The following is a 288,358-nucleotide window of genomic DNA, read 5'->3' as shown; positions in this document are numbered from 1 at the left end:
GACCCAAGTTTGATTCCAGGCTTGGATTTCTGATTGTGTGGAGTCTGCACGTTCTCCCCATGCCTATGTGCGTTTCCTCCTGGTGCTCCGTTTTCCTCCCACAGTCCGAAAGATGTGCTGGAGAGGTGTATTGACCATGCTAAATTCTCCCTCAGTGCACCCGAACAGGCGCTGGAGTGTGGCAACTGGGGGATTTGCACAGTAACTCCGTCACTGTGTTAATGTAAGTGTACTTGTGACACTAATAAATAAACTTTACTCTTCATTGAAATCAGAAGAGAATAAATATCGGAAACAGTGCAAGACCCCAGTATTTCCCCTCCCAATTCCATTGCTTTTCTGTCCACTGAGGTAGATCAAGACTATCCCAATAGAAGGTGATGCTTTGTTAAAATGCACTGGTCACTGAGATGGCCACAGAATTGATTTGTGTCATGACTAATCTTTCAAAGCACTTCATAACGATGGATGTTAGAGCACCGGATGATTGTCATTAAGGCACACTGCTTGGTTTTTCTTTGGTACAGGGATGACTGTTGTCTTGGAATGGTTTGATAGAGCAGACGCAGCACAGATTCATTAAGAGGAAGTCGTGTTTGACGAATTTATTGGATTTCTATGAGGATATGACTAGTGCGGTAGACAGAGGGGAACCAGTGGATGTGGTGTTTCTAGATTTTCAAAAGGTGTTTGATAAGGTGCCTCACAAAAGGTTGCTTCAGAAGGTTAGGGGGCACGGAGTTGGGGGTAAGGTGTTAGCGTGGATAGAGGATTGGTTGTCTAATAGGAAGCAGAGAGTTGGTATCAATGGGTGCTATTCTGATTGGCAGTTGGTGACTAGTGGAGTGCTGCAGGGATCGGTGCTGGGGCCTCAGCTATTTACCATTTATATAGATGATCTGGAGGAGGGGGCCAAGTGTAAGGTGACGAAATTTGCTGATGACACAAAGATGAGTGGAAAAGCAAATTGTGCGGAGGGTGTGGAAAGTCTGCAGAGGGATCTGGATAGGCTGAGTGAGTGGGCGAGGGCCTGGCAGATGGAGAATAATGTTAGCAAGTGTGAGGTTATCCACTTTGGCAGAAATAATAGTGGGAGCAATTACTATTTAAAGGGCGAAAAGCTGCAGTATGCTACAGTGCAGAGGGACCTGGGGGTCCTTGTGCCTGAGTCGCAAAAACCCAGTCTGCAGGTGCAGCAGGTGATCAAGAAGGCGAATGGGATGCTGGCTTTTATAGCGAGGGGGATAGAATATAAAAGCAGGGAGGTCTTGCTGCAACTGTACAGGGCACTGGTGAGGCCGCAGCTGGAGTACTGCGTTCAGTTTTGGTCGCCGCACTTGCGCAAGGATATTTTGGCCTTGGAGGGAGTGCAGAGGAGGTTCACTAGGCTGACATCAGAGATGAGGGGGTTGGACTATGAAGAGAGACTAAATAGACTGGGTCTGTACTCGTTGGAGTTTAGAAGGATGAGGGGGGATCTTATAGAGACGCATAAGGTAATAAACGGGATGGATGGGGTAGAGATAGAGAGATTCTTCCTGCTTAGAAAGGATAGCAGGACTAGAGGGCACAGCGTCAAGATAAGGGGGGGGTGCAGTTTAGATCGGAGTTGAGGAGGAACTTCTTCACTCAAAGGGTGGTGAATCTTTGGAATTCTCTGCCCATTGAAGTGGTGGAAGCTACCTCGCTGAATATATTTAAGTCACGGGTAGATAGGTTTTTGATAGACAAGGGAATTAAGGGTTATGGGGAGTAAGCGGGAAAGTGGAACTGATCCACTTCAGATCAGCCATGATCTTATTGAATGGCGGGGCAGGCTCAAAGGGCTAGATGGCCTACTCCTGCTCCTATTCCTTATGTTCTTATGTTCGCAGAGCGAGAATCACATTGGTGCACACGGAAAATTAATTGATTCCTTGATTCTTCCTGTTAACTCTTGAATCATCTTTCTCTTCTTATTTTGCATTGTTAACTGCTGTAGTAGAAGACAAATGCCTTACAGACTAATCTCCTTGCTGGGATTAGCCTCAACAGCAATCTGAATTGGAGGAAGACAGTGGAAGACTGGACTTTACTGTACAAATGATTGTCCTTTGTTTGATGGGTTAGTGATGATATTAATCCAGCTAAAATTAATTGTTCTGTGAAAAATAGTCTGCAGGAGAATGTCACACGACCAAATGAGGAGTTGTCCACCACCAAACAATAAACTTTCATATAGATACCACTATATTTATGTACAATCTTCAGATATCTAAAAGTGCCTATAAATAAACATAAGCACTATTTGCTTTGCAGGTAATATGTGTCAGCCCATTTGCACACAGTAAGGACCATTAAAACAACATTGTTGGTTGAGACACTGATTGTTGACCAGAATTTTAGGAAAAACTCCTTCCTGTCTTTGCAAGGTCAGAGAGATACTCTATATCCACACAGACAGACAGACATCATTTCCATGTAATGAGTAATTCAAAAGAAGATGGCCTGAATGTTACCACTGTTCACTGTGGTATGGGCGGCACAGTAGTTAGCACTGCTGCTCACAGCACCAGGGATCCGGGTTCAATTTCAGCCTATGTGGAATTTGCACATTCTCCCAGTGTGTTTATGAGTTTCCTTTCTGGTTTTCTCCCACAATGCAAAAGATGTGTGGATTAGGCGGCTTGGCCATGCTAGTTTGCCCCTTAATGTCAGGGGAATTAGCAGGGTAAATAAATGCAGTTCCAGAGTTTGGGTGGCATTGTTGTCGGTGTAGGCTTAGTGGGCTGAATGGCCTTCTTCTGCACTGTAAGGATTCTATGATTTACGTTAACGGGATTTTCCTATCCTGCTGCAGTGAACGGAGATTTGGCTGGGTGCCAAATTCTCTGACCTCACTGCAGCAGGATTATGGCGTGAACGGCTGGTAAGATCACATCCAGCATCTCTGACAGCAATAAAAGCAATAAAGGATGCTGGAAACCTGAACTAAGAAAAGAAAGTGCTGGAAATGCTCAGCAGGTCTGGAAGCATCTGTGGAGACAGAAACAGAGTGAACCTTGTGAGTTCAATATCATTCATCTTGCTCTGAAGAAGAATCAAACTTGACTCAAAATATTAACATCACATCTCTGACAGTGCAACACTACTTCAGCACTGCACTGCAATGTTATTCTTTGCATTCAAGTTTGGAGCCACAATGTTTTGATGCAGGTATTAACTGAGTGTCATTTGTTTCATTAATATTCATTTCTAATCTATTGTAACCCAGTTGCAGATTAATACTTAAAATTCTTGAACTTTTTTTCAGACATTTGAATTATTTTGATCTGTCCAGGATTTAATGGGTGTACAGAAAGATCAACTTAATATGAAGTAGGTCCTTTCAAAAGTTGATGGCAGCAGGGAAGAAACTGTTCTTGTGTTGGTCAGTACGTGACCTCAGACTTTTGTATCTTTTTCCCAACGGAAGAAGGCGGAAAAGAAAATGTCTGGAGAGCCTGGGGTCCTTAATTATGCTGCCTGCTTTTCTGAGGCAGCGCGAAGTGTAGTCAGTGTCAATGGATGGGAGGCTGGTTTGAGGGATGGACCGATCTTCATTCACGATCCTTTCAATGTCCATTCAAGTCCCAGCTTAAATGGAAAGAATCTGGAAATAAAGAGGTAATTTCAAAAGAAGAGAGCAGAAAACAGTTAGACTGTTGCATGCAACTCAACCGGTTCACTCCTATTCTTTATGGAATGAGACCAAGGACCTGACTCAGGCTGGCTTATATATGATGATTGAAGTGGTTTCTGAAGTGGTCTAGTAAGTTGTTTATTTGTACTATGTGTGGGCAATAAACACTACCAGCCATGCCTACATCCTAAGAGTGAATAACTTTGTTTATATAAAAGCAAAACCGGGATTCATAGCTTAATAGATGACTGGGAGTGCATTACTGGTATGGGGTCCTGGGCTTCTGATAGCTGGATAAATTACCTCAGCTTAGCCCTTCACTGTTAACAAGATCAGAGATCCTCGATTGTGTTACAGCTAATTAAAACGTTCCCAGGCATCTGCTATTTCAATATTAAGATCTCCAGTGCAAAGGCACAAGCCACAAATTACAGAGCGCTGTGCTCACAAAGAAAAACACTTGTTCTTTTGCTGCAGGTTTCCACTGTAATGGACAAAGTTATAATCCAAAGCAAAATCTCTTCTGACTTTCAAGGAAAACATGTTCTGCTCCTGATCGGTGTCAAAATCTTATAAACTAACCAAACTGGAAAGCAGACAATATGGCTGCCAATCATGTACCTGCCCCATTTCCCAATCCGAAAGAGCTTCTGATTCCATTGTCAAGAATTAAAACATCACCTTTACTGTTTGCTATCATGACTATTTATCACAAAAATTCTGTAGATTGCCAAATGGAAATAATCAGTCAATTTGCTTTGTATTTTGTTTTCTCTGCCAATTTGTAGACTCCTAATTGTAGGTGTCAGCTGTCTGTCAGTACTTCACCTTAGCTCACAACAACACAAGCTAAGATTCTGAGTGTTGACAAGAACATCTTATCATAGGGTGCCTTCACAGCCTAGCTCCAACCCATTCTCTCCTCTTGAAGACCCTGTGTACATTTTCTAGCAGGGCTAGGGAGCAAAAACGCTGGGCGATGGTTGCTTCACTACTCCAGAGGCTATTTTTTAGCACAGTCACCCTGCTTGCGCTCAGCTAACTCTGGAATTAAAACTAGGAAATTGTGGTCTCAATGGCTCATCGACTTATTCACTTACAAGCAACGATAATGACCTTCGAGTCCACAGGCCCCAAACAAATTCAATGAGGGACATTTTTTTATATTAGAAACAATTCACTGATCTGTACAATGGTATTGATGCATTTAAGAAGAAGCTGGATATGCGCATAATATTAAAATGATATTTTGTGGTTAGTTGAAGAATGATGGAAGGACCATAAGATATAGAAGCATAATTAGGCCATTCAGCCCATCAAATCAGCTCTGTCATTCAATTATGGTTGATATGATTCTCATCCCTATTCTCCTGCCTTCTTCCCATCGGCCTTGATCTACATATTGTTCAAGAACCTATCTATCTCTGTCATAAACACACTTAATGACCTGGCCTCCAAACCCCTCTGTGGCAATGAGTTCCACCCTCTGACTGAAGAAATTCCTCCTCATCTCAATTTTAAAGGAGAGTCCCTTCACTCTGAGGTTGTGACCTTGAGTTCTAGTCTCTCCCACTAGTGGAAACATTCTCTCCACATCTATTCTATCTAGGCCTCTCAGTATTTTGTAAGTATCAATTAGATCCCCGCTTGTCCTTCTAAACTTCATTGAGTATAAACCACTCCTCATATGACAAACCCTTCATTCCTGGGATCAATCTTGTGAATCTCCTCTGGACCCCCTCCAAGACCAGCACATCCTTCATTAGGTATGGGGTTCAAAACTGCTCAAATGTTCCAAATGGTCCTAGGAGGCTTGGGAAGAGTAAACATGATGACATGGACTTGTTGAATCAAATGGCCTCTTTCTTTACTTTAAGTACTTAGGCTTGAATTTTCAGGAGGGTGGGGAAGAGTCAGCAAGGAACACATTCCTGTTGACTCTCGCAAGCTGATGCTCTAAGAAGCATTGACTAGCAGACCCATCTTGGAGAGCTGATCGGCGACCCACCAGTCATTCCACCAACAGGCCAGAAGAGGCACTACAGCTAGCTGCTGGGACTTAAATGCCAGGAACTGAAGGAAAGGTTAGTATCCGGTGTCAACTGGGTGGCATGGGGGGCTGTTGATGTAAGGTGGTGGTATTGTAATATTGTCTTTGGACTAGTAATCTAGAGATTGACAGAAATGTCCTGGGGATCCAGATTTGAATCCCACCATGGCAGATGGTGAAATTTGAATTTAATAAAAGTCTGGAATTTAAAATCTAATGATGACCATGAAACCATTGTTCACTCTTATAAAAACCCAGCTAGTTCATTAATGTACTTTAGGGAAGGAAATCGGCCATCCTTACCTGGTCTGATAGACCTGATAGAAGTTCATGAGATTATGAGAAGCATGGACAGAGTGGATAATCAGAAGTTTTTTCCCAGAGTGGAAGAGTCAATTACTAGGGGGCATAGGTTCAAGGTGCGAGGGGCAAGGTTTAAAAGAGATGTATGAGGCAGATTTTTTTACACAGAGTGGTGGGTGCCTGAACTCATTGCTGGGGAGGTAGTGGAAGCGGATACGGTAGTGACTTTTAAGGGGCGTCTTGACAAGTACATGAATGAGATGGGACTAGAGGGATATGGTGCCCGGAAGCATAGGGGGTTTTAGTTAAGTCAGGCAGCATAGTCAGTTGCAGACTTGGAGGGCCGAAGGGCCCGTTCCTGTGCTGTAACTTTCTTTGTTCTTTGTCTGACCTACATGTGACTAAATAGCCTCTGAAATGGCCTAGCAAGCCATTCATTTCAAGGACAATTATGTATGGCCAATAAATGCTGGCCCAGTCAGTGACGCTTACATCTCATGAAATAATTTTTTTAAAAATCCCTTCAGTGCATCTGTACCCTCATTCTTCTTTCATGCATTTTTCTTATATAGCCAGTGCATTGGACACTACAGCCCCATGGATATCTAAAGTTAAAATTAATTTGTTTGTCACAAGTATGCTTACATTAACACTGTAATGTAATGACTGTGATAATCCCCTAGTTGCCACACTCCTGCACCTGTTTGGGTACACTGAGGAGAATTTAACATGGCCAATGCACCACATCTTTTGGTCTGTAGGAGGGAACTGGATCACAAAGGAAACCCACGCAGACACAGGGAGAACTTGCAGACTCCACACAGACAGTGACCGAAGGCAGGAATCGAACCCAGTTCCCAGGCGCTGTGAGGCAGCAGCGCTAACCACTGTGCCACCATGCCACCAACTTTGATGCTTCAGTGATGCTCTGTGAGTTGCAGAGAGGCCATATTTCCTGTAAGAGGAGGAAGTAATAAATTTAAAGTGTCTCAGATTGGTTCACAGTTACATTTTCTACAAAAGGTGCAGCCTTGCCTGATCCACTCACCCCTCAAATTCCCCTATCCTCAACAATGAAACAGAACATCAGCAGTAACCATTATTAGTTCTTTTTGTGTATGATAGCTTGGGAAGGAAGTTATGCACATTTTGAACATACTCTTTGTTCCTTCCAAATTGGTTGAATTGAATCATTTCTGATTATTGTGCAGCAATTTACTTTAGTCCAGGGAAAGGCCCAATTTTTGCTTGCAGGATTTTGACTCAAATCAATGATAGACCAAAGCTCCAATGAGCAGAATGGCTCATGTTCATCTCAATCAATAGCAGAATCTCTGATTATCATTTATTTCTCAAGTCAACATCCAAGTTCCTTCTTATCTGTTCCTATATCTCTCGGAGATGACTACAGCAGCCCCTCGTGGACTCAACACCAATTACTGCTTTCAATTTGAAAATAAACAACCTTTCTTTTCATAATGGCCTGCTGATGTATTGTGCACACAAATATTTTATAGTGGATCTTTGTTGAGACTTTGTAGTGATTGTTATAACTAGTGGCTTGCTAGACCATTTCAGAGGGCAGTTGACAGTCAACAGAGTTGTGGCTCTGGAAACACATGCCGGGCAGATCAGTTAAGGATGGGCAGATTTCCTTCCCTAAAAGACATTAGTGAACAAGACAGATTTTTACAACAATTTCATGGTCATCAATAGACTCTTAATTCCAGATATTTTTTATTGAATTCAAATTCCACCATCTGCCATGGCAGGATTCGCACCCAGGTCCCCAGAATATTATCTGGGTTTCTAGATTAATAGTCAAGCGACAATACCACTAGGCCATCGCCTCCCAATCTGGGGTGACATGAAAAGGGGGGAGGGGGATTAATTAAGTGGTTGTGAGGCATTGCACTTGGTTATCATATCTGCCACAGCTGAACAGATATCGATGTGCAGAGGCAGGGAGAACACTGTGTGATGCTGTTAGCTTTAAAAGATGTGGGCGTGCTTAACAATGGAAATGTTGGGCAAGAGGGGATTACTGCTGGGTGGGTAATGGTGCTTTGATTTTTTGAGCGCAGAATGAGGTTGTTGGTATGGTGGGTATGCAATCTACCATGAGGATGCATTCACTCACAGGGGAAGCAGTGGCACAGTGGTAATAACACTAGACAAATAATTCAGAGCCCAAACTAATGTTATAAAGAACAAAGAACGAAGAACAACACAGTACGGGAAACAGGCCCTTCGGCCCAATGAGCCCGCGCTGCCATCTTAACAAAGCATTTTCCTCCACCTACCTTGACCCGTGTATATGCATATGGTACCCCCATTGGAAACCAGATTCAGGGGAGAATAATTTAGGGATAATTTGTTACACCAATCAGCCTAAGAGCACATCTTTGGGGTGTGGGAGGAAACTGGAGCACCCGGAGGAAACCCACGCACCACAGGGAGAATGCGCAAACTCCCACAGACACTGGCCCAAATCCATGTATCTGCACAGCTAGCAGTGATAGTCACTGAGCTGTTGTGGTGCCCAACTGCTGGTCCACTTTTAAGCACACACACAACGCGAAGTACTAGGCCACTCTCGAAACATCCAAGAGCAGCCCACGCACGACCCACCGTGTGCATGTCCCTCGTTAGACAACAAGGTGGACCGACACCTGTGGATTAAAAGAGACAAAACATCAACGCATGTAGCATTAGATTTCCAGTAACGTCCCGAGGCTCTGACCCTTATTTAAAACTGTCTCCTATAACCCTCCATCCCTGTTTCGCTCATGTATCTATCTAAGTAAACCTTAAACAAGTCCAGCATGCCTGCTTCCATCATCTTACTTGGTAGCGCATTCCATACCCCCACGACCCTCTGTGTGAAAAACCTCCCTCTAGTATCCAAATTATACTTCTCCCCCCTCACCCTTAGCTCATGACCCCTCGTGATATTTGTCTCCAATCTAGGAAAAAGCCTGCCACTGTTTACTCTATCTATACCCTTCATTATTTTATACACCTCTATCAGATCCCCCCTTAATCTCCGTCTTTCTAAGGAAAAGAGCCCCAGTTTACCCAATCTTTCCTCATAACCCAGTCCTTCCATACCAGGCAACATCCTACTGAACCTCCTCTGCACTCTCTCCACTGTCTCCGTGTCCTTCCGGTAGTAAGGTGACCAGAACTGGACACAGTACTCCAAATGCGGTCTAACCAACGTTCTGTACAACTCCTTATGGCAACATGAGTTCAAATCCCACCACAGCAGCTGGTGGGACTTGAATTCAGTTAGCAAATCTGGAACATAAAGTGACCATGGAAAATGATTGATTATTGTAAAAATTCATCTGGTTCACTTTGGGGAGAAAGATATGCCGTACTTACCTGGTCTGACCTGCATGTGACCCTAAACCCACTGTGATGTGGTTGGTTGACTTGTAACTGTCTTCAGAAATGGGACCGGAGTTCAAGGGCAATTATCTTTGGGCAACAATGCAGGCCTTGCCAGTGACACTTACAGTCCATGAAAAAATTTCAAAAAAGTCACCTCAAGCATGAATGTGAGGTGATTGTATATTTTCCTACATTGTTCAGCTGCCATGTTCAGCTTCCATGGGTGGGAGACGCCAGTGGGGCCTGTAGCCTGACTGGTGTCCAATCGGTTGCGAATCTCCCAGGCACATTTTTTTAGTGCAATCAGCTCTGCACTGGAAATCACGGAGCTGATTCTCAGGTGGAAATGAACATTTTAATATGATTAGTGGGTCCAAGATGGTAGTCTCCAGGCCTGCTAGAGACTCCCCCACACCCTGTTGCCACTACTACCAGGAGTTGTTCCCTCCAGTGGAGTTTATGACTGGTCCTCATTAATGGAGAACAGGCATCTTGATCCTGCTGGTGGCGACAGAGGCCATGGAGGCCTCCCAGGGAGGTCGGAGGCAAACTGGCACTGCCCACTGGGCACGTTGGCACTGCCCATCGGGCACCAGGCAGAACCAAGATGGCAGGGCCAGAGGGGGCAGGCACACGGAGGGATGGGGCCTATGGGAGGGTCAGAGAAAGCTGAGAATTGTGGGGGAGATCAGGGCAGGCCTGGAGTTGTCTGGTAGGCCAGCCATCGGGGGAGGGGCTGTCGTGGGGACCTGAAAGGCCAGTGTTCAGAGAGAGGTTATAGGGCAGGCCAGTGATCAGGGGGGTTGCGGGGCAGGCCAGCGATCTAATGCAAGATCCCTTGGGGATCAGCTGAGGCTGGTGATGTGGGGCCAGTGCACACGTGCCAATCTCCATTCTGACAGATTGGTGCATACCCGCTCAGCACTGTGCTGCCGGTCTCTCAGGTGGGAATAGGCCCTGCCCCCTATTTACCAGAGGAAATCACGCTGAGGCAGATAAGTATTCCCAAAGAACAGGCAGGAAATACTCCCGATTTCCCACCCGTTGGGCACTTAGTTTTGTTTTGGGAAAATCCCGGCCCATGTATTCAACTCCTTGGAAATGAGTTCCAATTTTCTCTTCTAGCTGTTATTTGGGGCTTTCTTTCCTATCAGGGGAAAATTGCCACCCTCCTGTTGTTTGATGGGAACTCCAAGCCTCCAATGCAGCCTGACTAAAGAAGGAGGCCCTCTCCCTTCCTGCTATGACATCCTTCCGATGCTCCTTTTTCCAGGAGCCAAGATTCCAGAGATGCAGCCTTCCTAAAAGTTTTTTTAAATTTAAGTTCATTTAATAGCATCACAAGTAGGTTTACATTAACACTGCAATGAAGTTACTATGAACATCCCCTAGTTGCCACACTCGGCACCTGTTTGGGTACATGAGGGAAAATTTAGCATGACTAATGCACCTAACCAGCACATCTTTCGGACTGTGGGAGGAAACCCACACAGACTCAGGGAGAATGTGCAAACTCCACACAAACAGTGAGCCAAGCCGGGAATTGAACCTAAGTTCCTGGCACTGTGAGGCAGTAGTGCTAACCATTGTGTCTGCATGTCGCCCATAAGAGTCTGAGGATCTTTAAGAGGAGGAGACTGGCTGAACAACGTTGCCAGGACCTTCTGCTGCGCTGCAGGCAACACAGAGAGAAAAGGAACCACAGTGGAACCACTTGCTCCAATGCTGCTCCCCATCAAATGAGATGGGTAGACAAAATTTGTGTTCTACCCACCTTGATGTGAACAGGCTTTGGAAGGTCATGAATCATGACCCCTATGCCCCAAGCCTTGGGCAAGCATAGTTTTATTCATTTTGACTTCATTGTCTTTTTCCCCCTTCACCCAAAGTCACTGAAATAGATTATCTGGTCACTAATCTCATTGCGCTTTATCAAATCTTTCTGTGTGCAATTTGGCTGGAGTGCTTCCTACAATGTAACTGTTCTTGTACGCTGAAAAGATAACGCATTAGCTGTGAAACATTTTGAGATGCCTCGAGGTTGTGAATGGCAAAATCAAAATGAAAGTCTTTTTTAGGTTTCTGGATTGTGACTACTTGTACCTTCTGGTGATCATGGAGGAGGAAGTAGCAACAGTAGGATGGAATACAAAACCAGCCAGTGCAAAATCCAGAATGATTCCCGTCTGAAATCTCTTACACAATCTCATTTGCAAAGGGATGTTGCCACTGACCAGGTGAGGAAGAGACACCCCAGTGATCAAACACCCTTGTATTTTCTATGAACGTGCAGTATGCATGCATGCTGTGATTGCTTGTGTTTTGAATTTGTTTTTTTACTTGTTGCATGGCAGCAATATGGATTAGTGTCATGCCCAGAACAGGCATGTCATATTGTGAACTTTAGGCCAATTCTTTTATAAACTGGACACAAGCTGTGGTGGCATGGTGGCACAGTGGTCAGCATTGCTGCCTCACAGCTCCAGGGACCCACATTTGATTTGTGGCTTAGCTCACTGTCTGTGCAGAGTCTTCATGTTCTCCCTGTGTCTGCGTGGGTTTCCTCCTCGGTTTCCTCTGGTTTCCTCCCATAGTCCAAAAGACATGCTGGTTAGGTGCATTGGCCATTCCTTCAGTCTACCCAAACAGGGGCCAGAGTGTGGTGACTCGGGAATTTTCACAGTAACTTCATTGCAGTGTTAATGTAAACCTACTTGTGACAATAATAAATGAACTTTAAACTGGTGCCCCTTCACCAAATCTAATTTATTTACAATGATTTGCACATACTTCCCAGTATAGAGTATTCATTCCGAGTGCTGGTGACCTGGACATTCCACACTATATGTCTCTGTAGAGCTGTCTGACTGGGCAGTCTTAACAGGCCTCAGTTAGGGAGCTCATATTCTCGTAGGTCCAACAAATGGATCTCATTGAAGTAATTACAGAGACGTTAAGCCCACTGCTTAAAACTGGTGCTTCTAGACTCAGAACTTCACACGTCTCTTTTTAAGGTGCTGCTGCAGATCTTTCAAAATCTTCCACCCTCTGAATTTTCTGACCCACATTGGCAACTACCCCCAGGGAGTGTCTTTCATGTCGGCAACTCACAAGATGAATGGAAATGAATACCTGACCGCAAAAATGGCACAGACCCACAACTGCTCCTTTGGGCAAGTGCAGCACAGGCCCTGTTCACCAGCCACCTAATATATTCCCAAACCAAAAACCGCCTCCAGTGAATCTGGAGATAGCATGAAAGCAGCTACATATTAAACTGGAGATACATAATACTGCAGACATCTCCACCTTGCTCTACTATTGTGAAATATGAACTTATTAATGAGACCATGTCCAAAAACTAAATACACTTCACCTGTGGCACCTTTTTAACATTGTAAACACAAGACGGCGAGACAGAATCTCAGACACCAAGTTCGTGATATTGTGAAGAAGGTAAATATTAAATGTACTAGCAGTTAATGAGGATGGATGAAGATACATTAATGAAACCCAGTTCCCTGTGAAGCAGAGCTCTTGAACTAAGAACCAACAAAATGGTTACTGCACAAAATGAGGCCATTTGGCCCATTGAGTCTGTGCTGGCTTGCTGAAAGAATAATCTCACTAGTCCACTTCCCACCCTTTTCCCCCAGGACCTTGAAAATACATTCCATTCAGGTGCTTATCTGAATTACTTTTAAATGCCATGATCGAGTCTGCTGCCATCAGATTCTTAAGCACCGCATTCCAGACCCCAACCACTTGCTGTGTCAAAACAAAATCTTCATATCACTGCAGCTTCTTTTGATGATCACTTTAAACCTCTGATCTCTGGAATTTGACGCTTCTGCCGATGGGAGCTTTATTTCCACACCTCTTTGGCCTGGATTTTGAACATGTCTATCAAATCTCCTCTTAGCTTTCTCTTGTCCAAAAAGAAAACCCCCAGGATCCTTCAGTGATTTAATTGAAGTTGCTCATCCCTGGAATTATTCTGTATCCTCTCCAATGTCTTCACCTCCTTCCGATGAAGTGGGCTGAGCAGAATTTTACACAACGTTGCTTTATAAAGATTATTCATAACATCCCTGCTTTTGTTTACTAGGCCTCTGTTTATGAATCCCATATTCCATACACCTTTCTAACCATTTTCTTAATCTGCCCTGTCACCCTCAGAGATTTGTACACAAATATACCCAGGTCTCACTGTTTCTGCACCTGCTTTAGAATTGTACTGGAAGAGTTTATATTAGCTAGAATGCTCCAGCCTCCCATCAGTGGGTTTCTCAGCAGCAAGGGACAGCACACCATTTGCTAGTGGCGGGATCTTCTGGTCCCGCTACTGTCAGAGGGATTTCCCATTGGAGCCATCCCACACTGCCAAGATACAAACAGACAGGGATGGACTGCCAATGGGACCAGAGAATCTGCCACTAGCGAATGGCTGGAGAATTCTGGCTGTTGCCTCTCTTCGTTCTTCATTTATTGCTTCACACTGTGCATGAAATGTCATCTGCCATGTGACCACCCATTCCACTAACCTATCTATGTCCTCTTGAGATCTGTGGAGGGTCCAGGAGTGGGGGGATTTTATAAAGCCTTCAAGAGCAGGAAACCAGACATGAGAGGTTGACTAAATTTGAGTTGGAGCTAAAATTCCAATTTTGCAATAGTGGGTTGAGATGCAGCAATTAAGACTGGAACTCACAGTGAGGGGAAATTCAGCGGGACAGAAAGACCCCACCGGTAAGAAAGACCAGAAAATTCCACCCTAAATCATTGGTTTGTTTATGGCGTGTCAAGTCTCACGCTACTTTGTAGCAGAATCCCACTTGTAATACATTTGCATGCAATCATAGAAATCATAGAAACCCTACAGTACAGAGAGAGGCCATTCGGCCCATCGAGTCTGCACCGACCACAATCCCACTCAGGCACTACCCCCATATCCCGACATATTTACCCACTAATCACTCTAACCTACACATCTCAGGATACTAAGGGGCAATTTTAACATGGCCAGTCAACCAAACCCGCACATCTTTGGACTGTGGGAGGAAACTGGAGCACCCAGAGAAAACGCATGCAGACACAGGGAGAACGTGCAAACAGACAGTGACCCAAGCCAGGAATCAAACTGAAGTCCCTGGAGCTGTGAAGCGGCAATGCTAACCACTGTGCTACCGTACCGCCTACAATGAATAATTATTTGTGTAAAAATCAAGATAAAGTCTGTGGAGTATGAGAATCTCATGGCACTCAGTTCATGTTTGTTTAAAGGTGCTGCGCGTCAGTCAGCTTTGCGTCTGAGGGCAGTAGTGTTCTTTGCTGAACTCTATGGCACAAGGGAAGGGAGGAGAAAAGTGGCAGCTTGAATGGAGGCTCAAGACTGGCATGAGTGAGTCAGTGGTGTAGGGTGGGGACAGTGTGGACTATGGTCAGGGGCTTGGAGGAGTGGAAGAGATATCTACGGGAGGACAGGACGTTGAAATCAATAATACTACATGGTGAAGGAATAATAAAGCATCTTGGCTTTTATCTTCAGCAAGTTTATGCTTCACCCAGCTCAGTAGCTCTGTTTGTGAACTCCTTATGGTTTCTCCAATTGTTCCAGCTGTGTCCATTTAAACTCTTTTGGAGGTTGAGTCAATGATCACCATCTATCTTAACAACGCAAATAGCTTTTTTTTAAAAAATTCATTTGTTGGACAGGGACATTGCTGGCTGGCCAGCATATATTGCCCATCCCCAGTTGCCCAGAGGGCAGTTGAGAGTCAACATACATTGCTATGACTCTGGAGTAACATGTAGACCAGACCAGGTAAGGATGGCAGATTTCTTTCCCTAAAGGACATGGGTTTTTCTGACAATCAGCAATTGTTTTATGGTCATCAGTAGATTTTTAATTCCAGATTTATTTTATTGAATTCCAATTCCTCCAGCTGCCATGACAGGATTCGAACCCAGGTCCCCAGAACATTAACTGAGTTTCTGGATTAATAGTCTAGCGGTAATACCACTAGGCCACCACCCTCCCTCCCCCTGTCCCCCCACCCACCCACCCTGAGTCTTAATTGTGTAATTGCGAAAGCGTGCAATTACTGATACATTGACACAGAGGGTGAGGCCAGAAGGTGGAAGAGATAAGGGCCTGTCATGCTGAGTGTGATGAGTGTTGGTGGGAACAGTTAGTCAAGCTCAGGACATGAGGGGCCCAAAGGATGATGTCGGTACTGTCCACATAGAATCATAGAGTCATAGAGGTTCACAGTGTGGAATCAGGCCCTTCAGCCCAATTTATCCATGCCGCCCTTTCTTTTTAAACCCTTAAGCTAGTTCCAATTGCCTGCATTTGGCACACAGCCCTCTATACCCATCTTACCCATGTAACTGTCTAAATGCTCTTTAAAAGACAAAATTGAACCCACCTCTACTCCTACCTCTGGCAATTAGTTCCAGACACTCACCATCCTCTATGTGAAAAATTGTCCCTCTGGATACTTTTGTATCTCTCCCCTCTCATCTTAAACCCCAGTCCTCTAGTTTTAGACTCCCCTATTTTTGGGAAAAGATATTGACTATCTAGCTGATCTATGCCTCTCATTATTTTATAGACCCCTGTAAGATCACCCGTCAGCTTTCTATGATCCAGAGAAAAAAATCCTAGTCTATCCAGCCTCTTCTTATAACTCAAGCCATCAAGACCTGGTAGCGTCCAAGTAAATCTTTTCTGCACTCTTTCTAGTTTAATAATATCCTTTCTATAATAGGGTGACCAGACTGTACACAGTATTCCAAGTGTGGCCTTACCAATATCTTGTACAACTTCAACAAGATGTCCCAACTCCTGCATTCAATGTTCTGACCAATGAAGTGGAGATGCAGATGTTGGATGGGGGTGGAGACAGTAAGAAGTCTGACAACACCAGGTTAAAGTCCAACAGGTTTATTTGGCAGCACAAGTTTTCGGAGTACTGCTCCTTCATCAGGTGAGTGAGAACCTGTGTTCACAAACAAAGCATATACAGACAATTGACAAGGTAATGAATAATAATTATCTTGTAAATTGAATCGCGATGGAGCTGGGTTGGAAAGGCAAGGCTGTGATAAAGAGCCTGCCTGTTTGCCCAGGTGGCTCTACTCTAGCCTGCCTGCAGCTCCTGCATTATCGCTACTGAACAGCTTTCCCCGGTGTGCAATCACTCGTGTTTCCCATGTACACCATCAGCATTTAAAATTTTAATTGTAATCACATCTTAATCAGCAAGAGAGCAGAATTGGCACCCACTTCCTGTTTTACTGTTGGGAATCATAGAATTCCTACAGTGCAAAAAGAGGCCATTCAGCCCATCAAGCTTGCACCGACAACAATCCAATCCAGGCCTATTCCCCTAACCTCACATATTTCCCCTGCCAATCCCCTTGCCACTAAGGGGCAATTTAACATGGTTGATCAACCTGTACATATCTTTGGAGTAAGGGAGGAAACCGGAGCATCTGGGGGAAACCCACACAGACAAAAACCTGGGTCCCTGGTGCAGTGCTGCTAACCATTGTGTCATTGTGCCAGTATAAAGTGAAGACATTTGAGCAGCATCACACTTAACAGTTAGGAGGAAAGGGCAACAACTGCAACTAGTGATAATCCAGCAAATGCAAAAGATGTTCACATGAGGAATACAGTAGGATATGTTTACATCTGATTGGTCTTTGGAGTTCGTATCAAAGCACCTCCAAGGAACAAGAAAAACTCTTGTGTTTGCAGTCAACTTTGAAAACAGGACTACTGACTTACTTGCTCCTCAAACTGACCAATGTAATCTAATTGTGCATGTCTATAATGTACCAAATACCAAGTCAGCTTTCAAGCGACATTAGCTGAATTCATGGAAGTCTAATAATCAGGTGTCTACCACAGCTGGAGCGCAGCATTCAAAAAGTTCTCGCTTTAGGCTTTCTCAAATTATATTCTTCTATAGCAATTGGGTTTAAAATTCTTTCTTGGTAAAAAGTGAGGTGACAATACTGTGGCTTAAGACGTGTTTGTCATGATTCTTGTGCAAGATCTGTTTAGCAGCTTTTTTCAAGCTTAGTTGTTGTTTAGATGCTACTTGGAGTTGAGGGAGCAATGCCTCTCTTTTCCATTCTCTGAAGCTGGAGACTGGAATCTTCCGATAAGTGTCTTTCTCAGGAGATTGCTGTGTGAGAGTGGATCTTTCGCAAAGAGTTGCTGTTTTGGAAGGTGCAGAAAGTGAGAGGTATCCTTTTCTGTCTTTGAAGTCCAGAAACTGGGAGCTGCCAGAGATTAGGTTTACTTCTCCAAAGTTTTGCTGTTTTGAGGATATTCCTTTTCTGGAAACTGCTGTCTGGATCTCTGTCTAGAAGTGTTAAAAGGTTGGAAACCTAGCACCATGTGAGCATACTTGATTTTTATGCCAACTAATTCAGAAGAAGGGTGTATGTCCATCAGGATATAGCTTTGAATTGGAACAATAGAGATAGCTAGCTGTTAAGAATTATACTTCGTCATGTTTAAATATTTTGATTGATAAAAGTTATGCTAGTTCATTTTGTTATATTCTAACTGTGTTTTTAAATAAAATTTGTTTTGATAAAAGCTTCTGAGTGGGTCAATTGCATTATACCTGGAGTGAAACACGTTATGCTCACTCAAATGCCAAAATGCAAAGTTGGAGTCCAGGCTAACTGCTTCATATATCTTGGAATTTCCAGCCTGGTCATTTACATTGGTAAAAAGCAACGGAAGTGTCAATAAAAACATTCATGACTTTGGTGAAACTGTAGGCTTTTGTTTATTCATTCAAGGGGCATGGAGTTTGCTGGCTAGGCCACCATTTCTTGCTCATCCATAATTGCCCTTCAGAAGGAGCTGGCAAACTGCCCTTGTCCTCCTAGTTGGGTTTTGTCAATGCTTTTGAGGGAAACTTGGTGAGTTCTAATAGTGCATCTTGTAAATGCTAGCTACTGCTGCTACTGAGAGCATTGGTACTGCAGGGTATGTATGTTGAAGGTGGTGGATGAGGTGCCAATCAAACGGGTTGCTTTGTCTTAGATGTTTTTGGAGCTGTACCCATCCAGGCAAGTGGAGAGTGTTCCATCACTCTCCTGACTTGTGCCCTTTAGATAGTAGACAGCTTTGGCAAGTCATGAGGTGAGTTATTCACTGCAGAATTCCCAGTCTCTGAATTGCCCTTGTAGCCATAGTTTTATCTGGTTTGTTCAGTCCAGTTTCTAGTCAAGAGTGACCCCCAGAATGTTGATAGTGGGGATTCAGTGTTAGTAATGCCATTGAATGTCAAGGGAAGATCATTTGATTCTCTCATGTTTGAGTAGGTTGTATCTGGCATTTGTGTGCCACAAACACTACTTATCACTTAGCAGCCTGAGCCTGACTGTTGTCCAGGTCTGACTGCATATGGAGATGGACTGCTACAGGATCTGAGGAATTGTAAACGGTCATGCCGTTTGTGAAATCATCCCCTGACCTTATGATGGAAGGAAGGCAATTGATGAAGCAACTAAAAATGGTTAGGCCTAGGGCTCTACCCTGAGGAACTTCTGCAGTGATGTCCTGGGGCTGAGGTGATTAACTTCCAACTACTACAACCATCTTCCTTTGTGCTAGGTAAGACTCCAACCAGTGGAGAGTTTCCCCTCTGATTCCCATTGACTCCAGTTTTGCTAAGGCTCTTTGATGCCACATGCAGTCAATTGCTGACTTGATGTTGAGGGCAGCCACTCTCATCTCTGGAGATCAGCTATCTCGTCCATGTTGGGGCCAAGGTTGTAATGAAGTCAGGAGCAAAGATGGAGCCCAAACTGAGTGTCAATGAGCAGATCACTGGTGAGTAAGTGCTGCTTAATAGCAGTGTCAGTGACACATTCTATCATTTTGCTGATAATTGGGGGTAGACTGATGGGGCGGTAATTGACTGGATTGGAGTTGTCCTGATTTTTGTCGATAGGACATACCTTGGCAATTTTCCACATTTCTAGGTAAATGCCAATGTTGTAGCCGTACTGGAGGAGCTTGGCAAATTCTGGAGAACAGGTCTTCAGTACTATTGCCAGAATGTTGTCAGGGCCCATAGCTTTTGCAGTATCCAGTGTCTTCAGCCTTTTGATAGCGATATTACATGGAGTGAATCGAATTGGCTGAAGACCGGATTCTGAGATGCTGGGGACCTCCAGGCGAGGTCGAGATGGATTATCCACTTGGCAGTTCTGGCTGAAGATTGCTGTGGGTGCTTTGGCCTTATCTTTAGCACTGATGTGCTGGGCTCCTCCATCATTGAAGGTGGGGATATTTGTGGATCCTCCTCATCCAGTTAATTGATTAATTATGAAGAGTGTCAGCTTGTTGCTTGACCATAAGAGGCAGCATTGCCAAGCTCAATTTTCTTCTCAACATGGTATTCACCCAACAAAGATTGCTTGACAGACATGAAGAACTGGGAAAACAGGCTGAATTTACGTACCTTCATCTGATGGCATCAAGCCCAACTGTTGCGCCGATAACAAACCTTGAATGTGGTTAGGTAACATAACAGGAAAGAACACATTGCAGAATAAGACCAGAAAACACTGGCAATCATCCAGGCCAGACAACATTAATGGATGATCAGAAGTCGAGATTTCAGCTGTTGCCTGAAGTATCAACATCTGTTTTTCATGGGTCCCAATACAGAACAGAAAGCGAAGCAGGCTGTGCCAGTCAGGGAGGGCAACAAGTGAATTTAGATAGTATGAAATATGTATATTGGGGATTTGGGGTGCATACTATCCCTTTAAGAATGTGAGCCATGTGACCGTCAGTGGGGCCAGTTCCTCCCAGGGCGGAACCTCATTAAGCAGTCTAGGATCTGACTGTGGGACAGTGCACACTGTAATAAAGAGTTCCCCAGTGTTTAAGTTACAAGGCCTATTGTATTCTGGTCCTGCAGCTGTCAATGCGATCTCCCATAGACATCACCCCCCCCCCCCGACTGCTGTGAAGCCCACTGGAAGGGGTGAGCTGTGAGTGGAACTGGAAAGTCCTACTGGCGTGGACGGCCAGAGAGTTCCCACATGCCTCAAAACTGAATGGAAAACTGCAAAACTGAATCAATAAGAGAGCTGAGCAGCCTCAAGGGGAGGCAGTGGCGTAGTGGTATTTATTATTATTCATTAGTGTCACAAATAGGCTTACATTATGACTGCAATGAAGTTACTGTGAAAATCCCCAAGTCACCACACCCCAGTGGCTATTCGGGTACACTGAGGAAGAATTTAGCATGGCCAATACACCTAACTAGCACGTCTTTCAGACTGTAGGAGGAAGCTGGAGCACCCGGAGGAAACCCATGCAGTCATGCAGGAAGAATGTACAAACAGACAGTGACCCAAGCTGGGAGTCAAACCTGGGTCCCTGGTGCTGTGAGTTTGCAGTGCTAACCATGTATATTGTCACTGAATTAGGAAGCCAGATACCCAGAGTAATGCTCTGGGGTTTAAATCCCACCACGGCAGATGGTGAAATTTGAATTCACTAAAAATCCTAATTAAAAGTCTAATGATGATCATTGTTGTGAAAACCCATCTAGTTCACTAATGTCTTTTAGGGAAGGAAATACGTCTTCCTTACCTGGTCTGGTCTACATGTGACCCAGACCCACAGCAATGTGGTTGACTCTCAACTGCCCTCTGAATTGGCCTAACCAGGGCAGTCAGGGGTGGGCAATAAATCCTGACCCGTGTCATAAAACAATCTTTAAGAAGTCAGAATTCAATAAAACTTTCGTGAAAAGGAAGCGTTCCCAACATATGATACACCTTACACTGACTTTAAGCTAATATGAATGAGATGCCTGTGGAATAAGTATTCCTCCACACTCACACTTGCATGAGCATGCACTGTCATAGATATATATTCAGAGTGATTTTATCCCTTAATCTCAGTTAATCTTGTATATTTAAATGATACCATTATTTTTACATGTTAGCTTGGCTATCAGTATTTCTAGTTGCCATGTTGGTTATATTGGTATTTGTTTTGATCTGTGTGCCAATGTATTTGCCTTATCTTTGCTGATAGTGGGGGGCAATTTGTCTACTGGAACAATGGTTGATAATGAATTGGAAATATTAGTAAAAGGAGCAGTAGTGTTAAGAAAGAATAGTGTAATCCTGAGACAGTCAGAGGCACTTAAAGGTCATTTATCTGAAGATTCAAAGAAAATGTATCTTTCAAACCATTGCCAACTTTTAGTAATGGTAATGAGTAATTGAGTAGAATGCTTGGTATAAGTAAGTGAATGGCAGCTTTCTCAATTCTGAACTTTGTTTGCCAATAGCTCAAGCTTTCCTGATCTCACCCACATTGCATTAAGTTGATCTTTCCCTACATGCTAGCTATGACTGTAACACTACATTCTGCACTCTCTTGTTTCCTTCTCTATGAACGGTATGTTTTGTCTGTATAGTGCGCAAGAAACAATATTTTTCACTATATGCTAATACATGAGACAATAATAAATCAAATCAAATCAAAATGAAATCACATCTTGTTATCTCCACAATTAAACATTCCGTCCTTCTATCATATTCCCATCCATGCTCTGTTGTCTGCTCTCCCTCGAGATTTTCCTCCCCTATTTCATTTACTTTTATATTTATGTTATGCTCCCTTATTCTAGTGACATGTTTGTGAGTTTATGATTTGACTGTCTAGATAATGGTTTTATTTCTCCTTTGGGTTTAGGGAGTTGGTGCACAGATATCCCTGCTCCACACTGTGAGCTACAATAATGCCAAGTCTTTACTTGGGACATGGGTACCCATGGGCCATGTACAGGTATTAATGTTTAACCAGACTACATCTTGAGCAGCCACAACTAATTGAACTTGGTTTTCGAATGTAGGACTCAGTCACCAAGTGGGAGGCAGAGAGAAATGAACACAAATATCAACTGAGCTGTTGGGAAGTGACCGTGGTCACTGGATACAGATCCTGAGCTCGAGGTTGTACTTTTAAATGGATTTACCATATATAAAGCTGACCTATCGCTAAACCCTATTTGTAACTGTAAAACTATATTCTGCACTCTCTCCTTTCCTTATCCCCCACGGCGGCATGGTGGTACAATGGTTAGCAGTGCTGCCTCACAGGGCCAGCGATCCGGATTCAATTCTGACCTCAGGTCACTGTCTGTGTGGAGTTTGCACATTCTCCCCATGTCAGTGTGGGTTTCCTCTGGGTGCTCCAGTTTCCTCCCATAGTCCAAAGATGTGCTGGTTAGTTGGTTGGCCATACCAAATTGACCCTAGTGTCAGGGGATTAGCAGGGTAAATATGTGGAGTTACAGGAGTGAAGCCTAGGTGGGATTGTGGTCGGTGTAGGCTGGATGGACTGAATGGCCTTCTTGTGCACTGTAGGGATTCTATGATTCTACTCTATGAATGGTATGCTTTGTCTGTTTAATGTGCAAGAAGCAATACTTTTCACTGTATCCCATTGCATGTGACATTAATAAATCAAATGAAATCAAATCATTGGATACAGATCATGATCTTGAGGTTGCACTGGATAAACAGTGAGGGTTGAAGGGCTGTACACGATACAGAGCGAATGTCTGAGGTCTGCACTAGATCCACAGTGAGGGCTCCAGTGGTGCATCAAGTACAGGGCGGTTCAGGGTGTGCTCGCGAGCTTCAGTTTATACAGAATGAAGGCTCATGGGCCGCACTGGATATAGAGCAACTTCAATAGCCGCACTGGGGAAGCTGTGCTGGATACAGTGAGGAATCAAGGGATGCATTGAACGCAGAGTTTGGTCATTACACTGGACACAGAGTGAGGACATCAAGGCTGCACATGCCCCATTATCAGAGGTGGAACTGAAGTGCAATATTTCAGCAGCTTATTCCCACCTTGTTGAGATACTTTGGTTTTTTTGCTGTGATAGATGGTCACTAGTGGGTGATTAGAAGGCAACCAGCAGGCCAAAGGCTACCTTGTATCTGTGAAGGCCTTGCACCTTTTAAAATAACTGGTTGAAAGGGAAAATTAAAAAAAAAACTTGCTGTCACCAGCAACTCAATCCCATGTACGATTAATGGAAAAAGCCACATGTGGAATGTTCCATTATTCCCACATCAGAAGTGCATTTGACTTACTGGAATCAATGCTGATAAATACTCAAATACTCTCTTCCCTCAGTCCTGCCTATTGTAGGAAGTGCTATCATCCCTTATCTGGAATGACCATATGGAAAATGTCAGGCTAATTACAATCACAGTACTTATTAAAAGGATGATTCAGTGATGAGAAGAGCAATTGCTTGTGATGTTTATTTGTGGTACTCTTAACGGGTGCAAAGTATTTTAGGAATTTCTCATGCAGAAGCACTGTTAGACACGCTGATATTCGCGACATGAACTTGGCACCGGCTCACGTTGAGTGAGTGACCTTTAGAGACAACAGCCAGCTGAGTTTATCTTTCTGGCTCTTTCATTTTTGGCACCATTAAACATCTACAACCGTATTTTTGTTATAATGTTCTACTAAGCATTTCTGGCCACTCGGTGCACATATACAGGAGAATCGCTCACACGACCATACATACACGTGCACAAGTTAGGAGCAGGAGCCCTTTGAGCCTGCTCCATCATTCCAAAAGATTATGTCTAACCTGACTATGACCTCTCAGTAATCTTTCGCCCCCTTGTTTCTAAGGAATCTATCTATCTCTGCCTCAAAAACTGTCAAAGAGTTTGCTTCCACTGTATCCCACCAATCAGAAAAGAGTCATTTATGGCTACTCTCTGATTTTTGTTGGCTAGCCAGTTTTGAATCCATGCAAATGTTACCCCTATACCATGTGCTTTTATTTTCCACAATGATCTTTGATGTGGCACCTTATCAAGTGCCTTCTAGAAATCTTAAATACAGTATATCCATCCTTAATGTACAACACATGTGACTTCTTCAAAGAACTCCAATAAATTTGAATAACATGATTGCCCTTTCACAGAAACATGTTGATTGCTTCATTGCCTTGAAATTTTCCAAGTGCCAGCGTTAACATCTTGTATAATAACATCCAACATTTTCCCTGTGAACACACAGATGAAGAGGCAGCACTCCGAAAGCTAGTGGCTTGCCCTACCAAATAAACTTGTTGGACTTTAACCTGGTATTGTGAGACTTCTTACTATGAACTCACAGAAAGACAAAGACTATTTAGCAGAAAATGATGACTAGCATTTCTTTTCTGATTTTGATTTATTATTGTCACATGTATTAGTATACAGTGAAAAGTATTGTTTCTAGTGCACTATACAGACAAAGCATACTATTCATAGAGAAGGAAAGGAGAGAGTGGAGAATGTAGTGTTACAGTCATAGCTAGGGTGTAGAGAAAGATCAACTGAATGCGAGATAGGTCCATTCAAAAGTCTGATGGCAGCAGGGAAGAAACTGTTCTTGAGTCAGTTGGTACTTGTCGTCAGACTTTTGTATCACTTTTCCAAAGGTGGAAGAGAGTATGTTCAGGATGTGTGAACTCCTTAATTATATTGGCTGCACTTCCGAGGCAATGCGATGTGTAAACGGTGTCAATGGATGGAAGGCTGGTTTGAGTGATGAGACTGGGCTTCGTTCGTGACCCTCTTGCAGACTTGGGGAGAGCAGGAGCCAAACCAAGCTGTGATACAACCAGAAAGGCTGCTTTCTGTGGTGTATCTGTAAAGGTTGGTGACAGTCGTAGTGAACATATCAAATTTCCTTAGTCTTCTGAGAAAGTAGAAGTGTTGGTGGGCTTTCATTACTATAGTATCAGCATGGGGGGACCAGAACAAGTTGTTGGTGAGCTGGACATCTAAAATCTTGAAGTTCTTGACCACTTCTACTTTGTCGCCATTGATGCAGACAGGGGCATGTCTTCCAGTACACTTCCTAAAGTATTCATCATAACTGAAGTTTCAGTTGTGTATTTCATAAGTTCAGAATGTCCCAAAGCATTTTATAACCAATGAAGTACTTTTGAAATTATTGTTTTAACGTAGGGACAGTAATATCCAAGATTCCCTGAGATGAATGACCTGCAAGCGCAAGTCCCTGTTTGTAAAAGCACGTTGTCAGACACATTAACTGAGAATTCAGATAATCAGGAAGTGTGTGACAACTGGCTTCTGTGCCCTTCAAATAATAGAAGCGAGGTGGGAGGAATACCCCTCTGCTGATCATTATCCAGTGATTCTAACAGTGAAAATATCAGGTGAGAACCACAATCGGGTCAGCTATGGCATCCCTACAGTCAAATATCTATCAAGGGAAGAATGGCCCCTTGGTTGAGGCACTGGAGGGAGACTGGCACCAGTGAATTTCAGCCCAAAGTGATTCAACACCTTTAGGGCTGGAGGAGAAAGAAATTTAAAGACAATTATTTTAAAAATTAAAAAAGATTAAAATGCCTTTGTTTTTCGATAATACCCACATAGAACTCTGTTATTTTATTGGGAGTGTTAATGCTGTTAAAATTGAACAATAATAATGCCTCTGTAGAAAGAGCATTTGGTGTTCATCCAGAAACACCCCTCGCAGTTATTTTTGGGACTGTGGTTTTATCTACACAGATGCAAATGAAACTGGATTTTATTGTACCAATTACCCAGTGCCAGTCCACCTTCTCCCAGCAAGTAGGGGAGGTGAAAATTCCAAACATGTTAGTATATATAAATAGGTTTCACTGTGAAAATACAGAGCTCCTCACATTTAAAGCCAGACTGCGTGTCTAAGAATGGGCTGACTACATTGTTATTGGCACAGCAGTCAGTAGCTGGCCTGCATTTATAAGCTTGGTGTTGATGTATAGCTAGAAAACCACGTATGGAGAAAATAGGGGGTATTGTATTCTCGACTGAATCAAAATGGCAAAGTTGCGTTAGCTCAGAAAATAAACTCAATTTGATTCATTCAAAAAACCTTCCTCATTCTTAACGTGAATTGTTTATCAATGTCGCGGCATTGAGTCTGGAACGTTCCGTGTGTCCGTAGAATTGTAAATTATGTGCTACAGCTTGGTTCTTTGCTTAAGGAAGGGAGGAACTTGTAATTGTATCACATCATGGAATCTGCAATCATTTCATTGCCAGTGAAACCCTTTTTTACCTATAGTGGTTGTAAGGTAGGGAAAAGCTTTTCAAAGTAACTATTCTCTGTTTAATTAATTGTGGTTATATGCTGAAATATCTGAGCTCTCCAAGGTTTTAAGTATATTTGTTTTGAATGTAAAGGCCTTCTTATGGTATAACTGATGGTGATGAATCGGTCATTCATTTTACATTTGGCATGGACAGGGTGGATAGGGAGAAGCTGTTCCCCTTTGTTGACGGTCAGTTAGGAGAGGGCACATTAAAATTGAGGGGTGGGAGGTTTGGAGGGATTTAAGGAAAATCTTCTTTTACGCAGAGGGTGGTGACAGTCTGGAGTGCACTTCCTGGGAGGGTGATGGAGGCGGGATGCCTCATACCCTTTAGAAAGTACCTAGATGAGTACTTGGCACACCATACCACTCAAAATTATGGGCCAAGTACTGGCAAGTGGGATTAGGTGGGCAGGTCAGGGGCTTTCATGCACCGGTGCAGACGTGATGGACTGAAGGGCCTCTTCTGCACTGTAGTATTCTGTGATCCTGTGATTTGTTCTGATTCTTATTTTCAATGGAGCCTGTGGGAATAAAAGAGAATTGTAAAGAAGGCAGCCAGCTCACTATCACCTGTTTGATGCCATCATGCAAAGTCGAACTTATCACCATAAATCCTTTGATAAAATCAAGAATAATGGGTCTCCTTTGGTTTGGTCATTGCAGTTGATGGGCCTGATTCACCCTAAGGATTCAGAGTGTTGTCGCCAGCAGGAAAACCGAAATGTTTCCCATTGGCATTGGCAGTGCCTGTCAGGTGGGATTCACTAACCCATAGCATGAAACATGCCAGCCAGCCTGCCTGCACAGAGATCAGACCGTCGTTACTAAGAGGTAGCCCTATCTCAGCGCTGAGAGACCAGCCCCAGCCTCCCACCCACTATGGAAATGCACCCAAATCCCTCAGCACAGAGTGGCCTCCTTCCCCCCTCCACTCCCCATGAATAAAAGAATGGCTCATCACACCCGCCCCCATGCAGTATGAGGGTGACTGATTACCTCCCCCCAACTCCCAGCCGCCAGCCAGAGGCCTCACCACCCACACAAGAGATACACTCCAAGAAGAGGGCCTCCTCAGCCACCCCTCCTCTCCTTCAGACCTTGCTCCTTGGCAACACCAATCTTTCCCTATCCCCTGACAGCCTGACACTGACACTCTGGCAGTGTTACCCTGACCTTGAGTCTAAGGGTTGGGGCTGGGGGGGAGGGCAAGGAGTTCAGTGCTATGCTCAGGCGCCTCTTTACCACCACTAAGGGACCTGTGGGTAGGGTGGGCTTGGGCTGGGGAGAAGGGGTTGACCCCAGATAGGGGATATCATGGCAGGACTGCTTCTTCTAGTCTGGGAAAAGTGGAAATCACTCTTAGCATGATGATTTCAAGCAGCTTTCAGTTGAAATCTTGTCTACGTACTATGAAACCTTTGAAGTGGCCTGGTCACTTTACTATCCATGCCCCATGGACATCTGGAAGCATTCAAATTCATGGCAGAACTTCATTCTGTAGAAGGGATTGCCCTCTCTCTCTCTCAGAAGCCCCAGATGTGAGAAGATCCCTTTGAAGTCCTCAGAATGCCAGGAGGTGTCAGTTTCAGTAGGGGCATTCCCTTTTATAGCCTGAAAAAGCAGCAGGAGCAGCCTGGCCACTTCAGTCTGCTCTGATTGATAGCTGTACAGCAGATCAAACAGTTCATTGTTGACACAATCCAGTAAGCCTCATGAATCTCCTCACTCCACAAGATCTACTCACTCATTATTTTACACTACATTTGTTTCAGGTTTCTGAGCAATTCTGGAAAGCTCTCAAGCCTCACAAGGCTTGTGTTCACTCAGCTTAATGCTCCATTATCTTCAACTAACCTTTAATTGACAGGTTGGATCAATTATCCACTAGCCAGGAGTTTCACTTCCTCTTTTCTAACCGCAAACATTTAGAAAGTATTTGAGATGCATTTAACAGCGAAGGGTAAGAAAAACTAACACCTTTTTTCCCTTGTAGCTGCTCTCTGTGCTCCTCTATCCTGCTATATCTACTGAAGCTCCTCCTTGCCACTCAATCCAACGTTAGGGTGGACTGCTCACATTTCTCTTCCTTTAGCTGGCAACCATCAGTTGACTAGTTCTTTCTCTGCCAACCCATTACCCAGATAATGCCAGCAGTCTTACCCCACTCTCAGGATACCTACCTCTGACTATTGATAAAGTAAATCTCTAGGCATTGGCAACAGCAGTTCTATGCCACCCATGGACGAGTCAAGCTATGCTCTCCTTCTTTCTGCCAGTGTATCCATTAACCCTGGCAGCTTCTCACTGCATGCAGGCCAGCTACACCCTGATGTGTCACAGACAATGGGTGATATTCCTGTCTGAGAATTAAAAGTTCAAAACTCATCCTTTGATGCCTCTTAACGAGCTCATCAATAAGCTTAAATAGCAATTAATTGGAGGCATGCAGGTTTCAGATAATCTTCCCTCTGTCTTCCCTTTGAAAATAACATCATATTCCAGAGGCAACTGGACCCAGTGCTGCCCTCTGTGAATCCGATTTCCAAATTCTCATTCCCGGCACCTCTGACAACTGAAAACCAGCCCCATCGTTCTTCCTAGCAGGTTGAGAGAATTTTCTACGTCTGAAACATGGATTGAGGAAAGGGCCAATATGGGTGTCTTTGTTTGTGTGCCAGAGTCTTAGAACCAGCTGCTGCTCTTACCACAAAGCACCCAACATTTCGGAAAAACGCCGCAGAACTTATTATCTCACTCGAGAAACCTTCAGGAGTGACTGGAGGTGAAGCAGCTGCAGTTTTTTGTGAGGCTGGGTACAGGACTGCAATTTACTACAACTGAACAAGAGATGGAATCATAGAATCCCTACAGTGCAGAAAAAGGCCATTTGGCCCATCAAGCCTGCACCGACAACAATCCCAACCAGACCCTATCCCTGTAACCCCATGTATTTACTCTGACATTAAGAAGCATGGCCAAGTAACCTAGCCTGCACATCTTTGAACGGTGGGAGGAAACCAGAGCACCCGGAGGAAATCCATGCAGATATGGGGAGAATGTGCAAACGCCATGCAGTCAGTCACCTGAAGCCAGAATTGAACCCAGGACCCTGGCACTGTGAGACAGCAGTGCTAACCACTGTGCCACTGTGCCACCCACTTAATGCAGAAAATGCTGGAGAGACCAGCAGGTCTGGCAGCAATAGGGAGAGAAACAGAGTTAACATTTCAAGTCTAATTTCATTCTTCTTCTGAGCTGTAAAGAACAGTCATACTGGATTTGAAACACTGGGGGTGATTCTCCCAAAAATGCTGAATTGGCAGGAAAACTGTTCTAAATCCTGACTATTTTGTCAGTTCAGCTTCTCACTTGAATCTCTGCACTCTGCAGAGGTCTCAATCATGAATCTCATTAAAAATCCAGGGGGATGGGGCCTATTCGTGCCAGAGTTTGACTGCTCTGGAACCCTGCGCATGTGCAATGGTCCTGATCTGGCAATCTCCCTGTTTGCTGGCTAGCTCAATCACTGGCCAGCCCGGGATCCCCGCAGTGCTGTCCCTGCAGGCCCTCCCCACGGCCCAATCACGGCCCCCACCACAGCAATTGCCAGGCCAGTTCTGACCCTCCTATCCTGGTGTGCCCCAATGAACAACCCACCCCCTGCAGTGGCGATCCCCCCGCCCTCCTCACCCCAGCAAACCCTCTCCCCCACCCCCCACTGACCTCCCCCCCTGGAGTCGGACACCCCCAGGAGGCAGGACACATTCCCCCCCCCTCACACCTCCAGGCAGACTCCGCCCCCCCCCACCCCTCGCAGCCCGCCCTAATCGCTGCCCTCCCTCCACCCCCAGACCAATCCTGTCTGCAGAGTGGTAGCAGGACACCCCAACCGTACCAATTGTCCCAAAAGCCGCACCCACAGTACACCCCACTCCCTTGGCACTGCCCAATGTTCGGTGGGCAATACCAAGGTGCCCTCTGGACATGGGCATTTTGTCCAATGGGCAGAGCCAGGGGGCACAGGTTGGCACTGCCAGGGTGCCCATGTCCAGGGAGCACCCCAACGCCACCTGATCCCCTGGGAGGCCCCAATTGCGCCCCGTTCATTTGGGCGGAATCTCCTGCTAGTTCCCCGAATGTGGGGAGCTAGTCGGAACCTCTCCAGAATGAAGTACTGCTAGCTGGGTGGGAGATTCAATCGGGATCTGAAAATTCCCGATAATGAACTGCTAAGCATATTTAAAACATATTAAAAAAAATTCAAATTACCACCCTTCCCGCCGGTTTCCAGCGTGCTCTGACCGGTGACTGTTTTCCGGCTCTGGGAGATGCGCATGCGTTCCCGGCGCATGCACAAATCCCTGTTCAACGCTGGCGACGCGCACCTCCCACTGCGACCCAACAGAAAAGTTGCAGGTCGCGATGGGAGAATCGTGGCAATTAATTCTGCTTTTCTCCAACCACTGATTCTACCAGACATACTGAGCTTTTTCCAGCATATTTTGTTTGAATTTTAGATTTCCAGCACCCACAGTATTTTGCTCCTATATGAGAGGTTTTAATTTTTTTCCAACAGTATTACTCAGACTCTCTGCCACCTAGATGGACAAAAACCAGCAGACGTTTAGGAACACTACCTTCTGCAAGTCCCCCTCCAACACTCGTACCATCCTGAGTTGAGTATGCATTACCATACCTTCACTGATTCTGGGTCAATATCCTGGAACTCCCCACCTAACTGCCGGGGCACCTTCACCACTGCAGCCATTCTAGAAGGAAGTGTACTACCACCTTCTGAAGGGCATTGTTGGCAATGCCCATATTCCCAGAATGAATTTTTAAAACAACCTTCCATTTCAGGAATTTATTTTCTTTAATGTGAAGGTCAAGTAGACATTTGATTTTCTTTTATTAATCTTGCTTCTTTCACTGGCTGAAAACTTAATTGCAAATGTTTCCAACCATTCTCATCTTGTCCTAATCAACGGGGTGAGGGATTGTCAGAATGTGAGATTGCTGTATATTTTAAAATGTACTGTCCCTTGCAGTGCTGTGGCCTTTATACTGTTTATAAAGGAAAAGTCAATATATGACCAACATTATTACTCATTGTGTAACAAACAGATAAGATAGTTTACATAGTAATAAAGTATTGCACTGTGCTTTTGAAGCTAAGATATATTAATGACCACAATGTACAACAAATGTGCAAGATGGTCCTGTAGAGGCTGTGGTTCTGACCTTGAATACATTTGAGTACATGTTCAATTTATTAGTTTTAACAAAAATTGTGGATTTGTGTATAAAAATCACCGCATTATACTTGGTAATGTTCCTTTTGACAATGATTGGTAAGTGGAGCAAACGAATATGCCATTATTGGGTCTGGAAGTGGCAGTGGAAGATTTGAAAGGCCGAGCATTCTGGGCATTAACATGAGTGTAACATCCAACATATCAGCAATGTTGCTTTAAGACTGCTCTGGGATTATTCTATCAAATCTATACGTTACTGAACTTTCAGCTTAACTGAAATCAGCACATAATCAGCATGAACGTAATCAAATTTTTTTAAAAGTTTATTTATTAGGTTCACAAGTGGGCTTACATTCACACTGTAATGAAGTTACTGTGAAAATTCCCTTGTTGCCACACTCTAGGGAATTATAAGCCTGTTTGGGTACACTGAGGGAGAACTTAGCATGATCAATGCATCTAACCAGCATGTCTTTCATACTATGGGAGGAAACTGGAGTGCCCAGAGGAAACCCATGCAGACACGGGGGGACTGTGCAGACTCCACACAGATAGTGACCCAAGCCGGGAATTGAACCTAGGTCCCAGGCACTGTGAGGCAGCAAGCTAACCATGTTGTGAAGGGCATGCTGAACAGGATGCAGTTAAAACATTCAAGATGGAATTTCCCTTCCTGCCCGCCAATGGAATTGTCGCAAGTGGGACATGAACCAGGAAAGGTCCATTTACCTCAGGTGGGAATTTCCAGTCTTGGGTGAATGCAGCTGGAAGATCCTGCTTGGAATCTTTTTTTTTCAAACAGAAACAGAAAATGCTGGAAAATCTCAGCAGGTCTGACAGCATCTGTAGAGAGAGAACAGAGTCAATGTTTCAAGTCAGTATCACCCTTCAACTCAAAATGTTAACTCTATTTTCTCTCCACAGATGCTGTCAGACCTGCTGAAATATTCCAGCATTTTCTGCTTTTGTTTCAGATTCCAGCATCAACAGCATTCTCTCAGTCTTTCTCTCTTATCTATGAAAAATACATGTCTATAGAGAAACTACACCGTCCAAAGATATTCAGCAAGAGCATAAAGAATGTTGACACTGTTTATAGAACTCTCAGTTCTGAGTCTAAAGATTGTGAATTCCAGAACCACTGCTGAGGCCTCAGCACATGATCTAGGCTGACACACCATTGCATTACTGAGGGAGTGCTGCACTGTCAGAGTTTCTTTGGCGATGAGGCATTAAGTAGAGGCCTCATCGACCCTCTCATGCGAGCAAAAGATCCAATGGCATGAGTTTGCAGAAGAACAGGGTTTCATCCCTCAACCCAACCTAAGAGAAAACATGTAAAATATTTACATATCTCATTAATGTGTCTAGTTGGCTGCCATGTTTCCTGTATTAAAACAGTGACAACACTTCAAATGCATTTTATCAATGAAGTGACTTGGGACATCATGAAGGTGCTATATAAATGAAAATTCTTTCTTCTAACACAGCTTGTGTGTTTACTAATTTAAGCAGCTTAGGTCATTGGTTATTGTTCGTTCCTTCTTTCACTTGACATTGTTTGCCATCAGGATCATGTGGGCAAACACATTATGATACTGATAATGTCCTAAATAGGAACCAAACCAACAGATTTTCATACAGCTTATCAGCAATGTGACCTCGCCTTCCTTCTTGTGCATTAACAATGTCTGTGTTCATTGTTCAAGGTGCCTCATTCAAACTTTTGGAACCCATGCACTTCTGTCAATCTCTAAATGGAAAACAAAAAAATCAACATTCAACTATTAAACTGAAGAACCACTTGGATTCCCTGCTCTGATTCTTTGTTATACAACAGCAAAGTGGTTAACTTTCAACTGCCCTCTGAAATGGCCCAGCAAGCCACTCAGTTCAAGGGCAACTAAGGAAGGACAATAAATGCTGGCCTGCCAGCGATGCCCATATCCCATGAATGAATAAAAAGATCATTACATTTAAGATCTGAATCCAAATACAGCTCTGGTATAAGGCACACTTCATAAACTCAATATTTTTCTGCGTAAGTGCCTGGAGTGCCTGAGAGACAGGCAAATTCCCACAATCCCAAGATGTGATGGGTCACACACTCAATGACCCACTCTGTGGAATCTCTGGCCTCAGCTATGGACATATGAAGGCTTAGCTGCCTTCTTGCCGACCAAAGCTGTATGAACCAGAAGGAGAAAGATTTGATTTGGTTTGATTTCGTATTGTCACATGTATTGGGATGCAGTGAAAAGTATTTTTTCTTATGAGCTATAGAGACAAATCACCGTTCATAAAGTACATGGGGGAGAAGGAAAGATGATGGTACAGAATATAGTCACAGCTAGGCGTAGAGAAAGATCAGCTTAATATAAGGTCCATTTAATAGTCTGATGGCAACAGGGAAGAAGCTGTTTTTGAGTCAGTTGGTGTGGCATCTCAGACTTTTGAGTTTTTTTCCCAACGAAAGAAGATCTAAGACTTTTGTATATTTTTCCCAACAAAAGAAGGTGGAAGAGAGAATGTCCAGAGTGTATGGGATCCTTGATTATGTTGGCCTCTTTTCCGAAGCAGTGGGAAATGTAGACAGATTGAATGCATGGGAGGCTGGTTTTCGTGGTGGACTGGGCTTCATTGTCAATCCTTTGTAGGTTCTTGTGGTCTTGGTCAGAGCAGAAGCCATACCAGGCTGTGATATATCCAGAAAGGATGCTTTTTATGGCGCATCTGTAAAAATTGGTGAGAGTCGCAGTGGACATGCTGAATTTCCTTAGCCTCCTGAGAAAGTAGAGGCATTGGTGGGCTTTCTTAATTATAGTGTCAGTGTGCAGGGACCAGGACAGGTTGTTGGTGATGTGAACACCTAGAAACTGGAAGCTGTGGGAAAATGTATTGTTTATAATTTGATTGATCATTAATTGACAAAGGGAAAGGGAAAATATTTAGGATCCCCATACTAATTCAAAAAGAGTAATCCTTACCTGCTAAAAAGAAACATGAACTTCACACTAGTAGAAAAATAATCCTTACCATGCAAAAGAAACAGAAATGTTCTACACATACATTCTTACAGCAGAATTTCCCAAACTGGGTTCTCTGGGACTCTGGGGTTCTGCAGGAGGGATTTGAAGTTCAGCGGTAGGTCAGGCCATTGTATATCATTTGAAAAAGGCTGTCCTTCCAGCTTGTCCAATCAGAGGTGGTTTTAACGTTGCTTTAAAGTTTAAAGTTTCTTTATTAGTGACACAAGTAGGCTTATATTCACACTGCAATGTCACTCTATAATTACATAGATACAATGGGTATAGAGGGATATGGGCCAAATGCAGGCAACTGGGATTAGTTTAGGGGCTTAAAAAAAAAGGGTGGCACAGACAAGTTGGGCCGAAGGGCCTGTTTCCATGCTGTAAACTTCTATGACTCAATGATTCTATGATGTCACACTCTGGCGCTTGTTTGGGTACATTGAGAGAGAATTTAGTGTGACTATTGCACCGAGCCAGCTCGTCTTTCGGACTGTGGGAGGAAACTGGAGCACCCGGAGGAAACCCACACAGACGTGGGGAGAACATGCAGACCCCACACAGACAGTGACCCGGATCCCTGACGCTGTGAGGCAGCAGTGCTAACCACTGTGCTGCCCCTTTGGCTTTGATAGGTGCATTAGTCTGCTTATCAGCAGCCAATGAACTGAGAAATCAGCCTCTGATTGGACAAGCTGGAAATAGCAGAAAAGTGAATATTCAAAATCCTAGGTAAGGATGAGAGTGAAGGCAAGCAGGCTGAAGAGCAAAGTAGCCAGTGGCCAGGGGGCAGGAGAAGGAAAGAGCCATAGTGCAGGAGAAGGAGTGCCCATAGAGGAAGGGAGAGAGGGGTGAGAGAGTGTGTGTAAAAGAGAGAGAGGGGTGCATGTGAAAGAGAGAGAGTGTGTAAATGGGTATGAGGGCAAGAGTGTCTGTGTGAGAGAACATGTGAGAGTGTGTGTATGCGTGTGAAATTGAGAGAGGGTGTTTGTGTGTGTGTGTGTGTGTGTGTGAAAGAGAGGTGTATGTATGAAAAAGAGGTGTGTATGCTAGATTGTGTATGAGAGCCTGATTGTGTGAGAGAGAGTGTATGTGTGTTTGAGAGAGAGCATGTGAGAAAAGAGATGTGCTTGAGAGAGGGTGTCTGTAGAAGAGAATGTGTGTAAGAGAGAGATGTGTGTGTGTGAGAGAGAAGTGTGTTATGTGAAAGAGAATTGTGAGAGGGAGAGTGTGTGCATGTTTGAGAAAGGTTGTGTGTATGGTTAAGAGTATGTGTGAGAGAGAGTATGGATGTGCGAGAGAGGATGTGTGAGAAAGAAAGAGTGTGTGTAAGTCTATGAGAGAGTATGTTGTGTGTGTAAGAGTGTGAGGGTGCGAGTGTGTGTCAGAGTGCATGTCTGTGAGAGTGTGTGAGAAAGTATGTGTGTGCGTGAGAGAGGGTGTGTGTGAGAAAGAGGGTGTGTGTCTGAGAGAGTCTGTGTGTCTGTGAGAGTGTATGTGTGTGTGTGTGAGAGAGGGAGAGTGTGCATGAGAGACCATGTGTGTATGTGTGAGAGTGTGTGTGTGTGTGTGAAAGAGAGTGTGTCTGTGTGAGAGTGTGTGAGTGTGTATGTCTGTGAATGTGTGTGTGAGTCAGTGAGAGAGGGGGTGTGTGTGTGTGTGTGTGAGAGAGAGAGAGAGAGAGTGTATATGTGTGTGGCAGAGTGCATGTGTGTGTGTATGTGTGTATGTCTGTGAGAGTGTGTGTGAGAGAGGGTGTGTATGTGTGAGAGTGTATATGTGTATGTGTGTGTCAGAATGCATGTGTATATGAATGTGTGTGCATGTATGTATTTGTGTGAGAGAGAGATGAGAGTGTGAGTGACAGAGGTGAGTATGTGATGTGTGTATGTGTATACTTTGTGTGTTGTGTGTGAGAAAAAGAGGTGTGTGTGTGGTATATGTGTGTGTGCTGAATGTGTGCGTGTTTGTGTGAGAGAGAGTCTGTGTGTGTGTGTGTGTCTGTGTGTGTCTGATATGAGAATCCAGCTCTCTGGCACTCCTAATACTGTACAAAGTCTGACAACACCAGGTTTTAGTCCAACCGATTTATTTGATAATACTCACAAGTTTTCGAGGTTTCCCTCTTCGTCAGGTGAATGGAGAGTTCTGGCCTCAGACAGAGCATATAAAGCACAGACAGTTTAGAGATTACTGATTAGAACGCGAATCCTTACACCTAACCTGCTGTTCAAGACCTGAAGTGGCTGACAATGTGAGTGGAAGGAGCACTGATCACAGGTTACAGAGATGTGTATTGTCTCCAGACAGTACAGTAAGTGAGGTTTTGCAAACCCAGGCAAGTCATGGGGGTTACAGATAGTGCGACATGAACCCAAGATCCCTGTTGAGGCCGTCCTCATGTGTGCGGAACTTGGCTATCAGTCTCTGTTCAGCGACTCTGCGCTGTCGTGTGTCGTGAAGGCCGCCTTGGAGAATGCTTACCCGAAGGTCAGAGGCTGAATGCCCGTGACCACTGAAGTGTTCGCCAACAGGAAGGGAACAGTCTTGCCTGGTGATTGTCGAGCGATGTTCATTCATCCGTTGTCGTAGCGTCTGCATGGTCTCCCCAATGTACCATGCTTCGGGACATCCTTTCTTGCAACGTATCAGGTAGACAATGTTGGCTGAGTTGCAAGAATATTTACCATGTACCTGGTGGATGGTATTCTCAGGTGTGATGATGGTATCCACGTCGATGATCCGGCATGTCTTGCAGAGGTTGCTGTGGCAGGGTTGTGTGGAATTGTGGTCACTGTTCTCCTGAAGACTGGGTAGTTTGCTGCGAACAATGGTCTGTTTGAGGTTGTGTGGTTGTCTGAAGGCAAGAAGTGGGGGTGTGGGGATAGCCCTGGCGAGATGTTCGTCTTCATCAATGATATGTTGAAGACTACGGAGAAGATGTCGTAGCTTCTCCGCTCCGGGGAAGTACTGGACGACGAAGGGTACTCTGTCCGCTGTGTCCCGTGTTTGCCTTCTGAGGAGATCGGTGCGGTTTTTCGCTGTGGCGCATCGGAACTGTCGATCTATGAGTCGAGCACCATATCCTGTTCTTATGAGGGCATCTTTCAGGGTCTGGAGGTGTCTGTCACGATCCTCCTCATCTGAGCAAATCCTGTGTATACGGAGGGCTTGTCCATAGGGAATGTCTTCTTTAACATGTTTAGGGTGGAAACTGGAGAAGTGGAGCATTGTGAGATTGTCTGTGGGCTTGCGGTACAGTGAGGTGAATGAACATCGCTCGACAATCACCAGGCAAGACTGTTCCCTTCCTGTTGACGAACACTTCAGTGGTCACGGGCATTCAGCCTCTGACCTTCGGGTAAGCATTCTCCAAGGCGGCCTTCACGACACACGACAGCGCAGAGTCGCTGAACAGAGACTGATAGCCAAGTTCCGCACACATGAGGACGGCCTCAACAGGGATCTTGGGTTCATGTCGCACTATCTGTAACCCCCGTGACTTGCCTGGGTTTGCAAAACCTCACTTACTGTACTGTCTGGAGACAATACACATCTCTGTAACCTGTGATCAGTGCTCCTTCCACTCACATTGTCAGCCACTTCAGGTCTTGAACAGCAGGTTAGGTGTAAGGATTTGCATTCTAATCAGTAATCTCTAAACTGTCTGTGCTTTATATGCTCTGTCTGAGGCCAGAACTCTCCATTCACCTGACGAAGAGGGAAACCTCAAAAACTTGTGAGTATTATCAAATAAATCGGTTGGACTAAAACCTGGTGTTGTCAGACTTTGTACTGTGTTTACGCCAGTCCAACGCCAGCATACCCACATCATGACTCCTAATACTGAACAGATTTATGAGCAAAAGAAGCAGCATAACTCCTCCCATTAAAAATACTTAAATATTTGTTGGATAAAATAACTTTTAATTATAATGAATGTATACATACAAGAAATTGAAGAATTTCCTGAATTTATTTTTGTATGTTTATATCTATTTTGCAAACACTATAATTTTGGAGGGGGGGTTAATTCTTTTACATAATAAGGATGTTTCTCAGAAGTCCCATCAGTACTCTTGGGAGGTCAAAACGATTCCGTGGCTGGAAATGTTTGTGAAACCAGGGCTTATAGCATCCCACAGGAGCTATGGTATTTTCTTATTCGCTCATGGGATATGGGCCTTGCTGGCAAGATAAGCATCTCACTAAATACCTTTAAGAAGGTAGTGATAAGCTACCTTCTTAAAGTACGGCAGTCTGTGCGCTATTGACTGAACAAGAACATTTTTCCATATCAAGACGGTGCATGGTTTGGAGGGGAGCTTGCAAGTGGTTGGTGTTCCGATACATCTGCTGTTCTTGTCTTTCTAGGTGTTGCAGGTCACAGGTTTGAGAGGCACTCTCAAAGAAGCCTTTCTGAGTTGGTATAGTACATCTTGTAGACAGGGCTGGATTTTGACATGTTAAAGTCCTTCACTATGTTAAGTTTAAAAGGCCTCATACAATTATTATTTTCACAGAAAGGACACTGAAGATATGAAAGTGAATTTACATATACACAAAAACGAAGGCACAAAGGAAAAATGATAATCTATCCATTTTGCAAAATACTTGTTTACATTATATCATACTTTCAAATTAAAATACTTCTACGATTTCTTAATTATTATGAAATCTATTTATCAACACCAACAGAAAAGCTGCTCCACAAATCGGCAACTTATTGAATGAAAGCAGTGATTCAAATTGGGTCTGTATGTACAGCACATTGAAGTTAAACATTTAAAACATTTCCCTGTGTGATTTCTGGACAGCAAAATCATCGACATCCTTGAATGCTAAGCTCTGAAGTTTATTACTTTTGATGTACATAATGCTTAGGGCAGATTGCCTTCCTTGTTCGCCACACTTCCTTCTTGATGTTTCTCAGTTGTGGAAATGACCTTTCTTCTGGGCAGTTTGTTCATTAGATTCAAAAATAGCCGCAATGTTGTTTCTACCTCAGAGAATGCCAACTGGATCTTACCTTTGATGATGACTTGATACAGGTCCAGGTGCTTAAATCTCCTTTTGACTGGAACATTTTCCTTAGTATAAGTATGGAATTCCTTTAATTCCCCAACACAGTAAACACAAACATCTTCAAGATAGTCTCTCATCAGAAATTTTACACTTTCCCACATTTTGCCAAGGCATCTAAATTCATCAAGACAAAAACCCTTATATATGATTGCTTTTCTCTTCAGGTTGTTTTCCAGTGGATCCATCATAAGGATAAAAGATCTCACTTCAAATTTGTTTCTTGGAGAAGACATTCTGTCAGTATTCGGTGCTTCACCATTACAAACTTATTTTTTTAATCTAATCCTTTTCCATTTGTTTATACATTTGGTGTCTACATTAAGCAGATTTTCTTTTGGGGCTTGCCCCAATACAATCCCACCCCTCCCCCACATGGGCACCTATCAAGTGTTGTTCCATTTTGCTCCCTCTGAGCACTGACCTTTCTTCTCCTATTAAGACATTCTGCTATCTTTTGCCACTATTAGCACTCTTCAATCCTTAATGGGACCATTAACACTCCTCTTGTCTTATGTCCATGACACCTTTGTCAATCTCTCTTCCAATCTGTTCCTGTTCTTCTGTTCTGCCCCCAACTCCTCCACCTGCCTCTCCCAACTGTATAATTCTTTACATTCCTAACCCTCTTCAGTTCTGTAGAAGGATCATTTGGACTTGAAACGTTAGGTGGAATTGACCCTTCCATTGCCAAGAAACACATGGCTGGGGGGGCTGGCGAATCTCAATCATCACTTTTGCCATGTCCAATGTGCTCAGCCCTTCTTTTGTTATCATGCAGAGTGATTTGAATTGGCCAAGAACTGACCTCTGTGATCATCAGCATCTCAGGAGGAGGCTGAGAGGGAGTTGCTGTGTCAGTAAATGATATGGGTCAGATTTATAGACTCTCTGCACATCCTGTTCATATCACAGTGAGATCCAAATCTCAGCCTTGCTGCGATGGGGGGCATGATAATAGAAAGTATTCAGGTACATTCTACAACAGTTACAAATGAGACACAATTGGAATCTGGCAATAAATCACAATCCCATTTGCTGAATGGCAGTCAGAATACAGGACTGAATCTGCAATGGGAAAAAGAAAAAATCGAAGATTGGTTCATTATGAAGCATTTAGCATTTGTAAAGCAGGAGAAAATAGGTGCAATGCTGAGCACATCAAACATACATCTTTGTGTCCTGTTGCTACCCTTAAATAATACATTGAGTAACACTGACTAGATTATTGAGCCCTCACACATACATAATAGGCTTCTCAGATTACAGGAACTAATTTAAATCACACTATTACTCTGTAACCCTTAAGGAAAATTCCTAGCGTGAATGAACTTCATAATTACTGGGTGAATGAGAGAGTTCAATCCAGAAGGCCATATGGCAAAACTGGTGGAACTGGTAAAATACCATCTTGAGGCACTTAAGTCTTAAACATGTATTACATGTTTTATTGTGATAACTCCAATATCCTTGTGCTAACCTTTCAATTTGCATGAACAGTCCTGGAGTGTATCACATTATCATTGTTTCATCAACCCTTCTTAAAGGGATATTTGCCTCCCTGTACATCACCATAATGACCCAGTCATCCTGTCTGAATTTTCTCAGTGAGTTTAACACTCAACTTTTGGGGCATGATAGTCGGGCATGGGGGCAGCACGGTGGCACAGTGGTTAGCATTGCTGCCTCACTTTGCTGTGGCATAAGGACTGCAGAATTTACCATGGCCAATAAACCTAACCCACACCTCTGGAGCATGGGAGGAAACCAGTCATGGTCACCATTACAGAGCCTAGTTTTCAATTCCCGATTCATTAATTGAATTAATATTGCACCAGTTGCCGCGGTGGGATTTGAACCCAAAGCCTGGGCTTCTAGGTTAATAATCCAGTGACACTCCCCAGTATGCTACCATCTCCCCTATCACCTCCAGCTCTCCCACTGCAGGAGATGTGGGAGAACTTGCGTGGAAATTCACCCCTCTGCTTTTCAGCATCATCATTTTATCTCTGCAGTTATAGGCGGCTCGGTGGCACAGTGGTTAGCCCTGCTGCCTCACAGCGACAGGGACCCAGGTTCAATTCCAGCCTTAGGTGACTGTCCGTGTGGAGTCTACATGTTCTCCCTGTGTCTGCGTGGTTTTCTCCAGGTGCTCCAATTTCCTCCCACAGTCCAGGTTAGGTGGAATGGCCATGTAAAAATGTCCCTTAGTGTCCCAAGATGTATAAGTTATGGGAATTAGTGGGGTAAATATGTGGGTTTACAGGAATAATGCTCTGTTGGAGAGTTGGTGTAAACGCGATGGGCTGAATGGCCTTCTTCTGCACTGGAGGGATGCTATGATTCTATGATCACCAATGACACACGTATGCAGTTTCACATGGGTTAGTAAAGTTCAAAGAATTTGCCAGACAATCACAAGATTCTGTCTATGATACAGCAAGGTGAGGTTAACACTCGGTTAAGAAATCAAGCTCCGAACAAGCTAAAATCTCACCATGACACAGGCCATTTTTTTTAATGTGGTTCTCTTGTGCCCCCCTCAGGAATCAATTGGGATTGCAATCAGCTGCAATTAAACTCATCCAGCAGACCGAAACAAGGTTTCCTCAATAGATTTTCACATTTTGTTCAGAATTATAATCTTAAAAAGATCTGAACAAGTTGTTTGCCTCAGGCAAGCACACACACATATCTATGAAAGTATCTGAAAAATGTTTAAGAGCCACAAGTCAGGCAACAACAAAGCACTATTAAACCCTGGCATATTATTTGCTTCTTATTGTAGTGGCGCAAAACTTTCCAAGATAAAGATTGCTTCTATTTAGTAAACAGTTCTGTTTCATAACTCAGGAATTCATATGACCAACTATAAATAGCACTGCAGATGTAGATTCTAATCCTCATAGCTACTGAAAATTCCCCAATGTATGGGTGCAAGAACGTGGGGGAGTCCTTTGTAAGCAGGGAGCTCCCCGTGGTTTGCATTAAAGCTCTGGGCTACCTGGATCCCTCCTGATTCCTGTAAATCCCTCACGCGTGCCTTGTCATCATTAAAGGCTCAAATGATCTACACAGATCTGGGAAAAGCAGTTTAACAAGCAGGGTCATAAAACGTTTGTGGTTAGCACTGCTGCCTCACAGTGCCAGGGACCTGGGTTCGATTCCCGGCTCGGGTCACTGTCTGTGTGGAGTTTTGTGTTATATACCATATTCTCCTCATATCTGGGAGGGTTTTCTTTGGGTACTTTGGTTTCCTTCCGCAGTCCAAAGATGTGCAGATTAGGTGGATTGGCCAAGCTAAATTTCCACCTAGAGTCAAGGGGAGTAGCAGGGTAAATATATGGGGCTATGGGGATAGGTTTAACATTTATTTATTAGTGTCACAAGCATGCTTACATTAACATTGCAATGAAGTTACTGTGAAAATCCCCAAAGGACTGGGTGAGATTGTGGTCAGTGCAGACTTGATGGGCCAAATGGCCTCCTTCGGCACTATAGGGATTCTATGAAATATTTTTGCCAGAGTTTTACTGTCTTGCCCGCCACAGGAATCAGAGTGGGCATGGGGCAATGGGAAGGTCCGTTGACCTCGGTCTTGAGTTCTAATAATCCCACAGGTATTCAGGGCTGAATTTTACTGCAGGCTTTGGAATCCCCCTGCCACGATGGAAAGCAGATTCACATTCACCACCAGAGAGATTTTCTCAAAGCCACTTGCCCAGAGGTGCCCGATGCTGCTGACCCAATATGGGGGCTGCCAGCTCTGAACGGTGCCATTGACTGGGAGAGATAGTTGTTGCTGATGGAGGCCTCAAATCTCTGTCAACTAAATGAAGAAAAGAAAAGTTCAGGCCAAGGGGGTGAGGGGCTGTGAGGGGGGAGGGGGGACAAAGGATTGGAGGGGAGATGTCTCCAAGAAGACAGTGGCAATCAGAGAGGTCTGAATGTTGGAATGGTATGTTTGATGGGCCAAATGGCCTACCCTTACTCCTATGTTTCTAAGCCTTTCTATTCAAAAGCCCCATCTTTGGGCCATGCAGACTCTGATAGCCCCTGGTCTGCCGCAAGGAGGTTACCTGCTGCATTATGTTAGCGGCCTCATGCCCCTGCCACTGGTGAAATGCTGCTGAAAATGGCCCTCAGCAGGATCTTTAGTAGTCCGGTTGACTGCCTGCTTCTTTGGAGGGCTGAACTGCTCTGAATTTGGTTCCACCAGGACTGCGCCATGGAGCGACTCCCTGTTATTGTACCAGCCCCTCCGTGTCCCAACCAATCACCCAGAGATAGCAAACTTCTGTCCTTAGACCCTAGGTAACTGTTCGTGGATATAAACATATAATTAATAAATGTCAAATTTAATATGAATAAATCAATAAACTTCCATCCTGAAGTTTTCAGGAATTGAAGACCTATCCCCAGGACACTGCTGTGTGCAACTCTGAAGAAAAATTATCAGGCCTTAAAAAGGTTTTTTGTCTTTTGCTTGGAACATTTTTCTTTAGTAGATACAAAAATATTTAAAATGAGGGGAAAAGGCTGTTTTGCTCTCAGCCAAGTGTCATCCAATAAGTCTTTTTGCGTCCAATTAGTGTAGAAGGCAGTGCGCCACAAATGTGGATGTGTTGGCCGACTAATGGCAAGAATGGAGGGCAAGTCATGTGATGAAACCTTCAGGAATACATTGGCATCCTAAACTTGATCTTAATTTGATTTAATTTGATCTATTATTGTCACATGTATTGGTATACAGTGAAAAATATTGTTTCTTGCACGCTATACAGACTAAACATACCATTCATAGAGTACCTAGGGGAGAGGAAAAGGAGCAAGGGCAGAATGTAATGTTACAGTCATAGCTGGGGTATAGAGAAAGATAAGCTTAATATGGTTGGTCCATTGAAAAATCTAATGGCAGCAGGGAAGAAGCTGTTCTTGAGTCGATTGGTACGCGAACTCAGACTTTTGTATCTTTTTCCCAACAGAAGAAGGTGGAAGAGAATATGTCTGGAGTGTGTGCAATCCTTGATTATGCTGGCTGCTTCTCTGAGGCAGCGGGAAGTGTAGACTGAGTCAAGGATGGGAGATTGGTTTGTGAGATGGACTGGGCTTCATTTGTAGCTTCTTGTGGTCTTGGTCAGAGCAGCCAAAAGGATGCTTTCTATTGTACGTTTGTAACAGTTATTGAGAGTTGTAGCAGACATGCCAAATTTCCTTAGCCTTTTGAGGAAGTAGAGACATGGGGCTTGAGAAAGTAGAAACTTATACCTTTGATGTAAATCACTATAAAGTAGAGCAAAGCACATTGTACATGGGTCATTCTTGGGTCAAATAAAAACAGAAAATGCTAGAAAAACTCAGCAGGTCAGGCAGCATCTGTGAAGAGAGAAACAGAGTTAACGTTTCGAGTCTGTATGAACCAGGTCCACTGACTTCGTCCAACATTTTCTGTTTTTATCTCAGGTTTCCACCAGCCGCAGTATTTTGTTCTCATTCTTGGCTCATTTAATTTCTGCTCTTAACTAGAAGGTCATGAGTTCATGTGCCATTCCAAAGAGTTAAGCAGATAATCAAAAGTGAAATGAAAATGAAGTACTGACGGAACCCTGCACTGTCAGTGGTGCCATTTTTTGGATGAGTTTTTGGAGTTTGCACGTTCCCTCTGTGTCCATGTGGGTTTCTTCCGGTTTCCTTTCACAGTCCAAAAATGTGCAGGTTAGGTTGATTGGCCATACTAAATTGCCCCTTAGTATTCAAGGATGCATGGTTAGAAGGATCGGTGGGGTAAATGGGATTATGAGGTTGGGCCCTTTGGTGAGGTGCTGACTTAATGGGCAGAATGGCCTCCTTCTGCACTGTAGGGATTCTATGATTCTAAACTGTCTGACTTTTTAGACAGAGAAGAACAACCATGGAGCACTAGCTGCTGAAGACTAGGAGAGTTCTCCCAAAATCCTGCTCAGTATTTGTTAACCCTCAGCCAACAGTCATCAAAAAGTAGATTCATCTCATTGCTGTTTGTGAGACCTCTTTGTATTCAAATTGCCTGCTGCCTTTTCTCCATGCTATAACAATGAGTACACTTTAAAAAACACTTCATTGGCTGCAAAATGCTTTGGGACATCCTGCAGACAGGAAAGACACTATCAGGAATGAGGAATTTTAGCCAGGAGCAGTGGAAACTTTCAGCTATGAGGAAGGATTCAATAGGCTGGGGTTGTTTTCTTTGCAACTGAGGAAGGAAAGGGGAGACTTGGTTAAGGTCCATGAGGGGTTCCGGGAGAGTGGGTATTTCCCTGAGCAAAGAGATCACAAATTAGGGGCTATATATACAAGGAAATTGACATAAGGCAGAAGAAACAAGTACCTTCTATCTTCCACTCAAATCTAAGTTTTATCCTCACAAATCTTCATTGTATACATGGTTCCTGTGAGGAAGCTTGACTATTTTTCTCTCAAATTCAAGGGCTGGCTTTTATGAGGGTGCATGCAGATTGTACTCCCATCCCCCTCTTCCAGAAGAGAAGTACGTCCCTAACCAGCTGAGTTTAAATATGGCTGCCTCACAGTGGGAAAATAATGGGGGTGATCTAAACAAACAGAGAGCGGGACTTCCACTCCCCAGCGGAATGAAGTTCTACCATCAAGAGCTGTTGGCCTCATCAGATTAGCCAGCAGCCCTTGCGGTCTCACAGAACCTCTACAGTGCAGAAGGAGGCCATTCAGCCCATCAAATCTGCACCAACTCTTCAAAGAGCATCTTACCCAGGCCCAAAACCCCTATATTGTAACCCTACTCATTTACCAAGGCTAGTCCATCTAATCTGCACATCTTTGGACACGTGGGAGGAAACTGGAGCACCCAGAGGAAACCCATGCAGAGAGGAGGAGAATGTGCAAACTCTACACAGACCGTCATCCAAGGGTGGAATTGAACCCAGGACCCTGGCGCTGTGAGGCAGCAATGCTAACCACTCTGCCACTATGCCACCCCAGCAGCACCACACTCAGTATTGAGTCTCAGGTATTGCTCCTGATGCACACCCGCCCTTGCGAAAGGAGGTACCCCATCTACTCCTTATCCACTTTTCACCAACTTGGGTGAATAAAAGATCTTGCCATCCCCACCTGCCTTCCACTTCCCAGTAGTATGTAAGTGGAGGTGGATTAAGAGTCTTAAGTGAGCAATAATTAGCTACTTAGGACTTCAGTAGGTCTAAAGGAGGACAGGCTAATGAGCAGTATATCCCATAAATTACAGAGATCAGTTTGGGTGTGGCAGGAAGGCAATTGGCTAACCACCTGACATATTTAACATGCACTCCCTCCAAATACACATGTAAAATACAGTCTCAGGTATTTCTTAAGTATAACATGTAACCCTTGGAGAATAGCAAAATAATTGTTCGTAATAATTTGACCTCCTTGAACAATGCTTCCTTGAGCCTTGTGTAATCCTTTCTACTTAAAGACAGTCTTGAAATGTTTACTTTATGAAAGGCGCCAGTATTTTTGCCGCCACAGATGCATGTGAACAGGCCAAAAATTCCCAAGGTAATACTTCTGGATGTTTTGAATGATTGGAACCATATCTTCCAGTCTTCTGTTACCAACCCACATCCAACCACCGTTGGAAAATGTTCATCACTGCACTGCCTACTTCAGCCCTTGTTTCTTTCAGTGCTGTTTATATGACCCTGATGGTTTTATGGATCACCAAGTCATTCCACTTCTTTATGACAAAGATTTTCTCCAAACATTCTCTGTAACTTTACCATTTCAGTGACCAGGACCTCCCCATGGACATGAATTTCTCTTCATCATTATCATCAGCATGTAATTATTGACATCCAATTAAAATTTCCATCTTTTTTCTTTCATCTAACACAGGTTAATTGCAGTAATAGAGACAGATACATTTTCTTTCCTTAGACAAATTTCCTTCCATATCTTTCCTTACATTTCCTTTTATGATTCTCATGTCCAGCTAAAAACTAGCAAAGGAGTTAGCTCTTCTGTGGAAATTAAGTTGTAATTCCAGCTATGGCCAAATATTTAATTCCCATTGTTCTGCAAGATTAAAGATGCTCACTTCAAATAAAACACCATGGAGTTGCTGGAACTTGTGAAACTATAGTTAAAAGCAATTAAAAACTGCAGATGCTGGTCGGGAAAAGATAAGTTACAACAATTGTGGAAATTAAGTTACGACAAAACAACTCTGACAAGTGATGGAAAATGCTTATTAGCAAACAAAGGCTTCAGTGAGGCCAGCGCTTGTGTAATCAGGATAAGAGACTAATGTAACGTTTCATCAGTTTCATAAACACTGCATTCCAAGCTAGGACACAAGATAAAAACAAAGAAATATTGGCATGACAAATACCAAATAACAAGATATGTTGACATATTACACTAATGAAGGAGATGGTTTTCTATTGGATAAGAAAGAGCAAAAAGCAATGCTATGATTTGTGGACTATGTAGGCAAATAAAGGATTGGAAATTTGCCCATTTCTCATTTGTTGTAATTAACTATAGCTGTCTATAATTACCGTAAGAATCAATAGAACACCATAATGGAATTCACTGTTCACTGTATCTGTTCTCCTTACTAGCAGGTGATAAATAACTTAAAAGATTTGAGTACTCACCGTGCATTGTCTATTTAATCCTCAACATTTCAGCCTATCACATTTCAATCAATAAACGGTGGAACAGTGGATAGCAATGCTGCCTCACAGTGCTTGGGACCTGGGTTCAATTCCAGCCTTGGCGCACATTGTCTGTGTGGATTTCCTTCAGATGCTCCAGTTTCCTCCCATACTCCAAAGCTGTGTAGATCAGGTGGAGTAGCCATGCTAAATTGTCCAAAGATGTGTTGGTTAGAAAGATTAATGGAGTAAATACATGAGGTTATAGGGATAGGGCCTGCAGAAGATGCTCTGTTGGAGAGTTGGTGAAAATTCAATGGGCCAAAATGGCCTCCTTCTTCACTGTAGAGATTTTATTTATATAATTCCAACTGCTCTATTTTTTATTATTTGCTTGATTTTATTTAGTATCATCAGTCCTCAATTGTTGTATGCCACTTTTTAAAGTCTAATTTTTGTTCTGATTTATCCAAAAAGAATTATTTTTTACCCCGTTTGTTCTATTTGTTTGTTTACCCCCGTTTGTTACCCCCTTTGCCCTAACCTCTTTCTGCTTGAAAACCTCCCCTTATCTGTCTTACTTGCTGCTTTAACAGTTTATCTGGGTTCATTTTCTTCTAATTTGTTTGAAAATAGTTTTATTTTCTCAGTCAGATATTTTTATCATGATTTATTCTCTTCACCTAATTATTTTTGATCTCTATTTCAAAGATGCTCCCCAATTGTGACCTTGCCGATTTGCCCCATTGTACTTTCTTCAGAATGAACTTGTTACAGCTAGCCATGCTGTCAAATAGAATTAATTGTTTCTAGCACTAGATTCTTGTTTACCTAAAATGCATTTGTCTTCTGGTACTTATTTGTAAGACCTGCATCAAGTTCACATGATCCATTTTCTTTCTGGTATGCTTGATAGATACATGCCAATAGGCCAAAACATTGTGTGATTTCAAGAAGAAATTAGATGTAGATCAAGAGATTTGGGGCAAGGGGGAATTGGGATATTAAATTTGGTAATCAGCCATGATTAAAATGAATGGGGCAGCAGGCTCAAAGGGCCAAATGGCCTACTCCTGCTTCTATTTTCTATGTTTCTATGTTGTACATCAGCCATTCTTTGTCACTCCTATAAGGTTCTTTGATTTGACACCAAATTGATTGCAAATAATCTTTACCCTAAAGCAGTTAATATTTTGCTTTTGCTCTATTCCAAAAAATGTCAGTCATCTTCCAGGCATTTTCCCAAGTGACCATAATTTTAGGTAGAAACAAAAACTTCTTAATTCATATTTTTGTTTCCTTTTCAATTGCTTATTTAGGAAAAGGCTGTCCACCAATTCAAGTGTTGGGGTGGAGGGAGGGGAAAGGGTGAGATACCCGTACCGAGAAGTACTGTAGAATCATAGGGCATGAGCACAACCAGAAAATCCCACTCATAGAATAGAACGGCATAGAAGGAGTCCATGAGTATGGACCAGTTCTTTTGATGAGTTAGTCCCACTCCCTCACACTTCCCTCATATTCCTGCTTTCTTTTCTTCAAGTATTTTTTCTAATTCCCTTCTGAAAGGCTGCAGTTGAATTTGTATCCACTACCCTATCAGGCAGTGCATTACAAATCCTAACTACTTGCTGACTAAAAATGTTTTATATACATGTATACATAGGAATAGGTAAATTCAACCTTATATGATTAAAGGAGTTGCTTGCTTTACACTTAGGAATAGAGTTGGAACATAGCTGTTCGGTATGGTGGCATGTGATTAGCACTGCTGCCTCACAGTGCCAGGGACCTGTGTTCAATTCCCGGCTGCTTGGAGTCTGCACGTTCTCCTGGGTTTCCTTTGGGTGCTCTGGTTTCCTCCCACAATTCAAAGATGTGTTGGTAAGGTGCACTGGCCATGTTAAATTCTCTCGCACTGTATCCGAACAGGCATCTGAATGTGGCGACTGGGGGATTTTCATAGTAACTTCTTTGCAGTGTTAATATAAACCTACTTGTGACACTAATAAATAAACTTTGCTTTTTACATAGATAAAGGTAATAAAATGGACATTTTGCTCATTCCCAGAATTTGGATGATTTTTTTCACTGGGGAAGAGATTTGCCAGCATGTTGACTTCTTTTGTTCACAATGAGTGCTGAATGGTATCCTGATAGGGGGATAGCCAATATCACAAACTTTAAGGGGGTGACTTTACCCTGTAAAGATCTAAAGTTTCCTTGATAACTTGTCAGAGAAGCAAGAAAAAAAAATTGGTGAAGCTTCTGCTCTTTACCCAGAGTGAAAGCTGGGCAGGATTCTCCGGCCACATTCGCCTCAAAATTGGGGAGTCCTGCCCTAGGTCAATGGGCCTTTGCGTAGTCCGCCCCCCACCTGCTACAGCGGGCAGGATGGGAGAATTCCGGCCAATATTAACTTTGTCAAATCTCAGTCAAACGCAATGAAGACTAGGCTGTATTTAGTGAAGCCACAACTGCAGACAGTGCACTTACTGCCTATGTGCAGTTGAAGTGCCTGCATTAATGACATAGCCCACATAACTTTACATACCAGAAGTATAGGTTTCATCTCCAACATGTCTTTCCAATACTTTTACTATGTTTAAATTTCACTAAGATCTGTATTCCACCAAACCATAATGCATTTTATCATTACAACCTGTCATCAACATATCTATTTCATATTATTTTTCCTCTTCAATTCCCTATTGTAAGTATTACTAGGCAAGCTGGTTAGAAACCTGTATTCCACCATCTCCACACCTCCACTACTTGTTTTCAAACAACTGCACAACCTCAAACAGACCATTGCACACAGCAAACTACCCAGCCTTCAGGAGAACAGTGACCACAACACTACACAACCCTGCCACAGCAACCTCTGCAAGATGTGCTGGATCATCGTCACAGATGCCATCATCTCATGTGAGAATACCATCCACCAGGTACACGGTACACACTCTTACAACTTGGCCAATGTTGTCTATCTAATATGCTGCAGGGAAGAATGTCCCGAGGCATAGTATATTGGGGAGACCACGCAGACGCTACGACAATAGATGAACAGACACTGCTCAACAATCACCAGGCAGCAGTGTTCCCTTCCTGTCAGGGAACACTTCAGCAGTTATGGCCATTCAGCCTCTGATCTTCAGGTAAGCGTTCTCCAAGGCAGCTTTCATGACACTTGACAATGTAGAATCGCTGAGCAGAAACTGATAGCCAAGTTCCACACAGACAGCCTCAACAGGGATCTTGGGTTCATGTCACAATATCTGTAACCCCCACAATTTGCCTGGGTTTGCAAAATCTCACTAACTATCCTGGCTGGAGACAATTCACACCTCTTTAACCTGTTTAACCCTCTCTCCACTCACATTGTCTGCACCTGTAAAGACTTGATTACCTGTTAAGACTGACATTCCAACCATTATCTGCAATTGAGTTTGTGTCTTTATAGGCCCTATTTGTGAACCCAACTCTCCACACGCCTGATGAAGGGGCAATGCTCCGAAAGCTCGTGCTACCAAATAAACCTGTTGGACTTTAATCTGGTAAGTAAGACTACTTACTATGCCTACCCCAGTCCAACACTGGCAACTCCACATCATGACCACCATTTAATGGCATATTCTGCACAGTTTGTAGTATTGTAATTGATTGACTCCCTTAACAATTGATCAAATCTGGCCCCTGATTATTGCATAACATTTCAAAGTTTATTTTCAACCCAGAGCTGATTAAAAACATTGAGGCTAAATTGGTAAACTCGAAAGCCACTTGACACCAATATCATATACCCAACAGATGGAGAAAACAGCACACTTAATGGCAGACGTTATGAGAGGCAAGTGCACATCTGCAAAGATACCTCCAAGTTGACATCAGAGATGCACTGTTTTCTTTTACTGCCTTTAAAAAAATCGCAATTTGCTTAAGGGGAGAGCTACTAAAAGACTTGAATCTACTGAAGTATCTGTGCTGTCTGCCTCCCTCAGTGCCTGGCTTATATTGGAAGGCATGCAAAGGAGTCACATCTGGCTGCAACTTCTGGACTAATCAGGAATGCTGTCTCATTGGGACTATTTTGAAAGTACCAACACAGTGACACTGGGGTTTATCCAATTCCCCCAGTCAAAAATACATTCTGCAAGTGCCCAGGAGGAGGGGACCACAACTATGATGGTCCAAACAACTAAAATTGTTTCATGGTTTTTGATTTGATTTATCATTCTCACACGTATTAACATAGAGTAAAACGTATTGTTTCTTGCACGCTATACAGACAAAGCATACCATTCATAGAGAAGGAAATGAGACAGTGCAGAATGTAGTGCTACAGTCATAACTAGGGTGTAGAGAAAGATCAACTTAATGCAAAGTAAATCCATTCAAAAGTCTGACAGCAGCAGGGAAAAAGTTGTTCTTGAGTTGGTTGGTATATGACCTCAGACTTTTGTATCTTTTTCCCGAAGGAAAAAGATGGAAGAGAGAATGCCCGGAGTGCATGGGCTCCTTAATTATGTGACTGCTTTACCAAGGCAGCAGAAAGTGTGGACAGAGTCAATGGATGGGAGGCTGGTTTGTGTGATGGGCTGGGCTACATTCACGACCTTTTGTAGTTCCTTGTGGTCTTGGGCAGAGCAGGAACCATACCAAGCTGTGATAGAATGAGAAAGAACGGTGTTAAGTTAGAATTGATTCACACCCCCAAAAATACAACCGTATGTAATGGTGCCCACTAATTGCAAAAGGGAAGGTTAGGCTGGCATAAGACCTTGAAAGAGTAACCTTCCCAATGGGTTATCTATGTCCTTGGGGTTTGTCAATGACATGTTTTTGGTCAGGAAGAGGAGGAGGATCCATTTCTAACAGTGTCAATCTGAATAGTGGGATCTGGATCAGTTTACATCCATCAAATGGTCTCTTACACAGCAACAGCACCATCCGGCCCAATCAAACTCACAAAGTCCTTCTCATTAACATCTGGGGACTTGTGCCAAAATTGGGAGTGTTGTCCCACAGACCAGTAAAATAGAGCTAGAAATAATCGTAATCATCGAATCGTACCTAGCAGTCAATGTCCCAGGCTCTTTCATCACCATCCCTACGTCTTATTTCACTCACAGCGGGCAATTGTGACTAGCTTAGCGGTTAAAAGCTGGGCAACACAGATATGTTGGGCCAAAAGACATGTTTCCATGCTTTAAACATCTATGACTCTATGACCTCAACCACACCAACCAACCTGCTGCAGGTGTACATGCTCTGTAAAGTATTGGTGGCAGTAACCTCCACACACTTCTTGTTTACTCCAAGCACCTTCTTCAGTGAGGATACCCCTCATTGTGTTAAGTGGACAGCACTGTGCTCAGTGGGATAGATTGAGAACAGATCAAACAGCTCAAAACTGGGCATATCAGAGGCTGTGTGGGCCAACAGCAGCAGCAGAATGAGATTCCACCACAGTGTGTAGCTTCATAACCTGGCATATCCCTCATTCCACCATTACCATCAATCCAGGTGACCAAACCCAGTGTTCAATGAGGAGTGCTAGCATGTGATGGATAATGCAGGAGATCAAGGAACACCTCAAAACTCAGGCCTAGTAGGCAATGGAAGATCCAATCTAAATTAACCCAATACCTAGTATTGAGATGGTCCCTTTAAGGAAGTGATCTTGCCTTTCTCTAACTCTGTCTAAAAAACAGGTTGAGAATTAAAAGCACTGGGAGGGTTGTTAAAGTTAGGCTGTTGCCATTTGAAAGCTGACCCTGCGATGTTTTACTGGCATTATGAACGAAATCTTTCTGGTATCTTCATGGTGCATGTCGATTTTTTGTAGGGTGGTAGTAGTGATTTCAAAGATATTGTAATCTGTGGGCTGAGGAAGGAATTCAGGATTGGAAGTCAGGTTTCAGGCACTTTCAAATATATTGGGCAGGAGATTGGACGGACTGTGTCAGATGTCTCCTTTACTGAACTACAACTGAGAACTCAAACAAGGGTCACACTGATTGCTTGCGCCTTGAATGCCAGATCGACCTTGTAGCCTTTTGCAGCTAGTGGATGCCACTGGATACAGAGTGACAACTTGAGCACCACAGAGCAATTTGAGTTGTTTGAGCTGTCGTATTAGTTCCTCCTTTCTGAGCACTTGCAGAATGTATTTTTGACTGCAGGAACTGGGCAAACCCCAGTGTCACCATGTTGGCACTTTCAAAATAGTCCCAGTGAGACAGGATCCTTGATTAGTCCAGAAGTTGTAGCCAGATGTGACTCCTCTGCAGGTTTCCTAATATAAATCAGGCACTAAGGGAGACAGACAACTTCAACGGATGCTGAGTTTTTTTAGCCGCTCTCTCTTTCGGCAGCTTGCAACCACCATTAGCAGAAATTTCTCTGCCTTTTGCAGTTTATCTGAGAGGTCAGATGGGACCTCAGCTCAATCATGTGTCCAAAAGACAACACATCCGGCACTGCAGCACTCTCTCAGAACTGCCGTGTGCATCACCTTGGATTCTGCACTGTTGAGATTAGGATCTGACCACCCAGAAATGTATGGAAGCTTATCCACATCTTCTGACTACTGCAAGCTACTATGCTATGAACACACCCTCTAACACAAAGACATCTCAAATGCAACTTATTTCTTAGCAAGCTGCATTGTTTTTGCTGTTGAAGTTATTTATGATATTAGTGGGTCTTTATCCTGTTTCAGGACAACCTGCATCAACAGCGAGGGAATGTTTAAATATTGTTCATTGAATCGAGTCTTTCCTTTATGGCACCAGCATTCTCCAGCTTCCTAAGTAATAGAAATCCTGGTAAATTGGCCATATTTGCTACATTAGAAGAAACAATACTGCCCTCTAGAGGTCCCAGTGAGTGCTGCAGCTTATTAAATACATCCTAATGATGCAAGCACTCACATAAAATATTTTCACACTTCTTCACTGATGCACAATGAACAGTTCATTGTTGAATTTTGTTGGGTATGTATATCAAGGATTATGGAACTTGGAAACTGAAGTAAAGTTCAATCATAATCTGATAATAAATAATTAGTTACAAAAACCCACTAATGCCTCTACTTTCTTAGGAGGCTAAGGAAATTTGACATGTCTGCTATGGCTCTCAACAATTTTTACAGATGCACCATAGAAAGCATCCTTTCTGGTTGTATCATAGCTCGGTATGGTTCCTGCTCTGGCCAAGACCGCAAGAAGCTATGAAGAGTCATGAACAAAGCTCAGTCCATCACTCAAACTTGCCTCCCATCCATTGACACTCCCTGCATTTCCTGCTGCCTCAGAAAAGCAGTCAGCATAATCAAGGATACACACACCCTGGACATTCTTTCTTCCACCTTCTTCAGTCATGAAAAAGATACTAAAGTATCACAGATCAAGAACAGCTTCTTCTCTGCTGCTGTCAGACTTTTGAATGGACCTACTTTATATTAAGTTGATCTTTCTTTACACCCTTTTTGTTTATTTATTAGAGTCACAAGTAGGCTTACATTAACACTGCAAATAAGTTACTGTGAAAATCCGTAGTCGCCACAGTCCGGTGCCTGTTCGGGTATACTGAGGGAGAATTTAGCACAGCCAATGCACCTAACTAACATGTCTTTTGGACTGTGGGAGTTACAGGAAAAACGTACAAACTCCACCCAGACAGTAACCCAAGCCGGGAATCGAACCTGGGTCCTTGGCACTGTGATGCAGCAATGCTAACCAACCTAGACTCTTGTATTGAGATGGACCTTTTAAGGAATGGATCTTGCCTTTCCCCAATCTTGTCTAAAAAACGTGTCATCAACAAGCTGTGGAATTGGAAGGGCTGGGAATGTTGTCAAAGTTAGGCTGTTGCCACTTGAAAGCCGATCCTGCGATATTTTACTGGCACTATGAAGGAAATCCAATATAAATCAGGCACTAAGGGAGACAGACAACTTCAACTGATCCCAAGTTTTTTAGTCGCTCCCTCTTTCATTGTCACCTGCCACCCAACTGAAATATAACCAACTTGAGTTAACTTTGAGTTGTCACAAACAACTCAAAAGTAAACATAAACATATGAAAAGTGATAAGAAACCACCAATTAGATATTGGAACAAAGTATAATGATTAGAATGAACACAGATGTGTTTTTCTTATTGTGATTAAGCTAAATTTTACAGGATAAAGAATTCATTGATCCCATTCTATGAACAGTGCTTTTCATAAATATGAGTCCCATGCAATCCACTATAAATAGCATTGCAGATGCAAATGTACACCTTCACAGCCGCCAGAAATTTCCATATTTATTGGTGAGGGTTCTGATTCTAGCCCTGATATATGTCACAAAAAAATTGAAACCATTATCATAAAGTCCCAAAAGATTCATTACTGCTTTTTAGGGGAGGGAAATCTGCTGCACTTACCTGGTCTGGCCTAAGGTGACTCAAGACCCACAGCAATATAGATAAGTGTCCTCTGAACAAGGGCAATTAGGGATAGGGAATAAATGCAGGCCTAGCCATTGATACTCATTTCCCATGAATGAATAAAAAAAAGTAAACACAAGATGGATCATTTTAAATTGGATCAATGCAGGTCAACAGGGACAGGAGTGATAGGTGAGCAGTATTTGAACATAAGAACATAAGAAATAGGAGCAGGAGTAGGCCATCTGGCCCTTCGAGCCAGCCCCGCCATTCAATAAGATCATGGCTGATCTGTCGTGGCTCAGTTCCACTTTCCGGCCCTCTCCCCTTGGTACAGAGGGAGATTTATTTACCAAAGTTTTGAATGAGTTGAAGTTTACAGAGTGACAGGAGAACATTCGAATAGTTAAGTTTATTTATTATTAGTGTCACAAGTAGGCTTACATTAACACTGCAATGAAGTTATTGTGAAAATCCCCTAGTCACCACACTCTGGCACCTGTTTGGGTGCACTGAAGGAGAATCTAGCATGGCCAATGCACCTAACCAGCATGTCTTTCAGATTGTGGGAGGAAACTGGAGCACCCAGAGGAAACCTACACAGACACAGAGAGAACATGCAAACTCTGCACATACAGTGATCCAAGCCAGGAATTGAACTTGGGTCCTCATACAACCTGCCACCATATTCAATTGTGTTCTCTCCCTAACCTTTCAAAGAAGCTCTGGGACATTTAAACTGTTTACTTACAAGAATACAGCAGCTAGTGCCATAAAAATGAGGAGAGGGTTCTGCAGGGTTTCCCTATCACTGATGTCTCTGAGGTTTACTGTGCTGAGTCACTTTGAAACCATCAAACATTGCAAGAGTGCCCAGAAACTTTGAAAGGAGGTAAGTGTGTATTTTTAACCGCTGTCCTAACACTGGAGGTGACAAACGTACATGGATGAGGCATTCAACAGCAGATGGTCCGAGAGGCAGAATATAAAAAATATGGAATAATTGGCTTTGATATGCGGGTCCCTTAAATAGCTCTTTGGCCAATTAAGGTTTTGTGCCCTTTGGAGCTGATGTCTTCTTTAAGTAGCTTTTACTCGCACAGATGTAACAACAGTCACTTGTTTTGTCCTGTCTTAGCTATGAACTGCAGACTTCAGTGTCTGGAGAGTGTTCTCTGCAGTGAAAGATCTTGCATTTGTAAAGCACAATTCATATCCTCAAGATACCCCAAAGCACTTCACAATAAGTGGAATACTTCCAAACTTCAGTCTGTGTTGCTCTAGGTAACAGTGACATCCAATCGGCACTTAATCAGCAATGAGGCAAACAATCATCTAACGTTTTTCCTGTAACTCCCACAGTCCAAAAGACATGTTAGTTAGGTGCATTGGCTGTGCTAAATTCTCCCTCAGTATACCCGAACAGGCACCGGACTGTGGCGACTACGGATTTTCACAGTAACTTATTTGCAGCGTTAATGTAAGCCTACTTGTGACTCTAATAAATAAACAAAAAGGGTGTAAAGAAAGATCAACTTAATATAAAGTAGGTCCATTCAAAAGTCTGACAGCAGCAGAGAAGAAGCTGTTCTTGATCTGTGATACGTGACCTCAGACTTTAGTATCTTTTTCATGACTGAAGAAGGTGGAAGAAAGAATGTCCAGGGTGTGTGTATCCTTGATTATGCTGACTGCTTTTCTGAGGCAGCAGGAAATGCAGGGAGTGTCAATGGATGGGAGGCAAGTTTGAGTGATGGACTGAGCTTTGTTCATGACTCTTCATAGCTTCTTGCGGTCTTGGCCAGAGCAGGAACCATACCGAGCTATGATACAACCAGAAAGGATGCTTTCTACGGTGCATCTGTAAAAATTGTTGAGAGCCATAGCAGACATGTCAAATTTCCTTAGCCTCCTAAGAAAGTAGAGGCATTAGTGGGTTTTTGTAACTAATTATTTATTATCAGATTATGATTGAATTTTACTTCAGTTTCCAAGTTTTGATGGCATTTTTTGAAGGATAAATGTTGGTCATGACACCAGGAGAACTCTCCTACACTTCAAATGACACAAATCATTTTGTGAGCAGGAAGGTAGAATCTTAGTTGAACATCTCATTTGAAAAATAGTACTTCTGACAGTGCTGCACTCCTTCTGTCTCGAGCATAAATTCTCCCTCAGTGTACCCAAACAGTCAACGGATTGTGGCAATGAGGTGCAGTGTTAATGTAAGCCTATCTGTGACAGTAATAAATAAAATTTTAATATAGAACCTATTTCCAACACTGTAGTGTCAAGAAAAATACACACTTACCTCCTTTCAAAGTTTCTGGGCACTCTTGCAATGTTTGATGGTTTCAAAGTGACTCAGCACAGTAAACCTCAGAGACATCAGTGATGGGGAAATGCTGCAGAACCCTCTCCTCATTTATATGGCACTAGCTGCTGTATTCTGGTAAGTAAACAGTTTAAATGTCCCAGAGCTTCTTTGAAAGGTTAGGGAGAGAAGGCAATTGAATATGGTGGCAGGTTGTGTGAGGTAAGTGGGTAAGGGCGAAGGTTGGGAAAGATGGTCAAGGGGTGGGATGAGAAAGGGGGTGAGGGGGCAGGGTGGGTAAAGGGTTAGGTGGGTAAGAGGTTAGAGAGTAAGGTAAATGGTTAAGGAGGTAGGGTGAGCAAAGGGATAAGGGTACAATGAAGGAGAATTTAACATGGCCAATGCACCTTACCAGTACATCTTTCTGACAGTGGGAGGAATCTGGAGCATCCAGAGGAAACCTACACAGACACACGGAGAATGTGCAGACTCCACATAAACAGCGCCCCAAGCTGGGAATCGAACCCTCTTCCCTGGCGCTGTGAAGTAGCAATGCTAAGGTAAGTCGTTAAGGGATTAGGATAGGTGAAGAGGTGGGGTAAGTAAACGGTTAAGATAAGTGGCTAAGAGTGGATAAGTGAATAGGGTGGGTAAGGTAAGTGGGTAGGGTGGATGAGAAGGTAGGTTGGGTAAGGTAATTGAGTAAGGAAGTCATGTGGGTAAGTAGGAAGGGGGTGGAGTGGGTGAGGTGGTAGGATGGCAGCTATGGGTATGATAGTGAAGTCATGTTATGTTGTTTTGGAGAGGAACCATATGGTCAGGTCAGGTTGGGAGGGGGGGGATGGCATTAGAGGCTCCATGGTGAGGTTGGGTCAAGTGGGTCAAGAGGCATGTGGGGGTTCCGGGTAGTCAACTGGTAGTGTGGGTAAGAGTTAAGGTAAGGAAGTGGCTAAGGGGGTAGAGTGAGTAAAGGTCATATTGGGGAATGTTGGGCAGGGGTCAGGAGAGTCGGGGTTGAAGGGGGAGTCAGGTGATGAGGTCAGATCGGGTTGTAGGGAAGTAGGCGGGGTTGAGGTGGGAGTCGGCATGAGGTCCAGTCAGGTTGGATCGTTTGGGGGGGTAGGGTGGGGTGATGGGGGGGGGGGGGGGGGGGGGCGGAGGGGCGGCAGTGGCAGGGTCAGTCAGGAGGTCAGGAGTGGGTGGGGGGGTGCTTTCAAGAGGAGAATTGGGGATTTAGTTGTATAGTTACCCAAGTATGAAACAAAGTTATAATCTGCATAAGATTTCCTGGGCAATGATCCAGATAAGTAAATCAAAACAGTCTGAAGTGTCTGATCGAACTCAGAATTGGAGACTTTATGCAGAGGAACAGAGGAATTGCCCAACAGAGGTTCCTAACGAAGCCTAACATCGGTAGTAGGGAAAATTCTCAAATCCATTATCAAGGACTTTATAGCAGAGCATTTAGAAAGCAGTGACAGGATTAGACAGTCAGCGTGGATTTATGAAGGGGAAATTATGTTCGACAAATCTGTTGGATCTCTTTGAAGATGTAACTAGTAGTGTTGACAAGGGGGAGCCAGTCGATGTGGTATATTTGGACTTTCAGAAAGCATTTGACAAAGTCCCGCAGAAGAGATTGTCCTGCAAAATTAAAATGCACAGGACTGGGGGAGTTGGATAGAAAACTGGTTGGCAGAGAGAAAACAAAGAGTAGAAATTAATGGATCCTTTTCATATGGGCAGACAGTAACTAGAGGGGTGACACAGGGATTTGTGCTTGGACCTCAGCTATTCACAATATATATTAAAGATTTGAATTAAGGAACAAAATGTAACATCTCAAAGTTTGCAGATAATACCAAATTGGGCGGGAGGGTAAACTCTGACGGGCATGCAGAAATCCTTCAGCATGATCTGGACAGGTTGGGTGAGTGGGCTAATCAATGGCAGATGCAGTATAATTTGGATAAATGTGAGGTTATTCACTTTCGAAGCAAAAACAAGAGGGCAGATTACTATCTGAATGGCTGTAAATTGGGAAATTGGCAGCAGGACCTGGATGTCCTTGTACACCAGTCACTGAAGGTAAGCATGCAGGTGCAGCAAGCGGTAAAGAAGGCAAATGTTATGTTGGCCTTCATTGCGAGAGGTATGGAGCAGGAATGTGTTGTTACAATTATACAGGGCCCTGGTGAGGCCACACCGAGAACATTGTGTGCAATTTTGGCCTTCTTTCCTGAGGAAGGATGTTCTTGCTCTCGAGGGAGTGAAGCAAAGATTTACCAGGCTGATTCCGGGGATGGCGGGAATGATGTATGAGGAAAGATTGATTAGGTTAGGATTATTTTCGCTGGAGTTCAGTTGAATGAGGGGGAATCTCATTGAGACTTATAAAATTCTAAGAGGACTAGACTGGGTAGATGCAGGGAAAATTATCCTGATGGTGGGGGAGTCCAGAACCAGGGGTCACGGACTGAGGAGTTGGGGTAGACCATTTAGGACGGAGATGAAAAGACATTTCTTCACCCAAAGAGTGGTGAGCCTGTTCACAGGAATTCACAGAAAGTAGTTGATGTCAAAACATTGAATGTATTTAAGAGGCGGCTGGATATAGGATTTGGGTGAATGGGATCAAAGATTATGGGGAGAAAGCAGGATTAGGCTATTGAATTGAACGATCAGCCATGATGAGTGGTGGAGCAGGCTCAAAGGGCCAAATGGCCATTTCCTATTCCTACTTTCGATGTTTCTATGTTCAAACTTCCTGGATAATTCCCATGGAGACATTGATTGGGACTTCTCAGGGATCACATAGCACATTTGGAAGATACATCCGATCTCCAACTATCCTGAAGGTGGAAACTCTGGGCCACAGTCAAGAGTTTGAGTGCAACTTGAAATCACCACCTTTTGACTCAGAAATACGTGCTGTACCACTGAATCATGATTGGCACTGAAAGCAAAGGATTTAATCATCTCTCCAAGGGTTGGAGCCTTCAGTGCATAGTATCACGGCGAAAATATCATACTGCTTGATAACAGAGTGCGGTAAGAAATTTGAGTGCAAGTTTGGAGTTTGGTAAGTGGGAAGTGTAAAGTGAGAATCTTGTTCTGAAATTTTGCTCTTAAAATCTAATCTAGTCTGTCATTAGCAGTAACTGGAAGGTACTGTGTAAGTTGTTCTTTCTTTCCAGAAGTTTAGACAGGATAAACTCACTCATAGCTGTGCAGTTAGTTAGCTAACTGGCTTAATCTGCTTACAGTAAGTCCCAATTCAGTTTTCTATGAATTCAAAGCCTAAAGGGCTGGCGTGCAGGAGTATCAGTCTCTGCAATTGTCCAACATGTTCTCCCAGTTTGTTTGACTGAGAGTGGGGGGGCTACAGGGTGGACAAGATGACTGTCCATAGTGCAGGATTCCATTCAAGTGGAAGGAGCACATATGAATATATGCATGAAAGCTTACCCACATCTTTTGACTGCTCCAAGAGATGAGTAACAGAGGGAAGGAGACCAGTGAGTGGGGCTGGCCATCAGGGTGAGTGGTTGGGGTCAACCTGCTGAGATGGTCAGAGCTATGAAGGAGGAGGTCAGTGGGGGAAGTGGGGAGGATGGGAGGATGGGGGGAAATTGGGAGATCGGGGCTATGGGGGACATCGAGGCTGGCCCAGGCATATTTGGGGGCCAACAATTGGGCCTTGGTGGGGGGGCCAGCACTGCTAGGGTTGCTGGCCATGATCGAGCTGCTTAACAATTGAGAGGCTGGCAATGCAAGACCACTGTGCGTGCACCGATCAAAGCAGCGCGTGCGCAGTGTTCCATTCAGTGCAATGCCGATAGCCTCTCCAGCAGGAATATTTTCATTGTGATTTAGGCTCGTGCACTCTGCAATGCACAGAGTGAGGGAGGTTCATTTTGAAACTCCCGCTGAAAAAAATCAACATGATTTGCTCCAATTTTTAAGCAAATTTGACACTTAGAATTATTTTGGGAGAATCACCCCATAATTGCGCAATGGCCAGTGGAAGATTGGAAAAAGGATAAGAACATGAAAAAAATGACAATAACAGGCATAGCTGGCCAGTAATGTAAAGATGGACAGTAAGAGTTTCTATAGGTATTTAAATAATAAAAGAGTTAACGAATTTAGTGTTAGTTCGATAGAAAGTTCATCTAGGGAATAGATAATAGAGAGTTGATATTATCTGTGATAGTGTCTCAAACCCCATACAGTAACTTGAAGACTGATTCTAAGTGGTCTATATTTGTTTGGAATACTGTGACAAACAATGTACAACTCAGTGAGGAACAGGTCCAATTGTTGTATAAACAGTTAATAAAGATTAATATACAGGAAATAAACAGGTAACAAAGGTTATTTATTAAAGCAAAAGAAAAGCACACAAGAAAATCTAATATACACTACGATGCTTAAGTATAATAATAACTAAACACACTTTTTTATCTGAAATAACCTTTTATTTCCAAAATATACCCACCTTCCCTGAACTCACTGAGACATTCCTTTTCCAAAACATCCAATTTTGTACCCTATGAAACAAATCCAGCTTGTAGTTATGACACAATGCAGCTTAAATGACCCAGTCTGGGAAAACATCTTTTGCTGATTCAGCAAAGGTACAATATTGGAATATTGTGAGCAGCTTTGGGTCCCATACCTAAGGAAAAATGTGCTGGCTTTGGAGGGAGTCCAGAGGAGATTCACAAGAATGATCCCAGAAATGAAGGGTTTGTCATATGAGGAGCAAGTGAGGATTCTGAGTCTATATTTGATGGAGTTTAGAAGGATGAGGGGGGATCTAATACTGAGAGACCTAGGTAGAGTTGATATGGAGAGGATGTTCCCACTAGTGGGAGAGACTAGAACTTGAAGGCACAACCTCAGAGTGAGGGGACGCTCCTTTAAAACTGAGCTGAGGAGGAATTTCTTCAGCCAGAGGGTGGTGAGTCATGGAACTCATTGCTATGGACACTGTGGAGGCCAGGTCATTGAGTGTCTTTCAGACAGAGATAGATATGTTTCTGATCAATAAGGGGATCAAGAGTTACAGGGAGAAAGCAGGAGAATGGGGGTAAGAATCATCTCAGCCATGACTGAATGATGGAGCAGACTCAATAGGCCGATGTGGCGATTCAAACCTCAAATTTCTGCTAATCTTATTCCTGGGCAACTCACATCTCATTATTCCTCTAGACACCTGCTAATCTTGTTACTTTTGTTTTCATCTCAAGTTCTACTTCCCAAATTCCTAACATATGCATCTTCTAGATGCTGTCACTGCATGTCGGTAGTGGGGGGTACTGTGGTAGATAGGGTCAAGTGGACAGCTTTACCTTTGATAGTATTGATGTTCCTGAGTGTTGTTGGAGCTGCACTTATCCAGGCGAGTGCAGAGTATTCCATCACATTCCTGACTTGTGCCTTGTAGATGGTGAACAGACTTTGCAGGGGATGGGGGATTCAGGAGGTGAGTTACCCACTGTAGAATTCCTGGCCTCTGACCTTACCACAGTATTTATATGGCTAGTCTAGTTCAGTTTCTGGCCAATGGTAACTCACTGTATGTTACTGATGGGGTGGCTGGGGGAGGGGTGGTTGGGGGGAGGGGTGGGAGAGAATTCAGAGGTGGTAATAGTATTAAATAGCAGTGGCAAGAGAAGTTAGATTCTCTTTCCTATTGCTTTTTGCTTTTACCTATTTTCATTTCCAGCAGCTTATTCTCAAAACAATTGAGTTTTTTTTGTTTGGAGCTTCCTTCTCCATTTAATGAATATTTTTCCTAATTATCTAAATCAAAATTAATTTCTTGCAGTTGTCAATAGACCACATGGATGCTGGAATGGAAAGGATTCAAAGGTTTATACCACTACACGTCTGGAATTATATTGGCATTGCGTCAAGCCTCAAAGGTATATTTTCCAGCCTTATGTGATTATGCAAGGACTATGTTTTGGAGTCATGTCAGAACTAGTATAACTGTCTGGTTGATTTCACATTGCACTGAACAATAGACTAATATAACATTTATATATATTTTGTTAAACACAGGGAGCTGTTGCCAGCAAAATTGCTGCAATGTGATCATTAGTGCAGTGTTTGACAGTCAATTAGGATAATGTTTGTTGCCTCGTTTGACAAGTAGAGCACATCTGGATATGCTTCTTGTGTGAACATTAAAACATTGTCACACCATGACCTTTCCACGGGCTATTAGCAATAAGCAACAAATGTTGGCCTTGTCTAGTGACGCTAATGTCCCACGAACAAAAAAAACCAAAGCTTTAAAGTTTAAAGTTTTAAAGTCTGAGTTAATGACAGTTAAAAGTTAGTGCAAGACTCACGTTTGTGCAGTTTATAATAATGTACATACACACTGTGCCTCTCTCTTTAGTGTGCAAGTACCAGTAGCTTGTTGTTTATAAACAACATTATGACTATACGCCATGGGGTCCATTTCCTCTGAAATCAGACATGATAGAGATGAAAAAAGGGACAAAACAAGACCTTGAGTCCTGCCACATTTGCCTGGTCTCTATCAGAATTGTTGATTGCTGCTCCTTCCCTATCTGCCACTTGCAAAAGCCCCATGATGACAAAGAGTGACTCCTGGGAATGTCTGGCAATTAGCCTAGAGTAGTAGCAGAAGATGGATGGAGAGGATATATTAAAGCCTTCCTAACAGCCCTGATACTTTCCTCCAAAACAATGAAGACTTTTGGGCCTGACTTCTTGGATTCTTCAAAGTTCAGTGATTCCTTAAAATCTTCTTCTGGTTTCTCCTGGTGCGACAGTAAGAAATCTCACAGCAGCAGATTAAAGTTCAACCAGTTTATTTGATAGTTTTTTTTTCTTTTGGGTCGAGTTTATTTGATAGTAATCCCACAAGTTTTCAGGGTTTGCCCCTTTGTCAGTGAGTGGAGAGTTTTGGTCTCAAACAAAGAACATAAAGGCACACACAGCTTACAGAATACTGACTAGAATGCGAGTCTTTACAGCTAACCTGCTATTCAAGTCTTAAAGATGCGGACAATGTGAGTGGAGATAGCATCAGGCATAAGCTAAAGAGATGTGTATTGTCTCCAGACAGGACAGTAAGTGAGATTTTACAACTTCAGGCAAGTCATGGGGGTTACAGATAGTGTGACATGCACATTGCCTGCATCTTTAAGACTTGAATAGCAGGTTAGCTGTAAAGACTTGCATTCTAATCAGTATTCTGTAAACTGTGTGTGCCTTTTATATGCTTTGTTTGAGAACAGAACTCTCCACTCACCTGACGAAGGGGCAAACCCCAAAAGCTTGTGGGATTACTATCAAATAAACTGGTTGGACTTTAACCTGGTGTTGTGAGACTTCTTACTGTGTTTACCCCAATCCAATGCTGACATCTCCACATCATGACTACCATCTTCTCCTGGTGCTGCCAGGATAGTTTCACTGAGCCTTTCTCCACATTTGTAAAAGCTGTGGGTGAGATGATAAGTAACACATTTTCTCAGGATTATGTTTGATGATTGTGACTGTACATTACAATGGACTGTCACTCACCAGCACTGAAATTTCACAGGACAAGAATACAAAAATAATGAAAGACATTTATCTGAAGAGCAAAAATGTACAGGGCTATGGGCAAAAGGTTGGGGGGGGGGTGGTTAGTGGGATTAAGAGAATTATTCTTGCAGAGAGCTAACACAGATAGACACAGGTCCTTCAGTGCTGTAAAAATTCCCTGGGCAAGATTTTCCAACCTTTCCCACAGGTAGGATCTTCCAGTCTTCCAGTCCCACCGATGGTGCTCCCCTCCCCTCCAAGCCCCACAGCAGGGCAGGTGAGCCATGCATACACTGCAGATATTGGCAGGACTGGAAGATACCACCAGCAACCAATCAAAAGCTGCCTCCACCGTCAGAAAACATGCCACACTGGTGGCTTGCGGAGGTTTTGGGGGGGGGGGGGGAAGGTGTGTGGCAGCAGTGGGGGCGGGTGGCAGGAGGTGACGACTGCTAGGGGGCAGAAAATCATGCCCTATGGTTCTATATATATATACATATCAGCAATGAAAACATTCAAATAAACTCAAAAATGTCAGAACATCTTAATAGGCCAAAGACAACAAAATTGAATAATTCTTTTACCAAGTACCTTCAATCCCACAATTAACAATTCTGCCACAGGTTTTTAAATTTCTACATCATTCTAGGCAGATCATCTCTCAGAAAATGTTTATTTTGGGTAAGTTTCTTTGGCCTAGCCTTTTTACATATATGTAAATATTTCACAGTGTGTACACAACTTCATTTGGGAGAGTTAATGGGACGTAATCCAAAGGAAACTCAGTGAGAAAAAAAATACAGAAAATAGAATATGTTCAGACAAAGAGAGTAAAGGTTGCTTCATGTTGCTGGCACTGACATATTTACATATATGTGAATATTCCATGGTGTATACACTGTATTCTATGAAGGAATCAAAGAAGTATAAATAACACAAGTGAGACTCAGAGAACTAAAAATTGAAAGAGAAAGATATAGGCAGAGAGATAAAAGGCACTTTTTTATTGTGTTGATGCATTACGTTTGCTAGCACCCTGGGGGCAGCACAGTGGTTTGCACTGCTGCCTCACAGCTCCAGGGACTGGGTTCGATTCCTGGTTTGGGTCACCGTGTGGAGTTTGCACATTCTCTCCGTGTCTGCATGCGTTTCCTCCAGGTGCTCCGGTTTCCTCCCACAGTCTAAAGATGTGTGGGTTAGTTTGATTGGCCATGCTAAATTGCCCCTTAATGTACTGGGATGCATAGGTTAAAGGGATTAGCGGGGTAAATATGTGGGGTTGCGGGGAGAGGCCTGGTGGGATTGTTGTTGGTGCAGATTTGATGGGCTGAATGGCCTTCTTTGCACTGTTGGGTTGAGCACAGATATGGATGGGCAAATACAAACTGCAGGAGCTTCCGAAGATCACTGGTGCAGAAGACCCACTATAAACATTGAAAACTGCACTTGTCAAACACAGCACTAGCATGGTGCAGCATACATGCACTGACAGTTAATGGAAGTTACGAGTGAACAATAAGAGATCGATTGCAGACATTAATTGGACATTATATACACCAGCTCTGTTTATCTACCTTTTGTATTACCTGCTTTTCTGTTTTCAAGCATTTATACAGCTATGATTTTTTAAGTTACAAAGATAATAATAAATTATAACAGTCTGAACCCAAATTAGAGATTTTATAGAATCCCTACAATATAGCATGAGGTCATTCGGCCCACTGAGTCTGCACCAACTCTCCGAAAGAGCATTTTACATAGGCTCCCATTCCCGTAATCTTGCGCATTTATCATAGCTAATCCACTTAACATAACATACTGTGGGAGGAGACTGGAGCACCCAAAGGAAACCAGACAGACATGAGGAGAAACTGCAAACCCTGCACAGACGATCACCCAAAGTTGCAATTGATCCTGAGTCCCTGGCACTGCAAGACAGCAATGATAACCACTGTGCCACCATGCCACCCCCCTGTGTCAATGTGCCATCCTCTGTTTTAGTGCCATTAAACACTATACTTTCAGCCAATTTTAGATCATTGCATTGAATACTGGATGTTCTAGGAAAACAATCAGATCTGAAAGTGAAGCATTGACAGTACTTTTGAAGACATATCTTACATTAATTTGTTTTTGAGTGATGTTGATTGATGGATAAGAACTGGCCAGAGCACAGGGGAGAACTCCCCAGCTCTTCTCTGAATGTGAGTCCACCTGAGAGGGCAGTCTGTCTTTTTGGCAAATCAAATAAACTAAATCAAATAAACTCAGGGACAAATTAAAAAGGGCAGCCCCCAAAAAGGAGGGAACTGCCCAAAACAAAAAAAAAGCAGAAAGGAAAACTCAAGGGTGGAGTTCCCCGAAGTGTCGAATTGGTGTAAAAACTGGAGTAATTCATGTTGGTTTTTTGAATGGGAGTTCAGAGAAGAATCTCCCACACTCTGTGTACTGTAGAGGCCACCAGCCAGAATATCATTACATTTCAGAGGGCGGAGCCTATTCTGCTAAAAAAGTCTGAAATCAGCAGGCTCATCAAGCTACTGTGCATGTATTGATCTGTCAGTGCCGAGATTGGCACATGTGCAGTGGCCCCCCCACCCCTGATGATGATCAGAGCGGACTGGAGGGGTAGAATAAGCTGGGGAGGTGCGGGCAGCCTGCTGCGGGCGTCAACATTGCAGGGGGTTCAGGAGTTGCTGGAAATTGGTGTGGGCTGCTAGTTCCCCGTTAGTGGGAGCTGGTGTAATCCCTGCTTGAGTGAAACATTCTGGCAGGGCGGGAGACGCGAGCAGACCCAGAGTCTCCAGTTCCATGCCCGCTAATCACATGCAAATGAAACTGAAATGACCATTTAAATGGTCTTTGCATCTCCCCACCGATTTCCGGGTGCAGAGCAGACACCACTGGAAATCCAACGCTGGGAGACGCAAGCAGGGCACGAATGTTTGCGCAAACCCCATGAATCAGCCGCCACGGGATTCTCCCAGCCCCTGCGCTGAAAAATTAGCATAACTGGATGGGAGAATCACAGCCCAAACCAAAATGTGATTAAAGAGGTCAATAATACACCCCAGTCCCTGCGGTGCCCAAAGAATACTGAAGGTCTTGACGATGCCCTCAGACACTGCATGTCCTGTCTCCCACGACACCCCGCTGTGAATGTAGCTGCGGTACAGGAGCAGACAGTCGGGTTGGACAACGCCCTCGGTAGCCCGCCTGGACCTATTGATGGCTCATTTTGCTAGGCCTTGGAGCGGGTTCACAAGGAGGTCCTGTGCCTCCCCCCCAGCCCCCCTCCGCACTGAGGGCCCGTAGATCAGGAGCGAGGGACTGAAGTGCTAACAAAACATCAAGAAGTTTTTAAGATAACTAAAAAGGGAGTGCAATGTATAACATTCAAGGTAGACTGCCCATAGACTCCGCAAGATCACAACGAGAGGGCAGTCAGGGCTTTGGTTTGATTGAGAATTTGAGATCTCTAGCAGGTTAGCACAGCAATATGCTATTTTAAAGATACACTTTAACCCAATTGCTATAATGTCTGTGTATGCACTATTTAGAAGAGCAGTGTAGTGTTCCCTGGTCCATATTAATCCCTCAAGCTACATAATTTTTAAAAAATCATTTTGACTTTGATATGTGTGGGTGCTTGCTGTGCGCCACATTACAACAGCACACTTTTTAGTTCTGACTGTAATTGCAGAAGAATGAATTCAACACCCCGATCACGCCCAGTTTTACCGTTCCCCATTCATTCTCACTATCAGGTAACGAGACTGGGAGGCGTCCAACTTTCCCCACGCAGGAAGCGATATCAAACACCCCCACAGCACACTCGGAAAGGTGCAGTTGCTGGCTTCTCGCTCAGGCTCCAAGGGGACAGCTGCTGAAGTCACTCCAAAAGAAACCTGGCCGTCCTTTAGAACAGGTTTGGGAGAGAATTCGGGATGGCCGACACCGGGGAACTGCAGCAGGTGAGAAACTTCAGCACTCTCCAATTCTGTTTAATTCTTTCAATATGAGAGGCAGGGAAACTGTTACTTTTACTAGCTGGATTGACAAACCAGGATGGCTTTGTATGAGATCCAAGAGTCCGTGACTGTGATACAAGTGAAACCTAAAACTTGTCTGAGAGCGTAACTCAGTTTGCTAGTTATTTATCGTTGTCGCGAATAGGCTTACATTAACACAGCAATGAAGTTACTGTGAAAATCCCCTAGTTGCACACTGTGGCGCCTGTTCAGGTACACCAAGGGAGAATTTAGCATGGCTAATACACCTAACCAGTATGTCTTTCAAACTGTGGGTGGAAATCAGAGTATCTGGAGGAAACCCACGCAGGCATGAGGAGAGCATGCAGACTCCACACGCACAGTGACCCAAGCCGGGAATCAAACCTGGGTCCCTGACGCTGTGAGACAACTGTGCCACCATGCCACCCCTGTAGAGTAAGCACAAAAAAGTATTTGGTGGGCAGCAGCCGCCATTCTGCATTGGGAAACATTTCAGTCATTCTTTCTTGGTCTCTCACTGATGATTTCTGAGTGACTGGTCCACTTAGAATCGTTTATTATAGGAAAGCGATATTATACACACAGATTTTCGTAGGAACTTGAGTGCAGGAGTAGGCCACTTGGCCCTTCAAGCACGCTCCACTGTTCAATAAGATGATGGCTAGAAGACTAAGGGCGGCACAGTGTTTCGCACTGTTGCCTCACAGAGCTAGGGGTCAGTTTTGGCCTTGGGTCACTGTCTGTGGAGTTTACATTTTACCCTGTGTCAGCGTGAGTTTCCTCTGGGTGCTGCAGTTTATTCCCCTGTCCAGTTTAGATTGGCAGTGCTGAATTACCACATAGTGTCTGTGATGTGTAGGTTAGATGGATTATCATTGGTAAATATGTAGGGTTACAACAATAGGGCAGGGGAGAGGGCTTGTGTAAGATGTTCTATTAGAGTCAGTCCAATTCAATAAAATCATAAATTCAACCTTGGCAGCAGGTGACGTTTCAGAGGAGGTGAGAGTTTGACTTTTCATTGGGTTTATTATTGAAACATGTATTATCCTGAGAAATCTTGGCAGGGTGGATGTGGAGAGGATGTTTTCTCCTATGGGAGAATCTAGAACTATGGGTCACTTATTAAAAATATGGGTGCTCCTATTTAAAATGGAGATGAGGGGAGAAATTTATCTCTGGGGTGGTGAGTCTTTGGAACTCTCCTTCCTGAAAAAGGCAGTGGAAGCAGAGTCTTTGAATATTTTTAAGGCAGAGGCAGATAGATTCTTGGTAAAGAAGGGGGTGATAGGTTATCCGGACCAGGCGGAATGCAGACTTGAGGTGATGATTAGATCAGCATTGATTTTATTATTTATATTAATTAGTGCCACAAGTAGGCTTACATTAACACTGCAATGAAGTTACTGTCAAAATCCCCACGTCGTCACACTGTGGAAGAATTTAGCATGGCCAATGCACCTAACCAGCACGTCCTTTGGACTGTAGGAGGAAACCAGAACACCCGGAGGAAATCCACTTAGGGGAGAATGTGCAGACTCCACGCAGACAATAAATCAAGCCAGGAATCGAACCCAGGTCCCTGGCGCTATGAGGAAGTACTGCCACCAATGCCGCTCCAGATATTAAATGGTGCAGTAGGATTAAAGGGCTGAATGGCCTATTCTTGCTCCTTGTTTTTATTAATCTTTGGGTAGATCCAAGCTCCAATATAACAAAGGCACTTAATTATCACGAGAGACTCATTCCCTCTGACCCTGCACTGGTTAAATGCTTTTGTACACAAGTCCATTTGTGAGATATTATAGAACAATCATGTATTTCACAGGGGTTAAAATAGTGTATAAGATAGAGTGCATGGCAATTTCACATGATGGTGTTCCAGGGAACCTTTTCTTTTTGTCATGAGTTACCACATCTGAGTTTTTGACACAAAAGTTTTCTATGAAGGTTGGCATTCCTGAGCCAACCATTTTCTGTTTAGCAGAAATCATTAAGGGCAAAATTTCTCCTTGTTCAACTTTCCAGTAAAATTACCAATAAGCACTATTTCATCTCCCTATCTTACACTGGCCCACAAATTGCTGGAAGAATAAAGACGTCAGTCATTATTAACATCTTAAAAAAAAAAGTGATGAGGAAAGATGTTCACAGATGCCATGACCATCCCTGGACAAACAAAATAAAGTTAGGCTTACAGAAGTATAACTTCAGGTGAAACCATTTTTGGACGTGTCGGGTGGGGTGCAGGGTACTTTCCCTATACTTGAAACGTGAGACCTAAGGCACGACACTACATCACAGAATTGTTACAGCATAGAGACAGGCAATTCTGCGCATTGTGCCTGGACTGGCTGTCTGAATAAGCAATTCACCTTGTGCCATTCCCGACCTTTTCCCCGGACTACTACACATTTTCCCATTTCAAATAACAGTCTAATTCCATTTTGAGTACCTCGATTGAACTAGCTTTCACCACACTCTCAGGCAGCCTATTCCAGAATCTAATCACTCCCTGCATGAAAAATTTTCCTCTTTTGGCCTTTGCTTCTTTTGCCAATTGCTTTAAATCTGACCCCTTTTGTTCTTGATGCTTTCATCCGTGTGAAGAATTTCGTCCTATCTACTCTATACACATCCCTCATGATTTGAATATCTCTTCTCCTCTTGGCCTTTTTTCCAAGAGAAATAATCCCAACTTCTCCAATCTATCTTCATTATTAAATTTCTCATTCCTGGGACCATCCTTGTGAATTTCTTCTCTGTGCTTATTCCAATTCCAGAACTGGACATAATATTCCAGTTGAGGGCCAATTAGTATCCTGTACAAGTTCAACATAACGTCCTTGCTCTTATGCTCTATGCCCAATTAATAAAGATGCTTTATTTACTGCTCTCTCAACCTGTTCTTCCACCTTCAATGACTTATGTACATATGCATCCAGGTCCCTCTATTCTGGCACCCACTTCAGAATTGTACCTTTTACTTCATATTGATTCTCCATTTCCTACATACCAAAATAAATTACTTCCCATTTCTCCACATTGAACTTCATCTGCCACCTGTCTGCCCATTCCATCTAACTGTCTATGTCCCTTTGGTTAGAAGGCTGGCCTAGGATTTCATTCACAATGCTCCCAAGTTGTGTACCATATGAAAATTTTAAATTTATGCCCTGTGTATGAAGGTTTAAGTTATTAATATATATCAGGAAAAGCAAGGGTCCCAACACTGGTCCCTGGGGAACTAGGCTACAAACTTTTTCCAGCCTGAAAAACAACTGTTAAGCACTACTCTCTGTTTCCTGTCACTCACCCAATTTCACATGCATGTCACTACTGCCCCTTTTATTCCATGAGCTATAACTTTGCTCACAAGTCTGTTGTGTGGCACTGTAACAAATGCCTTTTAAAAATCCATGTACACCACGTAAATCACATTGTCCTCATCAACCCTTTCTGTTACCACTTCAAAAAACTCCAGCAAATTAGTTAAACATGAGTTTCCCGTCACAAACTTGTACTGGCTTCCCTTAATTAATTTGCATTTGTTCATGTGATTATTCACTTTGTCCTGAATTATTGCTAGTTTCCACACCACCAAAGTTAAACTAACTGGCCTGTAGTTGCTGGGCTTATCTTTAAAGTTTTTATTTATTGGTGTCAGAAGTAGGTTTACATTAACACTGCAATGAAGTTACTGTGACAATCTTCTAGTCACCACACTTAGGTACATTTAGCACAGTCAATGCATCTAACAAGAATGTCTTTCAGACTGTGGGAGGAAACCAGAGTGCCCAGAGGAAACCCATGCAGATACAGGGAGAACATGCAGATTCCACACAGACAGTGACCGAGGCCGGGAATTGAACCAGAGTCCCTGGTGCTGTGAGGTAGCAGTGCTAACCACTGTGCCAACCTTTTTAAAATCCCTTTTGAAATAGGGTGTAATATCTGCAATTCTCCAGTCTTTTGGAACCACCTCTGAGTCTAAAGAAGATTGGAATATTCTGATCAGTGTTGCCATAATTTCCACTCTCACTTCCCTTAGTATCCTTGGATGTATCTCATCCAGGCTTAGTGCCTTATTAACTTTAAGTACATTCAGTTCATCTAACATTCCTCCCCATCACTTTTAAATCCCTCTAGTGTATTAATTGCTTCCTCTTTCACCATGGCCTGGGGAGCATCTTCTGCCTTGGTGAAGAGTAACGCAAAGTATTCACTTAACACCGAAGCCTTCAACACCCTTGCCTCAATGGGAAAATCCATTTTTGGTCCCTAATTGGTCCTACTCTTCCATTTAGCACCTCTTTATTATTGGTCTACTAATTGAAGATTTTAGCATTCGCTTTATGTTAGATGTCGGTCTCTTTTCATACTCTCTCTTTGTTTCATTTACTTTTTCATTTACACTCTGAACCTTTTGCATTCATCTTACCTCTCGGTTGTATTATCCACTTGACATCTGTCATAGGTACAATGTATCTTATTTATTTTAATTTCTATCTCATTTACTATTAAGGGAGCTCTGGATTTGTTTGCCTTACCGTTCCCGTTCATGGCAACATACTTTGACCGTGCTCTACTCTCTTGTCTTTGAAGATAGCCCATTGTTCAGCTACCATTCTTCCTATCAACCTTTGATTCCAATATTTTTGGAACAGCTTTTTTCTTACTCAATTGAAGTTAGTTTTCCCCTAGATAATTACTCTTCTCTGGATTGTTCTTCTCCATAACCAACCTAAACATTAAAAGTTTAAGTTTATTTATTAGTGTCACAAATAGACTGATATTAATACTGCAATGAAGTTACTATGAAAATCCCCTAGTTGCCACACTCCGGCACCTGTTCAGGTACGCTGAGGGAGAATTTAGCATGGCCAATGCACTAACCAGCACATCTTTCGGACTGTGGGAGGAAACCAGAGCACCCAGAGGAAACCCATGCAGACACAGGGTGAATGTGCAGATTCCGTGCAAACAGTGACCCAAGCAGGGAATTGAACCTGGGTCCCTGGTGCTGCGAGACAGCAGTGCTGACCACTTTGCCACTGTGCTGCCACTGATCACTGTTCCCTAAGCATGCTCCAATTGACATTTGATTCACTTGGTCTTCCTCATTCCCAAGCACTTGGTCTAGCGGTGCTTCCTTATTCATTGGACTGGCAAAATACTGTTGCGGAAAAGTTTCCTGACCACGCTCTTGCCTCTCTCTGCCTTCTTGAACTCATGCTGTCCCGATCTAAATTTAGATAAATTAATTCTTCCCTTTATAGCTACTACATGATCCTCTCAATTTTCTACCATTTTCTTGTAAATTTGTTCCTCTATATCTTTCCCACTAACTGGGAACTTACAGTCCACACCAAGCAAAGTAGTCACATCTTTTTTATTCCTTATCTTGAACCAAATAGATTCTGACCTTGATTTCTTTGGGACATCCTTGCGCAAGCATTTTAATCAAGCTGTTCTCCTTAATCAATCCTACTACCTCTCCTCCTTTTCTTCCTTTCCCTGAACACCTTGAATCTGGGAACATTTAATATCCAGTCCCATCCTCCTTTGTTTCAGATCTCTGTTGCAGCTACAATGTTATATTTCTCAATGTGCATCCGTGACTCATCTATCTTATTTACCATGCTCTATTACCCTGATTTCTCCCTTAATCTGACCCCACCTATAAACTTACTGTTCCCTACGCTAGTGCTATCAATCTCTCCCAGGATTCTGTGTTTCTTGGTATTCCATTTTGATCTTACCTCCTGGTTCCCACACGCCGTTAAGTTAGTTGAAATCTTCCCCAGTCACACCAGCAAATCACCTCGCAAGGAACTCAGTCTATGCCCTGTTAATGTGCAAACCACCCAGCCTCTGGTGGTCACATCTTCCCCTGAGCTGATCCTGATGTCCCAAGAATCTAAAGCCCTCCCTTCTGACCCATGCTTTATCCTCTTTTTATACTCATCTGCACCTGGTATTGGAAGTAAACTGGAAGTTATTGCTTTTGAGGTTCTGCTTGCTAATTTCCTATACAGATCTCTCAACTCCGATTGCAGGACCAGACCTTATTTCTGCCTGTGTTGTTCAAACTAATGTGGACCACAACTGCTGACTGTTCACCCTCCCCCTCTGGATGTTCTGCAGCCACTCAGTGACATTCTTGACCTTGGCACCAGGGAAGCAATAAATTATCCTGGATTCATGCCTGTGGCCACAGATATGGCTGTCTATTCTCCTCACTATTGAATCACCTATCTCTATTGCTCTTCCAATCTTTCTTCTATCCCCTATATTTACCCGTTGAACCACTGTGATGCCATGGATGAAATTCCATCTGTATTGAGGCCTGCAGAAATGCTGCATTACCCACCTGGTGGTCATCCATTCCCTTTCCCCCTGCATACCCATAAACTGCTTGATGACCACATCTATAGAAGTGCTACCCAGAATGATATCAATGGCTCAGTTCAGTGGTAGATAAGCGGCAAATGAAATTCACTCCGGAAAAGTGTGCTGCAATGTAGTTGGGGAAAATCAACAAAGATAGGGAATACTCAATAAACAGAAAGATATTGAGAGTGGTTGAGGAACTGGGTGAGTATTTGGCACACCATAACAATCAAGGCTATGGGCCAAGTACTGGCAATTGGGATTAGGTGGGCAGGTCAGGACCTTTCATGTGCTGGTGCAGACTCAATGGGCCTAAGGGCCTTTTTTGCACTGTAGTATTCTGTGATTCTGAACTGAAAAGCCTTTTGAGTGCATAAATACTTGAAGATAGTTCTGGTGGCAAGGTGGTCAGGAAAGCATATGGGATACTTCCCTTTATTGGATAAGGTATTGAATACAATTGCAGTGTAATGTTGGAACTGTATAAAATACTGATTAGGGCACAACTGGAGTTTTGTGTACATTTCTGGTCATTACATTACATGAAGGACATAATTGGAGAGCGTGCAGAGGAGATGTTTAAGAATGTTGCCAGGGCTTGAAAATTGCAGCTATGAGGTGAGATTGGATAGTCTAGGGTTACTTTCCTTGGAACAGAGGAGGTTAAGGAGTGATCTAATTGAGGTGGACAAACTTCTGAGTTCAGAAATACTTGTTTCCTCGAGTAAGGAGTCAATTACTGAGCGCATAGATTTAAAGTGATTGATAGAAGACTTAAAGGGAACATGAGGGAAAGCCTTTTCATACACAGGTTGGTGGGTGTCTGGAATTCACTGCCTAAGTGGATGGTTGAGCCTTAAATACTCAACTGATTTTTGCGCTGCATCTACATCTGAAGTGCTGTAACCTACAGGCTCTGGATCAGCTGCTAGAAAATAGGATTAAAATGAGCAGCTGGTTTCTTTTTCTTTTATCATAGAATCCCTACAGTGCAGAAGGAGGCCATTCAGCCCATCGAATCTGCACTGACCACAATCCCACCCAGGCCATATCCCCACAACCCCATGCATCTACCCTACCTAGTCCCCCTAACACGAACGGAGAATTTAACATGGCCAATCCACTTTTGGACTGTGGGATGAAACAGGAGCACCCGGAGGAAACCCACACAATCACTGAGAATGTGCAAACTCCACACAGATACTCACCCAAGCTAGAAATTGAACCCGGGTCCCTAGCACTGTAAGGCAGCAGTGCTAGCCACTGTGCCACACTGGTTTGGCTAGCACAAACATTATGGGCTGAATGGCCTGTTTTTGCACTGTAGCTTTTCTATGGATTTATGAAGCGCCCAATCTCTTAGATGCGCTGCAGTGCTGTCAGTCATTACTCAAATTCCGACATGGGAAGCATTCTGGACTTCCCAAATAGCACAGGGCTGTGCACTGAAGAGGCTGGAGCCCCTTACAATGAGGTAATAAACTTTGTTGCTATTAATAAACCTTACCACTGTGAGAGGGATTCAGGGGCAGGGTGGGAGAGGAATGACCTTCCCAATTGATTGGGGCAGGGCGTCGAAGCCCTGTGTCAGGAACATCAGGGTCAAAGGCTTGGATGGAGATGGATGGGTGTGGGAGGAGAAACTTCAAGGGTTGAGGCCGGTGCTGGGTGGGGCAGTGGGGGTGGTGTGTGGTGGTGAGTTCAACAACAATAATGAATTCTCTATAACTGTGAGGTTGGAGGGAGTATCCCTGCTCCTCACATCCCAAGGTATGCATAAAGTTTAAAGTTTAAATCTGTTTGAGTGTCACAAGAAGGCTTACATTAACACTGCAATGAAGTTACTGTGAAAATCCCCTAGAGAGCAGATGGTGCTGGCACCACCTCCTTCAGGGTGAACCCATCTTGTAATGGGGGCCTCAAAAACAGGTGCGGGCCTCTTATTTGCAAATGCAAATATGCTTACAGTCTGATTCAGGGGTGTGACTTCTTTTCTTTCAAAGTGACACGGACATCATTTCCTTCTGGAAAGATGTGTGTGCTTCCTGCCACCATGTTGGAAGCTTAGTAGGCTACACGTGACAAACGGATCCTGTGCAGCCTGGTTTATTAGATTTCTGGGCCTTTGCACTGTTGCTGAATTGCTCTGCTCCTCCCTAGCTCAGGCCAAGCCTTTTGCAAAAGGGTAGAGTACAGATCATTTTATAACCATCAACTCATTCTACCCGATCAATAAGCCACCAAGGCTGTTGATTTTTGCTGAGCTGACCATGCCCTTCCTTTCTAAAATAAAACTTCACCTTGGGGAAAGATAAATGTAACTTAAGATCCAGCCCTTGCTAAAGTGCATTTGCACAATCTCCCTGTTCAGAATCGAGAGGGGCGAGTTGACATTTCATAATCGTGTTAACACAAACATTATAGGATGGATTGAAAAACCATTTAAAGATTACTTTAAGAAGTAAATTATCATTTCCTTTTTAATGAAGGGGAGGGGAAGAAAGGTGGCACAAAGGTCTACACAGGTGCCTCATAGCGCCAGGGACCTGGGTTTAATTCGCCCCATGTCTGCGTGTGTTTCCTCTGGATGCTGTGGTTTCCATTCACAGTCCAAAGATCTGTAGAATTACGTTGATTATGATAAATTGACCCTTAGTGTCAGGGGATTAGCAGAGTAAATGCATGGGGTTATGGTTTGATTTGATTTATTGCTGTCACATGTATTATTATACAGTGAAAAGGGTTCCTTGTGCACTGTACAGATAAAGCATACCATTCATAGAGAAGGAAAGCAGAGGGTGTAGAATGTAGTGTTACAGTCATAGCTAGGGCGTAGAAAAGGATAGACTTAATGTGAGGTGTGTCCATTCAAAAGCCTGATGGCAGCTAGGAAGAAGCTGTTCTTGATTTGGTTGGTACGTGACCGCAGACTTTTGTATCTTTTTCACAACAGAAGAAGGTGGAAGAGAAAATGTACGGGGTGCTTGGGGTCCTTGATTATGCTGGCTGCTTTTCTGAGGCAGCAGGAAGTGTAGACAGAGTCAATGGATGAGAGGCTGGTTTGAGTGATGGGTGGGGCTTCATTCACAACTCCTAGTAGTTCCTTGTGCACTTGGATAGAGCAGGAGCCATACAAAGCTGTGATGCAACCAGAAAGATTGGGCCTGGGTGAGATTGTAGTCAGTGCAGGCTCGATGGGCTTTTGCATTGTAAGGATTCTATGGTATCCATTGAATCCCTACAGTGCAGGAGGAGGCCATTGACCCATTGATTCTGCTTTGACTGTCCAACAAAGCATCTTACTCTAGTCTCATCTCCATAACCCCACACATATACAATGGCTACTCCACATAACCTATACACTTTTTGAATCAAAGGGGCAATTTAGCATGGCCAATCCACGTAACCTGCACATCTTTGGATATGGGGGGAAACCAGAGCACCCGGAGGAAACCGAGGCAGAGGTGAAAAGAATGTGCAAACTCCACATAGACAGTAACCCAAGGCTGAATCAAACCTGGGTCCCTGACACTGAGGTAAGTTTATTTTTGTTCCTTGGTAAGGGAAGTAATAGGGATAGCAGTGCAGGCAGTGCGATGTTCCTCCTGTGGGATGTTTGAGGTGAGGGACACCGGTAGTGTCCCAGCTGATTACACCTGCAGGAGGTGCGTCCATTTGCAGCTCCTTGAGGACCGTGTTAGGGACCTGGAGCTGGAACTGGAGGAACTAAGAATCATTCGGGAAGCAGAGGCAGCTATCGAAAAAAGTTACAGGGAGATAGTAACTCCTAAAAGTGATGCATGAGTGACTGCTAGAAGGAGTAAGAAGTAGTCAGAGCAGCGATCCCCTGAGGCTGTTCCTCTCCAAAATAAGTACTCTGTTTTGGATGCTGTTGGGGAGGAAGACTCAACCAGGGTAAGCCATGGAGTACAGGTCTCAGGAGTAGAGCCTGTCCTTGATGCTTAGGTGGGAAGGGGGAAGAAAAGAACAGGATTAGTGATTGGGGATTCCATAGTTAAGGGGATAGATAGGAGAGTCTGTGGGAACGAGCGAGACTCGTGGTTGGTATGTTGCCTCCCAGGTGCCAGGTTCCATGATATCTCTGAGCGAGTGTTTGAGACCCCTAAGGGGGAGGGGAACCAGCCTCAAGTTGTGGTTCATGTAGGCACCCATGACATAGGTAGGAAAAGGGACGGGGATATGAAACAGAAATTCAGAGAGTTAGGGTGGAAGCTTAGGGCTAAAACAAGCAGAGTGGTTATCTCTGGTTTGTTACCTGTGCCGCGGGATAGCACAGAGAAGAATAGAGAGAGAGAACATTTGAACTCGTGGCTAAAGGGATGGTGCAGGAGGGAAGGGTTCAGATACTTGGACAATTGGGGCTCATTCTGGGGTAGATGGGACCTCTACAAGAGGGATGGTCTGCACCTGAACCAGAGGGGAACTAATTCTTGGGAAAATTTGCCAATGCTATTCGGGGGGGGGTTTAAACTGATTCAGAGGGGGGATGGGAACCTGAATTGTAGCTCCAATGTACAGGAGGATGAGAATAGGGAGGTCATGGATAAGGTTTCTAGGTCACAGCAGTGTATTGGCAGGCGGGACGGTGGTTTGAAGTGTGTATACTTTAATGCGAGGAGCATACCCAATAAGGTGGACGAACTTGCAGCCTGGATTGGTGCCTGGGACTTCGATGTTGTGGCCGTTTTAGAGACATGGATAGAGCAGGAACAGGAATGGTTGTTGCAGGTTCCAGGGATCAGATGTTTCAGTCAGAGCAGAGAAGGTGGTAGAAGAGGGGAAGGCGTGGCATTGTTAGTCAAGGACAGTATTACGGTGGCAGAAAGGACGTTTGATGTGGACCTGTCTCTTGAGGTAGTATGGGCTGAGATTAGTAACAGGAAAGGAGAGATCACACTGTTGGGAGCTTTTTTATAGGCCTCCAAAAAGTTCCAGAGATGTAGAGGAAAGGATTGCAAAGATGATCCTGGATAGGTGCAAAAGTAACAGGGTATTTGTGATGGGGGCCTTTAACTTTACAAATATCGATTGGAAAAGCTATAGTTCAAGCACGTTAGAGGGGTCAGTTTTTGTCCAATGTGTGCAGGAAGGTTTCATGACACAGTATGTAGATAGGCCAACAAGAGGTGAGACTACATTGGATTTGGTACTGGGTAATGAACCAGACCTTAGGACTTGAAAGTAGGTGAGCACTTTGGTGATAGTGACCACAATTTGGTTACGTTTACCTTAGTGATGGAAAGGGATAGGCATATACCGAAGGGCAGAAGTTCTAGCTGGGGGAAAGGTAATTATGAGGCTATTAGGCGAGATTTAGGATACATAGGGTGGAGTAGGAAATTGCAGGGGCTGGGAACATCTGAAATGTGGAGCTTATTCAAGGAGCAGCTACTGCGAGTCCTTGGAAAAATATGTACCTGTCAGGCAGGGAGGAAGTGGTCGAGCGAGGGAACCATAATGTACTAAGGAAGTTGAATCTCTGGTGAAGAGGAAGAAGGAGGCTTATGTAAAGATGAGACGTGAAGGCTCAGTTAGGGCACTGGAGAGTTATAAATTAGCTAGGAAGGAGCTAAAGAGAGAGTTAAGAAGAGCTAGAAGAGGACATGAGAAGACTTTGGCAGACAGGATCAAGGAAAATCCTAAAGCTTTCTTACAGGTATGTTAAGAATAAAAGATTGGTTAGGGCCAGTCAGAGACAGCAGTGGGAAGTTGTGCGTGGAGCCTGAAGAGATAGGACAGGCACTGAATGAATATTTTTCGTCAGTATTCACGCAGGAAAAAGTCAGTATAGCCGAGGAGAATACTGCGATACCAGGTAGTAGACTAGAGGGATTGAGGTACATAAGGAGGAGGTGTTGGCAATTCTTGAGAGTGTGAAAATAGATAAGTCTCCTGGGCCGTATGGGATTTACCCTAGGGTTCTCTGGGAGGCTAGGGAGGAGATTGCAGAGCCTTCGGCTTTGATCTTCATGTCATCATTGGCTTCAGGTATAGTGTCGGAAGACTGGAGAATAGCAAATGTTGTCCCCTTGTTCAAGAAGGGGAGTAGAGACCATCCTGGGAATTATAGACCAGTGAGCCTTACTTCTGTTGTGGGCAAAGTTTTGGAAAGAATTATAAGGGATAGGATTTATAATCATCTAGAGGGAAATAAATTGATTAGGGATAGTCAACACGGTTTTGTGAAGGGTAGCTCATGCCTCACAAACCTTATCGAGTTTTTTGAAAAGGTGACCAAAGAGGTGGATATGGGTAAGGCAGTTGACATGGAGTATATGGATTTTAGCAAAGCATTTGATAAGGTTCCCCATGGTAGGCTATTGCAGAAAATGCAGATGCATGGGATTGAGGGTGATTTAGCAGTTTGGATCAGGAATTGGCTAGCTGATAGAAGACAGAGGGTGGTGGTTGATGGGAAATATTCAACCTGGAGTTCAGTTACAAGTGGTGTACTTCAAGGATCTGTTTTGGGGCTACTGCTGTTTGTCATTTTTATAAATGACCTAGATGAAGGTGTAGAAGGATGGATTAGTAAATTTGCTGACGACACCAAAGTTGGAGGAGTTGTAGACAGTGAAGATGGATGTTACAGTTTGCAGAGGGACATAGATAAGTTGCAGAGCTGGGCCGAGAGGTAGCAGATGGCGTTTAATACGGAAAAGTGTGAGGTGATTCACTTTGGTAAGAGTAACAGGAGTACAGAATATAGGGCTAATGGAAGGACTCTTAGTAGTGTTGATGAGCAGAGAGACCTCAGGGTACATGTGCATAGCTCCCTGAAAGTTGGCACCCAGGTTGATAAGGTTGTTAAGAAGGCGTACGGTGTGTTAGCTTTTATTGGTAGAGGGATTGAATTTCGGAGCCGTGAGGTCATGTTACAACTGCACAAAACTCTGGTGCAGCTGCAGGTGGAGTATTGTGTACAGTTCTGGTCACCACGTTATAAGAAAAATGTGGAGGCATTGGAAAGGGTGCAGAGGAGGTTTACCAGGATGTTGCCTGGTGTGGTGGGAAGGTCTTATGAGGAAAGGCTGAGAGACTTGAGGTTATTTTCATTGAAGAGAAGAAGGTTATGAAGTGACCTGATTGAGGCATACAAGATGATCAAAGGATTGGATAGGGTGGACAGTGAGAGCCTTTTACCTCGGATGGTGATTGCTAACACAAGGGGACATAGCTTTAAATTAAGGGGTGGTAATTATAGGATGGATGTCAGAAGTAGGTTCTTTACTCAGAGGGTAGTAAGGTCGTGGAATGCCCTGTCTGCAGCAGTTGTGGACTCGCCAACTTTAAGGGCGTTCAAATGGTCAGTGGATAGGCATATGGATAACATTGGAATAGTTTAGGTTAGAGGGTCATTAGATTGGTTCCACTGGTCGGCGCAACATCGAGGGCTGAAGGGCCTGTACTGCGCTGTTATGTTCTATGTGACAGAATGCTAACCATTATGCCACTATTCAGCTTACTTTGTCCTGGCAGGATGATAAAATAACTTCTTGAATTCACCAGAAGCAAGAGTCTGAAAGCCTTAGACAGAAAAGGCAGAGAGTGTGACTAGTTAGGTTGTGCTTACACACTGACACAGCAAAGTTTTGTTCTATGCCTGAACCATTCTCGGACTCCCTGAATGTTAGCAGGTGGCAGTTGTGAAGTTGGCAAGGAAAATCGAGTGCGGAGGTGCCAAAGCACAGATGAGGATTTTGACAGTGGTGGGGCTGTGCTAGGGGTGGAGGCAAATAGTACTGCAGAGGTGAATAGAAGCTATCTGTGATAAAGAGGACAAGAGGCTGATGCTCCCCAGAGGAACAAACAAGACGCTAAGATTGAGTGGCCTGATTGAGCCTGAGGGAGAAGCCAGGGAGAATGGAGTTAATAACAAGCTATAGATTCATGCTGATCTGAATTTTCTCCTATTAATTTATTATTACTAATAATTAATTAATCCAGAAACTCAGCTAAAGTTCTGGGGACTCAGGTTTGAATCCAACCATAGCAGACGAAAGAAGTTAAATTCAGTAAAATATATCTGGAATTGACAATCTACTAATGACCATTGTCAATTGTCGGTAAAACCCACTTGGATCACTATTGTCCTTTAGGGAAGGAAATCTGCTGCCCTTACCTGGTCTGGCCTGCATGTGACTCCAGAGCCTCAGCAGTGTGGTTGACTTTCAACTGTCCTCGGGCAACTAGGGGTGGGCAGTAAATGTTAACCAGCCAGTGGCACCCATGTCCCACAAAAGAATATTTTATTTATTAGTGTCGCAAGTAGGCTTACATCAACACTGCAATGAAGTTATTGTGAAAATTTCCTAGTCGCCACATTCCGAGGCCCATTTCGATACACTGAGGGAGAATTCAGCATGGCCAATACTGATTGGCTGTGGGAGGAAACTGGAGCACCCAGAAGAAATCCAAGCAGACATGGGGAGAATGTGCAGACTCTGCACAAACAGTGACCCAAGCTGGGAATCAAACCCGGGTCCCTGGCGCTGTGAGGCAGCAGTGCTAATCAGTGTGCCACCATGCTGCCCCAAGTAGTGGGGTTCGTCAGATTATGTTTTGGAATGAGTTCTTCAACTTGAAATTATTGGGGGTGAGTTATGTGACTTTTTCTGTTGTCTGGGGACAACACACCTGGATGGTTTGATTGCTACAGATCAACAAAAGATTTGGATTGTTTGGCTTTGTTGTGTTTAGGATGTTTAGCTGTTCAGAGTAGTTGTTGTTCAGCATAGCCACACCTAAGAAATCCACAGAACCAGTGACCAGGCACCGAGTACAAAACATACCTGATAATGCAGTCTGTTCGTGTCAGTCAATGCAAATTCAGTTTTACTATTTGCGTAATCAAGAATTATCATAACTAAAACAATAAACATACAGAGCACTGTCAAAGTCGAGAATTAGCATTATTCAAATACAGCAATACTGGAAAGAAATGAAAAGAATAAGTTGGACTGTGGATATTTGAAACCAAATTAGCCAGTTGTACCGTTTAGAGAGACATGTGTACCAAGTACACTGTTTAGAGTGTGTACCATTTAGACAGACATGTTATTAATAGTAAAAGGTGGAATCTATCTAATGTGAATATATAAACAGAAAGGAGAACATCAATGCCATAGCAACTTATGCTACATCGACAAATCTGATCACTGATTGCAGTAACCTCAAACATTAGATTTTAAGTTTCGATGATTTCTATTTTGTATCTGAACCCCAGGTCTTTCAATCACATGGTGTGTGAATAGCGTGGGTTGATGTGGTGTCAACTCTGGTTTCATTTCTGGAAATTTAATCGCACGACCTCCAGCTTCCAACCTCCTTACTTGGTCAAAAACCTTTTTCCTCCCTCCCATCGTCACTATTTGGATAACTAATAAACAAAATTGCTCAGAAAAAATGATTTTTGCTCTTGGACTGCTAATAATAGTGTTGAAGACAATAATCTTAAACAGCATGTTACAGTTATTTCTTTAATGCCCTCCCACTCCGCTGTCCACGCTACTTTTAGATGAAGGGGGAGTTTTGTGCATTTCCCACAGTATACTATATTCACTGCTCATGGTCTCTTCAGTGGAGGTGGGAGGGATCTATTCAATCCAGGCACATGACTCTGAGCTCTCTCTTGTGTGCCTCTTCAATTCTTTTCCTCCTCTGCCTTTGGCCTTCAGTGCTGTTCCAGTGAAGCTCAGTGCAAGCTGGGAGAAGAGTACCTCAGCCTTCTATGAGGCAGTCCTCTGGCCTTAATATTGACTTGAATAAATTCAGATCGTAATTATATATCTCACATTCCCTCTGGAAGGAAATATTGGTGGTGTTGATTGGGTGTGTCCACATTTCTGAAGGAAATGAAGAGTGGGTTGATATTTTGGAGACCCCCATCTGACACTGTGCTGGACAGGGCTATCTAGCTGTCATTTTCCCCTTTTGGGCTCTCGGGCTGATGGAGCCTGCCTATATTGTCAGTAGTTTCTCAGCTCACTGCAACCATTTCAATCATGTCCTGAACACTCAATACTTCATTCTGATTTGTCCTGCTTCTTGGTGAATGTTTGTGTGGGTTTATGTGTATTCATGTCTGTCTGAGAGTGTTTGTATCTATATGGGGATGTACATATCTGTGTGTATACGTAAACCTGTGTATATGTACTTAAGTTTCTGGGTGTGTGTATACTATATTTCTGTTTGTGTGTGTGTATATACCTTTAGTTCTGCATAAGCATGTACCTATGTTTCGTGTGTCTGTGTATACTATATTTCAGTGTCTGTATACCTATCCTCTTGTGTTTGTGCATCTGTATACCTATCCTCTTGTGTTTGTGCATCTGTATACCTATCCTCTTGTGTTTGTGCATCTGTATACCTATCCTCTTGTGTTTGTGCGTCTGTATACCTATCCTCTTGTGTTTGTGTGTCTGTATACCTATCCGTGTGTCTGTATGCCTATCCTTGTGTGAAGGATATACAGCACTTATCAGTCTGTCACTTTGAGCATAGAAGCAAAATGCTGCAAGTGCTGAAAATAGAAACTCCTGGAAACACTTAGGTTAGGTAGCGTCTGTGGAGAGAAACTGAAAATTAATTAATGTTTTGGGCTAATGGTCGTTATTATCAGAACTGGATGGTGTTAGAGATAAACAGCAAGTTGAGAGCCAGGGAGAAAGGGAAAATCAGGGAAGGAACAAAAGGAAAGGTTTAGGATGGGGTCGAGGGCAGGTGTGAATGAACAACAAAATTTAGGGTGGTGGAAGAGATGATGATGGTACAAGGCAACTGTACAGGTAAATTGTGCATTTTAAAGTGATAGTTTATAATGCAATTTATACCTTGAGTTAGTTGAGCCTGTATTGTCCAGCGACGAGCCGTGGAAGAACTCATCTGCTCCTTGAAGAATACAGTGTATTTTGAGCAGTTGAGGCCGTGACTTAACCTCTCATCTGAAATGGCACCTCAGACTGTGAAGTACTCCCTCAGTACCACATTGATATGTCTGTCTGGGTTATTTCTTTACGTCAGTGAAGGGGGGCTCAAATTATTATTTTATTCTCATTTCAGTAGTAATTAGAGGACATGGTCATGAGGATAAATCAAGTGGGAATGAATTAATAGCCAAGAATCTTTTTTTCCCTGGTTCAGCAGCCATTTTGCTGTTGGTTTACTCAAAATAAAAAAAAAATGAGCAATGTGAGGATTAAATTATTCAGGACAGTGGCAAACAAAACAGAACCAGTGGGATAATACGTCAAATCGTCTCAGTCACATAATAAAGAGGAGTCTCACGACACCAGGTTAAGATCCAACAAGTTTATTTGGAATCACAAGCTTTCAGAGCGCTGCTCCTTCATCAGGTGAGTGGAGAGGTGGGTTCACAAACGTGGCACCTCTCCACTCGCTAGATGAAGCAGCAGCACCCCGAAAGCTCATGATTCCAAATAAACCTGTTGGACTTTAACCTGGTGTCGTGAGACTTTTTACTGTGTCCAGCCCAGACCAATCCCAGCATCTCTACATCACAGAGAAGAGCATTGGATGAATAACAAGATAGTGAATAAACAAAGGATCGGTAATTCACAAAGGAAACAAATCGAAGGAAAATGTAGGGTGGTGGAAGAGATGGAAAACAATAAATAAAAATCAGGAAATCTGAAATGTAACTAAAACTCTGGAAACATTCAACAGGTCAATCTAAATTGAATAGCAAATTAATGGCCCAGAATTTTCTAGAGCAGAGATTTTTCTCCCCTCTTTCAGCCTGAAAGGTTTTTTATTACACAAATTGTGTGATGTGAACAGGGCATCAGGAAAAAGAAGTATTCTTATTTCCCCATTTTACTGTTTCTTTTTCCTTCTGGGAGGGGCCTTAGTAACTGATGGAACCAATATCAACTTGTACAGTGCCCTTAATAGAAAATAAATGTCCCAAGGTACTTTGCAGGAGTATTACAAAATGAAATATGACATTAGCGCACAAGGTCACATGACCAAAAGCTTGGTCGAAGAGTATCTCCTTAACCAATTAGATTCACAGATAAAGGACTAAACAGAGGAGGATGAAGTTGAGTCAAATTTGGTTCAGAAGCAAAAACTAAGGGGGGAATTTTAACCCCTGTGATTTGGGCCTTGTGGCATGTTGAGACATTAAAAATCTCAAGCCCAAATCCACTGAAAATTTCTAGTTTGAACTGGTTGCACATTTACATATTTTAATGAGTTTACACGTCTCTGATTTTTGCCTCTATGTTAAATTTTAGGAAGGCTGGACCAGTGTCCTCGGCCTCAGGAAACCTAGTAGCTGAAGGGAGTCAAGAATAGTGAGATCCAGCTGATAAATGTTATTCCAGCACTGCTAGTGAGACAAGAGGAGCAGGAATGCATCCCCTTGTACACAATGCTAATTGACTGTAACCTGAGCAGCTGAACTTGCCATCAGCATTTGATCTCCCTCCCATCAAGATCTCCCCTCTTTCCCTATATTAATCTTTTTGATCCCTCCCTTTATCCTTTACGTCCCTGTTCTCCAGTCTCTGATCTCCTGTGTGATACTTCCAATCTCCCCTGACATTGATCTCTGAGCATACTCTCTACCCCAGCTTTTCCCATCTCCCCACAATCCAGTCTCTGATCTATTCAGACCGTGACCTCTATTCTCCAATCTCCTTGGACACTGGATTCTGATCACCCATCAGCACCTGGCCTTTCTGATCTTTCCCATTCTAGTCTCTGATTTCTACTCCATACACATTTTCTCCCAGCCCTTCCGATCTCCCAGTAATCTGATCTTTGACCTCCCACCAAAACAAATCTTTCAATCTCCCCTGCCATTGCCTTACTGATCTTCCACCAATTGAGTCTCCCATCTCCCCCAATATACCTGGCAACCTCTCGGATTCCACACTGTCTCCTGTCCACTCCCTGGCACCTATCTGATGCCAAAGGTTTACATGCTTGACACTCAGGCAGCCTCTCAAAAAAACAAAACATGGTAATTAGCTCTGGCTGTTAAATAGCAGAATCTTTGGCTTTATTCATGATCAAACGTCTGGAGAAACAGATGTTTGGCCATCTTCTTCTTTTGATACAGTTCACGGATGGTCTCATTATGAATGCTTGGCTGAGATCAAATAGCTAATGGATTAGCTTAGTGGGGGCCAGTTTTAGCAAGAGGAAGGTGACTGGTTGCTTTGATAATTGACATCCTTATGAGTTATTTATTATTTGATTGTTTCTTTTAATGTTTATGTTTATTTGGATAAGATTGAGATATGAAGTGAGGAAAAGCTTCTGTTATTGATACTATATTGCCTGTGTCTGACACTTTTACAGGGTTGTAAGAACAGCAGTTTTATTTCAAAGCAGATTCCGTTCGTAATAACAATGAACTTCTAAGTTGACTGTTATGATATAGCTCATTAGTTCTATGGGGTGAATGGGCATTGAGGATGTAGGGAGTCATAGAAGGGGCATGGGTTACGTGAAGGGGATATGGTTGGAGGATCTGGTGGAGGAAAGGTAAAACCTTTCAAACTTTTCAAAAGGTTCTCAAATTCAGACTATTGTTAACAGCTCCTCTGAGGATGTCCTTATGACACTGGCCTAAATCTGATAATTCCAGTGGGGGTGGGTGGTGGTAGTGGGAGTATGAGATGCCATGCCCCACACTGAACTGGCCAGACTGGAAGCACAAGGGTGTGGATTCTCCGCTTGAACTTTTAATCCTGCACGGTGAAAAGTACCAGAAATGGGGGGGGCCAAATTGTGGGGGTTTGAGTAGAAAAGATAGGCTGCAGATCTTGAAAGTTTAAGCAAAGAGTTTTATTGAAAAGATGTTAACACTACAAGCTGCTAGGATAGACTGCCCATGATGTCACGTGAGATCAGTCTCTTAAAGTGCCCCTGTTCCACTGCAAAGCTGCTAGTCAGGAAACAGTAGAAATAACATGAATACACAACATTTTTCCTCCTCCTCTAAATCAAAGGCTCCTGACACCAATAATAGTATAAAGAAAATGATCCAAATTAGCAATATGAACAGTTAATAAGCAGTGATAGTTAACAGGTCTAACATTCCAGAGGCTGTCACTCCCTATGTGGTTGTCGGTGAATCTCAGGCATCTGATTTTTGCTGTTTATTGTAATCTTTGGTGTTTTTGGCTTTGTTTGGACATTGTCCATAGTGGTCCCAACTGGAGTTAATGTAATGTTCTGAGGTTGATTTGGTGTTGAAGTCTTCTCAACTGAGGTACAGTCTTCCCCAATTGTTCCCTGTAGTGTTAGGTTCTCAGGAAAGTTCAGGTTTTCCCTTGGGGCAGCTCGATGTGGGTTCTCTGTTGGTTCTGACTCTGGCAGATTGGTTCTTGGTGCCAAAGGTTAATCCACATGTCTTCTCTATGTTACATTAACTCAGGTTTGTACAGTGTAGGAGACCAGTCCTATCTGTGCTAAGATGATAGCAGGTAACCACTTCTCACTTGTATAGTTCCTTGCCAAAATTTCTTGATCCTGATGAAAAACTTGACGTTTTACCTTTTCTGTAATTGCATAACCTGATCTTGCTGTTTTTTCTTGGCAATTTCTCTCAATTTGAGTGGTTTAAGCAAATCAAGCATGGTACATAGTTGACATTTAACCATGAGTGATGCCAGAGAACCTTAGGTTGTTTGAGTGTGCAGTATTTCTGTACATCATTAGGAATTGGCTCCATCATTTAGACAATCAACCTTGCTCTCTAGATAGCTTCAATGAATGTTTCATCATCTGTGCAAAGTGTTCTGCCAGCCCATTTGTGGCAGGATGATAAGAAGTGGATTGGATGTTTTGAATCTTACTCTCCTTTAAATAGTTTGTGAATTCTTGTGATATGAACTGTGGCCAATTTATTATTCATGAGTTGTTCAGGGTAATAGAATCTACTGAAAATTTCAATGATCTTTCACAGCACCAGGGACCCGGGTGCGATTCCTGGCTTGAGTCATTGTCTGTGTGGTGTTTGCATGTTCTCCCCGTGTCTTTGTGGGTTTCCTCCCACAGTCCAAAAATGTGCGGGTCAGGTGGAATGGCCATGCTAAATTGTCCCTCAGTGTCAGGGGGACTAGCCAGGGTAAATGTATAGGATTATGGGGATAGGGTGTGCATGGGATTGTGGTCGATGCAGACCCAGTGGGCCGAATGGCCTCCTTTTGCACTATAGGGATCCTATGAAATATTGTTGGCGGATGATAATCCGTTAAGAAAGTAAATGTTCTTTCATATAGGTGTTACTGGAAATGTTTGATTCGAAAAATGATTCCCATAGCTCCTTTCTTATGTTTCTTCAAGATCTTTAATCTCATTCTTTCTGGCCAGTTCTTTCCATTAGGGCTGGATAGTTTCCTTGAACGATGTGCAAGGACAAATCTGAAGACTGTCCATTTAATATTGGACCCTTTGCATTTGTTATTGTGAAACCTGTACAACTCCTCATTAACCTATTTGTCATAATGTTGTGCACTGCATAAGTTTTTGGAACATTCATTGAGCGTCTGGCAGAGTGTGTTCAGAAACGCATTGTAACAGATTGTAACGCTATCTGTAGCAGAAAGGATGCTAATTCAACTCTAACTCTCCACAGATCTGCTTACCTTTAACATTAATGTTGATGCATTTTACTTGCAATTTAAGACACTTAGACATAGATCATTTGTTCCTTGACAATATTGTCAGGCATGTGTCATTAATGTCTCTTGAGAAAGAAAACCCCAAGCCAGATCCTAGTCCTTTTATAACAGAAAGCAAAACGCTGTGGATGCTGGAATCTGAAATCAAAATAGAAAATGCTGGAACTACTCAGCAGGTCTGGCAGTTTCTGTGGAGAAAGAAACAGAGTTAACATTTTGAGTCGAATATGACTCTTCTTCTGAACTGCTGAAGATAGGGCAAGAAGTATCAAAATATTAAAGAGAAGTGGGTGGCACAGTGGTTAGCCCTGCTGCCTCTCAGCGTCAGGGATCCAGGTCCAATTTTTGGCTTGGGTCACTGTCTGTGGAATCTGCACGTTCTCCCTGTGTCTCTGTGGGTTTCATCTGTGTGCTCCAGGTTCCTCCTGCATGCTGGTTAGGTGCACTGGCCATGGTAAATTCTCTCTGTGTAGCCAAACAGCCTCCGCAGTGTGGCATCTAGAGGATTTTCATAGTAACTTAATTGCAGTGTTAATGTAAGCCTACCTGTGACTAATAAATAAACTTAAAATTTCAGTGATTAACATTAACACTTTGCAAGTTCACATGATTTTTAAAATTTTGGTTCCATCAAAACTGGAAGCTAATTAGCCCAGCTGAGGTGACAAGTCCAGTATGTTTAGCTCTCTTCTTGTTGGGTCAATGTGACTGATTGTTGATGTGAAGTTGTTGCTGTGCCACCATTTTTGCTTTCTCTTCACAGAAAACCCGCGTTGGTAATAAAGAAGAGTCCAATATCTGTGGAGAGAGCTTAAGATCACAACTCACTACAAGGTAAGTACAGGACTGTGTTTATTTTAGCACGGCTGTCAACTTATTAACTACAAATTAGGTAAGCAAATACATCATTAAACAGGTGATAGGTATTTATACCACCTAAAAATGGTGGAGTGAGTAGTACTGACTGTGGACAAAGTCAACAAACTCTCTCCAGCAAAGAAAACTATTGTGTCTTTTGTTTTAACCTCACTGGTTGGCATGGGTCCAGTTATTGTAGGCCTACACCAAAAGATATGGAAATTATGCAAAAATGCTATCATTGTTGTGCGTGTTGTTTGTTAGCAATAACTACCATTATACTTCCCTAATCAGTGGAATGGAGTGGCTGAGGACCTCAGGATAAATAAAGCTTAGGGTGAAGTTTAAAGAAAGATGGGGATCATAGAATCCCTACAGTGCAGAAGGAGGCCATTCGGCCCATCGAGCCTGCCCAACAATCCCACCCAGGCCCTATCCAAAAACCCCACGAATTTACCCTGCTAATCCCCCTGACACTAAGGGTCAAGTTACCGTGGCCAATCTACCTAATCCGCACATCTTTGGACTGTGACAGGAGACCGGAGCACTCAGAGAAAACCCACGCAAACATGGGAAGAACGTGCAAACTCCGCACAGATAGTGATCCAAGTCAGGAATCGAACTCGGGTCTCTGGGGCTGTGAAGCAGCAGTGCCAATCGCTGTGCCACCGTGCTGCAACCATTTTGAACGAACACAATAACCTTTCAGGAGAGTCGTAGGAATTCACTGCTCAGCCCACAGCTAGTTTATTCCAACTTTACCTGATATGGGCATGGCCTGCCTGCACTGTTGCTGTTACATAGTCTTTCATCCCCTTTAGTATGGGTGGTTGAAAGGCATTACCCTGGGTGTGACTCTCACCAGTAAAATGAGTCTTCAAAACAGCTGGATTTCCCAGAACAGTACAGATTTTCATTGGGCTTAGAGAAAGCTACATTTAAAATAGTTAACTCGGTCAAAGTTCACCAATGTAAGATTTGTCTTTGTCCAATTCTAAAACCACACGTCAACGTCCTTCACTGAAATGTGCATATTTTCTTCAAAAGCCTATTGGTCTCTTATTGAAATTCAAGCACGTATCAAAAATGACATGACCTTTATTTCCATCAATTCATTAACTGAACCGCTGGACTCAAATGTTTTTAACTAGAAGTTCCTGTATGGAGTCACTCAATGCGAGCCATGCTGACGCTAATGGTAGCACTGTGTTTAGCAATACTTTGGAAAAATCAGTCTACTCCCAGATTAAGGAGACAGTGGTCTATAATTACCTAAGTAACAGCACTGTCAACCTGGGGAAAAACCTGGGGCTCCTGAAAACCCAAATGATTCATTAGTCAAGCACTGTGCAACAGGAAATTGCAGATCTGTGTATCATAGCTGACCCATACCAGGAGAAACGTACAATCAGTTATTTTGGGCAACACATGAACAAGTGTCAAATTCTAATGTTCCCTGGAAAGTTAAATGGAAGATAGGTTCCACCTTACCAAAAGAAAAGGAGGTCCAACTGGATTAGGTCTGGGCTATAGGCAGAAACCCCTTTACAGGGGTTTAATTAAGTTTAATTAAGAGTGGAAATATTATGAAAACCCTGTATGACAGGCAAGTAATCTAATGCTGATCCCTGCTTGAGGAATGTAAATTCATCTAGCTTTGGGTTTGCGTGTAAATCAGCACAGGGTGGGGAGGTGTTATGTTTGTAGTGCATTAATCGCCCTGATTATAACTAATGTGAAAAATAAATAGTGACTCAGCCTTTGTAACTTCAAATTATGTAGCGCTCCTTCACTTTGAGGGTTATATTTGGTGTGAGGGCGAAGGGGAGGTCCAGAATCTTTTGAAATATCATCTTGTAAATGATTCACTTTTAATTCTCTGCATGGTGAGTCACTGGCAAGGCTGATATTTGTCACCAGGTTAATCAAATTGATTGGCTTACTTAGCCACTGACAGGGCAACCATATCGGTCAGACTAGGTAAGGTCAGCGTTAATCAGCTGGATCTCTGAAGCCAACTATTAACCAGGCTTTTTAAAGTTCTATTGTGATGGTGACCCAAACTCCCACTTGGTGGTCATGTTACTTACTCATCATTTGTCTAATGTCAGAGATTTGTCAACCTGTTTATTGAAAGTGGCTGCAAAGTTAGGAAGTGACATTCATTAAAAGCCACCAAGGCGATAATGGGCAGAATTTTACAAGAAAAATACTAAGTGTCTGGCAAGCATGAAAATGAGAGACTTGCAGATCCATTTTTTAGGTGAAATTTTACTTCCATACTTATGCACATAGTGCTTGAAAAAACAATTAGCTAGACTGTTTCTAGCTACTAGAGGCAGTGGGCAGGGCTAACCTCATCAGCCAGCAGAGAGAGTTATTGCGCATGTGCAGATCTTTGCACCTGCACATGCGCAATATCAACAGCAGAGGGCTGACAGAGAGAGAAAAAGAGAGAGAGACAGAGAGGGAGCTGTTGCAGCCAGCCTTGACCCAGCCCTTCCCCAAAAATCGTGGGGGGCCCATGGGCAATCATGAGCCCCACAATGCCCGAAAGTATAGTTCCCACCATCCAGACCGATCATGCCACCCTGTCTTCCCACCAATCACACGCAGAGCAGCAGCAGGTCCCTTCCTCCCTCCCCCTACCAACTGTAGTACACAGCAGGTCACCCTCCCTCCCCGATTAGGCTAAATTCATGTTGGCACTGTTCACTATTTTCCCACCCCTCCCCCACCCTCCCAGTTAACACTGGCACTCCCACAATTAAAGCATATCTCTCAGTTTCTACCTAAGAACATAAGAAGAAGGACTGGAGGGCCTCTTGTGCCTCCTCTGCTATCCAGTTTGATCACAGCTTGTCTTTAGTGAACAGGAAAATGCACACTATTCTTTGATTCCCTGAGAGACCAAAAATCTATCTATCTCAGTCTTCAATATATTCAATAATGGAGCATCTCCCACCTTCTGGGATAGAGAGTTTGCTTTCAGCAAAGAAATTTCTCCCATCTAAATGATAGTGTCCATCGTGTCAAAGCCCTCTTGCATGTTTCAATGAAATCATCTTTCATTTCTCTAAATACCAGAGAATATAGGCCCAATTTTCTCAGCCTTTCATCAGAGGATAAAATTTTCTCATAGCAAGAACCAATCCAGTAAGCCTTCACTCAACCATTTGCAATACATAGCCATCGATCCCTTCACCAAAGTCATTAAATACGTTGTAAATAACATAAGAACATAAGAAATAGGAGCAGGAGTAGGCCATCTAGCCCTTCGAGCCTGCCCCGCCATTCAATAAGATCATGGCTGATCTGTCGTGGCTCAGTTCCACTTTCCCGCCCTCTCCCCATAACCCTTAATCCCCTCTCTTATCAAAAACTGAGGCCCCAGCACTGATCCTTGCAGCAGTCCATTAGACAAAGCCTGCCACTTTGAAATTCCCAACACATCTCTATTCTTAACTTTGTGTCCATTATCCAATCCTCTATCCATCTAATGTATCACCCCACAACTCCATGAGTCCTCTATCTTGTGCATTCCCATCTTATTCAATGTCTTTTGAAATTCCAGGTACACTATATCTTCTGGTTTTCCTTTATCTACCCTACTAGTTACATCCTCAAGAACCTAATAAATTTGTTAAATACTATTTCCCTTTCAAGAAACTACTTTGACTTTGCCTGATCAGACTATGACTGTCTAAGTGCATTGTTAAGACTTACTCAATAATGGATTATTTTCCAATTACTGATATCAGGCTAATTGGCCTGTAGTTCCATTTTTCTCCCTCCCTCCCACCTTTCTTGAATACCAATGTTACATTTCAAAGATTGGGACCATTCTAGAACCCAGGGAATTTCAGAAAAACATAACCAATGCAACTGCTATCATTGCAGCAACGTCTTGTCAAATTCTAGGATTAGGAGATCAGATCTTGAGAATTTTTTGAAATTTAGTTCCTTGAGTTTCTCCAATACTTTCCCTCTGACCTGAATAGCCTCACTCTTATTAGCCCCGTTATCCTCTATATGTAATTTGTACCTTCTATAGTAATGACCGACACAAAGGGTGGGGTTTTATGGCCTTGTTCGACCCAAGACTGGAAAATCCCATCCAAAATCAATGGACCTTCCCATTGTCCTCCCCACACCCACTCTGATATCCGTAGCTGACAGGGTGGTAAAATTCCAGCAAAAATATTTCATACAATCCCTGCAGTGCAGAAGGAGTCCATCCAGCTGATCGAGTTTACACTGACCACAATCCTACCCAGACCCTATTCCCGTAACCCTACACATTTACCCTGCAAATCTCCCTGACACTAGGGTCAATTAACCTAATCTGCACATCTGTGGAGTGTGCGGGAGGAAGTCATAGCACCTGAAGGAAACCCACACAGACACGGGGAGAATGTGCAAATGCTACACAGACAATGATCCAAGGCCAAAACTGAACCTGGGTTCCTGGCACTGTGAGGCAGCAATGCTTGCCACTGTGCCGTCCAATTTGTTCTACTTATCTGCAATGTCCTCATTCCCCATGACTATTTCTATCTCTGCTTCTCAGGAGCAACGCTTACACTAGCTACTTGTAAATACTTTTTTTAAATTGGTAAATTTACTCTCCTTTTCTTTGCTTTTTTATCAACTTTTTGTTTCGTCTTTCACTGCTTCATTTTCCATCTTTCCTAGCCCCTCCATTGCTATCTTTTGCTTGTTGCCCTTTGACACTATTTCCTCTTCCACTTTTGCCCTCTTCCCCTCAGTTCTACCCCTACCCGAGCCCAGTCACTGATGCAGTGGAGGAGAGATCAATCCTGCATTGCATACATGTGGGAATTCCTGCATCCTGCAACTGGGGAATCCTCTCCACTAGCACTAGGAGTAGCATTGAAGAGGAGCGCCTGGTGTATTTGAGATTCTGGGCTTGTAGGACTGGAGACAAGAGGTACAGAGCACACTCTGCATTTGTCAGGAAAAGCTAACACAATCAGCAGAAACTGCCCATAAAATTTTGGACATAAAATGTGTTGCATATATGGATGTAAATCTGCCACTTACACACAGTAAAGGCCTTTTGGCCCATTTTGCCCTGGCCAGCACTTTGAAAAACTTGGTCCCGCCACTCCAATGTTGTTTCTGGCAACGCATTTTATATTTTGCTACTCTGTGGAGAAAAAAATCTTTCCCATTGTCAGGTCTCTCTGATCAGAAAAGAAGTCTACAAAATTATCAGAGGCCGAATAGTCAGAGGCTTTTTCCAAGGCTGGAAGTGTCAATTACAAGGGGACACAGGTTCACGGTGAGGGGGGGAAAGTTTAAGGGAGATGTGCGGAGAGTGTTTTTCACACAGAGTGGTGGATGCCTAGAGCACACTGCTAGGGGAGGTGGTGGAAGCAGGCACATTAGCGACATTTAAGAGGCATCTGAATAAAGAGGGAAAAGAGTGAGTACAGCCTGAGTAAGGGCAAAAGGTTTTCTTTGGTTTTGTGAGGGCGTCATGATTAGCAGGCTTGGAGGGTCGAAAGGCCCTATTCCTGAGCTGTGCTTTTCTTTGTTTTCTTTGTTCTTTACAAAAACATTGTAGGTGCTGAAAATGTGAACATGGGGCTTAGGAGCAGGAGCATGCCATTTGGCCCTTCAAATATGCTCGCCACTTCATAAAATCTGATTTTGATTCAACTGGAAACACTCAGCAGGTTGGGAGCGTGTACGGACAGAGGAATAGAGATATCAGGCGTGATTCTCCGGCCACCCCCACGGCATGTTTCTCGCAGCAGAAGACAGTCCTGGGTGGGATTGTGGTCGGTGCAGTCTCGATAGACCTCCGTCTGCACTGAGATTCTATGATTCTATCTATCAGCCGAGACGTGTACATCTGTTGATATGCAAGTGTGTCTTACACGCAAGGTCAGGACAGATTTTAATATTAAAATGGCAATTATATCCTTTAAAGAAAAGCCGTGCTACAGTCAAACAAGAAGTGTACCCATTAAATTCATCCTCAACTGATTGTAATAATTTAATTTTATGCTTTTGTAGTCTTATTCAACTTGAGAGGCGATCTTGAGCACTCGTTCGCCATCTATCTGAATGCTGGCAGGGTTCAAGATCCACAAGTTCAGTTCTCGCCATTGTTTATGATTTTGGATCTTTCTCATTGGCCAAGTCACCAAGTTCACATCATGACGGATGTGAACTTGCTTTACATGAATTTGAATAGATTTGAATGTTACTAACCCACCCCCTCTCCAGATATTGGGCAAGATTTTCCAGCCTCACTCGTCCTGAAATCATAAAATCCTGTCTGAGATCAATGAGCCCTCCTGTCCGCTACCCCCTTGCCTGCTCCGATTCCTGTGGCGGGCAGGCCAGTAAAACTCCAGCCATTGAACCCCAGCCGTATTTTGACACTGTGCCAACATAATGTCACATTGGCACAGTTTACAACAGGTTCACAGAGCCCTGTCATTGCAGTCTCTCTGGGGGCATAAAGGTAGGTATACCCCCAGGGGAAGAGACATGGCCAGACAGTGGTGTTGCAATCTTGTTACAAGTAGCCCTGCCAGGTTGGCACCATACCAAACTGACAGTGCCAAGGATGGGCCCCAGTGGGAGCCTCATGGGGTGATCCGTTGAGATGCGGTGCTGTCCAGGAGTGGATAGAGGAGCTAGGGATGCGGGTGATGGCCCTTGTGGTGGTCGGATGGGGGGTGGAAGTGGATGCTGGCGCAAATTGTGGGGGGGTGGAGAGGGGAGAAGGGCTGATGATCAGGGATGGGAAAGGGAGCCCCTGAGAACTCTGTGGTGGGCTGTGTGTGTGTGTTTGGGGGGGTGGGGGGAGGAGAGAGAGAGATTCACTTAGGATATGATCAGGGCGCCATATAAAGATGGTGCCCTGATATCTGTGCAGTGAGGTTTTGCCAGTGTTGAGGCCCCAGCCCCACTACACCCCTTGATTTCTTTTGGCAGATTGTTGTATGATTTGGAGTGAAACACATCTGTTTTCTCACCAGAAAAAAACACTGCCAATCTTTGATAAGATTTAGCCCTAAGTTTTAAAGTCTAGATGGTGCAGTGAATGGAAAAATGTTTTCAAAATGCTGAATCCAGCAAACCTCAATGCAATGACCTGTACTGGAAACTATGCAATGGAGGTCAAACTTTATAAAATGATGCAAATTAATTTCCTCTCTCTGTGCTACACCTGTCTGATTTGCCCGACTGTGCAGCTCAATGCAAATCCAATGGTCGTTATTTTGCATCTTTCAACACTGATTCATTTTCTAGATCCTGTGGGGTATTGAGGGATTGTTGCTCTTTGTTGATTGAAGCTACAACAGATGCTGCTAGTTTTCATATTATGTGTGCATGCATGTGTGTGTGAGCGCCAAGGAATGCACGTGTGTGTGTGTGCCGTGGATTCTGCATGTGGGACAAACTAAGTTTGCAATAGCAGTTTGAGAACAGATCCTGAAATAAGGATATTTTAATTTGACTGGCCTTTTACCTTCCATACGCTTTTATGCTCCCTTGCCGGTTGTTTTGAAGATGAGATGGCATGTAAAATTCAGCAGCCGGCCTCCTCACGAAACTGATAGATTGGGCAAGTTAATGGAGCCACAGACAAGTCTCTTGGTCCTGATGGAATGCATCCCAGGGTACTAAAAGAGGTGGCAGGGGAAATAGCAAATACACTAGTGGTAACTTCCCAAAATTCATTGGATTCTGGGATGGTTCCCGCAGATTGGAAAACAGCAAATGTGACGCCACTGTTTAAAAAAGGAGATAGACAAAAGGCAGGCAACTATAGGCCAGTTAGCTCAACTTCTGTAGTAGGGAAAATGCTTGAATCTATCATCAAGGAAGAAATAGCGAGATATTGGATATAAATTGTCCCTATTTATATTAAGGAAGAAGCAGCATGGGTTCATGAAAGGCAGGCCATGTTTGAATAGCTTCATGGAATTATTTGAGAACATTACATGCACAGTGGACATTGGGGAACCTGTGGATGTGGTGTATCTGGATTTCCAGAAGTCATTTGACAAGGTGCTGTACCAAAGGCTGCTGCACAAGATAAAGGTGCACGGTACTACAGGTAATGTATTAGCATGGATAGAGGATTGGTTAACTAAGAGAAAACAAAGTGGTGGGGGCGGGGGTGCATAAATGGGTGTTTTTCTGATTGCCAATCAGTGACTAATGGTATGCCTCAGGGATCAGTATTGGGAACGCAATTGTTTACAATTTACGTAGATGATTTGGAGTTAGGAACCAAGTGTAGTGTGTCAAAATTCGCAGAAGACTCTAAGATGATTGGCAGAGCAAAGTGTGCAGAGGACGCTGAAAGTCTGCAAAGCGATATAGATAGTCTAAGTGAGCGGGTAAAGGTCTGGCAGTTGGAGTACAATCTTGGTAAATGTGAGGTCATCCACTTTGGTAGGAATACAACAAAATGGACTATTATTTAAATGGTAAAATGTTGCAGAATGCTGCTGTGCAGAGGAATTTGGGTATCCTTTTGTATGAATCACAAAAAGCTGGTTTGCAGGTGCAACAGGTAATTAAGAAGGCAAATGGAATTTTGTCCTTCGTTGCTAGAGGGATGGAATTTAAAAACAGCACGAATATATTGCAGCAGTATAAGGTGCTGGGGAGGCCACACCTGTGTGCAGTTTTGGTCTCCTTACTTGAGAAAGGATATACTGGCACTGGAGGGGGTAGAGGATATTCGCTAGGTTGATTCCGGGGTTGAGAGGGTTGGCTTTGAGGAGAGACTGAGTAGACTGGGAGTACACTCATTGGAATTCAGAAGAATGAGGGAGATCTTATAGAAACATATAAGATTATGAAGGGAATAGACAAGATAGAGGCAGGGAAGTTGTTTCCGCTGGAAGATGAAAGGATAACAAGGGGGCATGGCCTCAGAATAATGGGGAGCGGATTTAGGACTGAGTTGAGGAGGAACTTCTTCATCCAAAGGGTTGTGAGTCTGTGGAATTCCCTGCCCAGTGTAGCAGTTGAGGCTACCTCATTGAATGTTTTGATGGGAAAGGTGAGTAAATTTTTGAACAGTAAAGGAAGTAAGAATTATGGTGAGCGGGCGGGTAAGTGGAGCTGAATCCACAAAAAGAACAGTCATGATCTTATTGAATGGCAGAATAGGCTCAAGGGGCAAAATGGCCTACTCCTGTACTTATGTACTTGACTGCCCCTTGCTTATCTGAAATTGTGCAAGGGATGGAGATTTGGGCATGCCCTTGGACCTTTGGCAACCCTTAAGCAGCCAATTAATGGACACTAAAGGAGCTTACTCCATCCCTGCTACTATTTTACAAGTGACATGGGGACCTACGCCATGTGGGAAGTCTTGGACAGAGGGACACATTTTGAGAGGCTACCTGGAAGCAGCATACCTCCAAGGTCCATCCACTGTCATCTTGATTCCTGCCCTCACTCCTCTCCAGGTCAAACTGGTAACCCCTGAGACACCCAGACTTAGCTGGGCTCTGTGGCTGTCGCCCCAGCAGTCATCAGTGTTGGTAGAACTACAGAGCTGCTGGCCAATCGGAATGGCCGTGATGCTAGGAGCATTTAGTATGGCCAATGCATTTAATCTGCACATCTTTTGACTGTGGGAGGAAACCGGAGCACCTGCACGGGGAGAATGTGCAGACTTCACACAGAGACACCCGAGGCTGGAATTGAACCCGGGTCCCTGATGCTGTGAGGCATAGTGCTAACCACTGCCACTGTGCCACCCTAAATATCTTGTCTTTATTCAATGAAAGCTGTCCACAGCTTTAAATTGCTGTGGGGCAACAGTCAAGATAGTGGGTAGGCTTTCTATTGGCTTCTTAATTGGGGAATGGGGCAGGAGTGGCACCCCATTAATATCCAGCCTAATGCTTGGACTACTTAATTGACTAATCTCAAAATAGTGAGTTGAGTTTTAGTGACTCTGCTTTAGGATAGATTGTCTTTGCACAATAGGCTCTTATTGGGACCATGTAAATGAAGAAGCAACTAAGCTTTTCCAATAAATCTCTATGGCAAGCATACTACTCAATCATTTATATTGTTACTGAATGTGTACTTGGTGCAATGGTTATCCTTCATCAGCCAATATTTACACCTCTCTAAACCCTTACTGAACAGCTGCAAAACAGTTAGGATCCAAGGTTTCACTGATAGCAACACCAGAAGCTCCTGTTAATAATCTAAAAAATAGATGGATTTATACGAATCATAGATGTGTTGCTCTTGGATAGGAAGAGATGGCAAACTCTTGCAGAGACTACTGGTGAGGTTGGGGCTGGAAAATGCAGCAAATCATTCAAAATAGACAATTTTGCTGTATTTCTACCAAAATGGATGACCTCCCATTTACCAAGATTGTACTCCAACTGCCAGACCTTAACCCGCCCACTTAGACGATCTATATCGCTTTGGAGATTTTCACTGTCCTCTGCACACTTTGCTCTGCCAACCATCTTAGAGTCATCTGCGAATTTTGGCACACTACACTTGGTCCCCAACTCCAGACACTCATGACATGACATTGACTTCGGCGGAAGCGGAAAATTCCACCCTTCATTCATGATGGATTGATAGGAATGGGTGGGGAGAATTTGAAAAGTGGAAGGGTGGTAGCAAGTCAGTGCACATATTGGTGGTTCACAGGGTAAAGTAAGCAGATCTGCATGACTGGCTTCATGACTTTGCCCAAACTATAGATAGTGCAGTAAATGAATAACTTTGTAGCGCACTTCATTACATCAACAACAACTCCTACTTCCGCTCAAGATGGGGTAAAGACAGCATTGCCACTAATTTTAGAGAACACCACGAGCATAATAAGGAGTTTTGGGAAAGAGATGGGACAAAAAAGATAACAGAGAGATAGCATAGGTCCAGAGAGTGTTAGAGCACAGCATAGACCTGTAGGATGTAAGAGAGGCAACATAGGTCTGGGAGGGGGCTACTGGACAACAAAGGCCCAAGGGAATGTTAGAAAACCAGCACATACCCAAGGGGCTGTTAGTGAACCAGCAGAGGCCCAGGAGGATGTTAGAGAACTACCAAAGGCCCAGGGGATATGAGAGAACCACCGTAGGCCCAGGAGTGTCAGAGAACAGTATAGATCCAGGAGGATGTTACAGAACCAGTACAGGTCTGGAGCGATATTAGTGAACCACCATAGATCCAGGGGGTATTAATGAACCAGCATAGGGCCAGAATAGGAGGGGGCTGTTAGAGAACCGCATAGGCCCAAGGGAGATGTTTTCCATAACTTTTTACGATTCTAATTGCCTTTTCAGCGCAGATAGATGTCCAGATTTTATCGAGCCAAAAATAAACTTCTAGATTTCGAACCATGCCAAACTTCTGACGCTCAGAAGGGTTTTGTGTTGGATTCCAGAGCTCAGTAAATGATTCGGAACCTAAGGAGGTAGACCAGTCATTGAGAGCTGGGTATTATTTCCACTTTACCCCAGATACGCCTTTAAGACAATTTCTTACTGGACAGTCTGTATTTGGCTGAACAAGTGGTGGGAAGGTTTTTCATTAGATATTCTTACACATGTGTTTCAAACACTCATGACCAAAACTACAAACATTAATGTTTCCAGATTAAAAAATAAAAGCATGCTTCAAAATGTCTCTTGTTTAAGGCCTGATTGGTGATGTATAAACTCTCTCTAAACCTCAGCTTCACCATGTGAAAACAATATTTCCAACTGAACATAGGTGATAAAATGAAGAAAACCAACCCAGGTACAAAAGCTAGACCTGGTATCTTTATGAGAAATTTGGTTACCTGTAATAGCGCTGAAGAAGAGTCGTACGGACCTGAAATGCTAACTCTGTTTCTCTCTCTGTAGATGCTGCCAGACTTGCTGGCCAGAATTGTACCATCCCGCCCGCCACAGGAATCGAAGCGGGCAAGGGGCGGACAGTGGCAAGATCCATTAATCGCGGGTGGGATTTTACGGTTTTGGGACAAGTGAGACTGTAAAATCCTGTCCGCTGAGTCTTTCCCCATTTTCTGTTTTTGTTACCTATATTTTATGTTGTCTCTTTTAGTGGAGAAAGTATTTGCCGGTGTCAGCATCCTAGAGAGGACCAAGCAGAGGCCATAGGAGACAAACTGACCAGAGCGAAAATATACAATGGCCGCAATGTTAATGAGCCAATTAAAAGGGAGTCCATTTACAACGTTGGAGAAGTTGAGTTTTTTGGATTTGGCAAGAAACATGGCAAGGTACAAGTCTTCTCATGAAGAGTCATTGACCTGAAACATTAATTGTTTCTCTCTCCAAAGGTGCTGCCTGACCAGCTGAGCGGTCCCAGCACTTTTTTTTGTTTTTATCTCAGTTTCCCAGCATCTGCAGCATTTTGCTTGAATGCAAATCTTCTGCTTTATTCCAAGAAAAATCTGCAATGGAGACCATTCTCCGCATCGTTTAAACTGTGTTAGGCTGCTCATATCAACCAATAACATTTATAACTTAAAGTAAGCAGGCTAATTGCTGCTTAAAAGGGTGCATGGAGGGATATGAGTGTACAAAATGGGAGTAGAAGTAGACCATTTGGCCCCTCAAACCTGCTCACAATTCGTTAAGATCATGGCTGATCTTTTTGTGTTTCTAAATCCACATTTCTATCTCGCCCGATAACCTCTGATTCCTGTGCCTAACAAGAATTTATCTGCCACTTCCTTAAAAATATTTATTGACACTGCTTTCTTAGGCATGGAGCTCCAAAGTTGGAAAGCCTTCTAACAGAAAACATTTCTCCTCATCTCTTTTCTAAAAGGGCAACACCTTATTTTAAAACTGTCCTCCTGAGTTCTGGGCTCACCTACTGGAAAGAGGCTGCCTCAATAATCAGACTGTGCCACACATTCCTACCTGAACTCCACTGTTAAAACCCATCATGTCAAGTGATATCTCAATGCATAATATTTCTTCATGAACTATTTGAGATACGAAAGGAAGGTGAAGGTGTCACATGACCACTTGGTTCTTCCATTTCTTGAAAAGGGACAATGAGATTATTAGGGATAAAGAAACCTTTGTTGCCTGTTTTGATTGGCGGATCAGTTAATAACTGGACAATTGCTTCCCTAAAGTCCACAGGCAGAATTTTATGAAAAAATTCCAAATGCGAAAGTGCATGAAAACGGGAGAGATTTGCACCATTTGGATGAGCTCCCAGCTACAGCACTTAGTTTTAAAAAAAGCCCAGATGTGATTCCCGCCAGTTGGGGGAGGCTGAGATTAATCTTGCCAGTGAGCTGAGTCAGCTGCCTACACAATGGCACCCCAATCCCAGTGCATTGGGAGGTTTCCTGTCACCCTCTACCCCGCACCCCCTGCCCAAAAAGACATCAGGACCCGCTGTTGATCGCTCTGTGTGCCGATTCCTACCCCCACAAGGAACATCCAGGACTCACTGATGACATGCTAAGCATGTCATGCATAATCAAATCAAAGGGTGTGAAGCCCATTTTGCCAGCCAGTAAGTTTAAGATCACGAGAAACAAGAAATCAGACACGATTCTGATTTTTCACCTCTTGCAGTATCTTACCTGCTTCCTTCGCCAACTGACTGACAGGACAAGCCAGTAAGATTGCACTCCATCTGTTTCAAATTGGTTTGAGACCAGAGCCTCCCAAACCATGGGTCTTAACCCGCACCCCCACCACCCCCCCAAACCAAATGGGGTCACGTGGCAAGATTTGGGGTCATGAGCTCCATGGCAGCAATGGATTCCTTGGAGGTTGGACTGATTTCTGTCAGATGCAAGACTTCTTTTAATCCGTTCTGTTAATGGGGGTGGCCTAATAATGCCTGACTGCAGCTGTAAAACAAAGCCTTCCTTAGATAAGGGGCCCAAAGTTGTTCACAATATTCTAAATATTGTTTGCCTTATAAAGTCTCAATAGTACTCCCCTGCTTTTGTATTCTAGCCCTCTCAGAATGAATGCAAACATTACATTTGTTTTCCTAACTACGAATTCAACCTTCAAATTAACTTTGAGGATCCTGAACTAAGACCCCAAAGTCCCTTTGCAATTCTGATTTCTCCTTAAAATAAAGTTTATTTATTAGTCACAAGTAGGGCTGACATTAACACTGCAATGAACTTACTATGAAATTCCCCTAGTAGCCACACTTTGGCTTTTGTTTGGGTATACTGAGGGAGAATTTAGCATGGGCAAACAGCTAACCAGCACATCTTTCAGATTATGGGAGGAAACCAGAGCACCCGGAGGAAACTGCACAGACACGGGGAGAACGTACAAACTCCACACAGACAGTGACCCAAGCCGGGAACTAAAACCAGGTCCCTGGCACTGTGAGGCAGCAGTGCTGACCACTGTGCAATCATGCCACCCATTTCGGATTATGTACATTTGGGATGCTGTACTAATATAACGGTGCTATATCAATGCAAGCCGTGTTGATTTACTTCCCATTTATTTTGGCATTTCTCCTGTTGCAGTTTGTACAAGTGTCCTGTAACACTCCTCCGGCTGCTATATTTGAATTGCTAACAGGAGGCTGGAACTTGCCAGCCCCAAACCTCGTTGTATCCATTGTCGGAGGGGAGGAAAATTTCCTGATGAAATCATGGCTTCGGGACACTATCCGGAAAGGTCTGGTGAAGGCTGCTCAAAGCACAGGTAAACTTACCCCCACATTGCTCAAATGTGCACAGAGTACTTTCTTTCTGAATATGCCCAATGAAGCTGAAAAAGTGCCCAGTGTCATTCTGGGAAATGAAGTCGGGCGAATGGAGTGTGTTAAAGCAGGATAATATCCGGGTAATAGTGATCATAACATTATTTGGTTTAAAGCAGTTCTGGAACTTCTGGAAGGGGACAAAGAAAAATCAATGGTGAAAATACCCAACTGGAAGATGGCCAATTCCAATTATTTGAGAATTGATCAAGTACAGGTGGACTGGGCAAAAAAGAGGGCAAGAAAATGGTCAATGAACACTAGCAGAACTTCTAGACCAAGATAATAGAAAGTATTTATTGGACATCCCGTAAGCGGGTAGGGAAATGGGGAAATTACTTTTATTTATTAGTGTCACGAGTAGACTTACTTATACACTGCAATGATGTTACTATGAAAATTCCCTAGTTGCCCCCACTCTGGCGCCCCAAGGTTCAGGTACATGGAGGAGAATTTAGCATGGCCAATGCATCTAACCAGCACACCTTTGGACTGTGGGAAGAAACCGACGCAGATACGGGGAGAATGTGCGGACTCGGCACCAACAGTGACCCAAGAAGGGAGGCAGATGGTGAAGTGCTTATAACCTTCTTGATGCTAGGGAATTCTAACAGCGATGGGTGGCACAGTGGCGCAGTGGTTAGCACTGCTGCCTCACAGCACCAGGGACCTAGGTTTGATTCCCAACTTAGCTCACTATCTTTGTAAAGTCTGCATGTTCTTTCCTGAGTCTGCATGTGTTTCCCCTGGTTTCCTCCCACAGTTGTACTGGCTAGGTGTTTTAGCTGTGCTAAATTCTCCCTCAGTGTACCTGAACAGCATTGGAGTGTGGCGACAAGGAGATTTTCACTAACTTTATTGCAGTGTTAATGTAAGCCTACTTGTGACGCTAATAAATAAACTTAAACTTACCACCCAGAGGTCAAATGAGGTCCTTAAGAAATTAATAAAGGGCTTCACCTCTGGGCCTCCTTCTGCTTCTGGCATTTTGCCATGTGGTAATGCCACCTAGTAAAATTCGAATAAGATATATATGAGTGAAGAGAAAGTTTGAGGAAAGATTTGCTGACAAAGTAAAATGCATCATCAAACATGTAAAGAGTAAATCTTTGACCATGAGAGGATAACTTGAGAAGGCAGTTAAGAAAATATAAGAAATGGTTGTCTTTATAAAATAAGGGCATTGAATTTGAAGAATGGATATGTGCTAAAGCTATCTGCATCTATGATTAGTCTTCAACTGGAATGTTGCGTACAATTCTGGGCATCACGGTTTAGGATGAATTTCAGGACCCAGGAGAGAGTGCAGAGGAGGTTCCCCAGGATGGGACCAGGAATGAGAGAGTTCAGTCAGTTTCAAGAAGCTGGTTTGTTTGCCATGGAACAGGGTAGGTTAAGGTTTAAGGTATTTGAAATTATGAGGGGTTTTGTTTGATCCAAGTGGGGAGAAATATTTCCCCTTGCATGTGGGCCAATGAATAACCAATAGTCATAGATTAAAACAATTGGCAAGGGAACTAGAGGAAAAGTATAGAGTTATTTCTTCTCACAGAAAGTTGTTAGCATGTGGTATACCCTGTAAGTATGTGGTGGACTCAGATAGCATAGCAAGTTTCAAAATGCGTTTGAACATGCACTTAAGAAGGCCAACTTTGCAAGGCTATGAGGAGGAAGCTTAATTATGGGACTAAGTTGGATAATTCTTGCAAAGAACCAAAACATGCACAATGAGCTGATTAGCCTCTTTGCTGTGAGAATGTATGACTTTCCTAATCCTCTTCTTGGATGGAACCTCATGGTCTTTAGTGGGTACAGCAGATTAAAATGTGAGAACAGGCAGATATGTTTCATAAATCCTACCATTTGTTAGCCTAAAGACTAAGAGAGGCACATATTACATTGAATAGATATAATGAGCACGTTTGTAATTGAAATATTTCATTTCTCCCCCCAATTTCTGTACAGGAGCTTGGATCATTACAAGTGGGCTAAGGGCTGGAATCACCAAACACATAGGGGAAGCAGTTCGTGACCATGCCTTGGCCAACACATCCTCCAAAATCAAAGTCTTTGCAATTGGAATATCACCATTGGAAATTATTTCTAACCGTGAAAGCTTGGCCAATGTTAAGGTTAGTTGTTCAAATAGTTTCTAACTACCTTCCTCTGATATACTCTCTAACTTTAAGAGGAGGCGTGTCTTATTGTGAAAGATTCATACAGTGGTGATTCATTTTCCTTCTTCAACCATAAGTCAGGAGGTGCCCCAGAAGGCCTGGCAAATAGGTTGGGCACCCCATATGCCGGGTCCTGATCCTCGCTACTGCTTGCCAGGGAGTTTTCTTTGCAGGCCGGTGGCTTGGCCTGGTCCAGGCAGAGTGTTCCACACCAGAGGTGACTGCTGCCCAGAGGGTGCGATGGCTCCCATGCTGGGAGTTCAGGTACGGCCCTAGCACTGTGAGGCAGCAGTACTAACCACTGTGCCACCCCTCCCAAATATTCACAAACAGTGCTACCCACTGAGGGAAAATCTATCTAAACCAAGCAATGTTTTTGGTAATGTTATCAATGTTGATTTTAATCATCTGACTTTGCGTCTGTTCACTTTTCCAAATCTTCAATTAGAAACGATCTCCAGCAATATACCAGGTTGAGGAGACCGATCAAGGTCCTCTTTACTCTTTGGACAATAACCATTCCCACTTCATACTGGTGGACGATGAGACTCCTGGCGGCACCACTGAACTTTGGCTGAAACTACTGAAGCATATATCTGAACAGCGGACAGGCTACGCAGGTAAAACTCAATAAAGCTTGGCTCAGAATAGATACCTCCATTGTTACATTGAGCTGATGAATGGGAATCTTCCCTCTGACATGGGATGGCCAGAGGAAGATGTTGGATGTGTGAGTAGCGGTCTGCACACTGAGTGTAAAATTTCCTCCTCTTGTCACCACTTTGGATTTGCTTATAATGTTAGAATGATAACATTTGAGGCAATAGGTTTTGCCTTTTATATGAACTCTAAGTAATATCCTATCATTTATCCAAACTTGAGGACAATGAGGAATGAGCTTCACGATAGCATCTGTAGGTCTGCTTGAAACATAGAACTATAGAAAATAGGAGTCGGAGTAGACCATTTAACCCACTGTGCCTGCTCCATCATTCAATGTCATCAAGGCTGATCCTCAACCTCAACAACATTCTCTCTCTCTCTCTCTCTCTCTCTCTCTCTCTCTCTCTCTCTCTCTCTCTCTCCTGATAACCCTCTGTGTCCAGAAATCATGGCTGGAGTTCTCTGGCTATTCCCACTGGCGGGATTCTTCAGTCCCACTGGCAGCGCACCATGGGTTTCCAGCCGGCATGGGATGACTTCAGTGGGAATTCCCATTGATAGCGGTGAGACCAGAGAATCCAGCCGTTGGCAAACCACATGCCACCTCCCACCAGCGGGGAACATAAAACTGGGAGGGTGGAGAATCTTGTCCCATATCTATTTCTTTCTGAAATACATTCAGTGACTTGGCCTTCACAGCCTTATGTGGTCAAGAATGCACAGGTTCACCATCTTCTGAGGGAAGAAATGTCTCCTCATTTCAGTCCTAAGTGGCCTACCCATATACTGCAACTGTGACTTCTTCTCACACACTCCCCTTGGTGCTGCTGACCGCCTGGCTCGGAGTCCTCCTCACACACTCCCCTTGGTGCTGCTGGTTGCCTGGTGCAGAGTCCTCCTCTCGCACGCTCCTCTTGGTGCTGCTGACTGCATGTCCGAGGGGTCTTCCTTTCACTTGCTGCTCTCTCAGGAAGAGCTCTAGAAATCTCTCTTTTGAAAAAAAACATTTGATGCATTTGTAGCACCCAGTTAACAGCATTGAACCACAAGACTGCAGGGAATGAGCAAGCCCTCATTTATCTGAAAAACTAAAATTAGCTGTCTACAAACTTACTCCAGTGTCTGTTTTTACGCACCAGGAACTTCTAAAGCAAAGTACTGCAGGTACTGGAAATCTGAAATAAACACACAGTGCTGGAAATATTCAGCCGGTCCAAGAGAATCTGTGGCAGGAGAAACTGAGTTAACGTCTCAGGCCAACACCCTTGTGAATCTTTCTTTTCCTTTACTTCTTTCTGGTCCCATCCCTTCTTCCAATCTGACCCTTTCCCGTGTATTCATGATACTTTCTGACGTTCCCCTCTCTGAACAATCTATCCTTATGAAAGGCTCTTTCCCTCATGTTTACCCTCAATAAATTCAGAGCTTGTCATGGTGCTGAGTTTTGACATTACCTTTACCCCCGTGACAGTGTGTCTCACCAAGAGTCTTCTATCCACTCAGCTGACCGTCTCCAGCATGGTCCAACCTACTGGACTCCTCCCTTTAGCCTCTTACCCTCTCTAAATCTTTTCATTGAGAACTGCTGACATCAGCTGCCTCAATGTTTCTGACGCTCTCATTCACTTAAAACTATCTTCCTCTGAATTCTCTTCCTCAGCATTCTTTCATCTCAAATTAAACCCTAACATTATCATCAAACCTGCTGCCACGAGTGGTGCTGCTGTTGCTTGGAGAACTAGCCTCTGTCTATCAGAGGCTGGATGGCTACTCTCTGATACTTCCTCCTGGGAGCATTTACCCACCACCAACCATCAAACCATCATTTCCAAAACTGTCAGTGGCCTCATCTCTGGAGATCTGCCCTCCATGGCCCCCAATCTCAGCATTCCCCAAAGGTAAACAGCCCACTTCTACCTCCATCCCAAAACACACAAACAGGAGTCTCCTGACACATTGCATCAGCCTGATTTTAACCCACAGAATTGGTTTCTTCCTACCTCAACTCTTTTTTCCCCCCCCCCCCTTTTGCTACATTCGCAAGATGCTGAGGTCTTAAGTTATTTCAGCAATTTCCTGTCCACATAACTATGCTCATTGTATCATGGGCATTCAATCCTTCTGCACCTCCCTCCCACTACATGGTCTGAGGACTCTCTGCTTATTCCTTGAATCGAGATCCAACAAGTCTCCATTCACCATGAACCCCCTACATCTGACCTTGTTTTCTACATTAAATAACAGCTGCTTTAACTCTCACTTCTTCCAAATAAACAAGGTTGCTTCAAGTTTACATCCTAGCTGTGCCTACCTTCTTGTGGGATTTTGTGGGATATTCCTAGTTCCAGTCCTACTCTGGCCCTTTCCCTCACCTCTTTATCCAGTATACTAATGACTGTATTGATGCTCTTGCCTGCTCTCACCCTGAACTGGATGGAAAATTTCCTTAACTTTGCTTCCAATTTCCACTCTTCTGTCAATTTCTCATGGTCCACCTTGACCTTTTCCCTTCCTTGACTTCTCTGTCTCCATTACCAGGGACAGGCTCTCGTCCAACATTCATTACAAGCACACAGCCTCCTACAGCTACCTTGGCTCTGTATATGTGAAGTTTGCACATTCTCCCTGTGTCTGCGTGGGTTTCCTATGGTTGCTGCAGTTTCCTCACACCATCCAAAGATGTGTGGGCTGGGTTGATTGGCCATGCTAAATGCCTAGAGCCAGGAGGGAGTTATAGCTGGTGTTACGGGAATAGGGCCTGGGTGGCATTGTTGTCGGTGCAGACTCTATGGGTCTTCCTCACCCCACACATCCTTTAAGCTCTCTATTTCTATTCTTCCAGTTTAATCTTCTCCATTCTATTGGTTTGAATTATGCTATGTTCCATGCCAGTGCTTCTGATACATCTTCCAACAGGAAAGACCATAAACCTGAAATACTGCCATCTTTCCAAGGGCAATTAGGGATAGGCAATAAATGTTGGCCTTGCCAGCAACATCCATACCTTGTGAAAGAATATATATTAAAGAAAATCTCCAATGAATTTTCCGCTCCATCCTGCCAGCATGGCCTCCTGGCCCTGTCGATGGGGACATCCCCTCCAGTGGAGCGGCTGGCAAACGACGCAAATGCCGTTGACAAGGGCGAGACTGGAAGATCCCACCACTAGCCAATGGTGTGCTGCATTCGTTGCCGGGAAATGCATAATGCGAGGGAAAATCTTCTGTTCCTCTTGCCAGACTTACTGAGTATCTCCAGCATTTTATATTTTTAAATTTGGAGGGATTTTAAATGCTGTGGAATGAAGCCCTTGACTAGGTAGATTTTCAGCTAGAGAAACCATTCAATTTTCAATTTCTGTCAGGGGGATGTAAAGTGGTTGGCACTGCTGCCTCACAGTACCAGGGACCTGGGTTCAGTTCTGCCCTTGAGTGACTGTCTGTGTGGAGTTTGCACATTCTCCCCATGTCTGTGTGGGTTTCCTCCAGGTGCATTATGCATTTCCCTCTCGATTTAATGGCACAGGTCCACTCGGTCCTCAGGAAAAGTTCCTTTCAGGCAAGACTCTAACCATGGGCAGAGAACAGACTTTAATCTTTGACCATGTTCTTATCCAGGCATCACGCACACACATATTGCAACACAAAAGAAGCAATACCTGACCTTTGAACTGTTGCCCAGCCTCTAAAGCTGTGTCAACTTAGATGTAAAAAAATACAGAAAGTGGACATTGGATGGAAGGGTGCAGCTATTACTACCTAAAGAGGCATTGTGTCATGAAGCCTATTGAAGATATTTGGTTGTTTTATTATAAATGACTTTCCTGCTGATGAAAACACAGCATTGAGAGTTGTGCAGTATGCTTTAAAGGCTGCTTTTGTCTTTTGCAGGAACGGGCAGTATTGAAATCCCTGTGCTGTGCGTTCTTGTCCATGGCCGTCCCGAGGTGTTGCAGGTAACAACCTATTTGTCTGACTGGGCTGCTGTACAGAATGCTGGTTCTGTAACGCACAAGAATTTCAATTCTCTCCCTGAGGGATATGGCACAAAGAACAGCTTTCATTAAATTAATTTTTAAGTGTATACCAATCAATTCCAGTTGACCATGGTGCAAATTAGATGTTGTGTGATAAGTTTATAATTTATTCATCTACAATAGGCCTCTTGCCCAATGGGAAAATAAACTCAGGTCAATTAACCTTAAAGGTAGAATGTATGTGACCATCATCCATGGTTTTGTATTGGTTAAGATTCTTAACCTGGTAAAAAGTTGACAGATTAAAGGAGAGTTGCACCGGAAGTTCATAGCAGACCTTCTCCTTTATTCAATGTATGGATCTCAAAAATCTGAACCTGTTACTCCCATCCTGGCAAGGGGATTGACTATTTACAGTGGTTAGCACTGCTGCTTCACAGTGCCAGGCACCCGGGTTCGATTCCGGCCTCGGGTGACTTTCTGTTTGGAGTTTGAATACTCTTCCCATGTCTGTGTCAATTTCCTCCCACAGTCCAAAAATGTGCGGGTTGGGTTGATTTGCCATGGTAAGTACTCCCTTACTGTCAGGGGGTAACAGGGTAAATTCGATGAATTATGGGGATAGGGCCTGGGTGGGATTGTTGTCAAAGCATGCTCAATGGACCGAATGGCCTCCTTATGCACTGTAAGGATTCTATTGATTCTAAGTTCTAAACATCTTTGAAGAACATATTGAATGAGCAACTAGCAAAACCTATAGGATCTTCATAAACAGAGGTATTGAGTACAAAAGCAAGGAACCTGATTAGATAAAGCTCTGATTAGATCACAATGAGAGTATTCTATCCAGTTCTGGTCACCACACCTGGGTGGATTGTTGTCGGTGCAGGTTGAATGGGCCAAATGGCCAACTCTTACACTATAGCGATTCTATGGTTCAATGCACTGTAGCTGCAGTGTGTACCATCTACAAAATGCACTTGCAGCAACTTGTCAAAGCTTTTTAGGAAGCAGCTCCCAAATATGTAACCTCTACCACCTAGAAGGTCAAGGACAACAGATACATTGGAACAGTACTGCCTGCAGGTTCCCCTCCAAGCCACACTTGTAATTATATTGCCGTTCCTTCACTGTCGCTGGGTCAAAATCCTGAAATGCCATTTCAGATAACACTGTGAGAATACTTTCACCACATAGCCTGCGGTATTAAAGTAGGCGGTTCACCACCATCTTCTCAATGGGAATTATGGATGGGCAGTATATACTAGTGATGTCCACATCCCAAAAAACGGAAGGCAAGTGGATGTAGAGCACCTGGTGCGTAAGGAACGTATTCCAGTGAACAGACAAATCATTCAGGAAAGGAAGTTTGGAGTACAAAAATTGGTTTAAAAATAATAATAAAACAAGCAGCTGAGCACCAACTTTCTGTTGGACTGAGTTTGTTACACAGTACATCATGCTCTGGTTCACTAGTGTCATTATGGCGGTGGGTAACTGATAATTTTCAGTAGCCTTGGAACTGTTGTTGAAGATGCATATTCTATAACTGCTGTCAATAAATCAAAAAGCAACAAGTCTTGATAAGTGTGCTTGCACTTTTTTACAGAAAGTGCATCAAGGTATAGAAAACTCTGTTCCATGGCTGATCTTGGCAGGATCTGGAGGCATTGCTGATGTTATTGCCTCATTGATGCATGAACCTTTGAATCCAGAGACTGTACAAGAAGAGCTTCAAGAAAAATTCCCCAAAGAAACCTTTTCCATGGAGGACATCCTCAAGTGGACCAAACTGGTAAGATTAGCATTGTCACCATGTGCATTGAACACATATTGAAGAAAAGGTACACATGTTCTTTGCCTGCCTTATAGCAGTTCATATTGAATTATTGTTAGGAACAGCTGGAAGCCATTCCTCAAACATTGTCTGCACTTTTAATGGCTAATGTATATCTGTATGCCCTCTTTTGATCTGTATCATTTGATACCCATACCTAACAAAAAGTCTATTTATTCATCTTGGAAATTCTATTTGACCTAGCAATAACTGCCTTTTTGGTGGAGAAATTCCAGATTTCTACTACCCTTTATGTGACAATTTCTTTCTGATTTCTCTCTTGTATACCTAACCATGGTTATCCTATTATAGAATTCCTACAGCGCAGAAAGAGGCCATTTGGCCCTTTGAGCCTGCACCGACAATCCCAGTCTGGCCCTATCCCTGTAACCACATGTATTTACCCTGCTAATCCCCCAGACACGAAGGGGCAATTTAACATGACCAATCCTCCTAACCCGCTCATCTTTAGACTGTGGGAGGAATCCGGAGCACTCGGAGGAAGCCCACGCAGACACGGGGAGAACATGCAAACACCACACAGTCACCCGAAGCTAGACGTCACTTGGAGTACTGTGAGCAGATCTGGATACTACACCTTAGGAAGAATATATTGGCCTTGGAGGGAATGCACTGTGGGTTATAAGAGTGATACCTGGACTTCGGAGATTTAATTATGAGGAGAGATTATACAAATTAGATCTGCTTGCTGTAGAATTTAGAAGGTCAAGGGATAATCTGATCAAAGTCTTCAAGATATTAACAGGAAAAGACAGAGTAAAGAAAGACTGTTTCCATTATTTATATGGTTAGAGATTTGAGAAATAGGGAGCATTCAGGAGAGATGTCACAAAGCTTTTTAACACACAAAGGGTGGTAGAGATTTGAAACTCTCTTCCACAAACAGCAGTTAATGCTAGATCAGTTGCTAACCTTAAATCTAAGACAGATACATTTTCGTTCAGTAAAAGTATCAAGGGATTTGGGCCAAAGGTAGGTATATGGAATTAGGCCACAGATCAGCCATGATCTCATTAAGTGGCGGAACAGGCTTGATGGGCTAAATGGCCTATTCCTGTTTCTATGTTTGCATGATCTAGTTCTGATTTTAAGATTATAGTCTTTTATTGTTGTAGTTACCCCACCAGAGGCAATAATTTCCCAGTTTCTATCTTAGCAAAGGCTTTGAACGTTTTAAACACCCCAGACAGATCACTGCTTACTCTCTCTCTTACACAGGAATAGAGTTCCTAGATGTCCATCATCTAGATAGACAAGATGAGAAGTCACATGATACCAGGTTATAGCCCAACAGACCGATTTGAAATTGTAAGCTTTTGGAATGCTGCTCCTCCATCAGGACTTCACTTGATGAAAGAGCAGCGCTCCAAAAACTTGTGATTTCAGATAAACCTGTTGGACTATAATGTGGTGTTGTGTGACCTCTCATCTTGTTCACCCCATATATATCCCTTATCCTGACTTTTATTATGTTTTTGTTGAAAAATTTACCGGTATTTCATTGCTTATTAATTTTGTTTTTAGTTGCTCTGTCTCCTAATAGTTTTTAATTCCTATCCTAACCTTTTGTATTCCCTTTTGTTGGTCTCTGCTTTGATATTCATCTATGTATGTCTTTTTCTTAAATTATGAGAGCAAAATTGAAATTAATCAATCATGATGTTTCAATTCTAGTTAGTTGGTTCTTGCTTTTGAACTCTGAGCACTTTTACTTTCCTCTGCTGTTCTATTTCTGTCTGTAAGTAATTTTGTCCAATTTACTTTCCTTAAACCCATTCTCATCCACTTAATGTCAACCTTTTTTGAATGTGTTACTTTGGTCTTTGTCTTACACTTTTATTTCTCACTTATTATCTGAAACTATAATATGTTGGGATCACTGTTGCCTAGATGCTCCCCCTCAGTTATTACCTATTCTTGTTTGTTTCACAATTTAAAATCCATTGTTTACTAAGTTCTTCATCGCCCAATGTTTCATACTTTGGCTAGGCATCCATATTTTTGATTGCACTCATGTGAACCTTAGAATGTTTTTATTGGTATAATTATTAATTAATATACTTTGTTATTGTTAGTTATTGAAATCTCTTGTAGATAAAGAGAAGTTACTGGATAAAAATGAGAATGAGCAAATTACTCCAATTGATCAAGAGTAGATTGTAGTTTATTCTGTCTGTAGGAAACACATGATTCTTGGTGGACAATGTTTGTAAAAGAATTGAAACAATGACAAAAAATGGATAACCTTAGTGGTTATGTTAGTGGACAAGTAATTCAAAGGCCTTGAAGGAGCAACACATGCTGGCCAACCTCACGTGCATCCCATGAAAGTGTAATTTTTAAAAATTAAATTGTAAGATCGAATTGTGATTCACTAATACTCTTTGGGAGGAATCTTACTTGGACTGTGCCTATACATCACACGATCCCACAACATATGATTGCCTCATAACTGTCCTCTGAAGTGGACTAGCAAGCCATTTAGTTCAAGAAGGCAGCTCATCATCATCTTCTCAGTGGCTGGGGATTTTCACAATAACTGGATTGCAGTGTTAGTGTAAGCCTACTTGTGAAACTAATAAATAAACTTTACAATGAGAGTGGCACAGTGGTTAGTGCTGCTGCCTCACAGCACCAGGGACCTGTGTTCAGTTCCAGGCCTTGGGTCACTGTCTGTGTGGAGTTTTCATGCTCTCCCTGTGTCACCATGGATTTCCTCCTGGTTTCCTCCCACAGTCCAAAGAAGGGTAGGTTAGGTGGATTAGCTATGGTAAATGCACAAGATTATGGGGATAGGGCAGGGGGAGGGTAAACCTGGATAAGATGCTTTTTTTGGAGAGTTAGTTCAGATGAGCAATTGGCCTCCTTTTGCACTGTCAGCATTCTACGATTCTAATATGGGGTGGACTGTAAATGGTTGTGACACCCAAATCCTATAAGTAAATGTGCCATTCTTGCAGCATTTCAGCTCTACAGGAATTGTCCTTTTCTTCACCAGCAAAACTTTCTGCTTCACCCTGAATCTTATGATGTCTGCAGTTTAAGAGCTCTGTCTTGTGCAATATCCTCCATTCGTTATGATTTTATTCTATCCTGAATTCAAAGGAGGGATTTATTCATTAATGAACCATTGTATAAACTGCAGAATGTTCATAAATATCAGTCCTCTTTAACGTGAGATATATAAAACTTGATTCACACGATTTAATAATTTTGCGTACCTTAATTTAAATATATATTCCTGCCTGAATCAAAAATGATGGAAAACTTTGGATTATTTTTAGATTCAAAGCATTTTGGCCAAAGATTACATTTTAACAATACACGACTCTGAACAGGAGAGCTCCGAGGAATTAGACACCATTCTCCTGAAAGCCCTTGTCAAAGGTAGGGAGATATTTATTAAGTCTACAGTGACCACATTCTGGCACACACATGAACATGTAAATGTAAAATGTTACATTAAATGCAGATATCATGTGCACAATGATTATCTTTCCCTCCCCCTAGCATGTAAAAGTCAAACTCAAGAAGCCCAGGAGTATCTGGATGAATTGAAACTTGCCGTTGCCTGGAACAGGGTGGATATTGCCAAGAGTGAGATCTTCAATGGTGACGTGGTGTGGACGGTAAGATGTGGAATTGATTTCAGTAGGCCTAGGTGGAAGAGGAAGGAATGAGGGCATGAGATTCTCCTATTCATGTTAGCAGTGAGGTGGATTCCATATCTGTGGCCTTTGACATTTTTCTCTACTCATTCGTGGGACAGGGGCGTCATTGGCTAGCCAGCATTTATTGCCCATCCCTAGTTGCCCTTGAACTGAGAGGCTTGCTTGGTCATTTCAGAGGGCAGTTGAGAGTCAACCACATTGCTGTGGCTCTGCTGTCACATGTAGACCAGACCAGGTAAAATGGCAGATTTATCTCTCAAAAGGACATTAGTGAATCAGATGGGTTTTTCCTATAATCGGCAATGGTTTGATGGCCATCAGTAGATTCTTAATTCCAGATTTTTCTTTAACTGAATTCAGATTTCACCATCTATCAAGGCAGGATTCGAACCCAGGTCCCCAGAGTATTTGCTAAGTGATAACACCACTAGGCCATCGCCTCCCCACTTGGGCAACTTTGTATCAGGTTGCAATTTCCTCCGGGGTCATAACCAAGTGGGGTGCTTCAGAGCAGTTTGATTTAAGGTAGGAAAAGAAAAAAATCTGTCAATCTGAAAAAAACTGCTTGAATGATCAGGAATAAGAGTGAAACAAGTGAATACTTTATTTGGGAAAATACATTTTGACAGTATCAATGTGATTGAAAGGTTTATTGAAATCTTAGTATGTTTCCATAACAACCATAGAGGAGTTACACTACAGAAGGTGGCCATTTGGCCCATCTTGTTCCTGCCAGCCCCAAAGACATCAAGGTGTCCTTCCTAATCCCATTGAATTCCCATTGGTCAAATACTGAATTTATAAAGAAAAAAGAGTAACCTCCAAAAAGTCTGTTCTTCCATTTTTTTTCTGAACAGATTCTTCCAAACATCCTGCTCCCATACTTGTAGCTTCCCTGCTTCACATATCCAGCAGCATGCCTCTTGGTCCAGGATCTTTGAGTCTTACTCAGACTGTGGGCCCGATTTTACCAAAAATTCACGCCCGTTTTTGGGCGCAAAATCGCGGTAAATTCAGACATCGGGCCTTTAACGCGATCTACACCCGAGTCTGAGTTGATCGTGGCTTTACCGACACCTGATTCCACGCCTGAAACGGGCAGCCTGACGATTTAAATACATTAGCATTCATTTAAATCGACTTAATGAACCGCGGGCCCACTTCTACCGCCAAATCCCACTTTAATGTCTTCGGGTCCGTTCTGGATCTGCACTGTAAGCAACCTGCAAAATAAAAATCCGAAGCCAATTCCTATTCTGCAGGGGAACTTCCGGAGCTCATCGTTCGCAGACCCCCCCCAGAGGTAAGTCCCCCCGGCAGACCCACCTTCCCCCGAATCAGACTACCCTGGGAGGCAGATCCCCTCCGGATCAGGCCCCCCTCTGCAGAGCACACTCCCAACTTACCTTGCTTGCTAGTCTCCCTCCACCATCCTTCCCACCTGCAGTCTTTCAAGAGTCTGCAGCACCTTCCTGGCCTTCCACCAGAGGAGGGGGTGGACTCAGATGGATCTCTGGTTGTGGGTGGACTCAGATGGATCTCTGGTTGTGGGGAGGGTGGACTTGGAAGAATCTTGCAAACTGAAAATAATGTAGCATCTTCTTTGTGCTGCCTAATTATCTATGGGAAAATTAACTAAATTACAGTGTCCTAGTGAGCAATTAGTGACTTGTATGTCCCTGTAGCCATGAGCCAGGTGCTCAAATGTTCAGAGTCATGTGGTGAAGTTGGAAGAATTGTCCCCGTGGTGGTACTTAACTGGCAATAAGATTCAAGGAGATTACTAAATCTGGGAAATCAACCATAGTGAAAAGAAGTTTGTATTGGCAACTCTTCTCTCACATTCCATGGCAGATGTGCCCCTACTTATGAATGTAATTTGTACGGGCAATGTTGGGTGCAGCTAATCTGCCTCTCCCCCATCCATATTTTGAAATATTTTCCCAAGTTTTTGACTGTTGGGTTTTTAGTTCCTGCTATTATAATTTTGACATTATCTTCCAAAGGGATTCCTCTAATTCTGTGCAATGCTCAGATGAAACAAGATGAAAGAAAGGATCCAAGGCTGCTCCAGAGGCAGATTAGCTACACCCAATGTTGCCCATACAAATCACGTTAAAAAGTAGGGGCACATCTGCCATGGAATGTGAGAGAAGAGTTGCCAATACAAACTTCTTTTCACTCTGGTTGATTTCCCAGATTTAGTAATCTCCTTGAATCTTATTTCCAGTCAAGTTCCACCACAGGGGACAATTCTTCCAAGTTACCACATGGCTCTGAACATTTGAGCACCTGGCTCATAGGTACAGGGACATCAACAATCCAGTTACAGATCACAAATGTATTATACAGGTCACTAATTGCTCACTAGGACACCGTAGTTTAATTACCTTTCCCATAGATAATTAGGCAGCACAAACCACATAATTTTCAGTTTGCAAGATTCTCCTAAGTCCCATCTCCCCACCCATTTTCTCTGCTGTTTCTCTCTTTCACGCCCGGACGCACTACTTCAGATTTTTTTCTAACTGCACATGCGCAGTTCAGAGCGCTGATCATTCCAGTAGCACTAAGCCCCACCCACAGCGCAGATCTGATTGGAGGCAGCAAGAAGCGTATGGGCGCACTGCACGGAGGATTCCAGGCTGGGATCCGTATTATACCCGGATCTGGCCCTTAGGCTGCAATTGGTAAAATCAGGCCCTGTGTGACCGGAATTTTACCGCCCCTCCTGCCACGGGAATTGGAGTAGGTGAGGGGCCGACCATGGGAAGGTTCGTTGACCACGGGTGAGATATTACAGTTTGGGACGAGCGAGGCCATAAAATCCTGCCCAGAGTCTAAAGCAAGGCCAGCTGCCCCTTCTTCTGTGTTCAGCTGTTAAAGCATATACCTGACTTTGAATGAGTCTTGGTTTGGGTCCCTGAACACATGCCAACCAGATCACATGGGTTTGTCATCTTGTAGGGTTCAGTGCCACCTCACAACATTCCTCCCATTCCATATTTTTTTAAATTCATTCATGGGATGGGGGCATTGCAGACTGGTCAGCATTTATTGCCCATCCCTGATGGCATTTAAGAGTCAACCACATTGCTGTGGGTCTGGAGTCGCATATAGGCCAGACCAGGTAAAGGTGACAAAGTCTCTTCCCTAAAGTACATTAGTGAACCAGATGGGTCCAGATAGAAGCAATTATCTACCCACCCCTTCCAATGGACAATGGTTTTATGGTCATCATTTAATTTCAGATTCTTATTCAATTCCAATTTCACCATCTGCTGTGGTGGGATTTAAACCTGGGTCCCCAGGATCAATATAGTCCGGTGACAATACTACTACACCAGCGCTTTATCTTAAATTAAAAGAGACAGTTTAAAACATAACTATTTTCTAAGGTCTAGTGGTCATAACAATGTCCTCTAATCAGGGGGTCCTGTACACAAACGACATCATGTGCTGTGTCTTGTAGTTTGGTGACCTGGAAGAAGTAATGATGGATGCTTTGGTGAATGACAAGCCGGAGTTTGTGCGGTTGTTCATTGATAATGGGATGAATATGTACGATTTCCTCACCTACGGCCGGCTCCAGGAGCTCTACTGTTCCATCCCGCAAAAGTGCCTCCTCTATGAACTCCTACTGAAGAAACTCGAGGAGCAGAGACTTACTATAACAGGCATGAACCACACTTTGCATCGTGACTCCCTGGAGAAGAGGCCCAAATTTACCCTGTATGAAGTGTCTAAGGTGCTGAAGGATTTCCTACATGATGCATGCAAGGGGATCTTCCAGGAATCCAGCCCCTCTCGCAAGCCCTTGGGTGTTAAAAAGTCAATAACAGTAAGTACAAGGCCCAGCGCTCAGGAGCTTGTTGTGACTGACAAGATTGACATTTATGACATATTCCCTTATTTCCTGAGAAAGATTGATTTACCAAGACACTTCAGAAGGCAGTTTAGAATCAAATGGGAGTGGAGTCACACCTAGATCACATTATATCCATCTAAGCCATTGGGAGGCATGATGGCACAGTGATTAGCAATGCTGCCTCACAGCGGCAGGGACTCAGGTTCAATTCCAGCCTTGGGTGACTGCCTGTGTGGAGTTTGCATGTTCTCCCCATGTCTGTGTGGGCCACACTCCAAAGATGTGCCGGTTAGGTTGATTGGCCATGCTCAATTGCCCCTCACTATCAGGGGGATTAGCAGGGTAAATACACGGGGTTATGGAGAATGGAGCTGGGTGGGATTGTTGTCAATACAGACTCAATGGGCCAAATGCACTTCAGGGATTCTATGATCTTTTCACACTGGGCAAAGGCTGCAACTTTTCATCCCTAAAGGATATGAATGAACCAGTTGGGTTTTTTTATGGTGCTCTGACAACTTTCCCAGTCAATTTAACTGATGTCAGTTTTTTATTCCTATTTTTTAAAATTGAATTTCAATTCAGGCTGGTATAGCAGGATTCAAACTCTTGTTCTGCAGAATTATTAGTCCAGGCCTCTGGATTACTAGCTCAGTACATAATTGTGACACAAACTGTATCCCTAAACAGGGCTTTAAATGTAGATTGAAAGTAGATGGGTCATGTCTCAAATCCAACTGCCCCAAAAACTGGGGTTATCTGAAAAGTGGATTTTTTAGAATATGGTGTGTTTCAATTTTAATTGAGCAAAATAATAAATAATTTACTTGGACAGTTTGGCTAGGCAGTGTAATAGTTCATTGTGGATCTAATTATCCCATTTGCCGCTCTGAGCATCATTGACCCCATCTGACCTGGCTTAACCCGAACCCCTGACCCACAATCAGGAAGAATCCGAAATCCGGCAAGATTGAAATTTAGCCATCCCAAGGTTGCCAGTTTTGAGATGCTGTGCCTGTACGTTAAAAACACAGATATACCTACCCTGACTTGTCATTTTAAGAATGTGCCCGTTTACCTGTAGCCACCATTATGGTTAAGGTTTTAAAACGTTAAAACTTGTGCAACAGTAGTAACTAATATTGTATTCTGGTGCACTGCATCTGCATGTTTTTCTACACTTCAGTTAGCTGGTGCATTATGTATTTTTTTTCCCTCAATACTTGTTATATAAAATTGGAATTGGGGGAAAAATCATTTATGGTTTTAAAAGTCCAGGGGGTGGTGTTTTAGTGAAAGGGTGAAACAGGAACTAAATGGTCACTATTCTAACAAACATGTCTGTTTGAAAGACTGATTTAAGCAATCCTAATTTCTGATCTCCATTGAACTTGCCTGGAGGTAGGAGTCCACCACGTCCTCCTTTACCTCTCTGCTCTGCCTGTCCCCATGTCCTCCTCTTGTTTTAGACCAAATGGGACTCCTAGCAAGATGCCAACAGCCAAGCACTCTCATTTATAAAATTCCTTCAGTATAGAAGGAGGCCATTCGACCCAGCGAATCTGCACTGATCACAATCCCACCCAGGCCTTATGCCCATATCCCTACTTATTTACCCTATGACTGGCCAATCAACGTAACCCACACATCTTTGGATGTTGATTTCTAGAAGGTCTCCAATGAAGTAGAGTAGCCCTCAGAAAATTTTTGGAATATATGCTGTTCAAGAGTTGGTGAAGTTTACGCAAAGTGTTCCCAAAAGCTTCCCCATGTGTTTCAAAAGCTGTCTTAAAATCTCCAGCAGCAAGCAAAGAGTGAAAGATGAAAAACCTTTGATTCAAAATCCTCAGCAATGACTTGCTTATTCCCACCTAGCTGCTTAGTGTTGGAAGCGATCATTAGGTCAAGTATTAGACATCCAAAATACATGCAAACTTGTGAATAATGCAGGCAGGCAATTTAAGTTGCACTTAGCCTTTTAACGATTCTCCAGGTGTTTGCTAGTGTAAATTTCAAATTCTTTACCAAAATGGCATCTGGTCCTTGATGTGGGCTAAGCCAACATTTCAGCTTGAGGTCACCTTTGAGGCTCTTTACAACCCGAGGAGCTGTCAAAAGTCGATCCCAATTCTAGTCAATAAATTTTGACTTGTAGTTTGAAACGTCAGATGGTCTCAATATTTTACAGCTGATAGCACCTGAAAAATACTGAAATATAATTGATAAATTTCCTGAAATTACAGCACAGTAACTTATAAATTGGGCTGTCACACCCTCCTCATGCCCAACTGAAACATTTTGCTAAATTCTCCCCACCCCATCCTCAACTCTCCCATCCACTAAGGCCAATTTCCACCCTTAGTATTTGGGTGGGACTTCTGCAGGCTTGCCATTGGCCATTGGTGGGATCTTCCAATCCCGACAATGTCTACAGGGTTTTACATGCCCTGCACCTTCTGTGCCACCTGAGAATGTGCTGCAGGGGGTGGGGTGGTGCACCAAAGAGCCAGATCATTTTGGTCAATTTGTCATACATAACCACAATCAAGGCACTTCTTGTCCACCCTACTGACAATCCTCCTTTGATGGCATCACATGCCCAATAATACGCTCACACCAGTTAAGATACTCCCTTTCCCACTGAGGTAGTTTTGTTCAACCCCTCACTGAGATAATGCCCCTCCCCCATCATAAGCTACCACACCCACTCCAAAAGGCACTTACTGTAGAGATAGAAGCAATTCTCTACCCACCCCCTTCAACTCATTCAATTGGGAACGCAAGGAAGGGTAAGTGTGGTGGTAGGGATGACAATCAAGTGTCATTGTACCAGAAGAGGGGCTAACGTAGAAAAGAAGATTCTTGCTTAGGAAGGTACAACAATTAGAAGCAGAATAGTAACAGCAGGATGAATTCTCTACCACACAAAGCTATGGCAGCCAAGTCACTGAACATATTTAGAAACTAGAATCAGGAGTTGGCCATTTGGCTCTTCAAACCTGCTCTGCCATTCATTATGATCATGGCTGAGCATCAAATTCAATATCCTGATCCCCCATCCTCTCATATCCCTTGATCGCTTTAGCCCCAAAAACTGTGTCTAATTTCTTCTTGAAATCACACAATGTTTTGGCCTTAACTACATTTGGTGGTAGTGAATTACACACATTCACCACGCTCTGGGTGAAGAAATTTCTCCTCATCTCAGTTCCAGATGGTTTACCTTATTTAAGAAGGAATTCGATGGGGTTTTAGACTCTAAAGCCATCAAGGAGTATGGGATTGAGATAGAAGATAGGATAGTGGAGCAAGCTCCAGGTGGCCTACTCCTTTTCCTATTTTCTATGTTTCTAATATCCTACCTACAAGGATATAAGTTTTGCTGAGACTGACAGTTGGCTTTGTATTCAAATATTCTAATCCAATATACTCTTTCAGGAACTGAATAGCAAATTACGTGGCCAGAGGTTGTTTACGATGCCTGATTTAAGTCAAAAGTTGGAAAACCCCTGGAGAGATCTCTTTCTGTGGGCAGTGTTGTTGAACCGACAAGAAATGGCGAACTACTTCTGGGAAATGGTAAGCAGCTTCTCCGTGAAATCTTGGCCTTGCTGTATTTCAAACCAGCACATTCAGTAAGGAGAGAGTTTATTATTAACTTACTAGGTACAAAATTGCCATGTTAAAATTTTGTCTCTGCACACAATCCCTGGTTACAATATTTTTGTCAATGTTTCACATTTCATATTCCCACTCCACATTTATGAGGTTTTGTGGTGCAGTGGTAGCCTCCCTGGCTTTGAACCAGAAGCTCTTCATTTGAGTGTCACCCTCAGGACTTGATGGCCAAGGAAGATGTGGTCATTGCGTGACCAAAATCCTACCTACAGGCCAATGATGGGCTGCTTCAGAAAAACAGCCAGCATAATTAAGGACCCCGCATATCCCAGACATTCTCTCTTCCACCACCTCCTGTCCAGAGAAAGATACAAAAGTCTGAGGTCATCTACCAACCGACTCAAAAATAGCTTCTTCCCTGCTGCCATCAGACTTTTGAATGAACCTACCTTATATTAAGCTAATTTTTCTCTACATCCTAGCTATTACTGTAATGCCAAACTTTTATTTATTAATTGGTCACATATAAGGCTTACATTAACAGTGCAATGAACTTACTGTGAAATTTCCATAGTCGCCACAGCCTGGCGCCTGTTTGGGTCAATGCACCGAACCAGCACATCTTTCAGAATGTAGGAGGAAACCCACGCAGACACGGGGCGAACGTGCAAACTCCACACAGACAGTGACCCAAGCCGGGAATCAAACCTGGGTTCCTAGCACTATGAAGCAGCAGTGCTAACCACTGTACTACCGTGCCACTACATTCTGCATGCTCTACTTTCCTTCTCTATGAATGGCATGCTTTGTCTATAATGCATGCAAGAAACAATACTTTTCATTGTATACTAATATACGTGACAGTGTCCTTGTCAGCATGCTTGGTGTGGAGTAACACCTCACGAACTGCAAGCTCTGGCAATAGACTAGCGACTTGTTCCTGGAAAATCCTTGCTCTGGGAACAGGTGAAGATCTGCCTTGTTCACCGCAGAGTGTGGTAAGAAGGAAAAAGCAAAACACATTTATAATGAGGACAACATCAGGTAATTACAGCCTCCTGCCCATTTGTCACTTAGGCACCTTCAGTTTTGAGTCTCCCACCTCCAAAGATTTGCAGGTTAGGTTGATTGGTCATGCTAATTTGTCCCTTAGTGTCAGGGGGATTAGTAGGGTATATTGAGGGGTTACAGAGTTAGGGCCTGGGTGGGATTGCTGTCAGTGCAGGCTTAATGAGCCAACTGACCTCCTTCTGTACTGTAGTGAATCTATGATTCTCAACCTATATATACAGCAGTTGAATCCCTCTATTCCACGTCCCTCTCCCTCTTAAGTAATGTATTTAACTATACGTTACTAATTACTGTACAAAGCAAGTGAATGCCCTGGAAATTTGCATAGAAGCTTCTCTCATTACATCACCATAACCTTATGGTAAGCATTGCAGAAACCCCATTTATATGTGTGCACAAGATTGTGTGTGTAATAACATATTGTGCATGCATATGCATTACTGCCTGAGCGTGAGAATCCTAAGTGTGAGAATTTGAAGCACCGTATCAAAATATTACTTGGGTTAATTCAAAATAAAGTAAATCTTCTAGCATACTGCACCATTATATGAATCTCTATGTATTGGTGATCATGCTGGCCAGAACATCAGGAGGACTCACTGATGCTCTTTGAACAGTGGCACGGGATCTTTTACCTTCATCAGAAAAAGTAAATTGGACCTCTGTTTGACATCTTACCTGCAAGCAGGCATGTCAAACTGTGCAGCACTCTCTCAGTATTGCACTGCAGTGTCAGCCTAGCTAATGTGCTCAAGTTCCAGTCATTACTGTGCAGAAGGAGAGGCCACTCAGCCCATCGAGTTCATGCTGCCTTTCGGTAGACCAATCCGATCAGTCCCACTTTCCCTCTCTATCCTTGTCACACTGCATCTTTATTTCCCTCAAATGTCAATCCAATTTCTATTTAAAATCAATCTGCCTCCATTTCTCCACTTCCCTTTAGGCAGCAAGTTCGAGGTCATTATCATCTGTTACATAAAAATATTCCTCGTATTCTCTCTGTATCTCTTGCCAAAGGCCTTAAACCTGAGTCCTCACTCCTTGTACCATCTGCTTTTCTTTATCTCCCTTACATAAATCTATGTTAATCTAATACATCCCTAACAAATCTCACCTCAATCTCCTATGCTCCAAGGAGAACCCTAGTGTCTCCACCCAACTTTATGACTAAAACCCATCATAGAGTCATACAGTGCAGAAGAGGCTCTTCGGCCCATTAAGTCTGCGCCGACACATTGGAAACACCTGAACTCCCACCTAATCCCATCTGCCAGCATTTGGCCCATAGCCCTGAATGTTATGATGCGCTAAGTGCTCATCCAGGTATTTTTTGAAAGATGTGAGGCAACCCACCTCTAACATCCTCCCAGACAGTGAATTCCAGACCATCCCACCCTCTGAGTAAAAAAAGTTTTTCTTCAAGTTCCCCCCAAACCTTCTGCCCCTCACCTTGAACCTGTGTCCCCTCATGGCTGATCCTTCAACTAAGGGGAACAGTTGCTCCTTATCCATCCTGTCCTTGTCCCTCGTAATCTTATACACCTCAATCAAGTCGCTCCTCAGTCTTCTCTGCTCCAACAAAAACAATCCAAGCCCACCCAACCTCTCTTCATAACTTGAATGTTCTGTCCCAGGCAGCATCCTGGTGAACCTTCCCTGCACCCCCTTCAGTGCAATCACATCCTTGCTATACCAGAACTGCACACAATATTCTAGCAGTGGCCTCACCCAAAGTTCTATACAACTTCAACACGACTTCCCTACTTTTATAATCTGTGCCTCGATTGATAAAGGCAAGTGTTCCATATGCCTTTTTTACTACCCTACTGACATGCCTTTCCGTCTTCAGAGACTTGTGGACAAACACACCAAGATCCCTTTGTTCCACAGAACTTAACAATGCAGTAATAAATAACTAATGGTAAATGGTGGAGCGAGGTTTGAACTCGTAACCATGTGGCTCAGTTGAGTGCCATCATGAAACCAAGGATGTAATAGGTTGTTCTCTCCAACTATATTCTAAAATCATCAACAGGATCACCTTTTTTGTTTATCCCTTCATTGCATTTCCACATGGTGGCGCTAGTTCTCAAGTTCAATTTTTTTATTGCATTTATTCATTTTGGAATAAGCTTCATGATTAGTTTACAAGATAAAATGTTTGATAATGTCATTTGTTCAGTTCTACTCCAGTATATCCTTATGTTTTGGATGTAGGTCAGTTGCATGTTATGGTTGTAAAGCTATTCTGGATGTCCTGAGGGTTGTGAAAGGTGCTACATAAATGCAAGTCTTGCTTTCTGACACACTCTTGGTTGATAACCATTCAACTCTTGGTAACTTGCCTGTTATTACAATCTAGGCTTGTTGGAGCTGTTGTAGTTGGAAGTAAGTAACAAATCCAATGTTTAACAATTCATTAGCTAAAATAAAAACAAAGTGCTGAAAAAACCCAGCATGTCTGGCAGCATCTGTGGAGAGAGAAACAGAGTTAATGTTTCAGGCCCATTATGATTTAAGAACATTAACTTTAAGTTTTAAAGGTAAAGTTTATTTATTAGTATTACAGGTAGGCCTACCTTAACACTGCAATGAAGTTACTGTGAAAATCCCCTATAAGGTACGTGCCTCAGGCTGCAGCAATTAATTTACACACTGGTTTCCCATGCAGATTCGCATTGCACTCCCCTCTTCAATGACTGCCACAGGCTTTGATTTCTCCATCTTTGTTCACACATCCTTTATAATTCCCACTCTGACCCTTCACCACAACTTCCTAAACTCTCACTCTGGCTCTGTAGCACTGAGCTTCTTCTCTCTTTGATTTACCTGCCTGACTTCCTCCCTTATTAAGTTGCGTTAGCGGCAAAGCATCAATATAGCCTGTTGACACTTTATCTCTGTATTCAGCAAACTGTGACTCTGCTTTCATGTGGATTTAACTTTTGATCTCACATGTTAGTCTTGCCCTTGAAATGTGCGAGTAACGTTTCCATTCCTCACAGGGTCCAGAAGCAGTACCCGCAGCACTGGCCGCGTGCAAGATTTTGAAAGAAATGGCACATCTGGAATCGGACACCGAGACAGCTCGGAGCATGAAAAACGCAAAATATGATCAACTGGCACTAGGTACCATGAAACACACAGCCCAAGGAGGGGGCCCGAGCAACATTCCTTCCAACAACGCTCAATGCATTGATCATGGTCCTGATCATAGGATATTTATGGAAGCTTAAGTTTATTTATTAGTGTCACAAGTAGGCATACGTGAACACTGCAATGAAATTGCTGTGAAAATCCCCTAGTCGCCACCCTCCTACACCTGTTTGGGCACACTGAGGGAGAATTTAGCATGGCCAATGCACCTAATTAGCCTGTCTTTCGGGCTGTGAGAGGAAACCCATGCTGACATGGGATAACGTGCAGACTCCACAAACTGTGACCCAAACTGGGAATCAAACCTGGGTCCCTGGCACTGTAAGGCAGCAGTGCCAAAGAGGACAATCAGTTCAGTTCATTTTATGATAAAAATGCTGGAAAACTCAGGATAGTGCCTGAGTTGCTGAATTTCTCCAGCATTTTGTTTTGTTCTGGTTTGCCTTTTAATAGTTTGAACCTGTAACAATGCCCCCCACCCCAAACATCCTTCTTCCATGCTATAAATGTATTTTTCATATATACCTTGTCTGTGTTGCTTACTATGGTATATCTCTAAGATTCGAGAAGGCCACTTCTCACACACCACCTTTCAAGACTGGAGAGTCCAAGTCCATCAGATGAAGAGTCCTGTCTATCTGTAATGCAGCTGAATGGAGCATTAATGGTCTGTTGTTTTCTCTGGTTCCAGACGTGTTTGGCCAGTGTTACACTAACTGTGAAGACAGAGCCTTCTGCTTGCTGATTCGCAAGACCAAGTACTGGAGCAAGACCACTTGCTTGCAGTTAGCCACTGAAGCAGATGCCAAGTCCTTCTTTGCACATGATGGTGTTCAGGTACTTGCTTCTGATGGTGTGGAAATAATTGTACTCGATCATTAAAATATGTGTGCCACTGAACTTGTTGTCTTGATGAACTGATCTATATAACTGAGCTGTCTCACCTTTAGTTCACATTCAAACATGGTTGGGGGTGTGGGTAGTGGGTGATCTTACTGGGTCATCACGCCAGTCGAACAGCGTGGCGAGCTTGTAAGATCACAAAAGAGACAAAAAAAAATTAGTTTGTCCCCGATTTCTCACCTCTCGTAATGATACCGGCACTGGCACAAAGCTGATTTTAATACTTAAGCACTAATTTAGATGTTATCAATGAACCCAGGGCATAAAAGTCTGGGCTCATTTCCATTAACAGCCTGGACGGTGGAGATTGCAGGAGTAGTGGTGGAGGGGGAGGGGGGGTGGGTGCGGCATGATTGATGGAGGAGAGACAATATCCGAGGAAGTTGGGGATTGACAATTTCATGTCCTTCAGCAGAAAAGTACCATGGTGTATTTTACTTGCAGACACCAGACATCTGGGGCCTCAGTTTAACATATCATCCAAAAGACAGCACCTCCAACAGTGCAGAGCTCCCTCAGTGCTGCTATCAGCATTCGTCTTTGTTCTCAAGCCCTGAGTGGGATTTGGAGACTGGAATGCCACCAACTGAGTCACAGCTGACGTTCAGTAGGATCAATAAAACTAACTTTAACTTTAAGGCAGTAATCTCATTGTTTGTAACATTAGTTTCTGTATTTTAGGCACTGTTGACCAAAATCTGGTGGGGTGACATGTCAACTGATACTCCAATCTGGAAGTTGCTGTGTGGATTCTTGTGCCCTCTGCTGATATTTACCAATCTCATCAGCTTCAGGTAACACATCAGTGAGAAAACCTTCCAATCACTTGTATTTTATCTCAACAAGTCAAGACTTCTCAGTGCTTTGCATTATAAAGTACTTGTAAAGAGCTATAATTAATTTGGGAAAACTTTTCATTGCTATAACCTACTGTGATAAGAGCAAGGCCCAGTTTATTTACATTTTAGGTGGGATTGGTTGAAGGTGAAATATTTATCCTGAACCATCTTCATGGTGTCACTGAATCCTTGATGCAAATCATAAGAGAATAGATGAAGCATTTGGATATCTTATTAAATGATGGACAGTTCCCCGTAATGCAATATTCTTTCCATATTGTACTGCAGTATCGGTTTCATTTATCAACTCAAATCCAGATCCACTGCCCAAAGGTGAGTGTTTTACCAACTGAATTCTGAAACACAAGTACATTAAGCTGACCACCACGACTGCCATTGTGGAAACTAAGTTACAACAACAAGGCAACTCCGTCAGCTTATTCTTAAACAAGGTCTCATTGAGGTCAGCAGTTGTGTATTCAGGAAAGAGACTAATCTAACCTTGTGTCAGTTCCATAAACACTGCAATCCTGGTTTTGGCCACAGAATGAAACAAAGACAAGTTACCATGAAAAGTACCAAAAAAAAACAAGATGTGTTGATATATTATGCAAATGAAGGAGATTGTTTTCTATTGGATAAGAAAGGGAAAAATGCTATGGCTGTATATGCAAATTAAGGATAAAAAAGTTGCTTGTTTCTCATTTGCTGTAATTAACTATAACTGCTAATTGTCTGTATAAATCATCTGAACACCTAATGATGCATTGCGCTGCATGTGTGTTCTTGCTAGCAAGTAGTAAAAGCTTGGAAAGATTGAGTACTCACTGCGCATTGTCTGGTTAATCCTCAACACCATGACAAAGGCAAGTGCCCTGATCTTGGTGGACTGGCAAAATCCACACTCTGGGATTAGAAATACTTGTGGGGTAACACAGCACATTGCATTTTAAAACTGGAGATTCAGGGAGATAAGGAGAAAAAGATTGACAAAAACAAATGTCAGCCCCTCACGGTTAGGAAAGGGGGAATTCCTTACAGGAAAGAAAATAATTTCTGAGGAACTAAATTCGCACTTTGCTTCTGTCTTCACAGAGAAGACATGAATGATGTACAGGAAGTTTGGAAGATCCCATATTTTAATGAAGAACTGAAAGAAGTCAGTGTTAGCAGAGAAATGGTTTAGGGAAAATTAAGGCAGATAAATTTCCTGGGCCTGTTAACCTTCATCCCAAAGTATTTAAGGAAGTGCCCTAGAATTAGTAAATCCATTTTCCAAAATTCTTTGGACTCTGAAATGGTGCCTACAGATTGGAGGGTAGCTAACGTAAGCCCGCTATTTAAAAAGGGAGGTAGAGAGAAAGAAAGGAACTACAGACCAGTGAGTCTAATATCAGTGCTAGGGAAATTGCTAGAGTCTATTATCAAAGAGTTCATTACTCAGCATTTGGAAAGCAGTGATATAATCAAAACAAAGTCAACGTGGATTTACAAGAAGTAAATTATGCTTGATAAATCTACCAAAATTCTTTGAAGATGTAACTAATAGAGTTGACTAGGGAGCACCAGCAGATGTGGGTTATTTAGAATTTCAAAAGGTTTTCAACAAGGTCTCTCAGCATATTACTTTGTAAAGTTAAAATAGGTGGGATTTGCTGGTAATGTCTTGAGATGGATAGAAAGCCAGTTATCAGATAGGAAGCACAGAGTTGGTGCTTTTTTCTGATTGGCAGGCAGTGATTAGTGGGATGCCTCAGGGATTTGTTTTTAGGACCCCAATTGTTCACATTATATATTAATGATTTGGAAGAGGGAGCTGAATGTATATCTCCAAATTTGCAGATGATATTAAGTTGAGTGGAAGGAGGAGTTGTGGGGAGGATGCAGAGATGCTTCAGCATGATTTGGACAGGCAGTGTGTGTGGGCATCTATGTGGCAGATGCAGTATATTGCAGATAAATATGAGGTGTAAATTAAGTGCATACTCAAACAAGACCTTGGTGTCCTCCTACATCAGTTGCTGAAAGTAAGCAGGCAGTAAAGGAGACAAATGTTATGTTGGTATTCATAGCAAGAGGATTTGAGTATAGGAATAGGGATGTTTTGCTGTAATTGTATAGGGTATTGGCAAAGCCACAACTGGAGTATTGTGTGCAGTTTTGCTGTCCTTATCTGAGAAAGGATGTCCTTGCTATAGAAGGAGTGCAGCCAAGGTTATCAGGCTGATTCCTGTCATGTGAGGAGAGACTAAGTCGATTATATTCACTGGTAGAAGAGTGGGAGGGAATCTCAGAGAAACTTAAGTTTCTAATAGAAGTAAAGAGGTTACATCAGAAAGAATGTTCCCGATGGTGGGGGTGTCTAGAACAAGGGGTCATAGTTTGAGGATAAGGAGTAAACCTTTTAGAATTGAGGTGAGGAGAAATGTCTTCACCCAGAGGGTGGTGAATGTGTGGAATTCACTACCACAGAAGGTAGTTGAGGCCAAAACATTATGTGATTTCAAGAAGAAATTAGATATAGCTCTTAGGGCTAAAAGGATCAAGGGTTGTGGGGGGAAGCTGGAGTCAGGATATTGAATTTGATGATCAACTATGATCAAACTGAATGGCAGAGCAGGCTCAAAGGGCTAAATGGCCTACTCCTTCTAGTTTCTGTGTTTCTATGTATGCTTCTACGTAAGGAGTTCCCCAATTTCAAGGTTCTGGGGAAAATGTCAGAAAACAAGATTCTGTGATGACTCCTAACCTCAACATATGAAAGAGGACAGTCTGTAGGATGGTTGAGCACATGACCAAAGAGTGCGCAGGAGCAATTTATCAAGTAACATTGAAAATGATGAGAGGCAGCTCACAGGCTAGAAATTACAGCGAAATGGGCAAACAGTGGACTTTTACTTAGGTCCTCTCCGGGAACACGAGAGAGATACACTTCAGGTACGCCAGCCACATTCTATTTTGCAAGCTGTAGCAAGAGCCATCAATAAAATAATTATTCAAATGCTCCACCCACACTGATAGTGAAGAGAATCAAACAGTGGTCGATGTTTCAGTAGGGGAGCAGTTTGGGAACACTGATCACAGTTCAGTATACTTTAAGGTACTGATGTATATAGATAAGCATTGTGCTCAAGTTAAGGTGCTAAACTGGGGGAAGGATAATTACAACAATATTAGGCAGGAACTGAAGAATATAGATTGGGGGCAGATGTTTGAGGGCAGATCAATACCTGGCATGTGGGAGGCTTTCAAGTATAAGTTGATAGGAATTCAGGACCGGCACATTCCTGTAAGGATGAAGGGAGGGAATCTATGCGTGGAGCCAGAGGAAATGGATGAGGTATTAAATGAGTACTTTGCGCCAGTATTCACTAAAGAGAAGGACTTGGTGGATGATGAATCTGAGAAAGGATGTGTAGATAGTTTGAGTCATGTTGAGATCAAAAAGGAGGAAGTATTAGGGTTCTTGAGAAACATTAAGACAGACAAGTCCCCAGGGCCTGATGGGGTATACCCCAGGATACTGAAAGTGGCAAGGGAGGAAATTGCTGGGGCCTTGAGGAGAGATGGCAGGAGGCTTGCGTTAAACCTGAACACCAGAATAGTTAGGGCCGAATGGTCTCCCTCTCTATGTCTTGTTTCTTTTGCATGTATTCCAAGTAAATTTATTTACGCAAATTTAAGCTTTACATCCAAATCAAGGAATTTTTGAAATTTATTTGCTGCAGTAATGTAGGAACTGCAGCAATTGATATACACACAGTAAACTCCCACAAACAGCAATAAGGTAAATGACTAGATGTTTCTCTTGACACTTCTTTCTTGTTCCCTTTCAGTGTACATGACCATGCATCCATAGGAAAAGCTGAACAACTGAAAGAGCTGGATAGCTTGGACACAGAAGATACTTTGCTGCTCCATGATGAAGCAAACAGGTTGGTCCAGGCAATAATTGTCCCAGCATTGAACAGCAGTGGGGCAGGGCTAAATGGATTCAAGTTGGATAAAAGCAGCTTTTGGTTTCATCCAGAGGTCTAATGTGGCTAATCTTTACTCTGCAAACAGACAGTCAAACACTCCGAGGTAATGACCTTTCTGAGACAAAAAGTATAAGAGTGCTCCATCAGAAATAACTAACCTGCCATTATGTAGGACAAGCATATTGAACTGGCAGCCCAATTGTGTTACATGAAGTCCCTCTCTGTGCCCCCTGCCCCTGCTCCACCTTGGAGTCACTGATCTAAATGCTGGTTAGAACTGTCAGTAAAATTGAAGATTTCCGCTCCTCCAATCACAGCTTGTTTCTTTCCCAGATTTGCTGCTGATAGGCTCTCTAGTTTTGAGCACCACTAGGCCTCAGGCCTTGCCCTAGGTCTCTCTCTCCTTCCCATCACATCTCCTCCCCTGTCAGTTTGATGGTGAGGGTAAAGGTGGTTGGGTGAGAGAAGGTGGGTACTGCTAAACCATGCAATTGGTGGATTTTCAACAAAGGTTCTGTGACAACCGGATCCAATTCATCTCAGCAAAACTGGAGTGTTGGACACCTAACTGTATAGATTGTTGACATCAATTTTCCTGTAAACATCCAATCCAGATATGAGTGACCTTATGTTTACTAGTATTGCCCATCCAGGACTGACTATTCTTATGACATAAATTGTAAGAGTGGGTGTGAGAGAGCTGAGTGTGTGCACATGAGAGAGATGATTACATGAACATATGTGCATATATGTGTGTTAAGAGAGCAGGGAGTGTGTATCTGGCTCTCTCGCAGTCTGAGTTCTCATTCGCCCTCATCCCCATACACCAATGCACATTCTCATCCACTCTCAATTTGTTTACTACCTTTTACCATTTCTATGCCCATCGAAGACTTTGGGAGCATCTCTGACACAATACATAGAATCCCTATAAATACAGAAGGAGGCCATTTGGCCCTTCGAGTCTGTACCAACCAGGCCCTATTTCCATAACCCCCATTTACCCTGCTAATCCCCTGACAGTAGGGTCAATTTATCATGATCAATCAACCTAGCTTGCACATCTTTGCACTGTGGGAGAAAATGGAGCACCCGGAGGAAACCCATGCAGACACGGGGAGAATGTACAAATTCCACACAGCCAGTGACCCAAGCTGGGAATTGAACCTGGGTCCCTGACGCTGTGAGGCAGCAGTGCTAATCAGTATGCCACTGTGCCGCCCAATAGCCAATACTGTAGCTGTATGATAATAATGGGCTTTAATGGCGCATTTAATCAGGAAAGATGAAAGAGGTGGCATATTGATATCCTGGGATGTATTATTACCTTGAAGCACATTCAGTTTGCATTATTTTATATTTGCCTGCATTCATTGTATTCAATTTTAAATCATGTCAGTATTTTAACAGCACTAGAAGCATATGAACTGTATACTGGACAAATTTTAGGGAATATCCTTGGAGCTCCTGCACTGAATCTGCAAGTTTCCTAAAAGTGTGTCACAGCAGCCATCTCTGCACCTGAACCTGGGTTCCCACCACACTCCCGGGGAAGCTATGGCGATGGAATGGGAGCAGACCCAAGGATATTCCCAATCAGCATTAAGCATGCTTCCACATTTTCACATTTTGGGAGGGGGATTAACTGGCCCATGTTGGTTACACTGGTGAGATATGTGTGATTCTTTTTAAATGGTCCACTGCAGAGAAGGTTGCAGATTACATTCGTGTGAGCTTGCCTTGGAGTCTGGGAGCACAGTGATAAACTGGATCCATGATTCTGCTGCTGGATAAAGGGCACCGGATTCAGCATGGGGCAAGTGGACAGCCGTCCACTGGAACCCAAACAATGTAGCACCAGTTCGAAAAGCATTCTTGTTCCTATTTCACTCGCGTTGAAAATTCTAACTCATTATTTTACTGCCTGACAGTGAGCACGATGCAAAGGATAAAAGCGTACTCTGTGGAGAGAACGAAAGTAGGAAATTTATCTTAAGAAGGTGGAAGAAGTTCTGGGGTGCTCCGGTCACCGTATTCCTGGGGAATGTGATCCTCTATTTTGCGTTCCTTTCCCTTTTCGCCTACATTTTGCTGGTGGATTTCAAACCTCCTCCTCCTGTTGGTCCTTCAATGGCAGAGATAACACTATACTTCTGGGTCTTCACTTTAGCGCTGGAGGAGCTGAGACAGGTGAGGAGACCAGCCTTGTGTCTTTAAACCCATAACCATATCACTGTGGCGCTAGCAGAGTTGTTGAGGGAGAAAGAGCCTGCAAATCTCCTGATGTGTATAGAAGGAGAACTTAAATTAGTGACACAGATGCAAGGTTTTAGATGGTGGAAAGGAATGGAAGCTTTCGAGTATTACTACCCTGGAACAACTCAAATAAAAACAGCACACAGTTCTCAGTGCGAAAACAGAGAGGGGCAATATTTGAGTTTTTAGTTTATTTACTAGTGTCACAAGTAGGCTGACATTAACACTGTGAAGTTACTGTGCAAATACCCTGTTCGGCACCCTGAGGGAGAATTTAACATGGCCAATACACCTACTCAGGCCCTATCCCATGTATTTACCCTGCTAATTCCCCTGACACTAAGGGGCAATTTAACATGACCTAACCCACACATCTTTGGACTGTGGGAGAAAGCCAGAACACCTGGAGGAAACCCACGCAGACATGGGGAGAACATGCAGACTCCACACAGACAGTGACCGAAGCCGGGAATCAAACCCAGCTCCCTGGCATTGTGAGGCAGCATTGCTAGCCACTGTGCTGCAAGGTGCTTCAGGTGAAGGCTGATGTTAGTGATTGTGTGGGCCAGTGATTCACTGCTGAAGCCTAGGTTCCCAGCCATGTCAGAACAGTGGAATGAATGCCACCTCCATTTGGTGACTGTGGGGGCCTGTGTATGAAATAATTTTGAGCAGTCTCGATGCAGATTGTGGCAGTGTCTGCAGTGAGAGAAAACTGAGTCAATGTTTTGAGCCTGTATGACTCTTCTTCCCAAGCACTTCAGAACGGTCATTTGGATTTAAAACATTGACTTTACTTTCTCTCTCCACAGATTCTGGACCTGCTGAGATTTTCTGGCATTTTTCTACTTTTTGTTTCAGATTTCCAGCATCCGCAGTATTTTGCTTTTATCATATTTTAGTGGGCTTGGACCCAAAACACACAATTGCCCCTGATTTAACACCAATTGGCATTGTTAAATTGGCCATCTCATCCAAAAAAAAGCAGAATGACCAGCCTCCCTGCTGCAGTCAGAAATGCTCCTGATGTTAGGATTGAAGAAAGTTTTCGGGCAAAGTAGAAGGAACATTAATCTATAAATAAACCAACAACCAGTGCACTGGATTCTTCACTTACAGAACAGATTGTCCCACCTCATTCAATCATACCAAAATAGCCATACTAATTTAGTCACAATGTCAATACAAGCACACCTCTTTCCTCTTCCCAGTGCAGCAGTACAAGTACATATACCTAATGAGGTGACAGTAAAATGGAGCAGCGTACAAGCCTGCGCATCTGTGGCAATGGATCAAATGCTATTTAAGTGCTTTCCAAAAAGAAGCACTTGCGTGACTTTTTGCAGGCAAGTTTGTTGGGAATTTAAATATTGTGAAGACAATCCAGAGTGCACCAAACCCTCAAAGGTATATATTCCATGCTGATTTGCACATTAGTACTGTCACTTCTCACTTCTTTAACACCAGAGAAGTGGGAGTCATCAAAACTCCGTCTCAGGCTCAACTGGAGAATTGTATCCAATTCTGGATGCTGCACTTCAGGGAGGTTGCAGAGGCTTCAGAAAGGGTACAGTAAAGATTTAGGGGATTGGTTCCAGGGACAAAGGTGCCACAGTGGTTAGCTGCTGCCTCTCAGTGCCAGGAACCTGGGTTCAATTTCAACCTTGGGTGACTGTGCAAATTCCACACACACATTCTCCCTGTGTCTGTGTGGGTTTCCTCCAGGTGCTCTGGTTTCCTCCCTAAGATGTGCAGGTTAGGTTGATTGGCTGTGCTAAACTGCCCCATAGTATGTCAAGATGTGAAGGTTAGGGGGATTCGCGTGGTAAATACATGGGGTTACGGGGATAGGACCTGGGTGGGGTTGTTGTCGAAAAGTCAGTGCAGACTCAATAGGCTGAATGGCCTTCTTCTGCACTATTGGGATTCTATGATTTTTATTCTCTGATCTCAGACAGTTGGATAGATTGGAGAAAACTGGGACTGTTCTCCTTAAAGATTGGGAGTTTGAGGGGAGGAAGTTCATAGGGGTGTTGATAAATCATGAGGAATATAGACTGGATTGATGGGGAGAAACTGTCCCCATTGACTGACAGATCATAAAGCACCACAGGACACTGATTTAAAATGATTGGTAAGAGAATTGAAGGCGACATGGGGAACAGCATTTTACTCAGACTGATTAGGTATGGTAGAGGCAGATTCAATTGTGGTTTTTCAGAAGGAATTGTATAATTATCTGAAGACAAAACATTTGCAGGGCTCCAGTTACATGAGTGGGAGTTACTCTTATGGAAAGCCGATACGGATATAGTGGGCTGAATAGCCTCCCTTTTTGATGCAAACATTCTTTGATTCCAGAAATGCAGGGAAGTGGGACTGCTGTTTTCACAGTCACCATAAGAGGGAGCCTGCTACTTATTTTTAAAGTTAACAGTTTTAAATTTGTGGTGTTCGGGCCCTGGACCAGAACCCCAAGGTATATTGTGAAGCCAGACTGGACCCCAACAATTTTAACATTGTTCATATAAATGTGAGGATATGATGTTTCACTCCAGGAGTAATCCCACTGACAAATGAGGGATCTTTTATAGTAAAACAAATGTTACTTAATAACACAGTTTAACTACAAACTCTAACAAATGAAGCAGCTTAATAATTAACAATTGAACCATATTTAAAAATGCAAAGAAATAACTTTAATTTCTAACTTATCACTGTTTCAGTTCCAAATAAGCAACATTCTTCTTACAGACTTAAATGTCACTTTGAGTATAGTTATCAACAATGAATAGACTTGCTCTAATGAGTATAAACAATCTTGAAGCCTTCAGAGAGAAAATGAGTCCCAGAGCACCTTGTCTTGAAGCATCCTCTGTCTTGAAACAGTTCCCAGCTAGAACTGCAAAAGCCTCTTTCTCTCAGCTACAGACCCACATTATCACATGACCCTGTCAATCAACTTCCCAAAGAAACTTATGGGTAAACAAAAGTTCATTAGCTCTATCAAATAACAAGCCCCCAGCTGAAATGAGTAATTAACTTGCTATTACAATCCTTGAGATAAATATTTTCCAGACACCCTGACTGCATGTAGCATTTTTTTTATTCATTCCTGGGACATCACTGGCTGGCCTGCATTTAGTGCTCATTTCTAATTGCCCAAGGCCAGTTGAGAGTCAACCACATTGCTGTGGCTCTGGAATCACAGACCAGATAAAGGACATTAGTGAGCTGAATGGGTTTATCTGATAATCAACAAAGGTTTCCTGGTCATCTGTAGATTCTTAATTCCAGATTTTTTTTATTGAATTTGAACTTTACCATCGTGCTATGGTGGGATTTGAATCCAGGTCCCCAGAACATTAGCTGAGTTTCTGGATTAATAATCTAGTGATAATACTACTAGACCATTGCCTCTCCATATGGGCCACCTCGGTTATAAATCATTCAGTGATAATGCATGTCCACACACTGTCACATATATTCTCTAATTTTCTCAAGTCCTGCTATGAAAGGAACTCACTGATACAGCACAAGCTGTTGTTGGTGGACTCTATTTATACCTACCTCCCTAAATAAGCATCCTACTCGGCCAATTGACTTGCTCACAATATTGAGATTGCTTCACAAATTGTAATTGGATGTTTTTTGTTCTCTCTCCAGAGTTTTTTCACCGAAGGAAACACTAACATAGTGAAGAAATTTAAACTGTATGTGGAGGATTCATGGAACAAGTGTGATATGGTGGCCTTGATACTGTTCATAGCTGGAGTGACGTGCAGGTCAGTGTTGGGGTCTCTGTCATTGGGGTCCTAAATCCCTGAGGGATTTCTGTCGGACTTCACCCACCTAAACACCAGTGGTCTTCGACTGCTTCTCCAACCAGTTGGTGGTGCTTGTGTCAGGAATCCAGCCAACACTCTCCCACTGCCCATTGGGCAAAGTGCCAATGCCCAGGGGGGCATCTTGGCACTGTCCAACAATGGGGCAAGGCCTATTTGAGCAATCAGTGGGGATGGGGGGGGGGGGGGGGGGTCCCACTCTGCATGGGGATCCTTGGGGGAAAGAGGGAAGCCAGCGATCAAGAGGGTCAGCCTCTTGAGGGGGTCAGGACTATGGGGGGAGTGTCAAACTGTCAGGAGTGGGGGAATGGATGAGGAGCTGGAAATTGGAGCAGGGTGGGAGGGAGTGCATGGGGCTGGGCCAGGGAATAGTCAGGGGGCCAGCAATTGCGCTGTGAGTGGGATGGGGGGCTGGCAATGCGGGGATTGTGGGGCTGGCCTGCAATTGGGAGGCCATCAGTGCGTATGTCAATCTCGGCGCTGACAGATTAGGGCATGAGCGCTGGTCCATTCAGCATGCTGATTTCAGCCTCTCCAGTGAGAATGGGTCCTGCCCCCTCAAATGTAATATTCACGTTGGTGGCCTTTGCAGTGCACAGCATGTGGGAATTTCTTCTCTGAATTCCCAGTGAAAAAGAGAGCGTGAATTATTCCAGTTTTCACACAAATTCAACACTTAGAATTTTTTGAGAGAATTCTGGCCAGTATCTTTCTTAATTAATCAAAAACTGCACGGAAGAAATAGGTGCAGCTCAAGGCAGGTAAAGCAAGGCAAGGCCAAGAGTGAATGACCTGTTAGACATCCTACATTTCACAGGTAACACTGAAATCACTGGTTATTCAGTACCTTCAAGTGTGGAAGGCAGGAAGATTAATGACAAATTGGCTGTTGGCAAAAGGAGGTTAAAAAGAGACAAATAAAAAGACAAAACTTGTGTAGAGAGGAGATGTAAATGACAATAGCAGACTCATGAGTCCCTTTTGTCATTTAATTGCTCCTCCATTCCCTTTTTCTCTTTTCCTGATCCCTGCCTTTTTCCTGTCTTATAATTACTTTAAGCCTCTAACGTCTCAAACATTTTCTTCAGTTGCGCTGAAAGAGCACCAATTGATTATGTTTCTCTTTCCAAAGGTGCTGCTTGACCTTTTGAGTTTTCCAGTTGTCCATTTCCACTGGAAGCAAGGACTGATTCAGCATTTTGTTTTGGCTTTGAGTGGTCACACTTCCTTGTCATTACACTAGTAATTGGCTATGGAGGACCTGGGTACCTCTGTCTCTCTGCCAGTATTACAGGCAATTGAGATCATCTCTTGGGTTTCTTCTTTTCTATTATTCCCATTGACATCAATGAAAAAGAAAACCGGATGAGGATAGATATTCCAAATTGCTCTCGCTGCCGCCCAAGGCCAGTTTCAACCTGTTGAAATTTGACTGCACTGAAATGTGAACAGTCGTGTTTCCTTTCAATATACTTGCTGGAGATTCTGTTCACTGTTAATTGAAGTGCTTTGCATTTGTGTGAGGTGTATTACAAATCTCCTGTCTCCAATGTGTTGCTGTTTTTCTCATAAAATCATAGAATTCTACAGAGCAGAAGGAGGCCACTCGGCCCATTCAGTCTGCACCAACCACAATCCCTCCCAGGCCCCATCCCCACAACCCCACACATTAACCCTAGCTAGTCCCCTGGACAGTAAGGGGCAATTTAGCATGACAATCCAGCTAACCATCTTTGGACAGCAGCAGAAAACCGGAGCACTTGGAGAAACTCTGAGATATGGGGAGAATGTGCAAACTTCACACAGACAGTGACCTAAGCCGGGAATTAAACCCGGGTCCCTGGTGCCGTGAGGCAGCAATGCTAACCACTGTGCCACCGTGCTGCGCCATATCTCTCATGTCTTCCCTAGCTGCCTCTCTGAGGTTCTCTTTGGGATTTTTGTTTCCCCAGCCTGTCATGATCTCGCCCTCTTTTCCATCGATATTTGCCCACCACCAATTCTGCTGACACTTTGATTATTTTTCATGTGTCAATAGATTTGCTCTATTTCACTAGACCATGCGGATTACAATTCATTTGAATACTAATGGTACTTTCTTATTTTAAACCACTATTTCACGAGATCACAAATACATTTGTTGTATCCTGCCCATAATTGTAATGTCCAGGAAACAATATAAAATTGTAACAAAACTGTCTTCCTCCTTTGGTTGTATTTAAAAAATCTGGCATAAATGTCAACCTAGTCCAGTCAATATTATTTTGTAATATCTTCAATCAGTCTCAAAACTTAAAAAGACATTGATATGCTTGGCATCCTAGCCGATTGAATTCATTGAACTGATTTGTTCTGAATGAAACAAAGCTAAACCTTTCTTGCCTCAGCCTTCTTGACCAGCCTTCTGGTGAGCTGAAAATGAATTTGTCTGCTGCACCTATGCTAACAGGAGCATTTGACATATCTTTTCACATTGTGTCTCCACTCTACACTAATAAGTGAGCTTTTATTTAATCTGTGTTTGTTTTTCTAAGTGGCAATGTTCTCCCTTCCTTTTACAGAATGTTATCGGTCACATACAATGCAGGCCGCACAACTCTGTGCCTAGATTTCATGGTGTTTGCCCTGAGACTGATCCATATTTTTGCCATCAATAAACAGTTGGGACCGAAGATTATCATTGTGGAACGAATGGTGGGTGCCAGTAATTGTGGTGGCACATTTTACAACCAGGATTACTATCTAACGTGGATGTACTTATCGACGTAGGGTGCAAGAAGAACCACAGAATAGGCCTGGTAACTTAAGCATCAGGGAGCTCTTTATTATAGGTGTGCACTGTCCCACAGTCAGATCCTAAACTGCTTAACCGAGTTCCACCCTGGGGCACCCCGCGCTCTGAAAGGGGCAGTACACACCCAACATACATATATCTCAGTATCACAAACATTTCCTTTTCCTTCTCACTGACATTTATAATGATTGAATTTAGTGACATCGGAGTGCTCAGACAGAATTCCGACTGGATGGAGTTTATAATGTGCTATGATACCACCCACATCAGGAAAGGCCCAAGTCTGATTCCTGCTCAATGCTCAGCATTGATCTCAGCTGGAGTAGCTCCACAAAATGGCCTCCAAACCCCTGGACTTGCTGTGGCAAAACAAAATCAGGGAGATTAGATAATTGCCCTCTTTACTTCCACTGGAAAGTATATGTGTGACTACTGAATGAAGGAAGGAGCGATCAAAGCAAAATATTGCAGATGTGGAATCTGAAACCAAGTCAAAAAAGTGCTAGAAAATCTCAGCAGGTCAGACAGCATCTGTGGAGAGAGGATAGAGTCAACGTTTCGAGGATAGCTCTGATGAAGGATCATCCAGACTCGAAATGTTGACTCTATTCTCTCGCCACAGAAGCTGTCAGATCTGCTGAGATTTTCCAGCATTTTCTCTTTTTGTGAAGGAAGGATTGAGCTTGATTATCAGTCACCTCAGCTCAACCCCAACTTTCATAGAATCATAAAATAGAATCATTAATCTCTGCAGTGCAGGAAAGGCCATTCGGTCCATTGAGTCTACACCGATAGCAATCCCACACAGCCCATATCCCGTAACCCCATGTATTTACCGTACTAATCTCCCTGATATTAAGGGGCAATTTAGCAGAGGAAACCCACGCAGATACGGGGAGAACATGCAAACTCCACACAGTGACAAGAGGCCAGAATTGAATGCGGGTCCTTGGAGCTGTGAGGCAGCAGACCTCACCTCCGTACTGCTCCATGAGGAAACGACTAGTGGGTCTGCTAGATGGTGGTGTTATGCAGTTAAAAACTCATTTCGAAGTTAAATAAGACATCAAGCTGAGACCCAGTCTGGATCAGCTGCAGACAATTGCCTAGGTGTAGTTGATAACAAGGCAACAGAGTCGTGGTAGGGCTAAAGACAATGGCTTCAGTGTTCCCAATGTTCGGTTGCTGGAAATTTCTGCTCATCCGGTTCTGGTTCTTGAACGTGTAGATGTGTAATTAAAAGCTTAGTTAGTTATGAATATAACTGGAAGATTCTTTTAAAAAAAACAAAATGGTCATTTCTTCTTCTGTTGGGGCTAGCTTTTGCCGAGATGCTGGCTGATACCTTATCCATAACTCTTATAATCATGAATCAAGAAGGATAGAGGAGTAGATTTTGTATTGTTCAAACTGACTAGTTCGTACTGCACTTATTGACAAAGGCTTCACCAACTTATTGAATCATAGAATCCCTACAGTACAAAAAGAGGCTGTTCGGCCTATCGAGCCTGCACTGACTCTCTGAAAGGACATCCCATCCAGGCCCTCCCCTCCACCCTTTCCTTGTAACCTGCACATTTATATTTATCCATCTAGCCTACACGTCTTTAGACATTAAGGGGCAATATGCTATGGCCAATTGACCTAACCTGCACACATTTGATCTTTGGTTCTTTGGTCATAGAATCCCTACAGTGTAGAATGAGGTCATTCAGCCCATCAAGTCTGCACCCACCACAATCACAACCAGGCCCTATTCCAATAACCCCACATATTTAACCTGCTAATCCCCTGACACAAGACTCAATTAAGCATGGCCAATCAGTCTAACCCACACATCTTTGGACTGTGGGAGGAAACCAGAGTACCTGGAGGAAATGAACAAAGAAAATTACAGCACAGGAACAGGCCTTTGGCCCTCCAAGTCTGCACCGACCATGCTGCCTGACTGAACAAAAACCCCTCCCCTTCTGGGACCATATTCGTCTATTCGCATTCGATTCATGTATTTGTTAAGATAGCCCTTAAAAGTCACTATTGTATCTAATTCCACTACCTCATCTGGCAGTGAGCTCCAGGCACCCACCACCATCTGTATAAAAGAAATGCCTCGTACATCTCCTTTAAACCTTACCCTTCACACATTAAATCTGTGCCCCCTAATAATTGACTCTTCCACCCTGGGGAAAAAACTTGCGACTATCCACTCCACCCATGCCCCTCATAATCTTGTAAACTTCTTTCAGGTCACCCCACAACATCTGTCATTCCAGTGAGAACAAACTAAGTTTCTCCAACCTCTCCTCATAGCTAATGCCCTCCATACCAGGCATAATCCCAGTAAATCTCCTCTGTATTCTCCAAAGCCCCCACATCCTTCTGGTGATGTGGCCACCAGAATTGAACACTATATTTCAAGTGCAACCTAACTGAGGTTTTATAAAGCTGCAACATGACCTGCCAATTTTTAAACTCAATGCAGACACGGGGAGAATGTGCAAACTCCACATAGATAGTGACTCAAGCCAGGAATCAAACCCGAGTCCCTGGCACAGTGAGGCAGCAGTGCTAACCACTGTGCCATTGTACTGCCCACAGTGTTTATCCCTTTGAGTGAATGGCCTTGCTGAATGTTGACAAGCTATTTTAGCGTATGTGCTATCCTGACTGCTCAATCACGTTCAGGCATGCACTTCCCAGTAACAGTAACTGCCTGGTGATCAGAAGCTGGAACCAGGTTTGATTCCTTCCTCTGGGGTGCTGTGGTATCCCCTTTATCACCTTCACTATAATCAGTAAATTCCACAAAGATTGGGGAAAGACTGGGACTTTGTTTGTTTAGCTTAGTTACGTGTTGTCAATCACAGTGAGCTTGTACAAATCATCGAAGAGCTTGCATGAAAATTTGTTGATTTAATCCATGATCTTCCTCCTCCTTCTCTAGCTGAAGGTCATTGTTTGTGACTGTACAAATTTCCCAATGTTTATGAATTGACTTTTGAGTGTTTAGTGGGTCGGGGTGAACAGGGGCAAGCTAACGTCTGGCTCTCTCACTTATGTTCATTCCTCCATTAGATGAAAGATGTTTTCTTCTTCCTGTTTTTCCTGAGCGTTTGGCTCATTGCTTACGGTGTGGCCACTCAGGCTCTACTGCATCCCAACGAGAACCGTGTGGACTGGATCTTCAGGAATGTTCTTTACCGACCTTATCTTCAGATATTTGGCCAGATTCCACTCGATGAGATAGATGGTATGTGGTTTAAGTTCTAATCGAATAGCTCAGTCGAGTCCTCAGGTCATTTAAACTGAGCACACTGCCTGAAAGGGTGATGAAAGCAGGTTCAGCAGTAACTTTCAAAAAGACAATTGGATATAAACTTGAAAAGGAAACATTTACATAACTAAAGAAATAATTGGCACAGTGGGACAATGGTTAGCACTGTTGCCTCACAGCACCAGGGATCTGGGTTTGATTCCTAGCTTGGGTCACTGTCTGTGTGGAGTTTGCACATTCTACCCGTGTCTGCATGGGTTTTCTCCCGGTACTCCAGTTTCCTCCACAGTGCAAAGATGTGCGGGTTAGATGGATTGGCTATGCTAAATTGCCCCTTAGTATCAGAGGGACTAGCATGGGGGTTATGGAAATAGGGCCTGGGTGGGATTATGGTCAGTGCAGACTGGATGGGCCAAATGGTGGCCTCCTGCACTATAAGATTCTATGAAATAATTGGATAGTTCTTTCAAAGAGCTGGTACATGTATGAATGGCTGAATGGCCTTGTTTTATGCTGCTTGATTCTCCAATTTTGGATGGGATGTACTGGAATTTAAAAATAAGACTGTATTTTCTTTTATTTCTTTAACTTATGTTGTCAAAGCATAAATTATGAAGATTTCCAATGAATATATGTCAACAGCAGACTTAGCATGCCATAATCCACCTCCTATTGCAATTTTGGGCTTGCCAATACTGAAGATGATTTCTATGTAATTAATTCTAGAGGTTCGGATGGTTAATCGATCCTGCTTCAGTAACCAACTCAACATGACAAATGAAGATAACTTGCCATACTGCATTAATCGTTATGCAAACTGGCTGGTCATCATGCTTCTGGTCATCTTCCTGCTGGTCACTAATGTGCTGCTGTTGAATCTTCTGATCGCCATGTTTAGGTGACGTATAAAACATCTAGAATTCCACTAGGGCTTCTCCCGCTTTGAGGCTACAGATGGGGCAATGGTTGGGAGAATCTTTGTACTGGTAGTGTAAATATACAGATAATGCCTATGGAAAGTGTTCCTCATAGGGTAATGAAAGAGCTGTGTCTGACTAAATCACTTTTGTGTTGGGCAGAATCACAATTTAAATATATCCAACACTCTTTAGAAAGCATGAATCATTCCCATTACATCTCCAATCCAGGCACCATGTCACCCCCATTTTCTTCTTGGGGATGGCATAGTGGCACAGTAGCTAGCACCAGGGACGCAGTTCTATTCCTGGTTTGGGTCACTGTGTGGAGTTTGTACATTTGCTCTTATTTGCATGTGTTTCCTCCACACCCTGGTTTCCTCCCACAGTCCGAAAGACATGCTAGTTAGGTGCATTGGCCATGCAAATTCTCCCTCAGTGTACCCAAACAGGCGCCAGAGTGTGGTGGCTAAGGGATTTTCACAGTAATGTAATTACAGTGTTAATGTAAGCCTACGTGTGACACTAATAAATAAACTTTGGGGTGCCATGATGGCACCCACCCACCCATTGCTCCCTCACAGCACCAGGGATCCGGGTTCGATTCCAGCCTCGGGTCATTGTCTATGTGGAGTTTGCATATCCTCCTTGGTACTGCGTGGGTTTTCTCCGGGTGATTCAGTTTCCTCCCACACTCCAAAGGTGTGCATGTTAGGCGGCGGATTGTGTCAGCGGGTCCAGCAGGGTAAATACACGGGGTTACCGGGATAGGGCCCGAGTGGGGTTATTGTCGGTGCAAATGGCCTCTTTCTGTACTGTAGGGATTCTATGATCTGTCCTCCTCGCCTATTTGGTCTCAAAGATACAAAAGTCTGAGATCATGAATGAATCGACTCGAGAACAACTTCTTCCCTGCTGCCATCAGCCTTTTGAATGGACTTACCTTATATTATGCTGATCTTTCTCTACACCCTAGCTAAAATTGTGACACTATTCTGCACTCTGTTGTTTCCTTCTCTATGAACTGTGTGCTTTGTCTGTGTAGTGCGTAAGAAACAATCATTTTCATTGTATATTAATATACGTGACAATAAACCAAATCAAATTCCTGGCATTTATTGCCATTGCCCTATTGTTTTGCAAAGGTGAGTCTGGTCCTTCTCCTTGAACCACTGCAGTCTCTGTAACAATGGTGCACCCAAAATAGATTTCAATGTTGTTGACCTAAAACTGGTGAAGTCCAAATAGGAATGATGTATGACCTGGAGAGGAAATTGGAAGTGATGATATTCCCATCCCAAGCAATAGCTCCTGTCCTTCACAGGGAAGGGAGTTTCTATCTACATAACCATGCTGAGTTGCTACAGTGCCACCTGTACATCATGCATACTATGACTGGTGTGCCAGTGAAATGGGTGGTACATTGATTTCAGTGATGAAAGGACCAGTCACACACACACTACTGAGAAGGTTTTATGTGTGGTGCACTACAGCCATTCAGCTTTCCTGATGAGTATTCCTGACTTTGGCCTTGTAGAAAGTAGAGAGGATATGTGAAGTCAGGAGGGGAACCATTGACGGTCAAGGGGAAATGCATCAGCTTGAGATGGTTTTCTATAGGCTGTTGAGTTGGATGATCAGCTATGATTGTAATGAATTGCAGAGCAGGCTCAAAGGGCCATATGACCTCCTCCTGCTCCTATTTTCTATATTTCTATGTTTCTACCAACCAGCACTTCTGGCTTTTATTCTTTGCCTCCATCTCTCTGCTCCTTTGGCTTTGTATTTTCTCTTTCAACTTTCTCCATTTGCCTTTTTGTTTCACTGCCTCCCTCCTCTGTCTATCTTGTTCAGGATGGAATCTGTTTGGTTCAGATTCAAACGAAGGTGTCCTGACTTTGAAGGTACTTTATTTGGAGAGGAGCAGGGGAGCGGGCTGGGGAAGAGTCTGTGACAGGATGGACTAATTGAGGACGCAAATCCAATCAGCTTGTTCCAACAGAGTTGTCTGATTTGTGTTTTAATTCCCATGCCCGAATGAGCCATTTCTGCAAGTGAGTTTTTCAATGTGTAAGCATGTTTCATTATTAGTACTCAGCTTGTTGGCAGAGCGAGGAAGGATCAGTTAGTTATAAGGATCAGTTAGTAATGAAGTCAGGAAGTGAGTTGCACTCTATTCATGTGGTAAAGGGTTGGACCCCAAACATCTTGAACAATTTGCCTGGAGCAGTTTTGACGATACTCTATTTTGCAACTTTGAATTCCACCCTGTTCAATGCCAGAGGGAGATAATGTAATAATACTAACATGTGCTGACCTCTGTAGCTTCCATTGCTTTGAAAGCATGCGGGTGCAACATTGCGCCATTGGCTTGTGATGTATTGACAGAAACAATAGCAGGTCAGGCTTTATAATCCTCACTAGTCAAAATAATTAAAGGTTTGCCAGATGCTTTGACATGACAATCCTCTTTAAAAAAATATTCTTCAGTTACATGAGCTTAGAAATGCAAAATGGTTAGCTTGTTTATGACATGCTACTTTGTAAAGTCAATGTTGCTGATTATTTAACTTTCTTGAGACAAAACGTATATTGGAAACATGTTTCTCAGCAAAGAAGCCTTCCAGTCTTACGAGACTTAAAGGCTTAAATTTTCCGGTCAGTGGTTTGACAGTTTTATTTTAGTGGCACCAGGAACCTTTTGATTTTAAAAGGGTTACCACTGTTATTGAAATGAAGCCAATAGGTAAATCTAAGTATTAATTGATTTTGGACAATGATATCAAAATGGTGATTTTGGATCAGCTTACCTGTTATATTTTAAATGTGATTGAAAAATGGGTGAGAGACATAATGGTCAAAATGAACCCTCTGTGTGTGGGGACCTACTTGTGCACTGCATACTCAGTTCTGCAGTATAACTCCATCATTTGATAGGGGGAAAAAGGCTCTTCGTTCAGGCCTATCCATATGTACACTGCAGTCTGAAGCACTTCAACCCTTGGAACAATTTGAGATTCTTCAGATCCAAATTCCAAACCTCGACAAACAAAAAATCCTCTCCCTGCCCCTTTCCTATCATTTTCTTCACTACATATCTCAATACCAGGGTGATTAGCCTCAGCCCTGAGCTTGAGGGATACCAGGGATAAGAGCAATTGCAGCCATTGGTTTTTATTTGAGGAGATAGTTGGTGCCCAATTTGAAAAGAAGGGGGTCATTGTCTGGAAAAGAAGGCCACTAACTTAGCCAGCATGTGGGCGAGGAAGGGTGGCTATTCATTGTTTGAGAATGAAACTCCTCGGCCACCCAGCGCACGCGTGAGCTGGCAGCAGAGCAGGTGACTGATTCTACCGATAAATCTGATATCCTGTAGAATAAAAGTATTAATGGTTTTGCGCTGTGATGAATTTAATTCTGACAAACAAATTGAATACTAGTAGCTGTGCGATGCTGCATTGTTTTGATTTATTACTGTCACATATTTGGTATACAGTGAAAAGTATTACTTCTTGCACACCATACAGACAAAACATACTGTTCATAGAGAAGGAAAGGAGAGAATGCAGAATGTAGTGTTACAGTCATAGCTGGGGTGTAGAGAGAGATCATTTTAATGTGAGATAGGACCATTAGCAGTCTGATTAGTAGCAGAGAAGAAGCTCTTCTTGAGTTGGTTGGTACATGACCTCAGACTTTTGTATCTTTTCCTGAAGAAAGAAGGTGGAAGAGAGAATGTCTGGACTGCGTGGGGTCCTTGATTATACTGGCTGCTTTTAACGGGTCCATTTAAAGGTAGTGGCACCCAACACCACAGCAGTGAAACCTGATATACTTTAACATTTCATTTAGGTAACTGAACAAGAAACTATTTTGGTTCAGATTATTTTACCTTTCCAACACCTAGCTGGCTATCAGATTGACGTAAGCGCCAGTGAAGTGTATATGCTTCAGTATCATCTGCAGTCAGTCTGACAGTCAGCCACCCAGGTCTTGAAATTCCTCACTGCTTCTCTTGGTGTCGCTGTTTTATCTCTGGTGGAAAATTGCTGCGACCGAAGGCAGAGGTGGAGAACTGCTTTTATTAGGTTGATTCCATTTCTTGGAGCCACATTGACGCAGTTTCTATGAAATCCACCTTATGCTCACTCAACCCTATTCTCAAACAATGAATAGCCACCCTTCCTCGCCCACATGCTGGCTATGTTAGTGGCCCTCTTTCCCAGATAATGACCCCCTTCCTTTCAAATTGGGCACCAACTATCTCCTCAAATAAAAAGTAGCCTCAAAAGCCTCAATTCCAACCTTGCATTCCTCCCCAAAATCCTTGGATGTGTTGCCAGCATCCAAAGGAAGTGCCCATCTTCCCCCTTATTCTATGTTTGAATCCCTCCATTCAGGTTTCTGAGCCTGTCACAGTGCTGAAATGGTCCTCATCAGTCACAAATTCCAGTGATTTGACTGACCATGGTAAACCATGCTTCCTTATCTTCCTCACCTTGTCTGCAGCCCTTGACACAATTGACCACATTACCCTCCTTCTTATGCAACTCCTCTATCATCTAGCAAGGTGGGACTGTCCTTGCCAGATTCCATTATTAAGTAACTAATGGTAACCAGAGTATCATTTACAATAGTTTTTGTTCACATTTGAGCACCTTTACCTCTGGTGTTCCCCAAGGATTAATCCTTGGCCCCTTCTATTTTTCATCCACGTGCTGCCCCTTGGTGACGTCTTACAACAGCGCCCCCTCAGGTTCCCCATGTACACCGATGGCGCTCAATTCTCCCACCATGGACTCTGTCTCCAAATTGTCAGACCGTTTGTTGACATGCAGTATTGAGTGAATGGAAATTTCCCCTAACACAATGTTGAGAAGTCCAAAACCAATGTCTGTGTTCCCTTTCATCCATTTCCCTGGCAAATGTCTCAAACCAAAGCAGCTTACTTGCAAACTTGGTATTGAATTTAACCCAGAGAGGAACTCCTGACCACGTATCAGTGACATCAGCAAAATCGCCTGCTGCCATTTCTGTAACATCACCTGACTTGACTCCTGCCTGATCTCATCTGTTGCTGAAACTCTTCTTAATGCCTTTATTACATCTAGACTTGACAATTCTATTCTTCTGACCAGCTCCCATCTTCCCGCCAAAAAAAATTTCTGGTTTTTCAAAACTCTACTGTCTGTCTCTTAACTCGCAGCAACTACTGCCTGCCCATCACCTGTGTTTGCTGACCTACACTGGCTCCTGTTCTGACAATGCCTCAATTTTAAAACACTTATCCTTGCTTTCTGATGCATCCCTGGCTCCACTCCTCCCAATCTTTGTAACTTTCCCCTGCCCTGCAATGTTAGATATCTTTTCACCTCCAATTCTGGCATTTTCCCCAATTTTCATTGCTCCAGTATTAGCAGCCATACCTTCAGTTTCCTAGGTCATAAGCTCTGGAATTCTCTCACTGAACATCACCATATCTTTCCTCATCAAAGATGCTCCTCAAAATCTATCTCTTTGCCCAGGTGGCCCCTCTGTCGCTTGGTATCAAAGTTTCATTGGCAATGCTCTGTTTTGCTGTTTTAAAGATGCTATGTAAATTCAAGCTTTATCTTTGACTTACCTGCCCACATACGTCAAATGATGACTCTAGGGACCCCTAAGCTATTCCTGCTCCACAGAAAGGGAATCTTCAGTACAGTAATGGTCCAGTGAAGTGAATGTACCAGCACAACTACAGTGTAGCACCAAGTGGGGGTCTGGTCTTTGCAGGTGAATGGAAGACAAAATAACTAGTTTTTGTTCCTTACTTAACATCCGTTTGGAACAGTGCTATAGCTCAATGACAACTCTCCTCCCTGTAAAAGCGAATGATCATTGGCATGGAGGCAGGCAGGTGCCAGGTATGCATCTCAAATGGTTTTTATAACTAATTGTCCCCATACGGACCCAGATGTGATCCCGTTGTAATTGCCAGATCACAACCCAGACTAACACGGAAATGAAGTTACAGCAACAATAAGGCAAGTCTGTCAGTAAGAATGGAAAATCTTATTGTCAAACAAGGCCTCATTTGAGGTCAATGGTTGCATATTCAGGAAAGAAACTAATCTAACCTTGTGTCGGTTTCATAAACACTGCGTTCCTGGCCCTGGCCACAGGCTGAAACAAAGACAAGTTACTATGACAAATACCAAAAAACAAGATATGGTGACATATGAAGCTAATGAAGGAGGCAGTTTTCTATTGGTTAAGAAGCGGCAAAAAGCTATGCTATGATTGGTGGACTATGTATGCAAATGAAGGATTAGAAAGTTGCTCATTTCCTGTAATTAATTGTAACTGTTAATTATCTATATGAATTATTGCAGCGCATTGCTAACAAGTAATAAAGCTTGGAAGGTTGAATGATCTTAATGCCTAATGTTGACTCGTACCCAAGTTGACTACAGCACCTCGTGTTGTTTGTACCCAGGTCGACGACACTAATTCGCAGCTCTTGTGGCATGTACAATATGGCACTGGTTTCCATTTAACTGTCTTACTTTCCCTTCCAGTTATACCTTCCAGCTCGTTCAGGGAAACACAGATATATTCTGGAAATTCCAGCGCTACAACCTCATTGTTGAGTACCACAGCCGGCCTGCTCTGGCCCCACCCTTCATCATCATTAGCCACTTAAATCTTTTAATTCGAGCAATTATTAAAGAACCACAGCACAAGCAGGAGCATTTTGGTAAGTGACTCTCCTACTGATGTGCATGCTACAGCTCAGAAAGAAAATACACATGCCAATGTATTCATTAACTTGCCTGAGTGCCACTTTTTACCTTGCGATGTCGCTGAATGTGTGAGATTAAGTGGACGTGTGAAACTTAAAGGTTGCAACAAAACTTTCAGAATGGAGTTTAATTTGCTGAGGTATCATTGAATCCCTACAGTGCAGAAAGAGACCATTTGGCCCATTGAACCTGCACTGACAACATTCCCACCCAGGCCCCATCCTCACATTTACTATGGCTAATCTCCCTGATCATAAGGGGCAATTTAGCATGGCCAATCAATCTAACCCACACATCTTTGAACTGTTGGAGGAAACTGGAGCACACGGAGGAAACCCACGCAGACACAGGAGAATGTGCAAACTCCACACATTCACCCAGGCTTGAATTTGAACCTGGGTCCCTGGTGCTGTGATGTAGCAGTCCTAACCACTATGTCCCCCCTCCACTGCCCAGGCAGCCTTAATCTCGCTAATGTTACGATCGTTGTGGATATCATTCACCCGAAAACAATCTTCCAAAGTTGCTTCGAAGGAAGAAATCGGAAATCGATGGACAAGATGTCTTTTTTTATAACTTGAATAATGAAACAAACCTCAACATAAATGAAATGTGAATTAACTGGCAAATTGCATTTTGTTGAAACTAAAAATAACCATGACAACAAAGAGGAATCTCTCAGAATTACTGGCAATTCCCTAAGCTTATGGCATCATGTGCAGCCGTGAAGTCCTTCAGAACTCCCTCAGATAGAGTTCAGCTCCTTTCCCTCAATCAGGACATAGTCATGTAGTCACCTCTGGCAGCAGTGTCACTCCATTCGTGGTCCATGGATACACCCTTCGCTAAAAGGGCAAACTTCTTAGCTCAGCCCACGACAGTCTTAATAGCAAAGGTTGCCCAGTATAACTGAAGCAGTGTGAGCAACTTTAATTCACCAGCCCTGCTGTTAAACCCAGTCTTCACGTTCCATTCTTTGCAGCTGTCCCAGCACCCACCACTCTGTGGTCTGCCTGCTTGGACCTCCTGCATGAATCTGATCCCAGAGCTTTGGATGTTTTCCTTGTGGATTCAATCGACTTCTGTTTCCTGAGCAACCTGAGGTCACAGTCTGATTTCTCCAGAAATTTGATGTCACAGTCAGAAACCTCAAAGTTACTACCCTTTTTCCCAGAAATCTAGAAGGTTTAATTTGTCTTTCAGTTGTCGAGTGTCTCAGAAATACAGGCTTTGAAACCAAAGTTTCAAAGCTGGCAAACTCTCCTTCCCCTCTCCCCCTTGTCACAGCCTGCCAAACACATTGCATAATCTCCTGCTTGAAGAGCACTCGCATGAATGTGGTCCCTCAGCATTATCTTCTGAGTCAAGACGTTCCACAAGGGTGTGTGTGTGTGTGTGTGTGTGTGTGTGTGTGTGTGTGTGTGTGTGTGTGTGTGTGTGTGTGTGTGTGTGTGTGGGTTAGGCATTGCAGAGAAATGGAATTGAAATTAAATGCAGAGAGTTTGATTTTGCTTTCAGAAATGACTATAGAAATCCCCATTGAAAGGATCGGGATTCGTTTTTTTTGTATTTCTTCTAGAAAAACACTTGCCAGACGCCTTGGACCAGAAACTTCGGATCTGGGAATCTGTGCAGAAAGAGAATTATCTGGCTGCTTTGGAAAAGGGAAAGAGAGAGAGCAGCACTGAAAGACTGAAGAAAACCTCTACCAAGTAAGTGTATTAGGAATGAAAACTAGACCCTGTAACATAAGCAGTGTCAACAGTGGACAGACATCCTGGTTTGGATATATATCACTGTTTCTTTATCATCATTGGTCAAACACTTGGAACCCCTCACCCATCACATGACCACCAGCAGTTTAAGGATGGGTAGTAAATGTAGCCTTACCAGCATTGTTCTGATCCTTTGAACTAACCCAAAACACAGTGTGGTCTCCATGAATTAAAAGCTGGAAGAGTGCCATTCTGTTGAGATACTCTGAAGGAATAAGATTAAAAATATCTCAACATTATAAGGAGATTCCTGTCTTTGCAATGTCCAAAATGATTGTGGCAACTTTTTCTTTTGAAACATTTACAGCTTTGAAAACTGGTTTTCCTATATTTTAGTATTCTTTTAAGTCTCGAATTAATATTGGCCCATCTCCAAATAAATTCTTCAGCAAGATTACTGGGGTGGAGTTAGGAAGTATTATTAAGATTGTAAGGTAAATGAGGAAGACCACTTGGCTACTTAATCTAATAGCTTCATGACTACATGCATGTCTTAAATTGGCAAGGATACCAGAGAACATGCTCCTGGTCAAAATGGTGCCATGGGATCTTTTAAACCCACCTGGAGAATGATGGGGTCTCAGATTAATATCTCATCCAATAGATGGCGTCACCAATTTGGCAGATAAGACAGGTTTTTGTGCTATTTTTTCCAATATTGCCATATTGTCTGTACGTGTCATTCTGGATTAGTTTCATGGTCAGTAAAATTTTCAAATTAATTTTCCCCTGTTTATTCTCATCCACATAGAATCATAGACACTCTACAGTGCAGAAGAGGCTATTTGGCCCATTGTGTCTGCACTGACTCTCCGATGGAGTACCTTATCCAGGTCCCCTCTCTGGCCCTATTCCTGTAATCCCACACATTTCCATGGCTAATCCATCTAATTTACACACTTTAGGATACTAAGGGGCAATTTTAGCATGTCATCCACCTAACCCGCATATTTTTGGAGTTAAAATCTTGTTAAAATCAGCTTTTTAAAAAAATTACTAGTTTGCATTTTTTAGTTTGAGGGGGAGAAACCTCAAAGGAGATAAGGGGCAAGTTTTTTTTTACAGAGTAGTATGTATCTGGAACACACTGCTGGGATAGTAGTGAAGGCAGATAAGATTGTGAATATGCAAGGAATAGAGAGATCTGGACCAAGGACAGACAGACGAGGCATTAGTATAATTTGGCATCATGTTCAGCACAACACTGTGGGCCTGTTCCTGTGCTGTACTGTTCGCTGTTCTTTACTTTATCTTTAAACCTTCTTTCAAAATTTGAATCCAAGGCTGAGATTTGAATATATTGAAAACCCAAGTCTCACCAGTATTGAGATAGATAGGTTCTTGAATAATAACGGCTTGAAGAATTCAAGGCAGGAGAATGGGGATGAGAGTCACATCAGCTATGATTGAATGGCAGTGCAGACTCAATTGCCTAATTCTGCTCTTATATCTTATGGACTTAAGGTGTTTCCCCATCTCTGAATCCAATCCACCAATCAATTAAACTAATTTTTGTTCACAAACGTTTAGGAACTGGGTGGCAAGAATGTCATTTTCAAATTGGTTCTAGAATCTATTCAAAGTACTCTTTATGTAAATACAAGTGACTAGAGCCATGTAAATATTCTATTTCCTGACCCAACCTGTGCGCCAGTGTATGGTGTCAGGAACTCAAGTGTTTTATGGAGCCCGCCTGAATCATAAGTTTTGTCTCTTGAATTTGGCTAGTATGAGCTTGAGATCGTTTCACTTCAGGTATGATTAAGTGACCTACTAGAGAAATTTTTATCAAATAAAGTTTATTTAAGAATATAGTTAACATATATAATAAAATTAGCAAGAACTTTTATCAATTACAAACAAGAAACAAACAATCATGATGATGAATAACTCTTAACAAAGATATCTACAATGTTCCAATCAAATCAATCCCATAGACAAAAGACCCTTATAACAGGTTTAACACAGCACAGACTAATGTTCACGTGATAGTGGAAATTGAATCCTTTGGTTGAAGTCTGCAGTTCGCTGGATTCACTCCAAACAGTTTGAGGACAAGACAGCTTCCCAAAGCTCCAGAGAGACTCTAGTCCAGCTCCCAACAACAGCAGATTTTTATCCTTTCAGCTAAGCAACAGAATTTTCAAAGAAAAACCAGGGAGAGAACATAAGAACATAAGAACGTAAGAAATAGGAGCAGGAGTTGGCCATCTAGCCCTTCGAGCCTGCCCCGCCATTCAATAAGATCATGGCTGATCTGTCGTGGCTCAGTTCCACCTTCCCGCCCTCTCCCCATAACCCTTAATCCCCTCTCTTATCAAAAACCCATCAACCCGCGTCTTAAAAATATTTAGCGAGGCAGCCTCCACCACTTCAACGGGCAGAGAATTCCAGAGATTCACCACCCTTTGAGTGAAGAAGTTCCTCCTCAACTCCGTTCTGAACCGCCCCCCCTTTATCTTGAGGCTGTGCCCCCTAGTCCTACTGTCTTTTTTGAGCGGGAAGAGTCTTTCCACCTCTATCCTATCCATCCCATTCATCATCTTATACGTCTCAATGAGATCTCCCCTCATTCTTCTAAACTCTAACGAGTACAAGCCTAGTTTATTCAGCCTCTCCTCATAGCTCAACCCCCTCAACTCCGGTATCAGCCTAGTAAGCCTCCTCTGCACTCCCTCCAAGGCCAAAATATCTTTGCGCAGGTGCGCGCCCAAAACTGCACACAGTACTCCAGCTGCGGCCTCACCAATGCCCTATACAGCTGCAGCAAGACCTCCCTACTTTTATATTCAATCCCCCTCGCTATGAAGGCCAGCATCCCATTCGCCTTCCTGACCACCTGCAAGCTGGGTTTTTGCAACTCATGCACAAGGACCCCGAGGTCCCTCTGCACCGTCGCCTGCTGCAGTTTTTCGCCCCGTAAGTAATAGTCCTTCCTACCATTATTCCTACCAAAGTGGACCACCTCACACTTGCCAACATTAAATTCCATTTGCCATTTCCTGGCCCATTCGCCCAGCCTATCTAGATCCTTCTGCAGACTCTCCACACCCTCCGCACAATTTGCCGTTCCCCCAATCTTGGTGTCATCAGCAAATTTCGACACCCTACACTCGGTTCCCTCCTCCAGATCATCTATATAAATGGTAAAAAGCTGAGGCCCTAGCACCGACCCCTGGGGCACTCCACTAGTCACCATCCGCCAATCCGAATAGCACCCGTTGACCCCCACTCTCCGCCTCCTATTTGACAACCAATCCTCTATCCACGCTAACACCCTACCCCCAACTCCATGTCCCTTGACCTTCTGCAATAACCTCTTATGAGGTACTTTGTCAAACGCCTTCTGAAAATCTAGAAAGACCACATCCACCGGCTCTCCTCTATCCACTGCCCTAGACACATCCTCATAGAACTCCAGTAAATTTGTCAGACACGACTTCCCTTTAATGAAACCGTGCTGCGTCTGCTCTATCAAGCAATTCCCTTCAAGATGCCTTGCAATTTCCTCCTTAATGACAGATTCTAACATTTTACCTACCACAGACGTTAAACTAACCGGCCTATAATTCCCCGCCTTTTGCCTGGCACCCTTCTTAAACAACGGCGTAACATTAGCCGTTTTCCAATCATCCGGCACTTCCCCGGAATCCAGCGACGTCTGGAAAATAACCACCAAGGCATCCACTATCACCTCCGCCATTTCTTTCAGAACCCTCGGATGCATTCCATCCGGTCCTGGGGACGTGTTCACAATCAGCCCCTCCAGTCTGTCGAGCACCGCCTCTCTAGTAACAGTAATGTCATTAAGACCCTCCAGTCCTACCACCTTTCCATCGCTAACACCCGGCAAATTATTCACGTCCTCCTCCGTGAAGACAGAAACAAAAAAGTTATTCAAGTTATTCAATACCTTAGCCATATCCCCATCCCCTACCCTCTCATCCTCTAAAGGACCAACGTTCACCCTAGCCAGCCTCTTCCTTTTTATATATTTATAAAAACTCTTGCTATCCTTCTTTCAGTTTGATGCTGCCAAAACTCCAACTCTCCAAACTGAAACTGCAAATGAGCTCCTATCATCTCACTTGCTCACTGTTTCTTCTCCTCCCAACAATGACATCACTTAATGATGTGAACATACCTTATAAAAAACTCTTAAAGGTACACTAACATCACAATGGCTAATTCCATTCAGCCTCAATTCAAATGGCACTTTTTCAGTCATGGCTGAGATCAAATTCAATCAGTGTTTTTTTTCCCTTTTAGGGTGGATTCATTATCGAAATCAATCAACCGGCTTCAAGAGCAGGAAAAACGCCTCGTGACCCTTGAGACAAGGGTAGGTCAAAAATAACCCCCATCTCATGGCATGCCATACAAATGCTTTATTTGTGATCATTTTAATATTTTGAAGGAAATTCTCCCACTGAGGATTATCAAAGTGCCAGGTTTGGGATTTTTTAACTTGGCACAGCGTCACAAATGCAACTCACTGAAGCAGCAGCAATGTCGAGAGAGGCTGGTCCTCACTGCTGCCATCGTGGAACTGTTAATGATACAAAGATGTAATGATGCCGCTGTCTAAGACGGTCACCCTCCTAACTGAACAAACAGCATTTTGCCTTTTTGAAAATGGGAAAAGCTTTTAGTGGAACAACTAACTAGTCGAGCAATTAAAAGAAGCTTTGGCACTACTGTTTGCCACATTACAGGAAGGATGTGGAGAGGGTGCAGAACAGGTTTACCAAGATGCTGCCTGAATTAGAGGGTATGAGCTATAAGGAGAGGCTGGACAAACTAGGATTGTTTTCTCTGGAGTGGCAGAGGGGAGATCTGATAGAAATCTATAAAATTATGAGAGGCATACATAGGGTTAACAGTCAGAATCTTTGCCCAGGGTTGAAATGTTTAATACTAGAAGGCATGCACTTAAGATGAGAGGGGCAAGCTTTTTTAACACAGAATAATAGCTGCCAGGGCAGTGATGCAGGCAGATATGATAGGGGCGATTAAGGGGCTTTTAGATAAGCACATGCAAGGAGTAGAGGGATATAGACAAAGGATAGGCAGAAGGATTTAGTTTAATTTGGCGTCTTGTTTGGTGCAACGTGGTGGACTGAAGAGCCTGTTCCTGTGCTGTACGGTTCTATATTCTATTGTATGTTGAATCTGGTACTATATTAGGACATGCCATCACAGGTGATATACCAGGCCTTTGATGGCGTGGTACCAGGCTGAAAATATCAAAAGCAATACCAAGTCAGCCTGAACATACTGACTCCAGTTCGGTGATAATTGTTCATTAAGAGGCAATGAACAATGACATTAAATTGATCTGCCAGATACTGGTTACATTTTCAGTATGTCTGGTCAGCTTAATTGAAGATGCTTTGTAGTTTCAGTTCCTTAATCAAAATAAAGATGGAGTATTGCCAATAGTTACATTTTTATATTTGCACCATTTTTTAAATGAAACTTGAATCAGGAGGCTGCATTTCTCACATCCGTTCTTGTCTCTACAGATGAAATATTGCAGTGATGTTCTATCCTGGATGATTGAATCCTTTACTCAACACAATCTACACTGCAATAGGCCTCCTCCAACGTACACAGGTACTCTCATTTTATCTCCACTCAGCTTGGTAGCATGGTAGTTGTGTTACTGGACTAGCACTTAAGATGCCTGCACTGCTGATCTGGAGACTGAGTTCAAATCCCACCACAGCAGCTGGGGAAATTAAATTAAGTTAATTAAATAAATCTGGAATAAAAAGCCAGTGTCTGGAGATGATTTTCAGCAATTTGCATAAAATATTTTGATGACCATGATTTAAATGGAAACTTCAACATGATAGCAGACAAAGAAAAACTTAGGGCACACCCTTAATCTAATGCTCTTGGACTCATTATCTTCCCTGACCAGAAGTCCATCTATCATCTCTTCCGTGGCTACAGGCATGAGGCAGACAGCATGTACTCATAGCCATTCCCATAGCTAAAATTTCCTGTGACAGGTTGTCACCACTTTAGCTATCAAGCCCTGGGATGGAGTCTTACCTGATGAAGGGGCAGCCTCCGAAAGCTAGTGGCTTTTGCTACCAAATAAATCTGTTGGACTTTAACCTGGTGTTGTGAGACTTCTGACTGTGTTTACCCCAGTCCAACGCTGGCATCTCCACATCATGGGGTCTGAACACAAAGCTGCGGGCTCAGAGGCAGGGACCCTGCCCACTATGCCACTAGACCTCCCCTTTGACCAGAAATGGAACTCTCAAATTTCCTCCATTACGGAAGGTGCCATCAGGCAGCTCAATTTCCTCCTTCAATAGAGTATTTCCTCAACTTTATATCATCTCCCTGATGCACTGGGTTTTCATTTATGAGCTGTGCAGGGTTATCCATGGCACAATGGTCAGTACTGCTACCTCACAGCACCATTGATACCTCATAGTGCTGGGGACCCAGGTTCAATTCCAGCCTCAGGTGACTGCATGGAGTTTGTACATTCTCCCTGCGCCTGTGTGGGGAGAATGGCCGTGCTGAATTGCCTGCAAGTGTCAGGGGATTAGCAAGGTAAAAAAATGGATGTAAGGATAGAGCCTGGGTAGAATTGTTGTCAGTGCAGGTTCGATAGGCCTCTTTCTGCACTGTAGAGATTCTATGATTGCACTAACTGAAGAAGCTATTTACACCCATCTCAACAGGATACAATAAAAGCTGGTATTACCAAGGCAGCTTATCTCTAGATTCTACTGTCTCTCAGTTATAATCTTTCTCCTCTCTCATAGATACCACCATTGTTATTACTCTCCTGAACATGCTTCTTTCCATACTCTCATGCATATGCTTCTCCTAACATTCCATGTAGAAATGCAAAACATGTTTTCATACTCTTTTCTTCACATCTCTAAACCCTAGGTTTTGACAGTACCTTCACCAGCAGTGTTCATGTAGGCAAGCCTACTTTTGACACTAATAAATAATCTTTAACATAAGTTCCGTGGGGCTGTTGCCTCCCTGAGATCCAGCTTCCTACCAGCTTTCACTTTCAAAATCTAAATTTAGGATCCCCTACCAATAAAGTTCCTGACTTGACCAGTTAACCCAAGAATGCTATGAAGTGCCAAATCCACCAACAAATAAGGTAAATAGCATTCAATGTCAAGGCAATTTAAATGTTCTTTGATCAGTGCGACTGTAGAACTAATCCATCTTGTCCAATGCACCTTCAGATATCAATTTGGCTTTATGCTTATAAGCTATAAAATGTAGTATGCTTTGATTGGTTTTCATTTTAAAGCATGTATTGCAAGAAGAGATTGGGAGTTATAAAACAAATCGATCCATAATCAGTGTTAAGCAGTACTACTTATCAAAACCAGCTGTATGGAGCTATGGAAATCCTGCTTTTAAGCACATCAGGATTCCTTGGTGCAGTAGAGCAGTTTGCATTCTATATACCATGTTGTTGTCACCTTTATTATCTTGTTTGGTGGCAAGGTCTGAAGTTGCCTTATTGATGAAACCCCATATCCTTGCCACTAAGGTCACTTACTTAATATCACTAACATTACCTGCCTCGGTCTCTTGGATTCACAAGCCCTCCTTACCTTTTGAGCTAATTGATCTAACCCTCACACCTTTTCTTCAGCTCTCCAGAGGGAATATTTCTGCCATAGCCACTCAGACCACTAACTTCAAAAGTACATCATTGGCTGGAAAGCATTTTCCACCATCCTTTTTTGGCTCCCCATACACCAAATGACATTGTAAATCCCAATCTTTCAATTCCTTATGGCCTTGCTATTACTTCCATTCCTTTATCTCATCTCTTTCTCTCCACACCCTATTCCTCCCACTGAATAATCCATTCTTCTGACATCTGCATACCTCCAATGGCAGTCTTGTCTTTGATGTATGGTCTTACTTTATCTCATTCCTCTTGTATTTTAAAAACAACCCTCACCCTTTCTGAACTCTCCCCTCACCATGTTTCCTTTATACCCAACTATGACGCACCATGAGATGTTTACCAATTGATACTGCAAGGCAATATTTATTGCCTGCCCCTAGTTGCCCTGATAGCATTGTCAAGCACATGGGATGAAAATTGCACACAAGTGGTATAGGGAATTTTGCGAGATCTGTTCCCTTAAGGACACATTTGAACGAAAGGGTTTTTTTTTTACAAAGACAATCGGTCCGTTTTCCTGGAGATTTTCCTCATGCTAGCCCGCAGTACACCCGTTTATTGAATAATTTTTCACAATTTGTAATGAGTTCCAGCTTTCTGACCTAGTAACAATGGCCACTTTTGTTAAAGATTCCACACAAACATAAATTTGTTGCTACTAACTATTCACATTACTGGAATTCCTTGCATTAAAAAAAACAGATTGCCCTCAATCCAAAGAGGAGAAGCTGAAACAAATTGTTCATTTCCAAATGTCAGTATCACTATTTCAATGCACTGACCAAAACTCTTTTAAAGTTAACTGAATTCTTCTGAGTGAAGGGTTGCGCAGGTTGTTAGAAATCCACCAGAACACAAATCTTCAGACTGTGGGCTAGTGATGTTGTTCAGAACTATGAGCAGAGCAGAGCATATTTCATGTATCCATGATTCAAAGCTGTATTTATAGTTTGAAGATAGAGTTCATATAGTATTTGTCTCAACTGCTTCCTAAGTTCACATGGGGTTCTGTTATAGCATTTGCCATCAATCTTTTCTAAAAACAAATTACTATTTAAGATAAATATTCAGCTTCCGACAGTGGCAAAGTGCAGTAATAGTGGGCATTCTTTTTCATTCATTTGTGGGACATGGGTGTTGCTAGCAGGCCAGCATTTATTGTGCATCCCTAATTTCCTGAGGGCAGTTGAGTCAACAACATTTCTGTGGGTCTGAAGTCACATGTAGGCCAGACCAGGTAAGCACGACAGATTTCCTTCCCTGAAGGACATTAGTGAATTGGATGGGTTTTTCCAACAACCGACAATGATTTCATGGTCATCAGTAGATTTTTAATTCCAGATATTTCTTATTGAATTCAAATTCTACCACCTGTATGTCGGGATTTGAACCTGGGTCCCTAGAACATTAGCTGAGTTACTGGATTGATGGACTAGCAATAATACCACTAGATAAGGGGGAGGCAATAGCCGAAAGTAGTCATAATTATCAATCATGCCTGCTCGGGAAGATAAAACTATTTGGATGTTGCCAGATGAGAAGAAGTCAGGCTCCACCTCGTTCACCTACAAAACACTAGTTGCATAATACAACAGCAATTAAGTGGTTGACTTAACATAGCAACCAAACCCCAATGGGTCTACAACAGACCTAGACACAATGCAAGGAATAGTTCAATGGAGGAGGGGTTTGGAAACTATAGGTTCAAAGTCAAATGGTCTTCCCAATTATGCTGTACTTTACCACATCATGTTTGCAAGTATTCATGACGTACTGATTATTTGCTGAAAGAAACTTATTTTACATTTGAATTAATCAATACCAACTGTTTCCATGGCTATCTGAAGCTCATTGGCAGAGACCAACACTTAACAACTTTCCAAGGCAGCAAAAGGGGCCACATGCTTGTGGATCCTATCCACAGCAGAGGCAGAAAGAGGAAGAATAAATTTTAATTTTCAAAAGGAACAGAAGTCATTTGGCCAAAACTTTCCAGAACAGAGGTTAACTCTGAGATACACTTGTTGTTAAAATTGGAATTTCTTTTTATTCTTCATGCAGCCTTTCCAAACTACTGCAGCCCAACAGATTGGTCTTAGGTCCTCCAGCCCTGTGGGATGTTGGACATAAAAACTGTTCAGCTTTTAAAACACTTGTTCTTTGGTAGACATTGTGCACTTTGAATTGCAATGGAGTTTAGATGACCTTGCTGACATAAAATTCACACTGCTTCCAGTAAGATAGATCTAATGCACAGCTATTCCAGGCAATGCCACATTTCTGATGCTGTGTAGTTCAGTTGTGCATGTTTGAATTGACGTTTCCACAGTGGGCAAGCGGTACTACATTAACACGACAATGCTATTTTGCTAAGTCAATTAACACTAGTTTAACTCAGGCTGCAGTGACTAGGGCTTATAGATTAATATACTTTAAAAGTTTGCTGCATTAACTATATTTCCCCCACTATTATAGCTTCTTCAACTCCAGTCTGCAAAAAGCAGAACGTGCCATCTGCAGATGACTGTCCAGGAGACATAGCAGCCACAGCTATACAGTACATTGATGACTAGCTTCAACAAGACAGGCCACATTACACTCCAGTGCTGGGTAACATAATGAAGAAATGTTTCATCGACATGCATCTTTCTACACTCTTGTGCCAAACTCTGGTGAAAGATTGAGAGCTCCGCACATGAACTTCATATTTTAACTTGAATTCTAATTCCAGAAGAAATAGTTTGTAGCAACTTATTTTTTAAATGGGGGAGGGAAAGAAAGTGACAGAGTTTTACTAAACCAGACAAAAATAAACTCTCACTATCAGGGTAGCATTTCTCTTGTATGCTGTTCAATTTGTATTAAACTGAGGCTGCATGGATTTACATACAAAGTCAGCCTCCAACCAGCAGATAATCAGCTGAAGAAAGATTTTGCACCCAGTGCTTTTGACAGAATTTTAAACACATACCCAAGATGGCCTATTGATTACGAGTGTCATCTCCAAACAGTCATAACAGAGTGGGTTTGCATCACTGAAGAATTTGTGTTCCTAATCTCCCATTACAGTGTATGATTGAGGGAGTATTGTTTTAGCAAGAGTTCCAGCCTGAAATTGTGATGTTAAACTCAAGTTCAAAAGATCCTAGGTGGTTCTTCTGGACCCAAAATGCTTCAACCAACCAAACTGGTCATCAAGGTTACTTGTGGGATCTTGCTGTGTATGATTATACACATTCACTTACATAAACACATTACTGCACTTCATTCTTGCTGGAAGCACTTTGAAAATCAGGTAGGATGCACTATCTGTCTTTTTATAGAGCGTGAATAAAGATCGGGCCATCTAGACCAGCAGATTACTGCCCAAGTCTTTAACATGTGCGAGTAAATCTGGGATTTGTATTTAAATGATGTTTTTTAATGGGATAAGGTGTATTAATGGGATTGTTTTAATATTTCACATGAACTATTGGTCAAGATTATAATGTGAGCCTTAATTTACTTCTAGTTTGTACAAATATTTTGTTTTTATTAGTTATTGTCTAGCACACTCATTTGATCAAGTCTATATCAAGGATAGAATGTCCATTATATTACTTCATTGCAGCTGGTCCTTTACTGTTAAAATATATATTAGGACCAAGGTGCATTGCAATATTGATGCTTGTGGACAAATTTTCTGTTGCACTTGACTGATTTAAGGTTTGAGGAATAGAATATTATGTGTAACAAACTTAGTCACGTTTGCAGCTACAAAGCACTGTATTTGGCACTGCCAAGCAAAACCATATTTGCAATTGTTTTTGAAATAAACTAAGTACTATAGAGATACAATCTTGCATCATACTACACTCTGGGTAACAGAAAATTACTTCACAGTTTATTAGATAGGTGTGCTACAATATTTTCAAGCATTTTTTGCAATTTGAACAACTGCCTTAAAGATTATTTTCATTATGTTGTTCCAACAATGTTCCTGAGCTGTGTATTACATCAGAACTTATAAATCAGACATTTTTGTGATCCTAATCCGAGCTTCAGAATTATTAAAGGATGGTACGGCAAGGCTGTTGAAAAACCTTGCTGCTACCATTCCCACAATTAAACCCCTGTATCCAAATCTTTCACCATTTTAATTTTTGAATACATTTTGGTTATTGGACACATTTTCAGAACAGAACAATCTTGGGAAAGGTGCTACAAGAAGGTCAAAATAAAGAAAAATGACAGTCTTGCAACAGGAGTGCTTTTAGTCTATCAGTTTGATCATAGTGTACTGCCATCTACATTTTTGCAGCAGCAAATCCTATGGGTGATACAAATGATATAAAATGAAAGGATGAAATGTAAATAATTGAAAAAATTCCTAGTGTTTTAACAGAAAATAGTTGAAAATAAACACCTACTCTCTCACTCCATCCCCAGATTAGAAATGTATTTGAAATAATACCAGAGTCCATTTAGTAAAAGGATTAAATTATCACAGTACTTACGAATTCCAACAAATCTTGATACTGGTTACAAGCCAACAGAATGAATGTGTAACATGCAAAGAATTCACAGGGTGGTAAAGGCTAAACAATGGGGAAACTGGAATTACCAACAAAAAGTATGATCATGCTACAACAATCATGGTAATTCTCTGTTATGTTAACACCAATGGCTTGAAACTACTGAGCTAATAATCGAGTTAGTTATTGCTAATGGTTTTCCTCACTGAACACAGAATCAAAAATAGACTGAATTTAGTCAAATCTTCAGTTTTATTTAACAAGCTACTGCTCTAAAATCAGAGAAGCCAGCATTTCATCTCCAAATATGACAGATGAAAACTCAGCTGGCATCCTTTTAAAAGGAACACTCACCAAGTTACAGAAAAATGCAATGAAAAATGGGAGATCTACGACAAGAGACCATGTACACAAATTAAGACGCAAATTCTTAGCACTGCATGAAGCATATACTGCAATGGTCTATGCACAGAATTAAAACTATGTCTGAACAGCACGGCATTTAATAATTTTGGGCAGTCAGCTTCTAAGAAGAGAAGCGTGCCAAAAGACATAGTACATCTAGAAAACACCTTTAACCCCACCAATCTGTATCAGTGTTTACCTGCCATGAGAAAAGCACCATTCATAGTTACTGACCCTGGTTCAACATCACGCAAACCAGCCTCCCATCCATTGACTCTACACTTCCCGCTGCCTTAGAAAGGCATAATCAAGGACCTCATGCATCCCGGACATTCTTCCATCGGAAAAAAGATACAAAAGTCTCAGGACACATACCAACCGACTCAAAAACAGCTTCTTCCCTGCTGCCATCAGACTTTTGAATGGACCTACCTTGCATTAAGTTCACCTTTCTCTATATCCTAGCTATGATTGTAACACTTCATTCTGTACTCTTTTCCTTTCCAAGGTATGCTTTGCCGCAAGAAGCAATACTTTTCATTGTATACCAATACACATGACAATAATAAATCAAATCAAAATATCCTTCCCTCCACCTTTTCAAGCTAAACTTAAACATTGAGAAGCTTCCGCCTGGAGTCTGGAAGTAAATATTAATTTCACAACTCCATCAAATGGTTCAACAGCCATTTCTTGTTGTTCTTTTACATTTAACCTTGTTTATATGATCTTTCAATGAAACACCCCCTTTCTAATTCTATCTATCCAACCTCATACTTTCTTCATTTTATACATTTCTATTATGCCCCATAAATGGAAATTAAAAACAGAAATGTTTACATTTTAATTTTATTAGTGTCACAAATAGGCTTACATTAACACTGCAATGAAGTTACTGTGAAAATCCCCTGGGCACCACACTCCGGTGCCTGTTCGGGTACATTCAGGGAGAATTTGGCATTGCCAATGCACATAACCAACACATCTTTCAGACTGGAATACTAGAAACACAGGGCTGGTAGCACCTGTGGAGAGAAACCATTAAAATTTCAGGTTGATGATGCTATAAGAAATATAAGTAGAGATGTAACAGTTTTTAGGCAAGGCAGAGGAAAAAAAAGGGAAGAAAGGGCAAAAGGTCTGTGATTGGGTGGAAGGCAGTAGAGATTAAAGGACAAAAGAGATGGCAATGGGCAAGGTAAAGAAACAGATGTGTCTAGAGAAGCTGTAAGACTCATTGTCAATTGATTTAACAAAGTGGACCAAATTTCATAAGTTATTGAACTCTGGAGTCAAAGTTTGAAAAGTTCCTAGTCAAAAGATTAGATATGCTGAACTTGGATGCTGCTGGATGGAGGGTGAGGGGGCAAGAGGAATCCCATTGCATTTCTGAGAGGAAACAGGTGTGAGAGCAGAAATACAGGAAATGGAATGAACGTAATCAAAAGCTGTCAATCATGACACAGGGCAATCCTTGGTTGAGGGGAGAAAGGAAGCACTGGTATGGAAGGATGCATTTTCAAAACAAATGAGACAAGAGGCAGAAAAATTGGCTAAGAGGCATGAAACAGTGTCCTTACAGGAAGCTTAATGTGAAGAATATCACACTCAATGAAGGCAAGTAATATTCATAACTATTAAGATATGAACTTCATTCAATGTGGATTTTTTTTTAAAAAAATGAATAAACATGGCATAATGGACACTGTACTCTCTAAAAATGGCTGCTGGAAAGTCAGGTAAGACAGAGTAAAATGAACACACATTTGAATATGCGGCTGGAAAGTCACTTAAATGTGTATGTTCATGCATGGAGAACCCGTCTTTGAAAAGGCACCAAAAATCTGAGATTCATGACAGGTCCCACAAAGTCCACATGCAGTCTGGACCATGGCTGATCAGGCCATTCCCAAGGATGAAGTGGTGCTGGAGGCTCCACCTTCTGGTTATCTGACAGGTAGAACGTGACTTCACCTTGTTGGCCAAATTATATCAGGCCACCAAACATATGACCTGGCTGGACTCTTCATTCCAGAGGCACCTTGATGAGTTTCATGAATTTCATCCATGACTTGAAAATGACCAGGAGGTGGCAGAACCAATCACTCTCGATCCCCACAGCATGCAACCATCCTGCATACTTAACTCATTTTTGCACCTCACATAAGACTTCAACCAATCCTGTTTTATGCTATTTCACCATCCTTGCAACAGAATAGGATCGCCACGCCTTAATTTGTTTAGAACCAAGTGGGGATTAGGCAAGTCTCTCTAATAAGAAAATCATCTTGTAGGCCACAAGCCCTTGGTTGGCAAATCTGGTAAAGGGAGTCTACATTAGCATTGTCCTTCCTGCCCTTCATACGATATTGTATTCATAAGCTGATAATACAAGTGCCGGCACTGTATTCTTACTGAGGCCATAGGAGGGATAAATTGCGACTCAGTGAAAAGGCTTACCAATGGTTTATGATTGGTTCCTATGGTGCATGAATGACCACACAGCTATTGATAGAATCTTCTCACTGCAAAAACAACAGCTGGACCATTTTTGTAACTGTTAATATCCCTTTCCAGACTTTGTCAGTGTCCTAGAAACAAAATGAATAGGTTTTTTTCCGAATTGCCCTATTACCCAAGGAAGTTCCATTCCCACACCATAGGGCAAGGCATCACATGACAGAATAAGCTCCCTATCTGGATCAAAATGGACTAGCAGATAGGTTAATTGCAGCATCACGTTTCACATCTTTGAAAGCCTGTGCAGATTCCTGCTTCCATATGGTCTCTGTGCAAAAGTAGGCAGTGGAACCAACATTCTAGACAGATCTGGCAAAAAAACTTCCATTATTAGTTTATTAAACCCAAAAATAACCCAAGGTTGGCCACGTTCCTTTGGCGTTTCCTTAATCACTCAAACTTTCCCTTCAACAGGAGATAAGCTTTATGCAGTAATTCTATGGCCTCGATACTGCTTGCTTGGTATCTGAAAAATGCACTTGCTTTGATTCAGATGCAGTCCTGCCTCAGAAAATCTTTTTTAGGACTCAATCCAGGTGCTGAGGTGCTCCTCCTTAGAGTTTAGTATGTCATCTAAGTAGACAACGACATGAGGAATGCCTCGTAACAGGTTGCCCATTGTCTTTTGGAAGATAGCCAGACTGGAGGATATGCCAAAAACTAATCTATTTTACTCAAGCAAACATGTTTGTATGGATGGTCACGTACTGCTTTGAATCTTCCTCTTGCAAGAGTTGTTGACATGTCTTGCCGCCTGTAAGAGTTCAAACTAAATCTTCCACCCAAGATACTGGATAAATATCTAACTTGGAAATCTGGTTAATGATGAGCTTGTAATCACCACATCTATGCATCTAACCGTCATAGTTAAGGACAGGAACAAGTGAATCTGCTCAATGAGAAAACTGAATAGGTTCAATGATTCCGAACCTTTGTTAACAATTTCAACTTCTAAAAATTCATTTTATAGGATGCAAGCATCAGTGGCTGGGCCAACATTTATTGCTTTTCTCTAACTGCCCTTCAGTTAGATTGAGCAGACACAGCACGGATTTGTTAAGGGGAAGTCGTGTTTGATGAATTTATTGGATTTCTATGAGGAAGTGACTAGTGCGGTAGACAGAGGGGAACCGGTGGATGTGGTGTTTTTAGATTTCCAAAAGGCGTTTGATAAGGTGCCTTATAAAAGGTTGCTACAGAAGGTTAAGGTGCATGGAGTTGGGGGTAAGGTGTTAGTGTGGATAGAGGATTGGCTGCCTAATAGGAGGCAGAGAGTTGGTAACAATGGGTGCTATTCTGATTGGCAGTTGGTCAACTAGTGGAGTGCCCCAGGGATCGGTGCTGGGGCCTCAACTATTTACCATTTATATAGATGATCTGGAGGAGGGGGCTGTGTGTAGGGTGACAAAATTTGCTGAGAACACGAAGATGAGTGGAAAAGCAAACTGCGTGGAGGGTGTGGAAGTCTGCAGAGGGATCTGGATAGGCTGAGCGAGTGGGCAAGGACCTGGCAGATGGAGTATAATGTTAGCAACTGTGAGGTTATCCACTTTGGAAGAAATAATAGTGGGAGGGATTATTATTTAAAAGGCGAAAAGCTGCAGCATGCTATGGGGGTCCTTGTGCAGGAGTCGCAAAAACCCAGTCTGCAGGTGCAGCAGGTGTTCAAGAAGGCGAATGGAATGTTGGCCTTTATAGCGAGGGGGATAGAATATAAAAGCAGGGACACGGTACTGGTGAGGCCACAGCTGGAGTACTGTGTGCAGTTTTAGTTGCCGCACTTGCGGAAGGACATATTGGTTTTGGAGGGAGTGCAAAGGAGGTTCACTAGGCTGATACCGGAGATGAGGGGGTTAGACTATGAAGAGAGACTAAATAGACTGGGTCTGTACTCGTTGGAGTTTAGAAGGATGAGGGGGGAATCTTATAGAGACGTATAAGATAATGATTGGGAAGGATAGGGTAGAGGTAGAGAGATTCTTCCCGCTTAGAAAGGATAGCAGGCCTAGAGGGCACAGCCTCAAGATGAAGTGGGGGGGGGGGCAGGGGGGCGCACTTCATTACATCAACAACAACTCCTACTTCCGCTCAAGATGGGGTAAAGACAGCATTGCCACTAATTTTAGAGAACACCACGAGCATAATAAGGAGTTTTGGGAAAAAGATGGGACAAAAAAGATAACAGAGAGATAGCATAGGTCCAGAGAGTGTTAGAGCACAGCATAGACCTGTAGGATGTAAGAGAGGCAACATAGGGCTGGGAGGGGGCTACTGGACAACAAAGGCCCAAGGGAATGTTGGAAAAACAGCATATACCCAAGGGGCTGTTAGTGAACCAGCAGAGGCCCAGGAGGATGTTAGAGAACTACCAAAGGCCCAGGGGATATGAGAGAACCACCATAGGCCCAGGAGTGTCAGAGAACAGTATAGATCCAGGAGGATGTTACAGAACCAGTACAGGTCTGGAGCGATATTAGTGAACCACCATAGATCCAGGGGGTATTAATGAACCAGCATAGGGCCAGAATAGGAGGGGGCTGTTAGAGAACCGCATAGGCCCAAGGGAGATGTTTTCCACAACCTTTCACGATTCTAATTGCCTTTTCAACGCAGATAGATGTCCAGATTTTATCGAGCCAAAAATAAACTTCTAGATTTCGAACCATGCCAACCCTCTGACGCTCATAGAAGGGTTTTGTGTTGGATTCCAGAGCTCAGTAAATGATTTGGAACCTAAGGAGGTAGACCAGTCATTGAGAGCTGGGTATTATTTCCACTTTACCCCAGATACGCCTTTAAGACAATTTCTTACTGGACAGTCTGTATTTGGCTGAACAAGTGGTGGGAAGGTTTTTCATTAGATATTCTTACACATGTGTTTCAAACACTTATGACCAAAACTACAAACATTAATGTTTCCAGATTAAAAAATAAAAGCATGCTTCAAAATGTCTCTTGTTTAAGGCCTGATTGGTGATGTATAAACTCTCTCTAAACCTCAGCTTCACCATGTGAAAACAATATTTCCAACTGAACATAGGTGATAAAATGAAGAAAACCAACCCAGGTACAAAAGCTAGACCTGGTATCTTTATGAGAAATTCGGTTACCTGTAATAGCGCTGAAGAAGAGTCGTACGGACCTGAAATGCTAACTCTGTTTCTCTCTCTGTAGATGCTGCCAGACTTGCTGGCCAGAATTGTACCATCCCGCCCGCCACAGGAATCGAAGCGGGCAAGGGGCGGACAGTGGCATGATCCATTAATCACGGGTGGGATTTTACGGTTTCGGGACAAGTGAGACTGTAAAATCCTGTCCGCTGAGTCTTTCCCCATTTTCTGTTTTTGTCACCTATATTTTATGTTGTCTCTTTTAGTGGAGAAAGTATTTGCCGGTGTCAGCATCCTAGAGAGGACCAAGCAGAGGCCATAGGAGACAAACTGACCAGAGCGAAAATATACAATGGCCGCAATGTTAATGAGCCAATTAAAAGGGAGTCCATTTACAACGTTGGAGAAGTTGAGTTTTTTGGATTTGGCAAGAAACATGGCAAGGTACAAGTCTTCTCATGAAGAGTCACTGACCTGAAACATTAATTGTTTCTCTCTCCAAAGGTGCTGCCTGACCAGCTGAGCGGTCCCAGCACTTTTTTTTGTTTTTATCTCAGTTTCCCAGCATCTGCAGCATTTTGCTTGAATGCAAATCTTCTGCTTTATTCCAAGAAAAATCTGCAATGGAGACCATTCTCCGCATCGTTTTAACTGTGTTAGGCTGCTCATATCAACCAATAACATTTATAACTTAAAGTAAGCAGGCGAATTGCTGCTTAAAAGGGTGCACGGAGGGATATGGGAGTAGAAGTAGACCATTTGGCCCCTCAAACCTGCTCACAATTCGTTAAGATCATGGCTGATCTTTTTGTGTTTCTAAATCCACATTTCTATCTCGCCCGATAACCTCTGATTCCTGTGCCTAACAAGAATTTATCTGCCACTTCCTTAAAAATATTTATTGACACTGCTTTCTTAGGCATGGAGCTCCAAAGTTGGAAAGCCTTCTAACAGAAAACATTTCTCCTCATCTCTTTTCTAAAAGGGCAACACCTTATTTTAAAACTGTCCCCCTGAGTTCTGGGCTCACCTACTGGAAAGAGGCTGCCTCAATAATCAGACTGTGCCACACATTCCTACCTGAACTGCACTGTTAAAACCCATCATGTCAAGTGATATCTCAATGCATAATATTTCTTCATGAACTATTTGAGATACGAAAGGAAGGTGAAGGTGTCACATGACCACTTGGTTCTTCCATTTCTTGAAAAGGGACAATGAGATTATTAGGGATAAAGAAACCTTTGTTGCCTGTTTTGATTGGCGGATCAGTTAATAACTGGACAATTGCTTCCCTAAAGTCCACAGGCAGAATTTTATGAAAAAATTCCAAATGCGAAAGTGCATGAAAACAGGAGAGATTTGCACCATTTGGACGAGCTCCCAGCTACAGCACTTAGTTTTAAAAAAAGCCCAGATGTGATTCCCGCCAGTTGGGGGAGGCTGAGATTAATCTTGCCAGTGAGCTGAGTCAGCTGCCTACACAATGGCACCCCAATCCCAGTGCATTGGGAGGTTTCCTGTCACCCTCTACCCCGCCCCCCCCCGCCCAAAAAGACATCAGGACCCGCTGTTGATCGCTCTGTGTGCCGATTCCTACCCCCACAAGGAACATCCAGGACTCACTGATGACATGCTAAGCATGTCATGCATAATCAAATCAAAGGGTGTGAAGCCCATTTTGCCAGCCAGTAAGTTTAAGATCACGAGAAACAAGAAATCAGACACGATTCTGATTTTTCACCTCTTGCAGTATCTTACCTGCTTCCTTCGCCAACTGACTGACAGGACAAGCCAGTAAGATTGCACTCCATCTGTTTCAAATTGGTTTGAGACCAGAGCCTCCCAAACCATGGGTCTTAACCCGCACCCCCACCACCCCCCCAAACCAAATGGGGTCACGTGGCAAGATTTGGGGTCATGAGCTCCATGGCAGCAATGGATTCCTTGGAGGTTGGACTGATTTCTGTCAGATGCAAGACTTTTAATCTGTTCTGTTAATGGGGGTGGCCTAATAATGCCTGACTGCAGCTGTAAAACAAAGCCTTCCTTAGATAAGGGGCCCAAAGTTGTTCACAATATTCTAAATATTGTGTGCCTTATAAAGTCTCAATAGTACTCCCCTGCTTTTGTATTCTAGCCCTCTCAGAATGAATGCAAACATTACATTTGTTTTCCTAACTATGAATTCAACCTTCAAATTAATTTTGAAGATCCTAAACTAAGACCCCAAAGTCCCTTTGCAATTCTGCCTCACAGCACCAGGGACCTAGGTTTGATTCCCAACTTAGCTCACTATCTTTGTAAAGTCTGCATGTTCTTTCCTGAGTCTGCATGTGTTTCCCCTGGTTTCCTCCCACAGTTGTACTGGCTAGGTGTTTTAGCTGTGCTAAATTCTCCCTCAGTGTACCTGAACAGCATTGGAGTGTGGCGACAAGGAGATTTTCACTAACTTTATTGCAGTGTTAATGTAAGCCTACTTGTGACGCTAATAAATAAACTTAAACTTACCACCCAGAGGTCAAATGAGGTCCTTAAGAAATTAATAAAGGGCTTCACCTCTGGGCCTCCTTCTGCTTCTGGCATTTTGCCATGTGGTAATGCCACCTAGTAAAATTCGAATAAGATATGTATGAGTGAAGAGAAAGTTTGAGGAAAGATTTGCTGACAAAGTAAAATGCATCATCAAACATGTAAAGAGTAAATCTTTGACCATGAGAGGATAACTTGAGAAGGCAGTTAAGAAAATATAAGAAATGGTTGTCTTTATAAAATAAAGGCATTGAATTTGAAGAATGGATATGTGCTAAAGCTATCTGCATCTATGATTAGTCTTCAACTGGAATGTTGCGTACAATTCTGGGCATCATGGTTTAGGATGAATTTCAGGACCCAGGAGAGAGTGCAGAGGAGGTTCCCCAGGATGGGACCAGGAATGAGAGAGTTCAGTCAGTTTCAAGAAGCTGGTTTGTTTGCCATGGAACAGGGTAGGTTAAGGTTTAAGGTATTTGAAATTATGAGGGGTTTTGTTTGATCCAAGTGGGGAGAAATATTTCCCCTTGCATGTGGGCCAATGAATAACCAATAGTCATAGATTAAAACAATTGGCAAGGGAACTAGAGGAAAAGTATAGAGTTATTTCTTCTCACAGAAAGTTGTTAGCATGTGGTATACCCTGTAAGTATGTGGTGGACTCAGATAGCATAGCAAGTTTCAAAATGCGTTTGAACATGCACTTAAGAAGGCCAACTTTGCAAGGCTATGAGGAGGAAGCTTAATTATGGGACTAAGTTGGATAATTCTTGCAAAGAACCAAAACATGCACAATGAGCTGATTAGCCTCTTTGCTGTGAGAATGTATGACTTTCCTAATCCTCTTCTTGGATGGAACCTCATGGTCTTTAGTGGGTGCAGCAGATTAAAATGTGAGAACAGGCAGATATGTTTCATAAATCCTACCATTTGTTAGCCTAAAGACTAAGAGAGTCACATATTACATTGAATAGATATAATGAGCACGTTTGTAATTGAAATATTTCATTTCTCCCCCCAATTTCTGTACAGGAGCTTGGATCATTACAAGTGGGCTAAGGGCTGGAATCACCAAACACATAGGGGAAGCAGTTCGTGACCATGCCTTGGCCAACACATCCTCCAAAATCAAAGTCTTTGCAATTGGAATATCACCATTGGAAATTATTTCTAACCGTGAAAGCTTGGCCAATGTTAAGGTTAGTTGTTCAAATAGTTTCTAACTACTTTCCTCTGATATACTCTCTAACTTTAAGAGGAGGCGTGTCTTATTGTGAAAGATTCATACAGTGGTGATTCATTTTCCTTCTTCAACCATAAGTCAGGAGGTGCCCCAGAAGGCCTGGCAAATAGGTTGGGCACCCCATATGCCGGGTCCTGATCCTCGCTACTGCTTGCCAGGGAGTTTTCTTTGCAGGCCGGTGGCTTGGCCTGGTCCAGGCAGAGTGTTCCACACCAGAGGTGACTGCTGCCCAGAGGGTGCGATGGCTCCCATGCTGGGAGTTCAGGTACGGCCCTAGCACTGTGAGGCAGCAGTGCTAACCACTGTGCCACCCCTCCCAAATATTCACAAACAGTGCTACCCACTGAGGGAAAATCTATCTAAACCAAGCAATGTTTTTGGTAATGTTATCAATGTTGATTTTAATCATCTGACTTTGCGCCTGTTCACTTTTCCAAATCTTCAATTAGAAACGATCTCCAGCAATATACCAGGTTGAGGAGACCGATCAAGGTCCTCTTTACTCTTTGGACAATAACCATTCCCACTTCATACTGGTGGACGATGAGACTCCTGGCGGCACCACAGAACTTTGGCTGAAACTACTGAAGCATATATCTGAACAGCGGACAGGCTACGCAGGTAAAACTCAATAAAGCTTGGCTCAGAATAGATACCTCCATTGTTACATTGAGCTGATGAATGGGAATCTTCCCCCTGACATGGGATGGCCAGAGGAAGATGTTGGATGTGTGAGTAGCGGTCTGCACACTGAGTGTAAAATTTCCTCCTCTTGTCACCACTTTGGATTTGTTTATAATGTTAGAATGATAACATTTGAGGCAATAGGTTTTGCCTTTTATATGAACTCTAAGTAATATCCTATCATTTATCCAAACTTGAGGACAATGAGGAATGAGCTTCACGATAGCATCTGTAGGTCTGCTTGAAACATAGAACTATAGAAAATAGGAGTCGGAGTAGACCATTTAACCCACTGTGCCTGCTCCATCATTCAATGTCATCAAGGCTGATCCTCAACCTCAACAACATTCTCCCTCTCTCTCCTGATAACCCTCTGTGTCCAGAAATCATGGTTGGAGTTCTCTGGCTATTCCCACTGGCGGGATTCTTCAGTCCCACTGGCAGCGCACCATGGGTTTCCAGCCGGCATGGGATGACTTCAGTGGGAATTCCCATTGATAGCGGTGGGACCAGAGAATCCAGCCGTTGGCAAACCACATGCCACCTCCCACCAGCGGGGAACATAAAACTGGGAGGGTGGAGAATCTTGTCCCATATCTATTTCTTTCTGAAATACATTCAGTGACTTGGCCTTCACAGCCTTATGTGGTCAAGAATGCACAGGTTCACCATCTTCTGAGGGAAGAAATGTCTCCTCATTTCAGTCCTAAGTGGCCTACCCATATACTGCAACTGTGACTTCTTCTCACACACTCCCCTTGGTGCTGCTGACCGCCTGGCTCGGGGTCCTCCTCACACACTCCCCTTGGTGCTGCTGACCGCCTGGCTCGGAGTCCTCCTCACACACTCCCCTTGGTGCTGCTGGTTGCCTGGTGCAGAGTCCTCCTCTCGCACGCTCCTCTTGGTGCTGCTGACTGCATGTCCGAGGGGTCTTCCTTTCACTTGCTGCTCTCTCAGGAAGAGCTCTAGAAATCTCTCTTTTGAAAAAAAACATTTGATGCATTTGTAGCACCCAGTTAACAGCATTGAACCATAAGACTGCAGGGAATGAGCAAGCCCTCATTTATCTGAAAAACTAAAATTAGCTGTCTACAAACTTACTCCAGTGTCTGTTTTTACGCACCAGGAACTTCTAAAGCAAAGTACTGCAGGTACTGGAAATCTGAAATAAACACACAGTGCTGGAAATATTCAGCCGGTCCGAGAGAATCTCTGGCAGGAGAAACTGAGTTAACGTCTCAGGCCAACACCCTTGTGAATCTTTCTTTTCCTTTACTTTCTGGTCCCATCCCTTCTTCCAATCTGACCCTTTCCCGTGTATTCATGATACTTTCTGACGTTCCCCTCTCTGAACAATCTATCCTTATGAAAGGCTCTTTCCCTCATGTTTACCCTCAATAAATTCAGAGCTTGTCATGGTGCTGAGTTTTGACATTACCTTTACCCCCGTGACAGTGTGTCTCACCAAGAGTCTTCTATCCACTCAGCTGACCATCTCCTGCATGGTCCAACCTACTGGACTCCTCCCTTTAGCCTCTTACCCTCTCTAAATCTTTTCATTGAGAACTGCTGACATCAGCTGCCTCAATGTTTCTGACGCTCTCATTCACTTAAAACTATCTTCCTCTGAATCCTCTTCCTCAGCATTCTCTCATCTCAAATTAAACCCTAACATTATCATCAAACCTGCTGCCACGAGTGGTGCTGCTGTTGCTTGGAGAACTAGCCTCTGTCTATCAGAGGCTGGATGGCTACTCTCTGATACTTCCTCCTGGGAGCATTTACCCACCACCAACCATCAAACCATCATTTCCAAAACTGTCAGTGGCCTCATCTCTGGAGATCTGCCCTCCATGGCCCCCAATCTCAGCATTCCCCAAAGGTAAACAGCCCACTTCTACCTCCATCCCAGAACACACAAACAGGAGTCTCCTGACACATTGCATCAGACTGATCTTAACCCACAGAATTGGTTTCTTCCTACCTCAACTCTTTCCACCACCACCCCCCCTTTGCTACATTCGCAAGATGCTGAGGTCTTAAGTTATTTCAGCAATTTCCTGTCCATATAACTATGCTCATTGTATCATGGGCATCCAATCCTTCTGCACCTCCCTCCCACTACATGGTCTGAGGGCTCTCTGCTTATTCCTTGAATCGAGATCCATCAAGTCTCCATTCACCACGAACCCCCTACATCTGACCTTGTTTTCTACATTAAATAACATCTGCTTTAACTCTCACTTCTTCCAAATAAACAAGGTTGCTTCAGGTTTACATCCTAGCTGTGCCTACCTTCTTGTGGGATTTTGTGGGATATTCCTAGTTCCAGTCCTACTCTGGCCCTTTCCCTCACCTCTTTATCCAGTATACTAATGACTGTTTTGATGCTCTTGCCTGCTCTCACCCTGAACTGGATGGAAAATTTCCTTAACTTTGCTTCCAATTTCCACTCTTCTGTCAATTTCTCATGGTCCACCTTGACCTTTTCCCTTCCTTGACTTCTCTGTCTCCATTACCAGGGACAGGCTCTCGTCCAACATTCATTACAAGCACACAGCCTCCTACAGCTACCTTGGCTCTGTATATGTGAAGTTTGCACATTCTCCGTGTCTGCGTGGGTTTCCTATGGTTGCTGCAGTTTCCTCACACAGTCCAAAGATGTGTGGGCTGGGTTGATTGGCCATGCTAAATGCCTAGAGCCAGGAGGGAGTTATAGGTGGTGTTACGGGAATAGGGCCTGGGTGGCATTGTTGTCGGTGCAGACTCTATGGGTCTTCCTCACCCCACACATCCTTTAAGCTCTCTATTTCTATTCTTCCAGTTTAATCTTCTCCATTCTATTGGTTTGAATTATGCTATGTTCCATGCCAGTGCTTCTGATACATCTTCCAACAGGAAAGACCATAAACCTGAAATACTGCCATCTTTCCAAGGGCAATTAGGGATAGGCAATAAATGTTGGCCTTGCCAGCAACATCCATACCTTGTGAAAGAATATATATTAAAGAAAATCTCCAATGAATTTTCCGCTCCATCCTGCCAGCATGGCCTCCTGGCCCTGTCGATGGGGACATCCCCTCCAGTGGAGCGGCTGGCAAACGACGCAAATGCCGTTGACAAGGGCGAGACTGGAAGATCCCACCACTAGCCAATGGTGTGCTGCATTCGTTGCCGGGAAATGCATAATGCGAGGGAAAATCTTCTGTTCCTCTTGCCAGACTTACTGAGTATCTCCAGCATTTTATATTTTTAAATTTGGAGGGATTTTAAATGCTGTGGAATGAAGCCCTTGACTAGGTAGATTTTCAGCTGGAGAAACTATTCAATTTTCAATTTCTGTAAGGGGGATGTAAAGTTAGGGCGGCGCAGTGGTTGGCACTGCTGCCTCACAGTACCAGGGACCTGGGTTCAGTTTTGCCCTTGAGTGACTGTCTGTGTGGAGTTTGCACATTCTCCCCGTGTCTGTGTGGGTTTCCTCCAGGTGCATTATGCATTTCCCTCTCGATTTAATGGCACAGGTCCACTCGGTCCTCAGGAAAAGTTCCTTTCAGGCAGGACTCTAACCATGGAAGAACATATTGAATGAGCAACTAGCAAAACCTATAGGATCTTCATAAACAGAGGTATTGAGTACAAAAGCAAGGAACCTGATTAGATAAAGCTCTGATTAGATCACAATGAGAGTATTCTATCCAGTTCTGGTCACCACACCTGGGTGGATTGTTGTCGGTGCAGGTTGAATGGGCCAAATGGCCAACTCTTACACTATAGCGATTCTATGGTTCAATGCACTGTAGCTGCAGTGTGTACCATCTACAAAATGCACTTGCAGCAACTTGTCAAAGCTTTTTAGGAAGCACCTCCCAAATATGTAACCTCTACCACCTAGAAGGTCAAGGACAACAGATACATTGGAACAGTACTGCCTGCAGGTTCCCCTCCAAGCCACACTTGTAATTATATTGCCGTTCCTTCACTGTCGCTGGGTCAAAATCCTGAAATGCCATTTCAGATAACACTGAGAATACTTTCACCACATAGCCTGCGGTATTAAAGTAGGCGATTCACCACCATCTTCTCAATGGGAATTATGGATATACTTTAATTTCATTAAATTAATTTTTAAGTGTATACCAATCAATTCCAGTTGACCATAGTGTAAATTAGATGTTGTGTGATAAGTTTATAATTTATTCATCTACAATAGGCCTCTTGCCCAATGGGAAAATAAACTCAGGTCAATTAACCTTAAAGGTAGAATGTATGTGACCATCATCCATAGTTTTGTATTGGTTAAGTTTCTTAACCTGGTAAAAAGTTGACAGATTAAAGGAGAGTTGCACCGGAAGTTCATAGCAGACCTTCTCCTTTATTCAATGTATGGATCTCAAAAATCTGAACCTGTTACTCCCATCCTGGCAAGGGGATTGACTATTTACAGTGGTTAGCACTGCTGCTTCACAGTGCCAGTATATACTAGTGATGTCCACATCCCAAAAAACGGAAGACAAGTGGATGTAGAGCGCCTGGTGCGTAAGGAACGTATTCCAGTGAACAGACAAATCATTCAGGAAAGGAAGTTTGGAGTACAAAGATGTGTGGGCTGGGTTGATTGGCCATGCTAAATGCCTAGAGCCAGGAGGGAGTTATAGGTGGTGTTACAGGAATAGGGCCTGGGTGGCATTGTTGTCGGTGCAGACTCTATGGGTCTTCCTCACACCACACATCCTTTAAGCTCTCTATTTCTATTCTTCCAGTTTAATCTTCTCCATTCTATTGGTTTGAATTATGCTATGTTCCATGCCAGTGCTTCTGATACATCTTCCAACAGGAAAGACCATAAACCTGAAATACTGCCATCTTTCCAAGGGCAATTAGGGATAGGCAATAAATGTTGGCCTTGCCAGCAACATCCATACCTTGTGAAAGAATATATATTAAAGAAAATCTCCAATGAATTTTCCGCTCCATCCTGCCAGCATGGCCTCCTGGCCCTGTCGATGGGGACATCCCCTCCAGTGGAGCGGCTGGCAAACGACGCAAATGCCGTTGACAAGGGCGAGACTGGAAGATCCCACCACTAGCCAGTGGTGTGCTGCCTTCATTGCTGGGAAATGCATAATGCGAGGGAAAATCTTCTGTTCCTCTTGCCAGACTTACTGAGTATCTCCAGCATTTTATATTTTTAAATTTGGAGGGATTTTAAATGCTGTGGAATGAAGCCCTTGACTCGGTAGATTTTCAGCTAGACAAACCATTCAATTTTCAATTTCTGTCAGGGGGATGTAAAGTTAGGGCGGCGCAGTGGTTGGCACTGCTGCCTCACAGTACCAGGGACCTGGGTTCAGTTTTGCCCTTGAGTGACTGTCTGTGTGGAGTTTGCACATTCTCCCCGTGTCTGTGTGGGTTTCCTCCAGGTGCATTATGCATTTCCCTCTCGATTTAATGGCACAGGTCCACTCGGTCCTCAGGAAAAGTTCCTTTCAGGCAGGACTCTAACCATGGAAGAACATATTGAATGAGCAACTAGCAAAACCTATAGGATCTTCATAAACAGAGGTATTGAGTACAAAAGCAAGGAACCTGATTAGATAAAGCTCTGATTAGATCACAATGAGAGTATTCTATCCAGTTCTGGTCACCACACCTGGGTGGATTGTTGTCGGTGCAGGTTGAATGGGCCAAATGGCCAACTCTTACACTATAGCGATTCTATGGTTCAATGCACTGTAGCTGCAGTGTGTACCATCTACAAAATGCACTTGCAGCAACTTGTCAAAGCTTTTTAGGAAGCACCTCCCAAATATGTAACCTCTACCACCTAGAAGGTCAAGGACAACAGATACATTGGAACAGTACTGCCTGCAGGTTCCCCTCCAAGCCACACTTGTAATTATATTGCCGTTCCTTCACTGTCGCTGGGTCAAAATCCTGAAATGCCATTTCAGATAACACTGAGAATACTTTCACCACATAGCCTGCGGTATTAAAGTAGGCGATTCACCACCATCTTCTCAATGGGAATTATGGATATACTTTAATTTCATTAAATTAATTTTTAAGTGTATACCAATCAATTCCAGTTGACCATAGTGTAAATTAGATGTTGTGTGATAAGTTTATAATTTATTCATCTACAATAGGCCTCTTGCCCAATGGGAAAATAAACTCAGGTCAATTAACCTTAAAGGTAGAATGTATGTGACCATCATCCATAGTTTTGTATTGGTTAAGTTTCTTAACCTGGTAAAAAGTTGACAGATTAAAGGAGAGTTGCACCGGAAGTTCATAGCAGACCTTCTCCTTTATTCAATGTATGGATCTCAAAAATCTGAACCTGTTACTCCCATCCTGGCAAGGGGATTGACTATTTACAGTGGTTAGCACTGCTGCTTCACAGTGCCAGTATATACTAGTGATGTCCACATCCCAAAAAACGGAAGACAAGTGGATGTAGAGCGCCTGGTGCGTAAGGAACGTATTCCAGTGAACAGACAAATCATTCAGGAAAGGAAGTTTGGAGTACAAAGATGTGTGGGCTGGGTTGATTGGCCATGCTAAATGCCTAGAGCCAGGAGGGAGTTATAGGTGGTGTTACAGGAATAGGGCCTGGGTGGCATTGTTGTCGGTGCAGACTCTATGGGTCTTCCTCACACCACACATCCTTTAAGCTCTCTATTTCTATTCTTCCAGTTTAATCTTCTCCATTCTATTGGTTTGAATTATGCTATGTTCCATGCCAGTGCTTCTGATACATCTTCCAACAGGAAAGACCATAAACCTGAAATACTGCCATCTTTCCAAGGGCAATTAGGGATAGGCAATAAATGTTGGCCTTGCCAGCAACATCCATACCTTGTGAAAGAATATATATTAAAGAAAATCTCCAATGAATTTTCCGCTCCATCCTGCCAGCATGGCCTCCTGGCCCTGTCGATGGGGACATCCCCTCCAGTGGAGCGGCTGGCAAACGACGCAAATGCCGTTGACAAGGGCGAGACTGGAAGATCCCACCACTAGCCAGTGGTGTGCTGCCTTCATTGCTGGGAAATGCATAATGCGAGGGAAAATCTTCTGTTCCTCTTGCCAGACTTACTGAGTATCTCCAGCATTTTATATTTTTAAATTTGGAGGGATTTTAAATGCTGTGGAATGAAGCCCTTGACTCGGTAGATTTTCAGCTAGACAAACCATTCAATTTTCAATTTCTGTCAGGGGGATGTAAAGTTAGGGCGGCGCAGTGGTTGGCACTGCTGCCTCACAGTACCAGGGACCTGGGTTCAGTTTTGCCCTTGAGTGACTGTCTGTGTGGAGTTTGCACATTCTCCCCGTGTCTGTGTGGGTTTCCTCCAGGTGCATTATGCATTTCCCTCTCGATTTAATGGCACAGGTCCACTCGGTCCTCAGGAAAAGTTCCTTTCAGGCAGGACTCTAACCATGGAAGAACATATTGAATGAGCAACTAGCAAAACCTATAGGATCTTCATAAACAGAGGTATTGAGTACAAAAGCAAGGAACCTGATTAGATAAAGCTCTGATTAGATCACAATGAGAGTATTCTATCCAGTTCTGGTCACCACACCTGGGTGGATTGTTGTCGGTGCAGGTTGAATGGGCCAAATGGCCAACTCTTACACTATAGCGATTCTATGGTTCAATGCACTGTAGCTGCAGTGTGTACCATCTACAAAATGCACTTGCAGCAACTTGTCAAAGCTTTTTAGGAAGCACCTCCCAAATATGTAACCTCTACCACCTAGAAGGTCAAGGACAACAGATACATTGGAACAGTACTGCCTGCAGGTTCCCCTCCAAGCCACACTTGTAATTATATTGCCGTTCCTTCACTGTCGCTGGGTCAAAATCCTGAAATGCCATTTCAGATAACACTGAGAATACTTTCACCACATAGCCTGCGGTATTAAAGTAGGCGATTCACCACCATCTTCTCAATGGGAATTATGGATGGGCAGTATATACTAGTGATGTCCACATCCCAAAAAACGGAAGGCAAGTGGATGTAGAGCGCCTGGTGCGTAAGGAACGTATTCCAGTGAACAGACAAATCATTCAGGAAAGGAAGTTTGGAGTACAAAAATTGGTTTAAAAATAATAATAAAACAAGCAGCTGAGCACCAACTTTCTGTTGGACTGAGTTTGTTACACAGTACATCATGCTCTGGTTTACTAGTGTCATTATGGCGGTGGGTAACTGATAATTTTCGGTAGCCTTGGAACTGTTGTTGAAGATGCATATTCTATAACTGCTGTCAATAAATCAAAAAGCAACAGGTCTTGATAAGTGTGCTTCAACTTTTTTACAGAAAGTGCATCAAGGTATAGAAAACTCTGTTCCATGGCTGATCTTGGCAGGTTCTGGAGGCATTGCTGATGTTATTGCCTCATTGATGCATGAACCTTTGAATCCAGAGACTGTACAAGAAGAGCTTCAAGAAAAATTCCCCAAAGAAACCTTTTCCATGGAGGACATCCTCAAGTGGACCAAACTGGTAAGATTAGCATTGTCACCATGTGCATTGAACACATATTGAAGAAAAGGTACACATGTTCTTTGCCTGCCTTATAGCAGTTCATATTGAATTATTGTTAGGAACAGCTGCAAGCCATTCCTCAAACACTGTCTGCACTTTTAATGGCTAATGTATATCTGTATGCCCTCTTTTGATCTGTGTCATTTGATACCCATACCTAACAAAAAGTCTATTTATTCATCTTGGAAATTCTATTTGACCTAGTAATAACTGCCTTTTTGGTGGAGAAATTCCAGATTTCTACTACCCTTTATGTGACAATTTCTTTCTGATTTCTCTCTTGTATACCTAACCATGGTTATCATATTATAGAATTCCTACAGCGCAGAAAGAGGCCATTTGGCCCATTGAGCCTGCACTGACAATCCCAGTCTGGCCCTATCCCTGTAACCACATGTATTTACCCTGCTAATCCCCCAGACGCTAAGGGGCAATTTAACATGACCAATCCTCCTAACCCGTTCATCTTTAGACTGTGGGAGGAAACCGGAGCACTCGGAGGAAGCCCACGCAGACATGGGGAGAACATGCAAACACCACGCAGTCACCTGAAGCTAGACGTCACTTGGAGTACTGTGAGCAGATCTGGATACTACACCTTAGGAAGAATATATTGGCCCTGGAGGGAATGCACTGTAGGTTATAAGAGTGATACCTGCAGGAATGTAAGAGGCCCACGTTATAAAAAGCAAATGGTCTGCAAGATGTGTTGTTTATACAACTAAACATAAAAGGGGGAAGGGGTCACTGAGATAGTCGGGACAGCAGTGATTAAGTTGGCAAAGGATTGATTACTGCCAATCTGAACTGGACATGCAACAGTATTGGATAAGATGGATGAGTTTGCTAATGCACTCTTGTGATAACAGGAGACATTGTTAGATGAGGAGTAGAGGTGATAGGAACTTAAGACACCTTGAGCCAATAGGAAAATGTCAACACATAGATGGGACAGGGACCACCAATTAGGAGAGAACATCACATTGCAAAGCTATCACAATGCTTGTAAAAAGGTATAAAATGTGCTGTAAATCTATGTGAGGTGTGCCTATTTCGCTAGACACCCGGTCTTGCAAGAACGTCAAATAAAATCTTGCTCCTTCAGAACTTGACTTGACTAAATTGTTTAACTGTGAGCTGTGTTTCTTACAATTCCTATCCTAACCTTTTGTATTCCCTTTTGTTGGTCTCTGCTTTGATATTCATCTATGTATGTCTTTTTCTTAAATTATGAGAGCAAAATTGAAATTAATCAATCATGATGTTTCAATTCTAGTTAGTTGGTTCTTGCTTTTGAACTCTGATCACTTTTACTTTCCTCTGCTGTTCTACTTCTGTCAGTAATTTTGTCCAATTTACTTTCCTTAAACCCATTCTCATCCACTTAATGTCAACCTTTTTTGAATGTGTTACTTTGGTCTTTGTCTTACACTTTTATTTCTCACTTATTATCTGAAACTATAATATGTAGGTATCACTGTTGCCTTGATGCTCCCCCTCAGTTATTACGTATTCTAGTTTGTTTCACAATTTAAAATCCATTGTTTACTAAGTTCTTCATCGCCCAATGTTTCATACTTTGGCTAGGCATCCATATTTTTGATTGCACTCATGTGAACCTTAGAATGTTTTTATTGGTATAATTATTAATTAATATACTTTGTTAGTTATTGAAATCTCTTGTAGATAAAGAGAAGTTACTGGATAAAAATGAGAATGAGCAAATTACTCCAATTGATCAAGAGTAGATTGTAGTTTATTCTGTCTGTAGGAAACACATGATTCTTGGTGGACAATGTTTGTCAAAGAATTGAAACAATGACAAAAAATGGATAACCTTAGTGGTTATGTTAGTGGACAAGTAATTCAAAGGCCTTGAAGGAGCAACACATGCTGGCCAACCTCACGTGCATCCCATGAAAGTGTAATTTTTAAAAATTAAATTGTAAGATCGAATTGTGATTCACTAATACTCTTTGGGAGGAATCTTACTTGGACTGTGCCTATACATCACACGATCCCACAACATATGATTGCCTCATAACTGTCCTCTGAAGTGGACTAGCAAGCCATTTAGTTCAAGAAGGCAGCTCATCATCATCTTCTCAGTGGCTGGGGATTTTCACAATAACTGGATTGCAGTGTTAGTGTAAGCCTACTTGTGAAACTAATAAATAAACTTTACAATGAGAGTGGCACAGTGGTTAGTGCTGCTGCCTCACAGCACCAGGGACCTGTGTTCAGTTCCAGGCCTTGGGTCACTGTCTGTGTGGAGTTTTCATGCTCTCCCTGTGTCACCATGGATTTCCTCCTGGTTTCCTCCCACAGTCCAAAGAAGGGTAGGTTAGGTGGATTAGCTATGGTAAATGCACAAGATTATGGGGATAGGGCAGGGGGAGGGTAAACCTGGATAAGATGCTTTTTTTGGAGAGTTAGTTCAGATGAGCAATTGGCCTCCTTTTGCACTGTCAGCATTCTACAATTCTAATATGGGGTGGACTGTAAATGGTTGTGACACCCAAATCCTATAAGTAAATATGCCATTCTTGCAGCATTTCAGCTCTACAGGAATTGTCCTTTTCTTCACCAGCAAAACTTTCTGCTTCACCCTGAATCTTATGATGTCTGCAGTTTAAGAGCTCTGTCTTGTGCAATATCCTCCATTCGTTATGATTTTATTCTATCCTGAATTCAAAGGAGGGATTTATTCATTAATGAACCATTGTATAAACTGCAGAATGTTCATAAATATCAGTCCTCTTTAACGTGAGATATATAAAACTTGATTCACACGATTTAATAATTTTGCGTACCTTAATTTAAATATATATTCCTGCCTGAATCAAAAATGATGGAAAACTTTGGATTATTTTTAGATTCAAAGCATTTTGGCCAAAGATTACATTTTAACAATACACGACTCCGAACAGGAGAGCTCCGAGGAATTAGACACCATTCTCCTGAAAGCCCTTGTCAAAGGTAGGGAGATATTTATTAAGTCTACATTCTGGCACACACATGAACATGTAAATGTAAAATGTTACATTAAATGCAGATATCATGTGCACAATGATTATCTTTCCCTCCCCCTAGCATGTAAAAGTCAAACTCAAGAAGCCCAGGAGTATCTGGATGAATTGAAACTTGCCGTTGCCTGGAACAGGGTGGATATTGCCAAGAGTGAGATCTTCAATGGTGATGTGGTGTGGACGGTAAGATGTGGAACTGATTTCAGTAGGCCTAGGTGGAAGAGGAAGGAATGAGGGCATGAGATTCTCCTATTCATGTTAGCAGTGAGGTGGATTCCATATCTGTGGCCTTTGACATTTTTCTCTACTCATTCTTGGGACAGGGGCGTCATTGGCTAGCCAGCATTTATTGCCCATCCCTAGTTGCCCTTGAACTGAGAGGCTTGCTTGGCCATTTCAGAGGGCAGTTGAGATTCAACCACATTGCTGTGGCTCTGCTGTCACATGTAGACCAAACCAGGTAAAATGGCAGATTTATCTCTCAAAAGGACATTAGTGAATCAGATGGGTTTTTCCTATAATCGGCAATGGTTTGATGGCCATCAGTAGATTCTTAATTCCAGATTTTTCTTTAACTGAATTCAGATTTCACCATCTATCAAGGCAGGATTCGAACCCAGGTCCCCAGAGTATTTGCTAAGTGATAACACCACTAGGCCATCGCGTCCCCACTTGGGCAACTTTGTATCAGGTTGCAATTTCCTCCGGGGTCATAACCAAGTGGGGTGCTTCAGAGCAGTTTGATTTAAGGTAGGAAAAGAAAAAAATCTGTCAATCTGAAAAAAACTGCTTGAATGATCAGGAATAAGAGTGAAACAAGTGAATACTTTATTTGGGAAAAGACATTTTGACAGTATCAACGTGATTGAAAGGTTTATTGAAATCTTAGTATGTTTCCATAACAACCATAGAGGAGTTACACTACAGAAGGTGGCCATTTGGCCCATCTTGTTCCTGCCAGCCCCAAAGACATCAAAGTGTCCTTCCTAATCCCATTGAATTCCCATTGGTCAAATACTGAATTTATAAAGAAAAAAGAGTAACCTCCAAAAAGTCTGTTCTTTCATTTTTTTTCTGAACAGATTCTTCCAAACATCCTGCTCCCATACTTGTAGCTTCCCTGCTTCACATATCCAGCAGCATGCCTCTTGGTCCAGGATCTTTGAGTCTTACTCAGACTGTGGGCCCAATTTTACCAAAAATTCACGCCCGTTTTTGGGCGCAAAATCGCGGTAAATTCAGACATCGGGCCTTTAACGCGATCTACACCCGAGTCTGAGTTGATCGTGGCTTTACCGACACCTGATTCCACGCCTGAAATGGGCAGCCTGACGATTTAAATACATTAGCATTCATTTAAATCGACTTAATGAACCGCGGGCCCACTTCTACCGCCAAATCCCACTTTAATGTCTTCGGGTCTGTTCTGGATCTGCGCTGTAAGCAACCTGCAAAATAAAAATCCGAAGCCAATTCCTATTCTGCAGGGGAACTTCCGGAGCTCATCGTTCGCAGACCCCCCCCAGAGGTAAGTCCCCCCGGCAGACCCACCTTCCCCCGAATCAGACTACCCTGGGAGGCAGGTCCCCCCGGCAGATCCCCTCCGGATCAGGCCCCCCTCTGCAGAGCACAGTCCCAACTTACCTTGCTTTCTAGCCTCCCTCCACCATCCTTCCCACCCGCAGTCTTTCAAGAGTCTGCAGCACCTTCCTGGCCTTCCACCAGAGGAGGGGGTGGACTCAGATGGATCTCTGGTTGTGGGTGGGCTCAGATGGATCTCTGGTTGTGGGGAGGGTGGACTTGGAAGAATCTTGCAAACTGAAAATAATGTAGCATCTTCTTTGTGCTGCCTAATTATCTATGGGAAAATTAACTAAATTACAGTGTCCTAGTGAGCAATTAGTGACTTGTATGTCCCTGTAGCCATGAGCCAGGTGCTCAAATGTTCAGAGTCATGTGGTGAAGTTGGAAGAATTGTCCCTGTGGTGGTACTTAACTGGCAATAAGATTCAAGGAGATTACTAAATCTGGGAAATCAACCAGAGTGAAAAGAAGTTTGTATTGGCAACTTTTCTCTCACATTCCATGGCAGATGTGCCCCTATTTATGAATGTAATTTGTACAGGCAATGTTGGGTGCAGCTAATCTGCCTCTCCCCCATCCATATTTTGAAATATTTTCCCAAGTTTTTGACTGTTGGGTTTTTAGTTCCTGCAATTATAATTTTGACATTATCTTCCAAAAGGGATTCCTCTAATTCTGTGCAATGCTCAGATGAAACAAGATGAAAGAAAGGATCCAAGGCTGCTCCAGAGGCAGATTAGCTGCACCCAATGTTGCCCATACAAATCACGTTCAAAAGTAGGGGCACATCTGCCATGGAATGTGAGAGAAGAGTTGCCAATACAAACTTCTTTTCACTCTGGTTGATTTCCCAGATTTAGTAATCTCCTTGAATCTTATTTCCAGTCAAGTTCCACCACATTCTTCCAAGTTACCACATGGCTCTGAACATTTGAGCACCTGGCTCATAGGTACAGGGACATCAACAATCCAGTTACAGATCACAAATGTATTATACAGGTCACTAATTGCTCACTAGGACACCGTAGTTTAATTACCTTTCCCATAGATAATTAGGCAGCACAAACCACATTATTTTCAGTTTGCAAGATTCTCCTAAGTCCCATCTCCCCACCCATTTTCTCTGCTGTTTCTCTCTTTCACGCCCAGACGCACTATTTCAGATTTTTTTCTAACTGCACATGCGCAGTTCAGAGCGCCGATCATTCCAGCAGCACTAAGCCCCACCCACAGTGCAGATCTGATTGCAGGCAGCAAGAAGCGTATGGGCGCACTGCACGGAGGATTCCAGGCTGGGATCCGTATTATACCCGGATCTGGCCCTTAGGCTGCAATTGGTAAAATCAGGCCCTGTGTGACCGGAATTTTACCACCCCTCCTGCCACGGGAATTGGAGTAGGTGAGGGGCCGACCATGGGAAGGTTCGTTGACCACGGGTGAGATTTTACAGTTTGGGACGAGCGAGGCCATAAAATCCTGCCCAGAGTCTAAAGCAAGGCCAGCTGCCCCTTCTTCTGTGTTCAGCTGTTAAAGCATATACCTGACTTTGAATGAGTCTTGGTTTGGGTCCCTGAACACATGCCAACCAGATCACATGGGTTTGTCATCTTGTAGGGTTCAGTGCCACCTCACAACATTCCTCCCATTCCATATTTTTTTAAATTCATTCATGGGATGGGGGCATTGCAGACTGGTCAGCATTTATTGCCCATCCCTGATGGCATTTAAGAGTCAACCACATTGCTGTGGGTCTGGAGTCACATGTAGGCCAGACCAGGTAAAGGTGACAAAGTCCCTTCCCTAAAGTACATTAGTGAACCAGATGGGTCCAGATAGAAGCAATTATCTACCCACCCCTTCCAATGGACAATGGTTTTATGGTCATCGTTTAATTTCAGATTCTTATTCAATTCCAATTTCACCATCTGCTGTGGTGGGATTTAAACCTGGGTCCCCAGGATCAATATAGTCCGGTGACAATACTACTACACCAGCGCTTTATCTTAAATTAAAAGAGACAGTTTAAAACATAACTATTTTCTAAGGTCTAGTGGTCATAACAATGTCCTCTAATCAGGGGGTCCTGTACACAAACGACATCATGTGCTGTGTCTTGTAGTTTGATGACCTGGAAGAAGTAATGATGGATGCTTTGGTGAATGACAAGCCAGAGTTTGTGCAGTTGTTCATTGACAATGGGATGAATATGTACGATTTCCTCACCTACGGCCGGCTCCAGGAGCTCTACTGTTCCATCCCGCAAAAGTGCCTCCTCTATGAACTCCTACTGAAGAAACTCGAGGAGCAGAGACTTACTATAACAGGCATGAACCACACTTTGCATCGTGACTCCCTGGAGAAGAGGCCCAAATTTACCCTGTATGAAGTGTCTAAGGTGCTGAAGGATTTCCTACATGATGCATGCAAGGGGATCTTCCAGGAATCCAGCCCCTCTCGCAAGCCCTTGGGTGTTAAAAAGTCAATAACAGTAAGTACAAGGCCCAGCGCTCAGGAGCTTGTTGTGACTGACAAGATTGACATTTATGACATATTCCCTTATTTCCTGAGAAAGATTGATTTACCAAGACACTTCAGAAGGCAGTTTAGAATCAAATGGGAGTGGAGTCACACCTAGATCACATTATATCCATCTAAGCCATTGGGAGGCATGATGGCACAGTGATTAGCAATGCTGCCTCACAGCGGCAGGGACTCAGGTTCAATTCCAGCCTTGGGTGACTGCCTGTGTGGAGTTTGCATGTTCTCCCCATGTCTGTGTGGGCCACACTCCAAAGATGTGCCGGTTAGGTTGATTGGCCATGCTCAATTGCCCCTCAATATCAGGGGGATTAGCAGGGTAAATACACGGGGTTATGGAGAATGGAGCTGGGTGGGATTGTTGTCAATACAGACTCAATGGGCCAAATGCACTTCAGGGATTCTATGATCTTTTCACACTGGGCAAAGGCTGCAACTTTTCATCCCTAAAGGATATGAATGAACCAGTTGGGTTTTTTTATGGTGCTTTGACAACTTTCCCAGTCAATTTAACTGATGTCAGTTTTTTATTCCTATTTTTTAAAATTGAATTTCAATTCAGGCTGGTATAGCAGGATTCAAACTCTTGTTCTGCAGAATTATTAGTCCAGGCCTCTGGATTACTAGCTCAGTACATAATTGTGACACAAACTGTATCCCTAAACAGGGCTTTAAATGTAGATTGAAAGTAGATGGGTCATGTCTCAAATCCAACTGCCCCAAAAACTGGGGTTATCTGAAAAGTGGATTTTTTAGAATATGGTGTGTTTCAATTTTAATTGAGCAAAATAATAAATAATTTACTTGGACAGTTTGGCTAGGCAGTGTAATAGTTCATTGTGGATCTAATTATCCCATTTGCCGCTCTGAGCATCATTGACCCCATCTGACCTGGCTTAACCCGAACCCCTGACCCACAGTCAGGAAGAATCCGAAATCCGGCAAGATTGAAATTTAGCCATCCCAAGGTTGCCAGTTTTGAGATGCTGTGCCTGTACGTTAAAAACACAGATATACCTACCCTGACTTGTCATTTTAAGAATGTGCCCGTTTACCTGTAGCCACCATTATGGTTAAGGTTTTAAAACGTTAAAACTTGTGCAACAGTAGTAACTAATATTGTATTCTGGTGCACTGCATCTGCATGTTTTTCTACACTTCAGTTAGCTGGTGCATTATGTATTTTTTTTCCCTCAATACTTGTTATATAAAATTGGAATTGGGGGAAAAATCATTTATGGTTTTAAAAGTCCAGGGGGTGGTGTTTTAGTGAAAGGGTGAAACAGGAACTAAATGGTCACTATTCTAACAAACATGTCTGTTTGAAAGACTGATTTAAGCAATCCTAATTTCTGATCTCCATTGAACTTGCCTGGAGGTAGGAGTCCACCACGTCCTCCTTTACCTCTCTGCTCTGCCTGTCCCCATGTCCTCCTCCTGTTTTAGACCAAATGGGACTCCTAGCAAGATGTCAACAGCCAAGCACTCTCATTTATAAAATTCCTTCAGTATAGAAGGAGGCCATTCGACCCAGCGAATCTGCACTGATCACAATCCCACCCAGGCCTTATGCCCATATCCCTACTTATTTACCCTATGACTGGCCAATCAACGTAACCCACACATCTTTGGATGTTGATTTCTAGAAGGTCTCCAATGAAGTAGAGTAGCCCTCAGAAAATTTTTGGAATATATGCTGTTCAAGTGTTGGTGAAGTTTACGCAAAGTGTTCCCAAAAGCTTCCCCATGTGTTTCAAAAGCTGTCTTAAAATCTCCAGCAGCAAGCAAAGAGTGAAAGATGAAACACCTTTGATTCAAAATCCTCAGCAACGACTTGCTTATTCCCACCTAGCTGCTTAGTGTTGGAAGCGATCATTAGGTCAAGTATTAGACATCCAAAATACATGCAAACTTGTGAATAATGCAGGCAGGCAATTTAAGTTGCACTCAGCCTTTTAACGATTCTCCAGGTGTTTGCTAGTGTAAATTTCAAATTCTTTACCAAAATGGCATCTGGCCCTTGATGTGGGCTAAGCCAACATTTCAGCTTGAGGTCACCTTTGAGGCTCTTTACAACCCGAGGAGCTGTCAAAAGTCGATCCCAATTCTAGTCAATAAATTTTGACTTATAGTTTGAAAAGTCAGATGATCTCAATATTTTACAGCTGATAGCACCTGAAAAATACTGAAATATAATTGATAAATTTCCTGAAATTACAGCACAGTAACTTATAAATTGGGCTGTCACACCCTCCTCATGCCCAACTGAAACATTTTGCTAAATTCTCCCCACCCCATCCTCAACTCTCCCATCCACTAAGGCCAATTTCCACCCTTAGTATTTGGGTGGGACTTCTGCAGGCTTGCCATTGGCCATTGGTGGGATCTTCCAATCCCGACAATGTCTACAGGGTTGTACATGCCCTGCACCTTCTGTGCCACCTGAGAATGTGCTGCAGGGGGTGGGGTGGTGCACCAAAGAGCCAGATCATTTTGGTCAATTTGTCGTACATAACCACAATCAAGGCACTTCTTGTCCACCCTACTGACAATCCTCCTTTGATGGCATCACATGCCCAATAATACGGTCACACCAGTTAAGATACTCCCTTTCCCACTGAGGTAGTTTTGTTCAACCCCTCACTGAGATAATGCCCCTCCCCCATCATAAGCTACCACACCCACTCCAAAAGGCACTTACTGTAGAGATAGAAGCAATTCTCTACCCACCCCCTTCAACTCATTCAATTGGGAACGCAAGGAAGGGTAAGTGTGGTGGTAGGGATGACAATCAAGTGTCATTGTACCAGAAGAGGGGCTAACGTAGAAAAGAAGATTCTTGCTTAGGAAGGTACAACAATTAGAAGCAGAATAGTAACAGCAGGATGAATTCTCTACCACACAAAGCTATGGCAGCCAAGTCACTGAACATATTTAGAAACTAGAATCAGGAGTAGGCCATTTGGCTCTTCAAACCTGCTCTGCCATTCATTATGATCATGGCTGAGCATCAAATTCAATATCCTGATCCCCCATCCTCTCATATCCCTTGATCGCTTTAGCCCCAAAAACTGTGTCTAATTTCTTCTTGAAATCACACAATGTTTTGGCCTTAACTACATTTGGTGGTAGTGAATTACACACATTCACCACGCTCTGGGTGAAGAAATTTCTCCTCATCTCAGTTCCAGATGGTTTACCTCATTTAAGAAGGAATTCGATGGGGTTTTAGACTCTAAAGCCATCAAGGAGTATGGGATTGAGATAGAAGATAGGATAGTGGAGCAAGCTCCAGGTGGCCTACTCCTTTTCCTATTTTCTATGTTTCTAATATCCTACCTACAAGGATATAAGTTTTGCTGAGACTGACAGTTGGCTTTGTATTCAAATATTCTAATCCAATATACTCTTTCAGGAACTGAATAGCAAATTACGTGGCCAGAGGTTGTTTACGATGCCTGATTTAAGTCAAAAGTTGGAAAACCCCTGGAGAGATCTCTTTCTGTGGGCAGTGTTGTTGAACCGACAAGAAATGGCGAACTACTTCTGGGAAATGGTAAGCAGCTTCTCCGTGAAATCTTGGCCTTGCTGTATTTCAAACCAGCACATTCAGTAAGGAGAGAGTTTATTATTAACTTACTAGGTACAAAATTGCCATGTTAAAATTTTGTCTCTGCACACAATCCCTGTTTACAATATTTTTGTCAATGTTTCACATTTCATATTCCCACTCCACATTTATGAGGTTTTGTGGTGCAGTGGTAGCCTCCCTGGCTTTGAACCAGAAGCTCTTCATTTGAGTGTCACCCTCAGGACTTGATGGCCAAGGAAGATGTGGTCATTGCGTGACCAAAATCCTACCTACAGGCCAATGATGGGCTGCTTCAGAAAAACAGCCAGCATAATTAAGGACCCCGCATATCCCAGACATTCTCTCTTCCACCACCTCCTGTCCAGAGAAAGATACAAAAGTCTGAGGTCATCTACCAACCGACTCAAAAATAGCTTCTTCCCTGCTGCCATCAGACTTTTGAATGAACCTACCTTATATTAAGCTAATTTTTCTCTACATCCTAGCTATTACTGTAATGCTAAACATTTATTTATTAATTGGTCACATATAAGGCTTACATTAACAGTGCAATGAACTTACTGTGAAATTTCCATAGTCGCCACAGCCTGGCGCCTGTTTGGGTCAATGCACCTAACCAGCACATCTTTCAGAATGTAGGAGGAAACCCACGCAGACACGGGGCGAACGTGCAAACTCCACACAGACAGTGACCCAAGCCGGGAATCAAACCTGGGTTCCTAGCACTATGAAGCAGCAGTGCTAACCACTGTACTACCGTGTCACTACATTCTGCACGCTCTACTTTCCTTCTCTATGAATGGCATGCTTTGTCTATAATGCATGCAAGAAACAATACTTTTCATTGTATACTAATATACGTGACAGTGTCCTTGTCAGCATGCTTGGTGTGGAGTAACACCTCACGAACTGCAAGCTCTGGCAATAGACTAGCGACTTGTTCCTGGAAAATCCTTGCTCTGGGAACAGGTGAAGATCTGCCTTGTTCACCGCAGAGTGTGGTAAGAAGGAAAAAGCAAAACACATTTATAATGAGGACAATATCAGGTAATTACAGCCTCCTGCCCATTTGTCACTTAGGCACCTTCAGTTTTGAGTCTCCCACCTCCAAAGATTTGCAGGTTAGGTTGATTGGTCATGCTAATTTGTCCCTTAGTGTCAGGGGGATTAGTAGGGTATATTGAGGGGTTACAGAGTTAGCGCCTGGGTGGGATTGCTGTCAGTGCAGGCTTAATGAGCCAACTGACCTCCTTCTGTACTGTAGTGAATCTATGATTCTCAACCTATATATACAGCAGTTGAATCCCTCTATTCCACATCCCTCTCCCTCTTAAGTAATGTATTTAACTATACGTTACTAATTACTGTACAAAGCAAGTGAATGCCCTGGAAATTTGCATAGAAGCTTCTCTCATTACATCACCATAACCTTATGGTAAGCATTGCAGAAACCCCATTTATGTGTGTGCACAAGATTGTGTGTGTAATAACATATTGTGCATGCATATGCATTACTGCCTGAGCGTGAGAATCCTAAGTGTGAGAATTTGAAGCACCGTATCAAAATATTACTTGGGTTAATTCAAAATAAAGTAAATCTTCTAGCATACTGCACCATTATATGAATCTCTATGTATTGGTGATCATGCTGGCCAGAACATCAGGAGGACTCACTGATGCTCTTTGAACAGTGGCACGGGATCTTTTACCTTCATCAGAAAAAGTAAATTGGACCTCTGTTTGACATCTTACCTGCAAGCAGGCATGTCAAACTGTGCAGCACTCTCTCAGTATTGCACTGCAGTGTCAGCCTAGCTAATGTGCTCAAGTTCCAGTCATTACTGTGCAGAAGGAGAGGCCACTCAGCCCATCGAGTTCATGCTGCCTTTCGGTAGACCAATCCGATCAGTCCCACTTTCCCTCTCTATCCTTGTCACACTGCATCTTTATTTCCCTCAAATGTCAATCCAATTTCTATTTAAAATCAATCTGCCTCCATTTCTCCACTTCCCTTTAGGCAGCAAGTTCGAGGTCATTATCATCTGTTACATAAAAATATTCCTCGTATTCTCTCTGTATCTCTTGCCAAAGGCCTTAAACCTGAGTCCTCACTCCTTGTACCATCTGCTTTTCTTTATCTCCCTTACATAAATCTATGTTAATCTATACATCCCTAACAAATCTCACCTCAATCTCCTATGCTCCAAGGAGAACCCTAGTGTCTCCACCCAACTTTATGACTAAAACCCATCATAGAGTCATACAGTGCAGAAGAGGCTCTTCGGCCCATTAAGTCTGCGCCGACACATTGGAAACACCTGAACTCCCACCTAATCCCATCTGCCAGCATTTGGCCCATAGCCCTGAATGTTATGATGCGCTAAGTGCTCATCCAGGTATTTTTTGAAAGATGTGAGGCAACCCACCTTTAACATCCTCCCAGACAGTGAATTCCAGACCATCCCACCCTCTGAGTAAAAAAAGTTTTTCTTCAAGTTCCCCCCAAACCTCCTGCCCTTCACCTTGAACCTGTGTCCCCTCATGGCTGATCCTTCAACTAAGGGGAACAGTTGCTCCTTATCCATCCTGTCCTTGTCCCTCGTAATCTTATACACCTCAATCAAGTCGCTCCTCAGTCTTCTCTGCTCCAACAAAAACAATCCAAGCCCACCCAACCTCTCTTCATAACTTGAATGTTCTGTCCCAGGCAGCATCCTGGTGAACCTTCCCTGCACCCCCTTCAGTGCAATCACATCCTTGCTATACCAGAACTGCACACAATATTCTAGCAGTGGCCTCACCCAAAGTTCTATACAACTTCAACACGACTTCCCTACTTTTGTAATCTGTGCCTCGATTGATAAAGGCAAGTGTCCCATATGCCTTTTTTACTACCCTACTGACATGCCCTTCCGTCTTCAGAGACTTGTGGACAAACACACCAAGATCCCTTTGGTCCACAGAACTTAACAATGCAGTAATAAATAACTAATGGTAAAATGATGGAGCGAGGTTTGAACTCGTAACCATGTGGCTCAGTTGAGTGCCATCATGAAACCAAGGATGTTATAGGTTGTTCTCTCCAACTATATTCTAAAATCATCAACAGGATCACCTTTTTTGCTTATCCCTTCATTGCATTTCCACATGGTGGCGCTAGTTCTCAAGTTCAATTTTTTTATTGCATTTATTCATTTTGGAATAAGCTTCATGATTAGTTTACAAGATAAAATGTTTGATAATGTCATTTGTTCAGTTCTACTCCAGTATATCCTTATGTTTTGGATGTAGGTCAGTTGCATGTTATGGTTGTAAAGCTATTCTGGATGTCCTGAGGGTTGTGAAAGGTGCTACATAAATGCAAGTCTTTTGCTTTCTGACACACTCTTGGTTGATAACCATTCAACTCTTGGTAACTTGTCTGTTATTACAATCTAGGCTTGTTGGAGCTGTTGTAGTTGGAAGTAAGTAACAAATCCAATGTTTAACAATTCATTAGCTAAAATAAAAACAAAGTGCTGAGAAAACCCAGCATGTCTGGCAGCATCTGTGGAGAGAGAAACAGAGTTAATGTTTCAGGCCCATTATGATTTAAGAACATTAACTTTAAGTTTTAAAGGTAAAGTTTATTTATTAGTATTACAGGTAGGCCTACCTTAACACTGCAATGAAGTTACTGTGAAAATCCCCTATAAGGTACGTGCCTCAGGCTGCAGCAATTAATTTACACACTGGTTTCCCATGCAGATTCGCATTGCACTCCCCTCTTCAATGACTGCCACAGGCTTTGATTTCTCCATCTTTGTTCACACATCCTTTATAATTCCCACTCTGACCCTTCACCACAACTTCCTAAACTCTCACTCTGGCTCTGTAGCACTGAGCTTCTTCTCTCTTTGATTTACCTGCCTGACTTCCTCCCTTATTAAGTTGCGTTAGCGGCAAAGCATCAATATAGCCTGTTGACACTTTATCTCTGTATTCAGCAAACTGTGACTCTGCTTTCATGTGGATTTAAGTTTTGATCTCACATGTTAGTCTTGCCCTTGAAATGTGCGAGTAACGTTTCCATTCCTCACAGGGTCCAGAAGCAGTACCCGCAGCACTGGCCGCGTGCAAGATTTTGAAAGAAATGGCTCATCTGGAATCGGACACCGAGACAGCTCGGAGCATGAAAAACGCAAAATATGATCAACTGGCACTAGGTACCATGAAACACACAACCCAAGGAGGGGGCCCGAGCAACATTCCTTCCAACAACGCTCAATGCATTGATCATGGTCCTGATCATAGGATATTTATGGAAGCTTAAGTTTATTTATTAGTGTCACAAGTAGGCATACATGAACACTGCAATGAAATTGCTGTGAAAATCCCCTAGTCGCCACCCTCCAAACCTGTTTGGGCACACTGAGGGAGAATTTAGCATGGCCAATGCACCTAATTAGCCTGTCTTTCGGGCTGTGGGAGGAAACCCATGCCGACGTGGGATAACGTGCAGACTCCACAAACTGTGACCCAAACTGGGAATCAAACCTGGGTCCCTGGCACTGTAAGGCAGCAGTGCCAAAGAGGACAATCAGTTCAGTTCATTTTATGATAAAAATGCTGGAAAACTCAGGATAGTGCCTGAGTTGCTGAATTTCTCCAGCATTTTGTTTTGTTCTGGTTTGCCTTTTAATAGTTTGAACCTGTAACAATGCCCCCCACCCCAAACATCCTTCTTCCATGCTATAAATGTATTTTTCACATACACCTTGTCTGTGTTGCTTACTATGGTATATCTCTAAGATTCTAGAAGGCCACTTCTCACACACCACCTTTCAAGACTGGAGAGTCCAAGTCCATCAGATGAAGAGTCCTGTCTATCTGTAATGCAGCTGAATGGAGCATTAATGGTCTGTTGTTTTCTCTGGTTCCAGACGTGTTTGGCCAGTGTTACACTAACTGTGAAGACAGAGCCTTCTGCTTGCTGATTCGCAAGACCAAGTACTGGAGCAAGACCACTTGCTTGCAGTTAGCCACTGAAGCAGATGCCAAGTCCTTCTTTGCACATGATGGTGTTCAGGTACTTGCTTCTGATGGTGTGGAAATAATTGTACTCGATCATTAAAATATGTGTGCCACTGAACTTGTTGTCTTGATGAACTGATCTATATAACTGAGCTGTCTCACCTTTAGTTCACATTCAAACATGGTTGGGGGTGTGGGTAGTGGGTGATCTTATTGGCTCATCACGCCAGTTGAACAGCATGGCGAGCTTGTAAGATCACAAAAGAGACAAAAAAAATTGAGTTTGTCCCCGATTTCTCACCTCTCGTAATGATACCGGCACTGGCACAAAGCTGATTTTAATACTTAAGCACTAATTTAGATGTTATCAATGAACCCAGGGCATAAAAGTCTGGGCTCATTTGCATTAACAGCCTGGACGGTGGAGATTGCAGGAGTAGTGGTGGAGGGGGAGGGGGGGTGGGTGCAGCATGATTGATGGGGGAGAGACAATATCCGAGGAAGCTGGGGAGTGACAATTTCATGTCCTTCAGCAGAAAAGTACCATGGTGTATTTTACTTGCAGACACCAGACATCTGGGGCCTCAGTTTAACATATCCAAAAGACAGCACCTCCAACAGTGCAGAGCTCCCTCAGTGCTGCTATCAGCATTCGTCTTTGTTCTCAAGCCCTGAGTGGGATTTGGAGACTGGAATGCCACCAACTGAGTCACAGCTGACATTCAGTAGGATCAATAAAATTAACTTTAACTTTAAGGCAGTAATCTCATTGTTTGTAACATTAGTTTCTGTATTTTAGGCACTGTTGACCAAAATCTGGTGGGGTGACATGTCAACTGATACTCCGATCTGGAAGTTGCTGTGTGGATTCTTGTGCCCTCTGCTGATATTTACCAATCTCATCAGCTTCAGGTAACACATCAGTGAGAAAACCTTCCAATCACTTGTATGTTATCTCAACAAGTCAAGACTTCTCAGTGCTTTACATTATAAATTACTTGTGAAGAGCTATAATTAATTTGGGAAAACTTTTCATTGCTATAACCTACTGTGATAAGAGCAAGGCCCAGTTTATTTACATTTTAGGTGGGATTGGTTGAAGGTGAAATATTTATCCTGAACCATCTTCATGGTGTCACTGAATCCTTGATGCAAATCATAAGAGAATAGATGAAGCATTTGGATATCTTATTAAATGATGGACAGTTCCCCGTAATGCAATATTCTTTCCAAATTGTACTGCAGTATCGGTTTCATTTATCAACTCAAATCCAGATCCACTGCCCAAGGGTGAGTGTTTTACCAACTGAATTCTGAAACACAAGTACATTAAGCTGACCACCACGACTGCCATTGTGGAAACTAAGTTACAACAACAAGGCAACTCCGTCAGCTTATTCTTAAACAAGGTCTCATTGAGGTCAGCAGTTGTGTATTCAGGAAAGAGACTAATCTAACCTTGTGTCAGTTCCATAAACACTGCAATCCTGGTTTTGGCCACAGAATGAAACAAAGACAAGTTACCATGAAAAGTACCAAAAAAAAACAAGATGTGTTGATATATTATGCAAATGAAGGAGATTGTTTTCTATTGGATAAGAAAGGGAAAAATGCTATGGCTGTATATGCAAATTAAGGATAAAAAAGTTGCTTGTTTCTCATTTGCTGTAATTAACTATAACTGCTAATTGTCTGTATAAATCATCTGAACACCTAATGATGCATTGCGCTGCATGTGTGTTCTTGCTAGCAAGTAGTAAAAGCTTGGAAAGATTGAGTACTCACTGCGCATTGTCTGGTTAATCCTCAACACCATGACAAAGGCAAGTGCCCTGATCTTGGTGGACTGGCAAAATTCACACTCTGGGATTAGAAATACTTGTGGGGTAACACAGCACATTGCATTTTAAAACTGGAGATTCAGGGAGATAAGGAGAAAAAGATTGACAAAAACAAATGTCAGCCCCTCACGGTTAGGAAAGGGGGAATTCCTTACAGGAAAGAAAATAATTTCTGAGGAACTAAATTCGCACTTTGCTTCTGTCTTCACAGAGAAGACATGAATGATGTACAGGAAGTTTGGAAGATCCCATATTTTAATGAAGAACTGAAAGAAGTCAGTGTTAGCAGAGAAATGGTTTAGGGAAAATTAAGGCAGATAAATCTCCTGGGCCTGTTAATCTTCATCCCAAAGTATTTAAGGAAGTGCCCTAGAATTAGTAAATCCATTTTCCAAAATTCTTTGGACTCTGAAATGGTGCCTACAGATTGGAGGGTAGCTAACGTAAGCCCGCTATTTAAAAAGGGAGGTAGAGAGAAAGAAAGGAACTACAGACCAGTGAGTCTAATATCAGTGCTAGGGAAATTGCTAGAGTCTATTATCAAAGAGTTCATTACTCAGCATTTGGAAAGCAGTGATATAATCAAAACAAAGTCAACGTGGATTTACAAGAAGTAAATTATGCTTGATAAATCTACCAAAATTCTTTGAAGATGTAACTAATAGAGTTGACTAGGGAGCACCAGCAGATGTGGGTTATTTAGAATTTCAAAAGGTTTTCAACAAGGTCTCTCAGCATATTACTTTGTAAAGTTAAAACAGGTGGGATTTGCTGGTAATGTCTTGAGATGGATAGAAAGCCAGTTATCAGATAGGAAGCACAGAGTTGGTGCTTTTTTCTGATTGGCAGGCAGTGATTAGTGGGATGCCTCAGGGATTTGTTTTTAGGACCCCAATTGTTCACATTATATATTAATGATTTGGAAGAGGGAGCTGAATGTATATCTCCAAATTTGCAGATGATATTAAGTTGAGTGGAAGGAGGAGTTGTGGGGAGGATGCAGAGATGCTTCAGCATGATTTGGACAGGCAGTGTGTGTGGGCATCTATGTGGCAGATGCAGTATATTGCAGATAAATATGAGGTGTAAATTAAGTGCATACTCAAACAAGACCTTGGTGTCCTCCTACATCAGTTGCTGAAAGTAAGCTGGCAGTAAAGGAGACAAATGTTATGTTGGTATTCATAGCAAGAGGATTTGAGTATAGGAATAGGGATGTTTTGCTGCAATTGTATAGGGTATTGGCAAAGCCACAACTGGAGTATTGTGTGCAGTTTTGCTGTCCTTATCTGAGAAAGGATGTCCTTGCTATAGAAGGAGTGCAGCCAAGGTTATCAGGCTGATTCCTGTCATGTGAGGAGAGACTAAGTCGATTATATTCACTGGTAGAAGAGTGGGAGGGAATCTCATAGAAACTTAAGTTTCTAATAGAAGTAAAGAGGTTACATCAGAAAGAATGTTCCCGATGGTGGGGGTGTCTAGAACAAGGGGTCATAGTTTGAGGATAAGGAGTAAACCTTTTAGAATTGAGGTGAGGAGAAATGTCTTCACCCAGAGGGTGGTGAATGTGTGGAATTCACTACCACAGAAGGTAGTTGAGGCCAAAACATTATGTGATTTCAAGAAGAAATTAGATACAGCTGTTAGGGCTAAAAGGATCAAGGGTTGTGGGGGGAAGCTGGAGTCAGGATATTGAATTTGATGATCAACTATGATCAAACTGAATGGCAGAGCAGGCTCAAAGGGCTGAATGGCCTACTCCTTCTAGTTTCTGTGTTTCTATGTATGCTTCTACATAAGGAGTTCCCCAATTTCAAGGTTCTGGGGAAAAGGTCAGAAAACAAGATTCTGTGATGACTCCTAACCTCAACATATGAAAGAGGACAGTCTGTAGGATGGTTGAGCACATGACCAAAGAGTGCGCAGGAGCAATTTATCAAGTAACATTGAAAATGATGAGAGGGAGCTCACAGGCTAGAAATTACAGCGAAATGGGCAAACAGTGGACTTTTACTTAGGTCCTCTCCGGGAACACGAGAGAGATACACTTCAGGTACGCCAGCCACATTCTATTTTGCAAGCTGTAGCAAGAGCCATCAATAAAATAATTATTCAAATGCTCCACCCACACTGATAGTGAAGAGAATCAAACAGTGGTCGATGTTTCAGTAGGGGAGCAGTTTGGGAACACTGATCACAGTTCAGTATACTTTAAGGTACTGATGTATATAGATAAGCGTTGTGCTCAAGTTAAGGTGCTAAACTGGGGGAAGGATATTTACAACAATATTAGGCAGGAACTGAAGAATATAGATTGGGGGCAGATGTTTGAGGGCAGATCAATACCTGGCATGTGGGAGGCTTTCAAGTATAAGTTGATAGGAATTCAGGACCGGCACATTCCTGTAAGGATGAAGGGAGGGAATCTATGCGTGGAGCCAGAGGAAATGGATGAGGTATTAAATGAGTACTTTGTGCCAGTATTCACTAAAGAGAAGGACTTGGTGGATGATGAATCTGAGAAAGGATGTGTAGATAGTTTGAGTCATGTTGAGATCAAAAAGGAGGAAGTATTATGGTTCTTGAGAAACATTAAGACAGACAAGTCCCCAGGGCCTGATGGGGTATACCCCAGGATACTGAAAGTGGCAAGGGAGGAAATTGCTGGGGCCTTGAGGAGAGATGGCAGGAGGCTTGCGTTAAACCTGAACACCAGAATAGTTAGGGCCGAATGGTCTCCCTCTCTATGTCCTGTTTCTTTTGCATGTATTCCAAGTAAATTTATTTACGCAAATTTAAGCTTTACATCCAAATCAAGGAATTTTTGAAATTTATTTGCTGCAGTAATGTAGGAACTGCAGCAATTGATATACACACAGTAAACTCCCACAAACAGCAATAAGGTAAATGACTAGATGTTTCTCTTGACACTTCTTTCTTGTTCCCTTTCAGTGTACATGACCATGCATCCATAGGAAAAGCTGAACAACTGAAAGAGCTGGATAGCTTGGACACAGAAGATACTTTGCTGCTCCATGATGAAGCAAACAGGTTGGTCCAGGCAATAATTGTCCCAGCATTGAACAGCAGTGGGGCAGGGCTAAATGGATTCAAGTTGGATAAAAGCAGCTTTTGGTTTCATCCAGAGGTCTAATGTGGCTAATCTTTACTGTGCAAACAGACAGTCAAACACTCCGAGGTAATGACCTTTCTGAGACAAAAAGTATAAGAGTGCTCCATCAGAAATAACTAACCTGCCATTATGTAGGACAAGCATATTGAACTGGCAGCCCAATTGTGTTACATGAAGTCCCTCTCTGTGCCCCCTGCCCCTGCTCCACCTTGGAGTCACTGATCTAAATGCTGGTTAGAACTGTCAGTAAAATTGAAGATTTCCGCTCCTCCAATCACAGCTTGTTTCTTTCCCAGATTTGCTGCTGATAGGCTCTCTAGTTTTGAGCACCACTAGGCCTCAGGCCTTGCCCTAGGTCTCTCTCTCCTTCCCATCACATCTCCTCCCCTGTCAGTTTGATGGTGAGGGTAAAGGTGGTTGGGTGAGAGAAGGTGGGTACTGCTAAACCATGCAATTGGTGGATTTTCAACAAAGGTTCTGTGACAACCGGATCCAATTCATCTCAGCAAAACTGGAGTGTTGGACACCTAACCGTATAGATTGTTGACATCAATTTTCCTGTAAACATCCAATCCAGATATGAGTGACCTTATGTTTACTAGTATTGCCCATCCAGGACTGACTATTCTTATAACATAAATTGTAAGAGTGGGTGTGAGAGAGCTGAGTGTGTGCACGTGAGAGAGATGATTACATGAACATATGTGCATATATGTGTGTTAAGAGAGCAGGGAGTGTGTATCTGGCTCTCTCGCAGTCTGAGTTCTCATTCACCCTCATCCCCATACACCAATGCACATTCTCATCCACTCTCAATTTGTTTACTACCTTTTACCATTTCTATGCCCATCGAAGACTTTGGGAGCATCTCTGACACAATACATAGAATCCCTATAAATACAGAAGGAGGCCATTTGGCCCTTCGAGTCTGTACCAACCAGGCCCTATTTCCATAACCCCCATTTACCCTGCTAATCCCCTGACAGTAGGGTCAATTTATCATGATCAATCAACCTAGCTTGCACATCTTTGCACTGTGGGAGAAAATGGAGCACCCGGAGGAAACCCATGCAGACACGGGGAGAATGTACAAATTCCACACAGCCAGTGACCCAAGCTGGGAATTGAACCTGGGTCCCTGACGCTGTGAGGCAGCAGTGCTAATCAGTATGCCACTGTGCCGCCCAATAGCCAATACTGTAGCTGTATGATAATAATGGGCTTTAATGGCGCATTTAATCAGGAAAGATTAAAGAGGTGGCATATTGATATCCTGGGATGTATTATTACCTTGAAGCACATTAAGTTTGCATTATTTTATATTTGCCTGCATTCATTGTATTCAATTTTAAATCATGTCAGTATTTTAACAGCACTAGAAGCATATGAACTGTATACTGGACAAATTTTAGGGAATATCCTTGGAGCTCCTGCACTGAATCTGCAAGTTTCCTAAAAGTGTGTCACAGCAGCCATCTCTGCACCTGAACCTGGGTTCCCACCACACTCCCGGGGAAGCTATGGCGATGGAATGGGAGCAGGCCCAAGGATATTCCCAATCAGCATTAAGCATGCTTCCACATTTTCACATTTTGGGAGGGGGATTAACTGGCCCATGTTGGTTACACTGGTGAGATATGTGTGACTCTTTTTAAATGGTCCACTGCAGAGAAGGTTGCAGATTACATTCGTGTGAGCTTGCCTTGGAGTCTGGGAGCACAGTGATAAACTGGATCCATGATTCTGCTGCTGGATAAAGGACACCGGATTCAGCATGGGGCAAGTGGACAGCCGTCCGCTGGAACCCAAACAATGTAGCACCAGTTCGAAAAGCATTCTTGTTCCTATTTCACTCGCGTTGAAAATTCTAACTCATTATTTTACTGCCTGACAGTGAGCACGATGCAAAGGATAAAAGCGTACTCTGTGGAGAGAACGAAAGTAGGAAATTTATCTTAAGAAGGTGGAAGAAGTTCTGGGGTGCTCCGGTCACCGTATTCCTGGGGAATGTGATCCTCTATTTTGCATTCCTTTCCCTTTTCGCCTACATTTTGCTGGTGGATTTCAAACCTCCTCCTCCTGTTGGTCCTTCAATGGCAGAGATAACACTATACTTCTGGGTCTTCACTTTAGCGCTGGAGGAGCTGAGACAGGTGAGGAGACCAGCCTTGTGTCTTTAAACCCATAACCATATCACTGTGGCGCTAGCAGAGTTGTTGAGGGAGAAAGAGCCTGCAAATCTCCTGATGTGTATAGAAGGAGAACTTAAATTAGTGACACAGATGCAAGGTTTTAGATGGTGGAAAGGAATGGAAGCTTTCGAGTATTACTACCCTGGAACAACTCAAATAAAAACAGCACACAGTTCTCAGTGCGAAAACAGAGAGGGGCAATATTTGAGTTTTTAGTTTATTTACTAGTGTCACAAGTAGACTGACATTAACACTGTGAAGTTACTGTGCAAATACCCTGTTCGGCACACTGAGGGAGAATTTAACATGGCCAATACACCTACTCAGGCCCTATCCCATGTATTTACCCTGCTAATTCCCCTGACACTAAGGGGCAATTTAACATGACCTAACCCACACATCTTTGGACTATGGGAGAAAGCCAGAACACCTGGAGGAAACCCACGCAGACATGGGGAGAACATGCAGACTCCACACAGACAGTGACCGAAGCCGGGAATCAAACCCAGCTCCCTGGCATTGTGAGGCAGCATTGCTAGCCACTGTGCTGCAAGGTGCTTCAGGTGAAGGCTGATGTTAGTGATTGTGTGGGCCAGTGATTCACTGCTGAAGCCTAGGTTCCCATCCATGTCAGAACAGTGGAATGAATGCCACCTCCATTTGGTGACTGTGGGGGCCTGTGTATGAAATAATTTTGAGCAGTCTCGATGCAGATTGTGGCAGTGTCTGCAGTGAGAGAAAACTGAGTCAATGTTTTGAGCCTGTATGACTCTTCTTCCCAAGCACTTCAGAACGGTCATTTGGATTTAAAACATTGACTTTACTTTCTCTCTCCACAGATTCTGGACCTGCTGAGATTTTCCGGCATTTTTCTACTTTTTGTTTCAGATTTCCAGCATCTGCAGTATTTTGCTTTTATCATATTTTAGTGGGCTTGGACCCAAAACACACAATTGCCCCTGATTTAACACCAATTGGCATTGTTAAATTGGCCATCTCATCCAAAAAAAAGCAGAATGACCAGCCTCCCTGCTGCAGTCAGAAATGCTCCTGATGTTAGGATTGAAGAAAGTTTTCGGGCAAAGTAGAAGGAACATTAATCTATAAATAAACCAACAACCAGTGCACTGGATTCTTCACTTACAGAACAGATTGTCCCACCTCATTCAATCATACCAAAATAGCCATACCAATTTAGTCACAATGTCAATACAAGCACACCTCTTTCCTCTTCCCAGTGCAGCAGTACAAGTACATATACCTAATGAGGTGACAGTAAAATGGAGCAGCGTACAAGCCTGCGCATCTGTGGCAATGGATCAAATGCTATTTAAGTGCTTTCCAAAAAGAAGCACTTGCGTGACTTTTTGCAGGCAAGTTTGTTGGGAATTTAAATATTGTGAAGACAATCCAGAGTGCACCAAACCCTCAAAGGTATATATTCCATGCTGATTTGCGCATTAGTACTGTCACTTCTCACTTCTTTAACACCAGAGAAGTGGGAGTCATCAAAACTCCGTCTCAGGCTCAACTGGAGAATTGTATCCAATTCTGGATGCTGCACTTCAGGGAGGTTGCAGAGGCTTCAGAAAGGGTACAGTAAAGATTTAGGGGATTGGTTCCAGGGACAAAGGTGCCACAGTGGTTAGCTGCTGCCTCTCAGTGCCAGGAACCTGGGTTCAATTTCAACCTTGGGTGACTGTGCAAATTCCACACACACATTCTCCCTGTGTCTGTGTGGGTTTCCTCCAGGTGCTCTGGTTTCCTCCCTAAGATGTGCAGGTTAGGTTGATTGGCTGTGCTAAACTGCCCCATAGTATGTCAAGATGTGAAGGTTAGGGGGATTAGCGTGGTAAATACATGGGGTTACGGGGATAGGACCTGGGTGGGGTTGTTGTCGAAAAGTCAGTGCAGACTCAATAGGCTGAATGGCCTTCTTCTGCACTATTGGGATTCTATGATTTTTATTCTCTGATCTCAGACAGTTGGATAGATTGGAGAAAACTGGGACTGTTCTCCTTAAAGATTGGGAGTTTGAGGGGAGGAAGTTCATAGGGGTGTTGATAAATCATGAGGAATATAGACTGGATTGATGGGGAGAAACTGTCCCCATTGACTGACAGATCATAAAGCACCACAGGACACTGATTTAAAATGATTGACAAGAGAATTGAAGGCGACATGGGGAACAGCATTTTACTCAGACTGATTAGGTATGGTAGAGGCAGATTCAATTGTGGTTTTTCAGAAGGAATTGTATAATTATCTGAAGACAAAACACTTGCAAGGCTCCAGTTACATGAGTGGGAGTTACTCTTATGGAAAGCCAATACGGATATAGTGGGCTGAATAGCCTCCCTTTTTGATGCAAACATTCTTTGATTCCAGAAATGCAGGGAAGTGGGACTGCTGTTTTCACAGTCACCATAAGAGGGAGCCTGCTACTTATTTTTAAAGTTAACAGTTTTAAATTTGTGGTGTTCGGGCCCTGGACCAGAACCCCAAGGAAAGTATGAAGCCAGACTAGACCCCAACAATTTTAACATTGTTCATATAAATGTGAGGATATGATGTTTCACTCCAGGAGTAATCCCACTGACAAATGAGGGATCTTTTATAGTAAAACAAATGTTACTTAATAACACAGTTTAACTACAAACTCTAACAAATGAAGCAGCTTAATAATTAACAATTGAACCATATTTAAAAATGAAAAGAAATAACTTTAATTTCTAACTTATCACTGTTTCAGTTCCAAATAAGCAACATTCTTCTTACAGACTTAAATGTCACTTTAAGTATAGTTAGCAACAATGAATAGACTTGCTCTAATGAGTATAAACAATCTTGAAGCCTTCAGAGAGAAAATGAGTCCCAGAGCACCTTGTCTTGAAGCATCCTCTGTCTTGAAACAGTTCCCAGCTAGAACTGCAAAAGCCTCTTTCTCTCAGCTACAGACCCACATTATCACATGACCCTGTCAATCAACTTCCCAAAGAAACTTATGGGTAAACAAAAGTTCATTAGCTCTATCAAATAACAAGCCCCCAGCTGAAATGAGTAATTAACTTGCTATTACAATCCTTGAGATAAATATTTTCCAGACACCCTGACTGCATGTAGCATTTTTTTTATTCATTCCTGGGACATCACTGGCTGGCCTGCATTTAGTGCTCATTTCTAATTGCCCAAGGCCAGTTGAGAGTCAACCACATTGCTGTGGCTCTGGAATCACAGACCAGATAAAGGACATTAGTGAGCTGAATGGGTTTATCTGATAATCAACAAAGGTTTCCTGGTCATCTGTAGATTCTTAATTCCAGATTTTTTTTATTGAATTTGAACTTTACCATCGTGCTATGGTGGGATTTGAATCCAGGTCCCCAGAACATTAGCTGAGTTTCTGGATTAATAAACTAGTGATAATACTACTAGACCATTGCCTCTCCATATGGTCCACCTCGGTTATAAATCATTCAGTGATAATGCATGTCCACACACTGTCACATATATTCTCTAATTTTCTCAAGTCCTGCTATGAAAGGAACTCACTGATACAGCACAAGCTGTTGTTGGTGGACTCTATTTATACCTACCTCCCTAAATAAGCATCCTACTCGGCCAATTGACTTGCTCACAATATTGAGATTGCTTCACAAATTGTAATTGGATGTTTTTTGTTCTCTCTCCAGAGTTTTTTCACCGAAGGAAACACTAACATAGTGAAGAAATTTAAACTGTATGTGGAGGATTCATGGAACAAGTGTGATATGGTGGCCTTGATACTGTTCATAGCTGGAGTGACGTGCAGGTCAGTGTTGGGGTCTCTGTCATTGGGGTCCTAAATCCCTGAGGGATTTCTGTCGGACTTCACCCACCTAAACACCAGTGGTCTTCGACTGCTTCTCCAACCAGTTGGTGGTGCTTGTGTCAGGAATCCAGCCAACACTCTCCCACTGCCCATCGGGCAAAGTGCCAACGCCCAGGGGGGCATCTTGGCACTGTCCAACAATGGGGCAAGGCCTATTTGGGCAATCAGTGGGGATGGGGGGGGGGTCCCACTCTGCATGGGGATCCTTGGGGGAAAGAGGGAAGCCAGCGATCAAGGGGGTCAGCCTCTTGAGGGGGTCAGGACTATGGGGGGAGTGTCAAACTGTCAGGAGTGGGGGAATGGATGAGGAGCTGGAAATTGGAGCAGGGTGGGAGGGAGTGCATGGGGCTGGGCCAGGGAATAGTCAGGGGGCCAGCAATTGAGCTGTGAGTGGGATGGGGGGCTGGCAATGCGGGGATTGTGGGGCTGGCCTGCAATTGGGAGGCCACCAGTGCGTATGTCAATCTCAGCGCTGACAGATTAGGGCATGAGCGCTGGTCCATTCAGCATGCTGATTTCAGCCTCTCCAGTGAGAATGGGTCCTGCCCCCTCAAATGTAATATTCACGTTGGTGGCCTTTGCAGTGCACAGCGTGTGGGAATTTCTTCTCTGAATTCCCAGTGAAAAAGAGAGCGTGAATTATTCTAGTTTTCACACAAATTCAACACTTAGAATTTTTTGAGAGAATTCTGGCCAGTATCTTTCTTAATTAATCAAAAACTGCACGGAAGAAATAGGTGCAGCTCAAGGCAGGTAAAGCAAGGCAAGGCCAAGAGTGAATGACCTGTTAGACATCCTACATTTCACAGGTAACACTGAAATCACTGGTTATTCAGTACCTTCAAGTGTGGAAGGCAGGAAGATTAATGACAAATTGGCTGTTGGCAAAAGGAGGTTAAAAAGAGACAAGTAAAAAGACAAAACTTGTGTAGAGAGGAGATGTAAATGACAATAGCAGACTCATGAGTCCCTTTTGTCATTTAATTGCTCCTCCATTCCCTTTTTCTCTTTTCCTGATCCCTGCCTTTTTCCTGTCTTATAATTACTTTAAGCCTCTAACGTCTCAAACATTTTCTTCAGTTGCGCTGAAAGAGCACCAATTGATTATGTTTCTCTTTCCAAAGGTGCTGCTTGACCATTTGAGTTTTCCAGTTGTCCATTTCCACTGGAAGCAAGGACTGATTCAGCATTTTGTTTTGGCTTTGAGTGGTCACACTTCCTTGTCATTATACTAGTAATTGGCTATGGAGGACCTGGGTACCTCTGTCTCTCTGCCAGTATTACAGGCAATTGAGATCATCTCTTGGGTTTCTTCTTTTCTATTATTCCCATTGACATCAATGAAAAAGAAAACCGGATGAGGATAGATATTCCAAATTGCTCTCGCTGCCGCCCAAGGCCAGTTTCAACCTGTTGAATTTTGACTGCACTGAAATGTGAACAGTCATGTTTCCTTTCAATATACTTGCTGGAGATTCTGTTCACTGTTAATTGCAGTGCTTTGCATTTGTGTGAGGTGTATTACAAATCTCCTGTCTCCAATGCGTTGCTGTTTTTCTCATAAAATCATAGAATTCTACAGAGCAGAAGGAGGCCACTCGGCCCATTCAGTCTGCACCAACCACAATTGAATGAAGGAAGGAGCGATCAAAGCAAAATATTGCAGATGTGGAATCTGAAACCAAGTCAAAAAAGTGCTAGAAAATCTCAGCAGGTCAGACAGCATCTGTGGAGAGAGGATAGAGTCAACGTTTCGAGGATAGCTCTGATGAAGGATCATCCAGACTCGAAATGTTGACTCCATTCTCTCTCCACAGAAGCTTTCAGATCTGCTGAGATTTTCCAGCATTTTCTCTTTTTGTAAAGGAAGGATTGAGCTTGATTATCAGTCACCTCAGCTCAACCCCAACTTTCATAAAATCATAAAATAGAATCATTAATCTCTGCAGTGCAGGAAAAGCCATTTGGTCCATTGAGTCTACACCGATAGCAATCCCACACAGCCCATATCCCGTAACCCCATGTATTTACCGTACTAATCTCCCTGATATTAAGGGGCAATTTAGCAGAGGAAACCCACGCAGATACGGGGAGAACATGCAAACTCCACACAGTGACAAGAGGCCAGAATTGAATGCGGGTCCTTGGAGCTGTGAGGCAGCAGACCTCACCTCCATACTGCTCCATGAGGAAACGACTAGTGGGTCTGCTAGATGGTGGTGTTGTGCAGTTAAAAACTCATTTCGAAGTTAAATAAGACATCAAGCTGAGACCCAGTCTGGATCAGCTGCAGACAATTGCCTAGGTGTAGTTGATAACAAGGCAACAGAGTCGTGGTAGGGCTAAAGACAATGGCTTCAGTGTTCCCAATGTTCGGTTGCTGGAAATTTCTGCTCATCCGGTTCTGGTTCTTGAACGTGTAGATGTGTAATTAAAAGCTTAATTAGTTATGAATATAACTGGAAGATTCTTTAAAAAGAAAACAAAATGGTCATTTCTTCTTCTGTTGGGGCTAGCTTTTGCCGAGATGCTGGCTGATACCTTATCCATAACTCTTATAATCATGAATCAAGAAGGATAGAGGAGTAGATTTTGTATTGTTCAAACTGACTAGTTCGTACTGCACTTATTGACAAAGGCTTCACCAACTTATTGAATCATAGAATCCCTACAGTACAAAAAGAGGCTGTTCGGCCTATCGAGCCTGCACTGACTCTCTGAAAGGACATCCCATCCAGGCCCTCCCCTCCACCCTTTCCTTGTAACCTGCACATTTATATTTATCCATCTAGCCTACACGTCTTTAGACATTAAGGGGCAATATGCTATGGCCAATTGACCTAACCTGCACACATTTGATCTTTGGTTCTTTGGTCATAGAATCCCTACAGTGTAGAATGAGGTCATTCAGCCCATCAAGTCTGCACCCACCACAATCACAACCAGGCCCTATTCCAATAACCCCACATATTTAACCTGCTAATCCCCTGACACAAGACTCAATTAAGCATGGCCAATCAGTCTAACCCACACATCTTTGGACTGTGGGAGGAAACCAGAGCACCTGGAGGAAATGAACAAAGAAAATTACAGCACAGGAACAGGCCTTTGGCCCTCCAAGTCTGCACCGACCATGCTGCCTGACTGAACAAAAACCCCTCCCCTTCTGGGACCATATTCGTCTATTCCCATTCGATTCATGTATTTGTTAAGATAGCCCTTAAAAGTCACTATTGTATCTAATTCCACTACCTCATCTGGCAGTGAGCTCCAGGCACCCACCACCATCTGTATAAAAGAAATGCCTCGTACATCTCCTTTAAACCTTACCCTTCACACATTAAATCTGTGCCCCCTAATAATTGACTCTTCCACCCTGGGGAAAAAACTTGCGACTATCCACTCCACCCATGCCCCTCATAATCTTGTAAACTTCTTTCAGGTCACCCCACAACATCTGTCATTCCAGTGAGAACAAACTAAGTTTCTCCAACCTCTCCTCATAGCTAATGCCCTCCATACCAGGCATAATCCCAGTAAATCTCCTCTGTATTCTCCAAAGCCTCCACATCCTTCTGGTGATGTGGCCACCAGAATTGAACACTATATTTCAAGTGCAACCTAACTGAGGTTTTATAAAGCTGCAACATGACCTGCCAATTTTTAAACTCAATGCAGACACGGGGAGAATGTGCAAACTCCACATAGATAGTGACTCAAGCCAGGAATCAAACCCGAGTCCCTGGCACAGTGAGGCAGCAGTGCTAACCACTGTGCCATTGTACTGCCCACAGTGTTTATCCCTTTGAGTGAATGGCCTTGCTGAATGTTGACAAGCTATTTTAGCGTATGTGCTATCCTGACTGCTCGATCACGTTCAGGCATGCACTTCCCAGTAACAGTAACTGCCTGGTGATCAGAAGCTGGAACCAGGTTTGATTCCTTCCTCTGGGGTGCTGTGGTATCCCCTTTATCACCTTCACTATAATCAGTAAATTCCACAAAGATTGGGGAAAGACTGGGACTTTGTTTGTTTAGCTTAGTTACGTGTTGTCAATCACAGTGAGCTTGTACAAATCATCGAAGAGCTTGCATGAAAATTTGTTGATTTAATCCATGATCTTCCTCCTCCTTCTCTAGCTGAAGGTCATTGTTTGTGACTGTACAAATTTCCCAATGTTTATGAATTGACTTTTGAGTGTTTAGTGGGTCGGGGTGAACAGGGGCAAGCTAACGTCTGGCTCTCTCACTTATGTTCATTCCTCCATTAGATGAAATATGTTTTCTTCTTCCTGTTTTTCCTGAGCGTTTGGCTCATTGCTTACGGTGTGGCCACTCAGGCTCTACTGCATCCCAACGAGAACCGTGTGGACTGGATCTTCAGGAATGTTCTTTACCGACCTTATCTTCAGATATTTGGCCAGATTCCACTCGATGAGATAGATGGTATGTGGTTTAAGTTCTAATCGAATAGCTCAGTCGAGTCCTCAGGTCATTTAAACTGAGCACACTGCCTGAAAGGGTGATGAAAGCAGGTTCAGCAGTAACTTTCAAAAAGACAATTGGATATAAACTTGAAAAGGAAACATTTACATAACTAAAGAAATAATTGGCACAGTGGGACAATGGTTAGCACTGTTGCCTCACAGCACCAGGGATCTGGGTTTGATTCCTAGCTTGGGTCACTGTCTGTGTGGAGTTTGCACATTCTACCCGTGTCTGCATGGGTTTTCTCCCGGTACTCCAGTTTCCTCCACAGTGCAAAGATGTGCGGGTTAGATGGATTGGCTATGCTAAATTGCCCCTTAGTATCAGAGGGACTAGCATGGGGGTTATGGAAATAGGGCCTGGGTGGGATTATGGTCAGTGCAGACTGGATGGGCCAAATGGCGGCCTCCTGCACTATAAGATTCTATGAAATAATTGGATAGTTCTTTCAAAGAGCTGGTACATGTATGAATGGCTGAATGGCCTTGTTTTATGCTGCTTGATTCTCCAATTTTGGATGGGATGTACTGGAATTTAAAAATAAGACTGTATTTTCTTTCATTTCTTTAACTTACGTTGTCAAAGCATAAATTATGAAGATTTCCAATGAATATATGTCAACAGCAGACTTAGCATGCCATAATCCACCTCCTATTGCAATTTTGGGCTTGCCAATACTGAAGATGATTTCTATGTAATTAATTCTAGAGGTTCGGATGGTTAATCGATCCTGCTTCAGTAACCAACTCAACATGACAAATGAAGATAACTTGCCATACTGCATTAATCGTTATGCAAACTGGCTGGTCATCATGCTTCTGGTCATCTTCCTGCTGGTCACTAATGTGCTGCTGTTGAATCTTCTGATCGCCATGTTTAGGTGACGTATAAAACATCTAGAATTCCACTAGGGCTTCTCCCGCTTTGAGGCTACAGATGGGGCAATGGTTGGGAGAATCTTTGTACTGGTAGTGTAAATATACAGATAATGCCTATGGAAAGTGTTCCTCATAGGGTAATGAAAGAGCTGTGTCTGACTAAATCACTTTTGTGTTGGGCAGAATCACAATTTAAATATATCCAACACTCTTTAGAAAGCATGAATCATTCCCTTTACATCTCCAATCCAGGCACCATGTCACCCCCATCTTCTTCTTGGGGATGGCATAGTGGCACAGTAGCTAGCACCAGGGACGCAGTTCTATTCCTGGTTTGGGTCACTGTGTGGAGTTTGTACATTTGCTCTTATTTGCATGTGTTTCCTCCACACCCTGGTTTCCTCCCACAGTCCGAAAGACATGCTAGTTAGGTGCATTGGCCATGCAAATTCTCCCTCAGTGTACCCAAACAGGCGCCAGAGTGTGGTGACTAAGGGATTTTCACAGTAATGTAGTTACAGTGTTAATGTAAGCCTACGTGTGACACTAATAAATAAACTTTGGGGCGCCATGATGGCACCCACCCACCCATTGCTCCCTCACAGCACCAGGGATCCGGGTTCGATTCCAGCCTCGGGTCATTGTCTATGTGGAGTTTGCATATCCTCCTTGGTACTGCGTGGGTTTTCTCCGGGTGATTCAGTTTCCTCCCACACTCCAAAGGTGTGCATGTTAGGCGGTGGATTGTGTCAGCGGGTCCAGCAGGGTAAATACACGGGGTTACCGGGATAGGGCCCGAGTGGGGTTATTGTCGGTGCAAATGGCCTCTTTCTGTACTGTAGGGATTCTATGATCTGTCCTCCTCGCCTATTTGGTCTCAAAGATACAAAAGTCTGAGATCATGAATGAATCGACTCGAGAACAACTTCTTCCCTGCTGCCATCAGCCTTTTGAATGGACTTACCTTATATTAAGCTGATCTTTCTCTACACCCTAGCTAAAATTGTGACACTATATTCTGCACTCTGTTGTTTCCTTCTCTATGAACTGTGTGCTTTGTCTGTGTAGTGCGTAAGAAACAATCATTTTCATTGTATATTAATATACGTGACAATAAACCAAATCAAATTCCTGGCATTTATTGCCATTGCCCTATTGTTTTGCAAAGGTGAGTCTGGTCCTTCTCCTTGAACCACTGCAGTCTCTGTAACAATGGTGCACCCAAAATAGATTTCAATGTTGTTGACCTAAAACTGGTGAAGTCCAAATAGGAATGATGTATGACCTGGAGAGGAAATTGGAAGTGATGATGTTCCCATCCCAAGCAATAGCTCCTGTCCTTCACAGGGAAGGGAGTTTCTATCTACATAACCATGCTGAGTTGCTACAGTGCCACCTGTACATCATGCATACTATGACTGGTGTGCCAGTGAAATGGGTGGTACATTGATTTCAGTGATGAAAGGACCAGTCACACACACACTACTGAGAAGGTTTTATGTGTGGTGCACTACAGCCATTCAGCTTTCCTGATGAGTATTCCTGACTTTGGCCTTGTAGAAAGTAGAGAGGATATGTGAAGTCAGGAGGGGAACCATTGACGGTCAAGGGGAAATGCATCAGCTTGAGATGGTTTTCTATAGGCTGTTGAGTTGGATGATCAGCTATGATTGTAATGAATTGCAGAGCAGGCTCAAAGGGCCATATGACCTCCTCCTGCTCCTATTTTCTATATTTCTATGTTTCTACCAACCAGCACTTCTGGCTTTTATTCTTTGCCTCCATCTCTCTGCTCCTTTGGCTTTGTATTTTCTCTTTCAACTTTCTCCATTTGCCTTTTTGTTTCACTGCCTCCCTCCTCTGTCTATCTTGTTCAGGATGGAATCTGTTTGGTTCAGATTCAAACGAAGGTGTCCTGACTTTGAAGGTACTTTATTTGGAGAGGAGCAGGGGAGCGGGCTGGGGAAGAGTCTGTGACAGGATGGACTAATTGAGGACGCAAATCCAATCAGCTTGTTCCAACAGAGTTGTCTGATTTGTGTTTTAATTCCCATGCCCGAATGAGCCATTTCTGCAAGTGAGTTTTTCAATGTGTAAGCATGTTTCATTATTAGTACTCAGCTTGTTGGCAGAGCGAGGAAGGATCAGTTAGTTATAAGGATCAGTTAGTAATGAAGTCAGGAAGTGAGTTGCACTCTATTCATGTGGTAAAGGGTTGGACCCCAAACATCTTGAACAATTTGCCTGGAGCAGTTTTGACGATACTCTATTTTGCAACTTTGAATTCCACCCTGTTCAATGCCAGAGGGAGATAATGTAATAATACTAACGTGCTGACCTCTGTAGCTTCCATTGCTTTGAAAGCATGCGGGTGCAACATTGCGCCATTGGCTTGTGATGTATTGACAGAAACAATAGCAGGTCAGGCTTTATAATCCTCACTAGTCAAAATAATTAAAGGTTTGCCAGATGCTTTGACATGACAATCCTCTTTAAAAAATATTCTTCAGTTACATGAGCTTAGAAATGCAAAATGGTTAGCTTGTTTATGACATGCTACTTTGTAAAGTCAATGTTGCTGATTATTTAACTTTCTTGAGACAAAACATATATTGGAAACATGTTTCTCAGCAAAGAAGCCTTCCAGTCTTACGAGACTTAAAGGCTTAAATTTTCCGGTCAGTGGTTTGACAGTTTTATTTTAATGGCACCAGGAACCTTTTGATTTTAAAAGGGTTACCACTGTTATTGAAATGAAGCCAATAGGTAAATCTAAGTATTAATTGATTTTGGACAATGATATCAAAATGGTGATTTTGGATCAGCTTACCTGTTATATTTTAAATGTGATTGAAAAATGGGTGAGAGACATAATGGTCAAAATGAACCCTCTGTGGGTGGGGACCTACTTGTGCACTGCATACTCAGTTCTGCAGTATAACTCCATCATTTGATAGGGGGAAAAAGGCTCTTCGTTCAGGCCTATCCATATGTACACTGCAGTCTGAAGCACTTCAACCCTTGGAACAATTTGAGATTCTTCAGATCCAAATTCCAAACCTCGACAAACAAAAAATCCTCTCCCTGCCCCTTTCCTATCATTTTCTTCACTACATATCTCAATACCAGGGTGATTAGCCTCAGCCCTGAGCTTGAGGGATACCAGGGATAAGAGCAATTGCAGCCATTGGTTTTTATTTGAGGAGATAGTTGGTGCCCAATTTGAAAAGAAGGGGGTCATTGTCTGGAAAAGAAGGCCACTAACATAGCCAGCATGTGGGCGAGGAAGGGTGGCTATTCATTGTTTGAGAATGAAATTCCTCGGCCACCCAGCGCACGCGTGAGTTGGCAGCAGAGCAGGTGACTGATTCTACCGATAAATCTGATATCCTGTAGAATAAAAGTATTAATGGTTTTGCGCTGTGATGAATTTAATTCTGACAAACAAATTGAATACTAGTAGCTGTGCGATGCTGCATTGTTTTGATTTATTACTGTCACATATTTGGTATACAGTGAAAAGTATTATTTCTTGCACACCATACAGACAAAACATACTGTTCATAGATAAGGAAAGGAGAGAATGCAGAATGTAGTGTTACAGTCATAGCTGGGGTGTAGAGAGAGATCATTTTAATGTGAGATAGGACCATTAGCAGTCTGATTAGTAGCAGAGAAGAAGCTCTCCTTGAGTTGGTTGGTACATGACCTCAGACTTTTGTATCTTTTCCTGAAGAAAGAAGGTGGAAGAGAGAATGTCTGGACTGCGTGGGGTCCTTGATTATACTGGCTGCTTTTAACGGGTCCATTTAAAGGTAGTGGCACCCAACACCACAGCAGTGAAACCTGATATACTTTAACATTTCATTTAGGTAACTGAACAAGAAACTATTTTGGTTCAGATTATTTTACCTTTCCAACACCTAGCTGGCTATCAGATTGACGTAAGCGCCAGTGAAGTGTATATGCTTCAGTATCATCTGCAGTCAGTCTGACAGTCAGCCACCCAGGTCTTGAAATTCCTCACTGCTTCTCTTGGTGTTGCTGTTTTATCTCTGGTGGAAAATTGCTGCGACCGAAGGCAGAGGTGGAGAACTGCTTTTATTAGGTTGATTCCATTTCTTGGAGCCACATTGACGCAGTTTCTATGAAATCCACCTTATGCTCACTCAACCCTATTCTCAAACAATGAATAGCCACCCTTCCTCGCCCACATGCTGGCTATGTTAGTGGCCCTCTTTCCCAGATAATGACCCCCTTCCTTTCAAATTGGGCACCAACTATCTCCTCAAATAAAAAGTAGCCTCAAAAGCCTCAATTCCAACCTTGCATTCCTCCCCAAAATCCTTGGATGTGTTGCCAGCATCCAAAGGAAGTGCCCATCTTCCCCCTTATTCTATGTTTGAATCCCTCCATTCAGGTTTCTGAGCCTGTCACAGTGCTGAAATGGTCCTCATCAGTCACAAATTCCAGTGATTTGACTGACCATGGTAAACCATGCTTCCTTATCTTCCTCACCTTGTCTGCAGCCCTTGACACAATTGACCACATTACCCTCTTCTTATGCAACTCCTCTATCATCTAGCAAGGTGGGACTGTCCTTGCCAGATTCCATTATTAAGTAACTAATGGTAACCAGAGTATCATTTACAATAGTTTTTGTTCACATTTGAGCACCTTTACCTCTGGTGTTCCCCAAGGATTAATCCTTGGCCCCTTCTATTTCTCATCCACGTGCTGCCCCTTGGTGACGTCTTACAACAGCGCCCCCTCAGGTTCCCCATGTACACCGATGGCGCTCAATTCTCCCACCATGGACTCTGTCTCCAAATTGTCAGACCGTTTGTTGACATGCAGTATTGAGTGAATGGAAATTTCCCCTAACACAATGTTGAGAAGTCCAAAACCAAAGTCTGTGTTCCCTTTCATCCATTTCCCTGGCAAATGTCTCAAACCAAAGCAGCTTACTTGCAAACTTGGTATTGAATTTAACCCAGAGAGGAACTCCTGACCACGTATCAGTGACATCAGCAAAATCGCCTGCTGCCATTTCTGTAACATCACCTGACTTGACTCCTGCCTGATCTCATCTGTTGCTGAAATTCTTCTTAATGCCTTTATTACATCTAGACTTGACAATTTTATTCTTCTGACCAGCTCCCATCTTCCCGCCAAAAAAAATTTCTGGTTTTTCAAAACTCTACTGTCTGTCTCTTAACTCGCACCAACTACTGCCTGCCCATCACCTGTGTTTGCTGACCTACACTGGCTCCTGTTCTGACAATGCCTCAATTTTAAAACACTTATCCTTGCTTTCTGATGCATCCCTGGCTCCACTCCTCCCAATCTTTGTAACTTTCTCCTGCCCTGCAATGTTAGATATCTTTTCACCTCCAATTCTGGCATTTTCCCCAATTTTCATTGCTCCAGTATTAGCAGCCATACCTTCAGTTTCCTAGGTCATAAGCTCTGGAATTCTCTCACTGAACATCACCATATCTTTCCTCATCAAAGATGCTCCTCAAAATCTATCTCTTTGCCCAGGTGGCCCCTCTGTCGCTTGGTATCAAAGTTTCATTGGCAATGCTCTGTTTTGCTGTTTTAAAGATGCTATGTAAATTCAAGCTTTATCTTTGACTTACCTGCCCACATACGTCAAATGATGACTCTAGGGACCCCTAAGCTATTCCTGCTCCACAGAAAGGGAATCTTCAGTACAGTAATGGCCCAGTGAAGTGAACGTACCAGCACAACTATAGTGTAGCACCAAGTGGGGGTCTGGTCTTTGCAGGTGAATGGAAGACAAAATAACTAGTTTTTGTTCCTTACTTAACATCCGTTTGGAACAGTGCTATAGCTCAATGACAACTCTCCTCCCTGTAAAAGCGAATGATCATTGGCATGGAGGCAGGCAGGTGCCAGGTATGCATCTCAAATGGTTTTTATAACTAATTGTCCCCATACGGACCCAGATGTGATCCCGTTGTAATTGCCAGATCACAACCCAGACTAACACGGAAATGAAGTTACAGCAACAATAAGGCAAGTCTGTCAGTAAGAATGGAAAATCTTATTGTCAAACAAGGCCTCATTTGAGGTCAATGGTTGCATATTCAGGAAAGAAACTAATCTAACCTTGTGTCGGTTTCATAAACACTGCGTTCCCGGCCCTGGCCACAGGCTGAAACAAAGACAAGTTACTATGACAAATACCAAAAAACAAGATATGGTGACATATGAAGCTAATGAAGGAGGCAGTTTTCTATTGGTTAAGAAGCGGCAAAAAGCTATGCTATGATTGGTGGACTATGTATGCAAATGAAGGATTAGAAAGTTGCTCATTTCCTGTAATTAATTGTAACTGTTAATTATCTATATGAATTATTGCAGTGCATTGCTAACAAGTAATAGAGCTTGGAAGGTTGAATGATCTTAATGCCTAATGTTGACTCGTACCCAAGTTGACTACAGCACCTCGTGTTGTTTGTACCCAGGTCGACGACACTAATTCGCAGCTCTTGTGGCATGTACAATATAGCACTGGTTTCCATTTAACTGTCTTACTTTCCCTTCCAGTTATACCTTCCAGCTCGTTCAGGGAAACACAGATATATTCTGGAAATTCCAGCGCTACAACCTCATTGTTGAGTACCACAGCCGGCCTGCTCTGGCCCCACCCTTCATCATCATTAGCCACTTAAATCTTTTAATTCGAGCAATTATTAAAGAACCACAGCAGAAGCAGGAGCATTTTGGTAAGTGACTCTCCTACTGATGTGCATGCTACAGCTCAGAAAGAAAATACACATGCCAATGTATTCATTAACTTGCCTGAGTGCCACTTTTTACCTTGCGATGTCGCTGAATGTGTGAGATTAAGTGGACGTGTGAAACTTAAAGGTTGCAACAAAACTTTCAGAATGGAGTTTAATTTGCTGAGGTATCATTGAATCCCTACAGTGCAGAAAGAGACCATTTGGCCCATTGAACCTGCACTGACAACATTCCCACCCAGGCCCCATCCTCACATTTACTATGGCTAATCTCCCTGATCATAAGGGGCAATTTAGCATGGCCAATCAATCTAACCCACACATCTTTGAACTGTTGGAGGAAACTGGAGCACACGGAGGAAACCCACGCAGACACAGGAGAATGTGCAAACTCCACACATTCACCCAGGCTTGAATTTGAACCTGGGTCCCTGGTGCTGTGATGTAGCAGTCCTAACCACTATGTCCCCCCTCCACTGCCCAGGCAGCCTTAATCTCGCTAATGTTACGATCGTTGTGGATATCATTCACCCGAAAACAATCTTCCAAAGTTGCTTCGAAGGAAGAAATCGGAAATCGATGGACAAGATGTCTTTTTTTATAACTTGAATAATGAAACAAACCTCAACATAAATGAAATGTGAATTAACTGGCAAATTGCATTTTGTTGAAACTAAAAATAACCATGACAACAAAGAGGAATCTCTCAGAATTACTGGCAATTCCCTAAGCTTATGGCATCATGTGCAGCCGTGAAGTCCTTCAGAACTCCCTCAGATAGAGTTCAGCTCCTTTCCCTCAATCAGGACATAGTCATGTAGTCACCTCTGGCAGCAGTGTCACTCCATTCGTGGTCCATGGATACACCCTTCGCTAAAAGGGCAAACTTCTTAGCTCAGCCCACGACAGTCTTAATAGCAAAGGTTGCCCAGTATAACTGAAGCAGTGTGAGCAACTTTAATTCACCAGCCCTGCTGTTAAACCCAGTCTTCACGTTCCATTCTTTGCAGCTGTCCCAGCACCCACCACTCTGTGGTCTGCCTGCTTGGACCTCCTGCATGAATCTGATCCCAGAGCTTTGGATGTTTTCCTTGTGGATTCAATCGACTTCTGTTTCCTGAGCAACCTGAGGTCACAGTCTGATTTCTCCAGAAATTTGATGTCACAGTCAGAAACCTCAAAGTTACTACCCTTTTTCCCAGAAATCTAGAAGGTTTAATTTGTCTTTCAGTTGTCGAGTGTCTCAGAAATACAGGCTTTGAAACCAAAGTTTCAAAGCTGGCAAACTCTCCTTCCCCTCTCCCCCTTGTCACAGCCTGCCAAACACATTGCATAATCTCCTGCTTGAAGAGCACTCGCATGAATGTGGTCCCTCAGCATTATCTTCTGAGTCAAGACGTTCCACAAGGGTGTGTGTGTGTGTGTGTGTGTGTGTGTGTGTGTGTGTGTGTGTGTGTGTGTGTGTGTGTGTGTGGGTTAGGCATTGCAGAGAAATGGAATTGAAATTAAATGCAGAGAGTTTGATTTTGCTTTCAGAAATGACTATAGAAATCCCCATTGAAAGGATCGGGATTCGTTTTTTTTGTATTTCTTCTAGAAAAACACTTGCCAGACGCCTTGGACCAGAAACTTCGGATCTGGGAATCTGTGCAGAAAGAGAATTATCTGGCTGCTTTGGAAAAGGGAAAGAGAGAGAGCAGCACTGAAAGACTGAAGAAAACCTCTACCAAGTAAGTGTATTAGGAATGAAAACTAGACCCTGTAACATAAGCAGTGTCAACAGTGGACAGACATCCTGGTTTGGATATATATCACTGTTTCTTTATCATCATTGGTCAAACACTTGGAACCCCTCACCCATCACCATCACATGACCACCAGCAGTTTAAGGATGGGTAGTAAATGTAGCCTTACCAGCATTGTTCTGATCCTTTGAACTAACCCAAAACACAGTGTGGTCTCCATGAATTAAAAGCTGGAAGAGTGCCATTCTGTTGAGATACTCTGAAGGAATAAGATTAAAAATATCTCAACATTATAAGGAGATTCCTGTCTTTGCAATGTCCAAAATGATTGTGGCAACTTTTTCTTTTGAAACATTTACAGCTTTGAAAACTGGTTTTCCTATATTTTAGTATTCTTTTAAGTCTCAAATTAATATTGGCCCATCTCCAAATAGATTCTTCAGCAAGATTACTGGGGTGGAGTTAGGAAGTATTATTAAGATTGTAAGGTAAATGAGGAAGACCACTTGGCTACTTAATCTAATAGCTTCATGACTACATGCATGTCTTAAATTGGCAAGGATACCAGAGAACATGCTCCTGGTCAAAATGGTGCCATGGGATCTTTTAAACCCACCTGAAGAATGATGGGGTCTCAGATTAATATCTCATCCAATAGATGGCGTCACCAATTTGGCAGATAAGACAGGTTTTTGTGCTATTTTTTCCAATATTGCCATATTGTCTGTACGTGTTATTCTGGATTAGTTTCATGGTCAGTAAAATTTTCAAATTAATTTTCCCCTGTTTATTCTCATCCACATAGAATCATAGACACTCTACAGTGCAGAAGAGGCTATTTGGCCCATCGTGTCTGCACTGACTCTCCGATGGAGTACCTTATCCAGGTCCCCTCTCTGGCCCTATTCCTGTAATCCCACACATTTCCATGGCTAATCCATCTAATTTACACACTTTAGGATACTAAGGGGCAATTTTAGCATGTCATCCACCTAACCCGCATATTTTTAGAGTTAAAATCTTGTTAAAATCAGCTTTTTAAAAAAATTACTAGTTTGCATTTTTTAGTTTGAGGGGGAGAAACCTCAAAGGAGATAAGGGGCAAGTTTTTTTTTACAGAGTAGTATGTATCTGGAACACACTGCTGGGATAGTAGTGAAGGCAGATAAGATTGTGAATATGCAAGGAATAGAGAGATCTGGACCAAGGACAGACAGACGAGGCATTAGTATAATTTGGCATCATGTTCAGCACAACACTGTGGGCCTGTTCCTGTGCTGTACTGTTCGATGTTCTTTACTTTATCTTTAAACCTTCTTTCAAAATTTGAATCCAAGGCTGAGATTTGAATATATTGAAAACCCAAGTCTCACCAGTATTGAGATAGATAGGTTCTTGAATAATAACGGCTTGAAGAATTCAAGGCAGGAGAATGGGGATGAGAGTCACATCAGCTATGATTGAATGGCAGTGCAGACTCGATTGCCTAATTCTGCTCTTATATCTTATGGACTGAAGGTGTTTCCCCATCTCTGAATCCAATCCACCAATCAATTAAACTAATTTTTGTTCACAAACGTTTAGGAACTGGGTGGCAAGAATGTCATTTTCAAATTGGTTCTAGAATCTATTCAAAGTACTCTTTATGTAAATACAAGTGACTAGAGCCATGTAAATATTCTATTTCCTGACCCAACCTGTGCGCCAGTGTATGGTGTCAGGAACTCAAGTGTTTTATGGAGCCCGCCTGAATCATAAGTTTTGTCTCTTGAATTTGGCTAGTATGAGCTTGAGATCGTTTCACTTCAGGTATGATTAAGTGACCTACTAGAGAGCTTTTTATCAAATAAAGTTTATTTGAGAATATAGTTAACATATATAATAAAATTAGCAAGAACTTTTTTCAATTACAAACAAGAAACAAACAATCATGATGATGAATAACTCTTAACAAAGATATCTACAATGTTCCAATCAAATCAATCCCATAGACAAAAGACCCTTATAACAGGTTTAACACAGCACAGACTAATGTTCACGTGATAGTGGAAATTGAATCCTTTGGTTGAAGTCTGCAGTTCGCTGGATTCACTCCAAACAGTTTGAGGACAAGACAGCTTCCCAAAGCTCCAGAGAGACTCTAGTCCAGCTCCCAACAACAGCAGATTTTTATCCTTTCAGCTAAGCAACAGAATTTTCAAAGAAAAACCAGGGAGAGAACATAAGAACATAAGAACGTAAGAAATAGGAGCAGAAGTTGGCCATCTAGCCCTTCGAGCCTGCCCCGCCATTCAATAAGATCATGGCTGATCTGTCGTGGCTCAGTTCCACCTTCCCGCCCTCTCCCCATAACCCTTAATCCCCTCTCTTATCAAAAACCCATCAACCCGCGTCTTAAAAATATTTAGCAAGGCAGCCTCCACCACTTCAACGGGCAGAGAATTCCAGAGATTCACCACCCTTTGAGTGAAGAAGTTCCTCCTCAACTCTGTTCTAAACCGCCTCCCCTTTATCTTGAGGCTGTGCCCCCTAGTCCTACTGTCTTTTTTGAGCGGTAAGAGTCTCTCCACCTCTATCCTATCCATCCCATTCATCATCTTATACGTCTCAATGAGATCTCCCCTCATTCTTCTAAACTCTAACGAGTACAAGCCTAGTTTATTCAGCCTCTCCTCATAGCTCAACCCCCTCAACTCCAGTATCAGCCTAGTAAACCTCCTCTGCACTCCCTCCAAGGCCAAAATATCTTTGCGCAGGTGCGCGCCCAAAACTGCACACAGTACTCCAGCTGCGGCCTCACCAATGCCCTATACAGCTGCAGCAAAACCTCCCTACTTTTATATTCAATCCCCCTCGCTATGAAGGCCAGCATCCCATTCGCCTTCCTGACCACCTGCTGCACCTGCAAGCTGGGTTTTTGCGACTCATGCACAAGGACCCCGAGGTCCCTCTGCACCGTCGCCTGCTGCAGTTTTTCGCCCCGTAAGTAATAGTCCTTCCTACCATTATTCCTACCAAAGTGGACCACCTCACACTTGCCAACATTAAATTCCATTTGCCATCTCCTGGCCCATTCGCCCAGCCTATCTAGATCCTTCTGCAGACTCTCCACACCCTCCGCACAATTTGCCGTTCCCCCAATCTTGGTGTCATCAGCAAATTTCGACACCCTACACTCGGTTCCCTCCTCCAGATCATCTATATAAATGGTAAAAAGCTGAGGCCCTAGCACCAACCCCTGGGGCACTCCACTAGTCACCATCCGCCAATCCGAATAGCACCCGTTGACCCCCACTCTCCGCCTCCTATTTGACAACCAATCCTCTATCCACGCTAACACCCTACCCCCAACTCCATGTCCCTCAAGCTTCTGCAATAACCTCTTATGAGGTACTTTGTCAAACGCCTTCTGAAAATCTAGAAAGACCACATCCACCAGCTCTCCTCTATCCACTGCCCTAGACACATCCTCATAGAACTCCAGTAAATTTGTCAGACACGACTTCCCTTTAATGAAACCGTGCTGCGTCTGCTCTATCAAGCAATTCCCTTCAAGATGCCTTGCAATTTCCTCCTTAATGACAGATTCTAACATTTTACCTACCACAGACGTTAAACTAACCGGCCTATAATTCCCCGCCTTTTGCCTGGCACCCTTCTTAAACAACGGCGTAACATTAGCCGTTTTCCAATCATCCGGCACTTCCCCGGAATCCAGCGACGTCTGGAAAATAACCACCAAGGCATCCACTATCACCTCCGCCATTTCTTTCAGAACCCTCGGATGCATTCCATCCGGTCCTGGGGACGTGTCCACAATCAGCTCCTCCAGTCTGTCAAGCACCGCCTCTCTAGTAACAGTAATGTCATTAAGACCCTCCAGTCCTATCACCTTTCCATCGCTAACACCCGGCAAATTATTCATGTCCTCCTCCGTGAAGACAGAAACAAAAAAGTTATTCAATACCTTAGCCATATCCCCATCCCCTACCACTAGGTCCCCTTTCTCATCCTCTAAAGGACCAACGTTCACCCTAGCCAGCCTCTTCCTTTTTATATATTTATAAAAACTCTTGCTATCCTTCTTTCAGTTTGATGCTGCCAAAACTCCAACTCTCCAAACTGAAACTGCAAATGAGCTCCTATCATCTCACTTGCTCACTGTTTCTTCTCCTCCCAACAATGACATCACTTAATGATGTGAACATACCTTATAAAAAACTCTTAAAGGTACACTAACATCACAATGGCTAATTCCATTCAGCCTCAATTCAAATGGCACTTTTTCAGTCATGGCTGAGATCAAATTCAATGACAGTGTTTTTTTTCCCTTTTAGGGTGGATTCATTATCGAAATCAATCAACCGGCTTCAAGAGCAGGAAAAACGCCTCGTGACCCTTGAGACAAGGGTAGGTCAAAAATAACCCCCATCTCATGGCATGCCATACAAATGCTTTATTTGTGATCATTTTAATATTTTGAAGGAAATTCTCCCACTGAGGATTATCAAAGTGCCAGGTTTGGGATTTTTTAACTTGGCACAGCGTCACAAATGCAACTCACTGAAGCAGCAGCAATGTCGAGAGAGGCTGGTCCTCACTGCTGCCATCGTGGAACTGTTAATGATACAAAGATGTAATGATGCCGCTGCCTAAGACGGTCACCCTCCTAACTGAACAAACAGCATTTTGCCTTTTTGAAAATGGGAAAAGCTTTTAGTGGAACAACTAACTAGTCGAGCAATTAAAAGAAGCTTTGGCACTACTGTTTGCCACATTACAGGAAGGATGTGGAGAGGGTGCAGAACAGGTTTACCAAGATGCTGCCTGAATTAGAGGGTATGAGCTATAAGGAGAGGCTGGACAAACTAGGATTGTTTTCTCTGGAGTGGCAGAGGGGAGATCTGATAGAAATCTATAAAATTATGAGAGGCATACATAGGGTTAACAGTCAGAATCTTTGCCCAGGGTTGAAATGTTTAATACTAGAAGGCATGCACTTAAGATGAGAGGGGCAAGCTTTTTTAACACAGAATAATAGCTGCCAGGGCAGTGATGCAGGCAGATATGATAGGGGCGATTAAGGGGCTTTTAGATAAGCACATGCAAGGAATAGAGGGATATAGACAAAGGATAGGCAGAAGGATTTAGTTTAATTTGGCGTCTTGTTTGGTGCAACGTGGTGGACTGAAGAGCCTGTTCCTGTGCTGTACGGTTCTATATTCTATTGTATGTTGAATCTGGTACTATATTAGGACATGCCATCACAGGTGATATACCAGGCCTTTGATGGCGTGGTACCAGGCTGAAAATATCAAAAGCAATACCAAGTCAGCCTGAACATACTGACTCCAGTTCGGTGATAATTGTTCATTAAGAGGCAATGAACAATGACATTAAATTGATCTGCCAGATACTGGTTACATTTTCAGTATGTCTGGTCAGCTTAATTGAAGATGCTTTGTAGTTTCAGTTCCTTAATCAAAATAAAGATGGAGTATTGCCAATAGTTACATTTTTATATTTGCACCATTTTTTAAATGAAACTTGAATCAGGAGGCTGCATTTCTCACATCCGTTCTTGTCTCTACAGATGAAATATTGCAGTGATGTTCTATCCTGGATGATTGAATCCTTTACTCAACACAATCTACACTGCAACAGGCCTCCTCCAACGTACACAGGTACTCTCATTTTATCTCCACTCAGCTTGGTAGCATGGTAGTTGTGTTACTGGACTAGCACTTAAGATGCCTGCACTGCTGATCTGGAGACTGAGTTCAAATCCCACCACAGCAGCTGGGGAAATTAAATTAAGTTAATTAAATAAATCTGGAATAAAAAGCCAGTGTCTGGAGATGATTTTCAGCAATTTGCATAAAATATTTTGATGACCATGATTTAAATGGAAACTTCAACATGATAGCAGACAAAGAAAAACTTAGGGCACACCCTTAATCTAATGCTCTTGGACTCATTATCTTCCCTGACCAGAAGTCCATCTATCATCTCTTCCGTGGCTACAGGCATGAGGCAGACAGCATGTACTCATAGCCATTCCCATAGCTAAAATTTCCTGTGACAGGTTGTCACCACTTTAGCTATCAAGCCCTGGGATGGAGTCTTACCTGATGAAGGGGCAGCCTCCGAAAGCTAGTGGCTTTTGCTACCAAATAAATCTGTTGGACTTTAACCTGGTGTTGTGAGACTTCTGACTGTGTTTACCCCAGTCCAACGCTGGCATCTCCACATCATGGGGTCTGAACACAAAGCTGCGGGCTCAGAGGCAGGGACCCTGCCCACTATGCCACTAGACCTCCCCTTTGACCAGAAATGGAACTCTCAAATTTCCTCCATTATGGAAGGTGCCATCAGGCAGCTCAATTTCCTCCTTCAATAGAGTATTTCCTCAACTTTCTATCATCTCCCTGATGCACTGGGTTTTCATTTATGAGCTGTGCAGGGTTATCCATGGCACAATGGTCAGCACTGCTACCTCACAGCACCATTGATACCTCATAGTGCTGGGGACCCAGGTTCAATTCCAGCCTCAGGTGACTGCATGGAGTTTGTACATTCTCCCTGCGCCTGTGTGGGGAGAATGGCCGTGCTGAATTGCCTGCAAGTGTCAGGGGATTAGCAAGGTAAAAAAATGGATGTAAGGATAGAGCCTGGGTAGAATTGTTGTCAGTGCAGGTTCGATAGGCCTCTTTCTGCACTGTAGAGATTCTATGATTGCACTAACTGAAGAAGCTATTTACACCCATCTCAACAGGATACAATAAAAGCTGGTATTACCAAGGCAGCTTATCTCTAGATTCTACTGTCTCTCAGTTATAATCTTTCTCCTCTCTCATAGATACCACCATTGTTATTACTCTCCTGAACATGCTTCTTTCCATACTCTCATGCATATGCTTCTCCTAACATTCCATGTAGAAATGCAAAACATGTTTTCATACTCTTTTCTTCACATCTCTAAACCCTAGATTTTGACAGTACCTTCACCAGCAGTGTTAATGTAAGCCTACTTTTGACACTAATAAATAATCTTTAACATAAGTTCCGTGGGGCTGTTGCCTCCCTGAGATCCAGCTTCCTACCAGCTTTCACTTTCAAAATCTAAATTTAGGATCCCCTACCAATAAAGTTCCTGACTTGACCAGTTAACCCAAGAATGCTATGAAGTGCCAAATCCACCAACAAATAAGGTAAATAGCATTCAATGTCAAGGCAATTTAAATGTTCTTTGATCAGTGCGACTGTAGAACTAATCCATCTTGTCCAATGCACCTTCAGATATCAATTTGGCTTTATGCTTATAAGCTATAAAATGTAGTATGCTTTGATTGGTTTTCATTTTAAAGCATGTATTGCAAGAAGAGATTGGGAGTTATAAAACAAATCGATCCATAATCAGTGTTAAGTAGTACTACTTATCAAAACCAGCTGTATGGAGCTATGGAAATCCTACTTTTAAGCACATCAGGATTCCTTGGTGCAGTAGAGCAGTTTGCATTCTATATACCATGTTGTTATCACCTTTATTATCTTGTTTGGTGGCAAGGTCTGAAGTTGCCTTATTGATGAAACCCCATATCCTTGCCACTAAGGTCACTTACTTAATATCACTAACATTACCTGCCTCGGTCTCTTGGATTCACAAGCCCTCCTTACCTTTTGAGCTAATTGATCTAACCCTCACACCTTTTCTTCAGCTCTCCAGAGGGAATATTTCTGCCATAGCCACTCAGACCACTAACTTCAAAAGTACATCATTGGCTGGAAAGCATTTTCCACCATCCTTTTTTGGCTCCCCATACACCAAATGACATTGTAAATCCCAATCTTTCAATTCCTTATGGCCTTGCTATTACTTCCATTCCTTTATCTCATCTCTTTCTCTCCACACCCTATTCCTCCCACTGAATAATCCATTCTTTTGACATCTGCATACCTCCAATGGCAGTCTTGTCTTTGATGTATGGTCTTACTTTATCTCATTCCTCTTGTATTTTAAAAACAACCCTCACCCTTTCTGAACTCTCCCCTCACCATGTTTCCTTTATACCCAACTATGACGCACCATGAGATGTTTACCAATTGATACTGCAAGGCAATATTTATTGCCTGCCCCTAGTTGCCCTGATAGCATTGTCAAGCACATGGGATGAAAATTGCACACAAGTGGTATAGGGAATTTTGCGAGATCTGTTCCCTTAAAGACACATTTGAACGAAAGGGTTTTTTTTTACAAAGACAATCGGTCCGTTTTCCTGGAGATTTTCCTCATGCTAGCCCGCAGTACACCCGTTTATTGAATAATTTTTCACAATTTGTAATGAGTTCCAGCTTTCTGACCTAGTAACAATGGCCACTTTTGTTAAAGATTCCACACAAACATAAATTTGCTGCTACTAACTATTCACTTTACTGGAATTCCTTGCATAAAAAAAAACAGATTGCCCTCAATCCAAAGAGGAGAAGCTGAAACAAATTGTTCATTTCCAAATGTCAGTATCACTATTTCAATGCACTGACCAAAACTCTCTTAAAGTTAACTGAATTCTTCTGAGTGAAGGGTTGCGCAGGTTGTTAGAAATCCACCAGAACACAAATCTTCAGACTGTGGGCTAGTGATGTTGTTCTGAACTATGAGCAGAGCAGAGCATATTTCATGTATCCATGATTCAAAGCTGTATTTATAGTTTGAAGATAGAGTTCATATAGTATTTGTCTCAACTGCTTCCTAAGTTCACATGGGGTTCTGTTATAGCATTTGCCATCAATCTTTTCTAAAAACAAATTACTATTTAAGATAAATATTCAGCTTCCGACAGTGGCAAAGTGCAGTAATAGTGGGCATTCTTTTTCATTCATTTGTGGGACATGGGTGTTGCTAGCAGGCCAGCATTTATTGTGCATCCCTAATTTCCTGAGGGCAGTTGAGTCAACAACATTTCTGTGGGTCTGAAGTCACATGTAGGCCAGACCAGGTAAGCACGACAGATTTCCTTCCCTAAAGGACATTAGTGAATTGGATGGGTTTTTCCAACAACCGACAATGATTTCATGGTCATCAGTAGATTTTTAATTCCAGATATTTCTTATTGAATTCAAATTCTACCACCTGTATGTCGGGATTTGAACCTGGGTCCCTAGAACATTAGCTGAGTTACTGGATTGATGGACTAGCAATAATACCACTAGATAAGGGGGAGGCAATAGCCGAAAGTAGTCATAATTATCAATCATGCCTGCTCGGGAAGATAAAACTATTTGGATGTTGCCAGATGAGAAGAAGTCAGGCTCTACCTCGTTCACCTACAAAACACTAGTTGCATAATACAACAGCAATTAAGTGGTTGACTTATCATAGCAACCAAACCCCAATGGGTCTACAACAGACCTAGACACAATGCAAGGAATAGTTCAATGGAGGAGGGGTTTGGAAACTATAGGTTCAAAGTCAAATGGTCTTCCCAATTATGCTGTACTTTACCACATCATGTTTGCAAGTATTCATGACGTACTGATTATTTGCTGAAAGAAACTTATTTTACATTTGAATTAATCAATACCAACTGTTTCCATGGCTATCTGAAGCTCATTGGCAAAGACCAACACTTAACAACTTTCCAAGGCAGCAAAAGGGGCCACATGCTTGTGGATCCTATCCACAGCAGAGGCAGAAAGAGGAAGAATAAATTTTAATTTTCAAAAGGAACAGAAGTCATTTGGCCAAAACTTTCCAGAACAGAGGTTAACTCTGAGGTACACTTGTTGTTAAAATTGGAATTTCTTTTTATTCTTCATGCAGCCTTTCCAAACTACTGCAGCCCAACAGATTGGTCTTAGGTCCTCCAGCCCTGCGGGATGTTGGACATAAAAACTGTTCAGCTTTTAAAACACTTGTTCTTTGGTAGACATTGTGCACTTTGAATTGCAATGGAGTTTAGATGACCTTGCTGACATAAAATTCACACTGCTTCCAGTAAGATAGATCTAATGCACAGCTATTCCAGGCAATGCCACATTTCTGATGCTGTGTAGTTCAGTTGTGCATGTTTGAATTGACGTTTCCACAGTGGGCAAGCGGTACTACATTAACACGACAATGCTATTTTGCTAAGTCAATTAACACTAGTTTAACTCAGGCTGCAGTGACTAGGGCTTATAGATTAATATACTTTAAAAGTTTGCTGCATTAACTATATTTCCCCCACTATTATAGCTTCTTCAACTCCAGTCTGCAAAAAGCAGAACGTGCCATCTGCAGATGACTGTCCAGGAGACATAGCAGCCACAGCTATACAGTACATTGATGACTAGCTTCAACAAGACAGGCCACATTACCCTCCAGTGCTGGGTAACATAATGAAGAAATGTTTCATCGACATGCATCTTTCTACACTCTTGTGCCAAACTCTGGTGAAAGATTGAGAGCTCCGCACATGAACTTCATATTTTAACTTGAATTCTAATTCCAGAAGAAATAGTTTGTAGCAACTTATTTTTTAAATGGGGGAGGGAAAGAAAGTGACAGAGTTTTACTAAACCAGACAAAAATAAACTCTCACTATCAGGGTAGCATTTCTCTTGTATGCTGTTCAATTTGTATTAAACTGAGGCTGCATGGATTTACATACAAAGTCAGCCTCCAACCAGCAGATAATCAGCTGAAGAAAGATTTTGCACCCAGTGCTTTTGACAGAATTTTAAACACATACCCAAGATGGCCTATTGATTACAAGTGTCATCTCCAAACAGTCATAACAGAGTGGGTTTGCATCACTGAAGAATTTGTGTACCTAATCTCCCATTACAGTGTATGATTGAGGGAGTATTGTTTTAGCAAGAGTTCCAGCCTGACATTGTGATGTTAAACTCAAGTTCAAAAGATCCTAGGTGGTTCTTCTGGACCCAAAATGCTTCAACCAACCAAACTGGTCATCAAGGTTACTTGTGGGATCTTGCTGTGTATGATTATACACATTCACTTACATAAACACATTACTGCACTTCATTCTTGCTGGAAGCACTTTGAAAATCAGGTAGGATGCACTATCTGTCTTTTTATAGAGCGTGAATAAAGATCGGGCCATCTAGACCAGCAGATTACTGCCCAAGTCTTTAACATGTGCGAGTAAATCTGGGATTTGTATTTAAATGATGTTTTTTAATGGGATAAGGTGTATTAATGGGATTGTTTTAATATTTCACATGAACTATTGGTCAAGATTATAATGTGAGCCTTAATTTACTTCTAGTTTGTACAAATATTTTGTTTTTATTAGTTATTGTCTAGCACACTCATTTGATCAAGTCTATATCAAGGATAGAATGTCCATTATATTACTTCATTGCAGCTGGTCCTTTACTGTTAAAATATGTATTAGGACCAAGGTGCATTGCAATATTGATGCTTGTGGACAAATTTTCTGTTGCACTTGACTGATTTAAGGTTTGAGGAATAGAATATTATGTGTAACAAACTTAGTCACGTTTGCAGCTACAAAGCACTGTATTTGGCACTGCCAAGCAAAACCATATTTGCAATTGTTTTTGAAATAAACTAAGTACTATAGAGATACTATCTTGCATCATACTACACTCTGGGTGATAGAAAATTACTTCACAGTTTATTAGATAGGTGTGCTACAATATTTTCAAGCATTTTTTGCAATTTGAACAACTGCCTTAAAGATTATTTTCATTATGTTGTTCCAACAATGTTCCTGAGCTGTGTATTACATCAGAACTTATAAATCAGACATTTTTGTGATCCTAATCCGAGCTTCAGAATTATTAAAGGATGGTACGGCATGGCTGTTGAAAAACCTTGCTGCTACCATTCCCACAATTAAACCCCTGTATCCAAGTCTTTCACCATTTTAATTTTTGAATACATTTTGGTTATTGGACACATTTTCAGAAGAGAACAATCTTGGGAAAGGTGCTACAAGAAGGTCAAAATAAAGAAAAATGACAGTCTTGCAACAGGAGTGCTTTTAGTCTATCAGTTTGATCATAGTGTACTGCCATCTACATTTTTGCAGCAGCAAATCCTATGGGTGATACAAATGATATAAAATGAAAGGATGAAATGTAAATAATTGAAAAAATTCCTAGTGTTTTAACAGAAAATAGTTGAAAATAAACACCTACTCTCTCACTCCATCCCCAGATCAGAAATGTATTTGAAATAATACCAGAGTCCATTTAGTAAAAGGATTAAATTATCACAGTACTTACGAATTCCAACAAATCTTGATACTGGTTACAAGCCAACAGAATGAATGTGTAACATGCAAAGAATTCACAGGGTGGTAAAGGCTAAACAATGGGGAAACTGGAATTACCTACAAAAAGTATGATCATGCTACAACAATCATGGTAATTCTCTGTTATGTTAACACCAATGGCTTGAAACTACTGAGCTAATAATCGAGTTAGTTATTGCTAATGGTTTTCCTCACTGAACACAGAATCAAAAATAGACTGAATTTAGTCAAATCTTCAGTTTTATTTAACAAGCTACTGCTCTAAAATCAGAGAAGCCAGCATTTCATCTCCAAATATGACAGATGAAAACTCAGCTGGCATCCTTTTAAAAGGAACACTCACCAAGTTACAGAAAAATGCAATGAAAAATGGGAGATCTACGACAAGAGACCATGCACACAAATTAAGACACAAATTCTTAGCACTGCATGAAGTATATACTGCAATGGTCTATGCACAGAATTAAAACTATGAACAGCACTGCATTTAATAATTTTGGGCAGTCAGCTTCTAAAAAGAGAAGCATGCCAAAAGACATAGTACATCTAGAAAACACCTTTAACCCCACCGATCTGTATCAGTGTTTACCTGCCATGAGAAAAGCACCATTCATAGTTACTGACCCTGGTTCAACATCACGCAAACCAGCCTCCCATCCATTGACTCTACACTTCCCGCTGCCTTAGAAAGGCATAATCAAGGACCTCATGCATCCCGGACATTCTTCCATCGGAAAAAAGATACAAAAGTCTCAGGACACATACCAACCGACTCAAAAACAGCTTCTTCCCTGCTGCCATCAGACTTTTGAATGGACCTACCTTGCATTAAGTTCACCTTTCTCTATATCCTAGCTATGATTGTAACACTTCATTCTGTACTCTTTTCCTTTCCAAGGTATGCTTTGCCGCAAGAAGCAATACTTTTCATTGTATACCAATACACATGACAATAATAAATCAAATCAAAATATCCTTCCCTCCACCTTTTCAAGCTAAACTGAAACATTGACAAGTTTCCGCCTGGAGTCTGGAAGTAAATATTAATTTCACAACTCCATCAAATGGTTCAACAGCCATTTCTTGTTGTTCTTTTACATTTAACCTTGTTTATATGATCTTTCAATGAAACACCCCCTTTCTAATTCTATCTATCCAACCTCATACTTTCTTCATTTTATACATTTCTATTATGCCCCATAAATGGAAATTAAAAACAGAAATGTTTACATTTTAATTTTATTAGTGTCACAAATAGGCTTACATTAACACTGCAATGAAGTTACTGTGAAAATCCCCTGGGCACCACACTCCGGTGCCTGTTCGGGTACATTCAGGGAGAATTTGGCATTGCCAATGCACATAACCAACACATCTTTCAGACTGGAATACTAGAAACACAGGGCTGGTAGCACCTGTGGAGAGAAACCAATAAATTTCAGGTTGATGATGCTATAAGAAATATAAGTAGAGATGTAACAGTTTTTAGGCAAGGCAGAGGCAAAAAAAGGGAAGAAAGGGCCAAAGGTCTGTAATTGGGTGGAAGGCAGTAGAGATTAAAGGACAAAAGAGATGGCAATGGGCAAGGTAAAGAAACAGATGTGTCTAGAGAAGCTGTAAGACTCATTGTCAACTGATTTAACAAAGTGGACCAAATTTCATAAGTTATTGAACTCTGGAGTCAAAGTTTGAAAAGTTCCTAGTCAAAAGATTAGATATGCTGAACTTGGATGCTGCTGGATGGAGGGTGAGGGGGCAAGAGGAATCCCATTGCATTTCTGAGAGGAAACAGGTGTGAGAGCAGAAATACAGGAAATGGAATGAACGTAATCAAAAGCTGTCAATCATGACACAGGGCAATCCTTGGTTGAGGGGAGAAAGGAAGCACTGGTATGGAAGGATGCATTTTCAAAACAAATGAGACAAGAGGCAGAAAAATTGGCTAAGAGGCATGAAACAGTGTCCTTACAGGAAGCTTAATGTGAAGAATATCATACTCAATGAAGGCAAGTAATATTCATAACTATTAAGATATGAACTTCATTCAATGTGGATTTTTTTTTAAAAAAATGAATAAACATGGCATAATGGACACTGTACTCTCTAAAAATGGCTGCTGGAAAGTCAGGTAAGACAGAGTAAAATGAACACACATTTGAATATGCGGCTGGAAAGTCACTTAAATGTGTATGTTCATGCATGGAGAACCCGTCTTTGAAAAGGCACCAAAAATCTGAGATTCATGACAGGTCCCACAAAGTCCACATGCAGTCTGGACCATGGCTGATCAGGCCATTCCCAAGGACGAAGTGGTGCTGGAGGCTCCACCTTCTGGTTATCTGACCGGTAGAACATGACTTCACCTTGTTGGCCAAATTATATCAGGCCACCAAACATATGACCTGGCTGGACTCTTCATTCCAGAGGCACCTTGATGAGTTTCATGAATTTCATCCATGACTTGAAAATGACCAGGAGGTGGCAGAACCAATCACTCTCGATCCCCACAGCATGCAACCATCCTGCATACTTAACTCATTTTTGCACCTCACATAAGACTTCAACCAATCCTGTTTTATGCTATTTCACCATCCTTGCAACAGAATAGGATCTCCACGCCTTCATTTGTTTAGAACCAAGTGGGGATTAGGCAAGTCTCTCTAATAAGAAAATCATCTTGTAGGCCACAAGCCCTTGGTTGGCAAATCTGGTAAAGGGAGTCTACATTAGCATTGTCCTTCCTGCCCTTCATACGATATTGTATTCATAAGCTGATAATACAAGTGCCGGCACTGTATTCTTACTGAGGCCATAGGAGGGATAAATTGCGACTCAGTGAAAAGGCTTACCAATGGTTTATGATTGGTTCCTATGGTGCATGAATGACCACACAGCTATTGATAGAATCTTCTCACTGCAAAAACAACAGCTGGACCATTTTTGTAACTGTTAATATCCCTTTCCAGACTTTGTCAGTGTCCTAGAAACAAAATGAATAGGTTTTTTTCCGAATTGCCCTATTACCCAAGGAAGTTCCATTCCCACACCATAGGGCAAGGCATCACATGACAGAATAAGCTCCCTATCTGGATCAAAATGGACTAGCAGATAGGTTAATTGCAGCATCACGTTTCACATCTTTGAAAGCCTGTGCAGATTCCTGCTTCCATATGGTCTCTGTGCAAAAGTAGGCAGTGGAACCAACATTCTAGACAGATCTGGCAAAAAAACTTCCATTATTAGTTTTTTAAACCCAAAAATAACCCAAGGTTGGCCACGTTCCTTTGGCGTTTCCTTAATCACTCAAACTTTCCCTTCAACAGGAGATAAGCTTTATGCAGTAATTCTATGGCCTCGATACTGCTTGCTTGGTATCTGAAAAATGCACTTGCTTTGATTCAGATGCAGTCCTGCCTCAGAAAATCTTTTTTAGGACTCAATCCAGGTGCTGAGGTGCTCCTCCTTAGAGTTTAGTATGTCATCTAAGTAGACAACGACATGAGGAATGTCTCGTAACAGGTTGCCCATTGTCTTTTGGAAGATAGTAAAAAGTCTGACAACACCAGGTTTTAGTCCAACCTATTTATTTGATAATATACTCGCAAGCTTTCGGGTTAGCCCCTTCGTCAGGTGAATGGAGAGTTCTGGCCTCAGACAGAGCATATAAAGCACAGACAGTTTAGAGATTACTGATTAGAATGCGAATCCTTACACCTAACCTGCTGTTCAAGACCTGAAGTGGCTGATAATGTGAGTGGAAGGAGCACTGATCACAGTTTAAAGAGATGTGTATTGTCTCCAGACAGTACAGTAAGTGAGGTTTTGCAAACCCAGGCAAGTCACGGGGGTTACAGATAGTGCGACATGAACCCAAGATCCCTGTTGAGACCGTCCTCATGTGTGCGGAGACTGATAGCCAAGTTCCGCACACATGAGGACGGTCTCAACAGGGATCTTGGGTTCATGTCGCACTATCTGTAACCCCCGTGACTTGCCTGGGTTTGCAAAACCTCACTTACTGTACTGTCTGGAGACAATACACATCTCTTTAAACTGTGATCAGTGCTCCTTCCACTCACATTATCAGCCACTTCAGGTCTTGAACAGCAGGTTAGGTGTAAGGATTCGCATTCTAATCAGTAATCTCTAAACTGTCTGTGCTTTATATGCTCTGTCTGAGGCCAGAACTCTCCATTCACCTGACGAAGGGGCTAACCCGAAAGCTTGCGAGTATATTATCAAATAAATAGGTTGGACTAAAACCTGGTGTTGTCAGACTTTTTACTGTGTTTACACCAGTCCAACACCGGCATACCCACATTTTGGAAGATAGCCAGACTGGAGGATATGCCAAAAACCAATCTATTTTACTCAAGCAAACCTGTTTGTATGGATGGTCATGTACTGCTTTGAATCTTCCTCTTGCAAGAGTTGTTGACATGTCTTGCCGCCTGCAAGAGTTCAAACTAAATCTTCCACCCAAGATACTGGATAAATATCTAACTTGGAAATCTGGTTAATGATGAGCTTGTAATCACCACATATATGCATCTAACCGTCATAGTTAAGGACAGGAACAAGTGAATCTGCTCAATGAGAAAACCGAATAGGTTCAATGATTCCTAACCTTTGTTAACAATTTCAACTTCTAAAAATTCATTTTATAGGATGCAAGCATCAGTGGCTGGGCCAACATTTATTGCTTTTCTCTAACTGCCCTTCAGTTAGATTGAGCAGACACAGCACGGATTCGTTAAAGGGAAGTCGTGTTTGACGAATTTATTGGATTTCTATGAGGAAGTGACTAGTGCGGTAGACAGAGGGGAACCGGTGGATGTGGTGTTTTTAGATTTCCAAAAGGCGTTTGATAAGGTGCCTTATAAAAGGTTGCTACAGAAGGTTAAGGTGCATGGAGTTGGGGGTAAGGTGTTAGTGTGGATAGAGGATTGGCTGCCTAATAGGAGGCAGAGAGTTGGTAACAATGGGTGCTATTCTGATTGGCGGTTGGTCAACTAGTGGAGTGCCCCAGGGATCGGTGCTGGGGCCTCAACTATTTACCATTTATATAGATGATCTGGAGGAGGGGGCTGTGTGTAGGGTGACAAAATTTGCTGAGAACATGAAGATGAGTGGAAAAGCAAACTGCGTGGAGGGTGTGGAAGTCTGCAGAGGGATCTGGATAGGCTGAGCGAGTGGGCAAGGACCTGGCAGATGGAGTATAATGTTAGCAACTGTGAGGTTATCCACTTTGGAAGAAATAATAGTGGGAGGGATTATTATTTAAAAGGCGAAAAGCTGCAGCATGCTATGGTGCAGAGGGACCTGGGGGTCCTTGTGCAGGAGTCGCAAAAACCCAGTCTGCAGGTGCAGCAGGTGATCAAGAAGGCGAATGGAATGTTAGCCTTTATAGCGAGGGGGATAGAATATAAAAGCAGGGACACGGTACTGGTGAGGCCACAGCTGGAGTACTGTGTGCAGTTTTAGTTGCCGCACTTGCGGAAGGACATATTGGTTTTAGAGGGAGTGCAAAGGAGGTTCACTAGGCTGATACCGGAGATGAGGGGGTTGGACTATGAAGAGAGACTAAATAGACTGGGTCTGTACTCGTTGGAGTTTAGAAGGATGAGGGGGGAATCTTATAGAGATGTATAAGATAATGATTGGGAAGGATAGGGTAGAGGTAGAGAGATTCTTCCCGCTTAGAAAGGATAGCAGGCCTAGAGGGCACAGCCTCAAGATAAAGGGGGCGGGGGGGGGGGGGGCGCACTTCATTACATCAACAACAACTCCTACTTCCGCTCAAGATGGGGTAAAGACAGCATTGCCACTAATTTTAGAGAACACCACTAGCATAATAAGGAGTTTTGGGAAAGAGATGGGACAAAAAAGATAACAGAGAGATAGCATAGGTCCAGAGAGTGTTAGAGCACAGCATAGACCTGTAGGATGTAAGAGAGGCAACATTGGTCTGGGAGGGGGCTACTGGACAACAAAGGCCCAAGGGAATGTTAGAAAACCAGCACATACCCAAGGGGCTGTTAGTGAACCAGCAGAGGCCCAGGAGGATGTTAGAGAACTACCAAAGGCCCAGGGGATATGAGAGAACCACCATAGGCCCAGGAGTGTCAGAGAACAGTATAGATCCAGGAGGAATCCTTTAAGGAGGAACTTCTTCACTCAAAGGGTGGTGAATCTCTGGAATTCTCTGCCCGTTGAAGTGGTGGAGACTACCTCACTAAATATAATTAAGTCACGGGTAGATAGGTTTTTGATAGACAAAGGAATTAAGGGTTATGGGGAGAAAGCAGGGAAGTGGAACTGATCCACTTCAGATCAGCCATGATCTTACTGAATGGCGGGGCAGGCTCGAAGGGCTAGATGGCCTACTCCTGCTCCTATTTCTTATGTTCTTATGTTCAGTTCAAGGGTATTTGAGAGTCAACCACATTGCTGTGGATTTGGGGTCACATGTAGGCCAAATCAGGTAAGGATGGCACATTTCCTTCCCTAAAGGACATGCGTGAACCAGATGGGTCTTTACAATTAACAATGGACATCATCGGACTTTTAATTGTTCCAGATTTTTTTTTCATTAAGTTCAAATTTTATTATCAGCCATGGCAAGATTCGAATACCAGCCCCCAGATCTTGTTCTGGGTCTCTAGATTACTAGTTCAGTGACAATACCACTACCTCCCCCAACTCCTCCACTTCTTGTGAATTTTGCTGAGCCAGTCATGCCCTAGCAAACTCAGTCCCTTTTCTCTGACCACAAGGATGCATGCTCTGGCTTCTTGTCTGTTAAATGCAAAATGGACTTCAAATGCCCTGAACAAAGGTATGGACTTTCCAGTGTATGTCCGAAGACTAACATCTGCCAGAGTAAGAGCTGGCACTTGATTGGAATCTCATGGCTTTCTCCATGTTTCCTTACTAATTACTGATGAAAAGGCTCCTGTGTCCATCTTCATTTGATCACTGTCAACTACAACTGTATCAAAAACAGGCTATGCTCGTGCCTCACAAACATTGAACATGTAAACATGTTCCTTTGCCTACTCTGAGCTTTTCACATGCATGTAACTGATTGAGGCTTCTTTAAATCTCCCTGTTCTGCCTTTGCCTTTCCTCTGCATTTCTTTGCGAAACATCCTTTCTTCCTCAAACCTAGCATTAGTCTGCTCAATAGCTGCGGCATTTCCTTGCCCTGAGAGCCTTAAGTGTACTTTCCCCCAACAACTGACACTCAATGCTGTCTACATGAATGCCGCAGACCAGCTTGTCTCAGAGGATATCTTCTAAAACTGTTCCAACATCAGTGTTCAGAAAGCTGGCATAATTCTACCACAAAGTTAATTGTGGATTGACGGGCTTTTTGAAAATGGCTATGAAGTTTGAATGTTTGAACAATCACCAAGGTCTTCAGATATTGCGATTCTGGACTAGAGCGACTAACTCTTCAAATGAAATCACACCTGGCCAGTGGTTAGCACTCTGCTTCACAGTTTCAGGGACCCGGGTTCAATTCCCAGCTTGCATCACTGTCTGTGCAGAGTCTGCACGTTCTCACTGTGTCTGCTTGGGTTTCCTCTGGGTGCTCCGGTTTTCTCCCACAATCCGAAAGACATAGGTGCATTGTTAGGTGTATTGGCCATGCTAATTTCTCGCTCAGTGTACCAGAACAGACACTGGAGTGTGGCGACTAGCAGATTTTCACAGTAACATCATTGCAGTGTTGATGTAAACCTACTTGTGACACTCAGAAATAAACTAAACACACTCAGAAGAAGCAAGCACTACTTCCCTGCATCTTCTATTGTATTTGCTAAGAAGTGTTGTAGTCCCTCTCCACTTATTCTGCCCAGTCTTCACCACTCAAACTCTCTGACTACCCCATGCTGCTAACTGAAACTTCCGTAAAATAAATGCACAAAGAAACTAGCTATTCACCGTATGCAATCCTGTGCTGCCACACTGAACAAGGAAAAACTTCACTTTTTCCTCTTCTGTCACCAAAAATGCGGTAACTTCCATCTACAAATAATGTAGTCACGTGCGTTGTTAAAAGGAGGATCTTCTTTCTATAAATAATGAAATTTAACAAAACAGTGGTAAACAAAACAGGAGCACTAAGATATGATTGGACTTGTAGGACTCTTGCAGACTGAAGCCCTGCCCAAAGCCCACACATGCTCAGATGGGAGAAAGGCTTATACGAATACTCTGCAACAAGTACAATCAACATCCTTCTGTTTCCCAGTGATCGAAAGATCATATAGGAACCAAACATGGTGCAGTTAAAAGTATCGTACTGAGGAACGGCTTAAAAACACTACGCAGTATTTGACAGAGTTCCATTTGAGAAATGCTTTCAAAGTGAGGTGGTCAATGTACCAGACAAGTTTGAAGAGTGCAAGAGGCAAGGCAAGGCAAATCAGGAAGCAATGATTGTAGCAATGGCAAGCTTTGAGTTTAAAAGCCAAAGGTATTAAGGCATTTGATAAGCTTGAATGCTTTAAGAGGTTGAGTATATAAACTGTTAATCTTACACTTCGAGAAATATTTTCTTTCAATTCTTATTCAGTCAAAACAATGATCAATCTTGCATACATCAATGTGCATAGCATACGAGAGACTTCCCAGGAAAGATATGAACAAGTATTACTTACCCATCATAAAGAACAAATCAGAAAGAGCTGGAGAAGGCAACAGAGTGTTTTAGTCAACCCAAAGTTTTGTGAGGAACTTATTCCTCAACACAATTTTGGAATTTCAGCAATGCAAAATGTGAAAAAATGTGGAATATAGTTTGAAATAGATTATGGTGCTTGACAATTTACTAAGTAAAATTTATAAACCAATTGGAATTAAGTAAAGATATTGCCAAGGGAACATTTCACACTTGGTGCTATAGATTCTGGTGGATCTTCTCCACAATTCTCAATCTGTCTTTAAAATTGCAGATAAGAACATTCATGTTCAATTGGCTGGAGTGTGTGACAAGTCTAATAAACAGAACAAGGTGCGATCTTTTCATATAATTCATTGCACATTATTTCACACCATATTTTCAGTTGACACAATATGATTCAACTCCCTCCTCTGACATTGTAACAGAAATAGGTTTTGATTTCATGCTGGTTCAAGTGGATGATCCCAGTCACAACCCAAAGTTTTAAACTGACCAACCGAAGATGAACATCATTCAGCAGTGGAACTGCCAGCACATAACTCAGAGTTACAGTTCAAGGTTTTGGTGTTCACATTCTTGGAAGCTGCCCATTTCTAAAACAAATTGATTAAAACAAGCCATTTCACTACATTGCTGTCAAAGATTTTAAATTACAAACCAACACGAAAACTGGGATTTTACACATAAAAAGACTTGCAGGCATATAAATTAAACCTTTCACAATGTTATATGTCCCAAGCATGGAATAGCCATATAAGTATTATTCAAACATAGCTACTGAAGTAACATCAGTAGGATGGCGCAGTGATTAGTACTGCAGCCTTACAGCACCAGGGACTTGGGTTTGATTCCTGGCTTGGGTCACTGAGTGCAATCTGCACATTCTACCTGTATCTGCATGGGTTTCCTTCAGGTTCTTCCCGGAGTCCGAAAGACATGCTGGTTAGGTGCATTGGCCATGCTAAATTTTCCTTCAGTGTACCCAAACAGGTGCCAGAGTGTGGTGACTAGGGGATTTTCACAGTAACTTCACTGCAGTGTTAATGTAACCCTACTTGTTACGCTAATAAATAATCAGGAATTCCATGGCCAATTTGCACACAGCAACTTCCCCTACATAGCAATTAAATAAATGACCAGATCATGTTTTTGATGTTGGCTAGGGGATAAATGTTGACCAGGATACTGAGAAATACTGCTCTTCTGGTGCCATAGGAGCTTTCATGCCCAACTCAGAAGGTACATGGACCTCAGTTGAATGTTTCATCCGAATGACTGCATCATTGACAGTACAGTCTTCTTTTAGTATTGTACATAATTAATAGCCTGGAACAGATATCAAAATCACTAGAGCTTGTGCTTGACACCACAATCCATGATTCACAGGGGACAGTGTTACCACTGAGCCAGATACTAGGACTTTTCAGTACTGCCACCAAAAAGAATGCAGTCATACGGGGAACTTTGCAGTACATGCTGACATACATGTTAACCTTTTGTAAGACAATCACCAGCAACTTTCACTGGGGCTTTGCAATAAAGTCAATATGAACTCCTACACACAAGATTTAATAGTGGTGGAGGCAGGCACACTGGACTTCTTTAAGGTGTACTTAGATAGGCACATGAGCGAAATAGGGATGGAGGGATATAGGAGACTGTTTTAAATAAGGGTCAGAGCCTCGGGACGTTCCTGAAAATCAACTGTTACATGTGTTGATGTTTTTCTCTTTTACTCCACAGGTGCGTCAGTCCACCTTGTTGTCTAACGAGGGGCATACACGCGGTGGGCTGCTCTTGGATGTTTCGAGTACTTCGCGTCATTTGTGTACGCTTAAACTGGACCAGCAGATGGGCACCACAACAGCTCAGTGACTATCACTGTTTGCTGTGCAGATACATGGATTTGGGCCAGTGTCTGTGGGAGTTTGCGCATTCTCCCCGTGGTTGCGTGGGTTTCCTCCGGGTGCTCTGGTTTCCTCCCACACCCCAAAGATGTGCTCTTAGGCTGATTGGTGTAACAATTTGTCCCTAAATTATTCTCCCCTCAATCTGGTTTCCAATGTGGGTGCCATAAGCATAGACATGGGTCAAGGGTGGAAGAGGAAAAACACAATGTTAAAATGGCGACATGGGCTCGTTGGGCCAAAGGGCCTGTTTCCCGTGCTGTGTTGTTCTTTGTTCTAATAGTATATCCAGATCTAACATTCATACACTATACAGGCCAGCTGTTGCGATTGTGCAGTATAGTCAATATCAACATATACGTACATGTATGTTGGCCTGAATTTTCCAGCTGTTCAGGCCCCGCTGCGAGGACAGAGAATTTGGAGCTCAGCCAAATCTCCGATCACCGCAGCTGGACCAGAAAAATCCCATTGGCGTTAACAGCAGGAAAACCCTCCCCCTTGACTGTAGTCATCAGAAAAAATATTTGCAAAAGGCAAAATAAAATCAGCAGTGTACTAAATTTTTCAAAATCTATTTGTTTCATTAGTTGGAATGGAAGCAACATCAATCTTAAATTTTCCAGTTTATTGAGAACATATTGCCACAATCAATTCCTCAGAAACATGCTTGGTTGAGAGATGAGCATACTATGCAAAAATAAATCATAATGCTATCCACATTACAAAAGGTTATATACTGGTAATAAGGATCTGTCAGTTTTGTATAAATAATGAGAATAAAACAAGGACTACAATTCCTTTTGTACCTCAGATAAAATACTTCAAAACATAGTGTTGCAATACAAATCAAAGCAGTCCGTTACGTTGTAAAGTTTAGTAAATGGCTAAGATGTAGTGATGTATACATGTGCTGTTAACAGTATTGAAAGTGTGTCTTAAGGGTCAATAGAAGAGGGATAGTGACTACATTTAGGCACTTTGTCCAGCCCCTGGCATGATTGAATCCCCTGTAATGCACATTATGTTCAGTATTGCTTCATCACTAATATGCCTCGGCAAAGCAGGTTGTTAATCTTTTGAAGAGAAGAGCATTTTTACAACAATGTACATAATTGCATACATTTGTGATTACTGGGGACAGAAGTGTTCCAGAGGCTCGTAATGCAGAGAGCATGCAGTCGCTGCATGGGGTGTTTCATCCACCCAATATCCATAATGCAAATAAGCTGTTTTGGAACAAATATTTGTTATCTCATGGCAATCAGTGATTCAAGGACACTAGTCTCTTATTTCTCAAGAATGCATTCCAATTGCATTCCTAATTTTGATTAATCTAACAGGAAATCCAGTGTGTTCCAACTTTAAATACTATTCTGAACACTGCTCTTCTGGAATGAATTTTTAACTTCAAAAACAACTTTAAATTTGTGGATGTCTTGCCCTCAGAGTTACATCTATTTAATTCTTTTCAACTCCTTTAACTTCAGTAATCTCCAGAACATCCTACCAACATATATCTGAAAGAATGGTCCCAAATATTTCTAACCAGCTCCCTAATAAAAATGATTTCTATTAAGTCCCATATTCAAGAAACCCACTAGCTTTTTGAGGGCCATAAAGGACAATTGGTACTAGAAATCAGATTTACAGTTTACTTACCACAATGAAGGAAGATCTGCAAATTTCTCAAACTTAGTTTGATAATGAGTAATTCATTGAAATCAAAGATGTTCCAGTAAGAAATGTTCAGTGCTCCGCGTTAATGTAATGTAATCACAAATCAAGTTAACAAACTAAATTCTAAAGTTTCCTGCATGAAATAAATGCAAGCACACTAACAATTCGACAGATACGAAAATACAGTCACAAAGGGTTAGAAAAAAAAGTGGATTTCCTGAGAATTGGGAACTGATGTTGGTTACATTCAGGTTATATTAGCACATCATTCCAATGACAATGAAAGTAAAACAGCCCCAAGGACAGGTTAACTTTACAGCATGGTGAGATGTACAATGCCCCAGGAACAGGCTAACTTTACAGCAGGGTGAGATGTACAATTCTTCAAGGACAGGCTAACTTTACAGCATGTTGACATGTACAATAACTCAGGAACAGGATAACGTTACAGCAGGATGAGGTGTACAACTTCTCAGGAATAGGCTAACTTTACAGCATTCAGAGGTGTACCTCAAAGACAGGCTAACTTTACAGCAGAGTGGGGTGTACAATATCTCGGGGGCAGGCTAACTTTACAACACTGGGGATATACAATACCTCAGGAATAGGCTAACTTTACAGCATTGAGGTGTACAATACCTCGGGGACAGGCAAACTTTACAGCATTCTGAGGTGTGTAACACCTCAGGAACAGGCAAACTTTACAGCATTCTGTGTACAGTACCTCAGGAACAAGCTAACCTTTCAGCATTTGAGATAAACAATACCTCAGGAATAGGCTAACTTTACAGCATTCTGAGGTGTACAATTCCTCAGGAACCTGCTAACTTTACAGCATTCTGAGGTGTACAGTACCTCGGGGACAGGCTAACTTTACAGCAGGGTGAGGTGTACAATACTTCTGGGACAGGCTAACTTTACAGCATTCTGAGGTGTACAATACCTCAGGGACAGGCTAACTTTACTGCATGATGAGGTGAACAACACCTCAAACAGGGTAACTTTACAGCATGGCAATTAAGGACAGGCTAACTTTACAGCAGCATGAGTTCACAATACCTCAGGAACAGGCTAACGTTACAACAGGGCGAGGTGAACAACACCTCAGACAGGCTATCTTTACAGCAATATTTTAACTGAAATGCAGTTTCATTGAGACTTTATTGCAGGGCTAGTGGGGGAGAATCACTGTGCCCACCCTCGAGGTAGTATACCTTGCATTAAGGCAGGGTAAACAAGCTAAAGGGAAGGTTGACGTTACATTATGGTGGTGTGGATAATACTTCAGGTTCAGGATTGCTTGTCCTATGGCTGAAAAGCAAAGACAGTTTTGATCATTGCCTTAGGAGCTGGCTTATTTTACAGGTGGAGGAACAAAATTAACAACCTCAAGGGGGAGGGTTACCATCCAACAGGATTAGCTTTATTTGCGGGAAAGAAAGGGGAGTGGCTTCAATGATACATTTAGCAAACCAATATCCTTATACTACTTTTACAGAAAGTGCTTATGTGGCAAACTGATAAGGATGTTACAGTCTAAAAAGGATTCAGTGTTCTATGAAAACAATAGCAATTCCTATTGGTCTCTGGAGTGATTATCTTGGTACCCCTTACGAAATTTGGACACCTATTCTGTTTCTTAAGTCAGAACTGATTAGACTCACCTTGGCTATAATATAAAACGCCAGCAGCCTTGGTGCAGTAGGGGATTGTAAATTCTTTTGCACAGAGCACTGCTCTAAAGTGAACATGTCCCAGGCTTCATTCCGCCATATTATTCTACCCTTTAAAGGCATCTTAGCTTATAATACCAAATATAATTTACATAATCTATTGACAAAACACAGCAATCTTTATATTTTGAACACAGGACAGTATATTAGTTACAATATAGTTATTCAAATCTCAACATTTAGCACTGTACATTTTTTTGCTTTGTTCAAAGAACTAAACTCACTCTGTCTTGTACCCAATATTCAGACAAATTTACCAGCTTAAAAATGGCAAAATGAAGCATACAAGGAAAAAAAATTCAAGTAATACTATCAATTTATAAATTAACCCCAAGTATAAAAACAGTGATTCCTATTCCTAGATGAAAATGACAGTTATATATGGCTTTAAGAGTTCAAAACCAAGATCACTATTGCTGAAGGATTTGAATATCATAATTTCATGAAGCAAATGCTTTTTCAAATTTAAAAAAAAGTCTGCCAAAATTCTCACTGTATTGTGCGTTATAAGGAAGAACTTTTCTAACAAAACACTGGCCAGCAGTGCTGACGCAGCCAGGAATTCAAAAGCATAACAAGATGCTTATGGACTCAAGGCTGGCTGTCTAACAAAAACAAAAGGTTCCTGTTTTAGTGCAATTCCACCACTAGCTGTAGCCAGCAACGTTCAGTCTTTTGTGAGATGCTAAGCATACTAAAGCAGTCTAGTGTAGAAGGATGACGCACCAACTTTTAGATTTCTAATATTAGGCATGGAAACCTGAACGGTCTCCAAGATCCAACAGCACTGGCCACTTCAGAACTCCTTAAAGGAATAAGTCCTGGACAGGAGATGACCAAGTTAGTAATTAGTTTGTAATTCGTGTTAGAATGTGATTTGAGAGCTTAGTTGAACCTATGGATGCTTAGTGCCAATGTGGACAACCATAAGTTGGCAAGTGGTGTCAGAAATATCGATTCAAAAGGTTGTACATTGGCATGGTTTAGTTTCATGAAATTATGATAATTTTGTTAGTGCTGCAAAGTTTATACATAAACCAAACACCCAGTGAATTTAATTAAGATTCCTTTAGAATATATACTTCAGTCAAAAACTGAAGTAGCACTGATGAGGCCCAATGGAAAAACAGGGCTCTTGCAATGCAGTTGATGCTCAAATCATTGACTGGTTTAATTGGTGCATAGTAGTCAATCTTTTCACTTCATAACATTCAACATTTTCTTTGTCGGACATCACTGCTGTTATGTTTGCTTTTTATAGCGAGACTTGCACTGCCATTGCCCACTTTTTTCTTTTCACTCATATTCTCCTGCTTTTGCAGTCTTGTTTCCTTCCATCGCAACGTGATATTCCTGTTAGAAACAAAATCATGTCAAAACTTCTGAACAGCAATCATATTCAAAAATATGCCACATCACACACAGGAGTTTCAAACTCTTTCCAGTCCAGTGCTTCTGGAATGATCAAGCTGCAACTCATTAACACTCAATCTAATTATGAACGACTGCAGAAATCCTGTAAATTTTCACAAGTCAAAATGACTAATTTTCTGCTACATGTAACAGTTGCACCAAGGTATGCTGGTAGGATTAACTTGCAGTGGTGATCCTTCAACATCCTTCGAATGTAGGAACACAGGAGTAGTCCAATTGGCCCCCTCAAGCCTGCTCCACTGTCATTCAACAAGATCATGGCTGACCTTCTACCTCAATAACTTTTCCCCCCACCATCCCCAATTCCCTTGATACCTTCAATATCCAGAAATCTATCAATTTCTGTCATGACCATAACTCAGTTTTTTTTAGCCCTCTGGGGTAAAAAAAATTCTAGAAGTTCACCACCCACCTTACAAGTCCCAAATAGCCCACCTTGTATTCTAAGCCTGGTTCAAAACCATCCCTCAGCCAGAGGAAACATCCTTCTGTATCCACCCTGTCTTGCCTTGCAAGAATTTTGGATGCTTCAAACAGATAATCTCCCATTCTTTTAAACTCAGATCTGGTCTCCTCAATCTCTCCTCACAGGACAATCCTGCCATCTGATGAACTTCCATTGCACTCCCTCCATGGTTAAAAAAGAGTATGATAGTGCACTCACTTTCGCAAGATTACTGTTTAGGAACATGATTTGTTTGACACTATGCAGCACCAGTTGTTGCCCTGGAACACTCAGCACCACTCCAGTGTTCAATCAGCTATTCGAATAGGAATTGCTGAGACAATGTAACTGCACGATATTCAGTTTCAGTGTTATAGTATAAATTTGATACTGGCAATAACAGCATAAAGTCAGCAACAAATACAGAGCACGAAAAGAAGGTATGCCACAGAACATTTTGGTTATTGCAGCATTCCATGTTTGATTCTGAACCAGAGCAATTCTGAATTAAACACAACTAAAATGTGACCATTTCAGTTGGGTTGTTGGCAGGCTGTCTGGAAGGGAAATGCACTCGCAGAGTAAAGTTAAACCCAACTGCCTTCTCAACCACGAGAAGTCAGCAGACCCTGAGGCAGTGCTAATCGCCACAACAATTTCAACATCCGAGCTACAGGAAGTGAAGGGTGTTTTGCAAGAAACCACAACCTCTTGAGGATATGAAAAAGAAACACAGTGCGAACAAGAGTGCTTTCCTTGAATGAAGCTTTCCTGCCTTTTTCCAACAGGAGTGAATACTAAAGAGATTACATAGAATTACACAGCACAGAAACAGGCCAACAGATACATGCAGATGTGAAGGCTCCACAAAACCTTCTCCCATCTTACCTTATTTAGCCCTACTGGCATATCCTTCTACTTTCTCCCTCATGTACAGGGTTCCTCTTCTGATTAAGCCATTAAACTTATCACGGTCAGAACCAACTTGAGTTTAAAAAGGAGCTGGTTGAATCCGAGATGCCATTTTTTTAAACTCTAGGGACACAGCAAGGCAGGCATTTACTGTCCATCCCACGTTGCCCTCTAACAGTTGTGATTTTGATAGAATAATGCACTCAAAGCTCCTTCAGAAGATGGTTGCCAATCAAGTCAGATTGGAGTTGCATAGGGGCCCAGACCTAAGGCAGGTTTCAACTCGAGGAGAACATTAATGAGCCAGTTGGCTTTTTCCAACAACACACTTTCACAGTCCTTTTATTAGTGTTATCTTTTTATTTCCAGATTCTTTCCTAAGCTGTGCACTGTAAACCAGTAGTTCCCAATCTTTTCAGTAGCACGGCATGCTCCAGTGAGGCAAGCAATTCCACAGCACACCCAATTTTATTCAGCTGAATCAACTACTCAAATGTCACCTTTACTTACATTTACCATGATTACAACCTAGAGAGATTTGCAATATAGTGCATGCATCAAGCTAAATAAGAATTAAACGCATGAATGTTTCAAATCCAGCACAGAACACACATCTTCTACAGACATCAAAATCTGCTCAACTCAACTATTTCTAACTGTTTATAGCCCTAAATCTGTTCTACATGCAGTAGTTAGGGTTGGGTGCTGAATTTTATCTTTTCACATTACGGAGGAATAAAACTTATCCATTTCTTTTTAAATCAGGGGATGTAAATAGATCCAGCAAAGAAGTATGGATATGGTCAATTTTACTGCATCTGCTAATTTGTTTTACTCTTTAAAAAAAACGTACAAATGCCATTGCTTGATTTCTATGGTCATCACAATTTCACCCTTTGGCCACCTACTTTTAGAACATTCATGTTTTAGGCAGCTCACTTTTAAAGCATTTGATGGTTAATTTTCATGAGTTTATGACATAATTTTGGATGGATTGAATACTGTTTAAGAAGAAACAATACATTTGTTTTACATTGATTTTCCATACCTTTGCACAAAATTTCACGGCACATTTGGACAATTCTCATGACACACCTGGGTGCTGTGGAACACCGATTGAAAATCACTGCTGTAGACACTCTATAATAGTCCCTTTGCTGGGAGATGTTCATGGCTACAGTTTTAGTCTTCCATCTTTGAACGGGGGAGAGAGTATTCATATCCAACTCTTTTCCCCGCTCCCTGCAGGACAGTCCATCATGACTGCACCTGGGCCCTGGAAGCTCGATAGGCTGAATGGCTTTTTTGGATCCCCCAGCTTGCGTGGCCAATGCTTATCCGATGCTCATGTTCAGAAGTCTTTTTAAATTACAACCGCAGCTGTTTGCTGTGCAAGAATGAAGTGCTTGTGTTGGCTAGTACCAACTAAAATTTATTTCCTTATTACAGAGTCTTGTGTGACTTTGATCATGGTGAGCAACCTGAATGAAAGTGCATACGCATAAGAGGGTTATAGCATGTTATATACAATGCGCTGTTCTGCTGCTAGAGAAATACTTCTTCTAAGAACACAAAATCTGACAGTTAAGTGCACAAAGCCTTAGGCTCAAGTGGAAATTGTGTAGACTAGAAAGTGGTGTACAGTTCTGACTCCAAGCAGATGGCTGGCTTTCTTTATTTCTCAAAAGGTTTGAAGTGTGATGACTGTGTGGTATTCACCTCAGCCAGTGGTGCTTTGTAGCAGCATGTGACTAGACTTAGTGTCAATTACAACAATACAGAGAATACCGTGACATTGGAAAGCACAAGAAAAGCTGTGAAAATAGGAAATCAGAAAGCATGAAAATTGCTGCCAATGCAAAACGCAGTCACCCTTGTGGTGACAGTTCACTCAAAGGTCAGTCTTTCTTTCTCAGGAGTATAATTGGCCTGATGGGCATTTGCAGATTGTTATTTTAAAAAGTTGTTTGAATGGACTCAACTGAAAGTAAGAATTCCAAAAATCAATGATCCTCTGTAAAACAGATGCATAAAGTATAGAATAAACTACTTTCCTCACAATCCTATGTAGACTGGGAAGGCCCACACACAATTGCTGTGAAGTCTAATTGCATGCACAATTTTTTGCACTACAGGCAATAAGTTTGAACTTTTTTTAGTAATTGCAAATGGCTAAACAATAACAATAATTATTGCCTCATCAAATAAATGAAGTGAAGCAACGCTGACACACCCTACACATGCCATACAATGTAATTCACTTGGGATAGTAATCTATCAAAAATGACATGCAGCACAAGACAAGAGTGACACCTCACATCAAGTTGCAGCTGAACAGTTTTGGCCATCTTGCTGTAGAACAAACTCAAATCGGAGATGGAAGATTCATAAAGTCCTTATTCACAAAAGTTTTATGATTTAATTCAACATTTGAAAGTAGTCAAAAGGGTAAATGAATGCCAGTGAGATTGACCATTGAAAGCTTGAAAAGCAGAAACACAAAACACAATATGGCCTCCACCAGTCAGACAATCCAGTCTATATTACAAGTGACTGCACTTCAAAAGTACTTCATTGGTCGCAAAGTGCTTTGAGATGTCCAATGGTTGTGGAAAGTTCACAAGCCCTTTTCTTTTCTATCTGACATTGTTCAATGTCACATGCTGCTTATGGATTGAAAACATTAACAGAAGAGCAGCCTGCTTCAAATCCTGTACCTTTTATATGACTGCCATCATTTCAAGCAGTCTAATGTTTGGGGGAAAACATTAGTAAATGCCAACTTTAAAAACACACAAGTTGTAGTGATAGACTGAGGAAAAGGTTGTTAAAATGCTTACATCTTTGATTGCCAAGGAACAAAAACTGCCAATTCCCACCAGGAAGTCATGGTCTTTTATAGAAGTGAAAACATCCTGAACTTACAGCAGGTATTTTGAAAAAGAATAAAGAAATTTTGTCCATTTGACAGACGAGATGCCAGACATTTGCAACTTTGATATTTCACAAGTGCAACTTTTACCCTACGAATTGAAATATATGGCTACAAAGGGGCAGGTTGTTTGAAATTATGAACAGCAGGAAGAGGAGCATCAGCTGACCACATATCCTCGACACTGTCTCCAGATTACATACGGCAGAAATATTCTACAAATCAAATCCAATGATCTATTTAAGCTTTGACTTGACTCAATTTCTAAAGTTCACATATGAAAAAGTAACAAAGATCAGTCACTTATGATGGAAGCAAAAAAATAACAACACCCTTTTATGTTATAGGGCATGCACTACGACATTTACGACAAAGATGGGAATTGATGGAGACTGCGCTCACAGCTTCACAGACAGCAGCTCAATAAACATTTTTCCGTGCAATTTTGTTCCAACAGGAAGTGCAGAAAATGAAATGTGTTGGGGGCGGGGGGAAAGCGGGAAGAAGGTGGTGAGATGAAGTGAGGGAGGAAGGAGCTGAAATAAGAAAAGGTCACACTACCTACCTGACTGAACGTGCACATCCCACTAAAAACAGGGGAGAAAGAATCAATCAAATGGTGCTAAGCCCAGGTTGCAGAGTAAACAAGCCATGACACCATGGTCACATGCAAGGTGGCAAACAATCAGCACAATGGTGCAGGTCATCAGCTTTTAAACTGCAGGAATTTTCCATGCACCAAAGAGGCTGGGTCGCAAGGTGGGGCTCAGTTTATTCTGCTCAACATGCAAGATTAGGTTGTTGGCAGTATACAATTGTATTTATTAGTTGATACAATAAAAAACCTGTTAGAGTCTCCATACATATTTTGAGATAACACCAGTATTTAAACATCAATTAAAAATGTCAAGATGAAAGAAATAATGCTTCAGATTCAAATGACTTGTCATGCTGCATTGCATCACAGGTAGCAAAACACTCAGTAGTGACAGCAACAATGTGATATACAGGAACAATTTAATGGCATGAAAAATTAGGTTGTTTAATTGGCATTAGCCATATACTAATTTTGACTGACGAACCAAGGGCAGGCAAGAGCAGCCAAAGCTGACTGGTCTCCTACCTTATATCCCCTCCCTTCACCCACCCAAACCAGCTGAAGTTTCAAAAAGTCACCTGTGCAGAGGTCTCCTATAGATTTAATCCTACCTCCTTACAGCCTTCTACCAATTGGTGATATCCCAAATCAACAATCCAATTTGAATTGTGTCTTCCACTGGCTTGGCTCCCAATGGCAGACATTATAATTAAAATTTCCACCTGTATTAAAACAAACAGGCATGCTGGCAGAGTGGTGAGCACTGCTGCCTTACAGTACTAGAGTTCAATTCTGGCCTCGCGTCATTTTCCATGTGGAGTTTGCACATTCTTCCCACGTCTGCCCGGATTTCTTCCGGGTGCTCTGGTTTCCTCCCACACTCCAAAGATGCACGGATTAGGTTGATTGACCATGCTAAATTGACCACTGGTGTCAGGAGGATTAGCTGGGTAAATATGTGGGGTTACAGGGTTAGGGCCTGGGTGGGATTGTTGTCGGTGCAGGCTCAATGGGCCAAATGGCCTCCTTCTGCACTGTAGGGATTTTATGATGTGTGATGACACTATGCCATTTTGATACATTCAATGTTCAAGGAGAATTGTAGTCTTTTTCTGAAGACAGTTTGTCTAAGAAAATGTACAGCTCATGCTGAGAGCAGGATAATAACTAATTTTAGCCAGGAATGTTACTTTGTGGAGTTAATAGGCTGATGATGGTTTACTTAATTTCTCTTGGGATTTCAGACCCATGTGAGTTTTTAATTTTGTTGACTGACAGGATCGTATAATGATGTGGTTAATGGGAGGAGTTAAGCTTGCAGAAAAACACTGTTTCATTTTCATTTTAAAATAAAGAGAAGTTGCTGCCTGAAACTGACAGACATAGGACACTCTCTCGCTTTTCAGCAGAAGTTTTCTGAAAGTTCCAGGGCTGTTAACCGAACACATAGTAAGCATGTCTGTGTTTTGCTAACTGTGCTTAAAGAGGGGTTTAAGGCTGTAAGAGAAATTTTGCTGGACTGCAACTGAATATAAATTAACAGTTAAGAATCGTTTCCTTTCACATTTAGGTATTGTTCAACCGTTAAAAGTTAAGCTATTTCATTTGTTATAGGTAAACTGCTTTGTTAAATAAAGTTTGTTTTCATAAAAGCTTCCTAGTTGGTTAGTAAAATCACACCTGGAGCAAAACATCCTATCCTCACATATATGCCAAATAGAAAAATTGTTCGGATCTACTCTGCTTCATAATATAACTTGGGGTTTCTGACCTGGTACCCTAACATATCTCAGCAAGGATAGCCAAAGATATTGTATTTTTCCCGCATCAATATCATTGATACCTCCCAGTGTTCAAATATGTATTAGTTTGGAAAAAAAATGAACTCCAATTCACAGTTGCATTAATTCTAAATTGTTTATCACCTAAGAGATGTGACTTGCACCTTGATGTGGTGGAAAAATATCAATTGCAATACTCCAATCAGAAAAACAGACCTGCCTCTGGCATAGGCATCAGTAAACAAATTTCTTTGAATTATATAATCTAATTAAGAAAAGTTAAAAGTTTATTTATTAGTCACACTGCAATGAAGTTACTCTGAAAATCCCCTTGTCGCCACACTCTGGCACTTGTTCAGGCACACTGAGGGAGAATTTAGCATGGCCAATACACCTAACCCACACATGTCTGGACTGTGGGAGGAAACTCGAGGATCCAGAGGAACCTCATGCAGACATGGGAAGGACATGCAAACTCCATACAGACAGTGAATCAGGTCCCTGGCACTGTGAGGCAGCAGTGCTAACCAGTTTGCATCCATGCCACCTGTCAAATGCCAGGATTAAAAGGGTAATTATGATCCCCTCCATTCACACATCACAAATCATATTAGTGTAACTTAATGCTACAATAGATTTCATTTGTTAATAAACAACTGGATCAGTCATGATCATACTGAAGAGCCTGGTGGCTGACTCCAGCTTCTATTTCTTGTGACTAGAAAAACAATAACTGCAAGAAACAGGCAGTTGTGTACTTGGACCAAGAATGAAAACGACTTAGCTGATGCCAAATCTGTTCTTTAGAGCACAATTACATTCAGTAGCCTTATGATAATTCAAGAACACAGAACTCATGGCACAGCCCTTGATGCTTGCGATGGCTGTCTCAAAGATCTATCCATTAAGTCCCACTCAGCCACTCTCTTATTTCTCTTCATGTATTTATGCAGCTCCCTTTTGAAAGTTGTCATTGAAATGCTTCAATCATCTTTTCAGGCTGTTTATTCATAAATTGGCGTGCAAACATTTTTCCCCCTCCATCTTCCCTCTGGTTACCTTAAATAATATCTTAAAACTGAAGTCTGTCATCACTGGTATACTGCTCTTAAACCATCTTGTGAATCTGCTTCTTCTCAAAGAACAGTGTACCCATCACAGTTATTACCAAAAGCATTTTGCAAATTTGCTCCTTTTTTAAATCCTCTAAAAGTTATGGCAACCTGGCACCAAGGATATACCATACTTTTGACTGAGGAAAGCTAGCAGTAAGCTCAGTATCAAGCAAGACAGTGAAATTTTATTTTCCCTTAAACCAACAAGTTTTTTGAGGAAAAATTAAAGGTATGACCCACATTAAATTTATTTGCAACTGCAAAGATAATGAGAATTTTAAATTATGTGCCTTTCATATTATTAACATTCCAAGACTGTTTACAGAAAGAGAAACTGAGCTAGAGGAGGAGTAAAAAAAGCCAAAGAAATGACCAAAGTGTTGTGTGAGGGAGAAAATGGGAAGTGGAGAGATGGAGGAACTTAGGTAGAAGATGGAGGAGCATGGAGTCCAATGGCTAAAGGGAATGCTGCCAGTGAAGGAACAACACTACAGAGATATGCATATGAGGCTGGAGTAAGAGATGCAGAGTTCAGGGGGAAAAGGTGACCGAGATGAGACATTTGTAGCCTTGAAAGGATTTAAACAAAGCTGCGCTTTTTCCACTTCAAGATGTTGCGATACTGGGAGCAAACATATATCACCAAGGATTGGATATGGGTTTTCAAACCATTACCTTGAGAAGTCACCAAGGCTTCTATTTCTCATTTGCATGCTTTCCCTCAACATCAGCCAAAACACGTCAGGTTTCACATATACAATGACAATACCTTATCATAACCTCACTCAATCCTCCACAATCTAATTTATCACACTGTTTGCTCCAAACCCAGTTCCGGATGAGGAGAAATGTCCCTCAACTAAATATTGGCAAAACCAAAAATATTATCTTCAGCATCCACCAAACCCCATTCTCTATCCCACGTTGCTGTCTAAAACCTAACCAGCTCATTCGGAACACTGATTTCCAATCTGACCCTAAGATGATTTTCTGACCACATATCCACTGCAACACCAAAGTCCCCAACATGAATAGCATCATCCATTTCCATGCCATCTCAGCTCACCTGCTGCTAAAGCCTTCAATACCATTATTACCTTTCTACTCAACTTTTCCAACATTTGCCTGGCTGCTCTCCCATCTTTCACTTTCCATTAACCCAAGCTCATCAAAAGCTCTGTTGTCAAAATTCTAACTGCTATCAAGTCTCACTCGCCATTATCCTTGTGTTCACTGACCTACAGTGGCTTCTGGTCCAGTAATGTTGACATTCTAAATGAGTGAGAGAATTTTTCAAATTTCTCAATGACCTCTGTATCCCTGTAACCCCTCAAGCATCTCTACGCTCTCCATTCCGACCTCTCATGCATCATGAATTTGAATCACTCCATCACCTTTGGGCCTTAAGCTCTGGAATTCTCTTCCTAAACCTCTTCACCTTCTCTTTAAGTGCTCCTCTAAAATACCTCTTTGAGCAAACTTTTGGTCAACCTTCCTTTTATATCATATTGTTCAAGGCCAACTCAACTCATTATGCACATTGGGAAATGGGCTGTAGCGTACAGGGAATAGAGAACGGGAGATTGGTGAGAAGAGCATTACAAAAATTTGAGTTTGAAAGCGGTAAAGGTATAGAGGAGAATTTCAGTGGCAAATGGGTTGAGGCAAGAATAGAAATAGGCAAGTTACAATGAGAGATATAAGTTGATGCATTCACAAATGTGTTCTTCAGTGCTGGTTCACAGGATTTTCTCTATTTACATGTCAGTCTCCAAATTTCTCCCATTCAATTTCCAAGCACTTGTGTGTTCCAGTACTTCAAAAGTGACCACTATTTTAAGGAAATCTGGCATTTCATTATTTCTACAACATGTGCCTTATTGGATCTCATCAGTCTACAGAGATTTTAGAACATGATTTGGACATGATCTTATTGGTATGTACACTATTTGGGGACTCACCAAATGGATGTATAGGAGTTTTGAGATGCTCATATAAATTTGATTCCAGCTGCACATCTTATATAGAAAATTGGTAGAAATATTCTCCCCCTTAGCAATTAAGGTAGATAAATTAATTCATCTGAAGAACAAATTCAACACCCTGTGCCAAATAACTTTACAAGCACCACACTGACATATCAATAAAATGTTCATGTGCAAGGACACAATTCATTTTGCTCGGAAAAGGCATTAAAAACTCCTCCAATGGCTGTGCCATATTAATCCACACAGTGCCAAACGTCCCATGATAGATCACTAGCTTGTTCTGAAGTTATCTGATCACAATCCAGGCCAGCGGTTAGAATGTTAAGAAGTGTCCTCAGTGTAAAACTAAAAATCACATTGGTACTCAGTAACACCTCAGGTAAGAGAACTTGGCTCTGTTATGAAGGTTTCCAGTCAAGCAGCCTTTGGACATTCATAGTCTAGGCTTATTAATAAATGGTTGCTCGAATGAGACATCTGAAGATTTCTGGTTGATAAGTGGAGCCAAGTGTCGTCATTTTTCAGACAGGAAAAAGTGACAATAGAGAAAATAGTTCAAGAACCAAATTACTGAGTAAACAAGAATAAGGTTTAATGATGTATAAAGTTTCTTTTAGGTTTTGATCTGATCGCAGATAGAGAAAATAAAAAGTCCAAAGTTGGTTACTATGATAAGTTCTGAAGATGGATGCTTTGAAAATTCCTTTAAATTAGAATTCCTAACGGGAAAAAATACTTTGTTAGAATGTCCTGCAACCCTATGAAATAAAAACACAGAAGGATTACATACTGCATAATACTTTCATAAACTTAACAGATCTAAACTTCATCAGCACTGAATACAGAAAACAATTAATTTGAGACCACTGGCAGGATATTTAAGTTGCCAAGGAAGCTCTGGTAAAAATGTAACTGAATGCTTCAGTAATGTTTTAAGTGTATGAATTGTTTATTTAAAACTTCAAAGGTCAGGGAAATTATTGATCACACTAATCGGCCTAATAAATCATAGAAATATATTAGTTTATGAATAAAACTCACCGTATAAAGAAACGCCATATGGTCCAAGTCAGGACTAGTATAAATCCAAGGATCCAGCACTGGGTGACATAGAAAGGAATTGGTAGAGTAAGTGTATACGGGTCATATTTCAGCACAATTAGGAACTCCGTCACTGTGATTGCAGCTACCAACCATGCCTGCTGGCCAAGTTTTTTATGGAATTTCCTGTACAAAGAAGTGAATAATACAGCATCAACTACATGGATGACAGCTTGACTGAAGATTATACTTTAATCAATTTAGAAAACTGGAAACAAAACTTGGACGGTTAATTCCACTGGAAATGACTTCAAGACGTACATTGGATTGTTACTTTTCTGTGGAAAACAACACCCAAATCTTTAGTTGTTTTTCACCAAATATACCAAGTATTTCAACAGCCTCAGTGACGAGACTACAGTGCTTCCCCCACCGACAAAACTTTCTATTTGAAGAAGTGCTTGCTTCATCGCTATCTTATCTGGCAATGACTTTCTTTAGACTAGACAATGTTTTGCAGAAAACTATTAAAAAAGCAACTCACTCAAAATATTGACTTGCTCTGCAAAATAAACAAAGACTATATTTATGGCCATACGCCATGATATAAGCAAGGGACTGCTCCATTCAATCTGATTAGTTTATTTAATTTGTTAAATCTGGCAAAGAAAACCAACTTGAATTTGCTCCAACCTTCTATCAGATAAACATATTTAAAGTTTACTTCCCAAAACGCAACAAGCAATGTTACCTCTGAAATGTAACTGTTAATGGCATTGTACAGTCCATGCCATGCACTAGCAACTTAAAGGGAGTGTTGGTTCTGCATGCTCGTTTGTTGCACTGCAGAGTCCATTTCAGGTTACCATTAAGGAGTGAAGACACTATGTCACAGTAAGCTAACCTCAAGCCATTCACGCCACCGGACCATTACTAGGAAGATTACAAGTTGTGAAGGAAGCACATTTAGCTTTGCAACTTTGACGAAGGGTCATTGTCCTGAAACTTTCCCTTTCCACCGATGCTGCCAGGCCTGCTGAGCAATATAGCACTTTTTGTTTTGTGTTTCAGATACTCTGCATTCTTGATCTTGCTTTTCTAAACTCTCACTTACACAGTTTTGAAATCTGGCCTTTCCAGTTTTACTACTGGGCAAACCCATTGGATAAAGATAACTGCATGCATGCTATTGTTCCACTAGCAATGACTTTTAACTACCAGTACATTTTTTGACTGAGTTTAAAGGAAATTTATATTCTGGTTTCATAGAGAATATCAACAATAAGTGTAAGAATTTGCAGAGTTGATGATAGGTGGGGAGGGGGGGTGTTGATATTTATGTGCGCATTTAGCTGTGCTCATTGGAAACGTGTCTGGAATGACAGCCAGCCTGAAGTGGATCTTATTGATTAGAAGCCAAATCTGAACCAGAAACTTTAATGTAGCAATAAAAATGAGGGTTTGAGTTGTTTCATTACAGTTTGCTGTCTTATTTCAGTAGAGTTTATCTTTGGTACAGCCACAATGCAAAGTGATGTGAAAAAGTTCCAATCATGCTTAAACTGAATCCAAGATGGTAATTGAGTCTTTTTTTTACTTAGGTAACCCTTCAGGATTGAAGATGATTTGCTTCCACACTGGTTCAATGAGTTTTGAAATGCCTAGTAAGTCCAATGTGCAATTTGCAGATTGCCACATATGGCATAGATGGTGCTCAAAATGTCAGATATGTGAATTGCTTGGAGATTTGTGCACTCTCTCTAATGTCTTGACTTCCCTCTGCATGTTCCCAAAGTCTTTTAATGTGTTTGTGTGCCTTCCCAACATGAGTTGGCAGGTTTGTTTGACCTCTTCAGGGATGCTTAGAGAACATCCCTAAACCATTTCCTCCGTCCTCCTGAGAGTTTCCTGTTTAGACCAAGTTCTTAGTGGGGCAGTTCCTTCGGAGTCTGATATCAGGCATACACGAACATGTCCTTCCCACCAGAGTGATCAGCACCTTGATGCTGAGCATATTAACTTGGAGGAGGTCACTGACAGCTAAGAACAAAGTCCGGTCCTTTTCAAAAATACCACATACTAAGGGAAAAGGCAAGTCCTAAATGTCAAGTGCAGATGAGAACAAATTTGTAAGTTTTAGAAAACTTGGCAAATCAATAGTGAAGAGAGGGGTTATCATTGAGTAACTGAATATACGCAGCATGTTTCAGATGCCAAAGTATGTTTGAAAGCAACATTGTCACAAGGACTGAACATCAGCTATAAACTTTCATACAACAGTTAAAGTTCAGGGTCTTAGTTTGGCATTTATTTGAATGAACCAAATAACATTGTTGATCTTTGGGCTTTCGTTTGAAACAGATACTTACAAGTCATCCATGAAGTCATAAATCTCACGCATTGCCACACCTCCTACATGCACAAAGAAGACTAGACGTAACAAGACCAGGTAGTGTTCAGGTGGCATCCAGAGAACAAACTTCAAGTAAAATGTATTTAATTCTGCAAGCAAGAACTGGAAAACATAAACAAAGGGCTCTTCAGAGCTGTTGGGCATATTGTGGAAGTAGCAAGCAACTAAAGGAAATAAATTGCCAATGGTACTTTTCTTCAAAAGCAGAACAATGCAACGTGAAATGAAACTATTTCTTCTTCCTGATTCTAAAATGATAAATGTACATTATTATTTTTGTACAATTATCCTAAAGAGACAGTAGCATGAATTACAAAGCTTGAAAAAAATGCACGTTTTCCCCTTTTTTGAAAAGTCAAGCCTCATGTTGACAAACAGAAAATCAGCCTTCAAAGTAGCACCTCTGAAACTTGTGAAACATTTTACATCAGATGTTAGAGAAGGGGAAAATTTGACGTTGAGTCAATGTTTTGCTGTCTGAAAACACAAAATTGACCTCAACCATATCACCGGTGCAAGCTCACACCATTTTTTTCTGGTTATTAACTGGGGTAACCAGTCAGCTAAGCATTTCCCAGCTTCATGACCACAGATTATCCATTCTTCACAGCATAGGACTAACAAAATAATGGTGGGGGCGGGGGGCAAAAATGTGCTGTATTGTCATTATTATTTCACAATCATCAAATTTTCAGCAGTGAATGAAACATTAAGCTACTCCGATTCCTTCAAATCATGAGTGTCAAATAAATACAAAACTATTTTGAAATATTGTAATGTAAAATTTGTAAATAAATATTCAAACCTAATTGCAATACATCCAATTTCTTACCATGAAAATAATTCCACAAACTGCCAGCCACCTGCGAAGATTTGAGGCTGGTTTCCATTCAAACTTCACCCAGCTGTATGGTGTGAATTGGAAAGCAATGCGTTTGATTTTCCCCCTGATGGATAAATAGAACCATGTCAAATAAAAATCATGAATTTTCTCACTCTGGCCATCTTTATTAAATACCTGCGCATAAACTGAGGACAGTAGCAGAGTGGTAATGCTACTGGACTAGTAACCCACACCAATGCTACGAAGATGAGTTCAAACCCACCATGGCAGCTGTGGGAATTTAAATGTAATCAATAAATCTGGCACAATAACAATCATGAAATTACTGGATTGTTGTAAATACCCACCCATTCTCTGATGGTCTTCAGGGGAAGAAATTTGCCATCTGTAATTGGTCTGCCCAACACTCAAGACAGTGACTTAAGGCCCACAGCAATGAGGCTGACTCTTAACTGTCCTTTGAAAAGGCCTAGCAAGCCTTAACAATAATGAAATAATAAAGACATCACAGCACATTTTCCCCTCCTCATTATTTTGTCAGTCCTACTAAACAGAACTAGCCATACCCTTAGCCAAGTTGTTCCAATACAGCTAATGACAACGAAGTGCAACCTGTCTACAGAAATCAGACAAATCCAATAGGCCATATACCCTTCCAGATTACATTCAATCACAAGCAAAATGATAGATGGCTTTGTCCGTAGTACTATAAAGTAACATTTACTCTGCAACAACCTGCTCACATGCTCAGTTTTGGGTTTCACCAGGGCACCTCATTGAAATCTTTGAGCCAAATATGAACAAAAGAGCTGAATTTCAGAGGCGAGGTGAGAGTGACTGTCCTTGACATTAAGGCAGCATTTAAACAAGTATGGCATCAAGAAGCCCTTGCAATAGTGAAGTCAATGCAAATGAGGGTAAACCTCTCTGCTGTCCGGAGTCATGCTTAGCACAACGGAAGATGGTTGTAGTTATTGAAGGTCAATTATCTCAGTTCCAGGATATCATTGCAGGACTCCCACAGGGTGATGTCCTAGGCCCAACTATCTTCATCTATTTCCCTTCCTTCACAGTATGATCACAGGTCGGAACTGTCGCTGATAATCGTAGTGTTCAGATGCATTCATAACTCCTTAGATACCTGAGCAGGATGTGCTTGCATGCAACTTAGACAACATTGGGTTGGGTTGATGAGTGACAAGTAATTTTTATACCACATAAATGCTAGACAGAATTTAACCATCTCTTTTTGAAATTCAATGAAATTACTACCACTGAATCCTCCAACATCCTGAGGGTTACTACTGACCAGGAATCCAAATGGATGCTCAGAGTGATCATTAACAGTAGATCAGAGTGTGGGAATTCCATAGCAAGTAATTGCCTCCTGGCTAGCTAAAGCCTGCTCATTATCTACAAGGTACAACTAAAGACTGCACTGAAATATTTTCCACTGTCTGGACAAATGCAGTTCCAATAAACTCTCAAAGTTCAACACCACCCAAAACAAAGCTTTCCACTTGATCAGTAGCCTATCTGCCACCTTAAACATTCACCACTTCGACCACCAACAGCGTGTATCACTCACTCAGTGACAGCAGTGCATTTACCATCTCCATGATGCCCTGCAGCAACTGACCAAGGCTCTTTCAAAAACTTTCCAAACCTGTGACCTCAACCATCTAGAAGAACAAAGTCAACATACAAATTGAACACCAGCACCTCCAAGTTCCCCTTCTAACTACATACCATTCTGCCTTAAATCTATTATCGCTGTTGCTTCACTGTCATTGAGTCACAATCCTGGAACTCCCTCCCTAATAGTACACCACATGGACTGCAATGGTTCCAGAAGACAGCTTACTGCCTCCTTCTCAGGGGCAACTGAGAATGGACAATAAGTGCTATTTTGCTGTCAGCAATGCTCACATCCCAAGAACAAACAAGAAAAATCCACTTATCCTATCTATTTTAAAATAATACTTCAATTGTGTTACAAAGACAATGAAATGTTCCATCTAGTTGTGTAGAGCTGTAAGAGGGGAAGTACAATAGGCAATTTGTTTAATGAGTTTTGGGGCACAATTTTCCATCATCTTTCTTATTGACACAATTTTACTTAGAAGGTACATAACTGACAGCAGATAGGCAAAATTTCCACTGCATAAAGAACTGAAATTCCTGGTCCTTCTGAGGTGTCAGTTAAAACTAACCACAAGGTTGAACTTCCTCCAATTTTCAATGAGAATCTAAAGTCTCATTTTTAATTTAGAGTGGTACATTATCAAACGAGGCTATTTGGACATGCACCAGATTTACAATGTAAAAAGCCAGAGGGTATGTTTGGTGTTGGAGGATTTTGTCAAAGTCATCTTTTTACAGTTGCAAATTGATCCAGTACACATATTCTACACTGGATTTCAAGTTATTTCTGTAAAGGTTAGAATATAAGAATTAGAAGCAGGAGGCCATAAGGTCCCTGGAGCCTGCTCTATCATTTAAGATCAAGGTTGATCTTCACCCTCAACTTCTTTGGAGTCCAAAAATTTATCAATCGCAGTCCTGAATATGCTCAAAGACTGAGAATCTCTACTCACTGGAGTAGGTAATTCAAAGATTTACAACTCTGAAGAAACCGCTCATCAGTCCCAAATGACTGTTTGTTATCCTGAGACTACAAGTACTATTTCTAGAGTTTCCAGTCAGGAGAAACAGCCTCAGCATTTATCCTGACAAACCCCCAGAATCTTGATGGTTCAATGAGATCACCTCTCATTCTACCAGACTGCAGATTATAGGCCCATTCTTCTCAACTTTTCCTTATAGTACAACTCTTTCTTCCCAGGATTAATACAGTGAATCTTCATTACCTTTCTCCAAAGCAAATCTATTTTTTCTTGAGTAGAGAAGCCAAAACAGTATATAATACTCCAATCCTGTGCAATTGCAGCAAGTCTCCCTGACCCTTGTATTCAAATCCATTTCAACAAAGGTCACCACATAAGGTGCCTACATAATTGTTTACTGTAGCTACATGTTAAATTTTTGTAATGTATGCAAAAGGCACCCAGTTTCTCTCATTTAAGTGTTTCCCACCATTTAAAAAGTTGTTTTTTAATTCTAGCTATTGAAATAAATAACCTCATACTTCCCACACTCACTTAAAACCTGTCTACATTCTTTTACAGATTCCTCATTCCCCTTTGCAGTTTACTTTCCCACCATATAGTCAGCCAATTTGGGTACAATAGACTCAGTCCTTTCATCCAAGTCATTTACGTAGATTGTAAATAGCTTAGACCCCCAACACTGATCCTTGTAGCAAATCACTATTAAAAGCCTGTCAAATCAAAAATGAGATTTTAACAACAGATTAACCAATCTTTTATTCATGCTAATATATTATCCCCAACTCCACAAGCCATTGTCTTGTACCACAAGCTTGTGTGCCACCTTATCAGATGTCTTTTGAAAATTTAGATAGACTGCATCCACTGGGTCCTGTTGACCTATTCTCCTTGTTACATCTGCAAACACTCTAATAGAATCACCAAATATAATTTTTCTTTTATAAAACCACATTAACTCTGCCTAATCATATTATGATAATACTGCCAAATCATATTCTTATTTTGTAATTGCCATGTCAGCTCTTTTCCAATAATTTGAATCATGCTAACTGGTTTGCAATTCCATTTTCTCTTCTTTCTATAATAGCAATGTCACATTAGCTACATTCCAGTTTATTTGGACCGTTCCACAATTCAAGCAATTTTGAAAGATCATCACTGTATCTGCAGCCATTGTTTTTAGAACCCTAAATTGTAGGCAGTCAGGCCCAGAGGGTTTTAGTCCTGTTAATTATTACAGTACCTTTTCTTGGCTAATCTTAATCACTTTGTTGCTTACTCTCACTATTTCTGGTGAGCTTTGTATCTTTGACTATGAAGACTTTTTTGAACTTCTTTGTCTTCTTACTAATTATAATTTATTTTGTCTCAGCCACTGAGGGGCCCACTTTTGCTTTTGTCACTCTTGAATTTTACACGGTCGTGCAAACTTACAATTTGTTCTTTGCATTTCTGCTTAGTTTACTCTCATTCTCTATTTTCTCCATTTATATTAATTTTTCAATACGTTTGTTGGTATTCAAAACTCTTCCAATCCTCAGGCTTTCTACTCTTGGAGATATTATAAACCTCTTCTTAAAATCTAACACTGTTTAAATTCTTTAGTAAGCCATTGTTGGATATCTTTTTCTATAGATTTTTTTAATTTTCCAAAGTTCAATATTCCAATTTCAAACTTATGTATGTCATTCGCAAACTTATGGTGAATTAATTATAATTACTTTCTCCCCAGGGGATCTCATATGATGAGATTACTAATTAACCCTGTCTCAATACCCAAAACAAGATCTAAAATAGTCTCTTCCCCAAATGGTTCCACAAAGTATCGTTCCACAAATTGAATTTCCCATATAATCCCTACAGCGCAGAAAGAGGCCAGCCAGCCCATCAAGTCTGCCCCGACTTTCCGAAAGAGCATCCCCAGCCCAGGCCCTCCCTTCTACCCTAAGCCTGTAATCTCATGCATTTATCATGGAAAATCCACCTAATTTACACATCTTTACACACTAAAAGGTCATTTATCCTGGCCAATCCGCCTAAACAACATGTTTAGACTGTGGGAGGAAACCCCTATAGACACAGGAGAAACGTGCAAGCTCCACACAGACAGGAACTGAAGGCCGGAATCAAATTCAGGTCCCTGGCACTCTGACTTTACTGATTTTAATCTTGTGCACTGAATATTGGTGAGTAACGTATTGAATTATTGCTAAATTTAGCCCTTAATACTTCAAATGTTGCAACACTGCGCATGATGTATTGATCAAATACATGCACAATGATGGCAACTTTGCAGCTATCCACTTTGGTACCAACTATGAACACAGGACTACAATCACCAACTGCACATATTTTGTGCAGTTACACTCCTGTGCAACTTAAAACAAGTCACCTGTGTTTAATACATTTTAGCGCTCAAAATTAGGGACATTGGTGCTGAGAAGCAGTGGTGGTGAGAAGAGATGTAATTCTTTCCAATTTCAGACGTCAAGCATAAGCATTAGGCACTCTTAGGTAGGAATGACACTGTAGAGGCAAGCATATTACTCTACTAGTGTTCACACATCCAAACTCAGTACGCAATTATTAGACCAATGAGACTCCCTTTTTATCCCATCCCTGTACACCACCAACCAATATGATCCCATTTCTCACATCAGTCAACCTGTAGCTAAGGCAATAGCTTACAAGGATACTTAGAATTGATATGAATGAGCAGAATCCTAGCTACAGTGAGATATATCTTTCTACATTCCATGCTTAAATTGGCGGGTTCATAAATCAGGAATGTCTTGCAGTATAGCATATTGTTAAAGACTGATTATCTGGCATTTATCACATCGGTGTTGGTGGGATCTTGCTGTTCACAAATTGGCTGCCACGCTTCCTACATTTTAGCAGTTAGAAAACTTCAGCAATGAGCAATTATCCACAGGAACTTCCCATAGCCTTGAAAGGCATGTACAAATACAAGTCAATCATTCTTTTACAGCAGATCTGCCTGACTCTCACTCTGGACAATAAAGCCCACAGCCAAGAGGCACAAAATTTCAGCAGTGAATGTTTCCCCTTCTGTAGCTTAGTCACGCTAGGCAATAAATATTAGATATTTGGAATTTTGCCTCATACAGTGTTTTCCGATAATGCTATTCCAATTCTTAGTTTTCTCATCAGCCACATGCTGAGCATCTACATTCAGCATGGGAAAGGACTTACAGAGGACAGCTTGAAATATTCCATCTACTTTGATGCACGTGCCAATAATCAATGCCACACATCAGGCTTATTAATCACCCCCTGTTTCACCTAGGTAAATCAGAGGGGCATTGGCAATCACATGAGATTTAAAATAATTTGTGCCAAGCTAGCCAGAGCCCTCCCTTCTTCCCTATTTCCCTTCTTTGTCACAAATCAGCATCATATTTTGATCTTCCACACACAGAGGCAACCTTCCTTTCCACTGTCTGGGTTTTGAACAATGAAGAATGTTTTGGGTATGTCTTACCAAGCAATTATTGAAGACAAGAAAGACTGACATTCTCCAACAGTGTGTGAAGATATAAATCTAGGATACATTCAGCATTCACCAAGAGTATCAGGAATAATATGGGTCAATAATCAGGACAAATACCCTTTGAATCTTCCAATCAATTTTTTCAATATTCTCTTAAACCATGCAAAGTCATAGTATAACAGTTGGGGCTGCCATCAACTCAGCCATTGCTATAACACATTATTCACTAGGGCTCGCTCTCCTTTCAAATGAGGTAATCAGTACAAACCCGTAAACTGTAATTCTTATAAATGATGTATAGAACTCTTCTTTTGTGAAGTTAACTGTTAGCAGACAATCTTGTCTCTCTTCTTTCTAAAGATAGAATCAATAAATCTAGATCTATCCTACAATACAGTTCCTGGATAAAATCCAAGTTCAAATTACCCCAAAAGCTTCCAGGTCCTTCTGAGGACAAAAGGGGCACTATGTCAAGAAGCCTTACAAAAAAAAATGAAACAATGGATTAGCCTCAAAATATTCCATCATCTCATTTAAAACTGCAATTTTTTATATAAATTACTCTCTAGTGTGAAATTCACACTATACTTCTGATTACACTTTCTGAATGTTGCTACAACAACAACCTTGACAGCCAGATTCACTAAGGATTCAGCTGGTTTATGGGTTGATGAACTCCCTTCTTGTTGATAGAAACCACTGTGAAATCAAGACACATTTGATGTCACAATGCAATTATTGACATTGTCCTAGATTTTAACGCACCTAATTATCCTCTGGAAAAACACAAGGTAACGCCAAAATAAATCTTTGAGCTGTGCAGAAAAAGGAACAAACCTGTTTCCAGTTCAGTTTGGATGCTCCAGTCACAAAAAGTTAATGAGAAGGGAAGTGTAATACTTCAAATTTATTTTTGCTTATTCAAATAAAACCCAATTCACACTAAAAGATTGTGTATAACACTCAAGCACAAAGGCTCTATTCCAGAATCCAATGTGTTCCAACAGGAAGCTAAATAAAACAAGTTTTTACTGTGTCTACAGATACACCAGCAACTCTCCTATGGCATCACTCACAGTAAATCAGATTAGATAGTTTCACACCATGCAATGAACAATATTCTGCTGCAGTGGATTTGTGCCCTTTTAAGGGAAGAAAGTCTTATTGTTAAGAAAATGCAAGCTCAGGTCAATAAAACTGACATCATTGACCTTTCACCCAGTAGTCTGGAGAGAATGCCAGCCTTACAGTGGGAATATCTTTGCCAACTTCCTACATGAGGGCATGGATTAAGCAGCTGGCCACGTGTAAATCTAATATGTGGCAGATACCTTTAGAAATTGTACAGAGTTCATCACTTTCAGCTACAGACTAACAGCACTCCGTGTGAAATCACTGGCTTTGCTCCCCTCCCAGTCCCAGTTTTGTTTTAGCCTGATATGAGATTATGTCATTTGGTCGCACTTTGTACTATCAGCAGCAATTTGAAACGCTGGATTATGAATTAGTCAAAATTCCATAGTCAGAAAGTTATAGTTAAAGGATATAGTTCATCTCATGTATTGCAGAGAAGGCAGATGTTGCTGAAGCTTTTCAAATCTTTCATTTACCGGACAAATGCAAGAATGACAAAAGTTAAACAATCACAACAATTGGTATGCAGGAGAAAAGGGTGCTGGCTGATTGATTTCTTGATGGTAATGTCTTGGCCAAATGGGAAAATTTAGGGTCTTTAAGCTCCTGGGTAATTAAAAAGGTGCAAGGATTAAACATATTCCTTTTATTTGCAGAGAATGGGTCCCAGAATATGAACGTACATCACTTTTAGCAAGCGTAAACGAGCCAAGTTAGGAGCTCGACTGATTATCTTAAATTGGTTTAGTGTAGCTATTAGCACATTCCAAACTGTTCAGCAAGTACTGCCTAATCATGGAATCACATCAAACAGTAAACGTTTTGTTTTGGATTTTGCAAGTGCTGGTTAGTTGCGCATGGTTTGTTTTCTGCTTATTATGAGAAACAGAAGGTTCACTCCTACACAAATGGTGTTTTCCATTGACAATACAACCACACAATTAAGCAATGTTGTGCATTAATTTCAGTGCCAGTATGATCGCAGGTATGTAGGCCATACATTCCAAGTGATTGGCTGAATGATGGAATAGCATCCATGGCAGCATAGTATAAATTGTGATCATTTGAAATTTGGCAATCTTGCATTTGTCCTGATGAGTGCACAGCAAGCTTCAACAACATGTCTCTCCTTTCAGCAATATTCAAAACCACAGCCTCTGGATTAAACTACCTACTAGTGTGGTATGTGCGGAGTCTGTAGGTGTCTTCAAAAGGGACCTGAACCAGTTTTTGATTGGGGAAAAGATCACATCATAAAGAAAGTAAACGCCTTTAAAAAGAAACAACTAGCCTATGTGATCTCCGAAAGGGACAGGAGACAGGAATTTCTCCTTATTGACCCAGTGTTTTTCTTTTCCTTCCAGTATATTACTTTACAAGTGCAAAGGTTGGGATGAAATGGGAATTGTAGAGTTTGGAGGGGTGGTGGTGGTGATGGTGGAGGAGGGGTAGAGGATAGGGAACAGTAGCAAGGGAGGGAAGTAAGGGTTGAGGCATGATGCATTTTGGCATAGGGCAGGTCCAGTGGTCCAGTTAGATTTATTCAAACATCTGGGTGGGTCGTTTTTCCTATCTGACTGATACCAAGGCCTGACCACCTTGTCAAGAACTGCTGCAGATCACAAGTAAGTTCAAACAACATAAAAAAAATTCAGCAGCTCAAACTTAGGTGTACATGTAGTAAATGTTTGACTTTTAAAAATAAATAGTTCTTTCAATTAGGATAATTTACACTCTCTACCTCCTGCATTGGCTCTTTCTCATAGATGCAAAGCAATCTTAAAATGCTGTGCATTCAGCTTCTTCTCTCCAACAACATTCTGGTTCCACATGGTCTCCAACTTGTTAATTGACTTGCCACTCAATCAAACCCAGGGCTTTCATCTGCAACCTGACCTGTAAGTGAATCCATCATTCATTTCAAAAAGGTAACTACATCTTAAAAAGCAGCACAGACATGCATACAACTTTACACGGTACTATGATCTCATCCCTATAAAACAGAACATCCTCTAACTAACAAGAGAACCGTGGATTAGGAGATGCACACTTAGATAAAAGATGGATATCGTAAACTATATGCATTTGCATTCTGAAAATGTTGTTTAAAACGTGTTATTTAATTTATGATGTTCTGACTGTACGTATAATCGATTGCAATTAAATCCAAAAAGATTTATATGTGCTAGCAGAGTGGACTGCGCATTGGCAAATGGCATCTAATGTGAGCAAATGGTATGCATGTGGTGGGACCAACGCAGAAAACATATCATTTGCAAAGAAAAATAGATAAAAAGATCACAGTGTTATTGTGCATATTTTAATAAAGGCAAAGATTCTGCAAAACCAGGATTCAAGAAAATAAAATCTGAGTGCAATTAGACACCAGTTGGAAGGGATTATGGATTTAATTTAAAACTATACATAATTTACATTTACAAAGTTTTCAATCTTTTTGCACATTCTTTATCACTGTCTAAACAAGTCAATTTCTTTATAGCTTAGCACTTCCTCTGCCCAACTCATTTAAATTTAACTCTGCTACAGACAAAGCTCACTGAAAGACCACTTACATCCCAAAAGCAAAATGCATCACTTTCTCCTTTTCACATTCCTTTTATAATTGGCAGTTAGCAGTAAGTGATGCAGAAATCACAAAGGGGGTGAGAATACAGAAGGTAAGGGAATTATTTTCTAGATGGGAATGACCCACACCTTCAACATTTTGTCTTGACACCTGACTTTGTGCATCCCGGAGCTTACAGAAATTCTGAATAGTAATCATTTTTAAGTTCAATTAAACATGTCATCACTCCCACTCTATAGCCCATTTCTATTGCCCAATATGGTAATTCCACAAATGCGTGTCAGAAATTGCAAAAATCTTCTAATGGGTCAAGCATGGAGTGGAGAATCTCCTCCTATGTATTAAAACACCCTGCACACAAGGTAACATGATATGGGGCCAGAAAGCTCCTCAGAAAAAATGAGTTTTAGAGGTTGCATTTTGGTGGTTCATTTGTGCTATATAATTTTTCTGAGGACTAAATAAATATCCTCATAATAGAACTGATGTTTTAATTGGCCCTTATTTCAAGAGGGTTGGAGTATGAGAGTCGGGAAGTCTTGCTGCAACTGTACAAGATACTGGTAAGACTACATCTGGACTATAGAGAGAAGTTTTGGTCTCCTTATTTAAGGAAAGATATGATTTCATTGAGGCAGTTCAGAGAAGGTTTACTAGGATGATCCCTGGTATGGAGGGATTATCTTCTGAGAAGAGGTTAAACAAGTCGGGACTCCACTCACTGGAATTTAGAAGAATGAGGGGTGATCTAATTGAAACAGATAGGATTCTTAAGGGGGTTGACAGGGTAAATGCGGAGAAGATGTTTCCCCTCAATGAAGACTCCAGGGTCAGAGGGGATAGTCTCAGAATAAGGCCTACTTCTGTTCTTATTTCTTATGGTCTTCTAGGTGGTTGAAGTCACAGGTTTGGAAAATGCCGTTGAAGTGAGTTGCTGCAGTGCATCTTGACAGTGTTATGTGCTTTGTGCCAGTGATGGGAAGAGTGAATGTTTAAGATGGTAGCTTGAGTGCCAATAAAGCTGGCTGCTTTGTCCTGGGTGGTGTTGAGCTTTTTGAATAGTTAGAGTTGCACTGATCTAGGCAAATTGAGAGTATTCCATCACACTCCATACTAGGAGGGAAGCTACTCTCTGTAGAATACCCAGGTTCCAAATTCCTCTCATAGGCATAGCATTTACGTGGCTGGTTTGGTTAAACTTACTGTCAATGGTGACTGTCAGAGATCAATGGTGGCACTTGTGTGGCACAAACGATATGTGTCACTTATCAGCTGAAACTTGAATAATGTTCAAATTTTGCTTCCTACAGGCATGGACTGCTTCATTATTAGAGTAGTTGCAATTGGTAATTAACACTGCTGTTACAAGCAGATATCCTTGCTTTAAACCTCACAAAGGATGGATGAAGATGGTTGGGCTGAGGACACTGCTCTGAGGAATTCTGTCAAGCTGTTCTAGTAGAGCTACAAGACTGGCAGCTACCCAGTAATGTGGAAAATTAACAAAATAGCTGAGCGACTATCCTTGACAACAAAGCAATATTTGACAAGTGTGGCAAGAAGAAGCACTAGCAAAACTGGAGTCAATGGTAATCAGGGATAAAACCCCTCCATTGGTTGGAGTCATACCCACCACAAAGGAATACAGTGGTGATGTTTGGAAGTCAATCATCTCAGTCCTAGGACATTACTGCAGGTGTTCCTCACGATAATGGCCCAGGCTCAACAAACTTCAGCTGCTTTGATGACCTTCCTTCTATCATAAGATCAGAAGTGAAGATGTTCGTTGATGACTGCACAACATATATCACCATCTGTGACTCTGAAAATACTGAAACAGTCTATGCCCAAATGCAGCAAGATCTGGACTATATTCAGGCTTGAGCTGACAAGTGACAAGTAACATTTATGCCACACAACTGCCAGGCAATGAGCACCTCCAACAAGAGAATCTTACCATTATCCCTTGACATTCAATGGTATTACCATCGCTGTATTCCCCACCAACAACATCTTGGGGAGGGAGAGAACAGGTCAGAGTTAAGAAGCCTGCGAGAGTAACTCACTTCCTGGCTTCCCAAAACCTGTCCACCATCTACAAGACACAAATCAGGAGTGTGATGGAAAACTCTGCCCCTTGCCTGGATGACTGCAGCTCCAACAACACAAGCTCAACACTATCCAGGATAAGACAGCCAATTTGAATGGCACCCCTTCAACAAACATTCACTTTCTCCATCACCGATGAGTAGTACCAGCAATGTGTACCATCTACAAGATAAGATGCACCATAGGAACTCACCAAGGCTCCTTAGGCAGCATGCTCCAAACTCATGACCATTACCATCTAGAAGGACAAGAAGAGTAGAGGCCGGGAAACACAAACTTTTAGAAGTTCCCCTCCAAGTCACACACCATCTGACTTGGAAATGTATCAACACTGTTTCATCACTGTCATTGAGTCAAAATCCTGGAACTCCCTTCCTAACAACACTGGGTGCATCTACACCTCAGGAACTGCAGCAGTTCAAGAAGGCAACTCACCACCACTTATGGGCAACTACGATGGGTAATAATCATAGCCAATTAGACCCACATCACAAATGAATTGTTTAAAATGTTTTGAGGCAGAGATGACTGGCTTTCAACAACCAAAACCACCTGTCTAAGCTAGAGACTAGACAATGAAGAGTTTTCCCCGATTCCCAAATTCAATTTTACTGGAGTTCTTTGATCCCACACTCAATTGAATGCTGCCTTAATACCAAGGACATAAATTTAAACCTCACCTTTAGAATTAATCTCTTTTGTCCATATCTGTACCATAGTTGTAATTAGGTATAGAGTTGAGTGGTTCTGGCAGAGTCCAAACTGAGCATCAGTGACCAGTTTATTGGCAAGTGTAAGTGGCAAGCACCGACAATGCCATCTTCCCTTATGTTACTGATGTTTGAGAGTAGACTAATAGGGCAATAATTGGCAGATGAATTTTTCCTGTTTTTGTGGGGACAGGACAGACCTGGACAATTTTAAATTTAATTTAAATTTAGATGCCAGTGTTGTAGCTGGACTGGTACGGCTTGGCTCATTCTGGAGCAAGTTTTCAGCACTATATATTGCTGTTGCCCATAGCCTTTGCTGTATCGAGCACACAATCATTTCTTCACATGGGGAACAAATTGAATTGGTTGCAGGATTACCAGGCGGCGGTCAACATGGATCATCCACATGGCATATCTTTTGCACTCATGTCGGGTTCCATCATACAGGATAAGGATATTTGTGGAGCTTCCTCTTCCCATTAGTATTTTAATTGTCCATTACTATTCCTGACTGGATACGGCAGGATAGAGCTTGGATGTGATGTGTTGATTGCAAGATTGCCCAGCTCTGTCAGTAATACACTGCTTTCTCTGTTTAGCATGCATGTAGTCCTATGCTGTAGTTTTGCCAGGTTTAGAACAAACAACAACTTCGCAATCACTATTACTGATATAACAATTAAATTTCCCAGCTCCCATTGTGGGATTTGAACTTCTACATTACAGCAACATAACCACTGTGCTATTGCTTCCTTACGTTCTTTTACTGAAATGATCATGGGAGGACATAACATCCTATTGGGCTATTCAGCTCCAGTCCCACCTTTTAAATGGTTTAAGTGTTTGATACCAACAACTCGAAAACCCAGTGAAAACAATTTATCTACTTATAAACCTCTGATGGACACTGGGATGAAATTGCAAAGCTCAAAAAGTTAACTGGCAGTCGGTATGTACTTAGAGTCAGACCCCAGCATTCACTGTAATGAAAGCAATCACCCCTCAACATGATAGAATATTCATAAATCCATTCTTTTCTGGATCCATAATGTTGTTAGTTCCTCCAACAATTGGGGCATATACGATGTGGAGTACAGCCATTGTATGAGAACCATAACTAATGATAATTGCATTCCTGTAGAATAAAGGCACCTTTGATGAAGTGTGACTAATTCTTACATACCTGTGTAGGTGCTCCTACTTCACACAAATGCAGTTAAAGTTTCCAAAATAAGATTTTCACAAAAAAAACCTTATCGCTTCCCAGGTACATTTATGATTAATCAGCATTTGCTGTGCATTGGGCAATGAGGGGATACATTTTGCAAAGAACCAAATCCACTCTACGTACTTTGTCAACCAGGTTCACTTACTTGTAAGTGTGAATATTCCAGAGTCCTTGCCAGTGATACGGTTTCATTGAAAGCCACTCTAGAGTTTTCATTGCACAATAGATTCCAAATCCATTACATAGAAAGACATCCATTATCCACTGGAAACAAAAGTAATATTTTACAAAATAAAAGCAAAATATTGTGGATGCTGAAATTAAAACAAAAAACAGAAAATGCTGGATAAATTCAGAAAGTCTGGTAGCACCTGTGGAGAGAGAAACAGTTTATTTGCTGAGTTTGGATGACTTTTCTTTGGAGCTCTAGTCCCACAGGAGCTGCCAGACTTACTGAGTTTACCCAACATCTTCTATTTTTATTTCAATTTTACAAACCGTTCTACAATGGCAGGAAAGGGAAGTGTAATTTGTTCCACATGCAAGTGTGTAAAACATAGTCGTTCTCGCCTTTGATTCAGAGGTTTGTGGGTTTAAGCCCCACTCCAGTGACATGA

General features: G+C 42.4%; 3 protein-coding genes across 5 annotated transcripts in view; 2 read left to right on the top strand and 1 right to left on the bottom strand.

The window, feature by feature from the left end:
• The first annotated feature begins 70,733 nt into the window (after nt 1–70,733).
• Nucleotides 70,734–178,797, top strand: trpm5 (transient receptor potential cation channel, subfamily M, member 5). Its single transcript, XM_080191464.1, has 27 exons — nt 70,734–70,940; nt 93,816–93,886; nt 106,004–106,181; nt 108,429–108,609; nt 110,633–110,799; nt 111,293–111,464; nt 115,398–115,462; nt 117,093–117,278; nt 120,626–120,728; nt 120,852–120,970; nt 124,485–124,853; nt 128,319–128,459; nt 132,575–132,698; nt 133,417–133,562; nt 134,310–134,422; nt 138,304–138,402; nt 140,379–140,637; nt 144,370–144,488; nt 147,110–147,242; nt 150,418–150,592; nt 151,343–151,514; nt 158,091–158,269; nt 159,895–160,027; nt 164,360–164,432; nt 165,616–165,706; nt 170,262–170,343; nt 178,602–178,797. The coding sequence occupies exons 1-27, from the start codon at nt 70,914–70,916 to the stop codon at nt 178,795–178,797; spliced, it is 3,873 nt and encodes a 1,290-aa protein (XP_080047590.1). The 5' UTR covers nt 70,734–70,913.
• Nucleotides 178,798–190,996: 12,199 nt separating this feature from the next.
• LOC145344334 (transient receptor potential cation channel subfamily M member 5-like) lies at nt 190,997–237,782 on the top strand. Its single transcript, XM_080191463.1, has 19 exons — nt 190,997–191,002; nt 191,123–191,308; nt 194,227–194,329; nt 194,444–194,562; nt 198,083–198,451; nt 201,917–202,057; nt 206,175–206,298; nt 207,016–207,161; nt 207,906–208,018; nt 211,900–211,998; nt 213,975–214,233; nt 217,965–218,083; nt 222,025–222,076; nt 222,415–222,589; nt 223,340–223,511; nt 230,086–230,264; nt 231,880–232,012; nt 236,365–236,437; nt 237,621–237,782. The coding sequence occupies exons 1-19, from the start codon at nt 190,997–190,999 to the stop codon at nt 237,750–237,752; spliced, it is 2,700 nt and encodes an 899-aa protein (XP_080047589.1). The 3' UTR covers nt 237,753–237,782.
• A 17,741-nt stretch (nt 237,783–255,523) lies between these two features.
• Nucleotides 255,524–288,358, bottom strand: part of LOC145343927 (phosphatidylserine synthase 2) — a 41,594-nt gene continuing 8,759 nt past the window's right edge. Inside the window, exons 3-8 of one of the 3 annotated variants that reach the window (XM_080190466.1) lie at nt 287,887–288,005; nt 273,815–273,929; nt 272,939–273,084; nt 270,570–270,755; nt 264,612–264,633; nt 255,524–259,676 (exon numbers count right to left, since the gene is read on the bottom strand). In XM_080190466.1, the coding sequence (XP_080046592.1) occupies nt 259,620–259,676; nt 264,612–264,633; nt 270,570–270,755; nt 272,939–273,084; nt 273,815–273,929; nt 287,887–288,005 (645 nt within the window). In that variant the 3' untranslated portion in view covers nt 255,524–259,619. Of the gene's footprint in view, nt 259,677–264,611; nt 264,634–270,565; nt 270,756–272,938; nt 273,085–273,814; nt 273,930–287,886; nt 288,006–288,358 lie in introns of those variants that run through there. The other 2 variants (XM_080190464.1, XM_080190467.1) reach the window with 2 other exon arrangements.

Source organism: Carcharhinus amblyrhynchos, chromosome 6 (genome assembly GCF_965287045.1).
Source record: "Carcharhinus amblyrhynchos chromosome 6, sCarAmb.v2.hapA, whole genome shotgun sequence".
Taxonomy (NCBI): domain Eukaryota; kingdom Metazoa; phylum Chordata; class Chondrichthyes; order Carcharhiniformes; family Carcharhinidae; genus Carcharhinus; species Carcharhinus amblyrhynchos.
This window is presented reverse-complemented; position numbering and strand designations above follow the sequence as displayed.

Excerpts from the sequence above, each read along its gene's own strand:
- trpm5 (XM_080191464.1), top strand. The coding sequence starts at position 70,914 with ATGGCCGACACCGGGGAACTGCAGCAG. Across the intron at positions 110,800-111,292 it reads AAAGCTTGGCCAATGTTAAG|AAACGATCTCCAGCAATATA; the intron begins GTTAGTTGTTCA and ends ATCTTCAATTAG. Across the intron at positions 124,854-128,318 it reads GTGTTAAAAAGTCAATAACA|GAACTGAATAGCAAATTACG; the intron begins GTAAGTACAAGG and ends ATACTCTTTCAG.
- LOC145344334 (XM_080191463.1), top strand. Across the intron at positions 211,999-213,974 it reads CTCCATGATGAAGCAAACAG|TGAGCACGATGCAAAGGATA; the intron begins GTTGGTCCAGGC and ends ACTGCCTGACAG. Across the intron at positions 232,013-236,364 it reads CTGAAGAAAACCTCTACCAA|GGTGGATTCATTATCGAAAT; the intron begins GTAAGTGTATTA and ends TTTCCCTTTTAG.